General features: G+C 42.5%; 3 protein-coding genes across 7 annotated transcripts; 2 read left to right on the top strand and 1 right to left on the bottom strand.

The window, feature by feature from the left end:
* Window positions 1–73,337: 73,337 nt before the first annotated feature.
* CKAP4 (cytoskeleton associated protein 4) lies at window positions 73,338–83,012 on the bottom strand. The gene is made up of 2 exons (XM_081248923.1): window positions 82,329–83,012; window positions 73,338–75,811 (listed from the first exon to the last, which is right to left on the bottom strand). Exons 1-2 carry the CDS (start codon window positions 82,782–82,784, stop codon window positions 74,483–74,485), a joined length of 1,785 nt encoding a protein of 594 aa, XP_081105049.1. The 5' UTR covers window positions 82,785–83,012; the 3' UTR covers window positions 73,338–74,482.
* Window positions 83,013–115,882: 32,870 nt separating this feature from the next.
* On the top strand, window positions 115,883–157,254 carry TCP11L2 (t-complex 11 like 2). Of its 4 annotated transcripts, XM_081249882.1 has the most exons (12): window positions 116,071–117,360; window positions 122,052–122,362; window positions 122,466–122,516; window positions 124,282–124,473; window positions 127,813–127,948; window positions 131,904–132,024; window positions 133,027–133,247; window positions 135,131–135,267; window positions 147,307–147,494; window positions 147,709–147,890; window positions 150,183–150,355; window positions 154,871–157,254. In XM_081249882.1, exons 4-12 carry the CDS (start codon window positions 124,317–124,319, stop codon window positions 155,113–155,115), a joined length of 1,560 nt encoding a protein of 519 aa, XP_081106008.1. In that variant the 5' UTR covers window positions 116,071–117,360; window positions 122,052–122,362; window positions 122,466–122,516; window positions 124,282–124,316; the 3' UTR covers window positions 155,116–157,254. The 4 variants fall into 4 exon arrangements, with proteins under 4 accessions (XP_081106010.1, XP_081106008.1, XP_081106009.1 ...); XM_081249884.1 differs by lacking the exons at window positions 116,071–117,360; window positions 122,052–122,362; window positions 122,466–122,516 and adding an exon at window positions 115,883–116,049; XM_081249883.1 differs by lacking the exons at window positions 122,052–122,362; window positions 122,466–122,516.
* A 4,163-nt stretch (window positions 157,255–161,417) lies between these two features.
* POLR3B (RNA polymerase III subunit B) lies at window positions 161,418–282,183 on the top strand. 2 transcript variants are annotated; one of them, XM_081249645.1, is made up of 28 exons: window positions 161,418–161,641; window positions 165,495–165,527; window positions 169,626–169,682; window positions 169,767–169,831; window positions 171,902–171,977; window positions 174,611–174,711; window positions 178,733–178,824; window positions 180,029–180,146; window positions 181,817–181,925; window positions 190,597–190,719; window positions 196,349–196,468; window positions 201,531–201,665; window positions 220,147–220,308; window positions 222,913–223,113; window positions 225,253–225,415; window positions 226,689–226,842; window positions 229,759–229,833; window positions 230,425–230,523; window positions 235,562–235,689; window positions 243,767–243,976; window positions 246,346–246,504; window positions 248,006–248,123; window positions 249,625–249,767; window positions 266,684–266,787; window positions 267,740–267,906; window positions 273,380–273,493; window positions 276,237–276,410; window positions 281,370–282,183. In XM_081249645.1, the coding sequence occupies exons 1-28, from the start codon at window positions 161,570–161,572 to the stop codon at window positions 281,497–281,499; spliced, it is 3,402 nt and encodes a 1,133-aa protein (XP_081105771.1). In that variant the 5' UTR covers window positions 161,418–161,569; the 3' UTR covers window positions 281,500–282,183. The 2 variants fall into 2 exon arrangements, with proteins under 2 accessions (XP_081105771.1, XP_081105772.1); XM_081249646.1 differs by lacking the exon at window positions 161,418–161,641 and adding an exon at window positions 161,807–161,888.
* The last annotated feature ends 3,090 nt before the right edge of the window (window positions 282,184–285,273 follow it).

Below are 285,273 nucleotides of genomic sequence, written 5' to 3'. Positions count from 1 at the left end.
CCGGCAACAGCGTGTCCTCCCCGCAAACCCCCTCCCTGCTGCCAGAGTCATGGCCTATAACACTGCAGTCATCATATCCTCTCTATGCCACACTCCTGTGCTTGGTATTCTTCTCTGTCCAAACTTCTCTTCTACTGATGCTTGACATAAACCCCGCTGTCCCTTTTTGCTTTCCCCAGGAGCACGCTGGTTATCGCTTAATACAAACACAAAGGCCATGTTTATTCAATTCCTATTCTGTCCTCCACGCTTGCAGGGCCTCCCTGCCCCCATCCTGCAACTATTCTGCTTTTATACAAAGTCTGTAGACGTTGTGTATGTAGATTAAAAAGTCAGAGTGAGTAACATGCAGGTTGAGCCTGGCTTCCCAGTGGACAGGCTGTGTGACCTTGGTCAAATGACTCAACCTCTCAGAGCTTCAGTTTCTTCTTCTTAAAGTATAGATTAGTGGGTCTGTTTTACAGATAAACAGATCGTGTCTGTAGCGGTAATTAAAATTGTTAACCAAATATTTTCTGGGTCTTTCCCTTCCCAGGGACATGGTAAGGATCTACTACCCCATCCTCTTGAAATTAGATTTGGCCGTATGACTTGCATGGGCCAATGGAATGAGAGCAGTGATGTGCATTGCTTCTAGGTAGAAACTTTTAAGGACCAATGGGCAAATGCCCATGTCTTGACAATCCTGCAAGTTCAGTCTTGGCAATCTTATCATGACAACCATGAAGTACAGAGATAGAGCCTCCGTCATCCAGCCTGGGCCTCTGTAAAGATGGCAGAGCTGTCCCAGTTAACCTGCATTGGAAAAGTAGTATGAGCAAATATTAAACACATGTTAAACCAGGGAGATATAGGGGTTATTTATTATAGCAGCATAACGTTGCTTATTCTGGCTGATAGAGATGCTCCCAAGTGCCTGGGACTTAATCAGTATTTATTACATTAATAACACCTACCATGTGCCGAACCTATTTTATGACAGGAAACCCTGTTTTCGGTTGAGGAAACCATATCAGAAAGGTTAAGTAATTTGCCTGGGATTACACAGGCTGTAAATAGCAGTGCCGGGATTTAAATACTACCTGCCCAGTTCCAAAGTGTATGTTCTTCTTCCACGTATGCTGTGCTACCTCTCCTTAAATGGGAAGGATGGAAACAGTACAATGCCTGGCACACAGTCATGCCCAAGCACAGAGAGTTCCTCTCCAGACTGAATTCCTATAGCATTTATAATTTGAACCACACTTCAGCACAATGTTCTCATGCATTGTGCTCAAGTGTTTTCACATAGATAAAGCATTTCCTCCAACAAGATCCCAGGCTCCTTGGTTAGGAACTTGAGTTCTGGAGTCAGACTGTCTGGATTCAAATCCCTGTTCCACCATGCGTAACTGAGCATCTTGGACAATTCTTTTCCTTCTCTGCCCCTCGGTTCTCTCATCTGCAAAATGGCAATGGTAATAACATAGGAGGTATTTGGCAGGGGTAACAGTATGTCCCAGGGGGTTGGTGTGAGGATTCAGAGACATAATGTATACACTCAATAAGTCATGACTATTAATAGTATACTTATTTTTTGTCTTCTTAGGGCTCCTACTAGAATTCAGGCAGTTACAAGCAGGTTAATCATACTGCCTGATTAGACTCTGGTTTCTGGTTTCATTCTGGATATGGGACCAATGTTGTCACGTCAGCAGTTGGAAGCATGACATCCACACTGTCCTACAACTTATATTTACATAAGGCTCCCTACTTGTTCTTTACTACACTTTCTATTTCAAAGCAATTTAAAAGAAAGAGTGTTTGCTCTCTTGAGAAATCTTTGTTCAAAAACATAGTAATACCAGTTACGGTTTATCTACTGTCTGCCACGACCTTTATATGTATTACCTCTAATCATCATAAAACCACAAGATGGGTGTTATGATCCCCACTTGGCTGTTAACGCTGAGTCTCAAAGAGGTTAAGTTACCTGTGATCAGGCTTTGCTCTAACCCCCGTTCCAAGCTGCCTAACATCCCAGCTCACGTCAATGAATGCATATGCTTTGGTTGACACGAGTCTTCCCATTTTTCTAGATGAGGTTTTGGAACGTTACCTAAGGTTGTGACATTTCTAACTTATGTTGTCTGGTAGACGTCCTACAATAAAAAGCAACCCAGGCAGACACTTATTCTTCACAGTGGCGGATTTCTAGATGCCCGCCAAATATTCATGCTTCTTCCACAGCTGCTCCGCTGGGGATATATTTCCCAGCCTCCTTTGCATCCCAGTGTGGCCATATGACTGGTTATCTCTAGTGAGATATAAGCAAAAGTGATATGCATTACTTCTAGACCAGGGTGTTGAAAAACGGGTATACCTTCCCCACCTTGCCTAGCTAGAAGCAGAGGATTCCAAGGCCCCAGAAGATGGTGGAGTCAGCAAATAAAAGAAGCCTGTGTCCCTGCATCACCTTGAAGAATAAAGTCACCCTCTGACCAGGATATTAGACTGGTGCATGAATGAGAAGTAAACTTCTATTGTGTTAAGCCCCTGAAATTAGAGGGTTTCTTTGTTACAGCAGCTAGTACTACCCTAACTAATATAGAGAGCTTATACTGTCTGTATTTACATATAAAAAGCAAAATGGAAGATTATAACAACCCTCTGAATAGTTGGAGCCCAAAATGCCACTTTTATGTTCTCTGTCCACTTGCTTATTTAAGGAGAAAGCTTATTATTTGGAGCAGGAGTTTTTCCTTTAATTTTTCCCAGGTTACAAGTATCTGCGATCAAACAAGAGTAGTATTCAATAGTCATAAAACTAGTAAGGAACAAATTTAGTCATTCAACAATAGTTCTTTTTTTCTCACTACATACCAGGCATCTGGGGCTGAGAATGCACTGTAACGAGACAGGCCTAGTCTCATCTTCCTGAAGTTTCTAGTCTGTGGGTAATAAACACAATTTACAGCATTCAACTGACCTCCAGCCACCAAACTTCTTGGGAGAGCCCAGGCTACTTGAATGTGGAATATATACTTAAAATAAAAACTAAAATTTCCTCGTAAATCAAAACAGAAGCTGTGTTTCTCTCCCTGCTAAGTAGCTAGAGAAACAGTAAAAACGGTGGTTAAGAGCGTAGGCTCCAGAATCAGAACCAGCTGAGTTCAAATCCTGGCTCTACCACTTTCAAACTGTGTGATCTTGGGCAACTTCTCTGTTTCTCAGTTTCCCCATCTTTAAAATGGGACACTAATAATACCTAGCTCAAAGGGTTTCTGTTGAGGATTGATTGAGTTAATGCAAAACAAACAAACAAAAAGACACTAAGAGCAACACAAGATGACACGAGATAGCATCCAATAAATGTTGGCTGTTATTATTTTTTGCCATCTTCCCACTGGTATTACATTATGTGTATAAAAGGATACAAGGGAAGACCTTTTCAGGGGGGCTGACAGATGACACCAGGAAACAGAATTTTCAGTAAAATCCATTGATATTACAAGGATTCAACTGAAATAACCCAGACTGAGATCCTACTTTCCGTTCTTCTCATCTCTTTGGTGACTGAGGGGACAAAAGGGTCCTGTTGGGAAAAGCATCACTTTGGGTATCCACCGGGGTATGGAGACAACCAACGGGACAAGAGACAGGGCTCCTGGCCCCTGCTGTACCCAGAGGTGGTACTTTGGGCAGGTACCTTCGCCTCTCTGTGGAATCCTGTCATCAGGCGAGACGCCCCTCGGGGCTGACAATTTGCGATCCCTTTTGGAGATTTCAGTTTTACATTCCCGGCACATTCCTTCTTTTCCTCCCTTCTTCATGCACGTGTGAAGAGAATGGGGCAAGTGGACGATTGGCAGCAGCTCCATTCGCTTTGTTTTCTCTGTCCTAAACTTTATAGTGAAAAATAAGATACCGGCTTCCTGTGGGAATACAACAGCGGGGATTCGTTGGAAGGTTCTGTTATCGAGAAAAGAAACTGAAATGTGATAAATTCCCCATCAACAGGGAAAATACTGGCAGGACTCCAGCAGGAGCAAACAATACCATACCACCCTGGAAAGAGTGGCTGCCAGAAAGTCAAGAGAGTACACGTGTCACATGCAGGGATGCACTGGGGTCATGTGGGAAGAACTCTAACTGGCTACAGTGGAAGAGCCTTTGGGTTTCCTTGAGGTTACATGGGGCGTTCTGGGCAGGTTGGGGAGATACAAAGAATTCTCTACGTTTCGCTCCCTGCATGGGCGAATGCACTCAGTCACGTGAGCTAAGTGCTTACCATGGGCTCACCATGATTCTAGGTACTCGGGATACAGAAGTGAACAAAAACGAAGCCCCTGCCTTTGTTTGGTTTATAGATAGACGAATAAATGTATTATGTGTCCGGTAACGGTAAGGGCTAGCAAGAAGAATAAAGCAAGGTAAGGAGGTAGAGAATGATGAGGGCAGTAAGGAAAAGGCTTTCTGATAAGGTGACATTTGAGCAGAGGCTCCACGGAAGCGAGAGAATATACCATCTGGGTCTCTGGGGAACGATATGGATATCAGGGGGAAGACCCTCCCAGCCATAGGGTCTAGTAAGTGCCTTGAGGCAGGAATATCCTTGGCCTGTTGATGGAACAGTGAGGAGGTCACTGCGAGTAGAGTGGAATAGGAGTTGAAGCCGGAGAGTTAACAGAGGACCCCATCCTCTAGGGCTTTGTGGAGTGGTGGGAGGACTTTGGCTTTTATTCTGAGTCAGGCAGGAAGCCATTGACCAATCTGATGAGAGAAGTGACATAATCAGATTTGGGTTTGAGAAGTCTCCCTGCAACCACTGTACTGAAAATAGGCTTGAGGAGGGAGGGAAGTGATTTGGAGAAGGACAGGGGAGGTGACTCTGACGAGGGCTAAGGAGAGGCACCTACAAGAACTACAAAGCAAGGACTATAGCTCTTTAGTCAGTCTCCTTTCTGCCATCCTTCCCCCACGTGGTCACCATATGTCGTTCCTAAAACAAACGTCTATCTGACCCTGTATCTACCTCCTCTACTGATCTCCTATGGCCTTCAGGACAAAGTTCAAAGTCCTTGGCCTAACATACAGGGCAGCTTGACAGGGTACTAAGAGCATCAGCATTAGCATCAGAAAGACCCAGATCAGAATCCTGGTCCTACCTGTCACCAGCTGTGTGACTTTGCCCAAGTCACTCGACCTCTCTGACCTTGGTTTCTTCTCTTTCCTCCTTGTCCTGTATATTATGACCTTCATGTCTCTGAAAGCAGACACTTTGTCTTGTTCCCTCTGTATATTCAGCATCCAGAACAATGACCAGCACATAGTAGGTACTCAACAAGTTTGTGTGGAGTCAACGAATGAGCTAATATAGGCTAATACAGGAGAAAGCACCTGGCATAGTGGCTGGCACGCGGGGGCCCAGCCATGTGTCTTTCTCTTCCTGAGCAATGCCGGCTTCTCTTTCCCTGCAAGATCTGACCCTAACGGCCCTCTCCTGATTCATATCCACACCACCTCCTTCCACCAAGCGCCCATGGTTTCTGGGGTACTTCTCACTGTTTCATTTCTCTCCACCTTTATACGTGCTGCACCCAATGCCTGGGACACCCCCCTTCCTGTGCTCCAGATGACAAACTCCTACTCACCTCGGACACCTAGCTTAAGATATCACTCTGCCTCTGATCCTGTGCTAATCAGAACTGAAGGCTCTCGCCCCAGAACACTCAGTTCCTGAGTCTATTACAGCGCTTACCTCATGGTAGCACAGTTATTCGATTATGTGCCCAGCTCTGCCCAGTTGCCTGAGAGCTCCAGGGTAGTCAGGTCTAGAACAGCACCGTCCAATAGAAACATAATGTGAGCCATGTATAGCATTTAAACTTTTCTAGCAGCCACATTAAAAATGAGCTAAAAAAGAAAAACAAGAGAAATTAATTTTAATCATATATTTTATTTAACCTAGTATGTTCAAAATATTATTTCAATATGCAATCAACATGTATTCAATATAAAAACTTATTGATGAGATATTTTACATTCTTTTTGCATAATTTACACTTACAGTAAATCTTAATTCAGAGCTAAGTTTGCAATGGTTAAACTGAAATGTAACCCTAGCAAAAAAATAAAGTTGTATTTAACAGAAAAATATTTTCCACTGCTCCAAGGTTTTATACTTTGAATTTTAGTTAATTGTATGAAATTAAAAATTTAGTTCCCCAGTCACACAGCCGTATTTCAAGCACTCAATAGCCACATGTGGCTAATAGCCATTATATCCAGCAGTACAGAGCTCAATCTTATTCTTCATTCTAATAGAAGTATAGATCTGGCTGATAATGTGTGCCATATAAACATCGGATGGATGGATGAATTTGACTACCTTTACTTCCTCCCTAATTTACCTTCTTATTTCTTACTCTGGAAATGCATACCCCCAGAAAGAAAGAATGAACTTAAGAGAAAGGTAAATCCGTAGAAGTCTTCCTTGGACTCCAGTTTTTCAATTTGCCCCACTGGGCAGAGTTCAAAGGCATTAAAGTTATACTCTCTGACTCACTTCCACACAACTCAGCAACCCAGCAGCACCTTCTACTGTTGCTCAGATGTAACCTGGCCCGTGGGGTCTTTCCTGATCATCCTGTTTAAAATTGCAGCCCACCCTCTTCTCCCTCACCCCACCACTGGTGCTCCTTACCCCCTTTATTCTTCACCATTGCATTGACCAGTGTATAATATTATACAGTCTACTTATTTGTTGTGTCTGTCTGGACAAAGCAGAGATTTTTATCTATATTACTTGCTCATGAATCCCCAGTACCTGGTATATAATACGTGCTCAATAATTATTTGTGGAATGAATGGATGGATGGATGAATAAGTTGAGTTCCAGCTCTTTCATCTGCTAGCTCCATGACCCCGGTAAGTAATTAAAGATTAAACCTCAGTTCCCTCATCTGTAAAATGGGTATCATAGTAATACTTACCTTTTAGAGTTGTGCGATGTGATCCTGCAGGGTTAATGCTTACCTTATATGACTAAATAAGATGATGTCTATGAAGTGTTTAAGCATAATACCTACATAGGCATGTAGTAAGCACTGACAAACAGGGAGCTGCTACATTACGGTTTAATTAATAATATTATTAAATTTATTCTATCAGCTATAACAACCATGTAAAGCAATTACTGTTTCCCAAGTAATTCTGTCCCAAAGAAACAAACAAAAATGTTAGGTCAGGGAAAAATAGTCCTGGGCTCTAGATATCCTACATAATTGCCTATATTTACCTGTCTTTGTTTGTATTTCTAACCCTGGGATATAGGTCCTAAGCTCTAAAAGCAGGCTCGAGAGGGAGGGCATTCCAGGCATGTCACCAGCCTGCCTGTGATGGCAGAAGTTCTTTGGTCCACCTGCTCTAGAGCAGTTCCCCAGGCCTTAGACAGCCCGGGGCCTGACAGCTGGGCCCAACCGGAGCCAGGCTGCCCAGGCAGCCAGCTAGCTGGTGAAGGATGCGTTAGCTGCCTTCCCCGCAGATGAGGCAGGTGCCCCAAATTCCTCTCAAGGGTCTGCTGTTCCAGCTCCTTCTGCAGCCTCATCCTTTGAAACCCTTAATTTAACAGACACATTTCCAGTCTCCCCTTCCCTTCATGCTCTCTGCATCCACCGGTTTCATTTATTCATGCAACAAATGTTCCTTGAGCATCTGTAAGATGCACTCCTTGTGCCAGGACTGGGGATCAAGAGTAATCAATGGAGTCCTTTGCCTTCGGGAAGTTTCTAATACCTCCCATCAGTATCTTGCTTGACACCTTACAAATGCCTTCACACGACTGGCTTCTTTTCATTCTCATAATGATATTTTACTTAGGATTAGAGATTTTTACTTTCCCCACATACACTTGATGTGCTAAGAGATTGAGTGCCTTATCTAAGTTCTGGCAGCTCACAAATGGGGAGCCAGGACTCAAACTCAGGTATTTGGGCTCCACCACAGCTAGTATCCAAGCAACATCACACCTCGCAAACAGCAGTTCTATAAAAATCACAAAAAGTCAGCTCACTGAAAGATAAAGGCCATTTGAATGGCTCCAAAGAGAATTGCATGTTTTGTTTGGACAGGAGAGAGACTGACTCCCTCCCCCAACAAGACAGAAGAGGGGACATCTGGGAAACGGCCAGGAATTCGGATGAATTGGGAATCTCCCCAGATCTGTCTTCCCATAGCCCCTCCAATGCAAGCACCCCACTCGGGATTCCTAAAACCTCAAAACTCAGAGCCCTGACTGCCCAAATTAACAGGATGTGGACCAAGGCAGAAAACTCATGCCCAGGTATGAACCTCACCTCTTTTTCCCCAGAAGTGCCATTTCTGGTGTTCCTCCCTTGAAACCTGAAGTTCTCTGGGAGAAACTTCCAGGTGGCTTTATGAGAAGAAACATTTTCCCACAGCACCACCAAGTGGCTGAGCCTCTGCCCACGAAAATCTCTATGAAACAGGCAGAAGAACTCTAGTTCACTTCAGGGCAAGACAAGACACAAAATACCTAATGACCAGGACTGAGGAAAAAAAAAAAAAACTTGGCGGAAGTGGAATGGAGAAATTCAGGGGCAACCCAGGATGCATGGATGTCCTCAGGAACAGGAGAAGGCAGGCAGTCAAAGCTCTTTATCAAGAAGCAATTTGGGGGACTTCCCTTGTGGTCCAATGGTTAGGACTCAGTGCTTCCACTGCAGAGGATGCAGGTTCAATCCCCAGTGGGGGAACTAAGATCCCGTATGCTGTGCAGTGCGGCCAAAAATTTTTTTAAAATTAAGAAGCAATTTGGCAGAAATTCACAGACTACTAGGGCTGCAAGTGGCCAACCCTTCCCTCTTTATAGATGGGGAAACGGAAGCCCAGGGAAGTTCATGTTCTTACAGGTGGGTTATAAGAGCAATGATGTCCCCTGTGCAAAGCGCATCCCCTGTATGATCTCATTTAATCCATACAAGCCTAAGAGAGAGGCATGCGTGCTCCCCAGTTTTATGAATATAGATAGAGCAGGGACCTGCACCACCTGTTTTTGTGTCTTACACAACCTAAGGCTGATTTTCACATTATTAAGTGGTTGGAAAAATAAATAAGAATAGTGCTTTATGATATCTGCAAGTTATATGAAATTCAGATTTCAGTGCCATAAATAAAGATTTCTTGGAACACAGCCATGCCCATTTATTTATGCATGTCTATGGCTGCTTTTGAGCTATAAGAGCGGAATTGAGTAGTTTCAACAGAAGCCATATGATCAGCAAAGCCTAAAATATATACTACCAGGCAGAAAAATTGACCAGCTCCTAGGACAGACTCAAAGAACTTGAAGAACTCAGGGAGAAGTGATGTGATGGAAAGAGAATAGAAGACGGAGTCAAAGGACCAGGTCTGCCACTAACTGTGTGACCTGTAAAATGGGAGACAACAATATTCCATCGTAGGGACATTGTCAAAATGAAAAATAAACGTGGGGGGCATGTTTGTGAAAGTCACTTGTGAAATACTTTCTACATGGTTCGTTGCAGGGTCTCGATGTCCTTTTTATAAGGAAATGGAATGCACGGAGCTTTCAGCCTCCAGATTAGAGTACAGTGAGCCAGAAAAAAAAGGCAGGACAAAGAACCCCTCCTTGGCTTCAGCTTGGCCTCCTGCTCTTTCAAAAAGAACAGCCACCTCCGGACTTCCCTGGTAGCACAGTGGTTAAGAATCCCCCTGCCAATGCAGGGGACACGGGTTCAATCCCTGGTCCGGGAAGATCCCACACATCACGGAGCAACTAAGCCCGTGCGCCACAACTACTGAGCCTGCGTGCCACAACTACTGAAGCCTAGAGCCTGTGCTCCACAACAAGAGAAGCCACTGCAATGAGAAGCCTGCGCACCACAACAAAGAGTAGCCCCCGCTCACCGCAACTAGAGAACACCCGTGTGCAGCAACGAAGACCCAACGCAGCCAAAAATAAATAAATAAAATAAATAAACTTATTTTAAAAAAAGAACAGCCCCCTTGACGTTCTCTGAAAAGAGCAGCTGACTGGCTTCTCCACACCTTCGTTATGCTGGAAGGGCATTTAGGGAAGTTAATGCGTCCTTGGGGTATTTTCACCCAGCAGTCAGTCCCCTTCCAGACTCTCACTCTGCTTCTCACCCCTGGCCTTCTCCCGTTACCAGCGGGCTTTCTCTTCAGCAGCAGGACCAGCCACTCCTACCAGACGTGGTGGGTGATGAGTGGCCTCTGGCCCGACGGACTAGATCCCCACACTGACAAAGACTGGACCATGGGTAGCCCCCCAGGAAGTTCATGAAGAGAGGAAAGGGTCTCCTGTGAGGCAGGAGCTGGGGAGCAGCCGGCTTCATCACGTCCACCCACAAAAAGATACAGTGATTATCCAGAGAGTCTCGGCCCCCAGTACCTAAAATGTCCCAGCAGCTCTCACCAAATTGCTTGGGTCCTGGGTCTACCTGCTGGTCAGAGCTCCATTTGACTGTGTGGCTCCATAGCAGCCAGCTGCATGTACCTAAAACAAGCCCAGCCAATGTCGAAGGGAATATAGAGCAGAGGAAGTCCAACGTAGGAGAGGCCATGTACATGGAGAATGAAAGTTCTGGATCTGAGTCAAAACCTGGGCAAATTGCTTAATTTCTCTGGGCCTCAGTTTCTGCATCTACAAAATGGGAACAATACCTAACAAATAACTTGGGGAGGATTATATTGAAGTGTGACTTGCGGCTGGCACATAATAAGAGCTCAATTAAAGGGAGATATTGTTATTTTTTACTGTTGGGACAGCAATTTCTCCTCATGCATCTTGGTAGCCCTCTGCCCCTCAGATCAGAACTATGAAAACCCACCTGCTAAATGTGAATGAAGGAACTAACAAGCGAAAGAGCAGCATGCTTCATTTGGTCTTCCTGATGACGTCCAGGAGAGTTGTGTTATTACATTATTGTGTCCAAGTTTTACGTGAGCAATGTGAGACCCAAGAGCCACATCATCCATAGAAATTTGGAATTCAAGCCAAGGGTTTAGATTTTGGCTTCTGTTTGGGCTTCTGTTTCCTCATCAATTAAACAGGTATAATCATCAAACTTATCTTACTGGGTTGCTCAGGGCATCCAATGAGAGGAAGGAATATGAGAACATCACTTTTGTGACCAGTAAATGTAATGGTTCACTCTCCAAGCAATGTTGTTAAGTCAAGGCACAGATTGCCTGGTTGACTTTAGCCAAAAGGATGAAACTCTAATTACAGAATTTCAAGCATAGCCAGATGAGCTTAAGAAGTGTCAGTGCAGGTGAAGGAGAACTTCCCTTTTGCAAATAAGTCCCACGTGGCAATGTTGGCCAGGGGTGATCTTGTCCTCTAAGGATGTTTTCCTGGATTTGTAAAGTCCAACCTTGATTATGGCTCTGGCCACTTGAGTGAAACCTATAAACAACAGAGTTGCAGAGACAGTGGACCCCACAAACTCCATCCTCATTATTTTAGAAGTATCTGGCATAGTCCCCGTTTACAAGCACCTGGTCAGAGCTATAGGGGTTTACTACAGTGAGCTGGGCTTTGTTCATTGCACTTGCTCTGTCATAAGTAGAAACTCATCAGAGGACGCCTTTCAGATTACACACACACACACACACACACACACACACACACACACACACAAGATTACTTAATATTAAAAGATCTTGCAATATAAAATTATCTAAACTGTCTAGACTAAACCTTCACCTTAATGCAAACACATATATTCCTTTGGGATAAAAGGCCTTATTGGTGCCTTAATGTCCAGGAAGGTACCTGTAGGAATCACTCACTTGTAAGAATGGACGTTCTCCCTCTCACCTCAGCTATTGTCTCAGCCATAAGTGTGGGTTGGATCCAGTACAAGAGTTCTCATGAGAGCATGATTCAGAGCCTCTGACGAAAGTCTCCCAAGGGTTCCTTAGGGCAGTGGGGAAGGGGCATGCAGAGGGGCACCACATTGCCCCCATCGTGTCAACAAATGCCGTCCAGCTTTGAAAGCTCATGGTTCCTTTTCTGTGATTGGTTTCACTGGAGTGCTGCTGCTCACACTTTTGCTCTCATTGGCTCTATGAAGATAAGCAAACCCTAATGTGTTGATCCTAGGTATGTTGATTAGTGTCCATGCTGGCTGTGCTTCCCCCACCCATCTCTCTATCATTTATGGAGGTAGAAGTTAATCTACCTTAATCTGCTGATGTTGAAAAGATGAGGAAGGAAGGCAGTTCTCATGAGCTGATCTGGATTCCAGAACCAGGACTTCAAGATAAAAGCCACGCATTCATATACTCTGTACACCCCATAGTAGGTGTTCAATAAATATTCTCTTTCCTGGTTGGATTTGCTACCCCCTTCATCTCCCCCAACCATGTGGCTACTTCCCCTCCTTTGTACTTCCATATCATCATTGAAATGTCCATTTTTTGAAACTATCTGTTTATCTGTTTATTCTCCCCCCTGGACTGGGCAGGGTCTGGGTCTCTTTTTCATTGTGTGTCACTAGTGCTATTACTATGTTTGATACAATTGGTGCTAAGTAAATATTGAAATAAGCTGAGCTAAAGCCCAAGTGTGTAACTATAAAGAAATGAGACTGATTTTTTTTAAATTCATTAAAACACATAAATCCAAAATGAATGGTGTCCATTTCAGAGTAGTCACCATAAAGGGGGAGTACACTTGCTGGACCTTTTTTGGGAAGAACCTTTTAGTATGTGGCACATTCTTTTGAACAGCCTTAGTGAAAATGCACCTTCCTCCTGTAATGAGAGGATTTATATAAGAATGCTTTTAACAACAAGGAACAAAACAACGAAGTAAAAGTGACAAACAATGAAGACATGATATTATCTTGCATGACAAGAAGACTGGAGGTACATTGTTCCAGAGTTGGCTCAGCAGTTCAACAAAGACATCAAGGACACAGGCCCTTTCAATTCTTCTTCTCTTCCATTTTTAGTTTATTGGGTTTTTTTTAATTTCCTTGGGTTATTACCTCATGGTCACAGATGGCTGCCATAGTTCCAGACATCACATTCTCATACTATTGCTTTCAAAGTAAGAAGCGTTGGGGTGGTGTGAGCCCCTTCATATGTCTGTCTCTCCTTTTTTTTTGCGGTACATGGGCCTCTCACCGTTGTGGCCTCTCCCGTTGTGGAGCACAGACTCCGGACGCACAGGCTCAGCGGCCATGGCTCACGGGCCTAGCCACTCCGCGGCATGTGGGATCTTCCCGGACCGGGGCATGAACCCGTGTCCCCTGCATCGGCAGGCAGACTCTCAACCACTGCGCCACCAGGGAAGCCCTGTCTCTCCTTTTATGAGAGATGAAAATACTTCCCAGCCCACCCCCTCCACCAGAACTTTGTCATATAGTTACATTTAGCTGCAAAGCAGGCTGGGAAAGCAAATGCCAGGCATATTCAGGTTCCATGGAGGGAGGCAGGGAAAGACAAAAGGGGGGTGGGGGGGCAAGCAAGAAAGGTTCTCAGAATTTTTATTTCCAGTAGATTAAAAATTCAGTTATAGCCCAAGAAATCCAGTAGTTAACATCAAGGTGGAATCATACATAATAACCTGTTGAACACTAAATATATGCCAGCTTTATAGTAAGGAGCAGGAAAACCACATCATCCTCAAAGCCAAGCTGAGATCTCTAGTCCACCTTTAGCAGTATAAAACTGATCCTCTCACCTCTACCTGATCCCTGTGTTCATTTCTCAGTTGGTTCACAACTAAAAGGGAGGAGAATGCAGTAGGGTCTTACCAAACCCCCAACATCTAGAATGCTCTGACCTCTCGCAAGCCCCCATCTGGCTAACACCTACTAATTATTAAAAACAATTGATAATAATAATAGCTAACACACAATACTTATTATATGCTAGTCACTGTTATAAGTGCTTTTCAAATATTCGTTCATTTAAAACTCATGCAAACACCATGAAGTAAGCAGTGCTTTTAACATCTGCATGTTAAAGATGAGGAAACTGAGGTATAGAGAGGTCAAGTGATTTGCCCAAGGTCACATCCAGCATCAGAACTGGATTTCAACTTGGGCAAGATGGCTGGAAACTACACTCTTAACCACTCTACTTCACTGCCTCTGGCTTCCCCACACCCCACTCCCAGGCTGGATGAGGGGGACCTGTGTCTTATTGGTGTCTGCAGTACTCCATCCAAACTGCTAAGGCCACATTGACCACGCTGTATCAGAACGATCTGTTTATGCCTCTGTCTTCCCTCTTGGCTCTGAGATTCTTGAGGGCAAGGACTGCATCTTATTCTTACTTTTATCTTCTCTGCCTAATAAGATGTTTTTATTTATTTATTCAGCATTTCCTGAGCATGACTAATGGCAAGCACTGTGCTCTTTCATTATTTCTCCCATTCACCTGATGTCCTAGATGATAGCAAACTTGTAAAGTTAGAATGATAGATTGTTTACAAAAAATCATCATTCCCCTCCTTGAATCATTTCCCCACTCCTTGGATCTGGGCTGGCTTTATTATTCACTCTGACCAATAAAATGCAGTGGAAGTGACGTCCAGCCAATCCCAAGCCTGGACCTCAAGGGACCTTGTCCATTTCTACTATATCTCTCTCTCAGCCTTGGACAACTGCCACAGGAACAAGCCTGGACTGGGCCAGTCTGTTGGAGGATGGGAGGCCACATGAAGCAGAGATGAGTCAGCCCAGCTGTGGCCACCCTAGACCAGCCAGCCCCCAAGTCATCTCACAGCTGACCACAGATGCATGAACCCAACAGCTGTAAGTCATACCTGGCCCAGATAAGAGAAACAGCCAGTCACCCAGTCTCATGAGCTGAATAAATGGCTATTGTTTTAAACCACTAAGTTTTAGAGTCATTTGTCACACAGCAAAAGCTAACTAATACGATTGGCAACCCTGGTGTGCACAGAAGAGTAGTGAAATTTGCAGTAACCACGCACAGACCCTCTTAAGGACAAAGTGAGGCAATAAGCAGCCCATCTGCTGCCCTTGTCACTTACGTCAAAGACCCCCAGTTCTACCTCTTCCTTTTTTCCTCTCACTCCAAAGATGAGTCACATGGTCTACAAGATGAGAAAGGACCACAATGATTCCAAATGCTCTGTGAAAATAAGCCAGACAGGCAAACAGGACTTTCATTCCAGTCTCCAAGGGTTTTAACCTACTAGCTCTCAAACCCTGAGATAAACCTTGCTCTACCAAGAAATGACTATTGTGTATCCCAAAATTAGAACGTTTCAAAGGAATGTTCAATGAATAAAACAAAGTGACCGGAAAGCCTCTTATTCCTGAGGGAATGAAGCCAGTCTCTTTGGAAGTGACTTAAACCTTGGAGAGGACATTTGTCTGTTTTTCTGGTTAGTGATTAAGGACTCAGCATTTCTATACAGGGATGAAACCTTGCTGTTCTCTCACCAAGTTTTGGCTCTTCTGCCTCAAAGCTTTCGATTTTCACCTATCAAGCTCTATCTCAATAAACTGAGATAGCTCTGATCCCTCTGGAAGAGAGGAGCTGGCTTTTTTATTAGCTTCTTCATTGCTCTGCTGCCTTTATATAACCCACATCAATAGCCTCAAGATGCATTTCTAGGAGTATAAGTGAGAGAACAGAGACAAATCTTTTCCTAGGAATAGCCTTTGTCATTTTTTCATTGAAAAAAAAAAATTCTAGTAAGCAGGCACTGTGCTAGGCTCTGGAAATAAATGGGGAAAAGACCCAGGACCTGTCCTCCAGAAGAAGAAGGAAATGGAGAAGGCAGACCAAGAGGAGGATATGATCTTATAACTACCAATGGTTTTTTTCATTAGAGCCTGGAACTGTGCTGGGCTGGGAAAGACAAGAGTGTTAAGAAACAAGATCCACTTTCAGAAAGATAAGAGTAATTGTTGTTAACAATAACGTTGTTATTGTAACTTCCTTGGTTTGGTTTGGTTTGTTTACTTTTTTTGTGGCAAAATATGCATAGCATGACATTTACCATTTTAATCATTTCTAGCATTAAGTACATTCACACTGTTGTGCAACCATCATTCCGCCATCCATCTCCAGAAGTTTTCCATCTTCCCAAACTGAAACTCTGTACCCATGAAACACTAACTCCCCTTCCACCCTCCCCCAGCCACCACCATTCGACGTTTTGTCTGTGATTTTGACTACTCTAGGCTCCTGGTAAAAGTGAAATCAAACAATATTTGTCCTTTTGTGACTGGCTCATTTCACTTAGCATAATGTCTTCAAGGTTCACCTGTATTATAGCTTTTGTCAGAATTTCATTCTTTTTTTGAGGCTGAATAATGTTCCATCTTATGTCTACACCACATTTTGTTTATCCCTTCATCCATCAATGGACACTTTTTTGCTTCCACGTTTTGGCTACTTAGAATAATGTTACTATGAGCATGAGTGTACAAATACTTCTTCGTGATCCTGCTTTCATTTCTTTTGGGTGTGTACCCAGAAATGGAATTGCTGGGCTTCCCTGGTGGTGTAGTGGTTAAGAATCCACCTGCCAATGCAGGGGACATGGGTTCGAGCCCTGGTCCGGGAAGATCCCACATGCTGTAGAGCAACTAAGCCCGTGCGCCACAACTACTGAGCCTGCGCTCTAGAGCCCGCGAGCCACAACTACTGAGCCCACGTGCCACAACTACTGAAGCCCGCGCACCTAGAGCCCATGCTCCACAACGAGAGAAGCCACCGCAATGAGAAGCCCGTGCAGTGCAACAAAGAGTAGCCCCCACTCTAGTCCCTGCTCACCGCAACTAGAGAAAGCCCGCGCACAGCAACGAAGACCCAATGCAGCCAAAAAGAAATTAAAAAAAAAAAAAGAAATGGAATTGCTGGATCAAACGGTAATTCTACATTTAATTTTTTGAGGGACCACCATATTGTTTTCCACAGTGGCTGCACCATTTCACATTCCTACTATCAGGGCACAAGGTTTTATTTTCTCCACATCCTCATCAACAGTTATCATTTTCCATTTTTTAAATAATAGCCATGCTAGGGAATTCCCTGTCAGTCCAGTGGTTAGGACTCTGCACTTCCACTCCAGGGGGCACGGGTTCCATCCCTGGTCGGGGAACTAGGATCCCGCAAGAAATGCGGTACGGCCACAAAGTATATATATATATATATATATATATAGTAATAATAATAATAATAGCCATCCTAATGGGTGTGAGGTGATATCTCATTGTGGTTTTAATTTGCATTTTCCTAATGATAATGATGTTGAGCATCTTCTCATGTGCTGATTGCTCATCCGTATGTCTTCTTTGGAGAGATGTCTATTCAGGTCCTTTGGTTTTCTTTTACATGACCATATGCTGCCTTTGTGTTTTGTGCCAGACACTCAAGCAAGCTCCACAGATGCATTATTGTATTGCATTTAACCTCACTACAAGCAAATGAAGGGTTATTGTTCCCATTTTACAGGTGAGGAAACTGAGGCTCCTTTCATGACTTGCTACCTAAGAAGGGCAGAGAGGGCCTTGAGGCAGGCCTGGCTGAGACCACTGAGCCTCACTGCATGTCAGGCAGGGGAGACCCGTGGGAAGGCAGCCAGGTGGGGTCAAGGGACAGGGACCCAGTGCACCCTGGACCAGAAGAGCTGGTCTTGGCGTCTCCCGTGCTCCTTCCTGCCTTTTGCAGCACCTTCCTCCTCCTTTTCCTCCTTCCCTTCCCCTTTCCCTCCTTTCCAATCTGAGCCACTAATGTCTCCTCCTTACCTGCCAAGATCTGAGAAACTCTTAGCACTTCAGTGAGAATAGCTCCTACCCCCAGAGGATTTTCATTTTCAAAGGCTTGAACTAGAATAGAAGTGCCCAGAAAGACCCTCTAGAGGCCCTGACTGGGAAGTCTGAATCTAACAGTGGGGTGAGACACTGGAGACAGGGCAAGCCAACCCCAGCCCCGCCCCCATTCCCATGACCTGGTGACTGGCTCTTTTTCTTTCTTTGCATGAGGAAGCGTTACCCAACTATTCATTAGGTCTTAATACAACTTAATACAATGGGCTGTTGGCATAGCTACAAATTAACTGACACCTACTATATTCCAGGCACTGTTCTAAACATTTTACATGTATTCACTCATCTCATCCTCCCACTGGTCCCATTGAGAGATGCAGAAAGTGAGCCTCAGAGCGGTGAGATAAGCAGCTCAAACTCCCACTGCTTTCTTTTCCCCCACTGCTCTCAAGTGGTCCAGCCAGCACTCCAACCCAAGTGGTCTGGTTTCAAAGCCTGAACTTAGCTGCTACTTCATACCACCTACAATTTTCTCCTAGAAGAATTTAGAGACAGATAGACATGATAGTTAGATAGGTAAACAGATAGAGAGAGAGACAGACAGACAGACAGTTGGGGGAGGGGAAGGGGATGAAGAAGGACTTTTTCCCCCATTCCTGACTCTTACTTAGTTGTAAAGTAGCTCCACCATCAAAGTCAACCTCTCGCCAGCTCCTCACTCACTCGTCCCCAGGGGAGGAAGTTTCTGTTGCCTATTGTTTGCACCTCCTCCTCAACACCTATCCATTCTGTTCTTTCTCTGACCTAGGGAGGCTGACTCCCCTTGACTTCTGGCTTTCAGTCGGGTGCAGCCATTGGGAGGCACCAGCAAGGGTCGGAGGATGACAAGTGCCCTACTGCTAGCAACTTGTGCATCCTTCTGTGGCCAGGGATCCTGCCCTATAACCCCCTCCATGGCTACAGCTCCTCTAAATGGAATCCCTCTGCCTTCCTGGCATCCATAGGGGAGGTAAGTCCTTCCAGCTATTGCTAGCCTTAGAGTGCCACACCACTGCGTATCTGTTACTTAACTCTGCCCTCACCTCTGTAATTCTCCCTTCTCTTCTCTTCATAGACTTTCCATCCCAGCTCTTCAGACTCTCCCAAGAAGTTCAGACATCAGATGGGGAAGAGGGCTATTTTTGGTGGACCCTACACACACGCGCACACATACACATATATACACATGCACACAACCACACGTATACACATACACACATAGATACATATGTACACGCACGTTTGAATACATGCACATGCATGTATACATATACACCCATGCATACACATATATTTACAGATGCACACACACAAACACACACACACACACACACTCACAGCCCAAATACTGGGAGGACACGAGCCAAAATGTTCACGGTGCTTGTCTATGGGCAATAGGATTATAGATGACTGTTTTTGTTTTTTCTTTATGCATTTCTAGATTTTCTATGATATTCATGACAAATTTTTTTTTAATGTGCTTTCTTTTTTCAAAGAAATGCTGATCCATTGGTGAGAAGGCAGAGCCAATGGTTGGGGGGGGGGCGGGGTGTGGATATATTTAGGGGTCAGGGCTTCTTCTGGTTCCCCCTGAAATAACACTAGGAAGAGAGGGACCTCCCCTGCCTTTGCAAAGACCCCTCCTCAACACTTCCCATGGCCATCATGGAGCTCTGAGCCCACCCCTGCTTCCCCACCAAGGGTACCTTGAGGCCTTGAGCAGAGGAAAGACCATTACAAGCCCTTCCTTGATCCCCAAAGTGGCCAGAAGTGTCCTCTAGCCCTCTGCCTGGGCCCTTGTACCCCTGTAGCCTCTGTGCTCAGCTGTGGAGCCCACCCTGAAATCCCCTGCTCCCCACCTGTGAGAGGAGTCAAAGGTGGGCCCAGTTCTGAGGCTAGCCCGGGCTTCCCAGGCAGTCCTCAGAACTGGGGAGTCAGGTCAAGGTCACTGGGCAAGAAGGGCAAATGGCCGTCACCCAGGCAGGGACCGGGCCCAAAAGCCCACCAGCCCTCACCAGAGTTGTGCAGTGAGAAAAAAGAGTTTCCCACGCTCCAGTCCTCACTTCCATATTCTCCCTGTCACCCTACCACCCCCCTCACTGCACCCAGTTCAATTCTCTCTCTCGGGACCAGCTCTGAGATCAGAGACACTCCCTGACAACAATAGCAGGTCAGATGGAAAAGTGTTGCCTCCCAGGGGTATTTACATTTTAAATAGAGGTATCTTAGAAAGGCAGCTCCAAAGAGGGCATTTCCAGGCAGTGGTTGGGGCAGTCTGTTGAGAAGCAGAAGGTGTCACACTGCCCTTGCACCAGACCATAATCAACTTTCTACTGCATTTCAAAGTAGGGTCATCCAGGGCCAGCCAGGTCACTGCCCATGGCTGCTTCTGAGAAGCTAATCTAACAAGGATCTAGCAACACCAGAGGAAGGAACCAGCTATTGAGATGGGAAATTGGGTCCAAGCAAATGAGTCCGCACTCTACCCCACTCCCCCCGCTCTGCAGAACCTTCCAGGAAGCTGCAGTCAACAGTTTCTGTGGGTGGCGAACAGCCCCAGGCCTAGAAGTTTAAAATCCTGTGTTCTGCACCCAGCTGTCTCCTAATTTGCTGTGTGATGTTATTAGGCAAGATAAACCTCTCTGAGCCTTGTGTCATGACAGGCAATAGAAAGAGAGTGGATTAGATGGCTCTAAGGTCCCCTCCAGCTCCAGTGTGCTATGATCTCCCTCTCCTTTCCCTCCCTCCCCCTCCCAGTCACCCTGTCCCTCACATACCCCTGTCCCAAAGAATGCATATCAAAATGAAAGCAGAGGGACTTCCCTGGTGGCGCAGTGGTTAAGAATCTGCCTGCCAATGCAGGGGACATGGGTTCAAGCCCTGGTCCGGGAAGATCCCACATGCACCACAACTAATGAGCCTCTGCTCTAGGGCCCACAAGCCGCAACTACTGAGCCCACAGGCCGCAACTACTGAAGCCTGTGCACCTAGAGCCCATACTCCACAACAAGAGAAGCCACCGCAATGAGAAGCCTGCGCACCGCAACGAAGAGTAGCCCCCGCTCACCGCAACTAGAGAAAGCCCCTGCACAGCTTCCCAATGCAGCCAAAAACAAATAAATAAAAATAATTTTTAAAAAAAGACGAAGGCAGAGAGGGGGTTGGGGGGAGGGATAAAACAGGAGATTGGGATTAACATATACACACTACTATATATAAAATAGATAACCAACAAGGACCTACTGTATAGCACAGGGAACTATACTCAATATTTTGTAATAACCTATAAGGGAAAAGAATCTGAAAAAAAAGAATATATATATAACTGAATCACTGCACTGTACACCTGAAACTAACACGATATTGTAAATCAACTAGACTTCAATTAAAAAAAAAAAAAAGACAAAGGCAGAGAGTTTGGCTCACCTCAGCCCAGAGACTTCTGGAAACTGCAATAAGCCTGCAGCTCACATTGGATCAACCGCAGTCAGCTGTCCTAGGGACTGAAAGAGCTTCTCTTCCCAGGTCACGCAGAGGTCCAGGCCTAGCTAAAGGGCCTGCCCCATGCTCAGCTTGAGTTGCTCAGCCCACACCCAGGATTAACTAACGCTCCTCACTGGCTCTCTGGTTTCAAAACAAAACTTTTGAAAGAAAACTGCATTCAGTGGAAAATCCCCCAGTAACAAGACTCCTGGGAGCATTAGCGGAACACCATCTGTCAAGCATTGGTTTGCACAACCTGTGACCAAAAACAGCCTTTTAATGTCAATACCAATCATGATCATCTCACCTTGTGTATTTGGACAGCACTACTGACCTTTCAAAGCCCTTCATCTGGGCTCAATTTGGCCTCATGCAACTTTCTGAAGTAGGCAGAGCAAGGGACTTGCAAATAACTCAGTCCTGTGCTAGAGATGGAGAAATTGAAGCCCGACAAAATAACAGAGCTTGGAAGAGAGTCACTCAGAGCTGGAAGAAGTCCGCTAAGCAAAACTCAATGAGTTTCCCCACACCAGTGCACCCCAAATGTCATCTTCTCATGGCCGCCCAGCTGGCAACATCACAACCATCTGAGCCCCACCGCAAAGATGCTAGAGGTCTTGGATGCAACCTCCAAAACAAGCATTTTTTAATTTCCCATGCGATGCACAGATTTGTGGACCACTGCCCGCTCCGCAGTGTTCACAGAATCTGGGGATCCTGGAAATTCCAGGCTGGAGAGATCACCAGAGCTCACTAAGCACAATCACCTGCTCAGTGCGTACCACCCGCTGCACCTCAACAAGTTCTTGGGACACAGGTTCTGCTGCAGTGAGAGAGGCTGCAAATAGCTCAGGATTAAATGGAGGAGAGTCTCTTTCTTTCTCATATCACAGTAAACAGTAGAGGTTGATAGGGCTGCTCCCTGGGGCCAGGGACACAGGATTCTTCTCTGCTTTGGATCCTTTAGGGTGTGTTGCCCTTTGAACTCCTCAGGAAACAGACTCAGAAATGGAGGTTAGCATGCAGGATGAACACCTGTGGAAAAGGGTACAGGCTGGATCGAGCAGAGGGAGGAGTGGGGCTGTGAACCAGTCACGACCAAGGCCTCAGCCACCCCTTTGGGGTGCCCTGAAGCTGCAGTGGCTTTTCAGGGTTGTCCAAGTTGAGGTAATGGGGCTGGGCCTTTATACACACACACAGAGACTGGTCATTGGTTACTGTCTGCCCCCAGGGAAGGTGTGTGACCTTGGACCAGAAGACTCTCTTCAGCTGAGGGCACGTCTCAGCAAGGGCTGAAAGCGGGGGGCTGGCAGCTGTGGGTATAAATCCTTCGGTCCTAAAAGGTAATCATAGCACAGCATCCACTGTGAGGTGGTTACGGGCTGAATTATGTCCCCTCCAAAATTTATACATGGAAGTCCTCATCCCCAGTGCCTCAGAATGTGACTTTATTTGGAAAAATAGGGTCATCGCAGATGTAATTTGTTAAGTTTAGATGAGCTTATCCCAGAGTAGGGTGGGCCCCTAATCCAATATGACTGGTGTCCTTATAAAAAGGGGAAATTTGGACAGAGAAGTGCACACAGGGAGAAAGCCACAAAGGCAAAGATTGGGGTGATGCTTCTCTAAGACAAGGAATGCCAAAGATTGCCAGCAAACCATCAGAAGCCAGTCTAGAGACATGAAATAGATCCTCTCTCACACCCCTAAGGAGAAACTAACTCTGCTGACACCTTGATTTTGGATTTCTAGCCTCCAGAAAGGCAAGACAATACATTTCTGTTTCTTAAGCCACTAAGTTTGGGGTACTTTGTTACAGCAGCTCCAGAAAACTAATACAGAGATGTTGCCTTCATCTACATGGTCCAAAATGGTTTACCACCATGTCTGCATTCTGGCCAGTGGAAAGGAGAAAGAGGGAGGGGAAGGCAGGCAGACCTCCTCCCTCACTTCCAGTCATATCCCATTGGTCATAACTTGATCACATGGCCATATTTGCTGCAAGGAATGCTGGGAAATGAAGTTTTTATTCTGGGCAGCCATGTGCCCAGGTAAAAACTCAATTACTAAAAAGAATGAGACCACAAATAAAGTGAAGTCAATCCCTTCAAGGAGCTCAAGTGAGCTTAGGGGAGCCAGACATAAAAACCAACACTTCACTTAGAACACCTTGCCAAGAGACAGGTATTGCACTGGTGAGAAGCTTCCTGCTCTGGCACCCTGACAGGTAGAATTGCTGCAGCAGTTAGGTGAGTCTGGACTCCAACCACTCGGGCAGAAGCAGCTCTATTTCAGCAGTCCCAGCCCGGGCCAAGGAGGCACCACTTTAACTGACTTAGATCTCACTGCAACAACCTCCCCAGGGAGGCAGTGGTTCCTGCCAAAGATACCAGCAACTCTGGGTGCCCAGGTGTCTTCCCTTTTGTTCTCCCTCCCATCTCCTTCTCATTTCTGTCTTTCTAGCCCTTTCAAGATCTTTATAACAATACCCTGTATTAAATTCCCTGTATTAGAAATACCCAGCATGTTTTTTTTTTATTTCCTGACTGAACCTCTTCAAACTCAACATACATTTTAAGATTTTTTTCCCTTCTATTTTTTTTTTGGGTGGGGGGAATGAAAATTTATTTAACTAGTTCCCTTTGACTCCAGAGAGTCACACTAAGATCTGTGTGCATGTTTCTCAGAAAAATATATTTTGCATTATTAAATGAAATGGTACATACAGTACTTGGAACATGCCTACAAGAAACAGTCATTCAATCATTGGGCCATTCTTTTTGTTTAATGTTCAATTTAAAAAGCTAAGAGGGAACCATTAATGCTACCTCAATTGAGGTTTGGGAGTTATTATCCGATATCATCCCTGCAATAGTATTTTCCCCAGGAGACTTTATAAAAATATCATCTCCCTTTTTGAAACAGATATCTATCCATTGTGGAAAAAACTCTGGATATGCCCCTACCCAGACTGGGACATCTCTTCAGGCAGGCCACAAAGGAACATGCATCCCAAGCTGAGGACTGAAGTGGCATGGTAATAGCCAAATGTTGGTCAAGTTGATACTGATGGGCAGGAGAACAGTCTTTGAGTGGTTGTCACATGTTCCAGTGTCCAGAAGCTTCTTCTTTGTTACTTATTTTAAAAGATCAAAATGTTGGGCCCAGCCTGGAAAAGGGAGCCACCCTTGAATTTGGTGCGTTCTTAATACTCTTGGTATGAACTTCAAGGGGTCTCACACCAAGTAGTTTCATCAGTTTTCACAAATATATAGGTGCTTTCCCCAAAAGGAATTCTTCTGTGATCAGCTACTAAGACAAGAGTTTTCTCCAGGGTTTTATTACCTCTTAAACCAGGTTGCCTCTACTGCCCCAAGCAAAGCTCCATAAAGGGGTCTGGGGATGGTTCAGTAGCTGAAACCATGAACATCCAGGCCTATTTAGATTGCCCTGTGGTCATGAAACAGATGTCTCACCTAAACCTCCAAGACTTCCCATCATACAAGGGTCTGAGAAAGGCTTAGTTCTGTTTAGTAAGTCCTATATTGTCAATTATTTTGTATTGAGGAGCAAAAGATGCAGGCTGGAACTTTAGTGCAGGATGGAGGGCAGGGTGCCTTCGGGGGTCTGGTTGTTACTTGAGTTGGGGATGGGATTGAAGGAGGAGAAGGTTGGAGAGCCAGCAGATGAGGTATCATGACAGGCTCAAAAAATACTTTAAACTGGGACCCAAGAATGACCCTATGTGAATCAGAGCATACGAGCCTCCACAAAAGCTTGGGAAGGAAACGTGACCTTCTCCTGTTCTAGTACATCTTTCAAATAGTGGTGATTGAGTCACTCATTCCTTCAGTCATTCCTTACATTCAGAGAAGCAATGAATATCTTACATGCAATACTTCCTGGTGGTTATACTTGCCTACTCTGGAGTCAGATAGACCTGAGTTCAAATCTTACCTCTGGCTCTTATTACCTATGTATCTTAGGAAAATGGTTCCATCTCTCTGAGCCTCAATTTCCTCATATGTTAAAAAAAATGGGGGTAATAATGTCTCCCTCAAAGGGTTGCCATGACGGTGAAATGAAATTGGTACAAGGCACAATCCCTGACTTACAGAAACACTCGATTAACAATGGTTTTAAAAATCTGATCAGGTCATGGCAGTAAGCACACTGCCTGTACTTAAGGGATTATTAAATGCTTGTTGACCACTTGACCCATGACCCCATGACCCCATGACCCCATGACCCCATGGCTCCTCTCCAGGAACCCTGACCCCAGCTAAGCCAATTAGAGTTTGTCTGTTTAAAATTTGTAAGTGATACTCAGAAATTCTGGTTCTTCTCTGTTGGTGTTTGAACCAAGAGGACAGGTAAGAGGTGAGGTAGCTACTGCATGTCCCGTGTCCAGAGAAACCAAGAAAGCCTAAGGGAGGAAAGGAAGAAGAAAAGAGACTGGCGGAGTGAAAAGCAGAGATGAGAAGCCATTGGGGTGGGAGGGGTTGGGGATTGAAGAAAAGCAACAAAGGAGGAGAGAAAAAGAAAGAGAGCTCATACTTGGTTTTCATGAGATACCCCAGGATGCTCCTATTGATTCCCCCGTTTGCTTAGACTACTTGGTGAGCCTGATCTAAGACATCTTCTTTCAAGTCTCTCCTTAGCTCACTGACTCTTCTCCCATCCCTCTGGTTATAGGCATCCTAGTTCCTCCTTCTACAGTTGAAGACGTGAAGTTTAGAGCACATTGTCTGGTAAGCATCAGAGTCAAGACTCAAACCGCATCACTCTGTCTCCCTGGGGAATGAGCATGGCTCCAGGACTCAGGAGACCTTGGGTGAAGGGGTAATTCTGCCCCTCACCAGTCACGTTACCTAATCCAGCTACTCAACCTCTGAGCATCCCACCTGCTTCTTCTGTAAAATGGGAATAACAGTCTGCTCCCCTACCCTCCAGGATTATGGACGAAATACTGTATGCGAACGCTTTCTTAACTGCAAAATACTAGCCATTTATTCGTTCATATATTTTTCTATATCTCTGCCTGTCTTATGAGATTTTTAAGTTGAAGATCCCATGTCTACTTGAATGCCCCTCAAAATCACCTGGAAGTCTGCTGGTCCTTGGAAAATGTTAAATAACTCCAAGTTGAGAAATCACAAACACATTTATCTTTCTAAAGCAAAGGATACAGATTTCATAAGGAAAGTAAATATGTTAAGAAATCACTCAATTTCTTAACTCACATTCCCAGCTGTTCATTGGAAACATTGTATGGCATTTGCGGTGATTAACAAAGAAGAAATAATTTATGTGAATGTCTGCGTGTTGTTTCTCAAAGTAGCTATTAAAAACACAACTGAATAGCATGTGTTTTTCCATTCTCTGGAAAGCAAGAGCTGTTTTTACTCAAATATTTCCAAAACAAATCACCTTCTGTGATGGAAAATGTTGCCCTAAGGAGAGAAATTTTCAGAAAAATTCTGAGTGAGTGAAAGAAAACAGAGAACCAAGTGGAAGTTCTATTTAACGAGAACAAGAACCTTGGCCAGTAGGCCTGAATCCGTTCGCAGCCTGTGTCACTCAGCTGTCATCTACAGGAGCATTAAAGTCAGACAGACCTGGGTTCAAATCCAGCTATGATTGTTAGTGGAGTTGCCTGGGCTATCTCGTCACATCCTTAAGCCTCGGCTTCCTCTGTAAAATGGGGATGAAATACTTTCCTCACAGGCTTCTGGAAAGCTTGAATGAGATTACATATTTAAAGTACCCACCAGGGACTTACCTGGGGTTTTGTGGTTAGGACTCCGCACTTCCACTGCAGGGGCACCGGTTCGATCTCTGGTTGGGGAACTAAGATACCGCATGCTGCATGGTGCAGACAAAAAAATAAAAAATAATAAAAAATAATAAAGTACCCACCATTATGTAAACTTTGAATATATCATCATTTCTCTAGTTGCACTGGACACATTTAATCCCATTGAACATACCACACTGCCTATACAGCACCTCTTAGGTCTAAGGACCATGCTCTTCCTAGTGATGTCTACTAGAATATTCTAGTCCCCAAAACGGAGGTTTTTAAGCCTCTCATCCTGGTATCTAAAAGAATAGGGATTGGATAGAGAAAGGCAAAATGATTTTGTTCTTGGGCTTCCCTGGTGGCGCAGTGGTTGAGAGTCCACCTGCCAATGCAGGGGACACAGGTTCATGCCCCGGTCCGGGAAGATCCCACATGCTGTGGAGCGGCTGGGCCCGTGAGCCATGGCCGCTGAGCCTGCGCGTCCAGAGGCCACAACAGTGAGAGGCCTGCGTACCGCAAAAAAAAAAAAAGATTTTGTTCTCTCATTTTTATTTATTATTCTAAATGACATTGCCAGCTGTAAAAAAGGTGGAAAGGAGACCCACCAAACGAGGGATATCGGTGCCTGTGGTGTGTGAGGAGGGTAAGGTGGGGCGAAGAAGGAGCTAGAGGAGGTAGACCGAGAAAGAAGGCAGAAGAGAATTTTCACGGTATCTGTAATTCTAAAATTTCATTCATATAAAAAGATTTGAGGGGAAAAAAGATAAAATGTCAACAGCAGTTCAATGTGGCAGCTTCATGAATGTTTGTTGTAATATTCTTTGTACCTTTCTGCATGTTTCACTATCAAAATTATTTCCAACTAAACAAACTTTTCACTGTAACCATAATTCCTTTTTTAAATTTATTTATTTATTTACTTTTGGCTGCATTGTGTCTTCGTTGCTGTGCATGGGCTTCCTCTAGTTGCAGCGAGCAGGGCCTACTCTCTGTTGTGGTGCGCGGGCTTCTCACTGCAGTGGCTTCTCTTGTTGCACAGCATGGGCTCTAGGCACACGAGCTTCAGTAGTTGTAGCGCATGGGCTCAGTAGTTGTGGCTCACGGGTTCTAGAGCACAGGCTCAGTAGTTGTGGTGCATGGGCTTAGTTGCTCCGTGGCATGTGGGATCTTCCCGGACCAGGGATCGACCCCATGTCCCCTGCATTGGCAGGCGGATTCTTAACCACTGCACCATCGGGGAAGTCCGCATAATACATTTTTAATGGCAAGAACTTCACCAGTATCCTGGCTACTCTAGCAACCTATGCCATTTGTATCCTGTTTCTTTTTCTCAGCTTTGCACCTGAGCATAGCTGGTTTACAGAGCATAATGTATAATCCATTGCCACATGGGGATGTGCCAGGATAGCAGAATAGTGGCCCCTGGTGTGTTTCGTGGGGCAGTGTGCTTAACCCACGTAACAGGGCAGAAGGTAGATGGTTCGCGTTACAAACAGCCAGGTGACTGTTGTCTTAAGTGCAGCCAGCTTCAAGGATTTTTGTTGTTGTTTCTACCAACCTGGTCCTTGGGTTTGCAAGTTCTGCATCATAAGATAACATCTACTTGCTTCAGCTCTTCATCAGTCGCCGACTCATCGATTCATTCTAGAAGTCTATTGAGTATCTCTCTGTACGTGGCCCTGTGCTGGGCCCAGGGAAAGTGAATGAGTCAGACCAGGTGGTCACCCTCAATAACTCAGGGTCAAATGTGAGAGATGGACGGGGAAGCATCCCACGAGAGGTTACACAAGGTGATGAGATATGAGGATGGTGGAGAGAAGCAGAGGGCGTGGGTGGCCCAGAGGAGACTGGAGGACAGGGGACGACTCCCAGAAGAGGTGAGAGCTGGAAAGGGTCTTGAAGGAAAAATAAGGGTTTGCTAACATTTCAAACTTGGGAGATTATTTTGTGTTTTTAAATCCAGATGTTTGAGTTTATATTTTAAAAATCAGAAGATCTGGCAATGCTGGGGAAGAGTTCTACAGGGTGAAAGTCAGCTGGACCTGAGTGGAAGGCTGGGTGCCTGAGCAGGTGAAGGGATTCTGCAGCCAAACCTCGTCAGACTCAACTGACAGGATACAGGCTGGCGGGGGCTACGCACACCCCTTTGGCTTCTCTCAACTTTGGGGGGAAGGAAGGGAGCATTGGCTCCTGCAGGCTAGAGGAGGCTGGATTCAGAGGGGCTCCTTCCTGGGACCTTCCAGGGCCGAGGCAGATTGCAGACTGCACCCTCTTGTAGTAAGGCCAGAGCTCTTGCCTCTGGGTCAGAGAAGTCCCTGTCATGGTGAAGATATTGGCACCAAGGGATGCCAGCTGGGGAGACAGGTTGGGGGCAGAGAATTTGGTTCTGTGTAGATTAGACCTCAAAACCTACTTCCTTCCCTATGGGCTCACAGAGAGGTATTCTTAGGTACACAAAGAGAGAGAGGGGCCTAGTTAAATCTTCCCAGGCCCAGAGTTAGCTGAAATGAGACGACAGCTGGGAAGAGTAAATAAGAGATGCCTTGACCTATAAAGCCTATAGAATGTCCCAAATGTTCGTGCCCTCAAACTCAATAACACGATATATTTTGTTGTGGTGATTGTTGTTCGATACTACCTACATACCAGGCATTATTTCAGCACTTACCTCTGAATCCTTACGATAAGGATAGGTTATGCGTTCTAACCCATATTGTAGAGACAAGAAACCAAAGCTCTGAGAGGGAATGTACTTGTCCAGAGTCATCCAGCTACTGAAAGATGGAGCTGGGTTACTACCCAGTTGTCTGACTCAGAGACCTATGAATTTTTCCACTAATTACAGCCAACTGCCCCCAACTTCTAGAAACCTAGCCTAAGAAGATCATCTCAAACTTGAAAAAGAATTTATTATGGAGAACATTGTTCATCCCAGAACTATGTACACTATTAGAAAAATGAACACAACCTAAGTGTCTAATGGTTCACAAAGTGCCTGACCCAGAATAAGCCCTCAACAAACATCTCCTAAATGAACAAAAAGGAAATAGTTAAAGAAATGACGCGCCACCACTCTTGATGGAGTATTAGATGCCCTTTACTAAGTGCACTTAAGAAGAGTTTGTGATAATAGCTTAAATGCTTATTATAATGTTATAGGAAAAATAAGGGCACACAATTATATATACTATATGGTCCCAATTATGTTCAAACACATTTCATGTAGACAAAAAGAATGTGAGAAAATATGATATTACAGTCACTACATTCGGCTGTCAGTTTTAGACTGATGAAGATTTAAGTTTTTCTTCTTCTCCCATTTTCCAGATGATCAGTTAAAAGCTTAATCGCTCTCATAATAAAGAGGAAACACTTTGTTTTATTTAAAAGAAAACCTGACTTTCAGAATTCTAGTCTCAGACAATGAGGACCTAGAACCAGAGCATGCGGGGAAAACTGGCCCCGCCAAACGGCCAGGCCAACAGGCAGGTGCCCAGGAAGAGGCAACTGCTCTGGAATAAAGGCGCAAAGGAGAAAGCAGAGTGGACAACAGGGACAGCATCGAGGGAGAAGGGTATTTGGGGGGAGGGCGTGGTATAGAAAGGGCCTGGGGTTAAACTGGAGCTGCACTAATACACACACAGTAAGTAGACAGGCATTAATTGGGCACCTACCTTGAGCTACTGCTATCTTATTAAGTATTTACTGTGTGCAGGGCACTAGTCACATGATCTCACTTAACCCTCACTATGAGTCTATGGTCTATACGTTTTATTATTTCAGTTTCACAGGTTCAGAAAATAACTGACTGGAAACCATTTTAGAGGTGGAAAACACTAAAGGGTTGAGGGGCACCAGTGATTTCCAGGCTGATCTGTATATCACAAACACTGGGATACTCTTTCAAAGTATGGTGACATCATTGGGCCAAGTCACCCAGCTAGCAAAATGGCCAGACTGAGATTCACACCTTATAACCACTATGCCACCTGGTCTTTGCAAGGTATGGCATGGCATCCAGAGTTGGGGGAGCACCTCTAATGCTCTGAGGTTGATAGCATGAAGGAGACCTTGTCTTCCCACAGACCGCCACTCCCAATACGACCCCCAGACCCAGCACACCAAGACTGATCTCACCAGCAGTCCCGAGTTTGTACCAGGTATTTATTTATCCCGTGCATATACAATAAGTTCATAGTTATGGAATATTAGAGTTGGAAGTCTTCCGAGAAATGACCTGGTTCAACCCTCTCTTTGACAAATGAGGAAATGGACACCCAGAGAAGTAGAAGGACTTTCTTAGGGTCACACAGCTAAGTGGAGCCTCTAGTCCTAACTCTGACTTAGCTCTGCTAGAACTGGACCCCAAATGCTTTGGCTTCTAGCTCACTTTCCATTTTTCCTCTCTAGGCTTCATTCTCCCGAGTTCCATTTCATTCTTCTAAGAAGAACAATCATTAGTCCCAAAAGAGAAAGAAGGCAAGTTTGTCCCCTAAAGATTTTATTTCCAATATTCAAGGGATTATTGCAAATGACAATAAGTAATATTAAGTTATTAAAGCAACCCCATGTAAAATGAAAACGTCATCTCTCAGAAACTGGCTGCAAGATCATTTTTCAGAAATTAAAGAAAAAAAAAAGAAAAGACTAGAACAGGGCAGGAAAATCACAATCGATCCAAACTGAACACATGTAAGGTCCAGCATTTAGCCAAAGGAGGCAGAAATAGCCAATTTCTTTCAATTATGCCCCATTTTCCATCCCTTAAACTGGATGAAGACTGTCATTTTATTGGCTTGTCAACCTTTAGGAAACTTGACCCAGCTCTTTATTTATTCAATTATCTCCCCAGCCCCAGCACTTAGCCAGAGAAAAGCATATGGCCCAGCTAACTCACTTTTCCCCCTAGGGCTCCTCTATTTACACTTCATTGCCCAAGAAGCTTCTCATTTCTCTATTTCATTAATTTTTATTTTCTGACGTCCCTAAAGTCCGCGCTCATACCACCTCTCCAAGCATGCGGACTCTGGAGTCAGCCTGAAGTTAGATTTTAAGCCCAGCAGAGCCATAAACTATACAGGTTGCCTTGAATATTTGAGCTTTCTGAGCCTCAGTTTCCCAGTCTATAAAATGGGGTTACTAAAATGGCACATGACTTTTGTGAGAAATAAATAAGATTATGTGTGTAAATTAACCAGCACATAGTAAGCCCTCACTCAGTAAATGCTGGTTTTGTCCCCCATGACACCTGGCATGACACACATATAATCATCCCTTTAGCTCAGTATACCTTACTAGTTAACGTTCAGAGCACCACAAAAGATTCCAGGCACTTTAAGACTTAGAGCACCCAAAGGGTAAGTAGTTATCAAAAAAATAAATAGGAAAGTAATGTTCCTTTTTAAAAAATCAGAATTGGGAATCCTAAGAAATAGGACTAGAGATGGAGTTGAAGAAGAACTCAACTAAAGGCATTGAGAAGTTCTGTAGAAAGAAATCTGCATCCCTTGCATTTTCTAACTTATTTGGCCACAGAAACTTTTGTCAAGTAATACCTCTTAATTCCAAAGAAAAACCCCTGCATTCTCTTAATACACTTTTGGAACTGCTGTTAACTATTTTAAGACTATTAATAGCTATCACTGGTCACACCGATCTGAGAGCCATTTTCATCCAACGGAGGCAACAGTCTCCAAGGAGTTGCCCAACATTACACAGGTGGTACAGGAAACGTCTGTACCTAAGTCTGCCCAACTCTGAAGTCCATGGCCTTTCCCCCATACCATATGCCCTCCCAGTTCTATCTGAATTCTACCCCCGTCGTCCCAACCTGAGCTGTGGCTAGTCCTTCTCTCTAAGTCCCACTGAATCAAACATTTTACCAAAACTCCATGATCAAGTGATGAGAGAGTTTGCCTTTGGTAAACAAATATGCACTGTGAATCTCTGCAAGACACTGCCCGGACTTCATCTACCTCTGGACTCTTATTTCACAGAGCATCTCATGGTACATTTTCTGGAAATATTTCATTGGAGTCTCTATTTGAAGCCACCAGGGAGGTGGAATTCTGGTTATTTTAGCATAGTTGAGTCCTAATCTTTTTTTTTTTTTTTTTTTTTTTTTTTTGTGGTACGCGGGCCTCTCACTGTTGTGGCCTCTCCCGTTGTGGAGCACAGGCTGCGGACGCACAGGCTCAGCAGCCATGGCTCACAGGCCCAGCCGCTCCACGGCATGTGGGATCCTCCCGGACCGGGGCACGAACCCATGTCCCCTGCATCGGCAGGCGGACTCTCAACCACTGCGCCACCAGGGAAGCCCCCGAGTCCTGATCTTTTTTTAACATGTGACTGAAGTAGAAGTTAAGGACTACGTTCTTACACAGCTCCATCTCCAGTCACGTGTATGACCTTGAGGCAATCCTCAAGATTCCACCTCTCTAGATTTCTGAGGTTCCAGCTATGCAATGAACAGGGTATACGTGATAACTAATCTTTGGGTCTCCCAACATGCCCATGAGGTAATCTGGGTTTATTATTTCATAAAGACTTAGGTTCTGAAGTCCAATTACTTGTGTTGGAATCCTGGGTCTATCACCTACTGTGTGACCTTGAGCAAGTTACTTAACCTCTCTGTTCCTCAGTTCTCTCATCTGTCAAATGAGATTAAATCAGAGAACAACTGTTTTGAAGGGTTTCAAGTGCTTGATAAGTGTTAGTTTCATTATTATTACCATTAGCCTTGTTGCAAAGTGCTGCCCAAGAGGTTACAAATCCCAAAATGCCCTGGTTTCTGGACAGAGCTGACCTCTCACCCACAAAGCTCATTCCCTCCTTCCCTTCTCTCCTGCCTCCTCCTCACTCCCTCCAACTCCACCTCCTACCCCCTTCTCAGCCTCCCAGTCTGAATCCCTTAGAAAGGAGGCTCCAACAAGCCTAAATGGAACCACCCTGCCCGAGGAGAGAAGGGCTGACCTCTCACAGCTGGACCATACTCACAGCGCCCAGTAGAGCCACGCAAGGTCAGGGGCAGCAGCAGGGGCAGCAGAGAGATTGGCCGGGGTGCCAGCCCATTCACTAACAGCTGGCACCCTGCCTGTCCCCAGCCCCAGGGCCTCTGGGACCATTGTGAGAGAGGAGCCCTCCTGCTCTGCTGGGCTCAGCCACCTGGACCCCAGAGCTGCCCCCAGAAGGGGCTCACACCACCAGGGGGCTTCACTGCTGCAGCTGGACCAGGGAGAAGCTGGTGGGGGGTGGGGGAGGGGGAGGAGGGCACAAGGATGGGGGCAGGGAGGTGGACAACAGGTAAACACTAGGATTTTCACCAAGAGCTGGGGCTTTTTACCTGATGATTAAGAGGGAGTGCTGGGGAGGGAAACAGGTGAGCTCAAACAAGGCTGCACCACCGTGCCACCCCCCTGACCCCGTCCCCATGTCACCCAGCCCCTCTGTGCCTCAGCTCACTGAAAGGACCAAGTGAAATGATATGTAGAAAACTCTTAGAAGACATGGAAATAAACTCCCAAGAAATCGTAACTATTATTATCAGCAGTTATTCAAACATGCCTCACAATCCTCTGAGATAGCAATTATTACCATCTCCATTTTCCTAATGGAAAATTTCCATTTTCACAGAGCTCATATTTGGAGCCTGGGTTCAAGTGCAGCTTTGTCCCCAGCGTCCACACTGTTGCAAAGTCACCCTCACCCTGGGGGTTTCAGACTGCCCTTCTTTAGCACATTCTTCTCTGGTGGAAAGAAGAGAACTATAAAGTTTGTCCATTCAGGCATTATCTGGGATGGGCCAGGCACTGACTATAGGGTCAGGGATACAGTGGGAAGCAAAGGAAGTCATGTCTACCCTCATGGAGCTTATGGTCTGGGACTGAGACACGCAGATCAAACCAGCAGGGGTGAGAGAGTGTAATTCCTACATCAGGTGAACAATCCAGAGCTGTGCCATCCAAGACGGTAGCCACTTGCCACAAGTGGCTTTTTTTTTTTTTTTTTTTTTTTGCGGTACGCGGGCCTCTCACTGTTGTGGCCTCTCCCGTTGCAGAGCACAGGCTCCGGACGCGCAGGCTCAGTGGCCATGTCTCATGGGCCCAGCCGCTCCGCGGCATGTGGGATCTTCCTGGACCGGGGCACGGACCCGTGTTCCCTGCATCAGCAGGTGGACTCTCAACCACTGCACCACCAGGGAAGCCCCACAAGTGGCTATTTTGAATTCAACTTTGAATTAATTAAAAGTAAACAAAATGAATAATTCGGTTCTTCAGTCACACCAGCCCATGGGGCTAGTGGCTACCTTACTGCTCATCACAAATAGAGAGCATTTCCATCATCATAGAATCTTCTATCAGAGAGCACTGCTCAAGAGGAAAGGAACCAAAACTATGAGTTCTGGGGGTTCAGACACCTAGAGGCTTCCCTTAGGAAGTGGCGTTTGAGTTGAGACTGAAGGATGAGGAAAAATCCAGAAAGCTGGGGAAGGGCAGGAAAGCATGATAGGCAGGGTAACAACACCCATGGAACAAGCCTGTGATGGGAGGGAACTATGTGACTGGAATGCAAAGAGAGGGACTGGAGTGATTAGGAGTGGAGACTCCTAGGGGCTGGCTGCCTGGCTTGAATCCCAGCTCTGATTCTTCTTAGCTGTGTGTTATTGACAAGTTACTTGACTTCTCTGTGCCTCACTTTCCTCACCTGTAACGTGAGGACAGTAAAAGTATCTCCCTCCCAGGGCTGTCTTGAGGATAGTCAGAGCCTGGCATACGTTTAGCCCTATATGTATGTTTCCTGTTATGATTCCTGGCCCAAGATGAGGGCAAGGAAGTAGGCAAGAGTCAGGCTATTCAGGCCTTGTGGGTCCTGGAAAGACTGTTGGTCTGTAACCTGAAAGCACTGGGAAGCCTGAAGGGTTTTAAACATAGAAGGCAGAGGGTTACCGTGGGCAGAGGCAGCAGCTACTACTCAACGCCAGCCAGGTATTGGGACATGAGACAGTGAACCCAGTATTGCCAGACCTTCCAATTTTCCAAAAGAGGCAGGAAATTCAGACTTTTTAATGTAAAATATCCTATCTTTTAAAAATAGGCCTCTTATTCCCAAATTTTTTAATATCTTGAGGAACAAACCAACCACCTGCTAAGACTTCTGATCTACCTGCTAGTCTGGTCTATCTGTGACTGCCAAAACCTCCATAAACCAAAGTCTATAACTAAAGCCACGTCACCTGGTGAGCCAGGTGGCTCCAGGAAGAAACCAATAGATTGCCTATAACACAAGTGGCACATCAAAAGAGTCACCAAATTAAATCTGATCCAAATGGTTATACAACTGGGCTGGAGGCCCTCAGGGCCTGAGCAAAAGGGCCCAGTGATAAGAATGTGCACAAGCTTCACAGCCCTTTTATTTTTATTTTTTAACCTTTTGGTGGTAAGAAAGAAAATATATGAAAACCTGTATTCTCTTCTCTCTTCAATTGTTAAATGAATGTATTCTCTGCCTCTCCATAGAGTCTGTCATCCTTTCACCCAAAAAATATAGGGAGCAGGGGTTCATTTGGGAGGTCTGTGGTTCATGTCATTTCCTGGTGCCAGGTTATAAAGTAAAACCGCTTAATTAGGACATGGTATAGGGTGGGAGAGCAAGAAAGTCCAATAAAGGAGAAAGACTGGTTTCATGAATAAAAATGTTTGAATGAAAGCCTGAGGACTGAGCAAGGATCAGGTATTTTAGGTTCTCATTCTTGACATCTTAAACTTTATTAACCATTGCTTTTTTTATAGAAGTTTTTCTCCCCAAAATATTGAATGTCTAATGTGTACTAGAAACTGGGACACAGAGCCCTGGGTCCCGTCCTCAGGTAACTTACAGTCAACTAGTCGGTGATTACCATTCCTCCACATTAAGAGGGAGACCCAGCTAAACACTTGCTCTAGGTGGTAAAACATTTGTAACAAAGAAAATAAAGAAAAATCTGACTGGCTTGAGCATCTTAGTAACCGCCCCCCTTCCCCATCCACCCCCCTAATCAGGGAGGAAAGGTGGGCATTGGACTCCTTAGGGAAGATTTTATGAATACCAGGAAAGCGTAGAAACTGTCTCTTTAGAAAGAGGCTCCTAGCACTTCTTCCAGTACTGGACCTCCAAGGGTCAAGCTCAGCAAACAACAATTTAGAAGCACTAGATTTGCTCTCTAAGAAGGGCATGGATTTTATTGGGTGCAGTATGCCGGTTTGGGCTGGCACCAGGAGATGAGGCTGAGGGCTGCCAGCAGAGGTCCAACCTCCTTTTCATCTTCCCCCATCACCCCCACCCCTCCTATAAGTAGATGTTGGGAGGGCAGGTTATGGGCTGCTTGAGGATGCCTGTATGTCTTGGTCCAGCTTTGAGAGCAGAAGATATAGAGACAAGATACATGATACAGAGACATAGACAAAATGCTTCCAGATCTTAGGTCAGGGCCATCTAAATCAGACTAGGGCAGAGTTATTAACTTGCAGTCTGTAGATTGAACTTAGGGGCTCCCTGAACTTGGACATGAAAAAATTTTTATCTTAATTTTCACCAACCTCTAACTGAAATGAAGAAGGCCCTTCTATTAGGAGTGTAGGCAGCAAACCAGAGTGGCATGAGTGGTACCTGTGACTTTACCATGAATTATAATCCCAAATATTCTCATATCACATTTCATTTGTGGCAGAAACCTTGAAATAACACTTATTTGCATCACGACATCAAAACAATGGTAGTTATTAGACTCGCTGCTGGATCTTGTTATCTAATACCTTAATAAGAAGCATATAGATCACTATATCACTAACTCTTTTTTTTCAGTGGGGTCCAAGGCATTAAAAGATTAAAGGCCCTTGGACTATGGGATGCAGGTGTGGTCTTTTAAAGGACCAGTTGCTGAAATGTAAAGGGCATGAATTAAAGCAGGCAAAAGAAAGGGGCAGGGGAAAGGCATTTCAGCCTAGGAAACAGCATTTGGAAAATCACATGCTTTTCAGGTACAATAGCTGTTTGGTGAGGGTGCTGAGGACCTCTTAAGCTGTGGAGAGCTGAGGGAGGCAGTTCAGAGGCTGAGAGTGTAGTTGGAAGCCTATTCACCTTGGCGTCACCATCACAGAGGGCCCCAGCTTCAGGCCTCTGATCCTAAATCCTCTAATAAGATTATATCCCCATTGAACTTCTCATGCATGTGTTGAAAGTGTTAATTAACCAAAACGTTTTTTGGTTTTTTTTAAATAAATTTATTTATTTTGTATTTATTTTTGGCTGTGTTGGGTCTTCGTTTCTGTGCAAGGGCTTATCTCTAGTTGTGGCAAGCAGGGGCCACTCTTCATTGCGGTGCGTGGGCCTCTCACTATCGCGGCCTCTCTTGTTGCAGAGCACAGGCTCCAGACGCACAGGCTCAGTAGTTGTGGCTCACAGGCCCAGTTGCTCCACAGCATGTGGGATCCTCCCAGACCAGGGCTTGAACCCGTGTCCCCTGCATCAGCAAGCAGATTCTCAACCACTGCGCCACCAGGGAAGCCCCAAAACATTAAAAAAAAAAAAACAACAATATTCCTATCCTTACTTTGACATGTCTTCATTTGGCTTCAAGGCACCTCTCTTGACTTCTGAGGAAGTGAACCTGGCCAAGAGGGAAGGATTTACTGAAGATGGGGAGGAAGATGAGGTCAGCAAAGTGAATGAGGACCAGATCAAAGAGTTGGGATTTGGTCCTGAAAATTATAGGGGGGGGTAATTTTTTTTTCACTGTCGTACAAGTGACATAGTGAGTATAATGCTCACTTGCTGATTTCCCTCCCAACAGACATCCCCTTTCTCCCGGCAGTAGTAGCTCAGATTTCTTTAGGAGAACCACCTCTCTACAACTCTTAGAGGTAGAGGGAGGGCATGTGACCCAAACCCAGCCAGTCAGAGCACAGAATTCCCCAAGCCACAGTGATTGATTTAGAGGTAAGCTTATCACAATAATTCTATCCTCCTGACTTCATAGGGATTGTTTCAGGAATATTCACCCAAGTTGTTCCACTCAAAGTGACTCTTGGGATTCGTGCAAGCACTATTGGTAAAAGAGTGCCTTTTTAAGGCTAGATTGGATGTAGAAGGGTTTAAACCTAGAGAAGGTGGTTAAAATAGCTATCTTGCTACCATAGAAAGCCTGAAACTAATGCAAAAAATGAGAAAGCAGGAAAGCAGAGTCAAGAGATAGAGAGACATGGAGTCCCAATGATAATATTGCACCTCTGGGTAAAGCTGGGCCAAATTTATCCTGGACTTCTTAGTTAAATAAACTTTAAAATCCTTTTTCTTTCTTTTTTTTTTTTGGTCTTTTGCCTGTTGAGTTGGGTTTTCTTGAACTTGCAGCCAAAAGAGCCCTAATGGATACAATCAGATCTGGTTTTAGAATGGGCATGCCATCTGTTCGGAGGGGAATAACCAATAGGATCCTGCACTGGAGGCAGGGAGACCCAGAACTTCAAAGCTAGAGACTGTACTAACCCACTTTCTTTAAGAAAGGCTTCCATAACAGACAGCCGCAAGCTTCCAATGGTCTACAGCAACCAAAATTCATTTCTCATTCATGTTGCTTGTTGGCTGCGGGTGGGCTGTGGCCCTGTGGCTCCACTCCAGATGTCTTCCCCATTCCAGGATCCCCAGAATTATTTCTTAGACTTTGTTTGATCACCCCTAACCTGCTCTCTGTTCTCACTAAATGCCTGGGAGAAACCAGCTCAGATAATGATTCTGGAGAATTTTCTCTTTTGCCCTGACCACCATCCAGCAATCAGTGCAGGGAAACATACTGTGTGAGTGAGCAGAAGGGAACAGAAGACTGTGACCATCTCACCTCACTCGCCAAAGGGGAACTTCAAGGGAGCAGCCGGGGCACAGGGAAGAGCTCTAGACTGGGACACAAGAGACCTGGGTCCTCTCCCTCACTCTGCCACTGGTGACCCACATGACTGCAAGCAAGTTACTTTAATCCGGGACTCAGTTTCTCTATCTGTCAAGTGAAGTGCTTGAATCAAATCGCCTCCAAAGTCTTTTTTTTTCAAGTTTTTTTTTTTTTTTTGCGGTATGCGGGCCTCTCACTGTTGTGGCCTCTCCTGTTGCGGAGGACAGGCTCCGGACGCGCAGGCTCAGCGGCCATGGCTCACGGGCCCAGCCGCTCTACGGCACGTGGGATCTTCCCGGACCAGGGCACGAACCCGTCTCCCGTGCATCGGTAGGCAGACTCTCAACCACTGCGCCACCAGGGAAGCCCAAGGTTTTTTTTTTTAATTTATTAATTAATTTATTTTTTGGCTGCGTTGGGTCTTCGTTGCTGCATGTGGGCTTTCTCTCTAGTTGTGGCGAGCGGGGGATACTCTTCGTTGTGGTGGCGGGCCTCTCATTGTGGTGGCTTCTCTTGTTATGGAGCACAGGCTCTAGGCGCTCAGGCTTCAGTAGTTGTGGCTCACGGGCTCTAGAGCACAGGCTCAGTAGTTGTGGCGCACGGGCTTAGTTGCTCCACAGCATGTGGGATCTTCCCGGGCCAGGGATCAAAGCTGTGTCCCCTGCATTGGCAGACGGATCCTTAACCACTGCACCACCAGAGAAGTGCTACGTTTTTTTGTTTTGTTTTGGTCTGGTTTTTAATGTGGACCATTTTTAAAGTCTTTCCTGAATTTGTTACAGTATTGCTTCTGCTTTATGTTTTGGTCTTTCAGCTGCAAGGCATGTGGGATCTTAGCTCCCCGACCAGGGATCAAACCCGCACCCCCTGCATTGGAAGGTGAAGTCTTAATCACTAGACCGCCAGGGAAGTCCCACTTCCAAAGTCTTGGCAGTGGATCCTGTTACTGTTCCAATCAGTCACTGCCTTTCTCGTAAACGGATTAAACACCCCTGCCCGTTGCCACACAGCTTTTGGTGCTTCCATTGATGTTGGGCTTGGCCATAAACTTGCTTTGGCAAATAGAATGTGGGCAGATGTGACAGAGCCACCATTGAGCAGAAGCTTTTAGAGCCATCGTGTGGTTCAGTTACTGCTCTGTTACTTTCTGCCATGAGACTAATAGGAACTGTTCCTCAGTTATAATTCTGCAACATTTTAAAAAAATGGATTTAGATTTAGAATTGGGGGTTTGGGGCTCCTTCTTTTTATTGTGACTTGATTTTTTTTTTTACTGCCTTTTAATGCCGCAGAGGAGAAGAAAAAGTAATAGTTCTTGAATATCTAGAAGGTGTTAGACACTGATAGATTTGATATATGTGTTAACTTTATTTTATTAGCTTTCCTGGGTAATTAGGAATTTTAAAAAATATTTCTGAAGTGACATGCTTCTCTCCCTTCCCTAATTCCTTTTTGTAGAACCTCTGAAGTTACACAAAATATAAGAGAAGCCCTATCATCGCATGGTACTACTATCTTAGACTTCTGAACAGCCAAATATTCCATATAACATTTTTCAAACACTAACCATAGACATTAAGAATTTTGGAGAAGTCACAGTCTGAAAAACTCATTTACCTTGGTGCCACCAGGACTGATATTCCAGATCTGGGCAGGGCACTTGGGTTTGTGCTCAGCCTCCCAATGTCCTGGAATTCCACTGGACCCAGTGACCTGCATCCTGTCCCAGAATCACTTCCAGCAGGGACTCCCTCAGTGGAGTCAGGCAGGAACCTTCTCCAGTCTCCCTAGCTGGACCTCTAAGTCTCTGATCCAGAAAGAGAGGGTGGACCATGCAACCAGTCATGGTTACCAGCTGAGGGAAATGGATACATTCTATACCCTTCACTGGCCCTCACTGTATCTTTGCCTCTCTTCCTACCGTCTCCCCTCCAGCTCTGTTGTCTCTATTTTAATTTCTCTCAGAGTCACCATCAGTTCTAAGGGCCTCTCTCTACCGAATTTTTTCATCAGCTGGTACATTAGCTCATCCAACCCTCAAGATAAGCTCTGTGTGATGGATACTGTTAGCTCCGTTATGCAGATAAGGAAGTGAGGCTCAGAAAGGAAACTGATCGATTTTGGCCACACAGCTGTGGAACCAGCATTTGAAACCACAGCTGGCAGACTCCAAAGCCATAGATGCTGAAATTCATGAATTCATAGATAGAATAGAGTCTCTACCATCTCCAAATCCTGCGTGAAATGGAAATAAATGGTCGATGAGACCCACTCCTCAGGTAGTTTATTCCAAATTCACTCAACAGATATTGCCTGAGTTCCCACCAAGTGCCTGGACCACAGTGGTTTATAAGCTACTAGCCAATCAAGACAAATTCCCAAGCAACTAACAGTGCGATTGGCTAAGTGCTACAGTGATGGTAAGTCAAGGAGTGATAACAGAGGGAGTGAGTGAGATCCACCTTCTCCACCACCTGCATTGTACTGGGTTTGACAAACCTTGGAATAAGCCTACTCAACCCCACTCTCTCCAATTCCAATCGTCCCCTTCCTTAACGGCTCATCAGAAGCAAGGGACCTGCAGGGATTTAGGATATGCTGGCCTTTGGCCTATCCTCTTCAGCTATAGAAAACCGTATTGGAGCAGTGCCTTAGGCCAGGATTAATTTCCGTCCAAGAAGTCAGGCAGTGTACTTGCAGTTCAGTCGTGGGAGGGTACAGGGAGAAAGCCTGAGATGGTTCTGGAGAAATCCAGAGGTGGTTCTGCAGTCAATTACTGATGGTGAGTGAAAAATGAGGTCAGGTCCCTGACAGCAAGGCCCAAGAGAAGCAGCAAAATACCACAGAACCCCCATTCTCTGGCCCTGAGGACACAGCGTCTAAAAATAGACACACAATACCACTGGATCTGCTGTGGATTTCACAACTGCTGGCCCAGCACAAAATGTTTGGCTTGGGCCAAGTCAGGATGCAATGAAAACCAGCCGGGAAGCTGAGCATGACCAAGATCAACATTCACCAGGACAACAGCAACCCCTCCATCCATCAGGACTGGACCGTGAAGGCAAAGTTACCCAGTGCCCTCGGTTCTTGTTCAACTTACAGAAAACTTGCCTCGCATGCCAGGGACTTTCTAAGACATTGCATTTCAGGGACACTGGGGTGGAGGTACTGGTGGGAGTTTGCCATGAGAACTGGAAAATTAGTGAGCAATGTCCATAATTTCAGTGTAAGACGAAACACACTACAAGCGTGGGATGTGGCTGGATGGGATAAGAAAACATTTTAAAGAGAAACTAATTACAAACACATGAGAGGGAGAAAGGGTATGGCCCAGGCTAGAAATGTGTAAGAAAATAAAAGGAAAACAGGAAAAGATTTGGCATTATACTTGTGGGCTTAAAACCCATTTTAAAGTTGACACTTCTACTCTAGTGGCAGACCTCTATTTTTATAGTTCATGAGATATTATTTACTAAGTAGGTAGCATGTGCCAGAAGCTGCTCTCAACTCTTTCCATGTATTATTTCATCTGAACCTCATACCAACCTTGGGGCAGATACTAAGAATATTCCCATTTTTCAGATAAGGTAAGCAATTTGGACCCTTTAAAGCTTGAACAGACCTTAGCAATCATCTTAGCCAGTGGTTCCAAAGCTGACTGGTATATCAGGATTATCTAGGAAACCCTTCAGAAGCTAGAACCCTATTCTAGATATCACCACCCTCAGTTGGAACAAGGATAGGAGAGGGTCCAGGAATCTGTGTTTACTGAGCACCCCAGATGACTCTCATGTACAGCCTTGTTTGGAAGCTACTTGCCAATCCAACTGACCTCTTCGTTTTCCAGATCCGAAAACTGAAGCCCAGAGAGTTCTAGCGACATGCTCAAGGAAATCAGCCTGCTGGCAGCAGAATCAGGCCTAGAACCCAGGGCTTGCAATATGGGGCTCTTGCCATCATATCATACATTCCTCACTGGATCCTAAATGGGGGAAAGGTGGTTTCTTTCTCTCCCACTGAATCACTAGATTTGGCATCACATTCACCCAACTCTTGCCCACACCCTGAGTTCAACTCAATTCAGTGAAACAAAATTTTGCTGAACACCTGCTGTGAGCTACACCCTGTCCTTGGTGCTAGGAATCCCACAATGAAGGAGACTAACATGCACTCTTGTCCTCATAGAGCTTAAAGAGCAGCAGAAAAGAACCATCTTTTAAAAGGTAACCAGATTCCAGAAGGAACTGAAATCAGTCGAAAGCAACTTTATTTTCTCATCGCTGCCTCTTCAAACCTGCTCTATCTTCCTATTCCTTGGAAATCTTAGGTATCTTCAATGGATCCTATATTTATTCTGGCCACTCTCAGATATTAAAGAATAATCTCACGTTCTGGGTAACTTATAAAGTCCCACTTAGTCTAATGGCAAAGTTCCAATCTTTCATCCAGTTAAAAAGTCCTCCCCCAGCCTCATCCTGGTACTGGCTCAGGCTGGGAAGCTGCAATAGGGAAAGGGATTGTATGGGCTCCTTTACTGATCCTTGCCCTTCTTCCCCACCCACTGTTTCACTGGCAGAAAGGAGAGGTGAGAGAGGTAAACAAGGTGAGACGGTCGTATGGAGCCAGGGTCATCTGTACTGGTCGAATGTCCTCATTAATGCAGATGTGCAAACACTGGTTCTTTCTCCCACAGGGACTTCCTCTCCACTCCCTTCTGCCATTGATGGAATTGGCCTCCTGTAACTCCCTGATATGGGCCATGCCTTCCCCAGCTGACCTCTCAACCCCTCACTTCCAGCCATCTGTCCTATTCAGACACTCTATTGGAGTCACCTTGTGCCTCACAAGGGATCTCTTGAATGGAGACCCCTCTCCAGATAACTCAAGTCTGGCTCCTCCTCCTTGGGACAATACTCAGGCTCCCATTGCCTTTGGGAGGACTGTTCATACCAGCGTGGTCCTTCTTCCTCTTTCTTTTTTATTTATTTATTCGTTTGTCTGTTTGTTTTTGGCTGCATTGGGTCTTCGTTGCTGCACATGGGCTTTCTCTAGTTGCGGCGAGCTGGGCTACTCTTCGTTGCGCTGCGCGGGCTTCTCATCATGGTGGCTTCTCTTGTTGCGGAGCACGGGCTCTAGGCGCGCAGGCTTCAGTAGTTGTGGCATGCAGGCTCAGTAGTTGTGGCACACAGGCTTAGCTGCTCCACGGCATGTGGGATCTTCCCGGACCAGGGCTCGAACCTGTGTCCCCTGCATTGGCAGGCAGATTCCTATCCACTGTGCCACCAGGGAAGTCCCTTTCTTTCTCTTTCTCATCAAGGCAATTCCAGTCTGACTCTCTCTTTAGACCCTCCAGGCGTAGTTGTGCACCAGTCACTAAGTCCCTTCAATGCCAGGGACTTTTCCAAGTGATTCTCAGAAGTCCTCCGCATCTGGTTCCAAGGAAGGAGAGAGAAGCATGCCCCTTCCTCTCCCCACTCTGACTACTTACTCTCCAGTCTCTCTTCCTTGATCCCCACTCCCACCCCCATTGTTTGTCTTCCATGTGTCTTAGCTCATGTGGGTGATGAGCTAAGAATTTTTTTAAACAAAAACTGATTTCACAATCTCTTAGCATGTACTACACAGATGGTCTCAACCTTGGGTACTTTGCCAAAACACCAAAAGTCAAATATAACATCCTGTTACACAAGAAATTACAAATTCAGAGTGCCAAGGGAACATACAGCAAGGGCATTTGGGGCCAGCCCACTTTGGTTTACTAAGATATTTCCCTCACAGCCCTCAGCTGAGGTACCAAGTCCCTCCTTTTCTAAGCCTCAATAGAGACTGGCTTTCCAGAAGGCAAATGAGTAGGTCTTTGCTATAGCGCACAATTCACCCATCCCACTCCACCAAAATAACCGCTGCTTTGCATTGTACAGTATAGATTTAACTTTATACATGTGTGGACTCTATATACATCTGTCCCTATCTTTAAAATCATAGATTGTAAATACCTGCAAACGTGGTCGAGGACATCTCTAGAATGATGATGACAGTGATGATGCTGCTGCTGCTGCTGATGATAATGATGACAACAATATTGACAATATCAGTTAACAGTGATGATAATGATTAGGGGTGAAGAAGCAAAGAGAAATGATTGACTCATACTTCCTATCAGTTCTAACTATTAACATACTGTCCAGCCTTCTAGATCCAACTCAAAAATCTAACACTTCCATCAATACCATTCCAAAGATGTGAAATATCTTATTGAATACCTTCTCTGTGTTGAAGAGCACATGGTAGTAGCCAGCCTCCAAGATGGTCCCCAATGACCTTCATATTCTGGTATTCACACCTTTGTGCAGTTCCCATCCACACTGAATAGGGCTGACCTATGCTACCAAAAGAATTTTGTGGAAATGGTGTGTGACTTTTGAGTCTAGGCCATTTTTTTTAAACTGCAATTTCTACCTTGATCTCTCTTTGAATGTTCACTCAGTAGAAAGCCAGCTACCATGTTGAGAGGACATAAGCAACCTTCTGGAGAGGTCCACGTGGTGAGGAACTGAGGTCTCCTGCCAACAGCCAGCTCAGACCTGTCAGCCATGTGCACAAGCCATCTGAGAACAGGGTCCTCCAGCTTCAAGTAAGCCTTCAGACAACTGCAGCCCCAGCTGACACTTTGATTTTAACCTCATGGGAGAACTTTAGCACCCAAGGTAAACAGCTCCTGAGTTCCTTACTTATAGAAACTGTGTGAGATAATAAATATTCATTGTTGTTTTAAGCTGATAACTTTTGGGATAATTTGTGACATAGCAATAGAAAACTAATATATTACGATGGTTAAAAGCATGGCTCTATAATTACAGTGCCTGGATTCAAATTTCATCTCGATCACTGATTACTGTGTGATTTGGACAAATTATTTAATGTCTCTGAATCTAAGTTTCCTCATCTGAAAAATGAGGAAACAAGAATACTTGCTTCATCGACTCAGAGAAGATTCAATTAAATGAGATGAGCCACTAAAGCACTTAGCACAGGATGTGGCATAAAGAAGGCACCAGGGGCTTCCTTGGTGGCACAGTGGTTGAGAGTCTGCCTGCCGATGCAGGGGACACGGGTTCGTGTCCCGGTCTGGGAGGATCCCACATGCCGCAGAGCGGCTGGGCCCGTGAGCCATGGCCGCTGGGCCTGCGCGTCCAGAGCCTGTGCTCCGCAACAGGAGAGGCCACAACAGTGAGAGGCCTGCGTACCGCAAAAAAAAAAAAAAAAAAAAAAAAGAAGGCACCAAATAAATATTAGTTATTATTGTTAAGCCCTGCAGCAGCTTTCCTGATATCCCACATGAAATGAACCTTTTCTTCTCTGAATTCTGAGAGTGTTTGCTATTGCTTTGTCAAAACAGAAAGGGAATGGGAATGGAATTGACATTATCTGACCATAAGTTACTTATTATACCGGGGACTTGACGTATATTATCACATTTGATCTTTGCATAGTCCTAGGAATGTAAGGGAGTTTCAACAAAGGCATTTAAGTCTTGTTCAATCTAATATGTTGACATGTGGGCTTGTTCAGCAGATCTATGGGGCTAGCCTGGCAGAAGTTGATTTGCATGAGGGACCGGGGAGCCCCCTAGGAAACAGACCGCTTTAGAAGCAAAGATTTTTAAAAAGCAAACATTTTACTGTCACCTGGTATGACAGATGAAAGAGAACCATAAATTCTTTGACACTTCACCCATTGAGAGATGGGATCTATTTCACCTCCCCGACTCTCGGAAGGCCTGTGACTATTTGACAGTAGAGTACAGTGAAAGTGATGCCATGCCAATTCTTGGTCTAGCCTTTGAAGGGGACTCAAAACTTCTTCTTAAGCTCTCAGAGCCTCCAGATCAGACTCGTCATAAGACAAATGTCACCACTAAGTGATTCTAGTTCATACCATGTGGAGCAGCAGAATAAAACAGTATTGCTTTAAGCCACTAAATTTTGAGGTAGCTTATTATGCAGCATAATATATATCTGGGACATCTGGGGTCCACATATCCTGAAGTGCCTATAAATAGAACTCAGGGAGTCCAAAAATTTGGAGAAGAAAAACATGCATCTTTATTTTCACTAACCTAGAACTGAAATGTAGCATATTTTTCATTTAGAGTATAGGAAGCAAATCACAGTAGTATTAGCTGCATCTATGACTTTGACACTGAGAAGGGATTTATGGGCTTTTCCAAGCCACCAAATGGGTTCAGAATGTGTGTACATGTGAATGTGTGCATGCACAGACACACACACACAGCTTAAGAACAGTGGAAGAGAGTGAAAGCACAGCAGAGAGGATCCAGAGTGATAGGCCAGTGTTATGGGGTGAGGGTCGATTCTGGGCACGAGGTCCTGTCCCCAAACTGTCTCTGACTCATGCCTGAGCCCCGGAAACAAGGGGGCTGCATTGAAAGTCATTCAGGAAGCTGTTTATTGACATGACTGCAAGACTTTAAGAGTCTAGAGTGGCACAGATACAGCAGTGCAAACAGAAGCAGACAACTCAACAAGAGCCAGAGAGAAAAGGAGAATGTGGCCAACCTCTCTGGGTGGCTACAAGGACTCTGTGAACACAGGATTGATCTGGGGGCGGGGGTGCTATTTGGAAATCATGGAGGAGAACTCTGAACTGGTCTATAGTTCCAAAAAAATCAAGACGGAAAGAATAGACAGAGGTTCTTTGGGACAATTTAGTGACACCATTTTTCTCTCATGGGTTATATGACACAGGCAAAAGTATGACCCTTTTGCAGGGACCCCAAAAGTTTCAATCACTTAACAGAAGGCATCCAGGCAGTACGTAGCAGAATTAGGATTCAAACTCAGGTCTGCCTGGCTCCAGAGTGCAGGTTATTTCCACAAAGTTGGTCCAGCTTCACCTCACCTATGATTCCTTCTCAAATATTCTTGATCTCCTTAAGCACATCGTGAGTGCCCAAACATCTGTGTCTTTGCTTACTTTGTTCCCCTTGCTGAGGGTTCCACCCCACTCCCTCCTTACCCAACTTCCGCCTCTGAAAATCCCCTTTCATATGAAGCTTTTTCTCAATCCATCAGAATTTATTGTTCTCTGTTTCCTTAACCCTTCATTCATTATAGATTGTATCACATTGTAAGAGTTGGCCTATTTGTCTCCCTGATTAGATAAACAATAGAATTCTTGCTAATAATAATAGCTAACACTGAACACTTGCTAGATACTATTCCAAAGACCTAACATTTAGGTCATTTTAATAACAACAACCCTATAAGATAGGTCCTACTATTATCCCTACTTTACAGAAATGGAAACTAAAACACTGAGTTGGATCAACTTGCCCAAGGTCACCCAGCTATGGAGAGAGCAGGTCTGGGATTTGAACTCCCCTGTTCATGTTCTTATCCACTAAGTTATAAGGCAGAGATTGTGTCTTATCAATCTCTGCTTTCCCTGCACCCAAGCCGGGGTCTGGTCCTCAGTGTACACTCAGTAAATAATCATTGAAGGAATGACGGTAGAAATACGTCATCTCTTGTGCACGGCTGCACCCCAGTTCCAGGTCTGGTGCCTGGATGAATGGAAGATGCCATTTGTTGATTCGATTGACTAAATAATTTCATTTTTAGCTCTGATGCCCTGTGATGGTGGGGCAGGAACACAGAAATGAAATCAACTTCCCAGATAAGGGTTGCTATAGCTCTTGATTCCAAAGCCTCTATTCTTTTCTGGAGCCATCACGTCACCACCAGCGATTTTTTTTTTTTTTTTTTTCTGGCCACACTGCACAGCCTGCAGGATCTTAGTTCCCAGACCAGGGATTGAACCCAGGCCATGGCAGTGAAAGCACCAAGTCCTAATCACTGGACTGCCAGGGAATGCAACAATAATTTTAAAAAGCCTAACAGAACCCAAACCCTATCAAGTTTTTGGACTGACTCTCCAATACACTGGGGAGTCCAGTGAGCAAATCCAGGAGGAACTGAGTGTGTAGTCTGTGAAGTTCACGCTCAAGTTCTTTTCCAAGCCAGACCCAGAGGCCTGGTCTTGAAGCAAGCCAGTGTTCATAAAGAACAGACTTAGCATTCTCAAGTCACTACTTCAATAAAACAATAATAATAATGAGTTGAAAGAATAAGCGCTCTAGGCCATTATGTATGAACCCCTGGGCCAGCCAGGCAGCTTCAGTATAAAATCTTTTAGGTGTCACATGTGACTGGGAAAGATGAGGTATGAATACAGACAGAAAAGGAGGCCCAGTTGGCCCTCTTGGTGTTGTCTTTTCTGGTTTTGCCAGAGGTGCTGGTCCCAGCCAGACCCACATAACAGCCTATTTTTCCTAACCTGGTTTTCATCAACCACCAAGGTCCCAGGAGCACCTTTTTACCTGCCAGGTGCACTGCTAAAGTGGGCGCAGAGAGAGGAAAGGGGAGGCCAGGAGGAAAAAGAATGTTGGGGTATGCAATTTGGGATTATTTTGAAATAAAACAAAATAGACCATACAGTTAAATGATAGGCCCAACCCAGGACTGGCACAAGGTGAAATACTCAGGAGGTCTGAGTTCCCCTTCCTTCAGTAATTACAGAGAATTAGCCCTGGCAATGCCTGTTCCCAGAACATGCCTGGAGAGTATAAGATTCTCAGATGCTGCACTTAGTGTCCCAGTCAGGGCTAATATTCAGCCAGAACGCCCAATAAGACTGTACTGGTTGTTTATAACAAATATCCACCCCAAGTGGATCAGGCCTTTACTTTCTACTTATGACATATTTTGAATATTACATCTGGTTCCAAATATTCATTTATTTAATACACATGCATGAATGCCTACTGTATACCAGAACCTGATCAAACAGCAATGAAGCCTGGACCAAAAAAAAAAAAAAAAAAAATTGAAAATGCTATCCCTCTTTATGAAGCTTACATTCCAATGGTTGAGACAAATAAAGCAGCACAATACGTAGTTGGTTATATGGTGATAAATGCTATGGAGAAGGAGGAAAGAAGGCAGCAAGTACAGGAGTATAATTTTTAAACTTTTTATTGAAATATCATACATGTACGGAAAAGTGAACAAATCGTACGTGTTCAGCTCAACAAACTTTCTCCAAGTGCACGTACTCAGGTAGCCAGTTGAAGACACAGAACATGACCTGTGCCTATGGGGTTCCAGTTCACAGCTAAGTTCCCCAAGGTGTAGGAGTCTCTGGGGATGTTGACCAAATATTTCCATCTCTCTGCCTCTTGGACCTGAAGACTGCACTTCTCTGCTCCCCACTAGGTGCAGCCATTTATTTGCTCTGGCCTCTGTTGTGTGAGCAGAAGTGGCGAGGGTCACTTCCCCATGGTCCATACCAGGCTGTGGTGATTGTGGAATCCATGTGGCCATGGAGCCTCCATCAGCCTGGGTCCTGGGGGCCTCTGATGAGCAAAACACCCCTGCTAAACCCCAGGAGGCATGTGGCATGGGGACAAATAAGTCTTCCTCGGTTAAGTCACTGAGATAAGCAGCTTGTTACCTCAGCATAACTAACCCATCCTGACTGATAACGAAGGTGGTATCTCAGGAGAGATCTGAGGAGATAAAGGAGTGAGCCTTCTGGAAACCTGGGGGAAGAAGAATCCAGAGACAGAAAATGCAAAGGAGGGTGTGAGGTGTGAGGAACAGTGTCTCAGGATGGAACCCCCAGAAGCACTCCCTGAGACAAGGATTTGGATGTGAGTGATTTAGTTGGTAGTCAACCCCAGAAACACTAAGACGAGAATGAGGAAGAGAGCCAGGGAAAGGAGGAAGCCATTAGAGGGAGGGTTCTTTCGTGAGCAGGTTACCCCTGCAGCTCAGTCCCACTGGGGACATCGGGAGATGGTGCAGAAGAGGCCTCAGAGCTGTTCCCCTGGGGTACCAGGAGGCTGGGGTGTTTGTCCTCCAACATTGACTGTTGGCTGAGGCTGCTCCCCACGTGTTAACTCCAAGACAGGCCAAGAGCTGTGGGTACCTGTCCCTACTGGGAGGGACAGGGACTATGAACAGAGCACAATCAGCATCCGCTACGAAGAGCAAGAACAGTGGGGCTAGAGAACCAAACATGTATGTGTAACATGTATAAATTACAGGAAGCATCCAGAAACCATGCGCAACATCCCCAGATGTTATTCAGGTTCTCACCCTCTCATCCGGACCATGCAACTCCACTCCTACCTGTTATCTCTGCTCCAGCCTTTCCCCGATCTAATCCATGCTTCCTACCCAGCCAAAGTGGTCAGTAGAACGTGATGATCGGACAATGACACATCCCTGCCTAAACTCCTTCATGGTTTTCCGTCTCTGTCAGGATAAGCTCTGAGCTATTTGGGTTGGCAGACAAGACCCTGCGTCAGCCTGCCCCATCCAACTCAACACCCCATCTCCTCCACTCACCATCTCAACGTTGATGGTTCAGCCACACCAGATGGCCGACCACCCACTGTCCCTTGTTCTCTCAAAGCCCTCGACCTTCACAAATGCTGTTCCCTCTGCCTAGAGTTCTAGTATGTCTCCCCACCACCTATATACGCCTGGTTGACTTTTATTTGTCATTCAACAAACATTTATTCAGGGCATACCATCTACCAGGCATTAGGAGACACAGCTGTAAATAATCAAACCAACCCTCCTGCACTTAATGAAGCTTACGGGGGCGGGGGGGACAGGGTAGAGACCAGTAATAATGGACGTGAGGACAAGGGGAGGGGGAAGGGTAAGCTGGGACCAAGTGAGAGAGTGGCACGAACATATATACACTACCAAATGTAAAATAGATAGCTAGTGGGAAGCAGCCGCATAGTACAGGGAGATCAGCTCGGTGCTTTGTGACCACCTAGAGGGGTGGGATAGGAAGGGTGGGAGGGAGATGCAAGAGGGAGGGGATATGGGGATATATGCATATGTATAGCTGATTCACTTTGTTATACAGCAGAAACTAACACAACAATGTAAAGCAATTATACTCCAATAAAGATGTTAAAAAAAAAAGTAAGTAGGAAAATCAAATAGCAGTAGGGACTTCCCTGGTGACTCGGTGGTTAAGAATCCACCTGTCAATGTGGGGGACACAGATTCAATCCCTGGTCCGGGAAGATCCCACATGCCACAGAGCAACTAAGCCTGTGCACCACAACTACTGAGCCTGCGCTCTAGAGCCCACGAGGCACAACTACTGAGCCTGCGTACCACAACTACTGAAGCCCACACACCTAGAGCCTGTGCTCCGCAACAAGAGAAGCCACCACAATGAGAAGCCCACGCAGCGCAACAAAGAGTCGCCCCCGCTCGCTGCAACTAGAGAACGCCCGTGCACAGCAACGAAGACCCAACGCAGCCAAAAACATAAAAATAAATTTTAAAAAAATCAAATAGTAGTAAATGCAGTGAAGCGAAAAATAACAATGTTCCATGACAGAGAGTGATGGTTAAGGTTGGGAAGTGTTGTGATAATTTTGATTGGGTGATCAGGGAGGGCCTCCTGAGGAGGTGATATTTGAGATGACTGGTTGGAATGAGAAGAGGTTGTCAGCCATGTAAGAACCGGGGCAGTGTGCCCTAGGCAGAGGGGTAATGAGTGCAAAGGCCCTAAATTAGCAAGAATTTTGGAGCGTTGGCATAACTGAAAGAAGGCCAGTGTGATGGGGTATGGCAAGCCAGGGGAGAGAGGCAGGATACATGCTTGGCAGGTAGAAGCCAGGCCATCATGGAGGGCTTTGCTGGCCATGGCAATGGTGATGGACTTTATCCTACCATCTTCATCCAGGTGACGCCTCTCTGTGCCTCCTTCTCTATCCTGCAGAGAAGGTTGAGGGAGGGAGGAGCCAGTTCTCCTAGTGTCCCTTTCATACCATGAATAATCTTTGACACAGAGGTCCCCACAGAGGCTTCAGGCATCTATTCTTGGCCCTGCCTCTGCCTGGCTGTGTGACTTTTGACAAGTTATTCACCTCTCTGTACCTCGACTTTCTCCATAAATTTCTGTTCTATCCTCTGAGTGGTACTGAATTAACTCAGCCTTGCAGGTAAATTAGGAGGAACAGCAAAATTTTCTCCTGGCACGAGAGTGTTTCATGAGTCCTCCCTTTGTACCACAGTCATTGAGAACCTGGGTGTGTTTTTTTTTAAAGGTAATTTTAATAAAGTTTAATTAATGCAATGAGAGCCATAAAGACAGGATTTTATGGGTCCATATATGAGAGACACCTGAGTAGGAAAACCAGGGATTATTTTATTTATTTTTTTAGTTAGTTAGTTAATTAGTTCTTTATTTATTTATGGCTGTCTAGGGTCTTCGTTACTTTGTAAAGGCTTTCTCTAGCTGCGGTGAGCGGGGGCTACTCTTCATTGGGGTGTGTGGTTTTCTCATTGCGGTGGTTTCTCTTGTTGCAGAGCCTGGGCTCTAAGAGTGCAGGCTTCAGTGGTTGTGGCACATGGGCTCAGTAGTTGTGGCTTGCTGGCTCTAGAGCGCAGGCTCAGTAGTTGTGGCGCACGGGCTTATGTGCTCTGCAGCATGTGAGATCTTCCCGGACCAGGGCTCGAACTCTTGTCCCCTGCATTGGCAGGCAGATTCCTAACCACTGAACCACCAGGGAAGTCCAAGAACCTGGGTTTTGAGGTCAGACAGACCTGATATTGCATCCTGGCTTCACTGCTTTCTTGAGCAAATTATTTAGTCTCCCTTAGCCTTGGTCTTCTTAGTTGTAGCATGGAGCTTATAATTATCCCTACTGCACAGTGTTTTGTGAATGATTTTGTGAAGTAAGGCCTTTAATCACTTACCATAATCTCTGCACAAACTGAAGCCCAATTATAATTTTTTAACAAACCCTTCCAACGCCATCTGGGCCATCTCATTGCTTCCCCTCTATGAAGGCTAAGATTTGCTTTGCAAGGATCCCCACCCATCCTCAAAAGGTTACTCTCAAATCCAAATGCCGTGGAAAGACAGGGGTCCTAAACTAGGATTCGAGTCCCATCTCAGTCAGTGACGGGCTGTCTGACTTAAAGCAAGTCCCCTCTGTCCTCTGAGTCTCACCACATGACTTAAGGCAACTGCCTTTCCAAGAGGCCTGTGGCAGACAGAATAATGGTCCCCCAAAGATACCCACACCCTAATCCCTGAAGCCTGTGAACATGTTACCCAACATGGCAAAAAGGATTTTACAGAGGTAATTAGGTTCAAGACCTTGAGATGGAATGGGGAGATTATTCTGGATCATCTCAGTGAGTCCAATGTCATTACAGGGGTCCTTAATAGAGTTAGAGATGCCGTGATGAAGCAGGGTATCAGAGTGATGCCCCGTGGATTCAAAGATGCTACACTGCTGGCTGTGAAGACAGATGATGGGCCCATGAGCCTCTAGAAACTGGAAAAGGCAAGGAAACAGAGGCTCCTCCAGAGCCTCCAGGAGGAACACAGCCCTGCTGATACCTTGATTTCAGCCCAGTGAAACCAATTTTACACTCCGACTTCCAGCACCGTGGGAGAATAGATTGGTGTTGTTTTCAAGCACTACGTTTGCAGTCATTTGTTACAGCAGCCGGGGAACCAATACAAAGCCCCTCTGTGCATGTTCTCTGGAAGTGTCTCTGCCTGCTTGCTTTCCTGCCCCTAATTCCCCACCACTAACATTTAAGGTGAGTGACCTGGCAGGTCAGCAGGTAGTTCAAGCTCTCGTAGAGGGGAGAAGTATAAACACAGAGCTTTATTACCCAGAAGCCAGGGGTCCCTGAACATTCATTAGACCAGAGCCAGATGGCACAGAACTGAACCAGGAGCTTCAGAATCTCATCTCCCCAGAGCCCCAGAGCCTGGAGAAGGTCAAGGAATTTATGATCTTTCCAACAAACACTTATTATGCTTTCCACCCTTACTCAGAACCAAAAGAGTTTGCCCCAGCCAGATCCATCCCGGCAAAAAAACAGGACCGTCCACAGGAATGTAGCAGAGCCGTGGCTCTTTTGCCTCCGAAGTGGAAAGTGCGAAGAAAAGAAAAAAAACGACAGCACGCTTTCACATCGCTGACAGCGTTTCCCTCATCCTCTGTCATTACCCTGTGTTGTTGTTTGTTCCATGTGGTTTTCTTTTTTCTCCATAAAAAATGTAATTTGCCTTTGCTTTTGAGAAAGTTCTTGGAGAAAGTGCAAAAAAAAGTTGTTTTTCGGGATCCCTCCCCGTGGTTTAAAACTGTCAGGTGCCAGATGTTTCTGCAGAAAGTTCCATAAACATTCTGCCACGCGGAGCGCTCTTGCCTGGCACCAGGAGCATTGTTTTTGGCAGCCAGACGGTTCACCAGGGGCACACCTGCTGAAGGCAGCCCTCCCTGTGCTCAGCCAGAGCTGAGGCTGATAGAGAGAGAAAAGGAGTGGGCAGGGCAAGTGGGCAGGGCGGAAATGAGAGCTGGGGGCCGGGGCTGGGCTGGGGGCGCCCTGGGCTTAATGGGACACACCTGTTGGAAACAGCCTCTCAAGGGAGCCCTCGAGTCAGCCGGGCACTTTTTAAGACCATGTACTTGGAAACTACAAACCAAGAAAGAGTGATGATAAAGAAAACAAGAGTCTCGTGTAAGGAGAGCTAAGGGTGCGTTGGTGGAAGTGGATGGAGAAGGAAAAGGAGTGGGAAAGAGAGACCGTCAAAGGCAGGAGGGAAGGAAGGATGGAAGGGAGGAAGGGAGGGAGGAGACAGAAACCATTAATGTTGGGATATACAGAGTATTTTTCAGAATGTATAGCTGGGAAAAATATTCAGCCCCCAGCTCTGACATATTCTGAGAGATACAGCGGTCTGTGTAGCTCACACCATTTCAAGATTTTCTCTTTTCTGGGACACTTGAGACATGGGGAGAGGAGTGCAGCCAGTCCCCCTCTTCCTGACTCACCCACCACTGCCGAGGCACTGGGCTCTGCTGGGAGCTGATGCGTTGGGGGTGGGGAAGTGGCTTCCAGCCTCTGGGTTTTCCTTCCCTCCGCAGGGTTTGCAGTGGATGAAAAACGCTGCCCTGGAGGATGGAAATCCAAATTCCAGGCAAGCCCCTAACTACCAAAATGTGCCCACTGGAATAGGCTAACCCGACCCCATCTAGAAAGATGCTAGGTTAACTGCTGGTGTTAAATGCCCAGCGGAGGATTCGGGACCTCATTAAATTATAGATGATGGGAAGCTGGAGAGAGAGATGACATTTAAGGGAATGAAGCTGGTGATCCTTGGCTGGATGGATTACAGAGAAGGTAAAGGAAAAAGTATGGAAAACAGGAGAATTTCGTGAATTTTCAAAAGGAGAAGAAAGATACAGAGGCTTTACAAAAACAGATTCATTGGCTTTCTCTTTCCCATCTTCATTCTGGAAAACTTAGAAAAGGATAATGAGGAAAATAAAAGAGATTCATAACCTTACCATCAAGAGATATCCTTTTTAAAAAAATTTATTTATTTTTGGCTGTGTTGGGTCTTTGTTGCTGCACACAGGCTTTCCCTAGTTGTGGCGAGCAGGAGCTACTCTTCATCGCAGTGCGCGGGCTTCTCATTGTGGTAGCTTCTCTTATTGTGGAGCACAGGCTCTAGGAGCATGGGCTTCCGTAGCTGTAGCACGTGGGCTCAGTTGTGGCTTGCCAGCTCTAGAGCGCCGGCTCAGTAGTTGTGGCGCGTGGGCTTAGTTGCTCTGCAGCATGTGGGATCTTCCCGGACCAGGGCTTGAACCCATGTCCCCTGCATTGGCAGGTGTATTCTTAACCACTGTGCCGCCAGGGAAGCCCCAAGAGATATCTTTTTTAATAGCTTTATTGAGTATACCAAAGGGCATATGTTTAAAATGTGCAGTATAGTAAGTTTTGATATATATGTATATACCCATGAAACCATCACCACGATAATATAGTGATCATATTCATCACCCCCGCCCCAAAGTGTTCTCCTACCCTTTTGGAATCCCTCCTTTCTATCCCTTCACATTTTGTCTCCTCTGTTCGCTTATTAGCTATAATTTAACTCTTCGTTTTGTAATTTAGTGGATGCTCTAGGGTTTATAATAATCATCTTTAACTTATCACAGTCTCCCACCAAGGGATACAACGCCACTTCACATATTATGTAAGAACTTTACAACAATATCCTTTTATTTCACCCTCCTCCTTTTGGTATACATTTTGCTTCTACATGTTATAAATCCCACAATACATTGTTATTCCTTTTTAAACAGTCAATTGTATTTTAGAGGGATTTAAATAATATCTATCCATGCAATTAACATTTCTGGGGCTCTTCATTCTTTGTGTAGACCCAGATTTCAACCTGGTATCGTTTTCCTTCTTCCTGAAGGACTTCCCTCAATATTTTTTATAGTGCAAGTTAGCTAATGATAAATTCTTTCAGCTTTTCTGTCCCCTCCTCTTTCAGAGATTCCAATTACATTTATATGAGGTCACTTGTAGTTTTACCACAGCTCACTGAAGCTCTATTTATTGTCTTCAGTCTTTTTTTCTATGTTTTTTGGAATAGTTTTCATTGTTATATCTTCAAGTTCATTCATCTTGCTTTTCAAAATGTAATCTGCTATTAGTTCCCTTTTGGATGTTGTCATTCTCATCTCTAGAATTTCAATTTCAGTCTTTTTTTTATAACTTCCATATCTGTACTTAATATGTTCAATCTTTCCTCTAGCTTCTTAAAAAACATAGAATACAATTATAATAATTACTTTAATATCCTTGTCTAAAACTTCTAATATCTGTGGCATTTCTAGGTCACTTTCAATTGATTGATTTTTCTTCTCATTATGGTTATATTTCCCTGCTTTTTCAGATACCTCCTAGTGTTTTATAAAATGCCAGACACTGTGGATTTTACCTTTTTGGATGCTGGATGTTTTTGTAGTCTTATAAATACTCTTGAACTTTGTTCTTGAACATAGTTAAGTTACCCAGAAACAATATGGTATTTTCGAGTCTTGCTTTTAAATTCTGTTAGGCAGGACTGAAGGAGAGTTTAATGTTTAATCTAGGGCTAATTTCTCCTACTACTGAGGCAAAACTCTACTGAGTACTCTACCCAATGCCCTGTGAATTATGAGGTTTTCACTTTGACTGGTGGGAACAGAGACTATTCCCCTCCCTGAGCAAGCTCCCATCCGTTTGAGGAGTTCTTTCCCCAACTTTGGGTATTTCCTCAAACACGTGAGTTGAAGGCTGTTCACCTGAAGACTGGAGGAGGACTATCTGCAGAATTCCATAGTTCTCTCTCCTCCCCAGTATTCTGTCCTGTAAATGCTAGCCGCTACGAACTCCTCAAAAGGAGACCTCTGTCTCCTCAACTCGGGGAGACTGCCAAGATCCACCTGGGTTCTCTCTCCCTACACCACAGCCTGGAAACTCTCTTCAGACTGCAAATTAGGGTAGGTCCAGGGCTCACTTCATTTGTTGTCTGATATCCAATGTCTTGAAAATCACTGTTTCACACATTTGGTTCAGTTTTTTAGTTGTCTTAGATGGGTGGGTAAATCCAATACTGTTACTCTACCTTGGCCCAGAAGCAGAAGTCAAGATGATGAGGAGTTTTGTTTATTTTCTTCTAGAATTATTTTCCTTGCAAATATTAGTCTCTGTAATGTATACATGTGTGTGTATATTCAACAAATCTTTATCCAGTGCCTACTATGTGCCAGGTACTATAGTAGTGTTGGGGATACAGTGCTCATCAAGACAGACATGACTTGCAGTCTAGGAGATACATCAGGCAAACCAATGGATGTATAATTACCATAGTTCATCAGCTCTAAGATGGCACTGCTTGTAAGTTGCACCATTATTTTATATACAACTAAAAAAGAAAAACACTACCAATGATACTTCTGAGGCACGTTCAGTTGTAAGATGCATCCTGATTTCAGAGAAGTTAAAGTGTTTAGAACTATAAATATTGGAAAATCAAGGAACTAGAGCAATAATTAATAACAATTATGACAAGAGCTGAGACAGAGAAAGCCAGAATGCCAGAAGACCATATATCAGAAGGATCTGACTTAGCCTGGAGATTCAAGGAAGACTTCCATGAAGATGCAGCATTTGAGCTGGGCTCAAAAAGATGACAAAGTTTTGGCCTGGTGAAGGTGGATAGTGGGAAGAGTATTATAGACAGAGGGACCAGATTGTGCCAAGTTGCTGAGGTGATAAGGAGTTTTGCATTGGCAGGAAACTGAAAGGTTCATGTGTTTCTAGTGTGAATTTAGGGACTCCAGTGTAATTTTGGACTTTACTCTCAGAGCAACACAGACACTGTAGGTTTTAAGCAAGGGAGTTATAAAATTAGATTTGTCTTGTTAAAATGTCACTCTGGCTTCTAGGGGAAGGATGGACTGGGGAAAGCAAGGACATCAGGCAGGAGGCAATCACAAGAGTCTGGGCAAGAAAGGACAGTGGTTTGGACCATAGTCATGGCAGTGGAGAGCAGGAAACATTCTCGAGAAATGTTCAGAAAGATGTATGAGTGAGATCTGGTGACCGGAGGTAGACAGTGAGGGAGAGGGAGGTGTAAGACTCGTGTTTCTGACCTGAGAAACCAGATAGATGGAGAAGACGTTTACTCTGATACAGTTCACTGGAGGAGGAGAGGGTTTCAGAGGAGTAGATAATGAGCTCGTTTGAGGCACAATGAATTTAGTAAGCTTGTACATTTCATGGTTTTGGCTGCAATCACCACAAAATAGCCCTGGATTGGAAGGATAGCTGGTGGCTCACTGATACAAAAGAAAGGCTAGAGACCCCGTCACCAAAAACATTCAAACAAGAGAGAAGCAAAGTTCAAGTGAAAACAGCATGTTGTGGATGCTGCCAGGGGCATCGCCACCCCTGGATACTCTCCATCTGAACCCTAGACACGTGATTTCTTCAGTATCACTGTAAATGACCTCTGATTTTCTCTGCCCCTCAAAGGCTGAGCTGAGAGTTCAATGCTCTAGGCTGAGAGTCTGTAATTTGCGGAGAACTAGAAAAGAGAATATCTGTGCCTCTTCCCCCAAATAGAAAGTGTGTTCCAAAGACAGTCTGTTGTGAGGTCTTTAAATGCCAAGTATGTACTTAACCAGAGCTGGTCCAGAACTCAGGAGAGAGGTCTGGGCTTGAGAGAAAACCTTGGTGTCCTCAGACTATGGAAGTGGCATGCTGAGCCCAGGAACAGGTGGCATCACCCAGGAAGAGAGGATAGAGCAAGGAGAAAGGACTGTCCGTGACCAAGCCCTTAGATCTGGTCAAGGAAGAGAAGCAGGCACACATCCCCAGAGGGAGTGACCAAGGAAGTGAGAAGAAAACCAGAAGCATGAAGTAACGCGGCCACCAGGGGAGGGAGTGGGCACTTGTAGTGAGCACAGCTATGAGATGAGGATGAGGATGAGAAGATCTTGGACTTGGAACCCACTGGTGACTTCCACAGGAACCATGTGACAGCACAGAGGGGAATTCAAATAGCAGGACTGAGGGACCATAAAGAGACAAAAACTGGTGACTCCTTCAAGAAGTTTGCCTGTGGGCAGAGGCAAGAGGTGGAATGGGCACTGGAAGTTTTCTTTTCTTTTCTTTTCTTTGTCTTTCCTGAATAGGAGAGGGAGGAATGTGTTCAAGACTTGACTGGGTAGAGTCAGAGAAGGAGAGGCTGAGGATACGAGAGAGGAGGGGGAGGATGGAGAGTGTCTCATTCCAGGTTGTTGGGGTCATTCATTCAACAAATATCGCTGAGCACGTGGCTACACACTCAGACATCATAGCACAGAGGTCCGGAACACAGCCTCTAGAAGGCTCAGGTCTTGATTCTGCCCCTGACTTACTAGCTAACGGACCGTGGTCAAGTCATGGAAACTCTCTGAGCCTCAATCTCCTTGGCAGTAAAATGAGACTAATAATTTAAAATGCTTCACATGGGCTTCCCTGGTGGCACAGTGATTAAGAATCCACTTGCCAATGCAGAGGACATGGGTTCGAGCCCTGGTCTGGGAAGATCCCACATGCCATGGAGCAACTAAGCCCGTGCGCCACAACTACTGAGCCTGCGTGCCACAACTACTGAAGCCCACACACCTAGAGCCCGTGCTCCACAACAAGAGAAGCCACCGCAATGAGAAGCGCATGCACCGCAACGAAGAGTAGCCCCCACTCGCCGCAACTAGAGAAAGCCCGCGTGCAGCAACAAAGACCCAAAGCAACCAAATAAATAAATAAATAAAGAGGAAAAAAATTTTTAATAAGTAAATAAAATAAAATGCTTCACACACTGGTGACGAATAAGTGAGTTAAGGCATGAAAACAATAATAGCAGCAAACATTTAATAAGCACTTATTATATGTTAGTATTTAGTTGTTTCAGGCAGATGGGCAAATCCAGTCCCTGTATCCACCTCAGCCTGATGTGGAAGTGGAGATAATGGCTTTTTTAATGTGTTTTCTCCTAGGATTTTTTTTCTCTGCATACATTAGAGTCTGCAATGTAGACATGAATATATACGTTCAATAAATCTTTATCAGGTGCATACTTATACTTTGTTAAGCACTTGCATCCTCACAAATACTCTGTGAGGCAGGTACTATTATAATCACCCTCATTTTACAGGTGAGGAACTGGGGAAATAAGTTAGGTTACTTGCCCTGAGTCACACACCCAGACAGCTGAGCTCCAGAGCCTCTGTCCCTAGCTACTAGGCTATCCTGTCCCCACTAGCTCCAAGAAGTCCAAGGGTAATAAGAGGAAGTGAGGTAAGAGGTCCACAGCCAACAGATGTAGGAACAGGCTGGGAAATGCGAAGCTTGGTAGGAAGCTCCTGAACAAGGCTCCCTGCCCAGAGTTTATACTTTTACAGCTGGCTTTTGGGTGAGTCTGGCAGAATTAGAGGCCAATGGAGACGCGTAGACACCAAACCACCAAAAATGCCCCTTCATCTCCTAATGACAAGCTAGACCCTTAGTGCTCTCTTAAGATACAACCTCACTGTCCCTGACTTCTGGGGCACCCGACCAGGGCACCTGATCAAGTGAATTCAGTGGAAAAAGGCCCTGCCCAAAATTAGCAGGATGGGGTTTCTAAAGCACAGCAAGGCACTTTTAGTGGAGCTGCTGAGCCAGAAAGGGTTTTGCCTGCTGATTTCACTTTTTATCTCTGCCTAGGGGTACCCTGAGGCCACCACAGGCTCTGCATCAGCCATTTCTGGAAGGAATTTCCATCAAGAAAAAAATGGGCTCTGCTATTACACAATGCAGAGATGGGCAAACCAGCAGCGGGTGGTATTTGTAACTGTAAATGTTTTTTTCGGGATTAAACAGTGACACCAACAAGGGCAGAAGCAGGCTACAGTGCTGGATTCCAGACTCCTTGGGGTGGTTTGACATGCCTCCCAACATGAGCATGTGACCCTAAAAGAGTTGTTTTAAGCCTTTTTCCCCCTGCTGGATTCACGTAGAGAGGTTTGAACCCTCACAAAAGAAACTTCTCAGCTGCACATACCACCACCCCATTCTCACCCATCCCCCCACTCCCCTCGTCCATTTCTGGTTTCTTACTTACATAGGCCGACTTGGAGTTCTTGGCTAGTTCATCCCCATTCTCTCCTGACAGGATCGCAGAACCTTAGAGCTGTACATCAGGAAAAATGGGGCCAAGCTTACTGTGCAGATCACAGCTATGTCCTTCCAAAAAGACTCTGGACTTGAACCTGCGTCTCCCAGACCTAATCATCTCCGTCCTCTGCACTACACTGCCCTCTTCTGGCAGTGGTGGGAAATTGCCTTTTTGGTCTGCGTGTAGTTTTCAAGACTCTTGAGGCTCTGACACCTCCTCAGGGCAGATTTTGCAGAGCGACTCCAGGGATTGGGGCTCTCGGCTGTGTCTGCAAATCTCACTCGCTTTCTCTTGCACCCCTTCTTACCTCCGGAGCCTGGTTCCTCCCTGGGAAGGTGGGAGGAAAGTAGACATCTGTGGAAGGAGGTAAGGTGGAGCTGGAGCTGGCCCTAGCTCGTGGCTAGCAGAGCCCCTGTTCGTGGCAGGAGAAACCATATTGCACGACGGAAGAACCCAAAGGTCTTCTCTGATGTACAGAGGTGTGAATTTGCAGGCCTTAAAAGAGATTTACAAAGAGCCCAAAGTTTCCATTTCTCGGGGTTGAGAGTTTCCATTAATTCATCTCATACACTGCAAGGATCAAAATCCCAAATGCCTTTGAGAGCCAGACAAGGGTCCTAAATGGATGGAGAAGCAGAAGTGAGTTAGTGATGGGACCTGTGAGGATCTAGAGGACACAGGCCCACCTAGAGGTGCTCGGACCCAAAATTCTCAGCATGCATTTTGTTGGCCAACAACAGGCGAGCTCATTTCACAGGACTCATATTTTCAACTCCCTGCCTTACAGTCAATTTTGAAGTAATATTTGCTGAGCACCTTATTGTGTGAAGGACACTGTTCTCAGCACCTGAGATGTAGTGACTGTGTTAAGGGTCACACAACCCTAGGAAGTAGGTGTTATTAGCATCATCCCCATTTATAATGGGAAACTGATGCATGGAGCCCTTGAGTAACTTTCCCTATGTCCAACAAATAGACATTGTTATGGCTAGGATCTGAACTCAGAGTCTGGCTCCAGAATCCAATTCCTTAACCATCAGTATTATATACACAGTACAAGTATGTAAAGTTGTATCCTTGGACATTATGGGATGCCAGCTATATCACTATGGCAAAAAGAATGTGATTTTTAGTAGACAGAGAACAGTCATTAGAGACAGACCACTGTGAGTCTGAATCCTGGCCCTAACGATTACTGTGTGATGTCAGGGCAAATTAATAAAACTTTCTTAGCTGCTGTGAATGACCAGCAAATGAGAGACTGCCGTTCTTACTTTCTGGGATAATCTCTAGGATTAAGTGAGATAAATGTGTTTTACCTAATGCATGACATAAAACACAGATACACAATAATGAGTGACTGCTACTTATGTTAATGACTAAGCATTCAGCATTGGACTGCTCTAAGGGTCAGCGCCTGCCCTTCTGAACTAGCTGGACGTGGGAAGGATAAGGCCTTTAGGACTTACTAAGCCTCTATTAACAAAAGATTCCTATTAACAAAACCCTTTATCATTACCTAAGTTTTCAGAGGAAGCTTATTTGGGGTAGAGTATACATATTAAAAAAAAAGTGTTCATGTCACATAACAATACACTCATGAGTCTTTTAAATAGTGGGTCTTCTTGGTGCATTTTAATGGTACAACTGGATTTATCCCTCCTTTCTGAAACACAATACCTAAAAAACTGAAGAAATCATTCCTATGATCCCCAATTTAGACACTAGATGGCGCTAAACTCTCACTTCAAGTGGCACCTCTGGTTCCTACAGCCATCAGCCCTACAGATTTGGGGTTACACCCCAGCTGAAAGTTCCTGGTGCATCCGGGTATCTTCTAAAAGTAAACAGATTTCGGATAAGGTTATACAAGATGTCAGCCCAGCCTGGAGGCTATCGCCAATAACAAATCTAACAAATCACTAGCCCCACCCCAGTAAGAAAGACAATATTTGAGCATCCACTGTATGCCAGACACTGATGGGAGCTAGGACCACAGCCTTGGTTAAGACAGAAGTTATCCTTGACCTCCAGGGATTTGCCCACCCTCTAGTTCTTTTTCCCTCAGACCTCTTGCTGCCCACAAGATGTTCCCAAAAAATCATATAAGACAATAAAGTCAAGGAAAGTTGGAGCTGGAAGAGAACTTGGAGATCATTTTATATTTATCACCCGCCTCACTTTACAGACAGCACGGCAGACAGGGGCCCAGAGAGAGAAGATGAGTTATCCAAAGAAACACAGGCCAGCAGAGCAGAACTAAGACCAGCATCCTGATCCCAGGTCCTTTTCCGCCCTGCCTCCTGTCCTTAAAACTTCAGCCGGGGGTACTTCCCTGGCGGTCCAGTGGTCAGGACTCAGCACTTCCACTGCAGGGGGCACAGGTTCGATCCCTGGTAGTGGAACTAAGATCCCACATGTGGGCACGGCCAAAAAAAAAAAAAAAAACTTCAGCTGGGGACTCCCCTAAGGAGAGCAAACCAAGACAATACAAGCGCATGAGAAACGTAGACCTATGTTGCTGAGTTTCTAAGAGTGACTCTATAGGGCAGTAAGCATCTTAATACCAGGCAGCTACACCCGATTGATAACAGGCATTTCAACAGAACATTATCAGGTATTTATACGCACATAGGCTGAGGTTTCCCCACAGCCCATTGCCCAACATGTATTGCTCCTGGCTGTTCATGACCAATACGCTCGCTCAGCACGGCCAAGGGGCCACTCGCTTTCCTGCCCAGAATGCAGTTCACTGCCCGCAGGAACTCAGCTGCCTTGATCCTTTGCTTGCTTCTGGGCACTTCAGAAATTTGCTTAGGGCTGGGATGGAGCCAAAACAACTAGTGGGAGAGAAGAGAAGGAACTAGGCCCTGTCTCCTTAACAGCTAGTCTGTAACCTTGGGGGAGCAACTTCCTCTCTCTGAGACTCAGTCCCCCCTCCCCTGATCTATAAAATAAGGGACATTGGAACCCCTTTTCAGCCTTAGCTCTCTAAGGCCTGCCACATGGCTACTTAGCTTGGCTATCATGAAAAGTAGTTAGTTATGTTTAAATATAGCACCTCATGAAGTATAGGGAGATGACCATTTGTTTTCTGATCTACACTATTTTAAACAATAAAAGTGTGGTTTACCACCTCACACCATCAGAATGGCTATCGTCAAAAAGACAAGAAACAACAAGTGGCGAGGATGTGGAGGAAAGGGAACGCTTTCCACCGTTGGTGGAAATATAAAGTGGTGAGGCCACGATGGAAAACAGTATGGAGGTTCCTCAAAAAAACAAAAATAGAGCTACCAGATGATCCAGGAATTTCACTTCTGGGTATTTACCTGAAGAAAACAAAAACACTAATTTGAAAAGATATGTGTACTCCTATGTTTACTGCAGCATTATTTACAATAGCCAAGATATGGAACCAACCTAAGTAGATGAATGGATAAAGAAGATGTGTGTATATATATATATATATATATATATATATATATATATATACACAATGAAATATTACTCAGCCATAAAAAAGAATGAAATCTTGCCATTTGTGGCAAGACAAATGTGGATGGGCCTGGAGGGCATTATGCTAAGTGAAATGAGTCAGACAGAGAAAGACAAATATGATCTCACTATATGCGGAATCTAAAAACAAAACAAACAAACAAGACAAAACAGAAACAGAGTCATAGATTCAGGGAACAAACTGGTGGTTGCCAGAGGGACAGGGGATGGAGGGAAGAGATGAAATAGGTAAAGGGGAATAAGAGGTACAAACTTCCAGTTATTAAATAAATAAATCATGGGGATGTAATGTACAGCATAGGGAATATAATCAATAATATTATAACAACGTTGGACAGTGAGAGATGGTTATTAGACTTGTGGTGATCATTTCATAATGTATAACAATATCAAATCACTGTTGTACACCTGAAACTAATATAATATTTTATGTTAATTATAATTTAATTTTTTAAAGTATGAGTGTTTCCCTACGTGTTTCATGCCCCTTTTTAAATTTTTTTCATTACAAAACATTTCTGACATGCAAAAAGTATCAAGAATATGAAGAGATTGGGAGTTCCCTGGTGGCCGAGTGGTTAGCACTCCAGGCTTTCACTGCCATGGCCCAGGTTCAATCCCTGGTCAGGGAACTGAGATCCTTTAAGCCACATGGCATGATCAAAAAAATATATATGTATGGAGAGATGGATATATATGTGATAGTAAAATGTTCATTGCAGTATCTCAGTGGTAAATGTATGTGTTCACTGCACAATTCTTCCCATTTTTTGTCTGAATTTTCATAATAAATTGTTGAGAGAAGAAAAAAGATATTAAGAATAATATAATGAATGCCCAGGTAGCCCCCACTTAGCCAAAGAGATCAATCTGAATGTGGATAGTCAGTATCCTAGCCTTTTCTTGATCCTTTTACTGTAATATATAGTATTACTTTCTATGCTTCCTTAATTTTTTTTGTTTTGTTTTGTTTTGTTTCTGCGGTACGCTAGCCTCTCACTCTTGCGGCCTCTCCCGCTGCGGAGCACAGGCTCTGGATGCGCAGGCTCAGTGGCCATGGCTCACGGGCCCAGCCGCTCCGCAGCATGTGGGATCTTCCCGGACTGGGGCACAAACCCATGTCCCCTGCATCGGCAGGCGGACTCTCAACCACTGCGACCCCAGGGAAGCCCCCCTTAATTTTATATACAAGTTTTCATACTATGTATTTTCTTCTGCAGCTTTTTTTTTTTTTCGCTCAGCATTTAGTTGAGCAATCCATCCACACTGATACACAGGATTCTGGTTTAATTCATTTTTTTTATTGTTTTGAGGTCCATTGTATGAACAAGTGACAAAGTAGTTATTGATCAGGTTACCAGACTTTTCAGGTGTTTACAATTTTTTTAGTCATAAGCAGTTGCCACTATGCCCGTCATTTACATGGTTCCATGTCACCTTGTGTCCATATGAAAGGCACAGTGGTGTACAATTCTGTGTGGTAAAGAACATGGCCTGTGGAGCTTCAGGCACAGCTGAATCCAGGTGCTCATACTATGTCATCAGGAATCTGTCTAGTACCATCTCTTGGCTTTGCTTTCCTCTATGCTGGCTTCATTCTCAGTGGTCTCTCCACATAGTGTGGCCCCTAGCAGCTCTGGGCTTATATCCTGTCAGTGGACAGAGGTCACTCCTTTCTAGAAAGTTCCAGCAGCAATGGATAAGATTGGGATATGTGTTCATCTTGAACAAATCAGACCAGGAGAATGGGATTTCTCACTGGCCGATCCTGGGTCATGTGTTTATCCCAGTCAGTCTCATCAAAGTGCAGTGGACTGAGAATGGGGAAGGAGTGATGTTCTGAAGAAAAACAGAGGAGTTGTTGCCAAACAAGGGAGGACTGATGCTGGGCAGGCAAAAACAGAGGTCCAGGACCTCATCAGTCCCTCCTGTATGCACCCCTTTACCGCTGCATATGTCACACCTCATGTGCCCCATTTATCTGTGTCCCATTTTCAGCTGGGAATCTCTCAAAGAAAGGAGACCTCATCCTTCGTCTCATCTCCCAGAGTGAATGCAATTCTGCCTGGTTCATAATAAACAGCCACTTGTGGAATCCACACTTTAACCAAACATAGCCTGAGGAGGGGGAAGGACTGTCAAAGCCCCTGCCTCTGTGGTTTTCACCTCCTTCCCTGTGGACCCAGCCAGAGAGGCGAGAGGAAGAACATTTCCACCACACCTCACCCTCTTTTTTCATCTCAGAGTCATTGACCAGTAAGATGGAGACCCCAAAATGTGTTATCCAGCTCAAAAATCCTTATGCACTCAAACAGATGCTGTTTATTGAGCACCTACTATGTGCCACATTTTTAAAATATGTGACAGAGGCAAGATTTATTAAATAAGAATGTGTCCAGCCTTCTGTAAATATACTAAGAACAATTGTACATTTTAATAGGGTAGATTTTGTAGTATGTGAATTATAACTCAGTAAAGCTGTTTTGTTTTTTTTGTTTGTTTGTTTGCTTTAAGGAATACCAGGTCTTATGGTATGATTCCATCTATATAAAAATAAAAAACGGACTAAAGTAATCTATGGTGAAGGCAGTCAGAAGAGTGGTTACTTTGGGAGCTTATTGACTGTGGGGCATAGGAAGCTTCTTGGGTACTGAAAATGTATATCTTGATCTGGTGGTTAGCACGTGGTGTGTCATGTGTAGAAATTCATTCAGCTGTGTACTTCAGATGTGTATGCCTTAGAGCACCCATGTTATACTTCAATAAAAAGTAAATCCAAGAAGTACTAGGTATTTTTTTCATAAATTTATTTATTTATTATGTTTGGCTCTGTTGGATCTTCGTTGCTGCACGTGGGCTTTCTCTAGTTGCTGCGAGCGGGGGCACTCTTCGTTGTGGTGTGCAGGCTTCTCATTGCAGTGGCTTCTCTTGTGGAGCATAGGCTCTAGGCGCACGGGCTTCAGTAATTGTGGCATGTGGGCTCAGTAGTTGTGGCTCATAGGCAGGCTCTAGAGCACAGGCTCAGTAGTTGTGGCACATGGGCTTAGTTGCTCCACAGCAATGTGGGATCTTCACAGACCGGGGATCGAACCCGTATCCCCTGCATTGGCAGGCAGATTCTTAAACACTGTGCCACCAGGAGAGTCCCAGGACTAGGTATTTTTGAGTGAAGAAAATAAATCAGTTATAGAGTAATTCAGAGCACAGGTTTTTAACTGGGATTTCTTCTGAAGCCAAAGGGGAGACACTGAAGGATTTAGTGGGGGAAAGGACACAGGCTGACTTTTGAGACAGTCTCTTTCTCAGAGCTTTTGAGGGGAGATCACACCAGTTACCCATGGAGGATTCCCTGAGTGGGAACCAGGCTAGGGACAGGGGAGGCCAAATAGGGGCTGTCCGTATCCTTCAAGACACGAACTGCAGTTCGTACATTTAGCTCTGCTTCTTTCCACATTTACTGCTGGTCTCCTCCCACCTGGACTATGAGCATCATGAAGGCAGGAACCGTATCTGTCTTGTTCCTTGTCATCTCCTCCTTGTCCAGCAAAGAGCGGTGCTCTCCGAGTATTGTTGAATGAATATTGAGTGCACAAACCATGTTTCTGTGTTAACAGGCAGGGGTGCAGTCAGGGGTTGCTGCCTGAATTCAGGCACCATCTGGTGATGGAGTGAAGGTTGGGAGAAGTGGGATGGGGGTGGCTGTGTCTGGGCTTCAACCCAAGTGGATGTGGAGGGACAGGAAAAGAGAGAGGTGGGGAGACACGGGTGACTCCTGAGCTTCTGGTTCAAGCAATGAGGGAGCAGTGGTTCCACTGACTCCTGGAGAAAAGTAATGACTTTGGTTTCGAACCCTGTGAGATGTTAGGCCGTGGGGGCAGGGTTCCAGATGTTACTGGAAAAACAGATCAGTAGCTCAGAATCATGTTTTGAGGAAGACATTGGGTGATTGCAAAATATTTAACCCCTGGCAAAGCATGGGTGCCCACCCATGAGAACTAATGCTTCCACGAGGGTGGAGCACGGTCCTGGAGACCTCACTACACCAAGGTTTTAGCCTATTAGTTGTTGGACTGTAAGGAGGTTAGTGGTCCCGAGGGAGGACACTCAGGGGGCTCAGGGCTGCAGCTATTTACCAAGCAGCACAGAAGTATTTCAATCTTTTACCCTCTGGTGTGGCTGCACATGAATGAGCACTGGAGCTCTTACTATGTGCCAGATGCTGTGTCAAGCTAAACCCTCTCCACCCACGGCCTTATTCAACCCTCACAATCATCCTGTGAGGTGTCATCATCACCATCATCACTATTCTAAGTGACATGGGATGTGGTGGAGCAGTCTCCTTACCAGCACGCTGCCAGTCTTGCTTGGGGAATTTCACAGCAGCCTATTATCCTGGTGCTGGACCATCTGCAGTTTAATCAATACCTTCAATTACTTGTGCCTATTGCCTGTTCAAAGGGCGGGGCAAACTCATGTTTCCTGAGGGTTCCCATTACTCATGGACACATTCCAAGAGACTTCCCATAGGCCTTTGCAAACCTATTCTAACCACCCTAGCCCAAGCCTGGCAGAACTGGCCACTCCCTATTCTGTACCCCATTACACCTGGCTATAGCACCTGTAATTCCTTATGACATCTACCAGCTTACATGACTGTCACTCCCACTTGGCTACAGGTCCTTTAAGGATAAGGATCCTGTCGAGTGCATCTTGAATTCACTGATACCTAGCAAAATGTCTGGCTACGGGCTCAATAAATGTCCACTGAATGAATGAGCAGACACGAGCAAGACTGAATTGTGCTGATTATTTGGGGTGAGATCTATCTCATAATGCATTCCTTTTATTTTCACCACTTGAATTTCCATCTAACTACTTCTCTGACCCGTGTAGATGTTTTTAACTATTAATATTAAATGAGAATATATTAAACTACTCCACAGTCTGAGGTTAGACTGCAGAAATGAGGGTAAAAGAGCAAGAATATGCCTGATGCAACCAACCAAGCTGAGAAGGAACAATTTAACTGGCTCCACACATGGGAGTTTATGCTGTTCAGCACCTGCCCCCAAAGAGGGCAAAACAAGCTATTAAAACATAAACGCTTTGACTTCAAAATTAAAATACAGATGATTTCTAACACCTGTAAAGGGCCCATCCTGATTGCAAACTGCTTTGGGAGAAAGAGTGGTGAAGCCTTAAGGATCTGCCTCCCTCCAGGACGCAGAATGACTGGCAGAGAAGTTCAAAGATGAGGGACCCTCCAGCCAGAAAGGAGGCTTAAAGCTCCATATGCACTCAGGTCTTGGCCTCCCTCTATTCCCTGAGTGGGAGAGAAAAGAGCTCCTGTAGCCTCTGGCTCTGAAACAATGGACGGCACGTGCTGCAGAGGTCAATGTGACCCTGTACTTGTGCTGCTGGAAGCTGGAGGACGCTGTCACAGTTAAGAGCAGGGACTGGGTTCAAACCTCAGTCCTGCCACTTCCTAGCTAATGATGATACATGATGCTCCTCAGCCTGCTGCCCCTCTGTAAAACGGGGAATGATACTGCCTACCTCCAGGGAATATTAGGAGGAATAAACAGAGGCCTATGAAGTGCTAAGCACCATGCCTGGCACACAGGTACTCAATTCAGTAAACAGTATCCCTTATTAAGTGGCAGGGGGATGGCAACCTGAGAAGTAAAGGAAACATGCCCAGGTTTACACGGGGGCCAAAGGTCACCAAGATAGTCCAAGACAGTGGTCCTTAAACCTGGCTGTGCACTAGAATCAGCAAGGGAGCCTTTAAAATGCTAGTGCCAGCCCTCTGCACACCCACTGAACCTGAATCCATGGGGATGGGCCCCAGACATTTCTAAAAGCTCCTAGAAGATTCTAACAGGTAGCCAGGGTTGGGACCCACTGCTATAGCTAAGAGTTGGAGTCAAGCAATGACCTATAAACAAACCTGCTAATAATCAATCAAACCTACGCCCCCAGGCCTAAGAGGGAGGCCACCTTGATTTTAGAATTGAAAAAAATAGTCTTAAAATTGAAAACTTACCCATCTTTCTAATCCTGAATACTGCATGTTAATAACATACATCGTTCAAAGTTACTAAATTCTCAAAAAGCAACCACTCTGGAAAAGTCATAACAAAGCTCAAGTGTTTATTAAGAATTAAAAATACTGTAAATAAGCCATACAGTTCATTTCACAGTAAACTAAACAAACCTTTTTTTTTTCCTTTTTCTTTTCCTTTTTTTTTTCTTTTTTGTTTTTTAAAGGACAAGACAGCCATTAAAGGACAGTACAGCTCAAAGGAAAAGGGAAACAGCAAACAGCTACGGAAAATGCACGTGTTCCTCACTGATGGATGGGGTCTGCTGACAGCAAACCTCTTCAGGGACATCATGGTAAAATAAAGATGTGGCCTCCATTCCCCAGGGAGGCAGCCCATGCCTTTATGAGCAGCTCTCATAATACATTTCTTTAAAGAATCCAAGGATTCCCTTTTCAGGGATTCTAAACCCTTATTCTAAACACCTTATTTGGGGACCCTACCAAGAGGCGACATAGGTCGGCCACAGGGGATTCTGCGGGGGGTTGTGCCTTCACATTCTGAACCGTCTGGATTCTTTTGCATAGTTATCATTGAGATGGAGAAATGGTTCAGGAATGGAAAAGACATGTACCCCACAGACCACCAAGCAGCTCATTCTTTTCAAGATGGAGGGGCTTGTCCCCCTCCCAATTCAGAGCTGACATTTATGAACTGTAACCAGCTTAAAGTGGAAGACAAGGAGTGACATCTCATGAAAACCTCGGCCAGAAATACTAAAAAAAAAAAAAAAAAAGTGAAATGAATTTTCCTTAAAGACAATTAGAAAAAAAAGTACCTCCTCCCCCCACTTTTTTTTTTTTACTTGAAATCTGCCGGCCAGGCAGGGTTTTTGAGGTTAATCTGCTTCTGTTTATCCTCGGTTGCAGCCACTCCGGTTCTTCCCTGACACTAGGGAGAAACATCCCTTCTAGAAGGCACCTCTGATACACAGGGGCCGGGCCTTCAGGAAACCCACCCAAAGCAGAAGCAGAAGGCCTGCGCAACCAACAGCGCGTGGTAACCATCGTAAATAAATTAACCGGGCACAAAAACACAGAAGGCCCCAGTGGTCCCGGTGGTGTGGCCGGCTCTTCAGGAGGGACCAGACCCTGGGGGGGAGGGGCGCGGGAGCGAACATTTTTTGGTCGTGAGAAACTGGACTCGCCATCCGCGCCCTGCACACTCAATCCATTTAGACTTTCTCGTGAATCTTTTCCACTTTCACAAACAACCTATCCAGGTCATTCCTCAGGTCCTCTAGCAAACTTTTGGCTGACTCCAAGTTGTTCTCGTTGGTCTCAATCTTCACTGAGTACGCGACCAAACTGTCCACGGCAGTCCTGAGCATTTTCAAGTCCGACTCCACCTGGCCCACGGAGGCTCTGAGGTTGTCCAGAGAGGAGAGTCTGTCCAGCAGGTCCTGGGGGGGCGCGGCGGCGTCGCGGCTGAGCAGTGTGCGGACCTGCTCCTGCACCTTCTGCAGCGCCTCCACGGCGCCGGGAAGCTCGGCCACGCGACGCTTCAGTTCGTCCACGTCTCCGACCAGGGAGAGCTGGGCCTCACCGAGGCCGCGCACCCTGCCCGCCAGGCCGCCGGCATCGGCGTCAACGTCTGCGTCGGGGGCGGGGCCCAGGCCGGCCACGCGCTCCTGCAGGTCCGCCAGGTGCCGCGCCTGCTCCTCGCTCTGCGAGCGCAGCGCCTCCAGCGTCTCACGATGGTGCTCCCAGGCCGCCCGCGCCACCTGCACCCCATCTTCCACGCTCTGCAGCCTTGAGTCCAAGCCCTGGCTCTCCTTCTGAAGCGTTTCGAAGGCCTCGGAGGGTCTGAAGACCCCGTCTTCTTCCGGCCTGAGGGCTGCGGCCTTCAGCTGGCCGAGCTCCTCCTCGAGTCTCCGGATCTCCTCGGGGAGGCGCGCGGCCGACTCCTCCGCCCGGAGGACCTTCTCCATGAGCGCCTGCAGGGTGTCGTGCTCCGAATCGGCCGCCTCCTTGAACCTCTGCTGCTCCTGTTTGAGGCTCACCAGCTCTTTGACCTCCGTGTAGACATCAGACTCCATGGTCTGGACTGTGCTTCTCAGGGCCTCAATGTCCTTCTCTTTGGACTTCACCGAGGTTTGTATTTCCTTCACCGTTTCCTTCAAGGCTTTCAAATCCTGCTTGTATCCCTCCGAGTCTTCCAGAGAGGCGACCTTGGCCTTCACGTCATTTATTTCCTTCTGGCTCCTCTTCTGGACCTCGGTGAAGATGGCAATGTTGTCATTGATGGACTTGGTGAGCTCGGTCAGCCTTTCCTCCACCGTGTTCTCCAGGGACGTGAAGTCCCGCTCCCGAGCGTCCTTGACCACGTGGATCCCATCCGAGAGGTCTTTGAGGATCTCATTCTGGAGTTTTTGTAGAACTTCACTGATGCGGTTGATCTCGCTCTCTCCTTGCTTCACGGCTTTCTCTGTGAGATCTTGTTTATGTTGGGAGCTTCTCACGAAGGACTCAAAAGTCCCGAACGTGGCTTGCAGAGACTGCACCTGTAACCAAAATCCAGATGTCAACCACGGAGAAGGGCTGATGGGTTTTATGCAATTCAGCTGTATTTCTTTTCGTTTGCCCAGCTTACAGGTCCCTCCTCCTCCAGAACAGTACCATAATTTTTCCTTTAGGGAACCATCCTTGCACACAGCCCATGTGGTTTGGGGGACCAACCCCAAGGCCGGCTCCAAGTGCTCCAGGCCTGACCAATCAATGCTTTCCGTCCACCCACTTCCCCACCCGCTCCTGGAACCACCCGCTCCTGGAACCCGCGGATGGGCATGTGGCCTAAACCAGACCAACAAATCGATTCCAAAACTTCTCTTAAAACTATTGGGAAAGGAAACCTCTTTCTACTGGGATTGCTAGCTATAGGATGAGGGAAGCCTGGAACAGCTCAGACCAGCACATGACCAACGCCTGCCTTCAAAGCCAGCCAGCACAGAGGTAAGCAGAACTAAGAGATGGCAAGGTCAGGTTCTGAAGACACAATTTAAATCCCTGGATACAGCTATACTGAAGGAACCTACTCTGGAACTTTTTTGTTCGAGCCAATAAATTCTTTCCCTTCCTCCATCTCTGTTTATGCCAGTTTAAGCTGAATTTTTAGCTCTTGCAACTGAAAGCGTCTCAAGTTTTCATAGAAACAAAGCTGAGGCACATGGGAGACACTGGGCAGGGAGGCAAGAGACAAGGTTCAGGTCTGTGCTCACCACCCGTAGCTGTACGGCCCTGAACAAATCATTGTCCTCACCTGAAAATGTGATCAGTGGACCAGTGACCCTTAGCATTTTCTGGCTTTGTGAACACATTATGATCCTATTTGCCACTACACCTTCATTCTAAATAAATTCTACCCTAAACAGGGGCTGAGCTGGGAACCACCCCCGGGAGCAGGTTTAATGTACTGAGAGGCTGAGTATGATGATTAATGGCCTGGGCTTCATCCTGATGTGGCACATGGTACCACCTAAAATGCTTTCTTGCCAAAAAAAAAAGAGAGAGAGAAGAAAAAAGAATCCAAATCTGTCAAGTTTCTAGCTCTAACCACCAATTCACAGAAAACATACAAGAGTGAAATATGCCATGAGGATACAGTCAAATCCACAATGTAGAAAATTCTGCAGGACAAGTAATCAGGATCTTCAACAAATAAATGGCATATTTAAAGGAGGAAATATAAGAAACTGTTACAGATTAAAAGAAACAAGAGATTTCTCAATTAAATGTAATGTGTGGACTTATATGGATCCTGCTTCAAACAAACCAACTGTAAAAGAGACATTTTTGAGAAAGGGAAATCTGATTTTGGACTGGGTATTAGGTGATAATCAAGAATTACTGTTAACTTGTTAGGTGTAATATACTGTGTTTTGCCAAAAGAAACAAGCAAAGGAGAGGAAAAGGAAAGACCGGAAAGGAACTCTTCATTTGTTAGAAATAAATCCCAGAATACTTTGGGTCAACTAATGTGTCAGTCAAAATTAAAAATAGATCACTATCCACGGGGTCTACCAGGGCAACAAGGGCCCTTCAGAGGGTCTAGAATTGAACTGACAATATTTTCTGAAGCCCTGCACCCACTTGTGCCCACTGAATCTTCCAGGGAAGGACAGGCCAGCTTCTCTGCCCATGCTTAAGCCATTCAGCAGACCTGGGCCATTTCCCAATACCGAGAGCATCAGAGCATCTGAGAACAAGACAACCAGGTGTGCACCCAACACGGTGGTGTAGAGTGCTTCAGACCCATACTGCTCCACCTCCAGCCCAAAAAGAGCACAACAAAATGGGAGGAGGAAGGGCTGGTGAGGGGATGAAATTAAAATAGCAAAAAATTGATAATTATTGAAAATAGTGTTCCCTATATTGATCTCTTCTTTTGTTTATGCTTGAACATTTCCATGATGGACAGCTAAAAAAATAAAGTAGCATGGGTTCTGGAACCAGACTGCCCATGTTCAAATCCTAGCTTGGACACTTCCTATCTGTGAGATCTTGGGCAAGTTATTTAGCATATCTGTGCCTTGGTTTCCTCACCCACAGGATGGAAACAAAGAGAGTACTGTACCTAAGTCATAGGCCTGTCCTGTGAGGATTAAGTGAGCTTAATCCACTTTACATATTAATATGTAAAGTGCTTAAATTGTGCCTAACACATAATGATCAATAAACAGTAACTGTCACCTTCATTATCATTTAATCTTTCTTCTGGAGTAGCTCAGAAGTCTGGAGATTCCTAGCCCACCCTTGGCCCAATGCCAAAGGGCAAATGCTACAGGTATGTGAACAGTACCCCAGGCTCTAGTTCCAGCACCACCAATAACCAGCTCTGTGAGCACAAGTAAGTCACACTCATATTCCAAGTCCCGAGCTCCTCATCTATTAACAAATAGGTTTCTAAAGTCCTTTCTGGCTTCCACTGGTCTGTGATTTTAAGACAGATTAGAATAAGATTCTCAAGGACTCCAGAATACTAGACGATTTCCCTGCTTAAACAAATATAACCTAGAGCTCACCTCTGAAATTAGGTTATTCAATCACAGAACCTGCCTGTTCTGAGCACAGCATTCAGAACAAAGGTGTGAACAGGTAGGCACACTACCTGCAACATGGCAGGTGTTCATCACTGTTTTCTGAATGAATCAAAGAATGAACGCATTTACAGAGAAAGGCCTGATGAAGACGGAGCTGGTCCATTTCCCCCAACCCCTGACTGTCGTCACTCCTAACCTGCGCTGGCTCTTTACAAATGGCTAGGAAGGGAACTAGATCAGAAATTACGGATGAAACCAAACAAATCAATCCGTGACACTGAAAAGAGCACAAGAAGTGTCTCCCTATGATGGTGTTGTGAGCTGTTCACTTTCACATGCAAAGACCTCATTATAATCAATATGCAGGGGACTTCCCTGGTGGCGCAGTGGATAAGACTCCACGCTCCCAATGCAGGGGGCCCAGGTTCGATCCCTGGCCAGGGAACTAGATCCCACAGGCAGGCCACAACTAAGGAGCCGGCAAGCCACAACTAAGGAGCCGGCGAGCCACAACTAAGGAGCCCACCTGCCGCAACTAAGGAGCCCACGAGCCGCAACTAACACCCAGCGCAAGCAAATAAATATTAAAAAATAATAATAATCAATATGCAGTGCATACATGTTTCCCCAACATATGGGGGATACCCACTAAGTGGTGGAAAAGATGCCAGAGCAAAGTAACGCTAAGACAGGCTCCCTGTCATCAAGGAGCTCACAGCAGGGGGTAGGAGAAGAGAACAGTGGTGGCTCACATTCAACAGGACACTTGATGTATACCAGTGATTATGCAGCGCACTTCAGAGACATCATCCCAATCCACCCTGATAATAAGCTCATGAGTTGGTAGCTCCTGTTAATCCCCATTTTACAAAGCAGGAGCCTGGGAAGTGGTAGAGCTGAGCATCAAAATCCAAGAATGTGTGACTTTAGAACCTGCGCTCTTAGCCTCCAGTGATACGCTCAGGCAGAAGCATGTCCAGAGTGCAGAGTGCCTGGAGGAGATGCTGCCTCAGCCTCAAGCCTTGACTCCTAGCCCAGAGTCAAGATGAGAAAACAAAGAAATACGGCCAGAGAACTCAATCGTCCACAAACAGCTTTTAGTCTCATTAAACTGTCCCCACCAGGCCTAAGCCTACTCCTATACTCTACGCCACCCTGGATCTGCCAGAGAAACCCAGGCCCTTCAGAGGGCCTAGAGCTGAACTACCAACATTTTCTGAAGCCCTGCACCCACGTGTGCCTGCTGAATCTTCAGGGTAAGAACAGACCAGCCTCTCGGCCCATTCAGCAGACCTGGGCCGTGTCCCAATACCAAGAGCATCTGAGAACAAGAGAGACCAGGTGGGCGTCCAAAAGGGCAGTGGAGTAGCATGTTTCAGAGTCACACTGCTCTGACTCCAGCCCCATCTCCACCGCTGAGGGTCTGCACGTCCCTGAATGAGTGACACAACCGCTCCAGGCTCAGCTGGCCCATCTACGAAATGGTGCTAACGCCTCAGAGGGTGGCTGGGAATGCCTGGCCCACAGTGAAGACTAATTATGAACAAAATAATACAGTAAGAATATGTCCCTGTGAAGAAGCAAACCCCAGCCCCCATCAAAACTCACAGAGAGGGCTGTGAGAGGCTCAAACTTAGGTTGTCAGAGGGCCCATCCATCACTACTCACTCCTCAATGCAGAATAACATTTCCTGGCCACCCCGGAGGTGCAGAGGGAAGTGACCACACACTGTGGAAGATCCTGTGTGCCAAACGCCCCCGTTCTGGGCATGTTCTGAGTTCCAAGTCAATGAAGTAAGCATTAATTGAACACCTACTAGGTAGCAGGCAAGGCATGGGAAAGATAGCACAATGAACAGGCGACTGGTTAGGAGTGTTCTCGGAGTTCACTGCGGTTTGAGTCCTAGCCCTGCCACCTGCTAGGTGCATAACCACGCAGAGTTCCTTAGCCACCTTGTGCTCACTTTCCTCATCTGTGAAAGGGGGATCATAACAGTCCGTACCTGTTGGGCTTGTGACAGTCAAAAGAGAATGAGTGCACAGTAAATATGAGGCATTAATTATTAGCTTGATTACACCACTAAATTAAAAGAAAGGTCATGATTTCAATCGTTTACAGCCAGGTGGACTCTTAAAAATCTGGACAGAGCCCTCCCCTTAACGTGGACATGGGAAAACTGAGTCTCCAAAAGGAAAGGAATCTGTACAAAGCTGTGATGGAGGAGGGGTGAGAACCCGCAAGGAGAATAAGGGAGGGGCAGGGAAGAAGCAGAGAGAATAAAGTTCAATTTCTTCCACCTCAGTTCAAGACCTCCACCATCTTGGCCTCGACCTCCGCCTCCCCCTCACAGCTACCTACAGGTTCCTCTGCTACAGGCAGGGTAGCCACGTGCTGTGCCCCAAACAAAGCTGTCTGTTCCTCACTCCTCTCAACAGTTATCCATTACCATCTAGATCTAGACTGGCACTACCCTGGCCACCAGGATACGGGCCTGGGCAAACTCCACCCTCTCTCTCTTCTGAACTCGCACAGCAGTTACCCTCAACTGAAACCTACCTGTGTGCTGCTTCACAAATAGGATTTGTCTTTTGCACCTTCGCACCCTCCGCAGGGCCTACGAGGAGCCATATGACCATCAGACTTCACCAAATATTATGATTGATTGGTAAGTGGGTGGATCGAAGAGAGGAAACTGAGAGGCTAGTGATTATACTCCAGCAGTATGTCTACTTTTTAAGAATGATTTGACATTCAGGATAGGCAAAGCAGCACTGCCTACTTAATTCCCTTCGAAAAGTCACCTCCTTTGGCCTGCAGCATGGAGTGAGATGACTCACTCCAGTTGCTCTGCCAGTCTTAAGAGGAAATTCCTAGGCCTGCATATTCCACACAAGTCGATAGAAACTTGGCAGGGCAGGCAGCATGCTGGGAAAAGAAGGCAGCAGTTCCGGGCTCAGAAGTGGTGGCGGGATTTTTTGTTTCGATCATGCAACCAACTTTCATTGAGCAATGACATTAGGGGAGGACGCAGGAATAACGCTGAGGGAGCTGCACTTGGTGTAGGAGGGAAACAGAAAGGGTGGAACCTAAGCAACTTCATGTTGAAAGGGAGGTCCATCCATACCTGAAATAGGTCCCTGTGGACCCTGCACTCCGCAGTGGCCTAGACACTGTTATGCAGTCTGCCACTCAAGAGCTGGGGTCTTTATCAATTCACTTAATCTTTAAACCTCAATTTTCTGGTCTGGAAAATGGAGTCAAAACTGCCAGTCCTCCCTCTCAGGGTTGCTATGAGAATTAGATAATAAGTGAGTAAGCCCTCTAAACACCATATAAATGTGGTATTATTCACCAGTATGACCTAGTATTTTGGGCCTTTCCTTTCCTCTAAAGCTGAAATATGCTACTTCCAAGGCCCACATAGGTACACTGGTCCAATAAGGGGCAAGGAGCCTAAAGAGATGAGCTATTTCATTAGAACTACACAAATGAGTAAGACTACTAGCTTTTCTTTCCCCAGGCTCCAGGTCTATTAAAATCTGGCTCAGATGTCTCCCACTGGGAGAGCAGAGGTGCGGCCTTGCCCGAGGCTTCCAGGGATGCGCTGGCTTCCCTTCCAACCTCCTCTTAGACAACTCTGCCCATTCAGCGATTCCTAATCCAAAAAGAATGGGCTTCCCAGAGCCTGCCGGCTTCCTTACAGGTCACCGCTAATGTCCTGTGACAGGCCCTTGGCCCACCCTCCCGGGCCGGCCAGACCATCCTCGAAGCGGTCCATCCCTCGGGGCCGATTCCTCCGCGGCCATTAACAAAGAGGGTCTGGGGACTGCTTCGGTACTAGGGGGCCGGGGCGGGGGCACCCCGGGCCGCTGGCGGGCCTAGGCCGGCGAGGGGCCCGGCCGGGAGGGCACGAGGGGGCCCGGCCGTGGGTGCGTGGGCAAGACGCCGGGCGCACGGGGTTTGGGGGGCCGGGGTACCCACCTTCTGCTCGACGCCCTGCAAGCCCTGACCCAGCTCCTCCCTCTGCCGGGAGAAGTCCTGGTGGCTTCGCCGGACCTGCTGGACCTCCTCCAGGACGTGGTGGACACACCAGCCCGAGAAGGCGGCCGCCGCCACCAGGGCGAGGTAGAAGAGAAAGTTGAGCACCCGGCCGAGCCTGCGCGAGCAGGACGCGGAGGACGAGGCGGCGGCGGCGGCGGCAGCGGCGGAGGACTTGCCGCCGCGGTGGCCGCCCTTGCCGTGCGCCTGGTTCTGCGGATGCTGCGGCGGGTGCTGCTGCGGGTGCGGCGCGGGCGGCGGCGGCGGCGGGTGCTGCTGCGGCGCCGGCGGCGGCTTCTTCGCCACGTCATCCGCGCCGCCCGACGGGTGGGCGCCCTTCTCCGAGGGGCTCGCGGCGCCGTGGCCGCCCTTGGAGCCCCTTTGTTTGGCCGAGGGCATGGCGGGCGCGGCGGCGAGTGAAGCCGCGGGCTGCGAGGCGAGCGAGCGGGGCGCGCGGCCCAGGAAACTTCCTCGGGTTCCCCCGGGGCTGGGCGAGCGGCACGAGGGCGCTGCTGGCGTCGGAGCGGCAGGGAGAGAGAGAGAGCGAGCGAGCGGGCGGGCGGGCGAGGAAGGAGGCCGGGCGAGCGACGAAGGAGGAGGGGGGCCTGACTCCGCCGCCGCCGCCGCCGCCGCCGCCGCCGCCGCGGCGCCGACCCCGCCTCCCGGGAAGGGAGGCCGGCAGAGCAGAGCCGGGAGCGCCTGCCACGCACGCTGGGGCCGGCGAGCGGCCCCTCCCCCTGCCGCCACGACCCCAAAGAGGGAGGGCCGAGCGGGGGGCGGCTCCGCAGGGTCTAGGGGGCTGGACCAAGTCTGGGGGAGGGGGGCGGTCGAGGGAAAGGTGGCGGCCTAGCGGGGTGTACGGGAGCCGGGGTGGCCGAAGGGAGAGGGACGGCCCAGCAGGGTCCGGGGGTCGGGGTTTGGGGATTCGGCGGAGGGGAGGGTAGTGGCCGAGCGGGGTCTACTGGGGCCCGTGGGGGCGGGGGGGGCGAGGATGGCGTCCCAGCCGGGTCACCGGAGGTCGGAGCAGGCGGCTGAGGTGGGAGGGGGCAGGAGGCAGCCGAGGTGGGGAGCGACCGGGCTGGGTCAACGGAGGCGGGAACCGGCGCCGAGTGGCCGAAGAGAGTGGGCGGAGGGCTGGCTCGGCTGGGACCGGGACTGGCGACTGAGCTGAGGCCACGGGGGCCCCGGGGATAGGCGGCCGAGATGGGGGTGGCTAGGCGGGGCGGAGAGCGGAGAGCGGGGGAAGACCCGGTGCAGTGGGCCACGTGGGAACCCCGCTCCTTTCTGGACCTGTGCGGAGAGAGGAAATGAAGGGGGGCGCCCCAGGAGCCCTGCCCCTGGCAGTGGGACCAAAGGGGCGGGAACACAACCCCCCATTCCTTTCTGCTGGGAGTTGGGGAAATCCCCACCCCCCTCCCCCCATCCCACCCTCCAAGCTTCCGCTGGTTGGACCTTGTCCCTTTCCTGGGGTTTGAAGGCGGAGGCAGAAAGGGCTTTCTGAAAACCAGTTGGCTCCAGGGGCATGTTTAAGGGAAGTTAGCAAAGATTCTCGGTCTGCGTGAAGACTGTTCAAGAGAAGACTTGAGCGGCCCACTTAGCCCAGCCAGTCCGCCGTCGACGCTGTTGACTTTTTTCTGAAGGCCTTTCAGCTCAGTTTCCTCTTTGGGGGCCCACGCTCTGGCCTCAGCCCCTACCACGGACAGGCTCTGGGCTGCGCGCTGGGAAACCAGCAGCGGCTGCAATGAGAGGGAGGCAGATCAGGGTCACCCCTACTTTGGTAGAAGGAGATATAATAATGCCGGCTCTGTGCTGAGCAACTTACATATATATTCTCCAGACCTCACTGATAGCTTCTAAGGTAGGAATTATTTTACCCACTTTATAGGAAGGAAACTGAGGCTGAGCCCCGCCCCAACTGATTGGCTCAAGGTCTCACACACCGTGATTTGAACCTTGGTCTGCTCCTTTCAGAGCCCTGTGCCCTTTAATGGGCCCCAGAGAAATTAAGCAATTTGCCCACTCTCAATAAGGCTAGTTAGTGCTGTGGCAGGGACAGAGCTCCACTCTACAAGCTACTTCACCCCTGAACCTGGTGTCTGTGTGTGCCTGTGCGTTAGGAACCCTGTTTCTTCTGCCTGGAAACTTCTCCCAATTCCTTCTTTTTAAAAAAAAATATTCCCGGGGTTCCCTGGTGGCGCAGTGGTTAAGAATCCGCCTGCTAATGCAGGGGACACGGGTTCGAGCCCTGGTCCGGGAAGATCCCACATGCCAAGGAGCTACTAAGCCCATGCGCCACAACTACTGAGCCTGCGCTGTAGAGCCCGCGAGCCACAACTACGGAGCCTGCGCTCTAGAGCCCGTGCTCCGCAACAAGAGAAGCCACTGCAATGAGAAACCCACTTGCCGCAACTAGAGAAAGCCCACTCGCGGTAACGAAGACCCACTGCAGCCAAAAATAAAATATAAATAAATATATATATATTTTAAAAATCACTCGTGAATGAATGAACACATGTGCCTGCCCTCAAGGGGCCTGCATTACATTTGGAGAAATGTGCAAAAACATTTCGAAGACTAAATTGTGTAGTTGAGAATATAAATGTAAAGGGAACTTGGAAAGCAAACCACTGGGCAGCACGTGGGGAAGTCTTCTGAGGCGGAAAGTTCTTGAGCAAAGCCTTGAAGAATGGATTTGCGTAGGAGGAGCAGGGGGGATATTTCTGTGGCGGAAATGGGGTGAGCCCAGGACACCTGTCTGACACGAAGGGTGTGAGCTGCGATTAGGAAAGAGAGAGTTGAGCTGGGTGGAGAGGGTCCAGATGGCAGAGGTTCGCAGAAGCCAGCCAGGCAGGCGGAAGAGTCGCTATTCGTGTGGGAGGCCAGAGTAGATTATAGCAGGTTCTGGACTAGAAATATAATCATTTGCCCCAGACAGAGAGGAATGTTCCCACTCCTGCTAAATACCAGGAGCTCTTGTAGAAAATGCATAGCTCTGACCTAGAAGGGGGAAAGGAGATGGCAGAGGAAATCAGAAAACTAACTCATCATGAAGCTGCTAGAAGAGCCTTGTTTAAAACCTTCGGCTAGGGCTTCCCTGGTGGTGCAGTGGTTGAGAATCCGCCTGCCAGTACAGGGGACACGGGTTTGAGCCCTGGTCCTGGAAGATCCCACATGCCGCAGAGCAACTAAACCTGTGCACCACAAGTACTGAGCCTGCACTCTAGAGCCTGTGAGCCACAACTACTGAAGCCCGCGAGCCTACAGCCCGTGCTTCGCAACAAGAGAAGCCACTGGAATGAGAAGCCCACGCACAGCAAAGAAGAGTAGAACCCCGCCCACCGCAACTAGAGAAAGCCTGTGCACAGCAACAAAGACCCAGCGCAGCCAAAAATAAATAAATAAAAATAAAAAATAAACAATTTCAGCTGAATTCAGATTGTGTTTCAAAATATCTAGTGCAAAAAATGTAACCATCCTCCTTCAAGCAGTCATCCGTGTTAGGGCAGAGGTAGTGATAACTTGCAAAGCGGCTTTGGCGGCCCAGACAAGCTCTGGCCTGGGAGGCAGGTGCCCTGCTTTTTACCCTTAGTTCTGGCACCAAACTAACTCTGTGACCTTGAGAAGTGTACTTAACCTCCTCTCTGGATTTCAAGGTCACCACTTCTGTATCTCTAAAGGCCTTTCTTATTATTAATCTATTTCTTAGAGAAAATAGTCATCTGATTATTATGAGAAATAATTAAATTTTTAAAAGTTGATTCAGAACATAGGCCAGATATAAGAATGACAGGTTTCTCAACTTCCTGCCTCTACTGAGCCCTGGAAGAATGAAGGGAGGGGGGAACGCACTGTGACTATCATCAGTGTTTCCCTCTTGCTCTTTTCCTTTGGGAGCTAGTGAAATATAATGGCTAAGACACAGGCTGTGGGATAGACTGACACGTTCAAATTCACCTCCATGACTGACTGGGGAATGTGACCTCTCTGAACCTCTGTGTCTTCATCTGTGAGATGGGGGTAATAAAACCTACTTCACCTGGTTGTTGTGAGGGTTAAATGAGAGACACCATATGATACTGGGCCCATAGCAGGGCTCAGTGAATAAAGGTTAGTTAATACAATTTGCAGAGTCACTGAAAGTCTAGCTGTACAGAGCTTCTATGTCTAGATTTCAACGATTTTCTTTCATCATTATTTCTTGGAGCTCCCAACACCATATGCGGCTTATAGACCACAGGCTTTATGTGTTTAACTTGAAAAAGCAGCACTGTTTCCCCCTGGAGTGCGGTTCCACTGTGGTGTTCGGCTACACCCAGAGAAGGAGGTTGGTAAGTAGTCGTGGAAACGCACCTTCTAGGGCAGGAAGGCTCCAACGGTCCTTCTTGGAGATTACCATTCTTCTACCCCATTTTCTGAGTCAGCACAACAAGCATTTAGAGGAAGTTCCCTTCTTTTCCTCCTGATTTCTTCTCTTCTATCCCTTTTCCATTTCATCCTCCCTAAAGTGTGTTCGATGGTCAGGAATGCAGGTGGAAAAGAGAAGGAGCCAGAGACATCTCTTCCTTTCCCCCAGCTTATGCAAAGATGCTTCTGAACACCCTTGAACTACATGAATCTTAAACTACATGGAGCTTTGTAAGCCTGCAGCCCTCTTGGTTTTCTACATTTCAGTTAGAAGGTCTAAATAGAAAGCCCCTATTACTTCAATTGCTTCTTCTCTGTTCCAGGTTAACAAGACCCCCAGAGGCCAAGGAATGAGCCCAAATGCCCCACAAACAGGGCCTGTGTTAGCTTCAATGGTTCCCAGTCCCAGGAGTCCCCCAGCTCCAAACCCTGAGCTCCATGCAGTAGGGGAATTCTTTCTTGGAACTCCCAGCACCATACGAGGCTTCACCTCACTGAGCCCCAGTTTTTATGGCAGAAAACCATAGTCCCTACCTATCAGAGGCAATGTGAATACTCACTTGATTTTCTCCTCCACTCATGGTCTTCCTCATCCCAGCACATGCCAAGAACATCTGTCCAGTTGCTCAGGAATCATCCTCAACTCCTCTCCTTCTCTCACCCATCCCCCCACACCCAATACACTATGTTAGCATATCTTGTTGACTTTACCTTCAAAATATATCCAGCATCTCTGACTTCTTGCGACCTGCACCATAATCCCACAGATCCAAGTCACCACCCAACTCACACTTGAGTTATTGAAATAATTTCATACTGGCCTCCCTGCTTAAGCACTTGCTGCTGCGCTGTGGTCTTTTTTCAATACAAAAACCAGAGCAATCCCTGAAAATATGTCAGATCATGTCACACCTCTTTCCAAAACCCTCCAATGACTTTTCAAGACAGTCAGAGTCAAAGGCAGTTTCTACAATGACCTCCATGGTCCCCGTGTCCTGGCTCCCTACTGCCTCTCTGAACCCATCCCTTCCTACTTGCCCCCTTGGTCACTGCCATCCAGCCACACTGGCCTCCCATTGCTCCTCAATATGCCAGGTATGTCCCTACCTTGGGGGCCTTTGTCATTTTGTCCCCTGTGCCCAGTGAACTTTACCCCCAGGTATCCATGAGGTGGTGTTCTTCACTTCCTCAGTTCAAATGTCACCTCTAGGCAGGCTTTTCCCTGACCATCTTATATAAAATAGCAACTGCCCAACTTGAGACACTGTCAATCCCTCTTTTCCTGATTTTTTTCCTCTCACCTACTATATATTTGCTTATTTAATTATTACTGCCTGTTTCTTCTCATTAGACTAAGTTCCCTGATTGGGAACTTTATTTAGCTCACTCTTGTATCCCCAGTACCTAGAACAATGTCTGGCACATAGTAGGAGCTCAATGAATATGATGAATCTCGCATTATTTAAAATTTATCTACGTAGGGCCTTCTCTTTCATGAGATAACCACAGTGTCTTATGAAAGGAAGGACAGTGGAGGGGAGGAACCCAGTGAGAAATGACCTCCTAGAACTTCGATATCAAGATGATGGGGATGATGATGATGATGATGATGATGATGGCAACAATGATGGGGAAGGAGATGACAAAGAGAGGATGACTGCTAACACTGCGAGGCTGTAGGGGAACTGCAGTATCACAGTCAGCTGACATTTACTGCTCACTCACTCCAGGCACTATGCCAGGAGTTTCACATGCTTTACCTCCTTCCATGCTCAGTGAGTCTTTGATGTAGGCACCACAGTGGTACTGATCCAGTTTACCGATGAGGGGGAACCACTCTTACACAAGGTGACACATCTTGAGAATGGTGGGAGTCAGGCTAGAATCCAGGCGATTGATCCTGGAGCTCATACCCTCAACCAACACATGAATGTGTAGACCAATAAGAAGACAAAGCCTAGTATGATGAGGTAATTTGTCCACGGCTAGCCAGCCTTCTGATGAAATCCAGACTCTTAATAAGCACCATGAATCTCAGACCGGGAAGGACAGGGGAGGGCTGTATCTCAACCTGACACTGGCGATTTACCTCCACAACTGTTTCTTCTCACCATGCTGCTGATGGACCTATTGTTCACCCCTCAGGAGTGCTGTAGGAAAAAAAGAATTATGAGAACCACTGCCTTAGCATGGCATAAAAAACTCCTTCATAATCTGGCCCCTGCTTCTCTCTCTCTAGCCTCATGTCTTCCTCAAATCTCTTCCTACCCTATGTTTAGCCAGGCTCAACTTTCCTATTGTTGCCCCAATTTGCCATATTCTCTCAAGAACTCAGCTTCCTTGACCCTTTTCCTGTCCCACCCCCGGTCTGGATAAGATGTCCCTCCCTGGTGCTATCCCAGCTCCCAGATGGGTCATAGCACTTACTATGATGTACTATAATTGCCTGTTTGCTTACTGTCATTCACACTGAATCTTTCAGGGAAGAGACTGTCATCTGTTCCTTTTTCTCATGCCTAGTACCAGGCAGTTTGCCTGGATTGAGGAGGTGCTCAGTCCACAGTGGATTGTTCATTGAATGGATACAACACTGTGTGACTTAGAATGCCAGACTTCTGATTCTCAGCATCCCCCCTTTCAGGGTACCCACTCTTTAGTGGGTGGGGGTGTTGGGAAAGTCCCAAAGTTTTGAAAGTTTAGAAGTGGGTACTATGTGGACATGCAACGTCTTGTGATAGGTTCAGATAATTTGTTAATTTAACCCAAAAACCAGAAGAGGTGTGTGGAGATGATGGATTCCTCAGTGAATGGAATGGAGAGGTAGCTGCAAAAACTGTGCTCTTCAGAGACCATTTTCATCCTGCCCCTGCCTTGCTCAAGAATCTCCCAAGTCTCCTTATTAGAGTCAAACCACAATGGCCAGGAGTGTGTTGGGGGGATGGGGCTGTGAGAACTAAGCCTCCCCACTCACCAAGGATTCTACTCAACCTGCCTCTCCCTGACCTACAGCCGCCTGCAAGCCTTCACGCTTTGTTCCAGCTCTTCTCCCCAGCCCTTCCGCCTGGAAGTCCCAACTGCTTCCTTCTCTAGGAAAATCTAGTCCGTGACCACCTCCTCCCACCACCCCAGTCAGTCCCTCCATCATGTGGGTTGTTCAGAATGAGGAAGGGTGGTAAGGATACAGATTGGGTTTGATGCTATCTGGTTGTGTCGCTCTGGAAGGTTGTTTAACTTCTCTAGTCCTCATTTATTGTGTAGGATGAATACTTCACAGGATTCATGGGAAGTAATGAGTATGAAGAAGACCATTATAACTGTAAGTTACATGTACATAATTATCACTTATGTGTGCTAACTAGATAAATCCAGTCCCTCTATAATTCAGAGCCTATCTGTGTATTTTCAGCTAGAAAAAAAAAAATAGCATCCATAAGCTGTGGCTAATAGTACCAATGGCCTAAGGTTGTGGTGAGGTTTCAGGGAAATAATATCAGTAAAGCACCCAGCATGCACTATTTCAGCAGAATGGAGATTATTTTGTGATTAGTGTGATATCTTATCCCCACTAGGCCATGGACCTCTAGAGGGCAAAGACTTTGCCTCATCCACTGCATTATCTTTAGTGCTTATTGTTGTGTGGATAATTGACACTAAGAAAGCACTTCATGTGATTCATGCATTGGGCAAATTTGAGCATCTGACCTAGGCAAGGGGGCCAGAGCAGTGAACAAAGCCATCCAAAGTCCCTGCCCTCATGGAGCTTTCATGCCAGCAAGGGAGACCAGACAAATAACACATTAATAACTATAGCATGCTGGATAGTACTAAGTGCTAAAGGCAAAAAGTGTAGTGAGGAAAGGGGAGCAGGATGGCCATGGGATTGGGAGGGGGGTTGCAACTTTAGATTAGGTGGTCAGGGAGGTCTCACTGAGAAGGTGACATTTGAGTCAAGACCTGAAGGAAGCGAGGGGGCCAGCCATGCAAACACCTGGAAGAAGAGTCTTCCAAGTAGAGAAAAGAGTGAATGCAAAGTCCCTGAGATGAATCTGGGGAGCAGAGAGGAGGCCAGTGTAGCTGGAGCAAGTGACTAGTTCAGTCAACAAGTATTTATGGAGCTCCCACTTTTTTTTTTTTTTTTTTGGCAGTACGCAGGCCTCTCACTGCTGTGGCCTCTCCTGTTGCGGAGCACAGGCTTCGGACGCACAGGCTCAGCGGCCATGGCTCACGGGCCCAGCCGCTCCATGGCACGTGGGATCTTCCCGGACCAGGGCACGAACCCATGTCCCCTGCATCGGCAGGCGGACTCTCAACCACTGCGCCACCAGGGAAGCCCGAGCCCCTACTATTTATTGAATAAATGAATACATGAGCACAATGCCTAGGACGTGGTCAGCTCTCAGCATGTGTTGCTGTTATTATCATCACTGTCATCATCACTCTTATCTCTAGGTCACTCCCACCACCACCCAGGACCCAGCCCACGACCTGGCACCTAGTAAGAGCTCAGTGAACTGAATCTCACTATGTCCCTAACCATTAACACCTGGTTATCCCTTGAAGTTTAGCTTCATTGGAGATATTGTTTCCCGACAGCTGATGTTTTGCTCTGAAAATCCTTAGGTTTTAAAGTAATACCAGAATTGTATGTAAGTGCAGTATTGTATCACTTGGGTTGAATTCCTCAACCTTCAAAAAGGTAGACAGGGCAGTCTACAGTTCAGATTCTGTGACTTCTGATTAGTCCTGGGCCTCTTCGTTTTATAGGGACAAACAGCAACTGTCTGGGTTCTGGGCCCAGCATCCCCATCAGATTTGGGATATCACCTGGAACTCAGTGTCCAGAACGAGCAGCCTGCTGTCCGCAACTCAGATTAGCCTCTGAAAAGGTTTCTGCCTAAAAGGGGGTGGATGAGAGTGAGGGAACTAGGAGTTCACCAGGAAACTTTTAAACACAGCGACGATCCTCACGGTGATTTGGGAGGCTTGTCCAGTGATGTGGAAATGATGTGGAAGAGCTTAAGAGTCACTAATGAACAAACGAACTCCTCTCTGAGTCTCTGCCAGCCGGGAGATTTCAAATCACTTAAAAAGGAGACTTCCCGCCTGCCGATGCAGGGGACACGAGTTTGTGCCCCGGTCTGGGAAGATCCCACATGCCGCGGAGCGGCTTGGCCCGTGAGCCATGGCCGCTGAGCTTGCACGTCCGGAGACTTTGCTCCGCAATGGGAGAGGGCACAGCAGTGAGAGACCCGCTTACCGCAAAAAATAAAATAAAACAAAATAAAGGAGACTTCTTGGTGAGGTAGGATAATCTCGTACTTTTCTCACAGCCAGGAAGTCAGTATTACTAATTTAAGCCCCTGTTGCTTCAATAAGCCTAGGTCCCCTTGTTCTCTCTTCAACTGAAAAAAATACCACCCCTCTCTTGGTCTATTTCTCTGACGTCCAATGAAGGCGAAGCAGACCTCTAATTATAGGAAGCTGGCAATTCAGTGCAACGTCAGTCTTAATGCTTCATCCCTTCTGCAGCTCAAGCCCCTCCAGGGACTTCCAAGACCCCTGTTCTAAAGTGGACTGTGACCAGGGGGCAGAAGGGCCCTTCTTTTGCTGTCCCAATGTTTTCTCTTATTGTTCCCAAGCACACCCACCCCGTAGGCAGCTGACCTCTTTCTCTCTCCTCTCTGGTACCACACAAGATCCTGCCTTCTAGAATGAATGAATTCATTCCTCCTCTCCACCCAAGAAAATGCAGTTCTTCCAAGAAGAGAGCACTGGCTTTAGAGCAAATAAGACATTCTCATTTTAAAGAAAAATAAGACTGGGGCCCAGAATGTTTTAGCGATTGGCCTGAAGTCACACAGCTCGTCCCTATAAAGAGTCAGGGTTTGAACCACGTGTGTCTTATTCCAAACCCCTCTCCCTTTCCACCAGTCCCCACTGCCTCTTGGATGAATGACCTCCAAGGAATACTGATTAGCACCCAATCCCAAAATAAATATTTGGTGTCAATTTGAAATGCAGGGAAGCATGGAAAACTGGTTTAAATGAGTACTATGTAGAGAACAGAAGTGATATCAAACAGAAGTGATATCAATAAATATTTGTCAAACCACTGAATGAATATCAATGAAATGAAGTTAAGGCAGGTGGATCTTCTGAGAAGGAATGGCGTTTTCCATCCTCGAGAAAGGAGCTTCTTTGCACTGTAAACAGATCTGCATGAGAAGTTTTTTTTAAACGACTACGCCTGTGTTATTTTCACAACAGCTGTCCTTGGTTTACAGGCTAAGATGCCCAGGAGCTGGGATTATCTGTGCCACTGAGTAGAGGTGGCCTGCAGTGGAGCCAGATTTTGCCTTTGCCTAGTTTATGAAGGCAAGGCCTTGGTAAAGTTCAAAGCATCTCTCCATTTCTCTAAGGGAGAAGGGCTCCTTTCCTAAAAGGTACAGCCTCTCTGAAGGTTTCTGAAATCTCTGGGATTAAAGGATGACCTGGACCTCTTTCCATTTCTCATCCTGACATGTATTTGCATGTTTTCTCTGGAAATGTCTTGCATCAGTTCATCCTGAAGCAGCCCTGCGCGAGCCGAAGATTCATTCAAGAGGAAAAAGGGAGAATTGATTAATGTGTCAAGTGCCGAGCCAGGCATTTTATACCTAATTTCCCATTGAATCATCACAACCCTATTAGGTAAATGTTATTAAGTCTGTTTAGGGCAGAAAAATAAGAAGACTCAGTGCGGACAAGCGATCTGCCCAGATAACAAAGTCTGCAAGTGGCAAAAATAGGATTGAAACCTACATCTGCCTGAGTCCAAAGTCCACCCTGCTCTTTCTACTTCTTCCCCAGAGGCTTCCTGGACATGCAACTGAATTCAGCTTGGCATTGACAGCTCTCTCGATCAGCTCCCTACTTATCCAATTAGCTTTATTCTCCACAGTTTTCTACATCATCAGTGCCCAGGGAGTTTTTAAAAACTAGACGAACCCTGACCACATATCAAAACTGCTAATGGCTGGCACCTTGATCTTGGACTTCTCAGCCTCCAGAACAGTGAGGAATTTCTGTTTACAAGACACCCAGATTATGGTATTCTGTTCTAGCAGCCTGAGTGGACTAAGGCACTCTTCATATTCTTCCTCAATTTTCACAAAGAGAAAACATTCATTATTTGAAGGGAGATTTACTCCAAGTGTGCAGACGTATATTAAGATGTGGTTACGGGGCAGAAGACTTGACTTTCTTCATGTCCCGGGCAAAAAAAGCTACTCATTTCCTACTGCATCAGCTTGTTCCCAAAGAACAGCCTTGCAACCTGCAAGATTCAAGATTTCCATACAAATACCTAGATTCAGAAAATCTCCCTATTGCTCACACATACTTGAGAGTTGCAATATTAAGCATGAAAGTTATATGTAAATGGTAATCATGTTTGTCACTGTAAAATAAGAGTGGGGATTTGCATGATTTGCTATATCGGATGTACAATAGAGGCAAAATCTTTGGGCGATGCATCTTTTTTTTTTTTTTTTTTTTTTTTTTTGCGGTAGGCGGGCCTCTCACTGTTGTGGCCTCTCCCCCTGCGGAGCACAGGCTCCGGACGCACAGGCTCAGCGGCCATGGCTCACGGGCCCAGCCGCTCCGCGGCATGTGGGATCTTCCCAGACCGGGGCACGAACCCGTGTCCCCTGCATCAGCAGGCGGACTCTCAACCACTGCGCCACCAGGGAAGCCCGCATCTTTTTTTTAATAAATTTATTTATTTTTGGCTGTGTTGGGTCTTTCTCTAGTTGCAGCAAGCGTGGGCTACTCTTCATTGCGGTGGGCTGGCTTCTCATCGCGATGGCTTCTCTTGTTGTGGAGCATGGGCTCTAGGTGTGCAGGCTTCAGTAGTTGTGGCACACAGGCTCAATAGCTGTGGCTCGCGGGCTCTAGGGTGCAGGCTCAGTAGTTGTGGTGCATGGGCTTAGTTGCTCCGTGACATGTGGGATTTTCCAGAACCAGGGCTCGAACCTGTGTCGCCTGCATTGGCAGGCGGATTCTTTCTTTTCTTTTAAATTAATTAATTAATTTATTTATTTATTTATTTATTTATAGCTGTGTTGGGTCTTTGTTGCAGTGCGCGGGCTTCTCACTGCGGTGGCTTCTCTTGTTGTGGAGCACGGGCTCTAGGCGTGCGGGCTTCAGGAGTTGCAGAGCACGGGCTCTAGGTGCATGGGCTTCAGTATTGGTGGCACACAGGCTCAGTAGTTGTGGCTCGCGGGCTCTGGAGCACAGGCTCAGTAGTTGTGGCGCACGGGCTTAGTTGCTCCTTGGCATGTGGGATCTTCCCGGACCAGGGCTTGAAACTGTGTCCCCTGCATTGGCAGGCAGATTCTTAACCACTGTGCCACCAGGGAAGTCCCTGGGCGATGCATTTTGAATTAACACAGTTGAAAAGAAAGAAGCCGACCTGTTGAAGGTTAGTAAGAAATTATGTTTTTTAATGTTTCCACTTCTTATCTTCTAAAAAATAATCCAAAAAAAATACCCCATAAAGCTGCTAAGGACCAAGGCATGAGTACTTCTTTAAATCTTCACAGGCAATAGGTATGTCCATCCCTGGTTAAGAATCACTACAACATATGGACCCTTTATTCCAGACAAACCCCCATTAGTGCCTTATATTTCCTCCCTTCCTCACCATTTCCCATGCAAGTTCCCTAAACTGAGCAATTCCAGTTGTCCTTCAACAACCCCTACGTCACCTCTCCATCAATCACAATTCTGTCTGTCATTTTTACAAATCAGTAAAGAAGACTTCAGTAAGTGTTAAATGTTTGGGAAAAAATGACCAATTTTGATGCTCAGATCACCCATACACTGTGACAAGCTACAAATGAATTAAATCATTAAATACAAAAGTTTCAACTTTAGGCAAATAGAAAATAAAGTGAATCATATCTTAAGATTTTGGTGAGGAAATGGAATTTAAACATGGAAGAAAAAGGTTTTATTAAAAGGGGAGAGTGGATCAGATTTAACTACACGAATACATAAGACTACTATATTAAAGAATAAGGAAAAAATATAGGAAAAATATTTGTTGTAAATATGGCAAGCAAATGTTAGTATATTATTATCTAAAAAGGTCATACAAATAGGGTAAGTGCTCTGAAGACTGGAACCCTATCTTGTTTGCTATTGTATTTCCTAAATCTATAGATGCTTGCCCTACAATAACGGATCAGTAAATATTTGTCGAATGAAGAGATTTTTTTAGAAACCTTAAAACCCCAGGAGATAAGTGAGAAAGACATGAAAATAATTCACAAAAGAAATACGATTACTCAACACATAGGAGCATATTGCTAACCTCACTTGCGATATAAGAAATAAAAGTATTTAAAATACCAATGGGTTATTATTTTTGCCTATGTAATTAGCTGAGATTTTTTTTTAAACCATGACATATAATGCCAAGGCAGGCTCCTTCATGCTGTCATTGATTCGGCCGCTTTGGAGGCTAGTAGAAACGGGGTCCAGGTTCTAATGGTATCGAGATGATCACTTTAACGGGAATCATTGGTTGTATCTGACCTCAACCCTCCATCCCCCTCTTCTGACAGACCCTACGATGCTCAGGCAGTGCACCTACCTTCTGAGTCAAGGGGAAAGGACAAGATTAAGGGCTGCTTGACCCTTTGCTGGGACTTGCACACCAGCGCTGGCTGGAAGAGAAGCCCTTCCTTTTCTCTGGTTGTGATTCAGTGAAGATGTGACTCTGGAAGCCGCCAGCAGTCATGTCTGTTGAAGCATGCCGAGAGTATATCTGTAGTAGAAAAAAAAACAAAGATTGGTTTGCAGAAAGAATCCGATTGGCACTAGATTCCCTGGTTCCCATCATTCCTGAGGTTATTTCTGTGTCCTTGCCCTCCCCACATGTTGTTGACATGAGCCAATCAACCCCCTCCTTTAGTGTACACCAGAGTGGGCTCCTTCTGGCTTGCAAGAGCCTATTGTTAAATGTTTAGGAATTTTGCGAACAGGTTGTTAAACAGTTAGAACTTGAAACCAGCCCTGTTAGAAGTATTTACTCTATAGCCACAGGGGAGTTTCCAGCCCATGGAAATCTGCAAACACTGCAAATCAGGATTTTTTTTTTTTTTTTCTGGAGAGGCAGTTGTTAAACATTTACCAGCTCACCACTCTCTGTAAGCTACCTGAGCTGGATTTCTCTAGCAATCCAGAGAACTTCAGGCAATGCAGTCAGAGATGCTGACAGCACCCAAATCCCACCTGAAACTTTTATTATCCCCAGTTTACAAATAAAGAAACCACCCCAGGCAGTCCCCAAAGGAGGCAAAACCCCAAGGGGGAGTTTTATTTTTAGCTGGGCTTTAGGATCTGCACCTCAGAGCAGAACTCTGATGCATGACTGTTTAACAAGGTCACAGCTAGACACCTAAGGGGGTAGCCTTCTCCCCTGACCTGAATTCTGGGTCAGCCATTTGCAAGGAAAGGTGATACAGTGCACATCCATCAGTGCTGGGTGAGATGGAACCACAGAGAAAGAGCTCTCAAGAAAATGTGCGTTTGCCTCTGAGCCTGGCAGGGAGCCCTGGCAGGACCAGGGTGGGCCCCAGGCCTGCTTGACATATGAGAGTTTTGAGAGCAAACGAAATTCCCTGGCATCCTTCGGGAGTTCATGCTCTGGGTCACCTGTTCTCTCAGACTGTATTCAACAGATCGGCAGAAAAAAGAGGAACTGTACCCATCTCCAGACTTCGTTCTGCCTGGTGATTCTGCCCACTGGCAAAGATGACCCAATGAGTGCCTGGGCATCTGGTTAATCACTTCCTTCCTCTTCCACCTCCTCTTGGAAAAGAGGCAAAAAAGAGGGCTGTAAGGAAAGAACCTGGAGATAGGAACCCCTTCTCCAAATGCCCTCTTGACAAGTAGGAACATTAAAACTAGTCATACCTTCTACAGCAGGGATTTCATTTCTAGAAATCATTTCTAAAGAAACAATACAAAAAAACAGAAAAGGTTTGTGCACAGACTTGTTTATTATTGAGTTATTTTGAATAGGGAAAAAAAAACCTGAACCCACACAAATGTCTAACAATAGGAGAATGATTTAGTAAATCACAATACATCAATTCAATTTAATGTATCGCAGTCATTAAAAATGTTTTGAAGAGATTATAATAAGATGGAAAAAATTCTTATGTTAACTAAATTAAAATTAGGGTTTAAATTTTATATTTGGAATGACTGGCAATATAAAAAGAAAAGAAAAAAGCTATCTAAGCAGCCGCATAGCACAGGGAGATCAGCTCGATGCTTTGTGACCGCCTGGAGGGGTGGGATAGGGAGGGTGGGAGGGAGACGCAAAAGGGAGGGGATATGGGAACATATGTATATGTATAACTGATTAAATTTGTTATAAAGCAAAAAAAATGAAAAAATAAAAAAAATAAAAAAAAAAAGAAAGAAAAAAGCCATCTAAACTATGTATTAATTGAAAACTGGAAAGGCATACTCCAAAATGTTAACTGTAGTTTTCTCCTTTGGGTGGTAGAACTATTGATGGTTTTCAGTTCTGCTTTCCTCTGTATTTTCCAAATTGCATTCAATAAACGTACATAAAAATGGATACCATATATTGAGTATTACTGAGTATTTACCTTGTGCCAGGCCCTATGCTAAGTACTTTTCATAGATTATTTTATTTAAATCTCTCAGCAAGCCTATGAGGTGGGTACTTTCAGTGTCTCCAGTTTACAAACTGAGGCTCAGAGAGCTTAAGTAACTTGCCCACAGTCACACAGCTGATAGCCAGGATTTAGAGCCTGGCCTGTTTGATTTCAGAACCAAAGCTCACTATGCACCCCACCTGCCCCAATAAGAGAAGAAAATAGATAAATACTTTATATATAACCATATATATAAAGTAAGCTTCTTTTAAGCAGTAGATCCACCCTTCAAGGCTAGTCCAAGGCCTACCTCTTTTGTGAGAACTTCTGTTCCTGTCCCTAACTCTGGCACTGACGTTTGCTCCCTTCTTTGACTCTTACATTGCTGGCTATCTTTTCTTCTCACTCTTATTCTTTCCTTCTTTTCTTCCTCTCCTCCCTTTTGCATCCTAGATGTCGCCTGCAGTGTCTCTGCACCATAAGGTAAAATGAGTTAGATGCTCCCAAATTCATGTCCTAAGGGAAGTTTAAAAGCCTTACCCAAATATATGTGTTCTAAAAAAAAAAAAAAAGTGGTTCTGACGAACCTAGGGGCAGGACAGAAATAAAGACACAGACGTAGAGAATGGACTTGAGGACATGGGAAGGGGTAAGTATAAGCTGGAATGAAGTGAGAGAGTGGCATGGACATATATACACTATCAAATGTAAAATAGATAGGTAGTGGGAAGCAGCCGCATAGCACAGGGAGATCAGCTTGGTGCTTTGTGACCACCTAGAGGGGTGGGATAGGGAGGGTGGGAGGGAGATGCAAGAGGGAGGGGATATGGGGATATATGTATACGTATAGCTGATTCACTTTGTTATAAAGCAGAAACTAACACAACAATGTAAAGCAATTATACTCCAATAAAGATGTTAGGGAAAAAAAAATCTTTACCCAAGATTTCAGCAAATTCCCCGGGAGCCTCCTTTCTTAAGATTATTTTCTTAAGACTTTCTGCCTCTAACTTCTGACTCCATTGAACTAGTTCATTCAGGAAATGGTCTCACCTTTCTGTCCCTGACCCAGATGGAAACTCAGCTCCTTCCTCCGTTTCTATAGAAAACCTACTCTACCAGGTGATCTGAACATGTAAACTTTATCAAAGGCATTGGAGGGCGAGGAGAGGTTTACACAGCTGAAACTCAAACAACTTCAATGGGAATACTTTTCCTGTGAAAACAAAACAAAACAAAACACAACCCTCTGGCTCCCAGGCCCTGGAGAGAATATATTATTTATTGGCTGCTTTGCTCTCTGACTATCTTATTGGCTCATCCCTCCCTGCCTCCCTCCCTCCCTCCCATTGCCCTCCTGTCCCGCCCACACCTCACAGCCAACCCTAACTCTCTCTCCAGAATGCACAGAACACGCAAGCCCCAACCCCCAGACTCAGCTCCTGACACTTCCAGGTGCCCAACTGAACAAAAGGACCTTTCATCGAAGCCAAATCCACTCCTTACAAGGCAGTTGTAGTGGTGACTTCTTCTGTTACTCTTAAATATGTAAATATAATTGAGAACGTGCTTTGTGCCAGATGTTGGAGATATACAAAACTGGAAAAATACACAAGCAACAGTTCTAAGAATTTAATCATTAAGTTCCTTAGAACTCACAGCTTATGGAACAAGTAATCCCCATACCAGGTCATTGGTGCTATAACAAAGATGGGGGCAAAGTGCAGTGGGACTTGAGGGGATGGAGCAGCCTGTAGATTGGGGCCCCTTAGAGATTCAAGGCTGAGACCCACAGGAGTCTTGACTTCTGAGTTCCTTTCTCAAGCCATGGGTTCAGCTGGTGTTCCTCATGTTTCTCTTCTAAAAGCTTCTCTTTGGCTGTGGCTGCCAAGGTTCTTTCCATTGCATTACACAATATACAGCATTTATGACTGACAATCACCCCAATTTGAAACGCGCAGAACATTAGCTCTGCACTAGCGCTGTACTACCCTACAGGGTACCGTGAACGTCTGCAAGTCTATTTGGTGGGTTGAGCAACAGAGGATATTGAGGGTTCTCCAAGGAAGTCAACATGTGCTAAGATACTCAATAAAGTCCATTTTCAACCTAAGTTTCCTGTTCCCCCCCGCCCCCCCCACCCCCGCTTTCAAAACCAAGCGCAAACCAGAGCTCTTTTGTCAGGTTCTTTCCAAATACATGGGGGCGAGGGAGGGCTGGTGAACTCTGTTATCACAAAGGATGTTGCCTGTCTTGACACTGGTTTCAACAGTTCCTTTACAAAACACTGTGACTGTGCTTTATTTAGTTTTAGCTTGAATTTTGAGCATGGAACCATTGGTTGTCAAGACACTCAAGCTGCTTGTCTTAGAAGTTCTAATATTTGTGAAACACGTTACATGCTAGTTATTGTGCTAAATATAATATCAAATTTAATCCTTAAAATGAGCCTATGGGGTGAAGGATATGTCAGATTAAAAAAAATTAAAATAAAAAAGAAAGAAAACCGAAGCTCTGAGAATTTGCCCCAAATCACACAGCTGATAAGTAGAAGAGCTGGAGTTGGAAGCCAGGTTCATTTGAGTCTAAACTCAGGATATCTCTCAAATGCAATAATCTAGTGAAATAAAAATATTGGTTTTGAGGTCATTTCCTAGTAATTTGAGATTGGAAACCAAATATTTTACCTTTTAAGGATATAATCAGGATTTGCCTTCAGTATCATCATATACTACTATTAAGTTTGAAGTGCAGATTGTAATTATTATTGTACTCTGGATTGAGATGTTTTAAATTCATTTTATTATAAAAGAGATATACGGTTGCTGTAAAATTTTTAAACGTTATGAAATATAAAGCGAAATAGAAATGTCAATAGCCCACAAAAATTTGAATAGACACTTCACCAAAGAAGAGCTACAGATGGCAAATAAGTATAGAAAAACACACATCATTAATCATTAAAGAAATGAAATTTTAAACCACCCATTAGAAGAGCTAAAAGTCTTAAAAGTCTGGTCCTGCCAAATGCTGGCAAAGATATAGAGGAACTAGAACACTCATACAGGGCTGTTGGGATGTAAAATGGTACAACCACTTTGAAAAACCAAATTAGCAGTTTCTTAAAAAGTTAAACATACACCTAACATACGATCTAGCTATTCCATTCCTAGGTATTTACAAAAGAGAAATGAAAGCACATGCAAGTACAAAGAGTGGTCCATGAATGCTCATAGGAGCTTTATTTGTAATATTCCCAAACTATTTTTTTAACAAATAATTTTTTTTAATTAATTTATTTTTATTTTTGGCTGCCTTGGGTCTTTGTTGCTGCACGCGGGCTTTTCTCTAGTTGCGGCGAGCGGGAGCCACTCTTCTTTGCAGTTCACAGGCTTCTCATTGGGTGGCTTCTCTTGTTGCGCAGCACGGGCTCTAGGTGCACGGGCTTCAGTAGTTGTGGCACTCGGGCTCAGTAGTTGTGGCGCACAGGCTTAGTTGCTCCTTGGCATGTGGGATCTTCCTGGACCAGGGCTCGAACCTGTGTCCCCTGAACTGGCAGGAGGATTTTTAACCACTGCGCCACCAGGGAAGTCTCTCCCCAAACTATTAACACTCCAAATGTCAATCAGATGAATGGATAAACAAATTGTGGTACAACCATACAAGGTAATGCTATTTAGCAATTAAAAGGAATTAATTACTGATACACTTAACAATATGGATGAATCTTAAATTAATTTCATTAAATGAAAGAAGCAAGACCAAAAAAAAAAAGACATATTGTCTGATTCCATTTATGTAAAATTCTAGAAAATTGAAACCTTTAGTGACAGAAAGCAGGATTAGTGGTTGCCTGGAGATGGGGTCGGGGCAGGGTGGGATGGTAGAGAGGGAATACCAACAGGTGTGAGGAAACTTTTGAGGGTGATGGATATGTTCACTATTGTGATTGTGGTAACAGTTTCATAGGGGTTCATATAGGTCAAATTTTATCAAATTGTACACTTTAAATACATGCAGCTTATTGTATGCCAGTTACACCTCAATAAAACTGTTAGACACACTGTGAGTAAGCCCAAAACCCTCTCTTGGGGCTTCCCTGGTGGCGCAGTTGTTGAGAGTCCCCCTGCTAATGCAGGGGACGCGGGTTCGTGCCCCGGTCCGGGAGGATCCCGCATGCCGCGGAGCGGCTGGGCCCGTGGGCCATGGCCGCTGGGCCTGCGCGTCCAGAGCCTGTGCTCCGCAACGGGAGAGGCCACAACAGTGAGAGGCCCGCGTACCGCAAAAAAAAAAAAAAAAAAAAAACAAACAAAAAACCTCTCTTGAATTTACCACTGATACCAATTTTATGATCATCTTTCTGGACATTTGCACAACAGGGATCATATTATACACTATGCTAACAACTTGCTTTTTTCACTTGTATATTTTTTATGTGGTACACACAAATCCACCTCATTCCTCTAAATGGCTTACTGGTAATCCAGTGTGTGAATGTTTTGTGATACTTAACATATCCTCCATTTGAGGACATTTAAGTGACTTCCAGTCTTTTCTGGAGACTTTTTTTAATCAGTACCGTTCTTTTCTGAGTTATGGGCACCTGACTTAGAAGCTTCCTGCCGGCGAAAACAACCCCTTGCTGGTGCTTTCTCCTCTTCTTTGCCAGCAACCAAGCTGTTCTGGCTTACTTACTCCACCTGGTGGGCAGTGTGGGAAACCGCCAAAGATTTGTTATTTTTTCTGTGTGAGTGGGTCTTCTTGACACCAATTTGCTCTTGTCAAATCCATCTTGTCCCTGGATACCAGAGTGATGTTTCTAAACATAAATCTGATCCTCTCACTCTCCTGATGAAAACTCATCACCTAAAATAAACACAGAGCCCCTTACCAGAACATACAAAGTATTAATACTCTGGCCCTTGCCCGGCTCTCCAGCCTCAATTTTGGTAACTCCCTTCCCGGCACTTTGTACTCCAGAAATACATAACCAGTTATAATTCTCTAAACACACAGTGCTGCTTCATACAGCCACATCTTTGTATCTGCTATTTGCCCTCCCTAGAGTGTCACTCTGCCCTCTCCTATTCCATGTTTTCCTAGTAAACTCCTATTCAGCCTTCACAACCCTACTGAAGAGTACCCTCCTCTCTGCAATGGGGTTTGGTTTTCAGTTTACAGTCTTGTTCACTTGGAGGCTACAAGGAAACTATCCTAGCAAATGGAGAGTTTCCTGACTTTTTCCCTATTTCCTCAGGAGAGAAATTGTGGAGTCATCATGACTCTCCTTTTGCCTCATTTGGGATCCAAAGGAAGATATTTCATCCTTTTACTCATTCACTCAGCAAATATTTATTTGTTTCACTGTTTCAGGCACCAATATAGGCACGTAGGATACATAAGTGAACAAAACAATGAACCCTGCAGTAATGGAGGTTAATTCTACTGGAGAAAGAAAAACAACACTAATAAACATAAGTAAGCACATTTTTTAGTATGCTAGAAGATGTTAGGGAAAAAAGAAAAAGTCAAGCAGATCAGAGGGTTCTGTCTATAAAGATATGCATATCAAAATGTACAAGCAAACAGAATATTGCTGCTATGGGAGATGATTTCCCCTCTGTTTAAGCCAGTTTGAATTGGATTTCTGTTCCTCAAAGCCAAAAGCATCTGAACTAAACCAAGGCACCCGCCTTGGCATGCCTTCCTTAAGAGCAATGGTTGCCATCCACTAGTTCCATCTGTTCCTTTGACAAGGAAAAATTAATTACAAGGAGATGCCATAGTCTCAGATTCCATTTGGGGATTTTCCTGAGGGCCTTTGATGGCACTATGTTCTTACTCACGTACCATTCCATTATTTCCATCCCAGGTAATCTCCTTCTCACTGTCAGACATGGAATTAAGACAGCTTCACCTCAAAGGGAACTCCCAGGTCAGGATTCCAAAGGAGCACAGCCAACTGCTATTCATAGGCATGATCTGTGCAAGGGACAAGGCCACCAGCACAACCCCAGGACAACCAGCATCATCTCCAGCCTGAATCGCAACCGCAGCCTCCCAACAGTTCTCCCTGCTTCCTTCTTGCTCTGCTAGGCTGTTACCTTCACTCAGTCAGGGTGACTCTTTTAAAACATCTATCACATCCTGTCCCTTCTCTCCAACCGCCTTTCATCACTTACAGGCCTTGTGTGATCTGGCCCTGGGTTACTTCCAACCTCCCACCCCCAACCTCTTCCCCACCACATTCCAGCCACCCTTGCTTCCTAGCTGTTTTTTTAAGTATGCCAATGTGCTCCCACACCCTTTGCACTTTTTCCCTAGCATCTCTTTTTTCTCCATTTTCCATAGGATTAAAAAAAAAAGTAGATTGGTGAGTCTAACAAAGAGAAAACAACCAAATAATGTGGGATGTAGCCATTTGCCCTTGCTTTTAAAGTCTGCACACATTCCTATTTCTCACCTCTGTGCCTTTGGTCATGCTGTCTTCTTATTCAGAACACTGACTCCCTTTCTTCTTCCAGCTAACGCACTAACTCACCCATCAAGACAGCCTTAGGGCAGCTCGTTCATTCATTCACATTCACAAAATATTTATGAGGAAACAAACAATGCACCAGATACTACACCAGGCACTGGAGAGACAGCCATGAAGAATGATGCAGTCCTTACCTGCATGGGGTCCAAATGGAAGGAGGAGATTTAATAGGATATTTAATGAGACAGCGATGGTATCCGTTTCATCTGCAGCCACAAGAAAGTGGCCGACAACTACTCCCCTGTCTCTAAGAGAGATGTCAGACTACTCAAATAGGACTTACAAATGAGGCGGTCAAAAACAAGTTTTGTGACCGGTGGCTCCTCATCCACACAAAGGTAGGGAGGGCTAGACTTAGAGAGTCCAGGAGAGACACAGCACATAAATAGGGAAGTCATGGAAGGGGACGAGGGTACCTGTGGAAGAGATGTGGGCAGGTCGAGAGCAAGAGGGACAAGTCATCTAAAGGGCTCATCAGGGGAAGAAGAACCTGCAAAGACTGGGAAGGAATAGACAGAGAGGTGGGAGAGTCTGATGCACAGAAACAAAGCAAAGAATGTGCTTGAAGATGGGGAGAGTGTTTAAACTGCGACATTTACTATACAGAGGTCAAGTAGCTTGAGGACTGAGAATTCACCATTGGACTTGGCACATGGAGGTTTTCCAGGAACCTCCCTCACAATTCTCAGACTAGCCTAAATGCACTTCTGTGCTCCCTTGGCATCCCGGGTGCTTTTTAAAAACCATACTCCCGGGCTTCCCTGGTGGCGCAGTGGTTGAGAGTCCACCTGCCGATGCAGGGGACACGGGTTCGTGCCCAGGTCTGGGAAGATCCCACATGCCGCGGAGCGGCTGGGCCCGTGAGCCATGGCCACTGAGCCTGCACATCCGGAGCCTGTGCGCCTCAACGGGAGAGGCCACAGCAGTGAGAGGCCCGCATACCGCAAAAAAAAAAAAAAAAAAAAGTACTCCCTTGAAATTATCTGTGTTATTCTCTCCCATCAGACTATAACTATTTAAATTTAAATTAGTCAAAAGGAAATAAAATTCAACATTGTGTTCCTCAGTTGCACTAGCCACATTTTAAGTTCTCGATAGCCACCCGTGGCTTGAGCACACTGAGATTATAGAATAGTTCCATCATTGCTGAAAGTTCTATTGGACAGCGTTGCTCCAATCTCGGTCACTGACCACAACAGTAGCATTTCCGAAGTATCACATCAAGTGACATTCTTAGGTCACTACTTCCCATCTTCCTTCTTCCTCCAGTGTCCCCATCCTAAGGGATATTAATTCCCACAGAACCTCAAGCCCCTTGACTTTATCCACAGAGCTGAGCCTCAGACCTCAGCTGGGGCACCCATGGAGGGGCTTAACATATCCCTTCCAGCCTCATTGTCTCCCTCTAGCACACAACCCCACCCCAATTTTCATAGCCTTAACAGGGAGCCCCTAGCAAAGGAGAAATGTAACCTGTAGGGTCTCAGCCTCAGTCTTTCCATGCATTACAAATCAGAGCACAGAAGGTGGGTTAGGGGTGAGAGTCAATCATTTAATAACTAATAACCATAGATTATTGATACCTAAAGTCATGGTACATATTTGTGATTTGTTATCCACCTTCCTTCCTAAATTGTAAGTACTTGGAGGCCTGGGCCCTTCCTTGACTATCTTGTATCTCGAATGCCTAGGATAGAGCTTGACACATGGTAATTGCTCTATAAAAGCATGCTCTATATTTATCATATGTTATATAAATGCTATATGTGATGTATGTTACCATTAAAATTATATTTAATAGAGGAATATAATACAGCTATATTTTTATATAGTTTATATATATTTATTACATGTTATATAATAAATGAAATGTTATACATTTATTTTATATATTGTATATATAATAAATGAAGGTATATATAATTATAATATATTATTATATATGTATATTATGCATTGATTATATTAATATACTTTTAAATTATATATATATATATATATATATGTATATACTAAATGAAGTTAAAGCCAACTGTTCCAAATCTAAATAACAGCTTACTTCTCACTCTCATAAAGTCCAAATGGAATTTCCCGACTGGCAGGCATCCAGAGACCCAGGTTCCTTCCATCCTATGACTTCTATCTTCTAGGGGAGAGTGGTATCTAAGGGCCATCCTGGAAAGGGGCACCCATCCCTCCCCTCCCCTTCCATTGGCCAGAACTCGGTCACATGTTAACATCTAACCTCTGGGAGGCAGGCACCAGAAGGAAAAGGAAACACAGGTATGAGTGGCTAGCCAATCTCGGCACATATTCACATATACATACATTTCATTTTATTTTCATGGGATTTCCAAGTAGTTGGGCATTATTCTTTTCATTTTATAGATGAGATTGTTCAGACTCTGTAAGGTTAAAGTGCTTGCCTAAAATTATATAGCTAATAGGTGGTAAGGCTGGAATTCAAAACTAGATTCATTTTAATAAACCCACCTTCTTTTATGCTAATTTAATTTTTGCTAATTTCTCCCACTCCAGCTACTATCCCCCAAAGAAAAGGCTTACATTGTTATGTGTCTTCATAAATAGCTTTAGAATGGTTTGAAACACTGGTTGATCAAACACCAATTTTCACAAAGTTCTGGGTAGTCCTAAGTGATCTTTAATCTTTCTTGGCTTGCCTGGGGCTTATTTCAGCTTATCCTAGGTCCAGAAAATCTACATAGATTCTCCTCAAGAACCTCTCTGGTCAGCTCCCATGTAGTTTTGATCTTATTTAGAGAGATAGCGAGATATGTTTCCAATGTAAACAGAGATAGGGGAACGTATTTCCTTCCTAATTTCACAGCTAGCTCCCTAATCCCTCTGACTACCTTGTATATTTCCTGGTTTTCAATCAAAGCAAAAAGGAAAAGGGGAAAAAAAGTTATATTTAAAGTTGTCAGAGTTATTTCTCTTCCCTTCTCCGCTCTGCTCTGGGTTCTTGGGGACTACATTTCCCAGCCTCCTTTGCCAACTGGCTTCAGGGTTTGGCACTGGAGGGAGACAGGAGGGTCGGGAGAGGGGAGACGCACCCACTCCTGTCCCTCCTCCTCCCCTCTTCCACCCTCCACCTTTAGAAAGCCTCTCCAGCAAGGCTTATCTCCTCTATGGTTTCACCTCCTACTCCTCATTCCCTCCTTCTCTGGCCTCACTTCCCACTGGACAGTCCTGACACCCAGGCTCTGCTTTTGTCCTTTTATTCCTTTAGCACTAGGGATGGAAGTAGCTTTCCACTGATTCTATTATCTGGATTGTTTCACCAGCCCGTAACAGGACTTTTAGCTCTTCCTTCCTGTCTATAACTTCTTCTCCCGATTGAATTCCCTCTATTTAACTATATGGAACAGACTCTTGTTTTCCTGAATGGATCCTGAGTTATTGACCTAATGGGTAGAGAATAGTAATATTCACATTGATATGTCAATACTGGCTACTCTGTCAGGCTCATTCATTAGCTAAGTAAATGGCTCCTGTACCACCAACTTGATGGATTCAAATTTGCTCCTTGGCAGAATTTTAAATTATCACATGTCACAGATCTTTAAGTCACTTAGGAAACTGTTGCCCAGTTGAAACTATAAATATTAAATCAGTATATAACAAGAGTATAATAATAGTAGCTATAGTTTATTGATCCATACAATGTACATGGCAATCTGCTCAACTTCTTATATACATTATTTCTGAGTTCTCTGACGAACTATGGGGTATTTGTTCTAGTCAACATTCAGTCAACATTCTTAGTGGCAAATTATAGACACCTACTTTGAATAGATATACTAGAATGCTCTTGGGTAGTTCATGGAATTAACAGGAAGGCTGGAGATCCAGGCTTGGGAAAGAACAAAAGGAAGTCAGGCATAGCTATCTTGTCACAGGGGTGATCTGCTTAGGACTCCATGCATTGGGACACCACCACTGCAGGCTCTGTGAATCATCCCTACCTGCCCGTGGTGGGCAGCATCTAATAGGTATGCTTAGGTCCCATGCCCGTGGCCCAGTGAGGGTCTGGGAAGAATGTCTTCTCTCCTTTCAGCTTCGGTAGTAAAGTATTAATGGGATTACCATATTACCCCCTTTTTGGCTTCTATAGTAAATAGTAATAATGGGAATACCATTTGGGAAGATGGACCACCAAAATGACAAATGGCCTCCACAATATCACTATCCATATTTTATACCTATGAAGATAAAGCATATGTATCGATATAATGAGTGATACATATGAGCCCTCTGGTATGTGTGAATCCAAAACATTCCCTCTTTCCACCAGAATACATTTGTTCTTTATATACAGGTAGTTGGTACCTGAATTGATTTTCTCTTTGAAAATTTTGATCTACATATATCTGTAAAATTTTAAAAATCATTTTTAATTTACAAGTGTAATCACAATAGCCTTCTATTAAATAAAGAAATCAGCTTGAGCATTAAAATTCATTTGACCACAATTATGTTGTACCCAGATTTTCAGGATTTGCTGATTATGTAGTTAGAGGTATACTCTTAACATGAACAATCCCTATCAGGGAATCGGCCAGAAACACCTTGCTGTTTACTTGCTTCTTTACTCGAGATTTTCTTAGCAGGATTTACTTTTTTTTCTTTTTCTGACTGCTTCATATATACATATGAGAGATGCATGGACAGCTTCATATTTTAAGAGAGTTGGCACCGTTTCATTCTCCTCGCTACCTGGAAGGCACAGCCCCCCCAGTACCTGGTCCAAGCACCCTTCTAGAGTAATGCAATGTGATTATAAATACTTTGGGCACTTAGTTGATACAGTGCTGGTATGCTTGTTGGCATGTTGTTATGGAAATTAAATAATAATGCCAATAGGTAATACTTCGCATGTGACTCTGTGTGTGTGTGTGTGTGTGTGTGTGTGTGTGTAGAAAAGCCACGAAATGAGCTTTGTTTTCTATTCTTTTTTTTTTACATCTTTATTGGAGTATAATTTCTTAACAATGGTGTGTTAGTTTCTGCTTTATAACAAATTTAATCAGTTATACATATACATATGTTCCCATATCCCCTCCCTCTTGCGTCTCCCTCCCACCCTCCCTATCCCACCCCTCCAGGCGGTCACAAAGCACCGAGCTGATCTCCCTGTGCTATGCGGCTGCTTCCCACTAGCTATCTACCTTATGTTTGGTAGTGTATATATGTCCATGCCTCTCTTTCGCTTTGTCACAGCTTACCCTTCCCCATCCCCATATCCTCAAGTCCATTCTCTAGTAGGTCTGTGTCTTTTTTTTTTTTTTTTTTTAGTTTCTGCTTTATAACAAAGTGAATCAGTCATACATATACATCTGTTCCCACATCCCTTCCCTCCTGCGTCTCCCTCCCTCCCACCCTCCCCATCCCACCCCTCCAGGCGGTCACAAAGCATGAGCCGATCTCCCTGTGCTATGCGGCTGCTTCCCACTATCTATCTACCTTACGTTTGGTACTGTATATATGTCCATGTCTCTCTTTCGCTTTGTCACAGCTTACCCTTCCCCCTCCCCATGTCCTCAAGTCCATTCTCAAGTAGGTCTGTGTCTTTATTCCTGTTTTACCCCTAGGTTCTTCATGACATTTTTTTTTCTTAAATTCCATACATATGTGTTAGCATACGGTATTTGTCTTTCTCTTTCTGACTTACTTCACTCTGTATGACAGACTCTAGGTCTATCCACCTCATTACAAATAGCTCAGTTTCGTTTCTTTTTATGGCTGAGTAATATTCCATTGTATATATGTGCCACATCTTCTTTATCCATTCATCCGATGGTGGACACTTAGGTTGTTTCCATCTCTGGGCTATTGTAAATAGGGCTGCTATGAACATTTTGGTACATGACTCTTTTTGAATTATGGTTTTCTCAGGGTATATGCCCAGTAGTGGGATTGCTGGGTAGTTCTATTTGTAGTTTTTTAAGGAACCCCCATACTGTTCCATACTTGACCAGCCAATTCAGTGAGTCACTCAATATCCCTTTGCTCAGTCATAAACCCTGTAATACCTTCTACTAGAAGCCCCTGGAACTTAAGTAAAAACTATTGTACAGACACCTGAATGTTCGGGGCTCTCAATTTTTTATCCTCAAAAAGTAATATAATTACTTAAGCCCCATACCACTTTGGTTTATCATCAAAGGAAAGAAATCCTTAGAGGTTGCAGGTGGGGCAAAACATGTTTTTAAAATGAAAGGTAACTCCATGCACCTTGACTGTCTAAGAATTGGGCTTGAAGGGAACAACTTAAAAAGTAAAGATGAGTATTCCACCACCCCAGCATAAATAATTTTGACATACTTTAGTGAAGGGCCTTTTGCAAATCTATTCCTTTCCAGAGTTTACATAAAAAGCTCCTTTCCTTATCATGACTTAAAAAAAATATGAATACAAAGGAGATGGGAAAACTATTGCATAGTGTTAATAGCCCTCCATCACTAAGACATATTGAGGAGGACATTCAATGATAAGAGTAGTATCATTGTGAGGTCATGTGAAATTACATTAATAATGTATGAATGAATACCTCCTCACTGTAAAAATAACAAGCCATTTGTATGTATATAGAATAAAGGAGGAACATCTCCCAACTTGCCTCCTTTACAGTTGGGAGGCTAACTTTTTAGTCCATTTCTATGCATGGCATGTATACAAAATACATACATGTGCTCTCTAGTGCCAGCTCTCTCTCAAGCATAAATGGTATCACCGCACAGTGACTGCTCTATAAGTCATGTTTTTATGTTGAACGTTTTATGTTTTTATGTATCTGAAGAGTCACATTTCTTAATCTTTTCCTTTATGTCTTCTGGGTTTTGCCTTTAATTTTAGAAGCTCTTCCCCCACCCCGCTGGGTGTTCTAATTGATTTTTAAATTGAGGGCCCAAATCTTCATCCATGGTTGAATGAAGGACTATGAAGACATTTAGAAAACAACTGCTTGCTGGCCCAGAGGTGGGGTAGAGAGCATGGTGTTCCTTTGAGCCTCATCTCTCCTTGGCCCCTCCCACTTCCTGCCCAGAGCTGTCCTCATTGCTAGCCCTCGCTCTCTTTTCTGGCTTTCCAAGGGACAACAGTGGTTCCCAGGTAAGTGGAGGGGGCCCATGGAGGGTGAAGGGGGGTACTAATTAAGAATGGTTTTTTTTTTTTAGTATGGTAGGTGTGAGGCAATTGGAATGAGAAATAATCTCCAAGTTTACACCAATTCAGTTGGGTAGAGTCAGGGGAAAAACTGGTTTTGGTGAGTTGGAAACTTGATCAAGAGTCAACATTTTGATTCTCTCTCAGAACTGGTAAATGATCTAAATCTGCCTTATATTCAAGACCAAAAGAAAAAAAAAAAGACAAATCTGCCAAGAAGGTGTGGATAAATTTTGAACATTTAGTGGTGGCTCATCTTGTTCATATATTAGCCAAATTATTTTTCTTCCTTCTACTTTCTATTGCCCTTTTCCCCCCCTTTATTGCTTTTTAGTCCTTCCTAGCATGTTAAGATGGACAGGGGAGAGAAAAAGAGATGGGATTCCATTTAATCAATTTTTCTACTTACAGTGGAGTCATATATTATGTGAGGGGTTAGGTTCTAAAGAGAGATCATAAGGTCAAAATCATGTGCAATCAAAGTTATCCTTGAAAATTCCTTAAGTGGACCATAAGACCTTGGAAACACCTTTTTTCTTTTCTTTTCTTTTCTTTTCTTGGCTGTTCAGCTCTCAGGATCTTAGTTTCCCTACCAGGGATTGAACCCCGGCCCTGGCAGTGAAAGCGCCGAGTCCTAACCACTGGACCACCAGGGGATTCCTGGAAACATATATGTTTCTTCACCTGAGCACTAGATAAAGTAATTGACTTGTATTCGAGGACAGATAAAGGGAAAATAAGCACCTTAAACACTAGACTCATATTCTGTGTGGTGAGATCAGAACCAGCGACATGATTTTCGAGGTCTTGTGCAAAATGAAAATGCAGAGCTTCTTGTTTAAAAAATATTGAGAATTTCAAGTTGGAAGCATCAGAGCATTAAACCTAGTATGGGGCTCTTCCAAGGTCAGGGTCTTGAGCCACTGCATGCTCACGAAACCAGCCTTGGATAAGAAGTTTGGAACATAAATGAGAAGCTTGGAAACTGAGATCAACTCAGGAAAGCGAAGCCTCACAACTCCCACAGAGAGAAGAAGGGGTTAAAATCATTGGCAGAGTTCCAGTTATGCTGCTGTGCGCCACACTCCCCGTCCCATCTCTGTCTAGTTGAATTTGCATTACGCTAGATCAGCACAAGATGCAGCCCTGCTATAAAAGTTAAATGGCTGAGAGGTTGAAAATCCATATTAAAATTACATTTTGGGATTTTCTGACTTATACAAGGCTTCACTGTAATTTAAAACTCAGGTTTAAGATGTGTCAAAAGAAAAGTAGTATTTACATTTCTTTACCAAGCAAAAATTTTGATCTGTCCTTTGTCATTTGCCAAAGGTAACAGATCAAATTTAATCTATTGTGTAATTTAAACAAACTGCATTACCATGAGTTCTCTAAGTGATTCAAAACAGAAAAGTTAGAAAAATTAGGTGTGATGTCTTCTTCAAATAAAAAGCTAATTATTTTACTTACTAAAGAGGTTGCCTTTTCAGACAGTTGTTTTGGAAGGTCATGAACATAATCTAAGCAAGGAGGACTTTATTCTATGACGGCCTGAGCTCTCTGAGTAAGAATATGATACAAGGCTCTTTTTTTTAAGGAAACTACCAATGTTTTACAGTGCTGTATTTCTTCAAAGTGATTTTATATACAAGCCAGGCTAAGGACAATTAGTCAGGTAATTGGCCAAAAGGTTACCAGATAGCAAGTTATTTAACGTTGATGTAATAGAAGATTGTTTTTCCAAGAGACTTTTTCTCCTTAGCATGGGTCTCTGGTTTTACCCTACCTCTTCTGCCTCAAGGTTCTCACCCCAGCATAGGCTGAAACTTGATTCATCTGCTTTGACAAAAATTGCTTCCTCGTGACTTTGAGAGTTACATATTTGAGCTTTAAAATAAGTGCCGTGCCCAGGGTCAGGCAGCTGGTGACCCAGGTAGACTGGACAACTCTCCTGATTCATGCTTACCTGCTTCACATTATGTAATATGGCAAAACAATACTTAAGCTCCTGCAAAGCTAACAAAGGAAGCAAAGCTGCAATGTGTCATTGTCACAGTGTCCAGAAGTTTGGGGGATATTTTTAGTTAATCTTTCTATTGTGGAATCTTTGGGGTGGTGATGGCAATTGTGTGGTGGTTGTTATTTGGCAAGAATTGAAATTAGAGGCTTCTGTCAACCTGACTTCTGATTCCAACAAACGGTATAAACAAGGTTCATAGGAAAGAACCTGGGTGGCAATAGCATTTTTTCTTTAATCTCTTGATTTGTAACAAGTTGTGTATTTTAGGAGAAGGGAGGAGAGAGTGGCATAAGGAGACACAAGTACTACAAATTTATACGGATCACCAGCTAAGGTTGTTCAGAGTGGTTTGCCAAATAGTTTCAACAACACTGATTGAGTGCTTACTGTGTACAGCTCTAAGCACTGCTTTATCTCATTTCATCCTCACAAAAACCCAATGAGACAGTTATCATGTTTCACCATTGACCAAGATCTCATAGTAGTATGAGCCCATGTTGTGACGCTGAATGATTCCATCTAGGTTAACTGGCTTTCTGCCCTCCTTTAAAATGTTGCTTGTCTGGTTCTTTTTCTAGAACCAATTTTGCCTTCACAATCCAGACATGATTTCAGCACTAAATGGAAGTACTTGAGCCTATACAAAAGTCACTTACATTCTTGCATGAAACTGTCTCTCAAATAACACCAGTGTACACCTGACAGAAGATACAGTGGCTTTCGTGTGTGCGGTTGGGGGAAGGGTGTTTCTGTACACTCTGAAGCACACCCACAGCAGAGCCGAACAGTAGGCCTGACCGCACCGAGCTCCCTGGGACTGCTTATTTACATTAACCACTGTCGAAACACTTCTCCGGGAGATCGATGCTGAAGAACCCTAGGGGAAGTAAGATGCTTTATCTTTTGCGTGCACACGAAGTTTACGTCTTCAGAGAGCCTGGGTGGGTGTGACTCCCAGGAGTTAATCGTCCTGTCCAGCCATATGCAAATCTGGACTCCTGCTTCTGTGGAGGTGCAGACACAAACATAGGTTGCTGACGTGCGTGGGAATGTACTTGCCCGTTTGCGGGTTGGGTTGTCTCAGTTTAGACCGTGTGATAGTGGGCACTTAACTTGGATCGCCCAGTCTAGATGAGGGGTGTTCGGGCTGTAAAAGTTCCACGCGCGGCCGGGGACCTAGCAGCATTGCTTACGGTGGTGCGCCCCGGGAGTCCGGGGTCGGGGGGGTCAATCCAGCGCTCCACAAGCACCTCCGCCCGTGGCTCCGCCCTGTCCCCAGAATCCCCGTTCCGCCCCCAGAATCCCCGCTCCGCCCCGTCCCCAGCGTCCCGACAGGCCCCGCCTCCAACACCGAGAGCTGGGGATGGCACCGCTGCCCTAGTTCCGTAAACACTTCTCTCCCCGCCCCTAGCAGTCCCCGGACCGCACCACTCTCAGCCCACGGGGGGGGAACCGTTCCCTCTCGCACCCAGAACACACCCAATCCGAGCTCACCTTGGACTCTTTCATCCGAAGATGAGGGAAATGTCCTGTATTAGGTCAGATCTGTCAGAGCTCGGACATCGAAGCTGAAGTGCCCTAGATTTCCCCTTCTCCCCGATGCCGTCTTCCCCCCTCTCTCCGGTTACGTGATGGCCACGCCGTGGCTGCCTCGCTAGAGTCCCTCCCGGCCCTTTAAATGCCGCGTGGGGGTGGAGGGGGGGCCGGGGAGTCTGAGGGTTGCTGGACTTGTGGGCTTCTGAGGAGTTTGTGCCGTGCTGGGCGAGTGAACACCCAGAGACGCCTGAACAGGGCTCACTCAGTCGCCTTTCTTCTCCGCCTGTCGCCGCGCCGGAGCCGGTGCGTACCATCCCGGGGGAGGGGGTCGTGGGCTCTGAGGCGATGGGCCCGGGCCGGCGGAGAGGGACACGTCGCCCCCGGGCAGCCCGAGGGTCTCCCCCACCCCACCTCGGAGCGCCGTGCTGGGACCCGGGGGCAGGGGCGGTAAAGGCCCGCTCCTTGCTCCCCCAACCCGCCACATCACCTTGTTTGACCTCGAACCGCCGTTCCCGCGTGGGAGCGGGCCACGGTGGGTGTTGGAGCGGCCGCGGGCTTCGGGCCCTGGAGGCGCCAGGGTCGGGGCCGCATGGCCTCTGCTTACATCCCCCTGGGTCCGTGCCAGCGACCGCGCCGCGAGCGGCTTCCCACCATCGGGGCTCCAGGAGGGGGCATCCTGTCGCCTGCAACCCCTGCCCCGGGTGGGCGAACTGAGTCGCTGTCGGGGCCGGGCGGGGCCCCAAGTGTGTGTTTGGGGTTTGTTGCCCGGGTTTCCTCGGTGCTCGGCTCGGCCTCCGCCGTCCCCTCCCCCAAGGGTTTGTTTTGACAGGAAACGTGCTGCTGGAGGGGAGGGGCGCCCAGAGGACGTGGGCGAGGGGTGTGCAGATGCGTCCCCACGACGGTACCCTCAGTTGCGGGGAAGAGGCGGGACATGCCCACCAGGCCCGGGCTCGAACCCCTGGGGCGGTCAGGGATGGCTTGTGCTTCCCAAGGCTGCTACTCTGTGTGGCGCCACTTCGGGTCACAGCGATGATTTGAGGTGGCACGTGGACGAACGTGGTTAAGTGTTTTCGTTAGTATTAAGAAAAACTGTTCCCTTAAGCCGAGCGACTTCACAATGATATAAAGTTTCCTTACAAACTAAGTGTATCTAAACGCAAAAATCTAGTTCAGATAAAGAGAAGTGTTTGATAGAGCACAGGTGAGGATGGAAATGTGGAAACAGGCGTGAAGAGTGGCCCTCAAGTGACTAAAGTTTATGCTGCCTTCGATGGTTATCCTGTTACGTTCACCTTGAAGAAACTAGACAAGCTGTCCTTGTCCCCAGTCGGCCCCTCGGCCCCCAAGGTCCCCTTGGTCCCGTGGGTCTCCAGCCCAGTCAGACACCTTGCTCTGTCCCACCTGCCAAACTTAATGAGGTTATGACAGTGGTTCCCACTGCAGGAAGCGCTCTGCCTGCCTTTTCCTCTTGCCTCCAGGGATTTCATCTATCACCCTGGCAGCCCGTGGAGTTTGCCTGACTTGAAGTGGCCCAGAGCTGAAGATACCCAGTCGTGTGTGGAAGCAGCTTCAATGCCATTTTGTGGAGGGTTGAGGGCCCAGAGGGGGAAACAGGTACTAAAACAGGCCAACCAGGGCTGGGAGAAGAAGTGTTTTCAAGTGTGAAAAGTGCCTAGAAATCCTTCTCCCTGACGTTGTAATGTTATGTGTGGCGTGAACATCTGCTTTTTTAGACAATGACTGGCTTTGTTGGCTTTTATCTAGCTCTTTGTTGGCTCTAATTTGATGAAGACCAGTATTCTTTAGCTGAATGGAGCAGGCACCTACCTCTCTGCCCTGTGGTTTTTGCTTTGCTGCGTGTGAATAACTTTTTAAGCGCTGCTGCTGTTTAGGACTGGTTCTAAAGCAGCACTTTGCAGAAGATGAAGATTTTTCCGTATCATCTGCAGTGTTTTTTTCAGAGCCCAGTCCTACTCCTCTGACTCCCTGCCTTTTACTACAAATATATGAATGCTTGTCCTTGCAGCTGACCTTGATCTGGTCTTGAAGAATGATACCCGCTAGATATTTCTTGAAATTTTCTCCTTTCATGACTTAACCTTAATTGAATGGGTTCCATTCTTCAGAGCCCTGCTGGATAATCTGAATAATTCACTTCAAAATGCTTTTGACTCATGCTAGCTATAAGCAATTAACCCTTTTGATAATATTTGGGTTTTAAGGAGGGATTTTGCAGTGCATAAAGAATGGCTCCCTGATAGAGGATTTTCGGTCACTCTAGTGGGGTGGTTGAGAGTAATTTTGGTCAATGGACTCTTTCAGTGATGCCCTTCACGGTATAGCACTTAAGCAGACACCCCGGGGGTAAGGTCAGCTTGTTACCACATGTGCAGGTGTCCACATGGTAGTGCGTAGATCAATGGCAGAGTGGGAGAGGAAAGAATGAGCAGTTCACCAAATTTTCTGCAGCCATCCTGGAGCGGTAAAGAGCACAGGCTTTAAGGATCCACTGCCTGGATTAGAGTTGTGCCTCTGCCGCTGCTGTGAACCCTCGAGCACATAACTTAACCTCTCTGAGCCTCAGATTCTTATCTATAAAACAGGGATAATGATGATACCTTAGCTAACAAGGTTATGATGAAGATTCAAGAAGATAAAACATTTTAAGCACTTATCGTGGGGGCCGAGTCATAGTAAGTATTCAATAACTGTTAACTCCAATTGTTATTATTTGCTATCAGTTAGTATTAGGAGGTTGGGAAGGTACAATGTAAAAGTTTCTCTAAGCTCTGGGACTGTGAGTCTTTGCTAATTTGCACTGGGAATTGGAGAAGGGAGATGTAGCTTCTTCCCACAAGGAGCTTAAAATTTAGTGGCGAGGCAGATTTGCAGAAAACAACTATCGTACTTCAAATGACTGCATAATGGGAATATGAGCAGTGTGAGTGAGGCAGAGGAGAAGGGCGGCCCAAGTTGTCTTTTGAATAGAACGTGGCTTAATTTGTTCATCAGTGATGCTCACGGAGCTCCTTCTTTATCCCATGCGGTGTTCTAAGCTCTAAGATGACGAATTTAAATGGAATTAGTGGAGATATTAAGGAAGGTCACTTTGAAGTTGTAACATTTGCTTTCAAATCTGAATGACAACAAGGCTCCAACCACACAGAGATCAGGGAGAAGAACATCCCATTGGAAGAGAAAAGCAGGTACAAGTGCTCCAAAGGAGAAAGTTTGGCATGTCTCAGGAACCCAAAGAAGGCCCTTGTGTCCAGAGCATGAAGGATTAGGGAGAGAGTGGTAACAGAATGAAGTGGGCAGAGGCCAGATCACAGAGGGGTTATAAACCACTGCCAAGAGACTTCTTAAGAAAAGGAAACCCACCTGGAGAAGAACTCTTAAAAAGGATGATTTCTTTTGCCTTTTCAGAAGGGCTCTGGACGATTTCCTGTTTTATTCACTAGGCACTGTTTAAGAAGGACATTGAGATGGGGTTGACTGTCTAGAAGAGCTTCTGTAATAGCGTAGATCTAAGCTATTGTAGTGGTGGGAACAATCAAGACCTGAAAACTACAGGAGACTGGGCTGTTCTGAATTAGACTTGAACTTTTGGTTCAGTACTTCTTCTCTCTTAACCTTTTGCTTGGAAATAATTTCAAACTTACAGAAAAAGTTGCAAGAACAGTACAAAGAACTCCCTATTGTCTACCTTTTACTCATATTCACCTATTAACCTTTTGCTCCATAGGCTTTATTGTTTTGTCTTTTTCTCTCTAGTTGCAGAGGAAGTTGCATATATCCCCGGCCTTTTTTCCTACACTACTGTGGCCTCTCCCATTGCGGAGCACAGGCTCCGGACGCGCAGGCTCAGCGGCCATGGCTCACGGGCCCAGCTGCTCTGCGGCATGTGGGATCTTCCCGGACTGGGGCACGAACCCGTGTCCCCTGCATCGGCAGGCGGACTTTCAACCACTGCGCCACCAGGGAAGCCCTAATAGTGTTCTTTATAGCATTATTTTCTTTGGTACAGGATGCAATCTAGGATCATTTATTGCATTCGGTTGTCAAGTCCTCTTTCATCTGGAACATATCCTCAGCCTTTCTTTGTTTTTTATGACATTGACATTTTTTTAAATTCATGACTTCCTCTAATAAGAATAAAATAATAATTGATATCTGTCGAGCACTTAGTAGGAGTTTAAGTACTTGACATAGACTATTTCAATTAATCTTCACAACAATTCTACAAGGTAGATAATAGTATTGTCCCCAGTTCATAACTGGTAAGTTCCCTGTCTCCAGTCAGTAAATATCATGAGTCGAGATCAAGGAACCAGTCCATCTGGCTCCAGAGCCAGTGTTCTTACTGCTTCGGTGACATGTGCATTGTCACTGGTGGATCTGTGCAATCCTGAACCAGTGCAGGATCATTTGCAGATAGAGTTTGCTGCAGAAAGGAAATAAGGAAGTAGAGTCGGTAATCTGGGTGCAGCCTGGGGATCACTGGCAAATTAAAAACTGATCTCTGCTCCGTATGTGCTGGAACACAGGACTAGCCCCTTCAGGTCTCTGTACCTGTTCCCTCCTCTCTAAAATGTCAGTGGTCATACTGCCATTCATTCAACAATAAGTATTCAAGTGCCGGCTGCCTCCCAGTCATTGACCTTGGAAGGAATGACATAATATTGCCTTTCTTATTATAAAATGTGGGACAGTACAATGAAAAATGTGATTATTCTCTTTGAATAGTGACTCACTGGAGTGTTGGAGGCTTTGTTCTGGCGTTATCTTCTCTCTTCACATTGACTTCACATTTGGCCAGTGAGTAAATCTTCCCAGTTAGGATGAGAAGTGGTGTTCCTGGAAAGTTGTTTGGTTTGTTTGTGAGTTGCAATGGTGAAGGTTAAGTAAATCTAGGTTTGTCAGTATGAGAAACATTACCTTTCTTAAAGAAACAACCTGTTTTCGTTATCACTATTCTAAGAGAGAATCCAAAATAGCTTTAAAAACAGTCTAATTACCGTCAGTGTCTTTGAGTCAAGTAGCTTTGTCCCCAGATGACCTGTATGGAAACCTGAGACCAAGAAAGGTAAGAGCAAGTGTGAAGGAACTTGCAGAAAACTGTTTACACCATGATGGGCCATTTGCTTTTGATTTTTGTATTTCAAACAAATGCAAGAATTCTGTCCTAGGTTAAATGCCAGTCTTTGTTATCTATAGGGTAACATGCTTTTATCATCATGGAATAGAACTGTTCTTCCCTCTAGAGTTTTTAATGACTGAAATGATGATAATAACAACTACTAAAGCAAATAATACTAACAATAGCAAATATCTGTATCCTGTTTACTCTGTGTCAGACACTGTTCCAAGCACTCTACATAGATTGACTGAATGAAATCTCACACCAACCCTGTGAGTTAGGTATTATTAATACGAGGACGCAGGCGATTTCTTGATAGAGTAATAGTGTGCATTTTGGCCTCAAAGAAAAGTTTCTGCTTGGATCCACTAAAACCCAGATGTAATGTGGAGGCTTAACTAAACAAGAGTTTCTAAACGTTTTGATGCTTTTACATTTTCTGTTACATCCCCTATGCCAGAAACTCTACCTCCAGTGAATTGTTGGAAGAAAGCGTAGTTGCATGTTATTAAGTATGTCTGCCATGAGCACATTTAATTTCTCAGAGCTTCTAGTAATGCCTCATGGAACTCTGGGTTTATAGCATGTTAGCAATTCCTCACTAAAAGGCACCTGGTAGCTGGCCCAGCCCCCTCAGAAAAATGAGGTGAAGAGAGCAGACTCGATGTGGATAAAGTCATGCAGCAAATCAACAACAGACCCAGGCCTTACACCCAGGACTTCTACCTCCTAACCTAGGGCTTCTTATTTTTTTTAATCTTTGTACTTAGCTGCCTTGTTAAACACAGTTAAGAAACCTATGAAGTGTGCTGTTCAGCTGGAGTAGAAAAATGAAATGGATAGTTACAGCTATTAACCCAGTTCATAAATTCCAATGGATGGAAGCTGTTATTCACTCTTACTTGGCAAAATAGCCAAAGCGAAGAGAAATTGAGGGCAGAGCATCACAGCACAGTTGTTACAGTTGAATGAATGAAAGAAATAATAAAATGGAAACAGAGTTTAAGATATTCTAGTAAGAGTGTGACAGGACCAGGGACTATTGAGTCTTAAGCCTCATAAAGCAGGCTGAGGTGGTAGGTACTCTGCTCGAGGCCTTGAACTTTGACAGCAGCAGGCCTGTAAATGTGAAGTGAGAATCAGTTTGCAAATGTTCTGGCTGCAGCTGTACCAGATGGGATTCAGTGATTCCCATTCAGCTAACACCAAATGAATATTTGTCACATACTCGACACTGATGATGGTGGACGAGACACAGTTCCTGCCTATTAAGGAGAGTCGGAAGTAGCCACAGGAGGAAAATAGCTACAAGTGCCATTGTGCAGATACAAGAAATGTGCTGCAGGTGTACAAAGAAGAGTGCCCTTAGCTCTGGCCATGGCGTAGAGGGAAGGCTTCCTGGAGAAGCTAGCATTTTCGAGAAATGCCATCAGTGAGAAGTAAAATGTTGGCGAAGAGAGAAGGCTAGAGGGAAGGGTAAGCACACCAGTTGGGATCTGGGGTTCGGTGGAATTGAAAGGGTTGGAGCAGACCCCTTTCTTCTGTCCTCTATCCTCACCCCCACCTGTTCCCCTTCCAGCAGACGGGAGTTAACGCTCAAGGAGAATCTCGTTTGCCTGGGGTAAAGGAGGTGAGTTCACTGCCGAGGATGCCAGGGGTCGGCCCTCAGTCTGTGTCCGAGATGGTTGGCTTCTGGGCTTTAGGAGAAGGCGAGTGTGTCTACTGGGGAGCTTCCTGGCAGCTCGTCCCCACTCCCTGCCCTTCGGTTTGCAGAGGCAGCCTCCAAGTTGGTGGTTTTCTGTTTGCGAAAGTGGTAGGCTGAGCACGGGTGCATTTCTACAAGTGGCAGGACTGGAGAGGTTGTTTAGGTGAGGCCAGGGGCAAGTGCCCTTGGCTTTTGACCTTCAGTAAGTCCCTCTCAGGCCCATCCATTTCTCTGTCATCACCCGAAGGATAAAGAACAGCACTGTTTCTCTCAGCAAAGGCTCCATCCCCCTACCTTGGTCCCAGCCCTGCCTCTCCTTTCTTGTGCTTCCTCAGCAGTGCCTTGGTTTCCCTTTCCTTGTCCTCTAGCATCTGGCACACACAATTTTAGGTAACTGGACTTGAGAGCCACGAGAGGATGGCCCTGTGTATTTTGTTCACTGTTACTTTTCCCAGTGCCTGGTGCATAGTAGGCACTTAATACACGTGAAAGGAATCATTGAAGAAACTGCAGGCATTTCCAGGCATTCCATGGGTAGTTGTGGTTTCCCATTCTGATAGCTTTCAAAGCTCTGAGTATCTCATTGCTGGCTCAGGTTTAAAGAAACTCAGTGAACCCTTACTATCGTTACCATCCGTTCAGGATTTGAGGTGCCTTTCTCCTCGGGCCCAGGTTTCCCCTCAGTGTCAGCTATCACCGCACTCATATCAGGGCCAGCTTCCTCACAGGCCTGGCTGAGGATCCTGGGATCAGGCCTGAGCGTCCTGGGAACCCAGGATCTCCCTTCCAGGGGCTGACGGGGCCCAACTGCCTTGCCCTTCCCTGGGAAGCAATCTGATGTCCCAGAAACAGCCGTGGATATAGAGTCCAGGGACTGGTTTTATGGCACAGTAGGTCTCCTAGTGTCTGTTTTCCCCCCAACCTGTGAATCAGGATCTTTTGTGCCTGTTTGTTCCTTGGATGGCAGTGGGTACTGTCTAAAGCACAAACCAAATATCAGGCCTTACTCTTCGTAGCGTGACAGTTCATGGGAAAATGGAGGAGAAAAGCCTATATACTTGCCAGCCAGAAATTTTAATTAGTCTTCCTCTTTCCCTAGGAGGCTCACAGACAACTAAAAAGGCTGATTTCAAAAATATTTTATTTAAAACAAAGACAGAGGAACAATAATAATAGCAAACATTTGAATGCTGTGCTCAGCACTTTAATAAGGTTAATCCTATTTCATCTTCAAGCAACCCTATGAGGTTAGTCTTTCAGCCCAGCTTGACTCATGAGGTAGGGAGTTAAGTGACTTCTCCAAGGTCACATGTCAAAAGACAGAACAAGCTTCAAACCCAGAGCCCCACACTCTCACTCTTACCCTCCCACGCTTTAGCAACCCCAGGAGGAGAGTGTGTGCTCTGCGCATTGTTTTTTGAGGATGCTTTATTGCTGGGGGCTGCTCCACGTTCACACCAAGTAGGTCCTGTGTGAGCTCACACCTTGACTGTGGAATCCCTTTCTGGAAGGCAGTCTTGCAGGCCTAGTGATAGCCTGGCCCGGGTGCCATGGGAGGAAGGAGGTCATCTTCTGGGGGCCTTTCCAGTGCTGTGACACATGCGACACGGCTGTCTACATTGAATGAAGCACCAGCACCACTGGCGGGAGTACCGCAGAACGTTGACACAGGGTCTGTTTGTCTGTGCAGGTGCTGTCTCTTTACCCACACTCCAGAGACACAAAATGCCCTTCAATGGTGAGAAGCAGTGTGTGGGCGAGGACCAGCCGAGCGATTCAGACTCTTCCCGGTTTTCCGAAAGCATGGCTTCACTCAGTGACTATGAGTGCTCCAGGCAGAGCTTTACAAGCGACTCTTCTAGCAAATCCAGCTCTCCTGCTTGTAAGCCAATGGGGAGTGGAGGTGGTTCTAGACACGCATGTTGGATTTTAAAACTTGGAAATGAATGAGAGCAAAGTACTAACTTTTCCCTTCTAGATGTACTGTAATGGCACTGCCAGGGCCCTGCAGCTGTCTTGTACACACTCTCAGCAATAAATTGCCACTGACGTTTACAATCTGCCCATTTTTATTTTCATCACTGTCTTTGATCTGCTTTGGTTTGGCTATAAATCAGGTCTCCCAACCCCACCTGTCTTCTCTCTCAATTAGCAGAAAGCTACTCCTTCTTGAGATCATTTTTTGAGCCACATTCAAGGGTAAATTCAAATCAGTCCTTTCTTGTTTACATGGAACGAAACTTGCCCCAACTCAAGGGTCAGGCAGGAAGTGAAATAATCTAAAGGGTTTCCTACTGATTTCAAAAACTGTTGTGCAAATCACCCCAGAAAAGTGCCCACGAGGAGAATTACTGCACTAGGAGTACGAGAAGGAATGAAAAGAGTGCCATGGTGAAGCGAGATGTCTTTTTCCCTTTTTGTGTGTGGAAGCTAGAAATGTGTGAAGCCATGTGTTTGTCTTTTTTTTTTTTTTAGCTTTTTAATTGACATTTTGTATGGGAAATATAACTCCTTAAGCTGCCCAAGCAAATACAGAGAGAAGCAACTAGCATTTAATATGATCTAATACCCACTTCAGAAAAAGTTTGTTCATTTGTATTTATTTATTTATTTTTTAACATCCTTATTGGAGTATAATTGCATTACAATGGTGTGTTAGTTTCTGCTTTATAACAAAGGGAATCAGTTATACATATAAATATATCCCCATATCTCTTCCGTCTTGCGTCTCCCTCCGTCCCACCCTCCCTATCCCACCCCTCTAGGTGGTCACAAAGCACCGAGCTGATCTCCCTGTGCTATGCGGCTGCTTCCCACTAGCTATCTATTTTACGTTTGGTAGTGTATATATGTCCATGCCACTCTCTCACTTTGTCCCAGCTTACCCTTTCCGCTCCCAGTGTCCTCAAGTCCATTCTCTAGTAGGTCTGCATCTTTATAACTGTCTTGCCCCTAGGTTCTTCATGACCGTTTTTTTTTTTTTAGATTCCATATATATGTGTTAGCATACGGTATTTGTTTTTCTCTTTCTGACTTACTTCACGCTGTATGACAGACTATAGGTCCATCCACCTCACTACAAATAACTCAATTTTGTTTCTTTTTATGGCTGAGTAATATTCCATTGTATATATGTGCCATATCTTCTTTATCCATTCATCTGTCGTGTATTTATTCTAAATTAGTACATTCTCATTTTAAAAAATGGAAAGGTAGATAAGTAGAAAGAAAAGAAATTATCGCCTATAATGTCACCCAAAGATGACAGGTGATAGTGCTTTGTCATATCTTCATACTGCACATAGACATACATATGTATATGTATGTGGACTTTTTTCACTTACTATTATAACGAAAACATTTACTCATGATAATGTTTTTTTTAAACATTTTTATGACTGCTTACTACTTTACCAAGTGAAAGTACCATCAATTTATTTAACCTCTGATTTATCATTGGGCATTTAGTTCATTTCCTCTTTTTTTTTTTTTGCTATTACAAATAGTGCTTTATGAACATCGTGGTGCATAAAGGCTTTCTAGGAATTCCTTTGGATATAATTGGATTGCTGGACCAAAGGATACAGACATTTTTAAGGAGAATCTTAATGGGAAAGAGAATTGGCAAAAGAATTTATTAGCAGCCCCCCAGCTTTCAGTGCTTTTTCTCACTCTTTATTACTATACATGGAGTTGATGTCTCCAGCAGGGTACCTAGGTGTCCTGAAGAAGGGTTTTACTAATTGTATATCAGCATTCCTTCCTCCTCCTCTTCTTCCTCTTCCATCTCCACCTTCTCCACTATCTCCTCCTCTTCTTATTTCTAAAATTATTTTAAGGACTTCCCTGGCAGTCCAGCGGTTAAGGCTCTGCGCTTCCAATGCAGGGGGTGCAGGTTCGATCCCTGGTCTGGGAATTAAGATCTTATATGTCATGTGGCGCAGCCAAAAATTTTTTTTTAAATAAATTATTTTAGGTAGCAAAGTATTGCCAGTCAGGATTGTTGTTTGAGCTAATGATTTTTAATTAACAGAAGCCGAGAGTTCCAACAATGTTTTCAAAAAGATATGACTTGTTAGAATAATTTTTTGAATAATCTTTACAGATAACTAAAATAATTCTTTACCCACTATTTCCTACTGAGAAGTAGATTATCAGCTTATCAGATTTATTTTATTTTAATTATCTACATTTATTGAGTTCTTACCATGTTCTTTACTTAAATTATCTTGTTTAGTCACCTCAGGACAGTCCTACGAGGAGGTAAGTTATGCTTCAGCGAAGTCAAATGATAACTACCAATTAGCAAAACTTAGAATTGTGCTATACGGCATATGCTTTTCAAAATTATAGTTTTAAAAAATCAGTTCATTTTGAGTCTGCTTAAATTATTGGGAGTTATGAATTACAGAATAAAAAGTAGTCATTAATTTCCTATAGAGTACATTTAATAAATGCAGATATCAATATTCGCTAAAAAATGAGGTGATTTAATTTTTAAAAAGAGCTTATAATAGCCTATATTAATAAAATTTTCTCAGAAACATTTGACAATTTATTTTCTTTCTTTTTTTTTTTCTTTTTTTTTTGAAGTTGTAAAGAATAGTTTTATTGCTTTGCCATGCAAAGGAGCCACAGAGGGCTAATGCTCTCAAAACTGAGTGTCCTGACCTGGAGGGGGTAGTGAGGAGTTTTATAGTAATGGTTCAAAGAGGAGGGCATGATCAGCTCATGGGCTTTCTTCTGATTGGCTGGGAGTCAGCATCATCAACCTTCTGGTTCCAACTGGTCCTGGGTCTGAGTGTTGTGGCAGCCTATAGTTAACTTCTCCCACCTGGCAGGGGTTTCAGTATCTGGTTTCAGGACTTAATGAAGCTCAGGTTCTTGATGTCTCATGGCAGAAAGAATTCAGTGAGAGACAAAGTGATAGGTAAGAAGTGGATTTATTTAGAGAGAAACACACTCCACAGACAGAGCGTGGGCCATCTCAGAAGGCGAGAGTGGCCGACAACTTATTTTCAATACAGTAACTGAAGCTATCAAAGGAGTTCTTAAATTTTTGGAGCCTTAAGTATTAAGCAGGGGAACTGATCTATTTTGGTATATATTCTTCTTACTGAAAATATATGTTGGAGTAACTTAAACCCAGTGTGCATCAGGAGGCTTCATTGGAGGACAACTCCTCTTCCAGAGCATTAACTGGTTTTTGTCTTCCTTTCAGCAACAAGCCCTCCCAGGGTTGTAACATTTGATGAAGTGATGGCTGCAGCAAGGAACTTATCAAACATGACTCTTGCTCACGAGATTGCTGTAAATGAGAACTTTCAATTGAAACAAGATGCCCTCCCTGAGAACAGGTAACCTGGAGGCATGTGTTGTGCATAACCTGTGCTGCAGACTCTGTGTGTGTGTGTGTGTGTACTGCAAACACAGATTTTCACACTGATTCCTGGACAGTCTCGTATAATATCCACTGGGAGTTAACAGTATTTAGTTCTCTAACAAGGTCTTATAGTTGTTTTTAAAACTACTCCTCTAGGGTATATGTTACTCATAATCTTTAGAATTCAGCTTATATGTCTCTTCCTGAAGGAAGCTTTTCCTGACATTCCTGAGCTCACTAGACTACATTAAATCCCCTTCTAAAGACTCCTATAGCCCCTTCTATCTCCCTCTTGCTAAGATGTTTTATAATTTGAGGTTCAAAGTCTGTCTTTCCCACTTGACCAAAAGCCCCATTAACGGAGAACCTATGTCTATATTGTTGCTCTGTCCTTATTGCCTAGCAGAGTGCGTGACATGTAGCACCTGCTCAAGAAATATTTGCAGCCTGACTTATTAAAAACTAATATTCAGGTTGTGAAAGATAAATAAAGGCAGCTGAGCTGCCAAAGCGGTAAGAGGTGATCCAAAAGCCTCTGGAGTGAGGAATCACAGCTGCATAGGCACCCCTGGTTAACCTCATGCCCAAGGGATCTCTAGTTAGAGCCATGCCCTTATATCCTACCTCAGTCTTTCTGGTTTTAGTGGCTCACAGGTCCCCTGGGACAAAGAGGAGAAAAGTCTTGCAGGCATTACTGCAGGCAAATCACCTTTAGAGGCAAAACTGGCTCCTGGATAATGGCACTGAATCTTAAAACTCCCAGTACCATTCATAAATTGGGAGGCATTCTCTCTGTCAATTAAGACAACATATAATATTTGATTCCATTTGGAACATTTTTTGTTTTAAAGCAGGAAAATAGTAAACACAATAATTTTCCTTCTTTAAGATATGGATCATAGTCCTCCTCCTGGGGATGTTGTTTATAATAATCACTAATACTTTTTAGGATTACTGGCCAAAGTAGGTTTATCTGTTTGGCTTTCTATGGTGACTGCATTTCACCATGATCCTTTATATCAGCTGTGCTGCTTACACCCCCAGGCCATGCCACCATCATCTCTGACCTGGACTCTTTGTGTCCTAACTAGTTGCCCAGTCTCTATCCTTAGCTCCCGCATCATCCATCCTCCACATCCACAGATAGCCACAGTGATCTTTCTAATGGGTAAATCAGATTAGATCATGTCTTTGCTTAAAACCCTTCAATGGTTCTATTACACTTAGAATAAAAATTCAAACACTTTAGTATGACGAGCAAGGCCCCCCTTCACTGACCATGTCTCTTCCTCCTTTTCCTCCTGCTTGCTGTGCTTCAGCCACACTGAAGCTTCCTTGCTGATCCTGGAGTACACCAGCTTGATCCTGTCCCAGGGACTTGGACCTTCTTCCTTCTTTTTTAATGTTTTTCCCATAGATCTTCACCAGCTGCTTTCTCTTCCCCATTTGGGTTTCAGGTTTAAGGTCGCTTACTGTCTTAGAGAAGCTTTCTTCAGCCACCCCGCCAAATCGGCACCTCTTCATCACTGTGGACCACATTGTCTTCCTCTTCCTTCCTTGTGGCTCTGAAATTGTCTTACTCCCTTTCAGTGTGTTTTTTGTTTCTGTCTCTGCTAACATGTAAGCTTTTTGAGAGCAGAGGCTTTCTTTTCACTACACCCAAGCACGTGAAACAGGGCCTACCACATATTGAATTTTGAATAAACATTTATTGACTAATAAAAATGAATATTTGAAGTTAAAATAAGTATGTTTTACGAAGTATAGAAAAGACAAATTGGGAGTGTTTGTGCTTTAAATTCAAAAGTTGCAAATACAGGCTGAATGAAGGCCCTTTAGGATCAGACAGACCCCGGGGTTTGAATCCTGGCTCTGCTGTGACCATATCTGAGCCTCGCATTCTCCACAACACTCACTCTAAATGCATGCTCCTGGGCATATAAGTGCCTTGCATGTAAGTACTTTGATACTATGGAAGATACGAATTCCCCTTCTCTTCATTTTCTGCCACGGCTAGAAAATGTGAGCAAGGGAAACAACACGTAGAGTTGGGACACATTACCTTTGTTTAAAAGTGAAATAGCGTATCATTAGCTGCTGATTTTTCAGATGACCCTCCACAATGACCAAGTCGTTACATTTTTTCTTTTTTTAATCAAAGCATAAGCGTTTATTATTTGTGACAAATAAGGAGACAGGGTGCTCTCAAAGCACTGTCTCTTGTTACTCTTTAAAATATGGCTGCCTCTCATATTTTACCAAGTGGGGGGAAACACTTGGTAAAATAAGTCAGATTTCTGATACCAGGTAGGAATGCTTGTAAATGATTTGACTGATTTCATCTCCACCCCTTCCTCCCTACCTCTTCCACTCCCCAAAATTAAAAAGCTTGTAGCCTTTGGGAAAACTTAAACTCCAACATCCCTCAAGGAGCTATAAAGTAGTTTTAGCTCACTCCTGGTTGGTGCATTCAAGCCAAGTACATGAGGCTTGTAAAGTTCAGAGCAAAAGTCTGTCCCAGCAATGTTTGTCTTTCTAATTATTCTGTAATTGCTCAAGAGAGTCTCAAACGTTGGAAATGGCATTTATGTTGAATAAATCTATTCAGGCAACTAGAATAAGTTTTCACACTTAAAGTGGCTGAGTAGAATATAGTATTTGCAGTTACAGAAACAGTTTTAACTCATACTCCTCAGAAAGCTAATTTTCACTTCTCATAGCATTATTGTATATTTAGCTATTTGTACTTTAAAAGAAAAATTAGGAGATATGCTTAACTATCAAATTATTAATTCATTCACCATGCATTCAGTGAACCCTCAGTAAATGACAAGTCCTATGCTAGGTACAGTGGCAGGTACCTAGAAGAAGTGGCCTCTACCTGAGAGAGGTGTATAGCCCTGTGTGGGATAGAGACTTGCAGGCAATTACAGTTCAGGGAAATATGCGCTTTTCTAAAAGCTGTTGCAAAATGGTGTAGGAGTTCATAGGGATGTGTTTTATTTATTTATTTATTTATTTAAATATTTATTTATTTATTTTTATGGCTGCGTCAGGTCTTAGTTGTGGCACGCAGGATCTTCGTTGAGGCATGCAGAATCTTTTGTTGCGGTGCACGGGCTTCTCTTTAGTTGTGGTGGGTGGGCTCTGTAGTTTGTGGCTCACGGACTCTAGTTGAGGCGCGCAAGCTCAGTAGCTGTGGCGTGTGGGCTGAGCTACCCCGTGGCCTGTGGCATCTTAGTTCCCAGACCAGGGATTGAACCTGCATCCCCTGCACTGGAAGGTGGATTCTTTGCCATTGGATCACCAGAGAAGTCCCTGTGTGTTTTAACATACACCTATTTTAGGGCATTGACATACAGGGTAAAGCAAGGTGGCCACCTACTCTATTGTTAGCTTTTCCTAGGAAGGCTCCTATTTCAGCAGTTTTGGTCTGGCCAACTTTAAATGGGACATCTAAGCTGAAGCTGGCAGGCAATCAAATGCATGTCTCCATGGGCCAATCTGTTCTGTTCCATGCCATGAAACTTCAGCTGTTAAGGAAAGAGCAATTTTGCCATCTCATCCCCAAAATCTAGACCAAGTCTAAAAGCCTGTGTAGAAGAGTAGCTAGGTAAATTATGGTATCTCCTTAGGACAAAATTTTATGAGCATATCAAAAACTATCAGGAGGAAGCATTTAAAAAATCTAGGGGAGACACTTAAGACAGAATATTAAATGAAATAATATTGTACAGACTCTGTATTAAAACAATTATAGTAAAACAATGCATTCATTGAACATATGTCAAAAGATTAATAATAGGATTATGAGCAATTTTTATTCTCTGTTTTTCTACATTTTCTAAGATTTCTACAATGAGCATCTTTCTTTTATAATCAGGAAAAATAGTGCTTATTTTACAAAACGATCCATTTCATTCCTGTAGCTTGGCTGGTAGAGTGAGGCACATTGTCCACCAGGCCTTCTGGGACGTCTTGGAATCAGAACTGAACGCTGAGCCCCCTGAGTATGAACACGCCATCAAACTGTTTGAAGAAATCAGAGAGGCAAGTTGATGTTGTCTGTATTAATTAGTAATTTTCCCCCCAAAGGCTGTTTTCATGTCCTGCAGAGAGTATTGGAGACTCTTTTGAAACACTGAGCCAGTTCAGTCACCAGAGGGTTTTTTCCTGCACCTCCTGGAATGGGGTGCAGGCTGGGAAAACGGCAGCGGCAGGAACTCAAGCCAATGCTTAGCATGTAGGCCAGTGGCTTTGGTGCTTCAGAGCACAGAGCCTGAGTTAGATGGACCTGCTTTAGTGACAGGCTCTCTCTTCTTAAGTCTGTCTCCGGCGTAGTTGTGAGAATTAAATCAGATGACAGTCATAGCTAACTTTTACAAGACACTTGCTCTGGACCAAGCACTAGATTATTCATCTATCCTTACCCTAATGCTGTGAGGCAGTTAAGCCTGTTATTATATAAAGAAACCAAGTTCCCTGTCTCATCCAAGGTCATGCAGCTTTGAGGGGTGGAAGGGATTTGAACTGAGGCACTCCGGCTCGGATCTTGTTCTCCTAACCACGTGCTGTGTCTATAAGTACAGTGTCTGCTGTGTAGTGAATACACAGTATAGGTTGCTCATATAATATGTAATATTTCACATGTAAATATATTATACTAATAGAGCCCATGGGGATGTTTCTATTTGCCCTTCTTTAAAGGGTTCTTTTGGAGCCATGATCTGCAGCTTGTCTTTGCACGGTTTCTCTGTAAACTTTTTGAAGTTCTTTCAATAGTATTGCTTCCTTGCCAGTTGTTTTCATTCCGATAGTGTTAGTAACTTCCCATGGGAGGGGAGGGGAGGCTTTCATTCAGAAGACAGAGCTTTCTTTTTAGAGGCAGGACCCTGGAGTGCTCCTCTGATCCACCACTCGATGCAAACTTCTGTGGCATCCGGGGCATTAAAATATGGACAGAGAGCTTGGTCATCTAGACATTGAAATTAGAAATGACAACCTTTATTCATGTAAGGATGCTGTTAATTTTTCTTTCCTTTCCCTGTATAGGTTCTCCTCTCTTTTCTGACTCCTGGTGGCAACCGGCTTCGCAACCAGATCTGTGAAGTTTTGGACACAGACCTCATTAGGCAGCAGGCTGAGCACAGTGCTGTCGACATCCAAGGCCTGGCCAACTACGTCATCAGTACGATGGGAAAGCTGTGCGCTCCTGTGCGAGATGATGATATCAGAGAGTTAAAGGCTACCTGCAACATCGTGGACGTGCTGAGGTTAGTGGTTCTGCTGCTTGCATTTTCTTAGAGTACCTTTGAGTTCATTCAGAAGGGAGGTGTGGGAATTGAGGAACACAGAATAAGGGTTCCTCCTCTCCCAAAGGAACCCTGGACCCTAGGAAGAAACCACCTAAGCAAGGGACAAGTCAATCATTTATTGTGTGCATGGAGTTTTCACACTGAGCGACCCAACAAGGTTGTTAGTTGGCATTGCTGGGCCCTAGAGGTGCAGTGATGAAAAAGGCAGATGCAATCTCTGATGCAATCTCTGATTACAGTCTAATGGGGAGACAGCTCTTGAACAAGGAATTAAAGTTGTGATAAGTGCTATGAAAAGGGAAGTAGAGGGGATTAATGGAGCCTCCAGCAGGGGAACCTAACCTAGTTAAGGATCCAGGAAGGCTTCTTCATTAGTTAGGGTATTGCTAGCTGCTATGACATGTAAACCCTGAGTTCTCAGTGATTTAACCAATAAACGTTTGTTTCTCACTCATGTCAGAGTCCGAGTCAGGGATTCTTGGTCAGGCAGCCTTCCATGTATCATTCAGGGACCCAGGCTCCTTCTCTCCTTGGCTCCACCCTCGCCCAGCTCCTTGGAGTCCTTTACATTCAGCTGGTGAATGGGAAAGAGATCATGAGGAAGGCATATCCAGTGTTTAACCACCTAGGCCCAGAAGCAATGCATTACATTGGCTATACCTAGTCCCATGGTACCACCTACATTGAAGGTGGCCTGGGAAATGTGGCTGCTGTCTGGGAACACATTTCCCAGCCACAAAGCCACACTGCAGGAAGGCAACGTGGACCTTTGGTGGTCGTCTAGCTATCTCTGCCACAGCTTCCCTCAGGAAGTGATGCGTACAGTAAGATCGTAAGACTCTAATCTGGCTGTGTAGACAGCAATTTCTTTGTGATCCCAGAGGAGAGAGGAGTCTGCAGTACTTTTTGCCATTGAGGGGAATTCTTCTCCTTTTTTTGTGAATACAGCCACACTGAGAATTAAGTTTCACGCGATAGTATAGGAAAGGGAAGGGGAAAGGAAGCTGGTTTGCATATAATGGGTTACTTACTTTATGACTCTGGGAAAGTTGACGACCTCTCAGAGTCACACTTTCCCCATCTGTAAAATAGGCTGTAAGTATCCTTAGAGTTGCACTCAGCTCTGGCAGATTGAGATTCTCCAGTTGTAGAATCCTTGCTTTGAAGGATTGTCTGTGGTGTTCATCTTCCTCATGTATTGAGCACCTACTGGTTGTCACTCTCCCCTGCATTTTGCGATCATTATCTCATTGACTCTTACAACATCCCTCCGAGGTTGATCTTGTCCCTTTCTTTCACAGATGAAGAAACTAAGGCTCAGAGAGATTGAGTAACTTGTTCCTGGCCACAGAGCTGGTCAGTTGTAAAGCTGCAATTGAATACAGGGCTGCCTAACTCTAAAATGCAGTGTTTTTCCCCCTGTGCTTTACTGCCCTGTCCTTTCTTTCCTTTTCTTTTTCTTCTTTCCTTAGGAACAGAAACAATGTACACTATGTTCAGACTTCATAAAATTTCAAATGAAAATTCCTTCTTGAATCTTTTTTGTCTCATTGTTAAGACTCATTGTTTATGCTTGTTAGTGTCTATCAGTTTATGGCTGAATGTAATGGATCAGCTGGAGGTATATTTGCTGAAGCAAATACTCTTGAGATCTCTGGAAGAATACATTTGGAATGCATGTATAATGCCTTTTGTGAAAAGTGACCTTGTCAAAGTGATTGGAATTTTAAAACCTTTTGTGGATGTTTATATTTTCCAGCCTATAAAATTAGTAATAGTTAATGAATTTCAGATTGATTTCTTAATCACCTCTCTAACTATTTTAACTCTAAAATTTTTAGACAAATATTTCATGTCCTGGACCTCATGAAAATGGACATGGTCAATTTTACAATTAGGAGTCTGAGACCACATCTTCAACGCCAGTTGGTAGATTATGAGAGAACCAAGTTCCAAGAAATTTTAGAAGAAACTCCGAGTAAGTACAATATAAGTGTGTATATATATTGCAATTGGGTGAAAATATGCTATTTTTATTTTTGACATCTTAAATAGTATCACTAAAGACTTTTGGCATTTCTGTTCAACATTTTTTTAACTTCTAAAATTGACCTCATAAACTTATAGCTGTTGACTCTGACCCAGGAACTATGCTAAGCACTATTCACTTCTTTTGTTTTTTGTTTTTTTTTGGGCCACATTGGGTCTTCGTTGTGGTGCGCAGGCTTCTCACTGCGGTGGCTTCTCTTGTTGCGGAGCATGAGCTCTAGGTGCGTGGGCTTCAGTAGTTGTGGCATGCAGGCTCAGTAGTTGTGGTGCACGGGCTTAGTTGCTCTGCGGCATGTGGGATCTTCCCGGACCAGGACTCGAACCCATGTCCCCTGCACTGGCAGGCAGATTCTTAACCACTGCTCCACCAGGGAAGCCCTTCATACATTTAAAAAAAACAAACAAACATTTATTAAGTACCTCCTGTGTCCCAGACACACCTTGGGTGCTATGGATAGAACAAAACAGAATAAAGCTGCTGCCCCCAAGGAGCTGACCTTCTAGTAGGCATGACAAACAAAAAACATGTATTGTCGGATGTATTATTAAGTGCTACGAAGAAAAATAGGATAAAGGGACGGATAGTAACGGGACAGGAGTGAGGGTAGGGGGTGTTTTTTTAGATGCGGTGGACTGGGAAGGCCTCTCTAATAAGTAACTATTTGAGCGGAGTTTACAAAGGAATGAGGAAGGGTCATAGGAAGATGTGAGAGAAGAACATTCCAGCTAGAGAGAACTGCACATACAAAGGCCCTGCAGCAGGAACTTGCTTGTGAAATTGGACAAACAAGGCAGACTGTGTGGCTGGAGTGGAGTAGGCAGGAGAGAGTGGTAGCAGATGAGGCCAAGAGGTAGGCAAAGGCAGGTCACAAAGAGCCTTGTTAGCAAGTGAGAGTAATTTAGATTTCATTCCAAGTGTGATGGGAAGTCACTGGAGCGTTTGAGCAGGGGAGCAACATCTGATTTTGATTTTTTAGGTGTACGCTGGCTCCTGGGTAGAGAACAGATTGTACAGGAGCAAGAAGGGAAACGGGTACCAATGAGGTGGTATCGCAGATGGTGGACTGGTCCAGGTTGTAGTGGTGGAAGTAGTGAGAAGAGGTCAGGTTCTGGTTGTATTTTGAAAATGGAGTAACAAGTTTTGCTGAAAGTTGGATGAGAGAAAAAAGAGGATTGAGGGTGACTCTAAGCAACTGGGTGAAGAGTGATGCCTGTTAGAGAGATGGGAGAGACTGGGGAAAGAAGGGTGGGAGATGGTATGGAGTCAGCATTCAGTTTTAGATGTGTGAACCTTGAGATCTCATTTGACATCAACATGAAGATGCCAGGAGGCATTTAGATATGAGACTAGAGTTCAGAGGAATGGTGGGCACTGGGGATATACATCTGGGAATCATCAATATCTTCATGGTGGATAAAGCCATGGAACTGGATAGTAGCTAACATGTATAGAATGCTTACCACATTCTAAGCACTTTACCTGTTTTAACTGATTTAATCTTTACCAAAACTTGAGGAAATTACTCCCCATTTTATGGATGTGGAAACTGAGGCATAGAGAGGTTAAATCACTTCCCTCCACAACACAACCTGTGAATTACAGAGCTGGGACTCACCCCAAGCAGTTTGACTCCACACTCTTATCCACTCCATGCTCTTATCCACAGTATTACACTGGATGAGTTTACCTAGGGAGTGAGTGTAGATACTGAATGGGCCTGACCTGGGACCTCTAGAGCGTCTAGAGCTTGAGAAGAGGAAAAGGATCCAGCAACACAGACTGTGAAAGGGTAGTCAGAGAGGTGAAGACAGCCAGGAGAGGGTGGTGTCCGTCCTGTAAGACAAGCGAAGAAAGTGTTTGAAGAAGGAAAACATCAGCTGCGACAAGTGCTGCTAAATGGTCAAAAAAGATGAAGGCCAAGGCTTGACCATTGGATATGACCATGTGAGGATCCTTGGTAACCATGATGGGAGCAGTTTCAGTGGACTAGTGGGCATTAAAACTGGACTGGAAGAGACGTCAAGAAAGAATGGGAGTAGAGGAAGTGTTACCTCATTGAATCCTCACAATTACTTAGTGAGAGAGGTACTGTTATTCCCTTTGTTTCACAGGTGAGGAAGCTGAGATGCCAGATGTTGGACAGCTGGCAAGAGGCTGGTTAACTGGTTCCCCCATTGGCAAACCCTTGACAGCAGCCTCTGGGCTTTGGTTAACCACTGTCTAAGGCTGGGTTAGGTGATGCACCCACCCCACCCTACCCCTCGTGGACTGAGCTTTTCTGTCACGCTAGTCAAAATATGATAGCCTCATGTAAACAAAGCCAAACAGATGCCACTTTAAAAGGGGCTCCAGCAGGCTGGAGCCTGTCCAGGGAAGAGGGCATGGACCATGGAGGGTGACAGGAGGAACAATCAGTGAAGCTGGGCCCATTCTGCTTGATAACAGGGAGACTTGGGTGGGCCATGAGCACTGCCTTCCCTGTCGATAGTGATTCAGGGCTTTGGTTAAGCTCTGTAGGGCAGACTAGGACCCATGGGAGGGAAGCAGCAGACAGCCAGTTTTGGCCTTCCTAGCAGCTGGAGCTGCTGTTTTAACTTTGGAATGGGCCTCTCTATTACTGATAGTAGCCCATGCTAGCTAACATTTTGTTTGAGCACTTATTGTGTGCCAAGTCCTTACTATGTGCCAAGCACCATACGTTTATTAGCTCATTCAAGCTTCACAAGTCACCCTATGAGGCTGGTACTGTTATCACCTACTGTTTATAAAAGAAGAAACTGAGGTTAAGGTATTTACCCTAGGTGACTGCTGGTAAGTGGTAAAGCCTGGATAACCCAGCTATGTCTCTGCCCCAAAGTGTGTGCATTCAACCACTATGCAAAACTGACTCTCTCCAGACAATATATTGGCTATCTTGGGGGGATTTGCAGAGGGAGCTCTAGCATCAAGTGACAGATATGACTAGATGACTTCTAAGGATACTAATACAACAAAAATTCTATGACTTCAGAGCTATATTGTTTTGGCTTCAAAGGCAGAGAGGGATTATGGGACATAGAACCCTACATAGAACCTGGATCTGAAACCTGAACTATGATAACCACATTCTTAGCAGCATTTTCTTGAGATTCATTGGTTGGTTTCATTTGTGTGCCTGTGTATGTGTATATACACATGTGTGCAAATGTCTCCATGTCTTGAGTCAAGATAGCCTGTAATCTTGAACAAATTCCTTACTGTAGGGTTGAACTACAGTTTCATTCATCTCAAATGATTTGTTTCTCTCCTTAAAACCCAGGCTTAGTGACTTATATTTCATTTGCACCTTTCACATTGACTTGGATATTTCCAGAGACTTAAGAATAGAATAAATCCAGCTGTGCAAGTAGGTCATTGTTGCCCAGATCTAAATATGTTCCCAGAGAAATCAAGAGTCCAGGAAGCAGAGTGTATGTCAACTATTAATTATATCCTCAAGTCACTCTGCCAAAAGTCGGCCACTGTGCCCTAGTATCAAAATAAGAGTCTTACAGTATTGCACAGAAGGACAAAAGTGTTGGATTTTTGTGTGTACATGATTTTTATAAAATAATTATTCAGAAAACTAATACAGAGAAGTACTCTGGGTTTCTTAATTGACTCCCCCCAAAATTGTATTTTGCCGACAGAGAGATTTTATATAATTGCCCTGTTAAAATATACCCAAGAAAGCCTTAGGCAGTGATTGGGTGAATGTATTAAATGTCAACAAAGTAACCACATTAGATCCAACAACTAAATTATCTGTAGAAAGAATGGCACATTACCCCTGGGGGGCCAGGCCACAAGTAATTTTTCAGATACTCAGAAAGAAAAGGTTGTATTTATTTAGATAATCTCTTATATCTGATAAAATGTTCTCAGGAACTTCATTTCATGTGATTCAGAAATCCTTATGGGACATAAATGTGTTTCAGAAATATATAAAACTGCATTATGATTGTCTTTGCCTGGCACCCAAGGCATCCAGGAAATATTTATGAAACATTTTAGAGATGAGCAAGCTGATGCTCAGCAACGATCTGCCCAAAGACAGAGCCGCACAGCTGAGAAGTAGCGGAGCTGGGACTGGAAGCCAGGTCTCTCATGGCCAAGTCAGGAGTAAATCAAGCTGCTTCTTTGGCTCCTTTCTTTGGATTTTTCAATTCTGTGTTATATCAGCTGGGGTATATTGCAGGCAACAGAAACTAACTGGCTGATTTAGCAGAAAAGGAAGTGAATGGAAGGAGTGGGGCAGTTTACAGAAAAGCGAAAACACCTGAGTCTGCGCAAGGCCAGAAACCAGGAGGGCATCAGGAATCTGGGGAGGAAGACACAAGGGAAAGTTCCGAGCTCCATCCTCAGATGGTTAATGTGCACTTCAACATGGGCCATCCTTGAACGTTGTGGTCATCATTCAGAGTCCTAGGAAGGAGTCTGATGGGCACATGACTCAGTGAGGCCAACCCCTGGTCAGGGAGGTTGCCTGGTCATGGGACCTCTAATTGATGTTCACAAAAAGAAAGCATGGAGTGAGGGAAAATGATTTCTCAAAATCAGTACCAAAAAAAAAGGGAAGGTGAGGTGTTGCTAGGCATAAACGAGTGGATGTCATGGATAAGAGAACTACATTCTTCTAACTGAAAATTGGGGTATTTGCTCTGAGTATTTTCCAGAATATTGAAAATAGAGGCCATCTAAAGCTTTGGGCAACATCAGGGACTCCCATCCATGTCTTCTGCACCATTCTCCTAGTTTATTGAATGGTGCCTGTTCAGAATTGTACAGACCAAGAGCTAGCCTGGCCATCCCCCAAGTCCAGGATGCAGAGTCATTGCCTTTTTAAGGGTCACTCAGATTTCATGCTTAGGTACCATATTAGAAGTCGGTAGAGATGGGAATTGTATTCCTTGATGAATCCATACAGGGATACCCTTGATGCATTCATCTCAGAAAGCTCAAATACTAAACTCATTCATACCAAACTGGCAGAGTTCACAGAGCATTCCCTGGACTGAATTCTCTGAAGCACTAAATAGCACAATCAATGGCTTTTATGTAATGTAAATATTTACATGTGTGTTTTGTGTTGATAAAGCTTTATGTGACTTTATCACATAGATTGATTGCTAGGTTTTTGCCTTAGACTCAGTGACTTAGTTGGCCAACCCATAACCCATATCTTTTTAAAAAAACTTTATTGAAGCATTCAATACATACAATAAAAACACGCCAACTCTAAGTGTATAGTTCTGTGAGTTTTGACTGAAGAATATGCCCATGTAACCACCACTAGAAACAAGAAATAAAGCATTTCTGTCACTCCAAAAAGAATCCTCAGGCCCCTTGCAACCAACCTCCCCCCATGGAGGTAAAACTGATATAATTTTTATCAATGTAGATTAGTTTTGCTTCTTTTAGAGCGTCATATTAAATGGAATCATACTGTGTGTTCACTTTTCTGTCTAGCTTCTTTCACTCAACATAAGGTTTTTGCTATTCATCCATGTTGTTGTGAGTATCCATAGTTTATATTATTGAAAGTTATCCTATTATATTGTAATCCTATATGATTACATACCTCATTTATCCATTTACCTGTTGATGGACATCTGTGTTGTTTCTGGTTTTAGGCTACTATGAATAAAGCTTCTGTGAACATTTGTGTACCAGTCTTTGTGTGGGCATGTGTTTTCATTTTCTTGGATAAACACCTAGGAGTGGAATGGCTGAGTCATATGGTAAATATATGGTTAATTTTAGAAAAAGTGGCCAATTATTTTCCAATGTAGTTGTGCCATTTTATACTCAACATCAGTGTATGAGAGTGCTTTACATTTTCACCAACACTAGGTATTATCAGTCTTCTAAATTTTACCCTATATATATTTATACAGAATGTGAAAGTATCTCATGTGGTTTTAATATACATTTCCCTGATGACTAATGATGTTTAGCATCTTTTTATATGCTAAATGGACATTTATTTATCTTCTTACGTGAAGTGTCTGTTCAAATCTTTTGCCCATTTTTAAATTGGGTTGTCTTATTATTGATTTGAAGAGCTATTTATATATTATGGAAGCAAGTCCCTTGTCAGATTTTTGTGTTGTGAAACTTTTTTCCCATCTGTGGCTTGCATTTTTCATTCTCTTAGCCCTATCCTTTGAAAAGAATAAGTTTTTTTTTTTTTTTTGCGGTACGCGGGCCTCTCACTGTTGTGGCCTCTCCCGTTGCGGAGCACAGGCTCCGGACGCACAGGCTCAGCGGCCATGGCTCACGGGCCCAGCCGCTCCGCGGCATGTGGGATCTTCCCGGACCAGGGCACGAACCCCTGTCCCCTGCATCGGCAGGCGGACTCTCAACCACTGCGCCACCAGGGAAGCCCAGAATAAGTTTTTTATTTTGATGAAGTGCAAATAATAAAATTTTCTTCTGTGGTTTGTGCATTTAGTGAATTGTTTACAAAATCTTTGTATATCTTAAGGTCATGAAGATTTTTTTGGTATGTTCTAGAAGTTTTAGACTTTTAGGCTTATGAATCATTTCAAGGCAATATATTTCAAGGTTCAAAATTTTCCATTCATATATCCAGTTCTAGAACTGTTTGTTGAAAAAGACTGTCTTTTCTCCTTTGAATTGCTTTGGCATTTTTGTTGAAAATCAATTGGCCATACATTTGTGATTCTATTTCTGAACTCTTTATTCTTTTTTTAAATTGAGACATAATTTACATACCATAAAATTAAATTTTAGAAGTGTATAATTCAGTGTTTTTTAGTATTTTCACAATGTTATGCAACCATCACCAGTATTTAATTCCATAAGATTTTCATGCTTCCAGAATAAACCCCAAACTCATTAGCAGTATCTCCTCATTCCTCCCTTCCCTTAGCCCTTGACAACCACAGTTCTACTTTCTGTTTCTATGGATTTCACGGTTCAGGACATTTCATATAAATGGAGTCATATAATATGTAGCTTTTCATATCTGGTTTCTTCCACTTAGTATTGTGTTTTAAAGATTTACCCATGTTGTAGCACATATCAATACTTCATTACTTTTTATTAGACTCTCTAGTCTTTTCCATTGATCTATATTTCTACTCTTAGCTAATACCACACTATCCTGGTTACTGAGGCTAAGTCTTGAAGTCAGATAGTGTTAGTCTTCCAACTTCATTCTTTTTCAAAATGTTTTGCCTATTTTAGGTCCTAAAAATGCATATGGAATTTATGCAATTCCATATGCATTTTTTAATTAGTTTATCTCGTTCTGCAAAAAAGCCAGCTGGGCTAGTGATTGGAATTATGTTGAATTGACATCTTAATAATGTTGAGTCTACTGATCTGTGAGCTCAATATCTCTACTTAAATCTTTAATTTATTTCAGCAATATTGTTTTAGTTTTGGTGTACTGGTCTTGTAATTTTTTTAGTTTATTTAATTAATTTATTTTTGGCTGCATTGGATCTTCGTTGCTGCACGCGGGGTTTCTCTACTTGCAGTGAGTGGGGGCTACTCTTCGTTGTGGTGCGCAGGGTTCGCATTGCAGTGGCTTCTCTTGTTGCGTGCAGAGCATGGGCTCTAGGTGCACGGACTTCAGTAGTTGTGGCATGCGGACTCAGTAGTTGTGGCCACAGGCTCTAGAGCACTGGCTTAGTAGTTGTGGCACATGGGCTTAGTTGCTCCACGGCATGTGGGATCTTCCCAGACCGGGGATCGAACCTGTGTCCCCTGCATTGGCAGGCATATTCTTAACCACTGCGCCACCAGGGAAGCTACTATTTTGTTAAATTTAATCTCATTTTATGTTCTTCTGGTGTTATAAAGGCTATTTTATAAAACTTTTTGTTTTCTAGCATATAGAAATATAATTGATTTTTGAGGATCGACTTTGCATCCTGAGACCTTGCTAAATTAACTTTTTTTTTTTTAAATACATTTATTTATTTATTTTTAGCTGTGTTGGGTCTTCGTTTCTGTGCAAGGGCTTTCTCTAGTTGCGGCGAGCGGGGGCCACTCTTCATCGCGGTGCACGGTCCTCTCACTATCGCGCCCTCTCGTTGTGGAGCACAGGCTCTAGATGCACAGGCTCAGTAGTTGTGGCTCACGGGTCCAGTTGCTCCGCGGCATGTGGGATCCTCCCAGACCAGGGCTCAAACCCATGTCCCCTGCATCGGCAGGCAGATTCTCAACCACTGCGCCACCAGGGAAGCCCTAAATTAACTTATTAATTCTAATAGCTTTTTGGAGTATTCCTTAGGTTTTTCTATAGTATATACAATCATGTTGCCTTTTATTTCTTTGGATTATCTTATTGCACTGACTGGGACCTCCAATCAAATGTTGAATAGAAGTCATGAGAAAGGGCATCCTTGCTTTTCTAGCAGAAGAATGTTTATTGTTTGACCATTAAGTATGATGTTAGCCGCAGCTTCTCATAGATGTCATTTTTGGGGGTTAAGGAAGTTTTCTTCTATTTCTAGTTTGTTGAGAATTTTTTTTTTTTTTTTGAGGTACCCAGGCCTCTCACTGTTGTGGCCTCTCCCGTTGTGGAGCACAGGCTCCGGACGCACAGGCTCAGCAGCTATGGCTCACGGGCCTAGCCGCTCTGCGGCATGTGAGATCTTCCCGGACCAGGGCACGAACCCGTGTCCCCTGCATCGGCAGGCAGACTCTCAACCACTGTGCCACCAGGGAAGCCCTGTTGAGAATTTTTATCTAAATAGGTCACATATTAAATTTGTTCACATGCTTTTTCTACATTTACTCAATTGGTCATATTTTTCTTCCCCTTGATTGTGTTAATGTGGCAAATTACAGTGACTGATTTTTTTTCTAGTGTTAAACCAAGCTTGCAATCCTGAGATGTTTATCCAATCACTTGGCCCTGGTATATTATCTTTATCTTATTGCCTTTCTAATGCTTCCTTAAGGATTTTTACATCTGTATTTATGAATGATGTCCCCCTGTAATTTTCTTCTCTTATAATGCCATTGCTTGGTTTTGGTGTCAGAGCAAAGCTGCCCTCATAAGATAAATTAGGAAGTGTTCCCTCCTCTGCTTTCTGAAAGAGTTAAAACACCCTGTGTCTTCTAGTTTGATTTGCATGCACAGTGTGTATTAGTAAACATTTTACTGCATGACAGTTGAAGGGAAAGATATCTTCAGGCATATAGGACCAAATCAATTTGTCAGTCTAAAGGAGACTATTTTTTTTTTTTTTGCAGTACGCGGGGCTCTCACTGTTGTGGCCTCTCCCGCTGAGGAGCACAGGCTCCGGACGCGCAGGCTCAGCGGCCATGGCTCACGGGCCCAGCCGCTCTGCCGCATATGGGATCCTCCCGGACCAGGGCACGAGCCCACGTCCCCTGCATCAGCAGGTGGACTCTCAACCACTGCGCCACCAGGGAAGCCCAGGAGACTATTTGAGTCAGTACTTAAGCCCATGGTTACCTCCAGAGATGGTGAATTAAATAGCAAACCTCCTGCGTCTCTCATGCCAGGTATAGAGAGCAGAGGCTTTTTGAGAACACTAAGTGACAAGTACCACTGGAAAAACGTTTGATTAGTTTCCAACGCAAAGGGGTCTGCCAAGACAAGGCCAGATATCTCACACACCTATCAGGTTGTGCTATGAGCTAAGTCAAGGGAAAGCTATATAAAAAATAAACGTCATAGGCTTGGACTCTCAAGGAGTCTCATTTTCATATCACTAGTAATATTAAAGGCACATGAACTATTTAATAATTTTTTTTAATAATAGAGAAGCTGTTTTTCAGGTCAGCTATTTAAGAGAAATGACAGCCAGATAAAAAATTCAAAGGCAGATGTGCCTCAAGAAGGCAGTGATAGGGCTTCCCTGGTGGCACAGTGGTTAAGAATCCGCCTGCCAGTGCAGGGGACATGGGTTCAAGCCCTGGTCCAGGAAGATCCCACACGCCGCTGAGCATCTAAGCCCATGCACCTGGAGCCCGTGCTCCGCAACAAGAGAAGCCACTGCAATGAGAAGCCCGTGCACCGCAACGAAGAGTAGCCCCCGCTCACCCCAACTAGAGAAAGCCCGTGCGCAGCAATGAAGACCCAATGCAGCCAAAAATAATAAATAAATTAATAAATAAATTTATATAAAAAACAAAAAGAAGGCAGTGATAAGTATGGGTCCATACAATCAAGAAAGGCTTCCCACAGGAAGAGGCTGGACCACTAAGGACTGACAGGATATGGACTGAGAGAACCAGAGATAGTTTCAGCGGGGTTAGGCCAAGCCTTCCTGGCAGGAAACAGGAACGTATATTGGTGGGGAAGTGCTCTTGGGCCTCCACTGCCCCTGAGAAATTCTTAGGTAAATGCACCTGTAAAACCATTGCCTATTGTTCTGTTTCTCTCTCCTGGTAGATAAGGAGGTTTTTGAGTATAGGGACTGTGTTTACTCATCTTTGAATTCTCTGCACTTGGTATAGTATCTGGTGTATAGTAGGTGCTCAGTTGTCATTGAAGAAATGAATGGAGAGGCTCTTTTCCATATGAAAAACCGAGGGTACCAGTGCCTCATAGGGTTGACCTCGATTTTGGAGCCACATAGAACAGTCAGTGTACTAGGTTGTGGGAGTGAAATCTCAGCGGATCCCTTAGAGAAAAGCCCATGTTTTCCCCTAAACTCATGCTCTTTCTGCTTTACCAGTTGTACTCAATTCTGGCTACATATTAGGATCACCTAGGGTGTTTAAACACAGATGCCTGAGCCCCATCTCAGACTGATTAAATCAAAATCTCCAAGAGCCAGTGCCCAAGATCACATTTCTTTCTTTTTAAAGTTCCCCAGGTGATTCTACAATCAGCCAGGATTGAGAACCTCTATGCTACACTGTTGCTTTTGTTTGAGATAAAGAAATGGGCTTTTAAATCTGTCAGCTGTAAATGATTAAGCTTGCAGCATAAATGCTTATTACCGCCATATTGTAATTATATCCATGATGGTTTCCACTGTTTCTGTTGGGTACCTTTTAAATAAAAGACTGCAAGTCTTTTATATCTTTATAAACAGAACTGGGAAAACCAAGAACAGCATTTGCCAACTGAGGAGAAACAAAGTTGTGAAATTCTGGGGGTGGTGTTGCTTAAGTGTGGCAAACGGAGCTGCTCATAAAGTACCCCTGTTTTCAGGGTGACTATTTTGTTCTCTGGGTCTTTTTAAAAAATCTGCACCTGTGTTCAGTCTGCATTTTTAAGCAATCGCCACCTTATAAATTCTACCAAATACATAATTTTATAAGAAATGTGGTATAAAAAGCAATTTATTTCTAGGGGGAAACCTTAGAACTGGGTCTGAAGTAAAATAAAGTGTGCACACCAGCATGCTGGGAAAGGCATAGCTCTATTCAGACACTCCGAGGAGGGGTCTGGAACCCAAAAATGTTTAATTAATCATCAGTGCCTTTCATCTAAATACCTTCTCTGCACAAGACTCAAGGTCATGTGTGAGCTGGCCTGTCTATCCATCTGATGCCATCTGCTGCCACTCTCTCTCCTGCCTAGTTCTTTATAGACCAGCAGTACAGATTTGCTTGTAGCATCCAAATTACCATATTTTCTCACTATTCCGGGTCTTTGTGTAGGCTATTCTTCTAGCCTGGAGTGACAGCTCTTTCCTCTGTTTGCCTTGTATCCTGAAGTGTCTACTTATGGAGTTCTTCCTCTTACAGTCTGTCCTGGACAGCCTCTCCTCCCTCCACTCCTGCTGTGTCTTCTAGTATTCAATGTATTCTGCTGTAATTGTGAGCTTACAGGTCTGTCTGCCCATCTGGACTCTAAGCTCAGCTCCTTGAGGGCCATGGCTGTCTTGTCATTCATGCCCAGCACCTAACCTGACATCTGTCTTGTAGAATGCACAAATGAAGGAATCCATCAGCTGTAGGACAAATATGTGGCCTTTGCACTTGCAGGTGCTCTTGATCAAACTACAGAATGGATAAAAGAATCTGTACATGAAGAATTACTTTCTCTTTCTGAGACTGCTTTAACTCCTGGGGCCAAAAACAGCTCCAAGACAAGCCTGAGCCCTACATTGGTGCTAAATAATAGTTATTTGAAATTGTTACAGTGGGATTATCAGAAAAAAGAATTACCAGAGGTGAGTGATTTTTTTTTTTCCTTCACTCAAGTTTTCCAGTATTCTAATTCTTAAGTTCAAACTGTGAATCAGCTGGTCTGTCTGTGTTGCATGTGATTTAATAACTTTACTGAAATCAGATAAAAATGGGAGTTTGGATGTAACATTGCTTATTTCACAAGTTCATGGTATTGAGCTTCCCTTACTATTTTTACATTTTAAATAAACCTGCTAGACACTCATGACAGATGGAGCACGTCTTCAGGAACTGACAGAAAAGCTGAATCAACTGAAAATGATTGCCTGCCTGTCCCTAATCACCAACAACATGGTGGGTGCTATGACAGAAGGCCTACCTGAGCTTGCACTCAGGCTAAAAAAGATTTCAGCTGTTCTACTTGAAGGCATGAACAAAGAGTAAGTTCCAAGCATTTTTATCTGCTTTGCCTTGTATTCAGGGTCTGCTTGTGTTTCAGAGAATGTGAATAACCTTGACATCTGGATGTGATATTCAGGACTGTGCTTTAAGAGAAGCTTAGCTCACACCTTCTTCTTTTAGAATTTCTTTTAATATCACTGAAGGCTTAGATGTCCCATCATAGGAAAGGAGAGGTCTTTTCCATAACAAGTGCCAGGGTGAGTATAGTGTTTCCACTTAGGATGGGTGTGTGCAAAAGCTCTTCTTTGACAGTGTTGTGGAAAAAAACAACAAAACGCAGAAATCCACCATGCTCAGTGTTTAGAATGCCCTATCAAAGAGGCTTTCCGATTCAATTGTTCCAACTCCATATTTTCTGCCATGAAATGTTTACCAGCTTCACTGACTCAGCCTCTGTGAAATCTTCAGAGTGGTGACATCTCTGTCCTTCAGATATGCTCTGCAAGTCCAGTGAAAGTTTTGTTTTTGCCAAATTCATTTCCCAGCATCAAACCTTCATTGAATACTAGAATACCATTTCAATTTTGCATTTAGATCATCCTATTGGGAATCCTGTACAAGTTAGAAAATTCCTAGTCTTAGCCAATGGCCAGATGTTTCCATGGGTCTCATATGGGTCAGCTCCTCTTGCTGGTTCCCCTTTCAGGTGTTTTCAGGGACTTTATTCCTCTCTTTGAAGGGAGATACACCCAACCTCCCATCCTCCTGCCCATTACTTAGAGAGCACATAAATGACTTGATAAAATCCTAGAATATTAAAAGCCAAAAGAAGCCCAAGTGGTTATAGCATCCAAAGTTCTCATTTTGACCTGAAGCTCAGAGAGAGAATACGATTTGTCTTGGGGTGCACACCAAGAAAAGGACAAGCCAAGGCCTGAACCCTGGCCTATGTCAAGGCCCTGCCCTCTCTACTGGTCTGGTGCTAACTTGCCAGGCTCTTTCATTTCACATCCCAGGACCCAAGACCTATAATAAAAAGAAACCTGCTCTGGCTCTGGTTTTGCAATAGATCTTATCTTAGCATTTTCCCACACTGGGTAACCATTATTTTCCAGGAATTCTAATTTATTAAGCCTTTAGTGAACCCCCAGTACTGCTTAAGTATTAATATAAAGCACATAGCAAAATGGTTACTAAGAGGACAGGCTTTGGGGTCAGACAAACCAGGGTTTAAATCCTAGCTATGCTACTAACTTGTTATTTACCATTGAATAAGATCCTGAATCACTCTGAGTCTCACCTCCTCATTTGTAAGAAGGGAATAATTGTACCTACCTTAGAGTTAATGGAAGCTTAAGATGACTCGTGTGAAGCACTTAGGGCAGGTGTCTGGCACATGGTAAGTGCTTGATAAACGTTAGCTTTTAATAACTACTTAGTTGTTAAGCCATCATCTTTATAGTTGTTCTGCCTATCTGATTATATTTTTGTTTTGTCTAATTCCCCCCATCCCATCCCCCCATCTCTTATCCTTTAATTCCCATTTTTCACAAAGTTGTCTTAAAGACCCTTTCTGACTAGTGAGCAGCAATTTTCCATCATCATTCCCCAACAGTGTGGATCCAACAAACGCTGTTTCTAAGTACACCTTTTTCCTTACCTGTTAAATAACCCACCACTTTTTACAATTTACTTTTTACAATTTTCTGGACTGTATATATTTGGGATCACTGATCAGTTACTTGAAAGTAACAATGCGAAGGAATTTCTTACCTTTCATCATGGTAGGTCAAGAGTTTTAGGTAACTTGTCTTTATGGTATTGGCTTCTGAATATCTTCATTTCTTGTTTTTGATTGTTGTTAGAGATTTACTGCTCAGGCATGGATAAAGGAATTGATTGTACCTCATTTTCCAAGCACATTAAAAAAAAAATCTATGAATGAATCCACTCAGACCAGAGGGTTTATTTTAAGAAGTAAATAGGCTACTTTTTAAAGAACCTACTCTTTCCCTTTCTGATAGCCCTGCCTGAAGATGGGGTTGCAGACTTATCTTCAGGGACCACATTTTTCTGTCTGTGCTTTCCTATTTAAACATTACCCACAGAATTGAGTGGTTTTAAGCATTTACAAATCTGCTACATATAAAGGATGGTTGGGAGGAGTTACTATTTTCTAAGCTCATTCTAATAGAGGTAATTATTGTCTGTATAGGGGAAAATTGGTAGACATTTGAAATAAGTTGGTATATTTTTAAAACAACAACAACAACAAAAACCTTGCTAAATAAAAACTATCCCTGATGGGATTTTTGTTTCATGTTTTGTAGGACCTTTAACTTGAAGGAAGTCCTAAATTCTATCGGTGTTCAGACTTGTGTTGAGGTAAACAAGACCCTGATGGAGAGAGGTTTACCTGCTCTAAATGCTGAGGTTCAAGCTAATCTTGTAGGTCAATTCTCAAGCATCGAAGAGGAGGACAATCCTATCTGGTCCTTGATTGGTGAGTCTTCATGTTTTTATTGGCTTCTGCTTCAATTCCAATTTGCTTTACCATGCTGGTTTAGGCTAATGTTAAATGTCAGTCAAAGTTTAGTCTTAAACAGATTACCTGCTTCTTTTGGTGAGTGAATAAATATTGAAAATCTGAAGAAAGCATTAATATTTTCAAAGGTTTGGGACTCATTGCTGCTTCTGTGTGTATATGTAGCAGAGTGGGGGGATGTTTCAGAGCCTTCTACCTTACTACCCAGCCGATAGGTTTTTATGAAGAAAATAACATCATGCTGCCAGTAATGTTAAATTCCTAGATCAATAGAGCAATCCAGACCAGCTGGCAGTATGTTCACAGAAAGTAGACACGGGCTCTGCTGGGACCTAACCTGTGTGAGCTGAGGCCCCTATGTTGGTCAGGCTTAGAGAGACAAAGACTTAAAAAGACCCTGGAACTGAGAGGTATAGTGGGTAGACTTTTTTTGTACTTGATTGCTAAGAAAATGAATATCTTAAGGTCAAGTTGTATTGGTGAGTTGGGGAGAATGTATCAGTTAGGACTTTTTCTATTACTTGTGACAGAGAACCTAAGCTTCTAAAGTGGCTTAAGCAAAAAGGGAATGTATTTGCTCATATAACAGAAAAGAGCAGGGTGGGATTGGCTGCTGGTACAGCTTAATCAGAGCTTAAACTATGTCCTGGGTGCTGGTTTCCCCACTTTGGTCCCTCAGCACTGCCTTCCTCTGGGCTGGCTGTCTCCGCGGATAGTCTCTTCCCAACATAGCAAGATGACTTCAGCTCCAGCCTACATCTTTCTGTGTTTAAGTCAAGCCAAAAAAAAAAAAAAAAAGGAGTCAGTTTCCCTCCCCTCTTAGCTCAGACAGTGACCCCAGAATTGAGTCTCATTGACTCCAGATGGTGGTCACGTCCCATTGTTGACTCAGTCATGGTGGCCAGAGGGGAAGAAACTTAAACTTGAGGCGTGTTCAATTCCTGGTGAGTCAGCTTTACCTGTAACACCTGGTCTGAAACTAGGGAAGAGATTGTTTTCCCCCAAACAAGATCAGGGTGCTGTGGCCTTAAGAAGGGAAGAGGGTGATGTGGGACACAAAGCAAGTGTCTACTGCAGAGGGTGAGGAGTGGACCAGACAGAGGAAAAAGTGTGGCATTCGAATATACTAACATTCCAGGACTAATCTGCAAGCTTTCAAAGTACAGCACTGACTTCCCTAAGAATACAAGTACTTGTTATTATTTAGTTGAGGCTCTTAAATAGTTTCTCTCATTCTTATCCCTGGGGACACGGGATGCTGGAGATCTAGGCCACCCAGGCCACTTAATAGCTCTAGGCTTCAACCCCACCCCCAAGAAAAGAGCTGTCTGGTGTGCAGCATGTGGGCTGCTGAGGGGTGACGGGTGAAAACAGTAACACACACAGCATAACTGCAGCTGCCTGTGGCTGAGCCCTTCCCTGCGTAACCTTCATTGCTGACATGCATCTCATGGCCTGTAGTCTCCAGCTGAACGCTAACACCTGGAAGACGGTGTTCCCCAGAGAAAGAGGGGCAGGCTGTCTGCGGTCTCTGCCACGTACCAAGAGACCCCCCACTAGTGCACAGGCCTCACGAGGACGGGGCCCTTATTTGCTCACTGCTATTTCCCTATACCATGCTGGGCCCAGAGATGACCTTTAATAAATATCTGTGGAATGGGTGAATGCATGGAGACTTAGAGCAGTTAAGTAACTCTCACCTGAGGTCGCATAACTAGCAGGTTGCAGAGTATGGCTTCTTCCTGAGCCTCGCTGACTCATATTCTTAACTGCTCTAATGGGCACTACAGTCAAAGCTGGAGCCCTGCCGCTCATTGGCAGGGTGGCCAGAGCATTGGGTGTCCTCCATGCCCTTGCTTTAGATCAGGGAAGTACTTGCAGTGTCAAGGGAGAGGGAAGCTGGGGTCCAGGAGATACCCCACCCCGAGGTGGCCTCTTAAAATCCAGTCAAGCAACTTTTTTCCACCCAGCTCTCCCCAGTCCAAGTTTCCTGTTCTTTTGCAAGCTGGAAGTATTTTGTAACCTCATTCAAAGTATTGTTGCCTAGCAACTTGAATGACTCACTTGAGCGTCCCTCCCTGGGCTCTGGAAGCCAAGGGCACGTCTTTGGCAGGGGCTCCATTTGGCTGCTCCTAAACGGACAGACGCTTCTGTCACCTTAGTCTTGGCCTAAAAACTGACTCATCCACAGAGGAGATAGAACCACTTGTCAGCATAATAACAGTTTTGAAAAAGTTTCATTCTTTAAACAGCCTTGTGAAAAGTGTTTGGACCATATCTGTGATGAAAATAGACCCGGCTTCTGAGAGTCGAGCAGTCAGCCTAACGGGGAATTTAGTAGACAGTTTCCTCTTAATTCTCTGCCTGCAGAGGAGCTGGAATACATTAAGCACTTAGAGGGATCCCTGGGACAGAAGGGCTCCAATTTACCCGTGGCTTTCCTCCCCTGTAGTTCATGGTACCCACAGTCTGCCTTCTTTTGTTCTTAGTTGATGTACTGTTTCTTTACAATGGAATTACAACTCCCACTGTGTTCTTAGCCATTAAAAAAGGTAATTAGAGAGGGAGTTTTCCTTCAAACCATTTTTTTTCAAATATATACCAAAACCATGTAAAAATGATTTATGGATTACCTGCTGTGTAAATTATTTGCATGCTAATAGCCACCTATATTTTTAAAAAGTAAATTTCAATTATACAAGTGATACATCCATGAATAATTTCCTCTTGTGGACAAATTATGGATAAGGCCCAAGTCATCTTTGACTGCCTTCTCCAGCCCCCATTCCTCTCTGGCTCCCATTGCTTTCAGTTTGGGGTTTATCTTTATAGACCTTTTTCATTCCAATCTCACTTTAATTCAAGCAGCATTTATGATGTGCCTGCCACATGCCAGACCAGGGATATCATAAGACAAAAAAATAGCCGTAACCCTTAGAAAGCCCACTGTCTAAGAAGGGAGAGATAAATTCTCAAGTAACAGTAATACGGGGTGATAGTGTAACAGTTGCGGAAAAGCCACAGAAAGGAGGTGACTTTAGCATCAGCATTGAAGTATGCTCTCGACTTGGGCAGAGATGAGGTGAGGTGGAAAGGCATTCTAGTAAGAGGAAACAATTTGGGCTAAGATATGGACATGGGACACTGGGGACTTTGAGTTCTAGGTCAGGTCTGGCTGAAATGTGTGATTTTTGGGAGAAGTGTTTAGAGATAAGTTTCAGCAATATAGTTATCTGTATTCGACAGAGTGTATTTTCCTTAGTAAACTTCCTTATTTGTGAGATTTCTGTTTCCAAAGCCAGAGAACATCCTTGGAGCAGCATGGGCTGGGGCATGTCAGGCTTGTCCAGTACCATTTGTCCCATACTACTGCAGCTTCACTTATTTATGCATTTGTGTGCTTTTGTGAAGTTGTCTCAAATGCAGATACATTGAGGCACTGAAGCAGGAAGAATGGAGAAGGTGGCAGTGCCAGTTGAGGTGGCCCTTCCTTAGTGACTCCAGATTGTTGCCCACATGGGGGGTGATCATATAATTTATTTTCCATCCCAGGACACTTTTGAGAGTGCTCTTTTTAATTATGCCAGGACAGCAGGTGTCAACTTTAACTGTCCTGTGAAAACTTGGATGTGTGTTCACCCTTGCCATGGAGCGGTTTGGGCCCCCAAGTTTGCCAGATCTGTAGATTTTTCAAGAAGAACCAAAAATTTGATTTTCTATGTGAAATCCCCTCATTTTAAATGACTTCTATTTTTTAAAAAACACTACGTGGACCAAACTGGCAGTGCCATTTTACAAACTCAGCTTTAAGATACATAACTAAAATTATGGATGTTGAGTTTTTGTAAAAGATTCCCCATCCCACCCTGAAAATGCTATGCATGTTTTGTTAGCTAGCTATTACTGCATAACAAATCACCCCAAAACTCCGTCTGTCATTGCTTACAAGTCTGTGGGGCAACTGGGTAGTTCTTTTGGTCTTGCTGGACGCACGCGTGCATTTGTGGTCAGCTGTGGCTTGGGTGAGTAGCTCTGCTGATCTTGCCTGGGCTCTCTCAGGTGCTTGGGAGTTGGTTGGCTACAGGTTGGTCTAGGATGGCCTCAGATGGAATAACTAGGCTTCCCTCAACATGGTCCCTCATCAAGCCCAGGCTTGTTTACATGGTGGTGGTAGGCAGAGAGAGTGGGTTCAAACCATGCCTCTTGAACACGGAACTCACATACCAGCACTTCTGCCACATTCTGCATTGGCCAAAGCAAGTCGTAAGGCCATCCCTGCTCCAAGGCATGGGGAAACAGACTCCAGTCTTTGATGGGAAGAGTTGCAAGGCTGCTTTGGAAAGGGCATGAATATAGGGAGAGGTCAAGAACTGAGAATGTTGCCGCAATCCACCTACCACAATTACTATTCTCATTTTTCAAAATCATGTGCTTTAATAATGGGACAGATAAAGATGCCTTCTTTTTCCCCAGAAAAACGAATCCAGCTATACATGAAAAGCCTACTTTGTCTGCCAAACCCTCAAAAATGCATGCCTGCCGTGCCAGGAGGCCTCACTGTCGTTCAGCAGGAGCTAGAGGTGCTAGGCACGCAATATGCAAACATTGTGAATCTCAACAAACAAGTGTATGGACCATTTTATGCAAATATACTTCGAAAGCTGCTCTTCAGTGAGGAAGCCACGGGGAAGGCGGAAGCTTCATCGTCTACTAACTAAAGAGGAACTGACATTGGATAAGAGATTGGAAGCCCAGCACTTAGGTACCCAGTCTGTTTCCATCAATGGCATTTCAGATGCGGCACGTTCTCAGTCCTGTCTGTGGCACAGCGTTAGCCCGAATCTGTATAATCCAGTAATATTAGCATTGCAAAGACATGCACGTCGTAATGACCCTGTTTGTGCATCATCTACAAGTCCAAAAGAGATGTTTTTAATGAACAGAAAGCAATTTGTAATTAATTATATTACCTATATAATACTTGTAAATGTTTTCTTAAGCATATATATCTGGCTTATTCATTCAACCCATAAGGAGTTGTATTTCACATCAAATCTAATGATTTTTTTAACTTTGGTACAGCTTCTTAAAAGGTTGAAAGTTGTGAACATAACTAAGGGGATTGATGTTCTGAATAAATGATGTAAAGTAAGGGATAATCGTATTTTAAATGTACAATTAAATTTTATTAATGTGTAATAGAAGCTTACGTAGTAAGTCCTCAAATTCTACAAATATACCAAATCACATTTTGTGATACCAATTGTCAGTATTTGTTTAGAATTTCAATGTATTAAATACATTTTAAAGCTACATACAAATTTTAGATAAAACCTCCCTTGTTCATTTAGTGAAAATAGAGACAAACACCTTCTAAAATTTTATTCTAGAGGGTGGATTCTTCTCACTTATCCTGCTCTCTGAGGGAAACAGTTTTTGCACACATCTCTTCGTGAATGTCCCTGCATTTCTCAGGCCACTGATAAGGTTTATATAAGATTTTAATATTTTTACATAAGGCAGGAGTGGTTTGAATTGTTTTACTTGTAAGAAGAAGAAAAATTGATAAAACGAGATCCCCATTCTCAGTGAAATTCATGTCTGAAAAAGAAATAGTTGAACTTTGGAATTTTTAACCATATAATGTGCTAGCAAATGCCTTCTGCGCTGATTAAATTCTTACCTGCTGTGACCAAGATGCTCTTCTAAGTATCATCATCATTTGCCATTCTTATGCATTAAATTAAACTTTGCCAAGCTGGCACTGGTTGTCAGGATTCTAGAGAAACCTGCATACTGTCCTTGAATTACATACTTCTTCCGAAGTGTTAAGTGAAGCACTACCTTTTGGACGGTCTCAGCCTGGAAAGTGCTTTATTTGCATGAAATGCATTTTGATTGTTTGGTTTTCTGAGGATTCATTGAACCTTAGTAATTTGATGGGGAAGAGTGGGTAGGAAGTAAAAAATAATGCTCCTTTCTTCCTCACCTCCGCTTCCTCACCACGACCTTCACCATTATGATGCTACCTAATTATTTGATAAAGTTCTAGGAAATGATTGTGTGAGTAAATTATCTCCGGTCTTTACATTTTGGAGGGATCTGCCAGAATTCGAGGAAATTTTGAAAGTCAGTTGTTTTTCTCACATGACCAGTACATAAATCAGCCATTCTGTCCATTTGAGCAGCTGTGTATAAGTGGAATTTTACTGAAGAGCACATCATTGGTCTCACCCATTGTTTCCCTCTTCCTGTATTTCCATTCTGCCTGTTTCCTATGCTTAGAAACCATAAGGTGCTGTAGATTTTTGTTTTTATTTTCTCTTAAGTTGAAGTAGTTTTCAACTGTGTTCACTTTGGGACCTGAACAGCAGGGAGGGTGTGACATAGAAATGTAATGTGTAGCATAACTTTTTGTTGCTTTCTGAGGTGAACTGTATATTTAACCAGAAGACCAGGTGATACACTTTTATATTATCAGATCGGAATCCATCTGGTATTCTTATATACTTGATTATTCTGAGTTGCCAGCAGGAAAACAATGTGCAAACATTTTTTTTAAATGAAGGGCATTCTGCCTTTTTTTTTTTTTTAAGTGACAAAGTAAATCTCAATGTCTGAAGTCTGGATTTAGGCAACTACATTTATTAGGATTTTAAAATCCTATCCCTTAGCGTGTTGTTTACTTGGTTTTTACTGAAATGTTTACTTCTACTTTTGAGAATTTTCTTAACATGGTCTTGTTTTGTAATGTCAATTTTATTAAACACCATACACACACTTTCATTCTTCTTCTGCTAAAACATGTATTGTGTGCACTAGTTAAATTTTAAAACATTAAAAATTATTTCAAGATAGCTGGTGTCTCTTTGTTTTCTAAACCACCTTTGGGTAACTCAGGGCTGGAATACTGCACAGTCTTTATTGCAGTTGTTTTAGAAGGATTCTTCTGCTGATCATCAGAGCCTCACAGACATCAGGTCATGTTCATTCATTCATTCAGTCAACAAATAGCTGTTGAGCATCTATGGTGTGCCAAGAAGTATCCTAGATCTTTGATACACAGATGACTAGACAGACACTGTCCTGAAGAAGTTTGTAACCTAGTAAGAAGGACAAACTTGTGAACAATTGCAATAAAGTGTAATTCGGGCAATAAAACACATACACGTGGTGTTAGAGGAAATACTGCCAGACTGTGTTTCGTGGAGGTCACCCTTGAGCTAAAGCATGAAGGGTAGGCAGGAACTTGCCAAGAAAGGGAAAGGCACAAGAGGCCAAGTGCACAGTGGGTACGATGGTGTGGAGAAACGGTAAGCCAAGGGTCCAGACTATAGAAGAGGGGAAGTGATGAGAGGGGAAACAAGCAAGGTAAAAGGCTTCTGGGATGTCATGCTCAGAAGGGAGGGTTTTGTCCTGAAAGAGATAACCATTGAATCTTTTGAAACAGGAGAAGGTTACAAGCAATTTATGTTTTGGAAGGATTGCCCTGGCAAAGAACACTTGCTGTTGGTGCTAGAATATTCTGTGTTGTGTGCGTATGTGTATACACACTCACACACTCACACATGGCACAAGAGTCCATGTAGAAATGGACTCTAGCTAACAGAAGCAGAAAGAGAGTTTATTGGAGAGGTTTAAGTACCTCATGGAATCTGTTTTACTTGGGGAATTAAGCTTGGAAGATGGGAAGAACCAAGGCAGTGCAAGGGTAGGACCTCAGCCAAGCTGGATTCAGAGACTGGTTTCTCAATTGTCCTTGCTGCTTTGCCTCATTTGCTCAAGATTTAAAGTCTCAGATATCAACATTCAGTTGGAAGAATCTCTGTCAAGGGCCCAGGCTCTAATTTGCAGGGGATGGAACAAGACAGTAGCTGACCCTTAGACTCCTGTGTTCCCACCAAGGTCACCCAACTAGGGATTTCTTCCAAATAGGAAGGAGCAGAAAGAGAAAAACAAATCCACTATCATGTGCACTCATGAGGTCTTTAAAACTTGAATGGGAGAAATGTGTGAAGAGGTCCCCCAATCCAGTATCACCTCTAAGAATGACACGAAAAGATGATTCCAGGAAGGGCATAGTCACTGAAGTCAACCTTTATTGGTGTGTGTAGATGAACTGCTGAGCAAAGCCTCAGCATAACCTTATTTCTCAAATTGTAGTTCAAAGTTTAGGGAAGGTTGGTGTGTGTGTCGAGGACCCTACTCCATTCAGCCACTTAGAGACTCAACTTCCATCCATCTTGTAACTCAATAGTCCCCGAAACCTTCAGCATCTCCTTAATCACTCAGAAGATAAGGGAAAGAAAAGGATCACCCACTTCTACTCATGGTACATTGGCCAGAACTAACTAGATCGTTAGTTGATGACTAGATGGCTAGATGGTCATCTGGCCCCATCTAACTGCAAAGGAGTCAGGACGAGGTGCCCAGGAGAAAAGGCGGGCGTGGGTGTTGGGTATTGGTAACCATTAGCAACAGTCTCCATCTCAGATCCCTCCAGTTTCCTTGAATAAGCCCTATGAATCATCTTTTTATGAAAATAAGTTTATTTTTTAAATGAACAACAGAACTTACTGGGTCCTTGCGTTAATGAAGTGCTGGGCATTGCCTAGTAGACCATGCAGGAATTACCTGATTACACCCCCCGCCCCTACTTTGGCCAGGCCACACGGCATGCAGGATCTTAGTTCCCCAACCGGGGATCGAATCCGAGAACCCTGCATTGGAAGCGCAACGTCCTAACCACTGGACCACCAGGGAAATCTCATGAAAATAAGTTTAAGGTCATGTGTCTGCTCTGATCTTTTAGTATTAGCTCCCAGAGCACTGTGTTGAGAGGATTTTGAAGCTAAATCCAGGACAAGCCATGGGCGTGGGGAGTGCCATCTTTTGTGCAACATATTTTTTTCACTTGAATTCTTCTTAAAACTAAAATTCAGCCTGTTCTACCTCTGAGGATATTAGGTTCCAACATTTTCCACTCATTTTTCAGTAAAAGTAGCACGGGACTGAGAGTCATAGGACCTGAGTTTGAATTCACTTCTGCTTCATAGCTATATGACCTCAAGCCAATCTTTTAGTCTCCCTGAATATCCATTTCCTAACCTACCTGACTGCCTTGCAGAACTATTGTGAGAATCAAATGAGATAATGTATTTGTAATTGTCTACAAACTCTAAAGCATAATGTGGACGGAATACATTACAATAGCTCATTTATTTGTCCTAAATCTCTTTCACACTTCAAGAGGTTTTAGTATTTTGAGAAGTGATGATTGAGTACTGAAGTACATAAGACCAAAAATTGTCAAATCATATCACAACCGTGGTTCATTAAGCCCAATATTGTCATTGGCAGAGAAATTCAAGGGTACATAGAAGGCTGCAGTTATTGTCCTTGCTGTCAACTTCAAAGGATAGTGACACACCCAACATGTTCTAATTTCATTTAGTAAATCAGATATGACTTTATCCTCCATGATTTAATCTAACCTTTTAGAACGTACATTTGTACTAGCAACTTGTACCCTCTTGTTCTCTGTTTTTCAAGTGAAGCTATATCTCTTCATGTCTAAGCTTGGTATGTTAGCCTTGTTCAGCTTTCAAGGGAAAGGGACCTAGGGATTTATCGCAAGGCTTTATGAAGAAGAAAGGAAACCTAGTAATCTGTCCCAGCAGCTGCACTTGCCGGCATGGTAGAGAACCTGAATATAATTTTTTTCTTTCAGACTGTAGTAAAATAATTACTTACCATATGGCCTAAGCACTTTGATCTCATATAACTGCACAACCCGCTACAAGGCAGGCTCTATTTTTTTAAAAAATTTTTTGGCTGCGTTGGGTCTTCATTGCTGCGCGTGAGCTTTCTCTAGTTGCAGCGAGTGGGGACTACTCTTTGTTGCGGTGTGCGGGCTTCTCATTGCGGTGGCTTCTCTTGTTGCGGAGCACAGGCTCTAGGCGCGTGGGTTTCAGTAGTTGTGGCTCATAGGCTCTGGAGTGCAGACTCAGTAGCTGTGGTGCACGGGCTTAGTTGCTCCGTGGCACGTGGGATCTTCCCAGACCAGGGATCGAGCCCGTGTCCCCTGCACTGGCAGGCAGATTCTTAACCACTGCGCCACCAGGGAAGTCCCTGTAAGTTCACTTTAAATTAGGGATACCAATCTTTTCTCTTCTGCCAACTTGTATTTCTTGAAAACCATTCATGGTGATTTTTAACCATCTGTTCAGAAAATTTTAAAATTTCCATGGGATCATAAAACTATGGCTGGAATTATATTATCCAATCTATGAATATTTTCCTTTATGATTTCTGACTATATTGCTATCCTTGAAGGTGGCCACAGCGCAATGTTATGGATTTATTCACTTTATATTTTCTTCTAAGGTTTCGTTAACATTTAAATATTTAATCCGTACAGGATTTACTTAGATGTATTTTTTTTTTCTAAATGGCTAATCAGCAGCTCCAACATCATTTTTTGGGTAAGCCATCTTCCCCTGCTGATTTAAAATGTCATCTTTTCATACTAAATTTCTGCTGGAATTTACTCCTGGATCTTCTGTCTAGCCCTTTTAGAATATAACAGTATCTTAATTACTGTCCTGTTATGTTCTTCTTTCTAGGTAAGTTAACTCCTCCTCACGTTGTGGTCATTTTAATGATTGTATAATAGGCCATCACACGCATGTACCTTAATTTATTAACCAATCCCCTCCTACTAGGCATTTGGTTAATTTCCTATTTTTTCCATACTATACAATGTGTAGTTTGGGGCTAAATTAAATGAATTCTATGCCTCGGTGGCTCAAGTTGTGCAAATTATCCATTTACCGTTTTCTTTGAATTATTTTTAAAACGACAATACGCGTTGTTGGTCTTGATTGTGGGATAACTGACAAAATCTGTCCGCTGGGGTTTAAGATTACCCAGGCGAGACTTCCGAGCGACACCGGGGGGCGCAGTTTCCAAGCTCCGCCTCAGCCACATCCGGGTTCAACCGCAGGTTCTGACTGCGAGCAGGCGGAACCTTTCTTCCGCGCCTCCAATTAAGTTGCGCGGCGGGGACTATTTAGACCACCGCGCACCGCTCTCCACGGGTACAGCAGTTTGTCTGGCGCAGCGAAGGCGCGCGTGAGGGTTCTGTTTGCTCCTTCCTTCGTCGTGAACAGCATGGACGTGCTTGCGGAGGAGTTTGGGAACTTGACCCCGGAGCAGCTGGCTGCGCCGATCCCGACTGTAGAGGTGAGGGCAGGGCACGCGTGGAACGGAAGAGAGGCTGGCATGCGTCCCCGGGAGGCGTTGCCCCGAGAGCTCTGGCCGCGGAGGGGGGCGGGCCGCGTCTTCCACGCATGCTCAGGACTTTGCGCGTGCTCGGGGCTCCGCGCGCGAGTCCTCTCCAGAGCCGGCCACCGCTTGTGCGTGCAAGGGTAAAGCTGAGGGGAGATGTCGGCCGCCGCGCAGACTCAGCGGCTCCGCTCACGGCTCTCGGGTTGGACACATTCCAGTGTTTGTGTGTTGTCAGGGGAGGACTGACTGTCGCCCACCTTGGGGGGACGTATTGCATCTTTGACGGCTTATAAGGGATAATGAGGTCCAGGGAGCTTAGGCCACTTTGGTGAGGTCCCACAGCTGGCTGTGGTGGGAAAACCAGATCGTCTGAATCCCAGGCTAGTAATTTCTCCTTTTCACCGGGAACTCAAGTTTGGGCTGCAGGAGTATTTTAAACGCCGAGAAAATTCACTCCAAATTTTGCCTAGGTGTTTTCGGGGGAGTAGCCCCGTAGCTTTCATCAGATTCTCAGAAGTTAAGGATAACTGCCCTACAGTGAGCTGCCTAATGAAGTTCAGATGTTGACGTAATTTTATTTTCTGGAAAGGTACATATAACTTCTCTGGGCCTCAAAATCTTAGTTGGCATGGGATGGGAAGTGGAGAAATAGTCAAGGGAGAGATTCAGGTAGAGGGAACAGGACACTGGAAGCCTGAAGGCAAGACCATGTGTTTTTAAAGGAATTAAAACAAATCCAGTAGTACTGGAGTGAAGAAAAGTAGAGGAGAGATTAAGGGCGACAGATAAGGGTCCTGATTATGAAAGGTTTTGTTAGACATCTAAAGGAGGCCTGGGATGCCATTGACAAGTTTAAGGAGGAGAATGGCCGACAGGATCAGTAAATCTATTTCTTTAATAATTATTCGGCAAATAAAGGAATTACAATCAGTCTGTTAGATTCAATCTGTGAGTGCCTGCAATACAGTGCTGATCTTCATTGGTCAATACTGGATTTTTAACTTTTTTTTTTTATATTGGAGTATAGTTGATCTGAATTTTTAGCTCTTGAACAGCTATTTAAGAGCCAGCATTTATTGAGCACGTATGTGCCAGCTCTGTTCAAGCCTAACGAGCATTGTGTTATTTAATCATCTGAAGCAAGTAATATTTTTGCCCCATTTTTTTGCCAATGAAGATTTTTAAGGCCCAGAGAGGTTAAGTAACTCACCCAGTTTCAGAAGGCTGTTAAATGGCTGATCTGTATTTTGGACCCTGGCAGTCAGACTCCAGAGCCCTCATCCTTAACTGCTGACTGGACTGCTTCTCCAGAGAGCTGAGGGAATAAGCCTGAAGGATTTCTGTTTCTTGTCTGAATTTGCACAGCTGTGAAGGGACCAGTTCTACATTTCCAGTCTTCTGATTCAGGAATAACAGTTCCTTTTCATGGCCCTCTGCATCCAATCCACCGTCCCATCTTAAGGGCCCCCAACTACAAAATTTACTCAATTCTGAAACTTCATTTCTTCTGTTCTCCAGGTCTGAACCACTGTCATCTCTTACTTCCTAGGCTCCTGACTTGTCCCATTCCAACAGTCTGTTCTCTGCTCTGTAGCCAGAGCCATCAGTTTAAACAGGCAGATATGATCACGTTGCTCCCTTGGTTAAAATTCTGCAGTCTGCCCATTGCTCTCAGGGCAAAATCTAAAGTCCTTACCATATTTATATGAGTCCTTTTCTCATTCTGGCCCCTGCGTACTTCTCTAGCCTGTTTCTTCTCCCCACCCCCCACCCCCACCCCAGATCTCCTCAAGATCTTTCTACTCTCCTCATATAGTCTTCTCTGATCTTTCTCGCATTCTTCTTTGTAGATTTACATACAGTAAGATGCATGAGTACTAAGTGTTCATTCACATTAATTTTGACAGTTACGTATACCCAAATGACTAGCACCGCATACAAGATATAGAACATTTTCAGCATCCCACAAAGTTCCCTTTTCAGTTTGTGCCCTACCACACCTTTTGATTTCTATCATCATAGATGAGTTTTGCCAGACTCAACTTCTTTTTTGTTTGTTTTTAAGATTTGACTTTTTTTAGAGTAGTGTCAGGTTCACAGCAAAATTGAGAGGAAGCTATCGAGATTTTCTACATACCCCCTGCCCCCACCTACCTCTTTTCTTGAAAAATGTTTTTACTTTTTCCAGGTTGTCTGCCTCCCCCTCAGGCCATTCCTCAGTCTTCTTTGCTAGCTGCGCTTTCTGCTCCTCATCTCTAAATGTTGGAGTGTTTTTTTTTTTTTTTTTTTTTTTTTTTGCGGTAGGCGGGCCTCTCACTGTTGTGGCCTCTCCCCTTGCAGAGCACAGGCTCCGGACGCGCAGGCTCAGCAGCCATGGCTCACGGGCCTAGCCGCTCTGCGGCATGTGGGATCTTCCCAGACCGGGGCACGAACCCGTGTCCCCTGCATTGGCAGGCGGACTCTCAACCACTGCGCCACCAGGGAAGCCCTGTTGGAGTGTTTTTGATCTCACTTCATGGAACTCTTCTCCACCTATATACTCTGTAGGTGAATTTCATCTGTTGCACGGCTTTAACTACTGTCCATTTGCTGACCTCTCCCCGCTTCAGATCTCCAGGCCACTCTCTTCCCAAGTTCCAGACCTATATTGTTGTCCATTTGGCATCTCCAAATAGACAAATGGACATCTCAGACTTAACATGCCCCCAACCAAACGCTCCTGATGACCCCTGCACACCTAAACCTGCTGCTCTGACAGCCTCCAGAAATCCAGCGCATCCTCCTCATCTGCAGAAAGGGCAACTCTACGGTGTCAGTCTCAACTCCTCTTTCTCTCAGAGTCTCCATCTAATCTACTGTCAAGTCCCGCTGGCTCTAACATCCCATTGAGTTTCCTAGCCAACAGGTTCTCACCACCCATATTGTTATCAGCCTGGAGTATTGCAGTGAGCGCCTAAATGATCTCCCTCCTTCTGACCTTGCCTCTTCTCACCCCAGCAGCTAGAGTGACCCAGTTAAAATGAGTCACATCATCTTGTCACTCTTTTGCTCAAAACCTTCCAATGCTTCTCCTGTTACTCAAAGTAAAAAATGTTTACAGTTCTTGGGAAGTCTTACATGATCCTGGAGCCCTGACTCAGAGGCTGTGTACTCTTACTTCAGACTCAGTTCTAACCGTTTGTCAGATTTCCCATTAACAGATTAGAGACCATTCATGAAGAGTCTTATCACGGTAGGCTGTTTACGACCTCAGGAAGGTGTGAAGAGCAGGCCTAAGAACTCAAGAAGTGTGGCAGTTTGCAGCCGTTTAAAGTAGGAGATGGACACCATGTGATATCCTTCTGCAGCCTGAGCTCTGACCAGGCACTAGCTGAGAAAAAATAGGGGGCAGAAAGAACGCCCTTTGGGTTGAGAGACCAAGCTCCCACACCAGACTCTCTGAAACTTACTCACCCTGCCTCAAACTGGCAAACCCTGCTTACTCAGGAAGTGTCCTGAGAATAAAATAAAGATAAAGAGTGCTTGGAATCTTGAGTCACCAAGAAGAGATTAAAGTATATTCTATTTAAGAAATTTGTGGTTTTTATATACTTGTGTGTGTACATGTTTGTATACATGTACATACACAGCACATATATGATTTCCATGAAAGTGGTTGCAATGTAAAAATTGTTCTTTTTGTTTTCATTTACTTTCTTTTGCTTACTCTGATGAAGTGAGTCATATTGGGTACATTAAAATAACTTCTCATGAAAATATTGTGATTGCTAGCACAGAGTTCTGATACTTATATTGTTCTGATTCACAGGAAAAATGGCGGCTGCTTCCAGCATTTTTAAAGGTAATTAATATTTACTAATGATTAGTTGTTTTTCCAATGCAGAGTGAAGAAATAAGCCTTTTTTAAAATTAATTTTTCTTCACCAACATTTTTTGATTTTGTACAACTGTGTGCTTTTTTTCTAGGTTTTAGAAATACAAGAAATTATAAGGCAGTATCCCTGTCTATAAAATACTAGTTAGGGGATTGCTAATCTAATTTTAGAGATAGGAAGTAGTATACATGGTAGCATGGCCCATGAATAATACAAACCAAAGTGCTGTTGGCAAGAGTGATGCCACAAGTGGTCAGAGAGGGCCTCCCAAACGAGGTGAGATGTAAGCCACATCTTAAGAGGAAAGGAATGAACTGAGCTGAAAGGTAGGATGCAGGGAGCATGGCTTAATAAAAGTGCTCGAGAGGAGCCTCCACGAGGTCTGTAGGAAACAGAGTCCAGTCTGCTTGGCTGGAACGGGTGAGTGGCTAGACAGAGGAACTACAGATTATAAGGTTCCTATTATTATTGAATTTCAATTTTAAAGCGCTTATGCTGAGTAGTAGCAGGTTCCACAATGATAGACCACTTGACACACAGTGGGATGGTTATAGTCAAAAAAAAGAAAGACAGTAGCAAGTGTTGATGAGGATGTGCAGCAGTCAGAACCCTAACGCTCTACTGATGGGAATGTAAAATGTTGCAGCCGCTTTGGAAAACAGCCTGGCAGTTCATCAAATGGTTAAACATAGTTACCGTCTGATCCTGCGATTCTACTCCTAGGTATTTACTCAAGATAAATGAAAACATATGTCCGTGCAAAAACTTGTACACAGATGTTCATAGCAGCATTATTTATAATAGCCAAAAAGTGTAAACAACTCACATGAACACCAGCTAATGGATGGATAAATAAAATATGGTATATCCATACAACAGAATATTATTTGGCAATAAAAAGAAATCAAGTGCTGACGTACGCTACAACATGGATGAATCTTGGAAGCATCTCGCTAAGTGAAAGAATGAAGACTTGAAAAATGAATAGAGTTTTGTCCAACTTAGTTTTCTGTTAATAGTCAGAGGGGAGAGTGCTGGGAGATGAAGCTGGGAAGCTGTCAGGGCCAGATTTCTGACCAGATTATATGGTTAAGGAATTTGATGTGAAGGATTTTGGCTTTTCTTCTAACAGCAATAGGAAGCTCTTGAAGAAGTTTTAAGTAACCAAAAATGAAATAAAATGATAGTAAGGTCAAGGGAAGTTTTTTTGTTGTTGTTGTTTTTAATTATGACTTTTTTCTTTTTCAAAGGGAACTATATATATATATAGTTCCTATATATATAGAACTATATATGTATATACACATATGCATAAGCAGAGGAGAAGGGGTAGGATTTTTTTTTTTTTTTTTTTCGGTACGCGGGCCTCTCACTGTTGTGGCCATTGCGGAGCACAGGCTCCGGACACGCAGGCTCAGCGGCCATGGCTCACGGGCCCAGCTGCTTCACGGCATGTGGGATCTTCCCGGACCGGGGCACGAACCCGTGTCCCCTGCATCGGCAGGCAGACTCTCAACTACTGTGCCACCAGGGAAGCCCGTGGGTAGGATTTATGATTCAAAAAAGAGGAGACAGTTTGTGGTATGTGGTCGAAGAAGAGGTTGTCTACTACATATTGGCATTTTCCATTGACACTTGCCATCTACCTCTACAAGGATTAAATCATGTGCTGCTACAGCTGCTGACTTTCAACACCCCCTGAAAGGAGTTGAGGGTGGAGAGCAGAAATGAGCCACTGTGTGCTCTGGGAAAAACTGGCAAAAACAGGTCTTCAGATAGTTATATATATTTTTTTTTAATTTTATTTTATTTATTTTTATTTTTGGCTGCGTTGGGTCTTCGTTGCTGTGCATGGGCTTTCTCTAGTTGTGGTGAACAGGGGGCTACTCTTTGTTGCGGTGCACGGGCTTCTCACTGTGGTGTCTTCTCTTGTTGCAGAGCATGGGCTCTAGGCACACGGGCTTCAGTAGTTGTGGCTCACGGGCTTAGTTCCTCCGCGGCATGTGGGATCTTCCCGGACCAGGGCTCGAACCCGTGTCCTCTGCCTTGGCAGGCAGGTTCTTAACTACTGCGCCACCCGGGAAGCCCGCTAGTTAGATATTTTCAGAAGCCAATTTTATGAGCCCAATTCTTGCATCTCCTCGTATCTAGAAAAGCACTAAAATCCTTCATGGTGACGTGTGTGCCTCGTGACTAGCAGTAACCTTCACGAAAGTAGCAGAAACCTTCTGTAAAAAATATGTGCTTGATTGCATGTACTCCCCCTTCACCAAAATCACATATATCCTGACCTGACCCCCTGCGTCTTTGGAGAAGTTTCTCAGAGCTTTCTGGGATGCTATCTCCCGGCTGCAGTCCTCGTTTTGCCCCCAAATAAAACTTAACTTGCAACTCTCATGTTGTGCATTTTTTTAACTCAACAGTTACTATGGCAACTGTGAAGGTACTCGAACCTTCAATCTTCTGAACTGTCGACTAGAATATTAGTGCTTAGATGGCAGGTGCCAATGGAAAACGCCACTTTGTAGTTGACAAGGTAGAGAACTTAACAGTTGAGACATGAGACTACAGCTGTTTCATTCATTTAAAGTTGGGGTTCTCTTTTACTCAGACCACCTTGAAATATATTTGTCCAAGAACAAAAATGTAAAGATTTTTAATATGTCACTGAAGACAGGAACTTGAAGCTTGTGAGGCTGCAGTGCTGTGGGCAGGTAGGATCAAGACTTGGAACGTTAGGCTGGGGTGACAGCAGTGAAGAGAGTCTCGTGTAAGTCCCTCTTGTTTTGCACAAGTACCAGATGGGGTGTGCTTGACTTAATAGCATTCTTCTGTGAACATAAAAATTACCTTTGGAGTTTTAGTTGATCAGCCTGTAATGTGACCTTGTTTTTTAATAGCCGTGGTAAAAGATCCAGAATGAGGGAGGTACGTAGTAGCCCCACTGTACACTGGTCAGACTGTGGAGGATTGTCAGTGAGTTCAGGACATCCATGTGATGACGAAGTGGAGCCCACTCAGGAGCGGTTCGTGGGCTGCTGAAGGGTCTGGAAGGCATGCCTGCGAGAAATAGTGGAAGTGCCTGTTCAGCCTGGAAGTGAGAACATGAAAGAGAGATGTGATCACTCAACAGACTGTGGTAGAGCAGACATTTTCTCCAGAAAAGGCAGTTAAGCCCAAGGGGTGGAAACTGTGGGAAGGCAGACTGCAGATCATTATAAGGGTGAATTTTTCCCCTAACAATCAGGACTATTTCATAATAGGATGGCTGCTTTGTAAGCCAGTGAGATCCTGAATAAGGAGGTGGAATTAAAGCAAAGGCCCTGTGATTATCTGTCTGTTGAGAGTGTTCTAGAAGTGTTGAACTAATTGTGTTTGAAGATTAATGTAAAAAGATGAACGTATTACAGTCCTTTAAATCCTAAGACTGGATTCTATGTGTTTATCGTTTCAGTGTTTTTTATAGCGCTTTGTGCAGCCATACTGACTTCTGAGATGAAAGGAAGTCACTGCCAGCTGATCGATCTTAGGTCCCTGATGTTCACTCTGCTTCCAATTTTAAATGCAATTATTTTTGGTTTTCTTAATAGAGATCCTTGTTTTTTCCCTTCATTCTTCTAAAAGTGATATGGAAGACAGATATGTGGAAATCATAAAACTGCTTACATAGGAGCAAGACAAGAAAGAAAATAGACATTGTTTGGGGGTTGAAGAGATGATGCTCAACTGCTGTATTTTTTCTTGGATTTTTTTTTTGTAAATTCAAAGCATGTAGGGAAAATCCTGCCTTATTTGTTAGCTCATGGGGAGTCATTAGGTATATTCAGGTACTCATATCTTGAATTCCAAAGGTCAGATTGTTTCTCAGGGAGGAAAATTTGAGAGTGTTCTAGTAAGATGGAGGAGAGATGGAGTGAGGACACAGAAATGTAAAGCTTTGCTAAGTAAAATTCATGGATTTTTTTTCTCACTTTGGTTTTGAGGAAAATTTATGTATCAGGTGAGATCCATTGTGTAATCTGCTATTTTGTTGCTAACCTACTTTTTACTTTTTATCTGTTTAGGTGAAAGGCCTTGTGAAACAGCATATAGATTCATTTAACTATTTCATTAATGTAGAGGTAAGCATCAGATCTTGGAAAAGGATATGGTTAAGAATTAACTGGAAGCCAGAGTCTTTCCTCATGTTACTCTTTCCCCTGCAGATAAAGAAAATAATGAAAGCCAATGAAAAGGTTACGAGTGATGCTGACCCCATGTGGTACTTAAAGTAAGGAATCAACCACTCTTAATTTGCTATTTTGATTATGTCTAACATTTTTTTATAGTGAATGTAGTTGCTGTCAAAACTCTTTTAACATAATTCTCCTTTTATCTGTTTGATAGGAAGATATTTATTTTCAATTGGTAAGCTAAGGATAACAGGTAGTTATGAGTGAAAAGTTACTGAAACTATTAGGTTTAAACTTTTTTAAAAACAATTTTAGAGGAAAATTACAAAAAGAGGACAAGGAGTTCCCATGTTACACTTCACCCAGTTTATACTAATATTCACATCTTATGTAGCCATAGCATAATTAGCAAAACTAGGAAATTAGCACCGATACAATACTGTTGACTAATCTACAAATCTTAGTTTTCCCACTAATGTCCTTTTTCTGGTCCAGGATTCAATCCAGGACCTGCATTATGTTCAGACGTCATATGTCTCCTTCATCCTCTCCAATCTATGACAGTTCCTCAAGCTCTCTTGGTCTTTCATGACCTTGACACTTTTGAAGAATTCTGGTCAGTCGTTTTGTAGAAAGTCCTTGATTTGGGTTTGTGTGGTATTTGCTCGTGGCTACGTTGGGTTATGCCTTTTTGGCCAGAATACCACAGAAGCAATGCTTCGTGTCATTCTCACTGTACCATATCAGGGGGTACAGATGTCAGTATATTTAACGGCTGGTGATTTTAACTTTGTTCACTTGATTAAATGGTATCTTCGAGGTTTCTCCACTATAAAGTTACTAATTTTTCCTTTAGTAATTAATCACTGTCTTATAAGGTGATGCTTCGAGACTATGCAAATATCTTATTTCTCATTTACCCATTGCCTTTAGCATGCATTGATGATCGTTGCAGCAGTTACCTACAACAGTAACTGCTGTGGTGTTTACCTATTGGCAAGTCTCTATTTCCATCGTTCTTTCTACATTAATATTAGAATTCTACTGTGAGGAAGAACTTTTTCTTCCCCTCATTTACTCTCTATCTGTAATTTTATTTATATCAATATGAACTCATGGGTGTTTATTTTATTCTATACATCATAATCCAGTACTGTCATTGTTTTATTTCTCAAATGGTCCCAGATTTGGCCATAGGGAGATTCATCAAGTTGACTGCTACATCCTTTTAACATGCTCCTGTGAACTTTCGAGCACTCCTCTACTTTCTGGTACCATGAGATGTGGTTCATCTAGTGCTTTTCCTGTCCCAGCCTGGAATCAATCATTTCTCCAAGGAGCTTTAGTCTCTTTTATTGGAGAGTAGTGTTTAGACACCAAGATATGGGTACTAAAGTCTCAATAGACAGAGCTATATTTACTTATTTATTCAATCCTAGGATATACAGAAAGTAGTTTCAGAATTGTTAATTCATCACTCTGTGAGAATAAAATTTACTGATATTTGTATACTGCTTTTCTGTCTTTGCTGTATCCAATCAAAATACTGTTTTCTAAAGTTACTCAGGTTAGTTATTTTCTTTCTTACCTTTTCAGTGCCGTTATATTATTCATTTGTAGTGCAGTAAGGTTTGTATTCCATTTTGGGTATGTGAGACATTATTTGGTTGTAAGAGTTAGACCTATAGAAAAAAGTCTACTCAGAAAATTGTCCCTCCCCTTCCAGTTCTTCCCACCCTGTTCCCAGTGCTCCCTGTAGGTAACCAGTCTCATTAGTTTCTGCTTTCTTCTTCCTGTTTCTTTTGCACAAATGAGTGCATATATTTTTTCCTCTTATTATCCTTTCTTATGAGAATGGTGGCGTACTATAGCTACTCTTTTGCATTTGCTTTTTTCCTTAAGTATCCTTTGTAGGGAGCTATAGTTTCAATATTTTTGTAAAGAGATTTACAGTATTTTTTTTTAAAGGTAACTTGATAGCATTTTCTCTCCTTTGTAAACTATGTGTTCTATGGCTTTAAGATCTCCAATTATAATTTTTTAATTTGTCATCCTCTGCAAGGTAAGCATTTGTCAAAGGGCAATCTTGTATTCGGGAGGAAAATAGCTTGATTGTTTATATGTTCTTTGAAGAACTGTAATTGGTTCTGGAATAACTTGCTTTTCAGATATCTTAATATCTATGTCGGGCTTCCTGATGTTGAAGAAAGCTTCAATGTAACTAGACCAGTGTCCCCTCATGAGGTAATTATCAACCTTAATTTAATTGGATTTGTTTGGTTTAACTGGAAGAGTCAGTGCCCTTAAAATATATTCTTAAAAACTGATTTAAAAATGGGGAAAAATCTCTTATGAGACAAGATAACCAAAATAAATAAGCACCTGTATAATACCATACTATATTAGGAAAGAGTTTTGTATTAGTTGGTTTATCATTTAATCCTAGTTAACTTGCCCTGTTAGGTCACTGTGTCTTTTTTATGTCCTGTTTCTGAGTTTTTTCATGGTCTCCCCACCCCCCATCCTTGCTGACCACTGGTGTCTGGTGCGGTGTGCTGTTCCTGCAGGGGTTTCTCGCTTAGTGCGTATTTTGAGGGTCAGCAGGCCTTGCGTTTGCAGAGGAACTGAGGACAAGGAACTCACAGTCTAGCAGAAGAGGCAGAGGAGAAGAAAATGTAAATGCCGGGGTTTTAAACGAGCTACAGACAACAGCTTTTAGACCAGGCCTGTTTATTGGCTTTTAACGGATTCTAGAGTTCACTTCAAATTCTTCCACTTAGTGTCCATAATTGGGCATTGATTCAGGAAGGAAAATGATTTTTGTAGATTTTCCTGGTTTGTATTAATGTAAAGCTAAAATAGCAATTAGGGAACATAGCACAGGAATCTTTAGTAAAGAACAAGTAAGGTTTTAGAGTGTGATGGTTGTTTTCTAAGCAAGGTGAAACAGGAAGTGTGATCAAGTAACCAGATATTTTATATAGGTAATTTTGGTATTAATCACCGAGTATTGATTGAGCATTTATTTTGTGCTGCAAAATTGGGAGATACAAAAGAAATAAGACATAATATCTTTGCTCAAGTTCATACTCTTGTGGATTAAAATAACAAAACAAATGAAACAGAGACACCAGGGTTTGCAGCCTAGACGGTAGGTAAGGCGAATATGTGACGTTGGATTGAACAGGGAGTAGTGAGGACTGGATGTTGGAAACTGTGTGCCCCGATTTGGCTTTCCCCACCTCCATTTTCCATCTGGCTAGGACTTTCCAATTTTTCAAGAACTAAACAGCCAATTAACAATTTCCAAGTCACCTTCTAAACCAGCATATGGGTTCAGAGAAGGGAGAAGACGAAGAATTCGAAGTAGTTCAAGAAGGCTGAAGCCACAATTGCCATTATAATAATTATTCCTGATGTTGAAGAAAACACATGGGTATTACTGCAGTTAGAGAAAGAGGGTGCAAAGATTTTTTGGAGGGATATTGACTCTTAGAGAGATGGGGAGCGTGGGAGAGCAGGTGGGTGGGCAGTCATGGGACCCACAGCAGGACTTGGGGTGCAGGTACTGCAGGCTCTACCCACACAGCCCTATTCCTTTTGATAAGAGAGTTCGAGGGGGACAGAGGGGGCCCCAGAGGTAGTTTGGGACCCCATGTTTACCACTTCTGTCAAATTTCATTTCCATTTGAAGGGATGAGTTTGTTAAGACCCATGAATGTCTGCCTATCATGGGTGTTACATTAGTTTTATTAACAAAAATGAGATAATATTTATATAGTACTCTGTACCAGGCACCATTCTAAAAATATATACTCATACTCTTGGGAATTAAAATTATTCACATTCCCGTTTTACGTATGAGGAGACTGAGATGCAGAAAGGTTATTTAAAACTTAATTGGTAGAGCCAGGATTTGAGCACAGAAAATAGAGTCCACACTCTGATCACCATGCCACCCTACCTTTGGTCAGGCCTGCAGGAGGCTTGATATAATTAAATATAAGGTAATATACTGGTCAATAATAGGATTATATAATATTTTTAAATCCTAGGCACTGTTAGGCTAGAAAAAGTTTGTATCTGTCTTTGGTGCAGTAAAAGCCAGAGAGAGGATTCAGCATCATGAATTGCATCGTTGAGGTTGAGAGAAATTCTCTTTTTGAGACTGCAAGGCACCTGATGACCATCAATATAATGGAGAAGTCATCGGAAGATTTTCATGGGGTTCCCTGATCATGGCCCAGGCAAGGGCTTCTCTTAGTGAGTCACCACCACGTGAAAGTAAAGCGCGCACCAACAATTTCTAAAGTTCTGCAAGTGACTCAGAAATTGTTAGAATGATGCGTTGAGTGATTCATGCTCTGACATATCCCTTGGAAAGGAATTTTGTGATATAGTTTAGTTTGTTTGGAGAATAAAAGGAAATATAGTTTAATTCTTTTAGTTTGTGCGTGTACATACTTTAGTTATTATACTGGTTGTTAACTATTTTGAATAAGCCAGCCACATTGATGACTTTCCAAGGACCCAGTTTGCAAGGGATGATCTAATGGCTTCAAAGATATGGGACAGACTGGTGATGGCATCAGATCAGTGAGAAGAAAATCAGTACCAGATTTATTGTCCCATTTCTGGGCTGGCAGGGGTGGGGAAGCTGTGGCAATGTCTAGATCCATGGCTGGCATCATCCCCTCATGGAGAAGGTAAGCTTGTAACTCCCAGTGCCCTTAAGGCAGCACAGGGGGCAGCTGTGTTCCATGGAGGGATCAGAGTCCAGCATGGGCCATGCTTCTACTCGAGAAGAGCTCTTTGAGGCTGCCAGGATCCTTTCTTTTCCAGAGAGGAGGAGCCGTGATTGTCTGATTCTCTTTCAGTGCCGGTTGCGGGACATGACGTACTCTGCCCCCATCACAGTGGATATTGAATACACCCGAGGCAGCCAGAGGATCATCCGCAATGCCTTACCCATTGGCAGGTGAGGACTGACACTTCCTGGAGCCTCGCTGCCAGCATTGCGGCCCTGTGAGGTGACCTCGAGCAAGTACTAATGCTCTTGCCCTATTTCCTCATCTGAAAAATGGGGGAGATGGAGCCTACTTCACGGGGTTATTTTATGGGTCCAGTGAGTCAGCACATGTAAAGCACTTGGAGCAGCGTCCTTCACATTGTTGTGGTTGTTATATTTAAACTGTGAAACCTTTTCCATAAAGTTAAGGAAATTGCTTCCATTTCCTCCTGTAACTCCAGGCTGTTAGGGAAACATTGGGTAAGATAGCATTTCACTGAATGCTCCTGGGCTGGTCTTCTTGGTGGAGTCTTACATATTTTGAGTTTTCCTGGAAGAATGAGCGTTTATAGCAGTATTTAAGGCAGAAATTATTTATTTGCCCAGAGCAAGTTTGGAAATAATAGATAGCATCAGCTAGCATTTTTGCTGCCTGCTTTTCCTAATTAGGGAAATATATTGATTCTCCTGTAGAAATGGACAAAATCCACAATATTTAATAATGAGTTTAATAATGATGTTGAACTTTAAACTTAGTGCAAATAATTACCACTCAAGTGTTGCCCCCCTTCAAAAGTGCTAAGAGTTTAATAAACATCCATTTGTTCATTAAATATGCACCAGCTAACTGTCATTGTCTGCGCTCTGCTGGGTCCTCAGGTAAGTAGAAGACACTTAAGACATCGCTTGTTTGGCTACATTCTCCTCATTCTTCACTTAGGAAAAGAAGTAGGGATATTAAAATGTTAATCTTTGTCTTAGCACGACTGTTTATCAGTGTTAAGATCAGAGCTTCTCTCTTTCTTGTAAATGGACCATACTTGTGTCCAGTTAAATCTTGGACTGTTGCTAAATGATTATCCAGTTTGAGTATTGTGAAAGAAAGGCAGGAGATACTGGAGCAAACCAGAAATACATTTAAGGTTTAGATCCTGGGTTAAAGAGGGGCAGGGAAGGATGGGCATGTAACCGGTATTTGTTGAATACCTACCAGGTGCCAGGTCCTGTGATAGGTGATTTCATTTATTAGGCCTGCATTCCGAAAAACGACCTCTGTTAATTAGACTGCTTATATGTACCATGTACTACCATAATTGGAAACATCTCATTTAATTATTTTTTTGAACTAAAAAGTTTTTAGTTTAATCCAAATAATATTTATACTTGGTAGCAAATCAAATAGTACATAAGAACATTTGATACAAAGCAGGAGTCTTCCTCCCTACCCTTCCTCATCCCTAGTCCCATTCCTGACCTTGTAACCGGTTCTGTTATTTCTTCTGGTTATTAACATCCATAACTTTAAATGCTATGCTTATACCTTTTTTTCTTGCTACCTCAATTTTAGACAACTATTTTTTGACTACTAACATAGAAGGTGTGGATTGGTTTATCTGTATCATTCACTTTCCTTCTCCCTTCCTCTTCCAATTTTGTTTCTTATTTTTAATTCTTCAATTCTTCTTTTGGTTACTCTGGTAATTTTAATATTCTTAAAAAAATTTTTAATATTCTTATATATTAGTCAGTGTCTTTTTTCTTTATTTAAATATCAAAATGAGGACTTTTTTTTTCTGGGTGTTTTTTTTTTTTTTCTGGCCATGCCTCGAGGCATGGGATCTTAGTTCCCCAACCAGGGGGAACTAAGGGATTGAACCCACACCCCCTGCAGTGGAAGTACGGAATCTTAACCACTGGACCACCAGGGAAGTCCCTAAAATGAGGATATTTCTATCCCTACCTTCCCATTATGATTTCTTTTTTAACCTATGAGTTACTTAGAAGACTGTTTTTAAATTTGCAAATTGGTGCTTTACATCAAGTTTTGGAACTTTGTGGAGACCTGTTTCTTTTCATACATGTTTCATGTGTGTTTGGAAGCAAGGGGTATTCTCCAGTTGTTGTGTCACTGTTTATCTTTTTCTTTTCGATCAAGCTTGTTAATTGTGTTGTTTAGATATTATGTGTCTTCACTGATTTTTTGATTGGTTTTAATAAGTACTAGGAGAGATGTGTTAAAATCTCCCACTACGATGATGGATTTGTCCGTTTTTCCTTATGTTTTTGTGTATTTTTGCTTTTTGAAGTTATGATATTAGGTACATGGAAGTTTTGAATTGTTAGGTCTTCCTGGTGAATTGAACCTTTTGTTATTGAATATTAGGCATTTATCTTTATCTCTTGTAATATTGTTTTGCCTTAAAATTTATTTTGTCTGCTCTTATTATAGCCACATCTGCTTTCTCTTGGTTATTTTTCTGGCGTATCATTTTTTTTATCCTTTTCTTTTTACCTTTATGTCCTTACGTTTTAGGTATGTTTGAAATAAACTGCGTATGGCTAGATTTAAAAAAAATTATCTGAGAATGTAGTTCACTTATATTTATTATATGTTACAGATATATGTGGATATACTTCTGTCAACTTATTTTGCATTTTTAATCTGTCCAGCTTTTCATTTCAGTTTTTTTTCTCTCCCAGCTGATTTGAAAGTCATGTACAGTAGTTCTGGTTGCTTATGCTTATCTTAGAAATTTTGAATTGCGTATTTTACAAAGTTTGAAAATAATATGTTTATTCCTATGGAAAGGTCATGGACCTTAGACAGCTTTAACTTGGATCAAATCAACCCTCCTGATATACATGCTTTTGTTATGCATTTTAGTTCTAGCTTGTTTTGTCTTTTTTAACCCATATATTAGAAATTATTATTATCGTAGAGCTAATATTTGTTTTTACTTACCCACATTATTTACCATTTTCTTTGTTCACTATACATTTTTGCATGTCAGACTTTCTTCAACATTTGTTTTTCATCTTCCTGAAATATTATCTTTTAGAAAATCTTTTTTTTTTTTTTTTGGCTGTACTGCACAGCTTGTGGGATCTTAGTTCCCTGACCAGGGATTGAACCCACACCCTCGGTAGTGAAAGTGCAGAGTCCTAACCACTGGACCGCCAGGGAATTACCTAGAAATTCTTTTAGTGAGGGTTCATTAGTAGTAACTTCTTTGTTTTTGTCTGAAAATATCTTTGTATTGACTTCATTCTGAATGGTGACTTAACAGAATACACAAATCTAGGTTGACAGTCACTGGCTTATCACTGCCCTATCGTCTGTTAATTGCATGTGTGAAGTTATCTGTCCATCCAGCTATCGTTCTCTTCTTTTAAAGGCAGGTTACCTGCCATTACCTCTGGCTTGGTTTTAAATCTTCTCTTTGTCTTTGATGTTTTGCATCTTGATTATGATGTGGCTTTCTTTTTATTTATTCTGAATAGATATTGTGTAGTTTATGCTTTCATACATTTTTTAGAAGTTCACAGCCATTGTTTCTTTGAATAGGACTTCTCACACATTCTCTGTATTCTCGCTGTGTAGAAATCTGATTAGACATACATGAGGCCTTCTCACTCTCTCCTTCCAGGACTCTGAAACCCTCATATCTTTATCTCTGTCTCTAAAATACATTCTTAATAATTTCTTCAGATCTCTTTTTCCGTTCAGTAATTCTGCCTTCAGCAGCATCAAATCTACTATTCAGCCTACTCCTAGATTTTTAAGTTAATGCTTACATTTCTCATTTCTAAAAGTTTTGCTTAGTTCTTTTTCAAAATTACCTGGTTAGTTTTGATAGTCCCTTGTTCCTTACACTTTGATTCATTGTGCTGTTTCTACCTAAGGGGAGTCACTTTGTTTACCACAAATGAAGTGTTGCCATTTGTGACTTTTCGTTCAGGCTTGTCTGCAAAGTTTAAGTAAACCACACATTTGAGTTTTTGTTACCTGTACCAGAAGAGCAGTGTGCCTGAGGAAATACTTCATTTCACTTGGCTCTTTCATGCAATACCATCCCTCCGCCTTTCCTAGCATGTCAAACAGGAATGCAGACCCCTTGGTGATGTGTGCAGTGCCCAGTATGTATTCTTTTCAGCTTTTTTACCAGTGACAACCTGTATGTGACATTTTCTTTTGTTTTATTTTAAACAGAATGCCCATAATGCTACGTAGTTCAAACTGTGTTCTTACAGGAAAAACACCAGCAGAATTTGCCAAACTGAATGAATGTCCTTTAGATCCAGGTATGTATGATTTCTTGGATTTGTGCCCCCTTCCTTTTTCTTTTTTTTTCTTTTGCTTTTGTTTTGCTCTTGCTGTTGTTTTACCACTTTTCCTCAAAAACAATACCAGCCTTTCTGCTTTATAGTCAACTTGGGTAAAACTTTGCAAAACATTGAGAAATTTGGTTCCAAATTTATTCTATTAGTCTGTATTTTTAAAAGATACACCGTTTCCTCTTTTATTTCAAATTTAAAACTTTAATACCCCAAGTTCTGATTTATTGCTGTGGTTTATCAGGCTTTCCTTTGTCTCTTTGGTCAGTGGTTTCTTTTGGTATGCTTAAAAATTCAAGAGTAATCTCACAAAATTCCTTGTCTACCTCATCTGAAAAGTCACAAGTAGCTCACTTCAGGCTGTTTTAAATGCCGTATAGGGGCAAAAAATGAAGGTCTTCTGTTTAAATTTTTTAAAGTTATATTTTTGTACTTATTTCTAGGCAGTATTTTTTTTAAGTTTCAAGCTTAGCACTTAACAGAAAGTTCTTTTAATTTCTTAATTCATGTTTCACATTAATTTAGTTTATAGTTGCTCTAATCTAATTCCTTTAAATTTGCATTGATGTAGAATCCCAGAAGGTTTTGGAAAGAGGTTAACAAAGAACATGACTTTATTAGAAACAGGATTTTGCATAAGTCAAATATATTGCCTTGTTTTTGCTTATATCCTGAAGGTAAAATGAAGTCTCACTTTATCCTGTTCTGAATTGTGTGCAAAAGTACGTCATAATGTTTTACGAGTTTTATTGAATATCAAATATTATTTTGGAAACCCAATCTTAATCTGCCATTGTCAATGATTTGTTAGAAAACTAAGAGCAAATTTTAGCTTATATTGAAGATTGTCAGTTAATTCTGTGCTTATAAAATCTGAAGACTAATTTATTTAACATTTTTTTCATTCACCTCTCATATATGTCAGCTGCTGGTGATCATAGACCAATAAGATACGTCCCTTGTCTTCAAGATTATCATCTTGTGGTTCATTTGTATATAATCGTGTGCTGAGACTATTACCAATTTGTAAAACAATATTGACAAACCCCTTTGAACTGAGTGATGGCCAGCACCGTGAGGTGATGGAAGAGTGATCAGGAGATCACTGCCATTACTAAATCACACTGTTGGAAGAATAGCTGGTGACACCTTTCTTGTTTCCCTTGGGCAGGGGGCTACTTCATTGTTAAAGGAGTAGAAAAAGTTATTCTTATCCAAGAGCAGCTGTCTAAGAACAGGATCATCGTGGAGGCTGACAGAAAAGGGGCCGTGGGTGCTTCAGTCACCAGGTAGGGATAGCAGGGACAATGTTCTTAAGAAATATTGATCATTCCATTAGTGTCAGATGATTATCGTTCAGTATGGAGGTAGCCAGTTATTTCTCTCCAATAACAGGCAGTGTAATAGTTAAACTATCTGCATTCAATTAATTGTGTAAGTCTGTAAGCATAGAGTATTGATTTAAAATTTCCAGTGATGAAAGTGTGAGACATTGCTCAAAAGGCCATTTGTTATTTTATTCAAGTTGAACTTTACGTTAATCTATAGCATTAAAGGAACTTTTAAAAAAGAAATTTAAAAAAACACTCTTTAGTTTTTCATGTGCCTTTTCAGTCTTTCACCATTTTACATATGTATTCTTACTCTGATATAATCAGAGACTATTTTATGCTTAATGAATTGTATGTCATGTACTTAACATTGTATTGTTAGACCAACCTCCTTCATAGTGTACTCATTTTTCTACAACAGTATCCCTTATATCACTCCTGTAACTTCTTTTCTCTGATTTATTATTATGTAATTTGAAATTTGGATGTTAATGAGTTCTGGAAATAATAAAATGTGGCATAGTTAAAATGTCAGTATGCAATAGAGTTTCTCTTCTGACAACCTACAGTGAACTGCTTGGCTTAGAGTTTCTGCATTTTTCTTTCTGGTGGAGAGGCAGCTAACAATAGTGCCCATTTATTGAGCAGTTACTAGGAGCCAGGCAGTGTACTAGGTGCTTTATATATATTTAATTGTCACCTCAGCCCTCCAAGATAAGTGCTGTTATTTCCATCTGAGTAACAGGCCTTGAGCACAAGGTGACATCGATCATGAGGAAGCCAGCATTTGAATCCAGATCTAATAATTCTGCAACCCACATCTTCCTGTTGTATGCAGCTTTTAAAGCCAGGGCAATCAGGATTTGAATCCCACAGTTGTTTACTAGCTATGAGCTAGTTGGGGGAGTAGTTACTTAGCTTCTCTAAGCCTTGGTTTCCTTATATGTGATTTGGGGGCAACACTTCGAAATAAGTGTTCGTATGTAGGAGATTAGAGCTAGTGTAAGTAGAGTGAGTAACAGTGCACACAGCATGTAGTGGGTGATCAGTATGTGTTATTATTGTGGTTGATTAAAGCTTGGAAATGTTTTTAAATCCACTAGGAAAATTACAGCTAACAGAGATCTATAGAAGGAGATTCCTTAGTTTCTTTTGGCTTCACTGTATACCAAGATTGTAGGTATATTTTATTGGATTATTAGTTTAAAAACTCATAGTATTTATTCATTTCCATGTAGTTTTCCCATTATAGTGTAGGCTCATTTTGAAGTTTTTCATTTCAAATGTACAAAATTGATCAGAAATATATCCCACACTAGATTAAAGCAATCCAGGTGGAATCAAAGTGAAGTAGGTCAAAATGAATTGGTGGTTGTCACTCATTCACACACAAAATTCCACCATAATCTCAAAGCTAAAGAAACAATTCTAGTGTTTTAAAATGTTGATGGAAGTGGTGGTGGAAGCAGGAGAGGAGTTGTGTAAAAAGACACCTATTTGGAAGGAAGGACCTTATTGATTGTTGTTGATGAGTTGAATCTTATTGATTGGTGGTCATTTGCTACTGCATGTTAACTAGCTTGGAACTAAGTGGGGATGTAGTTTAACCAACTTGTGTTTCCTTACAGCTCTACCCATGAGAAAAAAAGCAGAACCAATATGGCTGTGAAACAAGGACGATTTTATTTGAGGCATAATACTTTGTCAGAAGATATACCCATTGTCATCATATTTAAGGTGAGGCTGCAGGTATCTACTGAAAACTATAGAGAACTCTTTTTATGGTTTATTTTCATATGTAATTAGAAATTTGGAGCATAAGGAGTTCTAAGAATAAAAAGATTTGTGGCATAGAGAAGCTGTCAGTATTTAAAATTGAAAGCTAATAAGACTGGGGTTCAGGTACTTTTAAAAGTAGTGATCTATTTTGTTTTTTTTAATAGATACATGGTGAAAAATTCCAAAGGTACAAAAGGGTATATAGTGATTAGTAAGCCTCCCACCCACCTGTACCTAACCACAGTTATCCTACCAAAGGATACCACTGCTACTGGTTATTTGTGCATCTCTCTAGAGATAGTCTGTGCATATACAGCACATGAGTATGTAGTAGGTTTCTTTTCTGTTTTTTTTACTTACATACATTGCACACTATTTTGCACTTAGCTTGTTTTCTTTTCTGTAACTTACATCTTGGAGATACTGTTATATTAGTGCATACCGAGCTACCATGTTCTTTTTATTTAAAATAAATAAATGTATGTATGTATGTATGTATGGCTGTGTTGGGTCTTTGTTGCTGCACGCAAGCTTTCTCTAGTTGTGGCGAGCGGGGGCTACTCTTCATTGCAGTGTGCGGGCTTCTCATTGTGGTGGCTTCTCTTGTTGCAGAGCACGGTCTCTAGGCACGCGGGCTTCAGTAGTGCCACAACTACTTGTTGCAGAGCACAAGCTCTAGGCACGTGGGCTCAGTAGTTGTGGCTCGCGGGCCCTATAGTGCAGGCTCAGTAGTTGTGGCGGACAGGCTTAGTTGCTCCATGGCATGTGGGATCTTCCTGGACCAGGGCTCAAACCCATGTCTCCTGCATTGGCAGGGGGATTCTTAACCACTGCGCCACAAGGGAAGCCCTACCATGTTCTTGTTAACAAAGGGTTCCATTTATGAGTGTACCATAATTTATTTAACTATTCCCTTATCAGTGGACATATACAACTCTTGCTATTACAGAGCTGCTGTAATATTTTATACAGGGCAAGGATATCTGTAGGCTAAGTTCCCAGCAGTGGAATTTTCTAGGTCAGAGAGTATGGACCAAGTTTTTTGTTCTTTTTTATGGACTTCAGGATTCCGGTGAATTTCTTCATAAACACGAATCTTTAAAGCTGATTTATCTTGTTTGTGAATTGTTGACTTAGAACCCAAAAGACATTTTCCCATAGAAATAATGTTTAAATGGTATAGTCTTCTCAGATAATTCTCAGATAATAGTGGCCCATTTAGCCTGCTCTGCCACTTAAATATTATACATATTCTATGAATGGTTATTTGTAGTATTAGTCATTAATCAAACAGAAAAATAGTCAGCATTATGTGATACAGTTGATGCTCAGTAATTGAAAATTCTGTATTTGGCAGTTCTCCTACTTGCTAAAATTTATTTGTAACCCCCAAATCATCACGTGTGGTGATTTTACCGTTATTCACAGACACGTGCAGGGACAGAGCAGCGAAAAATTCGAGTCACCAAACGTGTACATTCCCAGCTGAGATCAATCATGGGGATACCCTGCCTTCTCATTTCAGCTCTCGTAGTACAAACATGTGCCCTTTTTGTAGTCTATTTAGTGCCATGTTTTTCAAATTTTTGTGCTTTTTGTAAGCGATCTTGTCGTTTAAAATGGGCCCAGGCATGGTGCTGACGTGCTATGTAGTGTTTCTAATCACAAGAATGCTGCAGTGTGCCTTACGGGGGAAAACGTGTGTGTTAGATAAGCTTCATTCAGGAATGAGTTACAGTGCTGCTGAACGCAATCGCAATGTTAATGAGTCAACGATGATGTATATTAAATAAGGTGTCTTTAAACAGAACACACATAAAACAAGGTTCTGTACTGATCAGTTGAAGAAAGTGTAACCAGAGGCTCACAAGAACCTAACTCTGCATTTCTCCTGGGAACAGTGTTTCACTGTTCACTAATTCAGTGTTTGCAGCAACTTTGTAGAACATGAGGTATATGGGTATAAAATGAATCTTGACAACTAGATTGATTGAAATAAAGAGCTCAGGTTATTTGAGGAATTACTGAAAGATACTGGGTAATTCAGATAATTTTAGAGGTTGATAAGCCACCCGTTGTTCATAGGTATTGAATGGATATTGACAAGTCAGGTTCATTAACTCAGGACATATCCATATTCTAAAAGCAATTACAAGAAGGAGGTTGTAGGAAATTTTTTTAATGCTTAGTATAGCTTAATGTGCTTTTGAGTTCTCTAAGTGAGATGATGCCATTTATTTTCTTTTTAGGATGATGATGATGATCGTAATAGCAGTACCATTATATTGGGGGGGCCAGAGAGAATTCTTAAATTTACTTTTTTATTACCTTTCTTCAAAGTTTATATTTTTTGTAATTATAATTTTTGTAAAAGGCAAAGTAATTTTGTCTTTTTTTATAGGGATCCCACAGTGCTCAGTGCAGTATCTTGTGTACATAGTGGGATCTAGTGGATAAAGAAAATTTTATCTATGTAAAATTATGTCTCCGGCAGAGGGCAGTATGTTACCATGCATCAGAAGGACTTTTATGGATGGTTTCAATGCTTGAAGGTGCATAGGACTGCTTTCCTTAGACCAGACATTATAAATTAATTATAATGCAGATAATCTTATATCACTCATGGAAAATGGATCACTAGACACATGCATGCCTTAAAACCAGAAAATCTTTATTAAATACTTTTTTTGACTAGTTGACAAAAGTTTGATAAGACAGTTTCTTCTGTCAAATTTGTTTAATATTATGTTGTAAATGTATACATATATTTATAGCTGACTTATTAAATCCTTTTTAGAATGGGGCTATAAATGAACTGTGTGCATTTTTATGTAGCCAGTAGTTGAGATTTCAAACTTCTCCCTTTCTGATTATAAAATAGTCCTTGCATTGTAAAAATTCAGAAAGCCACTAAAAAGTATAAGTACTTTTTTGGATATGTTTTTTTCAAGACCTTTTTTCCTTTGCTTTTGTAATATACACATTGATTTTATTTTATTTTTTTCATTTAACAATGAATTGTGACTAGCTTTCCTCATCTATTAATAAAATCCACATCATTATTTTTAGTAGGTGTTGTATTATAGAATGCGTGTATGTGGTATAATCTATTAAGCAAATTCCTACAGTGTGACATTTACGCGTCGTTTTTTTCCCCTAAGTTTTCACTCTTATACACAACTCTGGGGGTCCTTGTACATACGTGTTTGTGCATGTTGCTGATTATTTGTGAGACTTAATTCCTGGGCGTGGGATTATATATATTTTTAGAAACTTGGTGCATGTCATTAAATTTTTCTCCTGAAACATATTCATTACATTTTAATCAGCAGTATATATGAATTAAAATAAATATTTAGAAATTTTCAGTTCAAATAAATTAATTAAATTCATTGGTCACACATAGTCACTTTTTTTGGTCTCCCACAATAGGGATGTTTTAATAAACTTGTTTGAGAACCACTATTGAGACTTTCCCATCTGGGAGGGAGCATAGAATATTGATATCTTAGAATCAGACTGATCTAGGTTGATTTCCAGCCTCTCCACCTATTAGCTATGTGTCCTTGGGCAGATTTCCCAGTCTTCCTGAGTCTTGGATAACTATATCTAGTTTGTTATCCAAGTGAGCATTTCACCTAAGGGGGTTGTTTGAAGAGCAAATGAGATAATATATATTTTGAGCAGTAGACTGCGTAGAAAGACAATGCTATTTCTTTTTACTGAGTTCTTACACATTTAATGTCAGAAGCCCCGGAAAATAAAGTAGGATACGAGAAAAGTCACATCATTTCTCTTTTTGTGTTGTGTGGCCCTAACACAGACCTTGACAGTCATTAGGACTTGATGGTTGTTGATTGTAGCCAACAATTGGCTAAAAGTGACAGAAGCAGCAGGGCTTCCAGACTCCATGCTGAGTCTGAATATGACGGATAAAGCTTTTAAGGACTAGATCAGCCTTATTAATAGACTTGAATCACTACAGACGTTCTCCTGCCCATGAATCTTCCCTACTTTACATTTGTATCCCTCAGTATTCAACAGTTGCACTATGATGGCATCTGTAGTCTGAAAATTTTTATGGGAGAGAGGACAAATATCAAGGGTGTTGGGCACTGTATTATATTGAAATTTTTGATCTTTAAAGAGAAAAAAATTACAAAGTTAAAGTGGGCCATCACAGTTATTTTATTATCTGCTAGGACTGCTTTTGGTTGTCAGAAGTCAACCTAATGATAGGTTGACTTCTGTCTACTTTAAAGAAAAATTAGTGATTTCTGAATGTTAGATATTTTAACAACTTACCCATTTCCCTTCTTCACGTAATATATATCAACATGTCACTGTTAGCTCACATATCATTCTCTTCTGCTCATTAGTATTCTTCTTTCTGTCTCTAAAAATCACACTTTTAGTCACACTTAGTGGATATCCAAGGAGAAGACTTCCTGCCACTTTTTAAAGAGCACCTCCCTTTATTTTTGTTCTTACTGCTGATTGCCAGACTGGGTAACCTTCTGCAGAAACATATTATCTCTGCTATTTTTCGCAAGGTTATTGAATAGCATTCACTTTTTCTTTTTACATCTTTATTGGAGTATAATTGTTTTACAATGGTGTGTTAGTTTCTGCTTTATAACGAAGTGAATCAGTTATACATATACATATGTTCCCATATCTCCTCCCTCTTGTGTCTCCCTCACTCCCAGCCTCCCTATCCCACCCCTCTAGGTGGTCACAAAGCACCGAGCTGATCTCCCTGTTGCTATGCGGCTGCTTCCCACTAGCTATCTATTTTACGTTTGGTAGTGTATATATGTCCATGCCACTCTCTCACTTTGTCACAGCTTACCCTTCCCCCTCCCCATATCCTCAAGTCCATTCTCTAGTAGGTCTGTGTCTTTATTCCTGTCTTACACCTAGGTTCTTCATGACATTTTTTCCTTAGATTCCATATATATGTGTTAGCATACGGTATTTGTCTTTCTCTTTCTGACTTACTTCACTCTGTATGACAGACTCTAGGTCCATCCACCTCACTACAGATAACTCAATTTCGTTTCGTTTTATGGCTGAGTAATATTTCATTGTATATATGTGCCACATCTTCTTTATCCATTCATCTGATGATGGACACTTAGGTTGTTTCCATCTCCTGGCTATTGTAAATAGAGCTGCAATGAACATTTTGGTACATGACTCTTTTTGAATTATGGTTTTCTCAGGGTATATGCCCAGTAGTGCGATTGCTGGGTGGTTCTATTTGTAGTTTTTTAAGGAACCTCCATACTGTTCTCCATGGTGGCTGTACCAATTCACATTCCCACCAGCAGTGCAAGAGTGTTCCCTTTTCTCCATACCCTCTCCAGCATTCACTTTTGACTTGTTAGGTGAAATGATTTCAGATATCTGGAGTACAAAGAGTTCCATATAAAGCTAGTTTTCAGATATCTGAATTATGTCTGTAAAGCAAAATGGTTGCGCATTTTGCTGTCATTTCCATAGCAATATGTCATTTATTTGTAGCTGTGACTTCCAAAGGCTAAATAGTCATAAAGTCAGTTCCATCTTTGGAGCTGGAGCACAGTTGATGATAACCTGACTGAGTTATCACCCTGTATTTCAGTGATCTGTTATAGGAAGAGTTTAGGCCTTTTAGAGCAGAGCTTTGCCACTGATCATTCTTTATGCACATATGGTGTCATTTACCATGTGCTTGGCGTATCTTTGCTTCATAGCTTAGAAATATTTGGTAGGCCTAAGCAGTCTGTTTAGATTCACGTTAGGCCACTTGAGAGTTTTGTGCAATTATAAAATTACTACCTAGGTCAGCATCAGGACGACTTGAAGTGGCAATCCATATGTCAAATAAGGAAGGACTTTTTCATTATTAAACACCAAAAGAGGTAATCAAGTCTTTTTTACTTGGAGATTACTGAACTAAACAGTATTAAGGTAATATAGGTGACATTCAGATGATTTAGATGTTAACTTCCCTAAAGAAAGGGGGCTCAACCAGAAAGCCACTGCCATTTCAACTCTAGGATTCTATTTATGTTTTAGTGAGACTTTTTCCTGCTGCTTGGTTTGCCATCTGTCCTGTATAGCAGCAGTCCCCAACCTTTTTGGCACCAGGGACCAGTTTCGTGGAAGACAGTTTTTTCCATGGATGGGGCGGCAGTGGGGATGGTCCAAGCAGTAATGCGAGCGATGGGGAGCGGCAGATGAAGCTTCGCTCGCTTGCCTGCCACTCACCTCCTGCTGTGCGGCTCGGTTCCTAACAGGCCAAGACCGGTACCGGTCCACAGCCTGGGAGTTGGGGACCCCTGCTGTATAGGTCTCTTTTTAGTGTTCGGGCTTTCCTCTGAGAAGGGAGGTGCATTAGTTACAAAGTTTCACATCAAAGGTTTTAGAAAAGGTGACTGCAAACTATTGCCTTAGTACTGTTTTTTTAAAAAATGTTTTGGTTCCGTTGAAACCCATATAACATTATTTTGAGAGATTGACAAGTAAAAATTAACCTATATTCTATTTAGCTTTTCACAGAGAAATATTCTCATCTGATGTTTCTGAGTGGCTACTTGGCAGACCAAGGAGGAAGTGCAGATGGTTCTACTTATACGCCATCACCATTGGAGTAGCTGCAACTCAGCGTGTTTGGTCAAAGGATAATCCATTTTTTTGTTTTTTGTTTTCATTTGTTTAAAAATTAGAACTGATAATTTTTTAGGATTGCTTTCTTCTTTAATCCATGAAAGACTAAATGTCTTAATGAATTTGTGTAATTTTTGGAGTTGGTGTCTAGTGTCCATTTGAATAAGTGCATCATATCAGAGATTAAGAAAACATGAAAATTAACATACAAAAAAGAGATCTGTATCCTTCGAACTTCTTTACTTGTTCACTAAACAAAACTTTTTTTGAACAAAACAAGTTATACACTTAAAATATATATTTTTTAAGTTTAGTAGATTTAATTCCCAAAGTTGGTCTGTTAGTTATCTGTGGTGAATAACAAATTACAGCAGAGTCTCTGTTGGTGAGGGGTTAGGGCATTGCTTGGCTGAGTGCTTCTGGCTCAGGGTCTTTCATGAGTCGAGGTGTCAGCCAGGGCTACAGTGGTCTGAAGGCTGGATTGGAGCTGGAGGGTGGCTCACCCTCAGGGTAAGAACCTTTGCTTCTCACCACTGGACCTTCCATGGATGCTTGAGTGTCTCCATGACATGGCTGCTGGCTGCCACAAGGGAGCCAGCAGGAAGCGGCAGTGCCTTCCATGACCGAGGCTCCAGAGCCATGCAGTCGTTTCCACCTTTTCTGTATAAATGAGTCATTAAGTTTAGCCCACACTCAAGGGGAGGAGAATTAGTCTTTACCTTTTGAAGAGAGTGTCAAAGATTTCGTGAACATTTTCAAAACCATCACAGTTGGCCTGAAAGGGACATAGCATCTATTTAACTGCCCCCGAAAGCTTCAAAACTTTAAATAAGCTTACATCTGATCCTAAGGTATCCAAATCGAAGTTTAAGATACAGACTACTAAAATTCAAATGTAGAGTTGTAGAATGTTGAACTGGAAGGGGCCTGGTTCTGCCCTGTCGTGACAAAAGAAGAAACTGGGGTGGAGGAGGTGACGTGTAATAGTGGTTGTCAGGCCTGTTGTTGACATTCTCTCTTGGCTTTGGAGAGGTTCCCTTTCTGTTGTACTCAGGTTCATGTTCTCCATGTTCTGCATCGGACTCAAAATTCCTTTTTCCTTCTCTCTCTCTTGTGTGTGGAGAACTGAGAACTAGATCATTAAAGTTTAACTAGACAAGTACCCCTGGTTCTCTTTTCTCTGTGCAGCTAAAGGAAGAATTTTAATGCAAACATAACTTTCCCCTTCACTCCTCTGCCAAGAGAGGTTTAGTGAGATTATGCTGTATTTCTTGATACGGCAGAATGCCAGGCAAATGTGTGAAGGAGTAAGCCTTAGTACCATATGGAAGCTACAAAGACCTGCGTTGCCGGCTGCCACCTTGAAACACTTAAAGATAAGTGGGTTTCTTAAACCTAAGTGTGCTCTTGGTTTTATAAAAATCTCTTTAAAAACCTGTATCAAGTAGGGCTTGATATCTCTAGAATAGTGAAGTAAAACATCCATTAAGAAAAATTCTTTTAGCCTGAAGGTGCATGATTTGACACTTCTCAGAGAAATTAATCTTGTGGCAAAACTAATTGGGGTTCTGTTTATTTTCAGCCATACATATTTTCTGATGTACTGCTCTGCCTGTTTTGTCTTGTTTCGTTTTGTTTTTTTCAGTTTGCCTTTGTAACTGTGACCAGTGTCTCCACTATACCTCCCTACTTCCTTTCTCATGATGAAAATCATAGGATACTTTAAATTATAGAAGACTGTACACATACAAAAAGTGCTTGAGAATGTTTGTTTTCCTCTTCCTAATCAAAATTTCTGTTTCAGGTTCTTCTGCAGCTTGGGCTATGGCTGCCAATGCCAGATGGCACCATTTCTGAGAAAAGAGCTAGCTTTTGCTTAGAAGTAATACCCACAAACAATGCCAAATTAGCATAAGCAAATGTCAGTGAGTTAACACAAAGCCAGCACTCATTCTATCTTTTCTTTCCTTCCTAGGCCATGGGTGTTGAGAGTGACCAGGAAATCGTGCAGATGATTGGAACGGAGGAGCACGTGATGGCTGCATTTGGGCCCAGTTTGGAAGAGTGCCAGAAAGCTCAGATTTTCACACAGATGCAGGTGTGTCTTTTCATGTTGTCCTTTGCTACGAAAGGGAATTGGAGATTTAATGCTCCTCATTGATAAAGCATCAGATGCAGTGACTTTTAAGGGTATAGGTTTGGGGAGGATGTTGGGGAGATGGGAGGAGTGGTAGAGAAGCTTCTTTGACTCATTATTTGAGGGACTGGAGGAAGGAGTTTGCCTAGACAAATTATCAGCCTTTGGTGTGTAACTTAGAAGCAGGGGGGCCAAGAGGCTTTTGTTCTGATAGAATAGCAAGTACTCTTCTTTTCCTTATTTGCCTGAGTGATACAGGTTTTTAAACTACAGCAACTCTAGTGTAGAAGGTTTTTTTTTCATGTGTTTCTCTTTAATATTCCTTTTTATTCCCTACTTCCAGTTGCCTTCAGCATCCAGTTGTATGTGGTCTGTATCCCTTTTCCTGAATTCCCAGTGTGTCCAGCAAGAAACACCCAGGTTTAGAACCCCTTTACTACCACAGAGCCGTCGTTGACCTGCCTTGGGCACTACCAGTTGGAACCTGTGGATTGTAGGACAAGACTCAAAGATGAAGTTAGGGAACTGTATATATAATCAAAATAATTACACTTCCCTTTCTGTGTGACAGGGAGCCCTAATTGCCATACTTAGGATTTTTAGTTATACATTTGTAAAGTGCTTTCCTAAGTGTAAATCAATAGTGACATTCCTCATAGTCATCCTGGGAGGTAGGAATTCCTTACTGTAGAAGCACAATGGACAATTATATATCCATCCATATATTTATTGTCTGTTCTGTGGGTTGCTTACAAGGTATAAATTCCATGCTGCTTTTTTCTTGTCACCCAGGATGTTATTAGAGATAGTATCTTATATCTGTTAGTATGTGTTCTGAAAAGTCAAACCAGTCTTGATATTTTCATAGACTGAGCCAAACATTTTGGAAGGTTGATTGTCATATGTAAGTACATATAATTCAAAAGCACAAATCAGTAGGGATTATTCTTATCACTGCCTTCTTTTTCTGTAGTTAATTTACAGTCAACTCTAGTTATCAGGCAGGCAGCATCAGGAAAAGTTGTTTGGATTTAGGAGATTCTAATTTTGCTCTTCATTGAAAGTGAAATATTTAGTGAATATGCATTTTTGTTATAAACTGAAATTACGTTGTCCAAGGGCTCCAAGAACGTGAAGAGAAAATGTTAAGCAACACCGAGGAATTGGCTCAATTTTGGAAGACGCACTCTATGCTTTAAAGCTGTATAATGCCTTGGAAGAACGATTTACCTTAATGCTACCCCCGTGGATTCAGTGAGATCCATTATTCATTTATTACAAACATCATCATTGTTGGTCAGATAACCTTTTCACTGTAAAGCTATTTGAGCAGGGGCTAAACAGTGGGTTGGAAAAACATTCGTTTATTTCTCTTAAATAGGTACTGACAGAAAATTTTAGCTAATGGAGCTAGAAAAGTTCAGTTAAAAGATGAGGAGAGGGCCTCCCTGGTGGCGCAGTGGTTGAGAGTCCGCCTGCCAATGCAGGGGATACGGGTTCGTGCCCCGGTCCGGGAGGATCCCATGTGCCGCGGAGCAGCTGGGCCTGTGAGCCATGGCCACTGAGCCTGCGCATCCGGAGCTTGTGCTCCGCAGCGGGAGAGGCCACAGCAGTGAGAGGCCCGCGTACCGCAAAAAAAAAAAAAGATGAGGAGAATGTGCAGTTATTTAACTTAAGAAAGACAAATGTTCCTAACGTGAGAAAGACAAACAGGAAGTAGAAGTTTGAGATGGCTTGTTCTCTGAATGCTGGATTAAAGCAAAGATTAATTATTTGCAACTGATGAAAGGTAACAGAGGCACGGGTAATCCAAAATGGTTGATAAATTGAACATATGAGTTACGGTAACATGAATATTTTATGTTATTCTAATCGAAAATGTAGCAAGTACACTTTATCTTACGTAATAGAACTTTTTTTTTTTTTTTTTTTTTTTTTTTTGAGGTACATGGGCCTCTCACTGTTGTGGCCTCTCCCGTTGCAGAGCACAGGCTCCAGACACGCAGGCTCAGCAGCCATGGCTCACGGGCCCAGCCGCTCTGCGGCATGTGGGATCTTCCCAGACCGGGGCACGAACCCGTGTCCCCTGCATCGGCAGGTGGACTCTCAACCACTGCGCCACCAGGGAAGCCCCGTAATAGAACTTTTGACGACATGGCACTTTAGTGGATTGCTTAAAATCTGTGTTTTGTTTTGTCTTTAATGCTTCCCTTTTCAGTGATTCCTCCACTTCTGCTCACAAAGCCTTTTTGCTGTTACATTGGTCATGGATGTTTTACATTTTCATTGCCAGGGGCTCTGATAAATAGAGAAGAAATTAGTTATTACCTTTTTGGGAGGATAGGATGCACTAGGGGTGTCATCTTGGCCTGTTTATGAACAGATTGGGCTCTTACCCTAACCCTCACACTGTGAACCCCTGGCAACTTTATTAGGTATTCTAGGGAAAAGGTGGCTTTCTGCTACATCGGAAAGAATACCAGGCTCCCCTGTGTTCCTCTGTTTCTTCCTCAAAGAAGTGAAGAATCTATAGCCTCTTTCCCAAGGGAACTAGAAGACCAAAATTTAATGAAGACAGCTCAGTTTAGGGAAAACTGAAGTACCTATCTATTCGTGGTTCCCACCAACTGCTGACTTGCCTCAGTTAGTTACTTACTTACTACTTACTTCTAGGTTACCCACAGCTTGTGTTTTAAAGGTCTTAAGTTTATTTTACACTCTAAATGACCTTTTTTTTAACCAGGGGAGATTCCTAGATTTGATGTCCAGTCTTAACAGAGGAGTTCCATTTAGTTCTAGGCACTATTTTAGTCATTAGGAATCGAGGAAAAAGACGACATATCATCTAGTAAGGGAGCCATACAGGTAAATAGACAATTAAAATATAGTGTGATCTGAACATGAATGGAAGTACTCAATTCTTTATATATAAGGAATTAAAATAACACAGAGAAAGGAGTGTGGTTAGGAGAGGCTTCAAAGAGGAAGTGATACCTGATCTAGGTTTTGCAGCATAGAGAAGAAATTTCCCAGGCAGGTAAATGGGGACAGGAATTCCAGGATAAAGAATCATCCCTTTCTTCTAACTGAAAACCAGTTAAAAAAAAAAAAAAGCATTCATTGCTTTTACAAAATAATAACCACATTATCCTCTTCTTTTCAAACTTTTTTTTATGGAAAAATTTCAACATGTGCAAAGTATACGGAATAGTATTATGAACCCCGTGTGCCTATCACCCAGCTTCAACAATTAAAAACAGTTTGCCATTCTTGTTTCATCTAAATCTCTACCTCCTCCTCACCTATTACTTGATTAGTTTTTAATATTTCATTTTTTAGGTAAAATGTATATACACTGATAAGTACAAATCTTAATTGTATAATTTTTATAAGATATAGAATACTTCCATTACCCCGGAAAGTTCCCTCATGCCCCTCCTAGTTAGTTTTCACCTCTGTTATCTTCTTCCCCCACTGATCTTATTTTTTCACCATAGATTAGTTTTGCCTGTTCTAGAATTTTATATATGGAATTATACAGTGTATACTTCTTGGTGTCCAGCTTTGTTTGTGGAGTGTATTGTCTTAGATTCAGCCAAGTTGTTCCTCTTTATGTCATCTATCCATGTGGTCTGTTCCTTTTTATTGCTTTTTTGTTTTCTGTGTGTTTTTTTTGTCTTTTTTTTTTTTTTTTTTTTTTAAATTTGGCCACACTGCGCAGCTTGCAGGTTCTTAGTTCCCCGACTAGGGATTGAACCTGCACCCCTGCAGTGAAAGCATGGAGTCCTAACCACTGGACCACCAGGGAATTCCCATGTTCCTTTTTATTGCTGAGTAGTGTTCCATTGTTTGAATATACCACAGTTTGTTATCTTTTCCTGTTGATGGACGTTTGGTTTGTTTCACTCTTTTCCTGTTATGAATAAAACTGCCGTAAACGTTTGTGTACAAGACTCTGCCTGAACAGTTTGGCATTTCTCTTAGATAAATACCTAGGTGTAGAATTGCTGGATCAAAAAGCGGTCGTGTATGTAACTTTTATAAAGTTGGAACTGCCAGATCTTTTTCCAAAGTGATGGTACCATTTTGCAGTCCCCCCAGCTGTGTCTGAGAGTTCTGATTGCTTCACATCCTCACCAACATTCAGTGTTGTCAGTCTTTTTTAACTTTAGCTGTTCTAGTGGGTGTTTGGTGGTATCTCATTGTGGTTTTAATCATGCATTTTCCAGATGACAAAGGATGTTGAACACTTTTTCATGTGCTTATCGACTTCCTTTGTGAGGTGTCTGTCCAAATCTTTCGCTCGTTTTCCTTATTGAATTGCCTTTTTATTATTGAATTTCAGAGTCCTCTTTAAAAAATATAAATATAAAAAAATAAAATTAAAATTAAAAAATATATATACATATATCCTGGATATAAATCCCTTGTCAGGTTTATGTATTGCAGGCATTTTCTCCCAGCCCATTACTTCCCTATTCATTATCTTAACTGTGATGAGCAGTTTTTAATTTTGATAAAATCTGATTATCAATAGGGTGTTTTTATTTGTTTTTTTATGGTTATTGATTTCCATTTAAAGAAATCTTTGCCTACCCCAAGAGCAGTAACATATTCTATGTTTTATTCTGGAAGCATTATAGTTTTACTTCTTATGTTTATGTCTAAAATCCATCTTAAACTAATTTTCTATTTGGTGTGAAATAAGGGTCAAGGTTAATTTTTTACTTTATGGGTATTTAGTTGTTTTGACATCATTTATTGAAAAGACTTTCCTTCGCCCATTGAATTGCTTTGGCACTTTTGTCAAAATTCAATTGACCATAAAAGTTGGTTTATTTCCACACTTGTTATTCTCTTCCATTGATCCATTTGTCCTTACCCTCGCATCACACTGTCTTGATTACTATAGCTTTATAGTTGAAATCACGTAATGTAAATCCTCTGACTTCTTCAGGATTGTTTCGGCTATTCTTTTTCATTTCCATATATATTTTGGAATCAATCAATTTTTGTTTTTTAGAAAGCCTGCCAGGAGTATAATTAGCAATTATGATATATCTCTTGGTCAGTTTGGAGAGAATTTTAACAGTAAGCCATCTTAACACTATTATATGTTCCAGTCCATGAAAATGGCATAACCCTCAATTTATTTAGGTTTTGTTTTCTTTCAGCAATGCTTTGTTGATTTCAGGATAGAGGTCATACATGGTGTAATTCCTTCTTGAGGGGAAAAACTACTACCCCAAAGCGTTAACTATAGACTGTGGTGCTCTGTGGGAGGAAGATTGATGGCTGATACATCTATCTCCTCTGTATTTTCTAAATTTCCTACAATGATCATGTATCAATTTTATAGTAAGAAAACAAATTATAAAATAAAAAGGTAACCAGTATATTAAATAGCATGTAAATGCTACTTTGTCATTGATTTATGACAAATGTTGATTTTTGACTAGGACCAATTCAGCTTTCTCTATAAGCAGGATCCTTGTCTGTTTTGCTTATAGTGTCATGTATGGATAGTTTAACAAATTCTCTCTGATGATGTCATTCAAACATTATTATAAATATATTCTGTTTTTTACAGGCATTAAAATACATAGGGAACAAAGTAAGAAGGCAAAGGATGTGGGGAGGTGGACCAAAGAAAACCAAAATAGAAGAAGCAAGAGAGCTCCTGGCTTCTACCATTCTGACGCATGTACCAGTGAGTAACCCCTTTGCAACTGAATAATGATCATTGTGGGGTCCATGTATTTCTGTTAAAGAATTTTGAATACAAGTTTACATTAATTAAAGTATAGCTCCTTAAGAAAAGAGAGAATCCTAAAGAGGACTCTCCAGTGGACTGCCCTGGAAATAATCTTCCATTATCAATAGTTTATTTGTACTTAGAGAATGTTAACTGTATTGTATCATCATCATGTTTACTCTCTCTTGGTTCTTATTTCAATCCAAAATTACAGTTTTTTTATATTCATGTATATAGTAGCACTGCTATTAGATTTCTCCTTTTGAAGGACAGGGATGGTGTTTTAGATATTTTTAAATAACTTAAAGCGAGCTTACAGTGCCTTGCTCATATGGATACTTTTTTTTAAATTGTGGTAAAATATACATAACATAAAATTTACCTTTTTTAAAAAAATTTTTTTATTTATGTATTTATTTTTGGCTGTGTTGGGTCTTCGTTGCTGCGTGTGGGCTTCCTCTAGTTGTGGCGAGCAGGGGCTACTTTTCGTTGCGGTGCACGGGCTTCTCATTGTCATGGCTTCTGTTGTTGTGGAGCACAAGCTCTAGGCGCATGGGCTTCAGTAGTTGTGGCACACGGGCTCAGTAGTTGTGGCTCATGGGCTCTAGAGCACAGGCTCAGTTATGGCACACAGGCTGGGATCTTCCTGGACCAGGGCTCAAACCCGTGTCCCCTGCATTACGAGGTGGATTCTTAACCACTGCGCCACCAGGGAAGTCCCAAAAATTTACCATTTTTATATGTACATTTCTGAGGCATTAGGTACATTCTCAATGTTATGTTACCATCACTGCCATGGATACTTATTAAAATATTGGATGGGCTTATCTCCTAGACCTTGCTATTGGATGGGCTTATCTCCTAGACCTTATTAAAATATTGGATGGGCTATCTCCTAGACCTATTTATTGCTTGAATTTTAGAGTTCACATTGTCCAGCCTCCTTCACTTACAGTGAAGATGCTCAGGTCTGGCAAAGCTAAATGATTTACCTTTTCATCCAGCTGGTTAGTTGTCAGAGAGAGAGAGAGAGCTAGAATCCCCTCTTCTGACCCTTAATATTTATTTTTTTAATTAACTTATTATTAAACAGAGATCAGCCAAGTTGGCAAGAGTCATTCTTCCCCCACTCCCATTTAATATATATGCTACCCTTTCTAAGTTATAAAATTATGTTAGTCAGACTATCTTGTTAACCAAATAGTCTGGTTTTTGATGAATTAGCATGTGTATTATACATGATGATCTAATTCAGGGATTGCATTCAGGGATTGCAGCCCCTACATTCAGGGGCTGATTATATATAAAGGAAAGTTGAAGGAACTGCAGAAGTGAACAGTGACCACCTAAACTGAATCTTAATGATTGTTTTCTTATTTTGAAACACCTTATTAGCCAAATAATATGGGTCTCTGATTCTGCCCTTTGGCTGCCACTCATTTATGTTTATCCTTGATCTAATTCAAAGAATTAGAAAACTCTTAATGTTAAAGCTGTGTCTGAACTGAATTTTAGGTGATTAGAAAAACAGTTTAAAACTCAAAATAGCAAAAATGAGTAGTGGAAACAACAAGGGCTTTAGAGCCAGAGAGACAAGGGTTCAAACTGGGTTTCTTAACTTCCTAGCTGATTTACTTTGGGCAAATCTTCACTTTTCTAAGCTTCAGTTTTCTCATCTGAACAATGAAACTAATACCATTGTGCCAATTCAGTGATAGGGTGCACATAAAGCTCCATGGTTTGCTGGCTCCCAGACATGGCCATCACGTCTCCATTGGGGCCTCACTTAGCTTTGTACAACAGCTGAGGAGACCTTTTGGTTAAAGAGCCTTAGCTGATAGAATGCTGGCTATACCGAAATTTATTTATGTAAATTGATAAAGCTGAACATTGGTACTTTTGTGTGGTTGCAGTGGGCCTAAGCTACCGTTTTTATAGTTTTGTTAGGGCTTCCCTGGTGACGCAGTGGTTAAGAATCCACCTCGTAACACAGGGGACACGGGTTCGAGCCCTGGTCCAGGAAAATCCCACATGCTGTGGAGCAGCTAAGCCCGTGAGCCACAACTACTGAACCAGCGTGCTACAACTACTGAAGCCCGCGTGCCTAGAGCCTGTGCTCCGCAACAAGAGAAGCCACCGCGATGAGAAGCCTGTGCACTGCAATGAAGAGCAGCCCCTGCTCACCGCAACTAGAGAAAGCCCGCGCACAGCAACGAAGACCCAATGCAGCCAAAAATAAATAAATAAAATAAATAAATTCTTTTAAAAAAGAAGTTTTGTTATATATGATCCAGTGAGGAGTAAAGTCAGAATAGATAAACCAAGAAAAGACCTTCATTTTCCAGAATGGTTTAGGACAATATTTACCTAAGAATACTGTTAGAGGTGATTTTAGATGATATAAGGACATTTTTCTTTAAATAATTATGTACTTATTAGAAAAAATACAACTAGCACATTAAATCCATTTCTGTGGTATTTAGGATTTTATGGTATTATTGTATAGATGAAGCTTACTTAAAAATTAGTTGTTTAAAGTTGACAAAAAATATTAAATAATTAGTACTTTAAGTGTTACAGAGATATGATAGTAATCATGATGGTGGTACTTGAATGACTAAAATGTAGAAAGCACTGGTTCAGATGTATGTACATAGAGGGAGAGAGATGGGCAGGATGCTCAGCAGTCCCTGCACTTGTACTTGAGGCTTTGGCTCCGAAGCCCAGCCTCTCAGTTCCTTGGAAGTGAGAGTTTTTCAGACTACGTAGTAGAGTCAGCATCACCTGGGAACTTGCCAGAAGTTCTTGGACTCTACCATAGACATACTGAGTCAGACACTCTGGGAGTGGGGCCCAGCAGTCTGTTCTAACAGGCCCTGCAATAATTATGATGCACACTAAAATTTGGAAACCACTGCTCTAAGGGTTTCCCCAAGATGCCTAAGACCTCTTTTTCCTCCAAGGTAATATTAAAAGGACTCCAGAGTTTTGGCGATAACAATTCTGTTTCAGTGTTCCAAGCTCATTTGGTAGGTCTTTTTTCTCTCCCTCTTTCAGATAGTTCACAAAGGGATAATGGAACTATTATTGGCATTCTACCAAAAAGTGATGTCAGCTACTAGATTAAAGGATTCCCACTCTCTATATCAGTAGGAAAAATGGGCTCAGTATTAACTTATTTTTTCAATTTAGACCTAAGGTTTACTTTTCAGCATATATTAGTTTAAAAAGTGGGGAACGGCAAAATGAGTTAATGTTCAAGTGCCTTTTAAAGTGTAGTGGGGCATCTGCTGTAAATATCCATGTTTATTTCTACTTATAAATGTCTTGGGAGAGTCTCCCACTATTTATGCAAAATAAACACGTGATACGGACTTTGTTAAAAGTTGAAAATTTGGTTAATGAAAATTTGCTTCATTTTTTTCATTAACAAAATAAGTAAATACAACTAGAAGAGTTACATGTTCAATGTAACTCACCACATTAAAATCAGAAAAAAAAATAAATTAGATGTATCTGAATGGAGGACCATACAGTTTGTAAATACCAACTGAGAATGTAAATTACTTATAGCTACTCAAAGACTGGGTTCTTCTGCTCAGTGTTGTGGTAGTTGGTGTTAGGGTTGTAGGGTTTTTTGGTTTGTTTGTTTGAGGATGGACCAGAGACTTTTCTTTTTGAAGATCTAGATTTATTCCAACCTTTCTTATTGATGTAATTGTTTTGTGGGTACAAGATGACAAAATAGCTTTTAGGGCTGCTTTTTCTCTTACCACATTCCAAAATTAACACATTTCTTTTAACACATTCTAAAGTTCTCAGTAATAGAAAGGGGATAAATTGACCTAATGAAGACGTGAAACTTCCTTTGAAGGAGAATGAACTTTTGGAAACATATACAGAGTTTCTAACATCCTATATCATTTAGTGTAATTCCTTAGCAGCAGCAGAAAAACGTGTGAAGGAGACCAGTTGCTGTTCTTTAATCTGTCGTAGTGATAAACTTAATAGGATACCATTGGGATCTTACTCAATGATTAAGGAAAGTAAAACAGAAATTTTATAATATGAATTTTCTATAGACAAGCCTATAAAATGTTCCTTAGAATTGGCAGAAGCTTAGTCCATACTCTCAGAACTCATCGTTCAGGTTGTAGAGAAAGAATTTACCTAGTTACCTAAGGTTTTTGTCTCCCCAAACAAACCAGTGCAATGATTTAACCAGTTCTGATTTAACTTACTGATTGGGCGAGATTTGTTTATGTAGATTTCAGTTGTAGAAGAGAAGATTGAATAGAACATTTGAAGCAAATTTATTCATCAGTCTGTTGATTCATTCCGTAGATATTTGGTGAGTCCTGACAATATACCATTCCTGTTATTTATTGCTGCATAACAAACATTTCCAAAATTTAATGGCTTGAGATAACTGTTTATTGCTCTCTCTCATGGTTCTCTGGTTTGACTGGGCTCAGTGGTGCGGGAGGAGGTTCTCAGTTTGGGTCTCATGAAGTTGCAGACAGATAGCAGCTGAGGATGGAGTCATCCAAAGGCTCGACTGGGGTGGACATCCAAGATACGTCTTCACTCATATCTCTGGCTCCTCATTGCTTTTCCAAGTGGCCCTTTTCTCCCCAACAAAGTGTTCTAGACTTCTCACATGGTACTTCAGGACTTTAAGAAAAAGGAAGTGGAAACTTCTAGTTTACAGGCCAACCCAAAGCGGGTGATGGACTCCACCTCTTAATGAAGGAATGGCATAAAACATATAGGGAGGGAAGGAGTTGATGGTGGTCATCTTTGAAGAAAAGCTACCACAGGTATTGAGTACAAAGATGAAAAGTCATCATCTCAGCTCTCAGGAAGTTTATAGACTAGTTGAATTTCTTTGAATAGGGAGAATCAAAACAATTCATTATTTTCTTACTTAAATATGATAACATTGACTGTTTTCTTGAGGCACCTTAAATTTTAATGTGCATTGTCTCAAAAATTTTCTCTGATTTCTGAATTACAGGTTAAAGAATTCAATTTCCGAGCCAAGTGTATCTATACTGCAGTGATGGTGCGAAGAGTAATTCTGGCCCAAGGAGATAATAAAGTTGACGACAGAGATTATTATGGTAACAAGCGATTGGAGTTGGCAGGACAGGTGATTTAATTATTTTATGTCAGGAATCTTATTTTATTTTCCTCAATAAAAATTAATTTAGTGTTCATTTTAGATAGGAGGAAGAGATGGTTGAATGGAATATAGGTTTTGTATATTTGGAGTATAAACATTCACACATGACTTACTATCTCTGACTTAACAATTGCTATGAAAACTCTTAGTTCTTTAAATATGTTAATAGTGTTACCTATATTATATCTTTTTTTTTTTTTTTTTTTTTTCTTTTTGTGGTATGCGGGCCTCTCACTGTTGTGGCCTCTCCCGTTGCGGAGCACAGGCTCCGGACGCGCAGGCCCAGCGGCCACGGCTCACGGGCCCAGCCGCTCCGCGGCATATGGGATCCTCCCAGACCGGGGCACGAACCCGTATCCCCTGCATCGGCAGGCGGACTCTCAACCACTGCGCCACCAGGGAGGCCCTATATCTTTTTTTGAGATGTTTACCCTCATTCTGTTTAATGTAGGACGTGATGTATGGCTTTAAGTAATATCATTTATTCAGTTAACAAATATTTATTAAACTCCTATCGTGTGCCAGGCATAGTTCTAGAAACTGGTATACAGGGAAAATAAGACAGACAAAGGTCCCTTTTCTCTTAGTCCATATAGTCTAGTGAGAGAGATAGATGATAGACAATAAACAAGTAAACAATCCCCTAACTTTTTTGGTGATGTAGTAGAAGTAGGTTAGTGAGGACATCTTTTATCTCATTTTCAGTCTTAGCCTGATAAATTTTATCTTATTTTGAGAGTATGTATCCCCTTCAACTGGGTAACAGGTGTCTAAAACTTTGAAACTTCATGTTTCAGCATTTAAATCAGAAATTCCCTTTAAATCAAATAGCTAGAATATAGACCTGGCTGCTTTTGATATTTTCTCTCTGTTTTATTTATTTATTTATTTAGTTGGTTGGTTGTTGGTTGCACTGGGTCTCAGTTGTGATGGGTCTTAGTTGCGGCAGGCAGGCTCCTTACTTGTGGCTCCAGGGCTCTTTAGTTGCAGTTTGCCAGCTCCTTAGTTGCAGCACGTGGGCTCCTTGTTTGCAGCAGGCGGATTCCTTACTTGTGGCATGCAAACTCTTAGTTGCGGCATGCGTGTGAGATCTAGTTCCTTGACCAGGGATTGAACCCAGGCCCTCTGCATTGGGAGTGCAGAGTCTTATCCACTGTGCCACCAGGGAAGTCCCTACCTTTGGTTTTAAAAAAGTGTCTTGGTGTGGTGGTCTCTGTTAATATCCTACTTAGGGTTCACTAAGTTCTTAAGTCTGTAAATTTATGTCTAACCAAATTTGAGACATTTTTAGTCTTTATTTCTTCAAATGTCTTTTTTGTACTATTCTCTCTTCTCCTTCTGACTCAGATTATATTGTTAGACCCTTTGGTATTAAGGCTCTTGATTTTTTTTCAGTTTTACTCTCTTCTTCAGATTGGATAATTTCTGTTGATCTATTTTCAGGTTCCTTACTTTTTCTTATGTTGTCTCTAATATGCTATTACACTCATCCAGTTAATTTTTTAGTTTAGATATTGTATTTTTCAGTTGTAGAAATTACATTTGGGTATTTTTTCTCTACTGAGATTTCTTGTTTGTTTATTCATCACAACCATAGTTTCATTTACACCCTTGAACTTTAACAGCTGTTTTAGAATCCTGGTCTAATTCCAACATATCAATCATCTCCGGATCAATCTCTTGATGAAATTTTCTCTTGAGTATGGGTCATGTTCTCCTTTTTCTTCATGTGTGTAACAATCTTGGATTGTATCCTGATGGACATTGTGGATGATGAATGGTAGAGACTCGGGATTCTGTTTTATTCTTCTGAAGAATGTTTTTTGTTTTGTTTTAAGGCATTTAACTTGGCTGTAAACCTCTGAATCCTGTCTCCTTGCAGCAAACAGCTGAAACATTCTGTATAGTTCTTTCAACCATAGCTAGACTGTAAGATGTTCCTTCCCCCATTCTTGTGGTTATTTGTCTTACCAATTTAAGCAAGTATTTTTAATTTTTAAAGAACAATGTTATGATTAAAAAATAATGTAACAGTAAACATTATAAAACAGCAGATATTAAAACTAATAATACACAGTAAAAATGTTTTTAAAACATAACATATTAGCACAGTAAAAAGACTTTCAAACAATTACAAGAAAGTTTACAGTGAAAATGAGTCTTTCTCCCACTCTGACCCCCCCACCCTTTCACCTGACCCAGTTCTCAGTTCCTCCCCCCAGTAATGTTCACTTTTCTCGTCATCTCCTCTATCCTTCCAGAGACACCCTATGCATATACAAATATCTTTATTAACTGGCTTTTTAAAGTTTTACTGTTGGAAACTCATGGCTTGTGGACATTCAGGCCTGTGTGAATTTATGCTAAGTTTTCTGGCCTCATTTGGGGTCCTTTGTCAAGGGCAAGTTTGGAGTCAGGCTTTGCAGTTTTAGGAGAAATCACATAAAGGAACATTTTGTCCTCATTAGTATGAAACGTATATTCAAAGCAGTATGTCTGCTTACTTAGTGGGGATTTAATCATTAAATGTGTGTGTTGCCACAGAAATTGACATATGCCTGCTTTTGTGTATGTGCTTTTTAGTTACGAAAATTTTCATGCATGTAGGACTATATATAACACGTATGTGTGTTTGTGTATTAAGACTCAATAAAGCAGATATTCACATGTCCCAACTCAAGAGTGAACACAGCATTAGTATGTTTGGATCTTTTTATGTGCTTTCTCTGATTCTCACCTGCCCCTCCCATCTGTCTGTTCTGGAGGCTCTGGCCAGGTGCCTGCCTATTTACCTGGTGCAAAGCCATCCCAACACATTCCTGAGCATTTACTGTGAGATTCGGTGAAGCACAGGTCCATTTCCCAGGAGCATCCCTCAGTAGGCCTGAGCTTCATGTGTGAGTTTCAAGATTTTTAAAGCATGAAGTCTTACTCAGAATCCCAATATTGAAACAGATAAAAGTTGAGCCTCTCTGGTTGAGGTGGGGTATAAGGGCTTCTTTCTCTGCCTGTTTCCCCTTCCCCTGAAACTCCTCTGTGAAGTTCATAAACACAGTCTTACTGCTCTACAGAACCAGGTGTAGACTCTTTTTTTCTTGGCCGCGAGGCATGTGGGATCTTAGCTCCCCGACCAGTGATCGATCCCACACCCCCTGCACTGGAAGGTGAAGTCTTAACCACTGGACCGCCAGGGAAGTCCCCAGGTGTATGTAGACTATTTAGCAGGCTTGTCGGGGTCCTTGATGATCTTGCCCCTGTGCACCTTTCCAGCCTCATCTCATGCTAAAGTGAGCCACTCCTTCCCAAACACAGTGTGATGCTCTTTCATCCTTTGAGTTATGTCTTCTGCCTAAGTTGCCCCTCCCTTATTTCCTCTTCTCCTTCCCCATCATGAGGAGCTCCTACGCATTCATCATTCTTTGAATCACCCTCTTTGAAACTACCTGTGAACCCCAGGAGTAGTTAGTAGCTCAGTCGTTTAGGTCTTTATTTGCATGCTGAATTACTGTACAATTCTCTACCTGCTCGCTTCTTTCCCCCTTTAGACTGTAAACTCATTGAGGGCAGGAACCACTTACATTCATATTCATCTCTCTGTCCCCAGATAAAGTACTAGACACCGGAGATACAATAGTGAATGAGACTTGATGGGGCACCTGCTCTCAACAGTGTACATTTTGGTAGAGGAGACAAACAAGGAACAAGTAAACAGTAAATAAATGTGATATTAGATGGTCATAAGTGTTTAAGGCAAACCAAAAACAGACTAATTAATATTACAGTGAGAGTTGGGATGTTGGTTGGGGGAAGGGGTGTTAACTTTATTCTGGATGGTCAGGAAAGACCTCTTTGAAAAAGTGATATATTTTAAGCTCAGCCCTCAGACATTCCAGCTGAGACTTGAGTGAGGAGAAGCCAGTCTCACACAACCTCAGGAACTGCATTCCATCAAGAGACCCGCACAAGCAACATACATCCCCAGGCAGCGCCTGTATTGGAGGAACTGGAAAAGGACCATTGTGGCTGGAGTGTGAGGTTTAGGGGTGGTGAGAGAGGACACTGTAGAACTAGCATCGTAAGCCACGGGAAGAGTTTTGGATTTAATTTCGCATGCAGTGGAAAACCACGAGAGAGTCATAATCGGGGAAGTGACACCATCTGATTTTCAGTTTAAGAGATCTGATTTGGAGGGCTTCCCTGGTGGCACAGTGGTTGAGAGTCCGCCTGCCGATGCAGGGGACACGGGTTCGTGCCCTGATCTGGGAGGATCCCACATGCCGCGGAGAGGCTGGGCCCGTGAGCCATGGCCGCTGGGCCTGCGCATCCGGAGCCTGTGCTCCGCAGCGGGAGAGGCCACAACAGTGAGAAGCCTGCGTACGGCCAAAAAAAAAAAAAAAAAGAGAGATCTGATTTGGAGATGAACAGACCAGGAATGGACCAGTTAGGAGACTCTGCAGTATTCCAGATGACAGTGATGGTGGCTGGAATGATAACAGCAGATATTAATTACCACATCTAAAATGTAAAAAACTGGAATTGAAAAATTAGAGCAGTTTTAGGTTTTGAGAAAAAATTAATGCCTGGAATACTTGGGAAGTTCTGTTTGGTTAACGGCTAATGCCAACAGGTGGGTTTTTGGCCACCTTCAGATTGACCACTGTTCAGGGGATTGTGCGAATCCCCACCACCAACAATTCCAATTTTTACAGTTTTTTATTTGGAAAAGAAATTATGCTGTTAAATGAGTCCTTTAAAAAAAATGTTAGGTGTTTGGAGGACTAAGGAATGGAGTTGAGAGGGGAGAGGAGAGACTGTCCTGTTGCTTAAAAAATTAGAATTAAAAAGAGGGTTCCCATGTGCAAGAAAACATTGCTTTATAAACAATGTAAAGACATAAAAGACATTGTGTTGGCAAAACTGTGTAAAAACAATATCTGCTAATTTCACACCCCGTGGGATGAGGGAGTATAAATGTGCTTCAGCTTTAGATAACAGAGCTGTATCCACTGGCCAAGCGGGTTCACAGAGCTTTCCCTTAGTCTCACTGCCACCAGAGGGCTGGCCGGCCAGCCGCCAATAGAGGTGTTAGCAAAACCTACCGATTTCAGGCTTAATCTTTTCACCTACCTTTTCTTTTTCAGTAATGTGTTCATTATTTGCTGAGCATTAGTCTATTCTTCGTCTGCAAATTTTTTTGTTTCTAATGCAGCTTGCTTTGTATGGGTGAGATATGGAACGGCACCAAAATCCGGCACCCTGGAAAGCCAGGGATTTCCACCCTGTGACAAAAGAATGCCGTCTTGACTTCAGAGATTGCCTAATCCCAGCTGTTCTGATAATGTAATTAAGGCTGCCTAATGTCTTTAATTTTGCAACCAGCTTGTGTGAAAAGGAGAATTTGGCACTCTGAAGGCTTAAACACTAAATAGCAATCTCAAGACGCCTAATTAGAATTCTCTGACATTAAGCTAATTGGTGAAACTGTATTTCAGCAGCTTAATTTCTTTATTAATTTTTTTTAGCATTTTCATTGAAAATCAATTGATGAGCTGTCAGCATTTTTTCTTAAATATAATTTGCTCTTTAGTGCTCCTGTCTTAGGCAGGCTGAAAGGCCTCATGCTAGCAATGAAAGGTATTGAATATTATCACCAGCATTCCATCCCTTTTAATCATTTTACTCTTGACCTAAATAATGTGGCTTATTGTGTGACTTGGCCTTATAGCTTCTCACTGCTCTGTGAACTGGAGAACGTTATTTCTCTTACGTTGAAATTTTAAGGGTGGAGAAATTTATTAATGAGGCATTAGTTTTGTTGAGTGTGCTCTTACATTTTACTTGTTTAGTACCGGGGCATTTCCTTGTGCTTGAATCAGGGGGCTACAACAAATTCAGCTAGGATCCAAAAAAACTTTGTCATAATTTGAGACACAAAAGTCTAAGTGTAAGGAACTAATTAAAATAGAGCTGAGCTTTTGTGGTTTAGGTTAAGGGCATTTGCTTCTGTTGAGGATGCTTATTCAAGTTCCTTTTGCCAGTTTACACAGGAAGTTGCTGAAATGGGCTTCTCCATCCCTCTCCTCCCCTGCACCTGCTTCCATTCCCATATTCTTTCTTCCATGAAGGAAACTGCTGGGTCTGAGTGGAAGATAGGATTAAGCTCTCAGAGGAGGAAGTTTTCTTTTTAGAACACTTCTGACATGGTAAATCAAGTTCAGGATCCTGGCTTTCCCATCTGCAAAGTTGATTTTAGTAGGAAAGATGAAGGACTTGTCTACCTTAAGGGGGAAGAGTGTTAAGTAACATTCCACTTAGGAAATGCTTTCTTCAGCAGTGGCTGGAGGAGACTCACTGGTTTTAATGTCTTCATTTTGAGTCAGAAAACTACCAGTGGGTTATAAGCATTCAAGAATAGTGTGAAATTTGGAAAATCTTTAGCTTACAAGATTTCACTGAACTTCAGAATTCCTGTTTAATTGTATAATGGGTGCATATATAATGTCCCCCAATATTACATTACTGTTTGGTTAGGTAGCTTAGATTACAAATATATCCTACTTTTTTCTTCCTCTATAAAGGAAAAAAAAACTAATATTAATTTTGCAGGGGAATTTAAGTCGTCATAATAATATATTTAATTATTGAAGTATGCCTGCTATTTATTTGTCATAAGCCACTTATTTAGTTTTGCAAATTGTATATAAATGGTGTTCTGGTTATATCTGTTTCTGCATTGCATGGCTTAAGACAATCACCATTTTGTTGTATCTCACAATTTTGTGGGTCAGGAGTTCAGGCAGGATTTGGCTGTGTGATTCTTCTGTTTCACATGGAGCTTGGTTGGTAGTTGTTCTGCTGGAGGTGGTGGGGTGTCTGGAAGGCTGGGCTAAGCTCAGTCTTGACCATTCCAGTGCTGTGGCATCAGAGTGGCTCAGGACTCCAAGTGAGTTTCACATGCACAAGAGAATCTGCGTGGCCTTAATGACCTGGTCTTAAAAGTCACAGCTTCACTTACTTTACTTTATTGAAAAAAGCAGTCACAACCCACACCTGATTTGGGGCAGTAGGGGACATGGGCCACACCTTTCAATGTGTAGTTCAGGGGTCAGCCAGAGAGTTGGGCAAAATTTATATACATAATCTTGGGGTTTTCTCCCAAGATTAAGTTGGTAGTGGATTTGAGGGTGTTGATTTTATTTGTGGTTCTCTCCTTTCTGTGAATTTACTCTCACTTTCCAGCTACCGTGGTGGCTCCGATCTTTTCCCTCTGGTCCTTCAATCCAGTAAAACTGTGGGTCTCTCTCCGAGTTTTAGCTTCGAATGTAGCTTGGACCCTTTTTGTTAATGTGTCCTTCCCTTAGTTGAAAAGCCTTAAAAACAGAAATGCACTTTCGATAAGTGTCAACTTTCCTCCAGTTTCTGCCTGCTTTTACTCTCCAGTGCCTTCAAATAGTTTCAGTATTTTGTCCAGCCCTTATAATTTTTATGAGCAGATGAATCCATCTGATAGGAGCTACTCCATCAATTCTGGAGACAGAACCATCCTAGTCTATTTTTATGACTTTATGATTTGTTTTCCATGGTTACTATGGTTTAATATCATTTATTATATAATTTTTAACATAAAAAGTATAAATAAAATGTCACATATGTAAGCTATGAAGGGGACAAATGAAATCAACACCCTCAAATCCACTACCAACTTAAGTAATTCTTAATAATTGACCATTAATTACCATTTCATTTACTTATATATTTCTTCCTTACTCTGTCTTCTCTTTTCCCCACTATCCTGAATTTGAGTACTTATTATTTTTTTTATTGCATCATTTATTTAAAGATTTTAAAATAGTTTATTACAATATAAGTTTCACTTTTTTTATTGAAGTATAGTTGATTTACAATGTTGTGTTTCAGATGTACAGCAGAGTGATTCAGTTATATATATGTTTGTGTGTTTGTATGTATGTAGATTTATATTCTTTTTCAGATTCTTTTCCATTATAGGTTATTACAAGATACTGAATATAGTTCCTTGTGCTATATAGAAGGTCCTTGTTTATCTGTTTTATATAGTGTAGTATGTATCTGTTAATCCTACGCTCCTAATTTATCCTCTTCCCCCTACCCTTTTCCTTTTTGGTAACCATAAGTTTGTTTTCTATGTCTGTGAGTCTATTTCTGTTTTGTAAATAAGTTCATTTATATCATTTTTTAGATGCCACATAAAAGTGATATCATAAGATATTTATCTTTCTCTGTCTGACTTACTTCACTTAGTATGATAATCACTGGGTCCAACCATGTTGCTTCGGATGGCATTATTTCGTTCTTTTTTATGGCTGAGTAATATTCCATTGTATACATCTACCACATCTTCTTTATCCATTTATCTGTCAATGGACATTTAGGTTGCTTCCATGTCTTGGCTGTTGTAAATAGTGCAGCAGTGAACATTGGGGTGCATGTATCTTTTCAAATTATAGTTTTCTCAGGATATAGGCCCAGGAGTGAGATTGCTGGATCATGTGGTAAGTCTATTTTTAGTTTTTTAAGGAACCTCCATCCTGTTCTCCATAGTGGCTCTACAAATTTACATTCCCACCAACAGTGTAGGAGGGTTTCCTTTTCTCCACACCCTCTCCAACATTTGTTATTTGTAGACTTTTTAATGATGGCCATTCTGACTGCTGTGAGGTAATAACTCATTGTAGTTTTGATTTGCATTTCTCTAATAGTTAGCAATGTTGAGCATTTTTTCATGTGCCTGTTGGCCATCTGTATGTCTTCTTTGGAGAAATGTCTATTTAGATCTTCTGCCCATTTTTTGATTGAGTTGTTTGTTTTTTTGATATTGAGCTGTATGAGCTGTTTGTCTATTTTGGAAATAGAGCTCTTGTTGGTCACATTGTTTGCAATATTTTCTCCCATTCTGTAGGTTGTCTTTTCATTTTGCTGATGGTTTCCTTTGCCGTGCAAAAGCTTTTAAATTTAACTAGGTTCAATTTATTTATTTTTGTTTTTATTTCCATTACTCTAGGAGATGGATCTAAAAAAAAATTGCTGTGATTTATGTCAAAGAGTGTTCTGCCTATATTTTCCTCTAGGATCCAGTCTTACATTTAGGTCTTTAATCCATTTTGAGTTTTTTTTTTTTAATATATAGTGTTAGAGAATGTTTTATTTATTATTTAAATTAATTTTTTTTTGCTTTATAACAAATTTAATCAGTTATACATATACATATGTTTCCATATCCCCTCCCTTTTGCGTCTCCCTCCCACCCTCCCTATCCCACCCCTCCAGGCGGTCACAAAGCACCGAGCTGATCTCCCTGTGCTATGCGGCTGCTTCCCACTAGCTATCTACCTTACGTTTGGTAGTGTATATATGTCCATGCCGCTCTTTCACTTTGTCACAGCTTACCCATCCCCCTCCCCATATCCTCAAGTCCATTCTCTAGTAGGTCTGTGTCTTTATTCCTGTCTTACCCCTATGCTCTTCATGACATTTTTTTTTCTTAAATTCCATATATATGTGTTAGCATACAGTATTTGTCTTTCTCTTTCTGACTTACTTCACTCTGTATGACAGACTCTAGGTCTATCCACCTCATTACAAATAGCTCAATTTCATTTCTTTTTATGGCTGAGTAATATTCCATTGTATATATGTGCCACATCTTCTTTATCCATTCATCCGATGATGGACACTTAGGTTGTTTCCATCTCCAGGCTATTGTAAATAGGGCTGCTATGAACATTTTGGTACATGTCTCTTTTTGAATTATGGTTTTCTCAGGGTATATGCCCAGTAGTGGGATTGCTGGGTCATATGGTAGTTCTATTTGTAGTTTTTTAAGGAACCTCCATACCGTTCTCCATAGCGGCTGTACCAATTCACATTCCCACCAGCAGTGCAAGAGTGTTCCCTTTTTTCCACACCCTCTCCAGCATTTATTGTTTCTAGATTTTTTGATGATGGCCATTCTGACTGGTGTGAGATGATATCTCATTGTAGTTTTGATTTGCATTTCTCTAATGAGTAAAGATGTTGAGCATCCTTTCATGTGTTTGTTGGCAGTCTGTATATCTTCTGTGGAGAAATGTCTATTTAGGTCTTCTGCCCATTTTTGGATTGGGTTGTTTGTTTTTTTGTTATTGAGCTGCATGAGCTGCTTATAAATTTTAGAGATTAATCCTTTGTCAGTTGCTTCATTTGCAAATATTTTCTCCCATTCTGAGGGTTGTCTTTTGGTCTTGTTTATGGTTTCCTTTGCTGTGCAAAAGCTTTTAAGTTTCATTAGGTCCCATGTGTTTATTTTTGTCTTTATTTCCATTTCTCTAGGAGGTGGGTCCAAAAGGATCTTGCTGTGATTTATGTCATAGAGTGTTCTGCCTATGTTTTCCTCTAAGAGTTTGATAGTGTCTGGCCTTACATTTAGGTCTTTAATCCATTTTGAGCTTATTTTTGTGTATGGTGTTAGGGAGTGATCTAATCTCATACTTTTACATGTCCCTATCCAGTTTTCCCAGCACCACTTATTGATGAGACTGTCCTTTCTCCACTGTACATTCCTGCCTCCTTTATCAAAGATAAGGTGACCATATGTCCATGGGTTTATCTCTGGGCTTTCTATCCTGTTCCATTGATCTATATTTCTGTTTTTGTGACAGTACCATACTGTCTTGATTACTGTAGCTTTGTAGTATAGTCTGAAGTCAGGGAGCCTGATTCCTCCAGCTCCGTTTTTCGTTCTCAAGATTGCTTTGGCTATTCGGGGTCTTTTGTGTTTCCATACAAATTGTGAAATTTTTTGTTCTAGTTCTGTGAAAAATGCCAGTGGTAGTTTGATAGGGATTGCATTGAATCTGTAGATTGCTTTGGGTAGTAGAGTCATTTTCACAATGTTGATTCTTCCAATCCAAGAACATGGTACATCTCTCCATCTATTTGTATCATCTTTAATTTCTTTCATCAGTGCCTTATAATTTTCTGCATACAGGTCTTTTGTCTCCTTAGGTAGGTTTATTCCTAGATATTTTATTCTTTTTGTTGCAATGGTAAATGGGAGTGCTTCCTCGATTTCACTTTCAGATTTTTCATCATTAGTATATAGGAATGCCAGAGATTTCTGTGCATTAATTTTGTATCCTGGTACTTTACCAAATTCATTGATTAGCTCTAGTAGTTTTCTGGTAGCATTTTTAGGATTCTCTATGTATAGTACCATGTCATCTGCAAACAGTGACAGCTTTACTTCTTCTTTTCCAATTTGGATTCCTTTTATTTCCTTTTCTTCTCTGATTGCTGTGGCTAAAACTTCCAAAACTAGGTTGAATAAGAGTGGTGAGAGTGGGCAGCCTTGTCTTGTTCCTGATCTTAGTGGAAATGGTTTCAGTTTTTCACCATTGAGGACAATGCTGGCTGTGGGTTTGTCATATATGGCCTTTATTATGTTGAGGAAGGTTCCCTCTATGCCTACTTTCTGCAGGGTTTTTATCATAAATGGGTGTTGAATTTTGTCGAAAGCTTTCTCTGCATCTATTGAGATGATCATATGGTTTTTCTCCTTCAATTTGTTAATATGGTGTATCACGTTGATTGATTTGCGTATATTGAAGAATCCTTGCATTCCTGGAATAAACCCCACTTGATCATGGTGTATGATCCTTTTAATGTGCTGTTGGATTCTGTTTGCTAGTATTTTGTTGAGGATTTTTGCATCTATGTTCATCAGTGATATTGGCCTGTAGTTTTCTTTCTTTGTGACATCCTTATCTGGTTTTGGTATCAAGGTGATGGTGGTCTCGTAGAATGAGTTTGGGAGTGTTCCTCCCTCTGCTATATTTTGGAAGAGTTTCAGAAGGATAGGTGTTAGCTCTTCTCTAAATGCTTGATAGAATTCGCCTGTGAAGCCATCTGGTCCTGGGCTTTTTGTTTGTTGGAAGATTTTTTATCACAGTTTCAATTTCAGTGCTTGTGATTGGTCTGTTCATATTTTCTATTTCTTCCTGATTCAGTCTTGGCAGGTTGTGCATTTCTAAGAATTGGTCCATTTCTTCCAGGTTGTCCATTTTATTGGCATAGAGTTGCTTATAGTAATCTCTCATGATCTTTTGTATTTCTGCAGTGTCAGTTGTTACTTCTCCTTTTTCATTTCTAATTCTATTGATTTGAGTCTTCTCCCTTTTTATCTTGATGAGTCTGGCTAATGGTTTATCAATTTTGTTTATCTTCTCAAAGAACCAGCTTTTAGTTTTATTGATCTTTGCTATCGTTTCCTTTATTTCTTTTTCATTTATTTCTGATCTGATTTTTATGATTTCTTTCCTTCTGCTAACTTTGGGATGTTTTTGTTCTTCTTTCTCTAATTGCTTTAGGTGCAAGGTTAGGTTGTTTATTCGAGATGTTTCCTGTTTCTTAAGGTGGGATTGTATTGCTATAAACTTCCCTCTTAGAACTGCTTTTGCTGCATCCCATAGGTTTTGGGTCGTCGTGTCTCCATTGTCATTTGTTTCTAGGTATTTTTTAATTTCCTCTTTGATTTCTTCAGTGATCACTTCGTTATTAAGTAGTGGATTGTTTAGCCTCCATGTGTTTGTATTTTTTACAGCTCTTTTCCTGTAAGTGATATCTAGTCTCATAGCATTGTGGTCGGAAAAGATACTTGATACAATTTCAATTTTCTTAAATTTACCAAGGTTTGATTTGTGACCCAAGATATGATCTATCCTGGAGAATGTTCCATGAGCACTTGAGAAAAATGTGTATTCTGTTGTTTTTGGATGGAATGTCCTATAAATATCAATTAAGTCCATCTTGTTTAATGTATCATTTAAAGCTTGTGTTTCCTTATTTATTTTCATTTTGGATGATCTGTCCATTGGTGAAAGTGGGGTGTTAAAGTCCCCTACTATGATTGTGTTACTGTCGATTTCTCCTTTTATGGCTGTTAGTATTTGCCTTATGTATTGAGGTGCTCCTATGTTTGGTGCATAAATATTTACAATTGTTATATCTTCTTCTTGGATCGATCCCTTGATCATTATGTAGTGTCCTTCTTTGTCTCTTCTAGTAGTCTTTATTTTAAAGTCTATTTTGTCTGATATGAGAATTGCTACTCCAGCTTTCTTTTGGTTTCCATTTGCATGGAATATCTTTTTCCATCCCCTTACTTTCAGTCTGTATGTGTCTCTAGGTCTGAAGTGGGTCTCTTGTAGACAGCATATATATGGGTCTTGTTTTTGTATCCATTCAGCCAATCTGTATCTTTTGGTGGGAACATTTAGTCCATTTACATTTAAGGTAGTTATCGATATGTATGTTCCTATTCCCATTTTCTTAATTGTTTTGGGTTCGTTATTGTAGGTCTTTTCCTTCTGTTGTGTTTCTTGCCTAGAGAAGTTCCTTTAGCATTTGTTGTAAAGCTGGTTTGGTGCTGCTGAACTCTCTCAGCTTTTGCTTGTCTGTAAACGTTTTAATTTCTCCATCAAATCTGAATGAGATCCTTGCTGGGTAGAGTAATCTTGGTTGCAGGTTTTTCTCCTTCATCACTTTAATTATGTCCTGCCACTCCCTTCTGGCTTGTAGAGTTTCTGCTGAGAGATCAGCTGTTATCCTGTTGGGGATTCCGTTGTGTGTTATTTGTTGTTTTTGCCTTGCTGCTTTTAATATGATTTCTTTGTGTTTAATTTTTTTTTTTTTTTTTTTTTTTTTTTTCTTTTTGCGGTATGCGGGCCTCTCACTGTTGTGGCCTCTCCCGTCGCGGAGCACAGGCTCCGGACGCGCAGGCCCAGCGGCCATGGCTCACGGGCCCAGCCGCTCCGCGGCATATGGGATCCTCCCAGACCGGGGCACGAACCCGTATCCCCTGCATCGGCAGGCGGACTCTCAACCACTGCGCCACCAGGGAGGCCCTTGTGTTTAATTTTTGACAGTTTGATTAATATGTGTCTTGGCGTATTTCTCCTTGGATTTATTCTGTATGGGACTCTCTGTGCCTCCTGAACTTGATTAACTATTTCCTTTCCCATATTAGGGAAGTTTTCAACTATAATCTCTTCAAATATTTTCTCAGTCCCTTTCTTTTTCTCTTCTTCTTCTGGAACCCCTATAATTCGAATGTTGGTGCGTTTAATGTTGTCCCAGAGGTCTCTGAGACTGTCCTCTGTTCTTTTCATTCTTTTTTCTTTATTTTGCTCTGCAGCAGTTATTTCCACTATTTTATCTTCCTCCTCACTTATCCGTTCTTCTGCCTCAGTTATTCTGCTATTGATCCCATCTAGAGTATTTTTTATTTCATTTATTGTGTTTTTAATCGATGCTTGATTCATCTTTAGTTCTTCTAGGTCCTTTTTAACTGTTTCTTGCATTTTGTCTATTCTATTTCCAAGATTTTGGATCTTGGAAATAGAATCTTGGATCATCTTTACCATCATTATTCTGAATTCTTTTTCAGATAGACTGCCTATTACCTCTTCATTTGTTAGATCTGGTAGGTTTTTATCTTGCTCCTTCTCCTGCTGTGTGTTTTTCTGTCTTCTCATTTTGCTTATCTTACTGTGTTTGGGGTCTCCTTTTTGCAGGCTGCAGGTTCGTAGTTCTCGTTGTTTTTGGTGTCTGTCCCCAGTGGCTAAGGTTGGTTTAGTGGGTTGTGTAGGCTTCCTGGTGGAGGGGACTAGTGCCTGTGTTCTGGTGGATGAGGCTGGATCTTGTCTTTCTGGTGGGCAGGTCCACGTCTGGTGGTGTGTTTTGGGGTATCTGCGGACTTTTTATGATTTTAGGCCACCTCTCTGCTAATGGGTGGCGTTGTGTTCCTGTCTTGCTAGTTGTTTGGCATAGGGTGTCCAGCACTGTAGCTTGCTGGTCGTTGATTGAAGCTGGGTGCTGGTGTTGAGATGGAGATCTCTGGAAGATTTTCGCCGTTTGATATTATGTGGAGCTGGGAGGTCTCTTGTGGACCAGTGTCCTGAAGTTGGCTCTCCCACCTCAGAGGCACAGCACTGACTCCGGGCTCCTCAATTTGGGGTGATGTGTTGTCTATTCATGTATTCCACAGATGCAGGGTACATCAAGTTGATTGTGGAGGTTTAATCCGCTGCTTCTGAGGCTGCTGGGAGAGGTTTCCCTTTCTCTTCTTTGTTCTCACAGCTCCTGGGTCTCAGCTTTGGATTTGGCCCCGCCTCTGCGTGTAGGTCGCCGGAGGGCGTCTGTTCTTCACTCAGACAGGACAGGGTTAAAGGAGCAGCCTCTTCGGGGACTCTGGCTCACTCAGGCCGGGCGGGAGGGAGGGGCACGGAGTGCGGGGCGAGCCTGCAGCGGCAGAGGTCGGCGTGACGTTGCACCAGCCCGAGGCGCGCCGTGCGTTCTCCCCGGGAAGCCGCCCCTGGATCCCGGGACCCCGGCAGTGGCGGGCTGCACAGGCTCCCGGAAGGGCGGTGTGGGCAGTGACCTGCGCTCGCACACAGGCTTCTTGGCGGTGGCAGCAGCAGCCCCAGCGTCCCACGCCCGTCACTGGGCTCCGCGCTTTCAGTCGCGACTCGCGCCCGTCTGTGGAGCCCCTTTAAGCAGCGCTCTTAATCCCCTCTCCTCGCGCCCCAGGAAACCAACAGGGAAGAAAAAGTCTCTTGCCTCTTCGGCAGCTCCAGAGTTTTCCCGGACTCCCTCCCGGCTAGCTGTGTCACATTAGCCCCCTTCAGGCTGAGTTCTCGCCGCCAGCCCCAGTCCTCTCCCTGCGCTCTGACCGAAGCCCGAGCCTCAGCTTCCAGCGCTGCGCGCCCCGGCGGGCGAGCAGACATGCCTCTCTGGCTGGTGAGTGCCGCTCGGCACCGATCCTCTGTGTGGGGATCTCTCCGCTTTGCCCTACCCAGGTATGTGGGGAGTTTCTTGCCTTTTGGGAGGTCTGGGGTCTTCTGCCAGCGTTCAGTAGGTGTTTTGTAGGAGTTGTTCCACGTGTAGCTGTATTTCTGGTGTATCCGTGGGGAGGAAGGTGATCTCCGCGTCTTACTCTTCCGCCATCTTACCCGGAACTCTAAATTAATTTTTATTAGAGTTAGTTGATTTACAATGTTGTGTTCGTTTCTGCTGTACAGCAAAGTGAATCAGTTATACATGTACATATATTCACTGTTTTTTAGATTCTATTGCCATATAGGTCATTACAGAGTATTGAGTAGAGTTTCCTGTGCTATGCAGTAGGTTCTTATTAGTTGTCTCTTTTTTTTTAAAATTTTTATTGGGGTACAATTGATTTACAATGTTGTGTTAGTTTCAATCTCCTTTATATATAGTAGTGTGTGTATGTCAATCCCAGTTTCCCAGTTTATCCCTCTCCACAACCCTTTCCCCTTAGTAACCATAAGTTTGTTTTCTACATCTGTGACTCTATTTCTGTTTTGTAAATAGGTTAATTTATACCATTTTTTTAGATTCCACATATGTCATAGTGAGTGAGGTAAGTCAAAGACAAATATCATATGATATTACTTACATGTAGAATGTTTTAATTTCATTCTTTTACATGTAGCTGTCCAGTTTTCCCGGCATCACTTAATGAAAAGACTGTCTTTTCTCCATTGTGTATTCTTGCCTCCTTTGTCTTAGATTAGTTGACCATAAGTTCGTGGGTTTATTTCTGGGCTTTCTATCCTGTTCCACTGATCTATGTGTCTGTTTTTGTGCCAGTACCATACTGTTTTGATTCCTGTAGCTTTGTAGTATAGTCTGAAGTCAGGGAGCGTGATTCCTCCAGCTCCGTTCTTCTTTCTCAAGATTGTTTTGGCTATCTGGGGTCTTTTGTGTTTCCATACAAGTTTTAAAATTATTTGTCCTAGGTCTGTGAAAAATGCCATTGGTAATTTGATAGGGATTGCATTGAATCTACAGATTGCCTTGGGTAGTATGGTCATTTTAACAATATTTGATTCTTCCAATCCAAGAACTTGGAATTATTTTTGAGTTTTTGAGCTTTATAAAAATAGATTCATATCATATATGTTCTTCTGCAACTTTTTTCTTCATTTAACATTGTTTTAAAGATTCATCTATATTGTTTCATGCCACTGTATTTCACTTTCATTTTTGTATTCAATTGTGTAAAGATATGATACATATGATAAATATCCCTTTATCCATCCTACTTATCAAGACCTTTGTATGACTTCCCTTTTTTTAAAAAAAAGAACATTTTTATTCATATCTTCTGGTGCCTACATGACAGAGTTTCTACAAATAGGATTACCCAGTCATGGAATCAAGTTAAATCTTCAACTTGACTGGAGAGTGTCAAACTAGTTTCCCAAGTATTTGAACACTGCACTGTACATAAGTCCTGATGGTCTCCATCCTATGACTTAGTGTTGAAATTAAACACTTTTGTCTGATCTAGTGGGTGCACAGTACCATCTCCTGGTGGGCTTAATTTGCATTTCCTTCATTACTAATGAGGTTACGCCTCTTTTTTATATGCTTATTGACCATTCCTGTTTTTTCTTAAATGTCTTTTGGGTTGTTTTTATTTTCCTTATTGGTTTTAAGATTTTTTTGGTGTTCTTTGGATCCAGTTTTTTGTCAGTTACATGTGTTGCTGGTATCTTCTCCCAGTCTGGATTTTTTTTTTTTTAATTTATGGTATCTCTTAATTCTAGAAGTTTGTAATTTTAATTTGTCAACCCTTTCTTCTTTTTAATAGTTAGTACTCTTTATATTTTAAACTTATGCCTTTGGTATTTGTTCTTTAGTCTATCTGGAATGGATTTTTAGGTATGGAATGAAGTAAGGAATGCAGTTTCATTTGTTTCTGAAATGAATAACTGGTTGTCCTAGCACCATTTGTTTGTAGTCTTTCATTTACTTACTGATCTGAAATGCCATATCTGTCATATGACAAATTTTAATATATGTGTTGTTTGTTTCTGGACTTTTTTTTCCGTACACTGGTCAGTTTATCTATATGTTAGTCAGTCCATTTGCCTTCTTTTTCTGGAGTTTCTTGGCTATTTTAGGGTCTTAGCTTTTCCAGATAAATTTTAGAGTTAGCCTCAATTTTCATTAAAAACCTGGGGATTTTGATTAGAGTTGCAGTGGAATTGTAGATCAATTTGGGGAAAATTAGTAATCTTAAAATGGTCTTCTCATCCAGAATATTTTCTTCATTTATTTAGGTCACTGGTCAATGAAATCTCAGTCTGGGAATGACTGGTCTAAATTAAAAATCTGTGAATGCAGGGATTGTCATCTTTGCTCTTATTCCCAACACCAAGCATAGTGATAAGCACATATATCAATAAAAGTACATGTTTATCAAGTTGAATTTTAAAATATATTTTTTTCAGTTTTAAGCAGTTTCTCCATCTTTTTTTAAACAAAGTTTAATAAGGACCTAAAACTTAGTAAATAAGCTAGTAATGCATTTTGAAAGTTCACCATATACTTTTTTTTCCTTTAGCTTTTGTCTCTTCTTTTTGAAGATTTGTTCAAAAAATTTAATTCTGAAATGAAGAAAATTGCAGACCAGGTGATTCCTAAGCAAAGAGCAGCCCAGTTTGATGTCGTGAAACACATGCGTCAGGACCAGATTACCAATGGCATGGTGAATGCCATTTCAACCGTAAGTCTTCAGTCATTTGGGTAGAGTTTTGTAACTTATTTGTAAATCTGTTCAGTGGGAAATTTAAAGTACTGATACTTTGAGAATCTAGGTGAAAAAAATATATATATATTTAAGTCATAAATTTTCTACTTTGAAAGATAGTCTACAGTTTAAATCAGTAGGAATTTTACTACTATATGACTTCATTGCCAAATTATAGTTCCTGTTATATGAGGCAATAAGAAAATAGATATACTTTTACATAAAGGAAAAATCTTTTTAACCGTTAATAACCATTCTTTCAAGGGATACTTTTCCCCATTTTCTTCTGTCATAAAACTGATATATTACAAGTAGGTTTATTAATGACAACGTTTGTCCAAAACAGTACAAAATGTTTCATTTCATTGTAGGTTTATATTCCTCAAAGAGCTATCAGCTGTTCTCACGTGAGTGATGAATTCAGGCCTTACCAGCTGCTGTGTGTTCAGGGCCTCCGGCTGTTCATAAAGGGTTATCAGATAGGTTTTTGCTCCCTTTCTTAAAGCGTAACATCTATAGGTCTATCTGATAAAGTCTTGTTCACGTTTTGTATGCCAGACATAAAATTAGTTTTATGGATGGGATTTGGTCCCAACAAAAGAATAATATAGTATAGCACGTGGGCTCCCTTAACAATGAAAGAATTAGTGGTCAACTTGCTGCCCTCCCTGACTTGAGAAATTTGCAGTGGGTCTGTTTGAGCAGCCCTCTCCGTGACAGCTCCATCTAGACCTGAGGGGAGCCTGGCCTTTGTGCCTCTTTAGGCCCCTCACACTCCTGTGGCCCAAACTTGTCTGGAAGTAGATTCCTGAATATTTGAAGAGAAGTCTCCAAAGAGCACTTGACACACTTCTGTTAGAATGACCTTTCTTTGCTTTTGACCCATGATTTTCAGGTCAGAATAGCTGTTTTGAGTAGTTGTTTTGCCCCTAAGTGATACCACTTTACGTCTGGGAGCAGACTGCTTATTAGGAAAATCAGTAGTAGGCCTTGTCACAGGTGAACCCCAATCTGTAGACAACCAGAAAAAGATCAACTTCTAAAATTGTGATTGTTGTCATATGTAGACTATTTTCAACAAATAAATTTTCTCAGAGGAGCAGTTGTAGACCCTTTGTCTGTTTCTCCTCTCCCTTTTTAAAACTCCTGAAAAATATTGGAACAGATTATCTTGCTGAACATCTCAGCTTCACTCCCCATCTACTTCCTATTTGCCAGCAGCTGCTGTCTTAGTTGAATTCTGCGCTGAATATTTATTTATTTATTTATCTTCCTTGTGGTCATAAGTCAGTTTACTAGGTTCATTCTCATTCAAAAAATAAAAGGAGTTAACTGAACAAGCAATATAAGAAGTTAACTTGTGGGATCAGTGTGTTTGCTCCATTTCTTTGCTTTGTAATACATCGAGTTTCTTCCTAGGTTTTAGCTTTTTTCCACTCTATCAAAAACTCAAGTTTCTGAAGTGATAGATCTTCACTGAAATAATGCTTAAACTTTAATTTGTGAGGAGCTCCCCTGACGTCAGATATTTAAATTCAAACAGATAAGTTTTTCTACTGTGAGGGGTTTTAATCTGGGATCCGTGAGTCCTTCCTTGAAATTGAAGGCAAATTTTGTGTTTGTGGTCCTATGTGCATTTTTCTCGAGAATAGTCATAGCTTTCATCAGATTATCAAAAAAATGAAGAACCACTGTTTAGCAGATGTAATTTTTTCCCTTTGAGTCAGAAAGATCATTGAATCAATCACTTTTTGACATTTTGTTTTCTACTTTGCTTTTTCTCTGCATACTATTTTCTATTAATTCACGTTACCATGAGTTGAAAACTTAATGATTCCTAACCTTAATCTTGAATTATCCTTGAGAATATTTAATATGCACAATTAATACCACTATAAAATAATATATTTCAGTACTTTTAAAGCATAGGAGATAAGGTAAATTTAATGTTTAAAATTTATTTCATATGAATCTATTTTAAGATTGACATGGTAGCCAAAGAAGGTATATAATATTTATTAATATAAATATATGTGCAACTTTTAGCCTTGATTAAGAAGCCTATAATTATTCATTTTCTCTGATAACTGCTATTAGAGTCTTTTTTCTATTGCTATATTTTCCTCTCATTAAAACTAATTTTGGAAGACATCCAGATAATGGCACATTGCAACATGAAATTATCTCTTTGAGCGTCAAGCTAGTTTTACCTTAAATGTGTGTAGAAACTGCTAGTGTTCTATTAGTTAGCTTATTGCTTCCAGTGGAAATCTTTGGTTGAACTGGCTTGTTCAGAATATAATTAGTTCTTCAGAAAATACCCACTCTGATGTGATAATGTTGATATGTTGTAGCATTCCGAGGTGGTTGCTAGATATAGGTAATATTCATTAAATTCCTAGAAAACCCCGGTGAGTAACTTGGCTAAATTTTAATTGCGACATTTCGATTTCTGAATATATATCATGGCTCTAATTTCACAAACAAGCAGTTCCTATGCTGAGCCTCTCCGAGTGACTGCAGAGTATCAGGCCACATGGACGGATCAGGGGTAGTCTCATGTCTTTCCTCTCCCTTCAGGGAAATTGGTCTCTGAAGAGATTTAAAATGGATCGCCAGGGTGTGACTCAGGTGCTGTCTCGCTTGTCATATATATCCGCACTGGGCATGATGACAAGAATCTCTTCCCAGTTTGAAAAAACAAGAAAAGTGAGTGGTCCTCGATCCCTCCAGCCGTCTCAGTGGGGAATGCTCTGCCCTTCGGACACTCCTGAAGGAGAGGTAAGGTCCCCAAGGAGTCTCTGCTGTGTCAGAGGTCGTGCCTGTTGGTGATGCTCTGCTGCTTCTCCCGTTCCCTCAGGCTGTATCCTTTTTGGGGTCAGCCACGTATCTGGCAGAGAAATGTTGATGCAGCCATCAGAATGTCATCAGTATCATTCCCAAACAGTACCTACAGAAGTCTTTGATTTATTATCTCACCTAAATAGAAATATTGTCCAAATTTTCTTGCTTGCTTTAGTTTATCCCAAGAGTCAAACCAGGCAATGAAGAGGGGATAAGAATATGAAGGAAAATTAAGAGACCCATCACCTTTGCTCACAAGGAGCTCTTTTTAAGCAACTCCTTATTTTCTGTGGCTGTACTTAGAGGACGTCAGAGTCACAGTTGCAGCCAACTAGGAGCACACAGTCCAAGACCTAAGTTGGATTCCAACTCACTTATATAGGAAACATAAGCAGTTACCTGAACACTAAACCAAGGAGTTTAAATTGGTTTACATCTATAGCACCCACTATTTCCTGTGTTGTGGCCCTTTCTACTTCATGTTAACCACTGTTGGTTTCACTTGATTTTATGCCTTCTAAATTGTAAAATTCTGGATGAAGGAACCATGTTAGGTTCACCATTGTATCCCAAGCTCCTAGCCCAGAGCCTCATTCAAACTAAAGGCCCCATAAATATATGCTGAGTGAATAAGTAAGTTAAATATGACAGGTAAAAGATATATGTTCCAAAGTGTAGGAATTAGTTATGACTTGGGAGAGGTGAAAAATACAAGTCCATACAGGGTTATAATTTTTAGAAATTATCATTCTTCTCCTGAGTTATCTTAAACCATATGGAAATTCACATGAAAATTGTGCAGCTTGTCAAATTTGCATAACTTATACATCTTGAGTTTTGGAACACTAAATTTCCCAGAGATTGCTTCAGCTAATCTAGATGAAGTACCTGTTTTGTGCATCACTACAGCAGATGGTTTCTAAGATTGAAGATGTAATCTTTACATGTCACATGTGTCTCAAGCGTTTTTGTTTTTTTTCTTAATTTGCCGTATTTCATCCTTGTTTATATGTTTGCTTTAGATTTTTTCCCTCTGGTTGTATAGAAGTTTAAGAATATTTTTTTCATTTCCTTCTTACTTTGAAACAATTTCAGACATACAAAAAAAGTTGCAAAAATAGTGGAAAGAATTTCCATGATCCTTCACCTAGATTCCCCAAATGTGACATCTTATGTAACTATAGCACAGTTACCAACCTCATAGCCCCAGTTATCAACTTTCATAACCCTAGTTATGAAATTAACACTAATAACAGTATTGTAATCTGTAGACCTGATTCAGATTTTGCCAGTTGCCCCACTGTCTTTTTTTTTTTGCGGTATGCGGGCCTCTCACTGCTGTGGCCTCTCCCGTTGCGGAGCACAGGCTCCGGACGCGCAGGCTCAGCGGCCATGACTCAGGAGCCCAGCCATTCTGCGGCATGTGGGATCTTCCCGGACCGGGGCGTGAACCTGTGTCCTCTGCATCGACAAGCAGACACTCAACCACTGCGCCACCAGGGAAGCCCTCCACTGTCTTTTTTTGATCCAGGATTGCTCTCAGTTGTTGAGTCTCCTTAGCCTCTTAATCTGGAGCGGTTCTTCACTTTTTGTCTTTTATGACCAAGAAGCTTGGAGAGTACCGGCCAGTTATTTTGCAGACTCTTTCTCATTTCAGGCCAGCAGTTTTATATTTTTATGTATTCACAATTATCAGTGTTTTCCTTTACTATTTTTATACAATGTCATCTTAATGACTGTGGTGTTCTGTTGTCAGGGAATAGCAATTTAGGTAATTGGTTTCTTTGGGGAGGGGACATTTATAATGCCATCATTATTTCCAGTTCAAATAGTACTGTGCTGAGCATGTCTGTGGCTAAATCTACGTTTATATCCTTGCTTTCTAGTTCAGGATAAATTCCTCTGGGATAAGGGGTAGGTATATCCTTAAGGCTTTGTATGAATCTCCAAAGTGTTCCCTACGAGGCTGTACTTCTTTGCCTTGTCACCAGTGGAGTGGTGAGCTATTTTTAGACACAAACTGTACTTTGTGTTACTCATGTTCATTCTTCGAAATGACTGTCTTTTGTTTATTAGGCATGTGGTTTGGTTAAAAACTTGGCCCTTATGACGCACATCACAACTGACATGGAAGATGGACCCATTGTTAAATTAGCCAGTAACCTGGGAGTAGAAGATGTGAATTTATTATGTGGGGAAGAGCTGTCTTACCCAAATGTGTTTCTTGTCTTTCTTAATGGTGAGTACATTATGGAGACATGTTGATCCAAAACAGTCTGTGGGGAGGGGGAGGGAATCGACTATTATCCATGTATATAGAGCACAAATATACTTTAATTCTGCAGTCAAATTCTCTGCCACTGAGCTGTACCCCCTGAGTATACTTTAATTCTGGACCCAGGTTGACTTTAATTGAAAGGTAGAAAAAATGGTAACAGAAACAGTTATTCCATTGGCTGAGTGATCCAGGTTCTGAGAAAATACAGCAATCAGAGCTAAAGGGTAATGGTGCAGAGACCATTTGCTTTCTACCCTTTGACAGCTGGCAGCGTATCCACAGTGGAATGAGGCTCAATATGGTATCTTTAAGTTCAAGTTAAATATGTGAGACGTTCTGCAGAAATAATCAGATCGGCCCTTATAGTGAGACGACTTGTATTCAGCTACTGAGTGAGTGATTGTCAGCAGCCTCTGGCGAGAGGGTCCCTTTCCTTCAGCTTCTGCTCCAGTTGCTTCTCTCATACCCCTTCCCACCCACTTCAGAGTCCTCCAGAGATGCTGCAGCAGGTGTGGCTTGGTGGCCTGGGTGCCTGTCCCCTCACAGGTGTGCTGCATGTGCTCGTCCTGGCCTCAGCCCCCATGCTCTTCTCCCCCTTCTTCCTGCTCTGGGAGGCCTTCACCATTTCCCGCGTGGGCTGGTGAGAAGGAAAACAGGGCTGTTGGCTGCCTGCCTCGCTCAGTGAATTCTGGCAGCTAACGCTGAGTGAGTCCTTACTCTGGGTACTCACCCAGTACCTCTCTAAATCCTCACAATAACCCTGGGAGCCAAAAGCCATTTTCCTCATTTCTCAGGTGATGACAACAAAACAGGTTTAAAAATAGCAGTTACTAGGTGCTATGTCCAGTTCTAAGTGCTTTCCATGAGATCAGCTCATTTAATCCTCACATCGACCCTGTAGAAGTGGTAGAGCCAGTGTTCAGACCCAGGGGTCTGGACCCGAGTTCACGTCCCTGCACGGTGCTGACAGACGAGGAGACTGAGGCTGACTTCACCAGTGTTATGCAGCCAGGGTGTGGTAGGCCTGGCCCTGGACTCCGGTCCCCACGCCGGGCTGCCCTTGACCACTCCACTCTGCTGCTCCCTCCAGCCTTGTGGACTGGTTGCAGGCTTAATAACGTACTTCCAAATGACTGCTCAGTGCTGCTTATTGTTTTTATTGAGTAGATATTTTGAATCCCATTAGATTTATTTTTTATTTCGGTCTTGAATATTCTTACTTCTTTCTGCTTAGGTAACATCCTGGGTGTCATTCGAGACCACAAGAAGCTGGTGAATACATTTCGACTGATGCGAAGAGCAGGATATATCAATGAATTTGTTTCCATCTCAACGAATCTGACAGATCGGTGTGTCTATATTTCCTCTGATGGAGGAAGGCTGTGCAGGTAGATGTGGCTAGAAAGAGTTGTTAAGATCTCTTTATGTTTGCTTTTGAAAGAAATGGACTTGTTTTTATTTTTGAAGCTGCTTTAACCTCTTTCATTGTTAAGATAAATTTAATTCACTTAGCAAACACCTCATGAATATGCATACTGGCTACTGGGGATTCAAAGATTAATGGCAGTCGTCTCTGCCCTCAGAGAACTCAGTCCGCTGGGAAAGGCAGAAATAATTAGTAATAACAGCCAACTCTGCGAGTAATAAGTGCTAGCCATTATTTATTATCTTAATAGATGTATTATGTGTAAGGCTTTAACTACATTCAACGCTATAAGGTTGGATTATTATTTTCATTTAACAAATGAGGTACTGGGGTTTAGTGAGACTAAGTAAATTACCCAAAGCCAGATAGTGGTGGAGTCTGTTTTTCACCCAGAAGTCCTTAGAATTCATTTGACTCCAACAGTCCTGACTTTACCCACTATATTCTGTTGTTATGAACTGACCTTTAAAGGATGAGTAGGATTGCTTTAAAGGATAAAGGAGGAAAGGAGAAAGGCTAAGGAATAGCAAGAATAAGAAACACAGAAGCATGAAGAGATACCATAACATTAGATCTGGTAGAGAAGTAGGTGCCTTATATTCATTCCGCACATATTTAGGGCCTATTTTGTACAGGTGCTGTGTCGGAGGTGGCTTTACGAAGATGAACATGACATGGTATCTGGTCCTTTGGGGACAGGCAGGGACTTCAGCTGAGGATGTCACCTTGTTTCATAGGCCTTCACTTGATTCACCAAAGTCTTTCTTTGTGGACCTCAGGTAGTGTGAGGGCACAAGTCAGTGAGCTGGCAGCGGTTAGAGTGGTGGCAAGAGCTTGGACGTCTGCCCAGCGGGGAGAGTGGACTGCCAGTGTCTGGGTCTGTCTGGCATCCTTGTTTCCTTCCAGTTACCCTCCTCATTCTCCTTTGAGGATTGCCCTTCCCCACTGGCAGTCTTCTTGGGACGGTCAGTCAGGTGCTCTCTCCTGCTCAGCCCAAGGTCAGGCGGCTGACCCAAGCCAGGCCAGTCAGACTGTCTCTTCAGAGAGTTTGAATCCCAAAGAGAATAGCTCAAGGGCAGAAGTGGTTGGAACAGATTCATCCTGGCACCGATGCATACAAGAGACTGCTCATTACCCCTGCCTTTCTGGATCCTTGGGACTGTTCTAGCTCCTTTTCTTTCTGAGGCTGAGCATTGCACCTTTTTTCTTTGATTCTTATCCTTCTAGTAAATTCTTAGCCTTTTGGTAAATTCCTTAAATTTTTCTTCTTATTTTTTTAGTAAATTCCATCTTTGCTTAAATCTGCCAGAGTTGGTTCCTATTCTTTGCAACCAAAGAGCCCTAACTGATGCTATACCTGTGTTTGAATCCTCGTGTCCCACTTACTGACTTGTGTGACTCTGAGTTTATTACTTAAGTCTCTGGGCCTTGATTTCCTCAGCTGTAAATATGTAAATAACAATGCCTCCCTAGGATTGATAATAAGGTCTGGTAAGTGCCTTGTAGGGTGCCAGGCAAACACTGGATGCTTATTTATAGCTATTAACATGGTCCAATTAAGGGTGGGGAAAACACTGACATTTTCCAGCTTACCCTTTTTTAGGATTTTTCTTTTTCATTACATCCCATATAATATGGCATAGCCTAAAAGAAAACTAGTTCTTTTTTTTTTTAGAAGTGATTGTATAACGACACAACATAGATCTGGCAGGAAGAATTAGTAGAATTCATTGAGTAAACTGAAAGGTAACTGAGGTGGCCAAGTGTGGTCCCCTCCCTCTCCTACCCCTGCTCTGCCATCACTTCTCAGCCTCTTAAGCTGAGCTAAACTGCAGCCCCGAATGAGGGAGGCTGCAGGGTCTCTGCTTCCCTGCCAAGGGGCAGCCAGGATTTTGAGGCAGTGTTGAGTCCCATGAAGAGTTCACCCGTTCACTTTCCAGCAGCTTGTACCCCCTTTTGTCATTGTGCAGCTCCTCTTCTTAACTTTAAAAGTGCTCATTAGTCCTCAAATAGTTATTTGGACTTGAGGGTGGCGCGCACGAGTGTCTGCTGGTTACTTGCTCCTCTCTGTAAGAGCTGCTTGTCCAAATAGCAACAGCCCTTGACGTTTCGTGCCGCGTGCCGTCCTTTGTGTCGGGTGTTTCCTCGTGGTGGCGAAGCCCTCAGAGGCAAATCACCACTGACAGTTACAGGTTAATCTACCAGAACGTGTGGACCAAAGCTCTCTACCTTACGCCCATTACATCACTAAAAATCCCAAAGTGAAAAAGCTATATTCCCTGCAAACTCATACCAACTCTTTGGTTGTGTGTAGCTTTAAGTACCCTGCTAGAGTAGCCCAGGGATGTTTATCCTAAAGCAAACCACTCTAGACAGCTGGTAGTCATCAGACCTTCACTACAAAATGCCATTGTTTTCCTTGGTGATGGTTCTCTGCCTGCTGACCTCTCCATATTCCCAGTATGAAATCAGGAGATGCTTTTGGTATGATGGATGCATTTAAAAAAATATGATGATTAAAAAAATATGATATTAAAGGTTTTGTTTTGTTCTTCTAGACTTTATTGAGTATCATTTCATACTGCTTTCTCATTCAGAACCAAATATTTCCAAAGATACTTGGAGAAAGGACTGTGTGTTCATACATGTATATGTGCACACGAGCTGGTGTGTGCGTGTGTATGTGAGAAGGAGAAAATAGGCCCCTGTGCACTCACCTTGTAAAAAATACCTGGTGTCCTCAAGCACTCCAGAAATAAGTTTGATCATATCTACCGCTTCCCTCATTTCACTATAGTACACTTACTGATTTAATTCTTTTGTTGAACTACTGTAAATCTGTTTTGTTTTTTGTTTTTTTTCTGTTTTTCTATTCCAGACCCTATATAATTGTTAAGAAACAGAAGGCTGCAGTCACAAATAAGCATATGGAAGAGCTGGCTCAGGGGTACAGGTAAATAGGCAAAAGCAAAAGTCCTCAGTCTCCTTAATACTCATTTATATGATCTAAACAGAAGTGATATTATTTGATCTGAGCTTTTAAGAAAAGTATTACATATTTTCATTTTTAGTCTCTTAATTCCTCTCTACCCGCTATATCAACCTGTTAAAAACCTGTTCTTTTCTATGTGAACTTGCTTGAACATTGTAAAATATTTTTCAATTTAGATCATGAGGATTACAGAGTCTTGGTGTAAATTAGCACACTCTTCAGTGTTTCTAGGGCGAGAAGGATATGTTGATGTAGACATCTGACGTACTGTGGGTCTCTCATCATATGGGATTTTTAAAGTCATAGAAGGTATTTTTTAGAAGTGGGACCAGATTGACAAGAGTCACAGATGTTTTACTGTTTCTGTTTTGGTGATTTGTGATAACTGTATGATCTAAGAATAACGTGTTTCAAATATCCCAATGTATTGATACTTTTTGGGAGAGAAAGATGCTTTGGGCCTAAATGAAAGCATGTATCTTCCACTGTTGCATATAAAATACTGCAGTAAAATGCTTTTTAACAGTATACATTTCACCAATATTTTCCCAGGAATTTTGAAGATTTCTTGCATGAGAGTCTGGTTGAATATCTAGATGTGAATGAAGAAAATGACTGTAACATTGCACTCTATGAACATACGATTAATAAGTAAGTAACAACCATAATTAAAACCTGTTCTGGGCTTCCCTGGTGGTGCAATGGTTGAGAGTCCGCCTGCCGATGCAGGGGATATGGGTTCGTGCCCCGGTCCGGGAAGATCCCACATGCCGCGGAGCGGCTGGGCCCGTGAGCCATGGCCACTGCAATGGGAGAGGCCACAACAGTGAGAGGCCCGCGTACAGCAAAAAAAAACAAAAAACAAAAAACTGTTCTAATGATAGACACTACCTTCTTTTTTCATTTCATCTTCAATTCTATTGTGTATTCTTAGTAGGAACTGTTAGAAATATACTGTTTTATAAGGAAGCATAACCCATAGTTTATCCCAGGAGTATCACAAAACTGCTAACGAATCATCTTTAGATTTAATTATCCTTCCTTTTCATTTTACACTCACTGTACATTTCTTAAAAGGAATTGCTTCTCTGATTTTAATATTCGATTACTGCCAAAATTAAACTAATGAATGAGGCTACATAATGGTGTATTTATCTGTTCCAGGGTTGATTTTGTCAGTGGATGTCTGAATTCCTGTTGTCAATGCAGGAATTCCCTACCTTGTATGTTGTAAAGATATCTCTAAACTTATGTGCAATATAGACATGAAATGGTGATATGTTCCCAGTGTTTCTTCTAGAACAGTGATATTTTTAGAAACATCTTTGATCCATTTGGAATACATTATAGGACATTTATATAACTTGCTGTCTGATGCATGTGGCTGAGGTACCACTTACCTGAAATTAGAATTTTTGCAATTATGCTATTAAATGGTTAGGGAGTTTAATACCGCCACCTGATAACTATTTATGTCTTCAGTCAGGAAAGTAGTTTTCTGTTTTCCACTACCAGATGAGATATACTACTTTATTTTTCTCTTACTGTAATTTAATAAATAATGCTTTTCAGGAGAATTGTTATTCCTTAAAGGTATGAATCTCTCAAAATACTATTTTTATACCCCTCGTTTAAAGATTGACTGGAGAATTATATAGTAACCCCACAAATAACGATTCCATCCTGGTTACTCAAGCCAGAAACCTCAGTTTCAGCTTTGACTCCTCTTCCGCTCTACACCCACATCTAATCTCTTAACATACCATGTGGACTTTCAAAGTATACCCAGAATCTGAGCTCTTTTCACCACCTCCGCCTACTGCCCTACTGCAGGCCACTGCCATTGCTTGTCTGGATCCTTGCAAAAGGCTTCTGACTAGTTTTGCACTTGTTCCCATATAGTCTGTTCTTCATAGATCAGAATGGTCTTGTCACTTCTCTTCTCAAACCACGCCCCCAGCCCCACCCCACCCAGTGGCTTTCCATCTCCCTCTGAAGTCCTTACAGAGGCCTTCAGGTTCCTACAAGGAAGCTATGGCTGCAGCGTCATCTCCTCCCTCTCCCCTCTCACTGTGTTTTAACCACACTGGCCTCTTCTTCATGCTCCTGCCCCAGCCCCTCTGCCCTGGCTGTGCCCTCCACCTGGAACACTGTCACCTATCTGCATGGCTCACTCCTTCACATCCTCCAGGTCTTCACTCAGGTACCACCTTCTCAGCGAGTTTCCCTGACCACCCTATTTAAAGTAGAAATCCCTCCTCTGACCACCCCTCTTAGCTGCTTTATTTTTCTAGTGCTTAAATCTTAAAATCTGTAAAACGTGTATTTTATTGATGCATCTGCGTATTGTCTATCTCCCGCCACTAGAAGCTTCATGAAGGCAGGGATTTTTCTCTGTTTTGTTCACTGCCATAAAGGAATATAACTGTCAGTATCACCCAATCACCATGCTATCCCATACATCAAATTAATTTATTTTAAAAATAAGAAAAAATTGGTATTAATTCATACTTACGACATTTGTTAAAATGTAGAAATGCATAAAGTAATTCCCCATCCTGCCAAACTCCACCCTCCAGAAGTAACCAGTGCAAATGGTTTAATATGTACTCTTCTAGATTTTTTTCTAAGTGAAGGCAAACATACATACATTTTGCAATTATTTTTCAGTGTCTTGATTTTTTAACTTAATGTAATTAACATTATCAAATCCTGGATATCTTTCCACATTAATGTATGTATATATATATTTATATATATATATATATATAATTTTAATTGCTTTTTATTACATTGTCTGACTACATATAGATAACTTATTTAATTGTTCCCCTATTGATGACTATTTAGGCTGTTTCCAGTTTTTTCACTATTGCAAGCAAAAGGTCACTTAGTCTTAATTTGAGCTAAATTTAAGGCCCTTATGCATAGTGAACAGGAAGTCTCCTATTTCCTGTTCAGGATAGAAACTTAGGGTGGTTATAATTTTGAATAATAATATTCCTCTCTGTTTTGTAAAATTCGAATCTAGACTTTTACAAAGTTTGCACTTTCAATAATTATTAGATAGTAAGATAGTATATGATCTTATGTATGTTGTTGTCATGAAAAAAGAAGAAACTTCGATCTTTACCTTCTTCATTTTCAGCTTACCCCAATCTTTACATTGGAAAAAGTAGTTTTAATTTGCATTGGTCAAATTGGCAATATATAAACAGAACAGTACATTTTAAACAAACTGTTTGATTCTAGGCTATAAAATGTCACTATAAGCTGTTTCTCTGTAAAAAACAGAAACAAAGAAAACAAAACCTAGAGCCCCTTCCCTCTCTGCTGACAAAGGCCTAAAGTGACTGAGAGGATTGAGGTTCTGCGAGGTCATAAGGTCAGAATTATATTCTTCAAACCAAGAACTATATAGAAAGCATCCTCTCTAACCAAACGAGGGACACAATTCAATACATGTGTAATGAAAAGCAAATAGATGGATAGCTGGATAAGTGGGAGATCTTTTGCCATGTACATTGCAACTAATTTTCCATGATGTGTTGGGTTATCTTGGAAATCACTTCTCTTCAGAAGTACTGTAGTGCTTGCTTCAGCAGCACATATACTAAAATTGGAACGATCCAGAGAAGATTAGCATGGCCCCTGTGCAAGGATGACGTGCAAATTCGTGAAGCGTTCCATATTTTTAAAAGATGAACATAAGACGGATAATTATTAATCTATTTCAATTTCACCAATCACATAAAAAAGAAGAAACATCTTCTTTGGAAAATTATGAAATAGTAAATAAGAACATCTCATTATATACCTATGAAGTATTATGTTGATATATAATGTATATTTAAATTGTAATACAAATGTAAGAGATGTTATGGTAAATCAGATCCTCTCAATTTGTTGATTTCAGTGGAATTTGTTACAATTATTTTGTATTTCAATTTGACTATCAAGAATAAAAAAAAAAGGTAGGTCATTTGGCTGAGAGATAAAAAAAGAAGTACTGTAAACTGTTGAAATTACGATTAAAGTTATGCTTCAGAAACACTTGAGGAAGGGACAGAAGGTCATTGGAGACCACAGATCCTGGATGTGAGATCTGTTCCTTTCAGCAGGACCTAAAGACAGTCTGGCTGCCCTTTCCCCTTCAGATAGCTGAGTTGCTTTATCATTTAGCCCAAACTGAGTTTTCTGCAAAAACATATTACGAAAGTAACCAAGATTCTAATATCTACTGGGTCAAGTGTTACTTTGTGTCCCGTATCTATAAAAACATAATGCAAGTCACCATATAACTTTAAGTTTTCCAGTAGCCACATTACAGAAGTAAAAAGAAACAGATGAAATTAATTTTAATAATTTTATTTAACCCAATATATTTGAAAGATTATCATATCAACATGTAGTCAATATAAAAATATTGAGATATTTTACCTTTTTTTCCTACTAAGTCTTCAAAATCTGGTGTGCACTTACACTGCATCTCAATTTGGATGCTCAATTTTCACTGGAAATACTTTTTTTAAAAAAATTTATTTTATTTATTATTTATTTTTGGCTGCGTTGGGTCTTCATTGCTGCGTGCGGGCTTCCTCTAGTTGCGGTGAGCGGGGGCTACTCTTCATTGCGGTGCGTGGGCTTCAGTAGTTGTGGCTCGCAGGCTCCAGAGCACAGGCTCAGTAGTTGTGGCACACAGGCTTAGTTGCTCCGCGGCATGTGGGATCTTCCCCGACCAGGGCTTGAACCCGTGTCCCCTGCATTGGCAGGCGGATTCTTAACCACTGCGCCACCAGGGCAGTCCCTCATTGGAAATACTTGATCTGATTTCATAACATTTACAGTTGAAAAAGTAGAGTAAGTAATACATGTAAGTGGTTACAAACATAACTAAAAGGTTTTAAATAACTGAACTGAGCTATTTCAATTTAAATTTGAGCTTTAAAATGTAAGATAATTAAAATTAAGTAAAATTAAAAATTCAGTTTCTCAGCCATTCTAGTCTAACTTTTCAAGTGCTCAATAGCCACATTTAGCTAGTGGTTACAGAATTGGTCCCCATAGGTCTATAGTAACTATTCTTAAAGGGGATATATTCCTCTCTCTAAAATGGTAGTACAACTTTCTCATTGATATACGTTGGAAAAGTGGGGAAAAGCAGGCCACTCATCCATATAGATATATTAAAAAAAAATTATTTTTAAGACATTTTATTGAAGTACAGTTGATTTACACTGTTGTGCCATGTAGGTATTTTTGATACTGTATTTCTGTGTGCTTAATATAGTAATTTCTTTAAATGAGTTATTATTAGTTAGTATGTAATGATGTTTTATTTTTTATATAGGCATTCCATATTGTCTCCTATCTCTTATATTTCTATAAATAATAAAAGTTTCACTCTTTAGTTTCACTGAAAAAAATAATTTGCTTTGTTATATTTTTATTTAAGTATGTTTTTCTTCTGTCATTTTTACTAGCATCAAATTTTATTGTTATGAGGTTTTATTATTATATTGATATAAATGTATGTGTTTTATGTATACATTTTTGTATGTATTTATGTAAACTTAAATTTTAAGTTTAGTCCTCAGGGACCTAGATAGTAATATTTTTTATACCCTTTAAGAGATATTTATTTTAATACTTGGTGCCTAAGATGTCTGATTCTTAATTAACTTGATAGAGATACCACCCACTTGGAGATTGAACCCTTCACTCTTCTTGGTGTTTGTGCTGGCCTGATCCCATACCCTCATCACAACCAGTCCCCAAGAAACACATATCAGTGTGCCATGGGGAAACAAGCCATGGGTAAGAGTTCCTCCTTGAACTTGGTTCTAAATACTTGGATAAATACTTATGTCTTTATTCTTTTTTTTGTTAACAGCTCTTTATTGGAGTATAATTGCTTCACAATACTGTGTTATTCTTACTTCACTAGTGTTGCATGTTGGACCAGGTCAGGCGTTGCTAACACCTGAGTGTTACCAAACTCAGGAGGTTGTCTCTGGAATTCTGCAGTGCTTGTAGGTGCCCCTGTCATGTCTAAAACTTAAACAAAAATGGAGAAAACCTCTCTGAACTTGTCCTCTTGACCAAACAAAGGGATATATAATAACTATCACAGAATTACAAGGGGGTAAATATAAAGAGAAAAGCCCTATATAAATGTAAGTTGTTAAGCAGGAGAGATGGATGAAAGAGCAGGAAAACTCGAGGTTAAGGGAGGAGAGCAAAAGGCAATAGAGATAAAGATGCACAGTGTGTATTAGAATGTACTTAGTAATTGTCTGGGTGACAGTCATTGAACCCATTATATCCACGCAATTGCTCCTATAGCTCCTGAAACACTCAGTATGTGTCACACCATTTTCTGAGTTCATTTTCCTTTCTTCTTTCTATTTTTCTTCCCTTTCATTCATTTATCTATTAATTAATTTATCATCCGTAACATTCATTGAGCATCAATAATAAACCAGTCATTAAGGCTGGAACCTTAAAATATAAAAATAACACAGAGCCCTGCCCTCAGTGAGTTCACAGTCTAGCAGGAGAGACCAACAAATAGAACAGTAATTCAATATAGTCTGATAAATGCCGTAGTAGATGATAGCCAGAATCTAAGGGACTAAGCAGAAAGAACACCTAAGGTTAGAGAGTGGGTTGTTTCTGAAGACTAGAACTGAACTGAGCCTTGAAAGATACTGAGTATTTCTCACAGGTATGGAAACGTAAGCAAGCAGTGTGTGGGTCGTTTTGTATAGTATACGCTGTAGTATGGACATAGAAGCGTGGTGGAGAGATGCCATATGTTGGGGAGTTTGAGTTTTGTCTTGAAGAGGATACAGAGAGGATACTAGCAAAAAAAGTTTTGCTTATAAGCTTTTTTTTGAAATGTTTTTAAAACTCATTTAAATCCTAATAAGTTTAGTAGGTTTTATTTTCATATATGTCTATGATATCAATATGACTTGTCATCTCTGATTTAAAGTATGATACAAGGAGGTTCATAAAGAAACTGTAAAAGGTTTCTGCGTTGCATTTGGGTAATAACCAGAGTGCAGTTAGCTGCTCAGTTACTTACAATTAGCTGCAGTTGACCATAGCTTGACAATTAAGTCATTATGTTTCTCCTACGGATAAAGAGTATGTATTTCCTTTCGAGTTTTTATATTGCCCTTTGGTTGGCAACAAAGACATAAGAAGCATGTTGTCCTGCTACCATTTACCTGAATGATGTAATGCCTGGACAGTTCAGAATAATTCCCAGTGGGAAAATCTAAACAGCGGCTCATCAATTTAGCCTGTCCCATTCATACTCAGCAGCAGTGTAGGCTGATTTCCCGCTTGTGCTTCTGACTTGCTAACAAGTTGAAATATACAGTACTGAATCCTGTGTGTCATGAAAGGGCTATCACTTCCATTGGGTTTACCAAACCATTTTGTTTCATGATGTGAATCCCAGCTGAAACAATACACCTTTTGTGTAGAACTTTCAGCAGAATTAACGGAAGACTAATCACTTCATTGCTAATGCCGCTCTTTAGTGTGTTTGAAGATTGAAACAGAAAGAGCTGCATCTATCTCCACTTGGCAAATCTTTTTTTTTTTTAAATAAAGAAGTGGTTGAACGAAAGAAATAATATTTTTATTTTTGTAACTCCTCTTCCTACCAAAAAAAAAAGCCTTTTATTTTGTAGCCATGAGTATCTGAAACGTTCGGCTACTTACCACACACAGTTAAGCAGGATCAGTGTGTACAGAAAGCCAATTCAGTGTCTGTAGAGTTCTTTTGTAGTTTTCTGTGTGAAGGTTTTTTTTCTCGTTTTGTTTTGAGTGTCATTTGCAATTCATTGTCTGTGTTTTCTGAGGTTGGTGTATTCAGCTGCTCTGACCCTGGGTCCTGCACATTTAGCTCCTTGGATACAATCCTCTGACGTGACTGCTGACGCTAGGAAGACAAAAGCCACTGAATATCTTAAGTAATAAAAAAAAAAAGCCTTTGTTACTGTTTGTTATTATAAAACACCTGACTGGAAAGAAAAGCCATGAGATTAAAGTATATTTAAAGTTTGCACATGAGAAGGCCACCTTGCTCTTTGGACACTGTAGTAGCTGCGGAAGTATTGAGTGAGGTCTATAGGAAAAGTCGCAAAAGGAAAGAGGCCAGCAGAGGGAGAGACCCAGAACAGAGACCCGGGTCTGAAGAACAGAGATCCAGAACAGAGACCTGGCTCTTTGAGTTGGACTTCTCGGAGTCATTTTAATTCCTTGCTGTCTTGACAGCTGATAACTAAAAGTCACACTATCCCATTTTAAATATTAGCCATGCTGAAGACTATATACATCTCAGAGATTCTGTGTGGATTTTCTAACATAATATTTTGGTTGCTGTTCATCTGTTAGTCCATGTGGAAAGTGAAAGACAAGATCCCAGAATTAATTTGCTAAATATTCTTACCAACCTGGAAGTTTACTATATACCTCTTACTACCAGTCCCTCCCATTCAACAGAGTGAAAAAATAAGAGAAAGTCATTTTCTGTCACTACGAAGGAGACCAAGACAGCACAAACCACAGAGACTGAGAGCCTTACCTTGTACATAAGAGAGGGCTGACTTGATTGCAACATGAAACACCAGCGGAGGGTGTTTCTTAAATCTGAGGCTCTTTAAATTATTCATAAAGTTCAAGTTTCTGCACAGCGTCCTACTGTGCTACTGGGAAACAGCTCCCTTCCATGGATATGGCTCTGTTTGTTGCGACATGGTTCAGAGCAAGCAGTCAGGTAGACGTGTGTGGAAATGGCAAGGTCTCCAGGTCGCTCAGTGCTGCAAGTGAAGGCTGTGTGATGGGGCTGCATTGTATGTTCTCTCCCTGGCACCAGATGCCAAGTTCACATGAGTCACACTTTCATATCCTGCCCATTTTATTAGTTGGCAATCCTCTAGTGGAACACTTTCTCCTCTTTAAAAGAATCTTTTAGTCACTATCAGCTCGGTTAATGAATATGCATCACATACCTCCTCCAGCCCCCGCTCCTTCTCACCACCCCTTCCTCCTTCAACTCCAAATTGCTGGGACTGTTTTGTTTTTTGTTTTTTTAAAGTCAGGAGCTAATGCAACTTCTGTTTTGGTTTTTGTTTTCAATAGAGTCTCTTCTTAAGTGGGTAGTTCCTTCTCTTGTATCCCCCACTTTACAGTAGGATGGGATGTACTAGAAATAGGCTGGAGAATTTTAAAGTATTAAAAACACACAATATACAAAGATCCTCATAAAATATTGTTTCATTCTACATCTCCTCTTCTTCCACTTGCTGTTTGAATTTTTTTTTAGACTATTTATTTTTTTATCCATTTGGGGATACAAAATGAAAAGGTGTCTTGACCAAATTATCCCTGGCAATTCTTTTTTAGAATTCTGTTGGTTGAAAAAAAATAAGATCATTGTAACTATTTTAGATGTAAGCTTATGTGAAAGTTCCTGAGACTAGAATGTTAATAATGAGCACTTAAAATTGAGGTAAAATTGAAGTTCAGTATGCCGGGTTAGAGTTGGAGGTAGAATGGGTGGTATTGCAGGGTGATGGGTGTATATTTTCATTACTAATATTGTTAATATTAGTCATAATGAATGCTTCCACTTAGTGAATACCCAACTGATTTACGTACATTTCTTTTAAATCATCTTAATAATCCTGTCAACTATAATACATACCTTTTTTGTTTCTGACAAGGAAACTGAATTCCAGTTTGGTTGAGAAACTTATAAGTAGTTACATTATATCTTTTATACCATGACATTTATAAAACTTACTAAAATTTTTCTCCACTGAAACTAACTTCTTTCCTCACTTTTTCCAGTTCGCTGTGGATCATGATGAAGGTACCTTCCCTGCTAGACCATAGACTATAAGTTCCTTGAGGACAGGGACTATGTCTTATTTATTACTATATCCCTTGGGCCTAGCCTAGTTCCAGTTTAGTAGGTACTTAATAAATGTTTCAACAACGAATAAATCTCTGAGCACATTAAAATTATTAAGAAATCAGATGCAGATTTTTGAAAACAATCTTTGAAATGAAGAACTAAGTTGGAAGACATACAACCTGGTATTTAGACTTACCCTAAAACCACAGTAATGATACTGACATAAGGGTAGACATATAGATCAATGGCACAGAATCCAGAAATAGACCCACACATTTATGGGCAATTGATTTTTGATGAATATATCAGGGCAATTTAGAGGAAAGGAAAATCTTTTCAACAAAATAAAATGTCTCAGTATCTATATAGAAAAAAAGGAACATGAGCTTCTACCTCATACCATACAAAAAGTTAATACAGAATGAATCACAGCCCTAAATGTAAGAGCTAAAACTGTAAAACTTATAGAAGGAAACTTAAGCAAAAATCCTTGTGCACTCAAATCACCTAATATTTCTTAGATAGAACACAAAAAGCACAAACTATAAAAAAGGAAAAAATTAGTAAATTGGACTTTCTCAAAATTAAACTTTTTCTCTTTGAAAGATACTGTTCAGTATATGGAAGACACCATTAAGCCACAGAATGGGAGAAGGTATTGGCAATACATATATCTGATAGAGGATTTGTATCCAGTGTATATACAAAGAACTCTTCAATAATAAGACAACCCAAGTAAAACGGAAAAAAAAAACTCAGACACTTCACAAAGGAATAACCAATAAGCTTATGAAAATATGTTCAACGTTATTAGTCATCAGGTAAATGTAAATTTCTGTGAGATACGACTGCACACTCATTAGAACGACTCAAATGAAAAAGACTGACGTTCTAAGTGTTTGTAAGGATGTGGAGCAGCCAGAATGCTCACACACTGATGAAAATGTGAAACAGTAAAATCACTTTGGGAAATTCTTAAGTTGTTTCTGAAAGTTAACCATACCCTCAGCAAACAATGCAGAAGCGTCACTCCTATGTATTTATTCAAGAGAAATGAATATACAAAGACTTGTGCTTGAATGTTCATAGCAACTTTGTTCACAGTAGCCCCAAACGGGAAACATCCCAAATACCCATCAACAGTTGAATGGATAAACAAAACGTATATTCATATGATGGAATACTACTTAGCAATAAAAAGGAATGAACTCTGTTACACACAGCCATGTGGATGCATCCCAGAATCATGCTACATGAAAGAAGCAGCACAAGAGTGTACATACTGTATGATTCCATTTATATAAAATTCTAGAAAATGCAAATTGATCTATACTGATAAACAGATCCTTGGTTGCCTGGGGCCAGGGACAGAGGGAGGGACCTTTTGGGAGTATTGGAAATGTTCTGGATCTTGACTCTGGTGGTTTCACAGATGCATATATCTGTCAGAGCTTATCAACTTGTACACTTTAAATGGGTGAAATTTATTGTAATTCAATAATATTGATTAAATAAAAAGAAATTGGGCAAAGGAGGATGGAAAAAATAGTTAAATGTATAAAACTTCATTTTATGTTTCTCAGTATACATTTTCTAAACTATGTGCATCCTTACTTTTTTTCATCTCACTTTAAAATAATAAGCTTCTTCACTGTTTTAACGTACATTTACATACCTTGTTATGCCAACTTGTGACTCCTTAAGAAAGTTTTGATCAGGAAAATAAGACTTTATAGGAAAGATTATGTCCTGGGTAGTAAGAAAATGAAATCATTGGAGATTATAGTTATACCGAAATGGGACAGTAGAAGGAGAATTCAGCTTATAGATATATTCTTGTTGTGTTAGTTATTATATGCATGCAGTGCCCTTAAGAAAGCTGAAAATACTAATAGAGGCATCCCAGTTTGAGCATGTGCTTCACCGCAGGCTAGTGTTATAATGTAATTTCTACATGACATTTTCTCAAAAAAGCTTGCTTATTGGTAAAAATAACAAGTCATTCATAATTTTTATAAAAATTGTGGTGTGTGGTGGCATTTGGAAGTTTTATAATTTAGAAGTCGTAGTTTATAAATCATGTTTTAACCTACACACCCGTTGTCAGTGCTGCTAAAGGTGTGTATATATGTATACGCCTACAACTTCTTTAAAAAGTCTTTAAAGAAAAATTTCTGATGAGATCATAAGCACCAAACTTTTGCTAAACCATTTTGCTGTTCATCTATTCGATGGTCAGTTGCAGTGCCCAAGAATTATGTTCTGGGCCTGGTAGCACAATTTATAGCAGGATCCCATCTCTTTCACCATTGTTTAGAGGTGTAGGCGGCTATGTTCCCTGCTGCATAATAATGCTCGTCTCAGGTTTCAGAAGACATGTTTGGCAGCCTAGTGGGACATTGCCTGAATCCTTGTCTCATTGGAGCTGAAATCTCAACATAAATTTGAAATGATTTCATGTAAAAGAACCAACTTAGTGAACAATCCAAGCAGCAACAGTTTTCTTTCTAAAACAGGAAGTGATCTATTAATAGGTATCCTGCCCAGTTTATTAGTTGGCACTAAAATAACATTAATTGGCAATTTATACTGTAAACTTGACAAAAATTTGATGAGGTTCAGTTTAGCTGTTGTTTTTCAGCTGACACTTGATAAATTTTCTAGAGATTTAAGCACAAATATGTATTCTCATAATTTCATTTACTTGACATTTATTGGGCATCGGTAGTGAGCCCAGCACTGTACCAGGTGCTCGTTTCTTTAGAGCCCTACAGATTTCATTATTTCTTTCAATAGTAATCGTCAAGGAGTATTGTACCATACCATTTTTGCTGCCTGAATAGGTTATTTTCATCCCTGAATTGAAATCACCATTGATTTAATGACATAAGAGAAAAAGGTAAAGAAAATAAATACTGGGTTTTGGTATCTGCTCACATTAAAGCTTAACTCCATTAAATGGCACGTTAACGTCTTGGGGTGGGTGAGGGTTGTAGATGCGCCACTCAGGGCAGGAAAGAAGAGATACCTGGGAGAAGCCCACACTTAAGCTCAACAGTAGGACAAACATGAGTTTCCTGGTTTTTAAGGTCTCTGAGTAGGAGTGATTGTGTGTTCACAAGCCCAGGAGACTGAAAGCCTTTTTTCAGGCAGGTCTTTGAACCCTAATGCACCCCAATGGGGAAAAAGGAGAAGGGTAGGTAACATTCTGGTTTCACTTTCAGATGACAGTGATACCCCTCCAAGGTCCAATCAGGTGGAAAGGCTGATTGCTAAGGAGAGAAAAGCCTATCACTGATTGGACAGGGCCCTGGATTCCCTAGGGGAAGGGACCCCGCCTTTCCCCATTTTACCTCCAATGCTGGGCACAGAGTAGGTGTTTATTAACTGCTTAATAAATGAATAGTTAAGCAAATCGGTAAGTCTACTCTTCTCTGCTTTCACTCTCCTCTTCATCCTGTTCCCTCCCTTTTTTCCTGCTTTCTTTTCATTTAGAACGTTTGTAATTGTTGATTTCTTTTGATGAAATGTATCTCTTTGTCCTACTGTGTAAGCTTTTTGCCTCTCAGCACTGGGGGGTGTTCTCCAATTGCAACTGGAAATGTGCCTGGAACATAGGAGAACCAAATACAGAATTGTTGACTTACATGTGAAATTAACCAGTGGAGACTAAAACTCTTCAAATGGGATCAATTTTATAAATCCAAAAAGTTGAAATTATTTAGATTAGTACACCTTGAATGTGATTTTTCTTCTTTGTAGGATTTTTAACATAACTGAGAAAAATTGTTTTTAAAGGTTGTTAATCACTATGAGAGTATTGCTCTTTAAATATTTGACCTGAAGATTTTCTTCATTTTAATTAGTAAAATTAATGTGTTTATCTCTGTATTCATTTGTACCTAATTATTTGATATAATAGAAAGTTGCATTTCATTTTCTCCAATATCAATGAAGGTACCATTGGATACAACCAGCGGAACAGAATTGATACTCTCATGTATCTCCTGGCATATCCACAAAAACCCATGGTTAAAACAAAGACTATCGAGTTGATAGAATTTGAGAAACTGCCAGCTGGACAGAATGCGACAGTTGCTGTGATGAGTTATAGTGGCTATGATATAGAAGATGCTCTTGTTTTAAACAAGGCTTCCTTGGACAGAGGTAAGTGAATTTTCAAAGCTCTCACACCAAAGGTGCTTTGTGCAGATTTAGATACAGGCATGATCAATATGAAAGTCACTTGATGTCAAAATGGTAATGTCAGTTTCAAGTGATTTGAATTTTATAATATACAAACAGGAGGTGGTGATGTTTTGGTGTTAACATTTTTTAAATGAATATTATATAGAAGTATTAGTTAAATATTAATAAGGAATCTTTTTTTTCCTTTAATTTATTGCTGACGAGACAATTCAACAGAAAATGTGTAAGAACTTGTTTATTTCCTAGCAGGAATTACAATAAGTGAAATATGTTTTTTGAAAATAGTTATATATTCAACAACAAACCTGTTTGAGAGGCCAGTAGCAATATTTGTATGTAAAAGGCTATTTTTTTAATTGTATATCTCAACCCTATAATGCTGTACCTTTCTGTTAGCAAAATGATAAAAGTACACATACACAAACCCTGGCTCATTGTTTTTACGTTTTTCTTCCCCAGTTTTGACAGTTTACTTTTGCAGGTCCCCACTTGGTGGTTTGTTAGCCATCACCTGATCCTCGGTCTGACTTCTGTCTTCATCGTCTGTTTCTCTCCTTCCTCCCTGCGTACCCACTCTGCCTTCCCCTTCACTCTTCCTAGTTGCTAGGCAGCCATAATAGTACTCCTAGACATGTGTCTTTGGCATTAATGTTGGCTGCACTTAATTTATGCCTCTTTTTTTCCTCCAAATGACAACAGCCATGCTTTAAAACTAGGTGTTTTCCTTTCTGATTAACTGGTTACATTTATGTGGAAATCTGAAGACTTTGTGATATCTGTCAGAAACTCCACAACACAATTTAATGATCTGAGTTTACTGTCCTCTTGCTTTTAAGCTCCCACCTGTAAATAAAATGTCCATTTACACTTAGAAGAAAACGCTTCTGATTTCATGCAGTTCAGATTCACACAGCACTCCAGCACGTTGCAGTTAATGGCCATTGTATGAAATTTCAAGATCATGTAATGTTTCCAAAGCAGCTGGCTCTCTGAGCCGAGTTTATTATGGCCATACCCAATTTACCAGGAGCCATAATGACAAAGACCTTTCTCGAAGACACACAAATATCTTCATCTACTATCCAGTTGTAGAAATGTGTTGTTTCATCACATGGTCACCTTCATATTTAAAACATTACATTAGAGCACTGAGATTTTATTTAGAAATCCACTCTTCCCTGATGGATTTTCTGACTCACATTCTTAGATTTCTTGAAAGAGTTCTGCTTTTGGTGGAGAATCATAAGCAAAGGATTTTATAGCCATGCATTTATTTCTTCAGTAATAGCTGGCATTTAATCTGGAGACTTTTTCCTGTTTAAGTGAACTCTGACATGGCTCAGTATATCCTCAGGAGACTAGAGGGAGAATCCAGTTTAAAACAACTGTTTGGCCAAAGGGGAAAAAAGAAATACAGCCATAGCATGTTAGGAAATGTTATTTAGTGCAGGATTGGCAGCTCTTTTGAACAACTGACGAATCTTTTTGTGGGATTCAGTGGTTGAGTTTTTTGCTCCCTCTAAAGGTTTTCTTCTGTTCATTTTGCTTACTTTTCTTAATGTTTAGATTGTTAATTGGTCCTAGAACTTTCCCCTCATCCACTAGATAAATGTGGTCTAAAAATGTAATCAAAGTAAACTCTAATCTTCAGGGCAGCGGTGAACTGTCTCTCCCATAAAAATTATTTGATTGCTCCTTTTTATTCTCTCTCCTCTCTGGAGAAAAATTAATGTTTTTGTTTGCTGGTTTGGGACTTCCTCTAAATGCCAAAATCAGCAAAAGGAAAACCTTCCAGAGAAGGTTAGCAGAAGTTATGCACCAAAATGATGTATGAGAAGAATGCTGGCTGATCAGTGAACTCGGTCTGTCTCAACTCAGCCACCACCTTGCTGGGTGACCTTGGCCACTTAATTTCTCTGCTACTCACTCATAGCACCTGTAGGATAGAGGGGTTAAGCCAGGTGATCTCTAAGGCCCTTTCCAGTTTTCATGTGCTATGGCTCTATGCTCTCAAAGAATCCCAGTGACATTCTTAGGTTTCTCTCACTTTCCTCCAACCTGACAAGGTATATTCCATGCTGGAAAATGGTTGTAGAGATTCTAGTGTTAATATGGTTAGTACGTAGAGATCCTGAGCCAGTTCTTCAAGTTACCAGATTGTTACATGGTTTGGCCAGTCTCAGATTATCTAAATGTAGAGCAGTTTTGGGGTGTTTTTTTGGCGGGGAAGGGAGGTAGAGTGTGGTGGGTTGTTGAATAACACAAATCTTGACCTCTCGTAGTTTCATATTACTTGTGGTTCTGAACCCATTTTGGTTTCATTTTAGGCTTTGGGCGTTGCCTTGTATATAAAAATGCTAAATGTACTTTGAAACGATATACCAATCAGACTTTTGATAAAGTGATGGGGCCAATGTTGGATGCTGCTACAAGGAAACCCATCTGGCGACATGAAATTTTAGATGCAGATGGTATTTGTTCTCCAGGTAAAAGCCTTTAAAAATTTTTTTAATGTATACATTTTTAAATTATGAAAGTTATTCAACAGTATTTCTAAATGTTTGGTATACAGGGCAGAAAAAAATAGCAACCTGTAAAACCCTATCCTAACTCAACCAGTGTGGTCACTTTTGATGAATTTCCTTCCAGTCTGTTTTTCTGTGCATACGTTTTTACATAACAGCAATCTATTCTAGTTATACTTTTCTACTTATTATTTTGAATAAAGCCACTCTAAGGAAATATTTAGAATAAGGTCGTGTCCCTGCATCTACACCAGTATTTCGTCATTTGTGCATTTAGCTTACAGACTGACTTCAGAATCCTCTTCCACTAAAAATTGTGACTCTGTTGTACTTACAAACCTGTGTTGTACTTACAAGCCTGCCCCGATGAGCCTTGTAGGCTAGTGTGGGAGACTAAAGTTGATCAAAGGATCGCACACAAACTTAGGTCAAATTACAGCCAGGTTAAGGAATCATATAAGGAGCTATGAGGCCATTTTATGGCAAGAGTCTTTGACCTAGTCTGGAAGGTCGAGGTAGCCTTCCCCGGGGAGGTGACTGGCAGCTGCAGGATAAGTGGAGTTAACCAGTGAAGCAGAAGCGGGGGTGGGGTGGGGTGGTGTCTAGGCGGGGGATGGGCTTGTGCAGGTATCCTGCAGCTCGCTCACTAAAGGACCCAGAGGAAGGCCAGTGTGCCTATGGGGATGGGGGGAGGGGCAGGGCGCAGTGTGGAGAAGAAAGTAGAAGGGAGCCAAGATAGAGGGGACCAATTGAGAGCTCTTGAGGCCACCAGGCGACAGGAGCCGCGGGGAGGTGGCGAGAAGGGGGGCTGGGTTGGAAAGGTGGGTGGGAGAGGAAGTCCACACAGCCCTGTCCTCGGATGCTGCCCAGGGGGTGAGTGCTGGGCGGTGATGCTGCATCTGCTGTGGTGCACCGAGCCACGTGGTGCATGGCTTCCCCTCCCTCTTGCTGCCTTTGTACTCTTAAACCTGGTGCTGTGGCAGGGAAAATAAGTGCAGTGACAGTGTAGTAGTTGGTCTTTGAGCTTACCATGAACAAGTACCAAGCAAAGGTGAGAATAACAGGAAGATCAAAGAAATATTTGTATTTTCTCGTTGTCCAGGTTAGGTTGGTCGTGACTTATTACTGGTTGAAATAACTAGTAAGTGGCCCAAACCTGTCCTAACACTCAAGGAGATATTTTAAATTGCTACCTACTGACATGAATTTTCTCGCATTAATATGGTCCCCTAAATGAGTTTCTTAATTTTATACACAGTGTGATCTTAATCTATGGGTTTTTCAAATGGGCTTGCAAAATTACAGACAAGCTCTGTTGAGCTCTAGTTCTCACTGTGTGGACTCTTTTCTCCCATGTCTGGATTTCATGCACTAAGTCTAATCACATGGTTTTATGCACCAATAATCTTTGCGTTCCACACAGATGATAGTGATTTGTCTAACACCCTTCTCTCTTTCTTAGGTGAGAAAGTAGAAAACAAGCAAGTGCTTGTAAATAAGTCCATGCCCACAGTGACTCAGATTCCCTTGGAAGGAAGTAATGTGCCCCAGCAGCCGCAGTACAAAGATGTGCCCATCACGTATGTATTGGAAATACATTGAAAGGTTTTTAAAGAGAAGGAGTAGGGGAAATTGGAAGTTAGCTCCTTTTGGCTGGTGACTCCCAGATAGACATCTGCCCAGTTTCAGCTCCATACCAGCACCTGGACAGCAGGGGCCCCAAACGCAGATCCAAACCATCTTTCTCCCCTCGCCTACCCCAGCCTCAGACATGCTTCTTCTGGGTCCCTCCCTTAGTGAGTGGCACTGCCATCCTGACTCCTTTCCATTACAAACCTTAATTCGGTAAATCTGTAAGTTCTGTCTCCTTAGCAGTTCTCTTATCCACCGATGACAGCTGTAGCTGTCTGAGTTTGGCCCTCCTCTCCTGCCGGACTCGTAGTTATTGGTGACCACTTATCCGCCTCCAGTCTTGTACCTCCCCACATCTCTCAGGCTCTCTCTGTTAGTGCCAGAGTAACTTTTTCCCCTGAATTACTCATCTGTTCATGTTACTCTATTGAGCAACTAGAATAAAACTTGAGTAGATTGAGTAAAACTCTCAGTGACAGTGTTGCCTGTAGGATAAAGGCCAAATGAAATAGTAATACATACACGACTGTCCATGACTCTTGGCATATGTCTCTAGCCTTACCCTTTTGCACATTGGCCCCCATATTTCTAGTAAATTGTCTCTTATTCTCCAAATGTTCCATCTGACTTCAGTGCATTTACTCATGCTGCTCCCTCTGCCTGGAATTTCATTCGCCCTGGTCAGGACTCAGCTCTAGGGTCCCCTCCTCTGGGAAGCAGTCCTTGATAGCCTGCCCCCACTGCTACCACTGTCATCCCCAGCCCCTGGCAGGACTGACTGTCATCTCCCTCGGGCCTTTCCTCTTCCCCATACCACTGGTAACCTTCTTGCACTTACCTTTCTCTCTTCTTTTATTGGTTGTGTGTTTCTTTGGGGCAGGAACCATGTCTACTTAATCTTTTTATGTCCAGAGCCTACAAGGATCTGACACAGAGTAGACTCTGAATAATGGTATGAAAAACAGATAAGAGGTGAAGTGTGTGAAAAAAATTCACGATGGGAGAGCTGAGTAGATAAAAGTAATATTTAAAAAGTGGTTAATAATTTGGAGTTGAGTAACAGGTTCCAGCTCAAAATCCCAGGTCTGCTTTGTATGAGGCATGTGTCCTGGACAAGTGCTTAACCTCTCTTAGCATCGGTCTTCCTATAAGTTTTCCTTATTCCTTACTTCCTGTAAAGGAATAACAATGTGTGAATAGTATGTGTGGTGAAGATTAAACTGCATTATGCTTGCCTCATAATAAATGTTAGCCATTTTAAACTAGGACTGTACAAGGGAAATTGTCACATTTGAATTTGTTATTGAAAAATAAAAGTCATTTTTTCAGAGCCCAAAATGGGAATGTCAAAATATTCTGTGATAGGTATTACATGAAATATGGCCAGGGTGATAGGTTCACAAAGGGCAGTTTGAAAACTCTGCTTTAGTGACTTCCTTTTAATATTAGCTACAAAGGGGCAACGGATTCATATATTGAAAAAGTGATGATATCTTCGAATGCCGAAGATGCTTTTCTGATCAAAATGCTGCTGAGACAGACAAGGCGTCCAGAAATTGGAGACAAATTCAGCAGTCGTCATGGGCAGAAAGGTAAGTTGTTTCATTTCTCAACTTTTTAATAAAACTATAGTAGTGTATTTATTAACCACTTTATATAAGAACTTTATAACTCTGCTCATTAGAAAAATTTAGTATGTTTGAAAAGTTATTACTGTGTTATCAGAAGTATTCTTGTTTTATTTCTCAGATTAACCTGTTTATATTTTAATGGAATTTTAAAATATACCATAGTTTTGCTTCACTGTGCTATTTATTTCATTCTACAACTGCTTGAGCCAAAATTGTAATTATAAATACATTCTAGATGATGTACCTACTGAAGTACAAGTGGCTGCTCAGAAATAAATAGTAATACCTATTTTTTATGAAAGTTATATATTTAAAATACTGTATGTTCTGTTGGGGCATAGTATCATAGGATGTCAGCACCACAAGATACCTTCATCTGCCCCTTGATTTAACCGATGAGGAAGTTCACACTCCGCTTGGTAAGCAGCCAGTCAAGGCTGCCCAGCTAGTCACTGAGCTGGTGTTAGGACCCTGATCTCCCGCCTCCAGTGCAATGCTGTGCCCCCCGCATAGTGATCCTTCTCCTAGACGCTGCTTCTCCATCTCATCCCACTGGCGAGCCTCACTCTTCCCATTGATGGTTAATGCTGGGTTTTCATTCATTTTTTGTTTTGTTTTGTTTTGTTTTTTATCTTCAAGAAATGTGTGCACTGTGTCACTATTGATTAACTCATTATCAGTAAGGTCTCTTTTAGTCAGTATATACCTAGTATTTAAGTTTGTCCTGGGGTTTAAATTTTTTATCTGTCTGCCACTTACTAGTTTTAAGAACAGCAACAGCAGCTAACACTTTCGTAGCACTAACTGTGTGTGTGGCAGTGTCTTCAGCACATTTTATTTCCTAACTCATTTGTTTTTTACACAATCCCAGGAGGTAGGTGCTGTTATGATCTGCATTTTATAGATGAGGAAGCAGAGGCACAGAAAGCCGCTTGCCCAAGGTCCCCAGTTGGTGGCAGAACTCGTTTCTAAACCCTAGCAGCCTGGCTTCAGAGTCCATGCTCTTTTTTTTTTTTTTTTTTTGCGGTACGCGGGCCTCTCACTGCTGTGGCCCCTCCCGTTGCGGAGCACAGGCTCTGGACGTGCAGGCTCAGCAGCCATGGCTCACGGGCCCAGCCGCTCCGTGGCATGTGGGATCTTCCCGGACCGGGACACGAACCCGTGTCCCCTGCACTGGCAGGCGGACTCTCAACCACTGCGCCACCAGGGAAGCCTCCATGCTCTTAACTAACTACTATGCTATCCTGACTGTTAGGCAGTTAGGATTGTGCCCGACACATAGTAAGTGCTCAAGAAGTGAGAGCAGTGATCATTAATATTGGCTGTTATTCATTCACTCTTTAACTTTGAACCTCACCTTTGCTTGTAAATTGCTGGTGTGGTATCTTCCTGTTATTAATTGATTGGTTTGAGGATAATTATACATTGTATTCTTGATGATTTTGACTGTTTATTTGCCAAGCAGGTGTATCAGATATTACAATTTGTTTGGTCAAATGAATCTAGCCTTAGTTGTCATTGCATCAATGAAACTGTTTCAGACTAAGATACTCTTTCATCAGAAGCATTTGTTAGTTCAGTTAACAGACACAAGATTATTTCAGCCTATCAGTATTTTCTAAGAAAGAATTGGTTCCCTCTATAAATGTGAATTTGACACCTCTACTTCATACAGTTTCCTAAGATGCTAATTCTTAACTTTTGAGTGTTTTTAAACATACCTTGATGTTCTCATAGTTTCCACTGCTTACTAGTGAAAGTCAAATTCTCTCTATTGAGACTGTTTCTCCTCCTCTCTTTGTCTTGACAATTTCTGAGATACAGTCCTGAGTCTTTCTGGGGTAGCCATGGCCTTGTTAACAGCCTCTATTTTACTTGACTTACTAGACAAGAGCAAAGCTTGATACTTCCCTTGTAAAATGTTGGCACTGGAAGCTTTACAAGAATGCACACCATAAGAGGACATCTCCACTCTGAATCAGTTTGCAAACTTGAAGCCCAGATCCTTGTGCGTTACTCCATCAGAGTATTGTGTAAAGAGTTGAAGGCTGGAGTACATTTCAGTGATTATCCACTGTGTTCTCACTCCACTAAACTTCTTGAGGACAGGGACCGTGTCTTTATATTCTCATAAGAGCCTTTCACATAGTAGATACTTAGTAGGTAGTTGCTAACGGTTGAATATATGAATGAATTGAAGGTAGGGGGAAAGTGAAAAGGAACAGATTCCCCACTCTTGTTGGATTGATTTTACCCAGGTTTTAATCTGTATATTATATATGAGTGTATATATGTTACAGTATAATCAACGTGCTACTTTTGAAAATGAAAACCACACTTGATTAGTAAGTTCCTGTGAATGCAGACCGCTAGGTAAAATGTCAACAGGTCTTTGTGCTGTGGCATTTTTGCAAACAATTAATATGATATGGATAATGTTCATTGATAGAAGTGGTCTCCAACTTGCAGTGATCTGAAACGTAGCAGATTTTAAAGGTCTGTTCACTCTTAGGGGCCTTCGACTAGTACATCACTATATGAAACTGAAAAAAGTCCTCCTGGGTCTGGATGACCTTTCACTTGTAGTGAGGAGTTTATCTTGCTAGTTTGCCTTTTCCAGATGGCTTTTAATCCAAGGGTAAAACCTTCTGATTAGCCTAGATTCCCTTGATATTTCCTTCTCTTACAGCTTCATTAGATTTATTGAAAAGATTGGGGGGAAAAAAAAGCAAACAAACAAAAAAATAGGTAATGTAAGCTTTAACAGAGTAATGGGAGGAATGACATAGGACGCTTAACTGAACATAATTTTTATTTCCTTTAAGTATAATTTTTTAATTAAATAATAAATGCACATGGCTTAAAAAAGTCAAATAGTACAAAAAAGGGTGGCTTGTACTAAAAAACATAAGTCCTTGCCATTCTTCCAATTCTGCTTCCTAGGAGCAATTTCGTCTCATCTTCATCTTTGTATTTCTAAATAATATTCTTAAGCAGCCCTATAAGAAATCACTTTCACTTAATTCCTCTGTATCAGGCCAGCCCCTCACCCCACCCTCTGCTGTAATTGCTACCTGTGGATCATGGGTCATTGTGGTGCAGTTTCTCGGGTAAGTTTTGGGGTAAAAGGGTAGTTTCTTGGCTGTATGGGGTGGAGAATAGAAACTCGGGTTCTGATGATTTCTTAAACACACATATATTTCTACAGATGTTTATTAAGTATCTCCTAAGTGTCTGGTACTATTCTAGGCCCTGGTGATAAGTAGTGAACAAAACAGACAAAATCCCAGCCCTTGTGGGGCCTACATTCTTGTGGGCAAGAGAGAGAATGTTAAGTGCTGAGAAGAAAAGGAAAAAAAAAGATAGGGGAGCAGAATTGGAAGCATGTGGGGCAGGAGTGGGTAGTCCTGAAGTTTTAAGTAAAGTGGTCGAGGAGCAGCACCTCTTTGAAAAGATGACTTTGAGGAAAGCCCTGAGAGCAGTAAGGGAGCAGACCCTCTCAGGTGGAAGCGCGGTGGAGGGAAAAGGAAGGTCGGAGGCTGCAGCCAGCCTGGAGTGCTCGAGGCCCGGCCGCGAGGCCAGTGTGGCCGGAGCAGAGGGAGTCCGAGGTGAGGCCTCGATGGTCACGCCGTGAACTTCGGCTTTTACTCTGAGGGAGAGGGACGCCCCTGGAGGGGCCTGAGCAGATGAGAAATGTGATAGGGCGAGTGAACGAGCAGTGATACCAGTTAAAAGGCTGTTTTAAGAGACCAGGTGGTGAGTGGGAAAAGCCTGGTGGTGGGGGAAGTGGTGAGAAGGGATCAGTCCAGACACATTTTTAACGCAGAGCCCACTGGAATTGCTGATGGATGGGGGGGCCTTTGAGTCGGTCCTGCTGCTCTCAGCCCCACACCTCATCCCCCTTTTGCCAGCACTTTGTGGCTATTTCCTGAGCCTTCCCTGGAGTGGCGGTGAGGGCTGAGTCAGCTCACTTCCTCGTGCCTCTGCTGCAGGTACTTAGGTGTATTTTTCTCCTTCTTTCAAGTCACTTACTGTTCTTTCCTCTATTCATCAGCTTTCAAAATTCTCTCTTGTCCATTCTTTTTCCTTATAGGTTTATACCTTAATTCTGTCAACTCTCCTGTTGGTGAGGTTTGGAGAAGGAGTAGAGATAAACATGTGTTTCATCTGCCCTGTTTACTGGAAATCCATATGTCCATTATTCGAGAATTTTCAACACAAGAATGCTTAGTGTGCCTGGTTTTTTTTCTCTGCAATTTATAGAACTGAAGTTAAAATTATTTTCATAAAAGGTGAGGAGGGTTTTTAGAGCACCAACCTTTTGTCTGCTGACCAGAGCCTTGCCTCCAAGGTACCTTGTTTTGGTTTTTTTTTTTTTTTTTTTTTTTTTTTGGTTGTTCTAATCATTTCTAAGATTTAAAACTAAGTTTAAAATGTTTAAAGTTCACACACTCAGAATTATGACATAAATGCTAACAATTATCAGAAGAGTGTTAACCACATTTTGTCAACTCTTAATTATCTGAGAATAGCTTATCTTTTCCCTGGATTATTATTGTAACTAAGGTCTACCATTTTGATCCTTTCCTTGAATGTCACCCATCTGAAGTCAGAGGCATGACAGTAACAGAAGCCTATTTTTTCAAGTTCTTTTCATTTATATATAAATTGTAAAGATTCAAAAATAGCTTTAAAATATTTGGATATGTTGTTAAATATCAGAATACCTTGTTTGCTAACTTTAAGTATATTTTACATTTATCGAGGATAGGAAACGTGCCCTACTAATTTATTTAACCACCCCCAAGCCCCCATCACAGCACTTTGCATATTATATGGTATTCACTCAATGTGTCTGTGGAATAATTAAATATCTTAAATGTACAGCTATAACAAGACAAAATCTTCCCTCCCCAAATTACTATAACTTATTCTTCCTAGTAAATATCAGAAATGGAATGTCTCATCTTTATCCAGACTGGTACCAGGGCTTTCATCACCCTAGACTTATAGCTCCCCAGTCCTAACTGGCCAACTGGCCACACAAGCCCACTGAAGCTTTTCCAACCAAAATAGCTAAATGCACATGCCACCCATATGTGCGCCCTGGGCTTCAGTGAGAATCTGCCTTGACAGCCCAAAGAAATCCACTTGGTCATATTTAAGTCACTGCCATGGGCTCAAAACCGTGTTGGGCTCTCTAGGAGGTAGAAAGGAAACTCAACCCTTGGCTAATGCCCCTAAGGAGTTGGCAAAAAGATGAATACAAAGGATTACATATAGTTAAATATTAAACTGTATGGTGAAAGACCATTCATGAGAGAGAAGTTGAGAGCTTATTGTAGATAGGGACAAAATCTCAGAGTTTAAAAAGACCTTTTAGAAGTCTAGTCCAAATCCGTCTTCCCCAGTATAAGAATTTCTTTTAGATTATTTTTGGCAGATGGTTTTCCACTTTGCACATGAGCTGTGGAGGGGGGCGGCCCTTGCTGCTTTCTGAGGCAGCCGTTCTGTGGTGGCACCGTTCAGATGGTTATATTGAGCCTGAGTGCGCTTTCCTGTTATGTATACCCATTAGCCCTGCCCTGCCTTGTGGGCTTTCTGAACGGTCACATTTCCCCTTTTCTTCATGGCCACCTCTGTTCAGCATTCAAAGAAAACCTTCAGGTTGAGAAAAAGTATAGCAAAGAGGTAGAGGTCCTGAGCGCTAAGTGAGCAATTTTATCCCTTTGAAATGGAGACGGTTTCCTAGGAGTTGTTACTGGGATTAAACAAAATGATGTGTGTAAAGCAGGGAGCACAGCGCCTGGAGCACCGCCAGCAGTCAGTAAAGGTAACTGCTGGTAGGTCTGTCCCCTGTCTTCTCTTGCAGGCTGGGCAGGAAAGGAAGGCAGGCTGGGTGGGGTTTGGACTTGGAAGGCTGTGATGAAGATTTTTTTTTCCTGTGAAAGAAAAAATGGGGAGCAACAGTAAAGAGCAAATCAGTGCAACGTGTTGACCTACAGGAATAAAGAGAGCCAAGGAGAGGAAGGAGGCCACAGTGACTGGTTTTAAGCCTGGAAATGAGGGCACTGATCACAAAGCAACTCTGTGTCTTGTTGAACTTGAGATGATGCAAGATCATCTCAAGTGCTTATATTATTAATTAATTGATCCATGTCTGGAGCTTTCACTATGTACCAGCCACTGTTCTAGATACTGGGAATACAGTGGTAAATATTGACAGGGTCTCTGCTTTCCTGGGGTTTGTGTTTTCTTAGGGAAGGAAACAGATGGAAAAGAAGTAAATAAAAACACAAACACAATAATTGAAGATAGTGGTAAGTGCTGCAGATGAAGGCTGATGTGAAAGAGTGACTGGTTTGCAGGGAGAGGGGGTGTACTGTGGATTGATGGTCAGGGATGGCCTCTTGCACAAAGCGACATTTGAGCTGAGACCTGGAGGACGAAAAGGAGCCAGAGAAGCAAGGGTCTGGGAGAGTGAAGTTCAACAGCCCCGAGGTATCAGTGAGCTTGGCATAGTCAGGGAGTAGACATAAGGCCAGTCTGGCCAGGCATGTGCGTGAGGAGGAACATCGTTTGAGATAATGAGAGAAAAAAGATGGGGCACATACTGCAGGGTCTCGTGGCCAAAGGAAAGGAGTTTGGACTTCCTACTAAATATGTTGGGAACCAATAGGCCTGTTGGGTGGTGAGTGTAAGCAAAGGAGTGACAAGATCTAATTACTATTTTAAGAAATCACCCTGGATTCCATATGGAGATCAGCCTGGAGGGGAACAGAGAGGGAAGCAGGGAGACTGTGGCAGTGGTCCAGGGAGGAGAGGACGGTGGCTTGGACAGGGGCAGTAGCAGTGGAAAATTGGAGAGAAGTGATGGATTCTGGATATGTTCTGGAATTAGAGCCAACAGGACTTGCTGATGGCAGAGATGTTGGAGAGGGAAAAGACAGGAACTGAGGGTGAGTTCTCTGGCCTGAGCAACTGGAAGGGCTATTTACCAAGAAGGGGAGGACTGGGGAAGGAATGGTTTTTTTGGAGTTAGGCAAGGGCAGGGGTTGAGATTTTGGCCCTCAGGTTCAAGATGCCCATTAGATTCCAAGTGAAGAGGTTGAGTAGGCATTTGGATATAGAGTCGGGAGCTCCAGGGAGAGGTTAGGACTAGAGATAAAATTTGGGAGTCACCTACATTTATAGTATTTACCTTTTGTGTATTAATAGTTTATAAGCATTTTCATCTATATTCCATCCTTTAACCTTTATAATTCTAGTTGGTATTGTTATTTCTACTATACAGAATAGGAGATTGAGAGTGAGAGTTGTGAGTAGCTTGCTGGCCTACTACAGCCTAGTGTTGGCAGAGTCAGGGTTCAAATCCAGATTTCTGATTCCAAGTGCGTTGCTCATTCTGTTAATTCCAGTTGAGGTGTTTCTTTTCTCTTTTGATATCCCATTACCACTCTGCCCCCAGGGTTGCCATATTTCCTGAGATTTCCCCTTGGAAAAGACACAACCTTTCCTTGGGACAGAATTCTAATATTTCTTAATGTTATATTTAGTATTGGTAATTTAAATATTAATTCTAATATTTCCTTAATGAGACACAAAATTCCCTTTCTTCCTGGATAAGCAGCTTCACATAGCACTCCTCTGCCACCACTCCAGGGGAAGCACTATTCTCACATACCTTGTTTTAGAAATGTCTGCCAAATCCCCATATTAAGATATACTCCTACACAGAGCTGTGTTTTCAGGTATTCCTGTCTTTCTAAAATCACCTCATTGTAAAACACTGTCCCCACTCCCTTCTTTAATTGGTCCTCTGGTCAGGCTTGGTAGCTTTGGTTAAAATCCCAAATCTATCAAGAATTTGAGCATATATAAGAGGAAGTAAATTTTTGAGTTCTCCACTTCTCCCATTCTCCTGATTCATCTGGCTAGATGTGATAGTTAGAGCCAGAAGAGGAGGGCTACTTGAGGGGAGTGGCTTGGACAGTACTGGCGGGGAGCTGATTTGGAATATTCACATGCAGCAGGCACAGCTGGCGGCAACTATATGGAGCCGTGCAGCCCAGCCCTAAGTGTGGGACCCAAAGATGAGCTGGATGAGGCCTGAAAGAGTTGGATGCCAGCAAGTAAAAATGTGAATGAAATGGAGAATAGTCCACAATGTCGGTTATGCTATTGTGGTTGTCATGAAATGAGCTGATGAAAATTTCATGTGTCTCACCGTGACTCCTACAGTGATTTCTTTCTGTTTTGGTCTAGATATACACCAGTGTAAGTGCAGTAGTTAGTTGAACTTAGTTTTTACTCTTGAAATATAGAATTGTTTGGAAATTACATATATATATATCTATATCTATATATATAGGTAACATCTCCTGCAAGGTGACACACGTGTGTTCTCTATGAGAAAATATAAAGATTGTTCTGATGTAGGTCATCTTTATGCCCATCTCTTTTTGCCCCTTCCATTTAGAGCACTGAATTTGTTATTCTCAGTGTTTAGAAAGCGATGTGGCCCTGCCGATGGCCTGATTTTTGTCTTTTGTTAAAAGTTTACTTTGACAAAGCTGTTATTAGGAATCCTTCTTGTATATGCATACTACGTAGATGGCATTTCTGTACCTAATGCCTCTTAAAATATCCTCTCTAACAATTAAAGGAGACTTGAAAATTTAGTTTCACGGAACGTGAGTGTCTCTCCTGCTCAAGCCTGTTCACTTCAAAGGTGGTAGGATAATTAGTAGCTAAATGAAATAAATGTGAAGAGGAAGCTAAACATCGGTAGCTATGTGTTCTATGTTATAAAAGCTCAGCAAGAAGATTGAAGAGGCCGCAATAAGTGGGTGACCTGGGGCAAGAGAGTCAGTACTAAGTAGTTGGGAGTCAGCATCAGTGCTGTGTAATAAGCAAAGCTTGAATGTAATCGATCAGACAGAGAAGCCCCACTGGAGAAGTGAAAGTGTTTGATCAGTAGCTGTTAAAAATGTGACAGACCCAGTAAACAGCATCACTTTCTGTGACCTGGGTAATGGAGGAGGACCAAGCAGAGAGAGCCAAGCGTGGAGGAAGGAGAAAGTATTCCATAAGGAAGAGGGTGTCACAATTAACGTGAAGACTCCTCCAGCCTGAAAAGCAGGTAATATCCATTCACAGCACACTTTTTAGATAAGGGAATTCCAACATAGTTTTCCAATGAGAAATACAAAGAATTTTAATGAAGTACATTCGTCCTTTGGGTCTTTGTGAGGTCCGTTGCGCATCTCATCAGTAAATGCGCAGTGAATCAGCTCCCCCTCAGAGGAGCTGGCCTCTGGTCAAGAATCTCGAGAACAGTTCATCCTTTAGTAGTATGCAAAATATTGGAAAAGGTGAGATGATTTAGTAATAACCTGTGCACCAAAGTTATGAAATTGTTGTGTGTTTGTTTACCAAGGAAGGAAAGTTTAGTTTTGTTTTAAATTCGGGTGGCGGTGGGAAAATATTAGAACCCCAAAATCTTGATCTCCTTTCCCAAGTGTTCTAGACTTCCAGGTACTTCAGAGTGAAGCCATGACTTACATAATAGATGCATAATGATGCTCCACAGGGGAAAAGAGAGCAGAGATGGGTCTGGAATGTTCTTCATGTTTTCTCTTCACATTCTTCCTTGATCAGCGTTATAGATAGAGTTAAAGATAGGAAGACACATTCACATAGAATGCTGATTGGAGTCATGTTTGGAACTAGAATTCTCATTAAAATCAAAATAAGTTATGTAAGCCTCTTGAACTTTGGCATAAGTTCTATATGAAGGGAGCTCATCAAAGGCAAACACTTTTATCTAGAGCCTTGCTTTCTATGATGGTTAGAGCATTTATTAGAAGGGTGAGCAGATTTCCTGCTCAGTTGGGTTTTTCGTTTGTTTGTTTTATTTTTTAATCCTTTAACAAAAATTATCTGTCAGCCTAAGGAATTCCCCAAGTCAAATTTCATTTCATTGCTCAGGAAACCAAATTATTATATTTCCAGATTTCCTCTTACTTTTGCTGCCATTCACAATGAGGGAGGAAAAAGTGGACTCCTTTGATGTAGGGGGAAAAAAGGCAAATATATCACTTCTCTGAAAGAACATTTCTCAGTCTCTCATGTGAAAAAGGATTAGCACCTCCAACAAAGGTCCTGTAGATCACAGAATCGGCAGCAATACCAAACAGTATTCCAAAGGGGAGGAAAAACTGTATTTGAGCAAGAGTGTTTGTCCTGGCAAACAGAAGCTTTTTAATAACTGCAAATCTGAGATAATGGTATACACTCCTCAGTATCGCCCCCTAAATCCTCAGACAGCTAGTTTAAGTGCAGTGAAGTCAAACTTTGTTTTAAAATAGAAATATAGTCTTACTAAATGCAGTTTTTTCACAGTATCAGTTCATAAGGATTATGCATTTATGGATCACATTGTTTGGAAGGTTCGTCTTTGGCCCTCTCTTGTTCAACAAAAGTTTCATTATAAGGTCACTTGCCTCCATTTTGCATTAATAAAAGTTATTCAGCAACCTGTTAAATTAATTTATTAAGATACTAACTGAATGTTTATTAGAAGAAAAAAAAGTGTACCCTGACTTTCCAACACATTAAAGAATCTTTATACAGTAGGTATGAAGAGGCTGTGGGAAGTAAGAAAATATTCATTTGTGTGTGGCAGAAAAGCCAAGAGGAAAGTTTGTTTGTTAAACAGGGCTGGGCAAAAACTTTGCCTTTTCCAGACCTTCACTTGTTATTTCCATTCTCTATATTATGTTCTCTAAAATTGAGAGAATGAAAAGACTCTGATTAAAGTAATAATAATAACACCTTATACTCATGTAGCACTTGAGACTGTCTAAAATCCCCTCTGCTAGTCTGAAGCTTCAAAGTCTGGATGTCTTTGGCTCCCTACTTTGCTTGATCCTGCTTGAATGAAAGACTCCAAGTGGGAGGGGAGAAGGGGGCCCGATGGAGCTAACAGTGTGAGCCCCAAGATAAGGTATATGATGCCAGACAATCCTTCAGAGTTTTGTTCCAAAAAGAAGTTCTGGCAGCTCTTACTTTAATGTTTGAAATCAAGGTGATTTTGTCCACATAGACACCTCGAGAAGATTTTATTTAATTTAGTTTTTTAAGAACAAATTTTGGTCTTCGGTAGCTAGCCAGTAACCCTCTGACCTTTCAGTAAATATCCAAGTAAAGCTTTGAAATTAGGGTGTTTAGTGTTTTATGGCCCAGAATAAAAATCTCCAGTTCTGTTTCCAAATAGTGTAGCCTCAACACATTTTATTAAGCTCTTGACACATTCAGCCATGTGTATTTTGTAAAGTTCCTATGGTTATTGTTTTACAATAGCTGCTTCCAGAAGCATTGTAAGGGTTTCAATTAATCAGCCCTTTGTGTGCTTCAGACTATGCAAATTTATCACATCAAACCATTCAACTGCTCATGGGAAAGCCGTGTAAAAACTGTATTGTCTTCTAGCGCCTCCTCTCATTTAGAGTGATGTTTTAATAAGAAAGCTAATCAAGTTTTCTTATGCATTATTTATCTGTTAACATGTAAGGAAGAGCCGAATTAGAATTATGTCAACCGGGATCTGGCAAGTGATGTGCTAGATCTGGAAGCGGTTCAACAACAGAACAAAGCTAATATGATTCAACAGTTTTTGTCCCCCCCCCTCCCCCTTGGGATTATTTACGGTGGTGGTGTGAGAATAAAAGAAGGTTAATTCAATAACTGGAAAGGGGGAAAGGGGGAAAGGAGGAACCACCTGTGTTAGCCGTCACGTTTCGAGTTAGAGATTTACATTTCTGAATACGTAAAGGCTTACCGAGATGCATTTGTTCAAAGTAGAAACATTTCTTATTTAACACGAACAGTCGAACTTGAAAGCATTCCTCCTGCTTCTTCGGCCACCGTATTCAGCAGCAGCAAGCTACCCTGCCCTGGAAATCCGCAGCCCAGGTCCTGTGAAGCTCTGAAGTTGTTAGGAGACACCATCCTGATGGTGTGAAATGATCTGAACAGCCTGGCGGAGTGAGCTGCTTTTCGGTCTCTTCAGCCACAGTTAGTGCAACTGCATCTGCCCCTTCCATTCATTCAGTTGGTCTCCTTTGCGTTGCTAGTTTGCTTCCTGCTGAGAGTAATTAGGTTTCTTATATAATAATAATTCCGTGTATTTAGATGCCGCCTTTCTCTGAGGACCTTAAAGTACCTCTCAGACATTAGCTCATCTGTTCTTCTAACACAATTGCCTCATGAGATAGGTGCTAATTCTTCCCATTCCAAAGACCAAACAGCTAAGGCTCACCAGAAAGTGGTGCTTTATCCCGAAGGTAACGATATCAGTTGAACAGCACAGAGACAAATTAAGGTCACCCAGTTCCAGGATGTCCCACCCTACACAGGTCTGAGCGTCCAAGGGGTGATGAGCCCGTTACAGATCACGTCCCCCCGGCCCCCATTTATGAACCTCATTAATACCGGGCATTAATACAGTGATCACTCCTTCACCAAACACCAACCCTCTTCTTGCACTAGGACTGATAGAGAAGCATCGGAACATCATTTCACCTTTGCTTAGTGACAGAGTGTTAAACTGCAGAAACGAAAAGTCTTGTCTAACGTACTCACAGAAAGTAAAAGTAGGCAGTTTAGAGTCTGATTACTGTTATTTCTGCAGGACATACTGCCTGATTTGCTCTGCATCTCTTAGAGCATTAGAACGTGGTAAGCTGAACTATCCAGGTGTTTTCATGGTCAGTATTCAGTTAGGCTCCTCTGCGTGGGACACCTCTCGAGTGGACTCAAGTCCCTGAACCTCTTCGTATCCCCCGCCTCCGTCACAGCATTTGTCACGCAGCTTATTTATAAACTGAGGGCATCGAGGGAAATGATTCTCTTTTCTCACTCAGAAAAGGAAGAGTGAAAATATATATCAACCTGAGAGTGATAAATTTAATCCAAAAGTGGTTACATAGAAGGTAGACTTGCTAAATAAACATTTTTTAAATTAAAAAGTGAAGCAGAGTGTGATCCTAAGGGGAGACCTGGCTATCAACAAAAGAGAAAACCCTTTGCTAGCTGGTTCTCAACACGTTAAAGTCACACCAAAAACAGATCTCAGATTAAAGATGTTATTACAGTTGTCTTTTGCCAGTTGTTCCTTGCTTTCCTGTCTTTATATGGTAATGTAATGCTTTAGTTTTCTTATCTTTTTTCTCACGTTCTTACCTTTTTTTTTTTTTTTTTCCTATTTGGATTGAGATGGATCCATTACACTAAGACTAGTTTTTTAAAAAGTCCACAAATGACTTTTGAACAAGTGAGTTGCTGTTTACAATTAGAAATACTTTCTAAGAGTGATTTATCAGATTAACTGGACTTTTGCTGGGTATTCTTAAAATGATTTACGTGTTCTGCGAGGCCACAGAAATAGAAATAACAAATTGGTGTAAGAGCCTCCAGTGTAGGGGCCGTGACCCAGAGAACCGTGGCAGTGGATCCCCAGATTTGCCTTTCCTGTGTGGCTTGGTGGTGAGATTTGTGGCTTCCTGAGACTCCCTAAATTCTTTACCTTTACAACTTGAAATTAAGATTGACGGTGATGGAGTAATATTTTATTGACTGGGTATCTGTAGAACCTTTCTGCTCTAACTTTCTGTGTTCCAGTTTTTCCTTATTGTCTGTTTTCATTTGTTAAAAGTTCAGTAGTGTAATCTGTGGTCTAATTCCCATTTGGCCCCTATGAGGGCATTAAGTGTTCCCGGGCCTGTTAAACTGGTGTATTTGCAATTCACTGCCAGGAGGTTGTGCTATAAACAATGGAGTCGAGACACCAGCATGAGCCGGGGGATGAAATTTTATTTTAAAATCTGAAATGCTGTGTAAGCATTTAAGGTATGAATCAGTAATTGTTTCACAACAGCTTCCATTAGATATGGTTTATTTGTAGTCCATCCCCTTTTCAAGGATCCAGGGGAGTGTTAACACACTGAAGCGTACTGCATATCATTTACATTTTTAAACCAGTGTTAAAGGAAAGTAACTATAACTTTTAAGAGTTCTAAATATTGGAAGAGATTTTTATGCCTCTGTCCCTGGAGAAACCAGAGTTTTAATTTTTCATTTGAAAAATAAGAAAAAAACCTTCCTACTTTAATTAAGGATTTGAATAATTCTGAAACAGAAATACCTTTAAAAAAAGAAAGAGAAGTCTGGTTCTAAGATTGAGAACTCTCTTCCCCCCACCAAGTGAATTCAGTAAAATACAAACTTTAAAAAATCATTTGTCTAATTTGAGATTTGAGATCATCAAATTCTGTCTAAATATTTTGTTTTAACTTCTAAGCTCATTATGGTTTCTTTGTGTTAACTTGTATTAAAATCTGTCAGCTATGACTGGTCTCATAAGCACAGTCAGCGGACCAGAATAAGTTAATTATTTACTTGTGTCACTAGTGCTCTTCATCTAATGAAATGCACAGCTGTGTTAGATCTGCAGTTGGATGTGTAGCTTCCATTGTTCCACAAGTCAGCAGAGGGTAGAAGCCGCAATGATGGAGAGCCCTCAGTTCTTTCTGCTGTTCTGGCTTTCTGTGTCGATTTCATGGATCTTTTATCATTCACTTTCACACAAAACAAACAACACAGGCCTGTCTGCTATGGGAACCATCTTGGCATAGAAAAGGGTTTTCAGAGCCTAAAGTAATTTTAAGTTAGCTAAGATTTAATTTTTGGCTTACAGGTGCCCTTGATTCAGATGTGGCCAAAGCCATTCCTATAAGGGCATGAAAAAATCTGTAAGTGACTTATATAACCAATGTATTTTTAAACTGCAATGTCAGAAAAGGGCTGATAAGAAAATAACTTCCTAAGAAAGGAATCTCTATACCAAATATTAATCAGATTTCAAGCAGAGTTATTGGAGATTCAGATTTCAGGGGAGGCAGCATTGCTTTCATTTTAATAACAAAATGAAGTTAAATTTGCTTGATTAAACTTGTCAACTAAGACTGAGAATACAAAATGCAAATCATCCCACTCCTTACCCTCCCCCAATATGAGTATGTCCTGCTTCCGCAGTGGGTTTCTGTACCTCCTGCACCTCACTCCCACCTTCTCTTGTCGGGGATGAACAGGCAGCTTCCTCTTGAGCAGACGCCAGCATCCCCCTGTGAACTGCTGCTGAAGGGGTGCCGAGGCTTTTCTTCAGTTTTGTTTTTAAGGGATGTAGCTGGACCTTCCACCTCCTCACCAGCCAAAGTGACATTCTCACCCAAGCACGTCCCCGGGACTGGCCTCTTTAGGAATTGCTGTTTTTAACATTTTGTTCACTGCTAAACAATGTTGTTGTCGGTTGCACCTAGATTTACAGTTTGATGTCTTTCAGAGTAGATTTCCCAGTAGCGCTAGTGTTTTGTCAGATAATTTCAGTGTGGACAAGATGGATTTTGGGAGGGGAGAAAGGAGGGTCACAGACTCTGCTTGATTTAAATTCTAACACATTGTAGCTGAATTTGAAATAAAGTGAACTGAATGTTTCTGGGCTTAATGTAGGAAAGCATATGTTCTTTATAATAAACAATACAATTTCAACCAAAAAGGCATGCTCTAGAATTCAACTTCATAAACCGAATTACCATATTGTTCGTAGCCACTGGAAATCTGAACATGGATAACTGATGTTAAATAGGCAGATGGCACTCTTTTTCTTTAGACTTCAGGTCTTGGTGATTATAACATGCACAAAAATTTTATTTTAAAATAGTTTGAGTAATTATGTAGAAATCAAACTGAGGAAAGAAACATTTCTTTGAGAACAGTTTCTTTTCAATAGGTGCAGATGGTTGATAACTTTGTATACAAAGGAAAAGAAATTTCATGTTAAGAAATATAAAAGCATTTTTTTCTTGGTCCAATGCCATTGTACACTAGCTTTCTGATTTTGAATTAGGTAGCTTGTGGTGAACAATCTAAATTGTACCCGTGTAGTCGTTCTACCAAGAAAGAAATCAGAGGCATTTAAAACTATTTAAGCAATAAGATCCCTTACAGGTTAGAATAATATTTAGGGAGTAATAAAGTACAGCTAATTTAAGAGACCATCAGTAGAGTGGAGAGAGTTGGTGGGGTTTGGTTTTGTTTTCATTCTTAGAATTTCTAATTCCAGCCTTCCAAGAGTAATTTGGCATTTAATTTTCTTGTTCAACTCTACAACTTCAATCAGAGGTCGCTTTTCTAGCGTGCCGTAAGCTATAGGAATTGCAGTTCCCTAGGGCAGCTTAGGCTCGGCCAGGGGAGCCCTGGCAGAAACCAGCCCACCAGCCAGGGCTCGGCAGCTAGTAGGTAGACCTGTCAGCACATCAGCCACTCACAAGGACTCCTTGTCCCAGGTTTTAAAACCACAGTCTAAACACATCCCTTGCCCAGTCAGTTCTGGTGGCCAGAGAACTCGCGTTCCTGTGCTGTGGGTACGTTAGGTAGCAGATCACAGACTGGCTGACAAGGAGCGAGATTGCCGCTGACTTGCAGCGTCAGGTACGACGACGGGGCTGGGGCGTGGGGAAGCCACTGCTCTCCCCTGTCTGGGGCAGGAGAGGCCGGGCAGACGGCCTGACGGCACGTTGGGTGTCATGCCAGAAGGCCGACCCGCAGGCTGCAGTGCCTTTCTGCAAGGACAGTCGTTTTTGAACTGTTTGTGTAGCAGGATTGTTGAAAGTTGCTTTTATTACTCTTAATGGAGACCACGGAGAAGGTTTGAGAGCAGTGGAAATAGAGATGGCAGCGGGGAGACCCCAGTTAAGTACTGTGCTCTTCCTTTCTGCCGGTCGGCTCTACGTGGCATGAAATCCTCTCTCCCTCAGGTGTTTGTGGCTTGATCGTCCCTCAGGAGGACATGCCATTTTGTGATTCTGGCATCTGCCCGGACATCATAATGAACCCCCATGGCTTCCCATCTCGAATGACGGTCAGTACGGGGTTTTTTTTGTTTTTTTTGTTTTTTTTTTTGGTTTTTCTGTTTTAAGAAGGAATGTTATCTTTAAAAAAAAATAAATTTATTTATTAATTTATTTTTAGCTGCGTTGGGTCTTTGTTGCGGCGCACGGGCTTCTCATTGCGGTGGCCTCTCGTTGCGGAGCACGGGCTCTAGGCGCACGGGCTTCAGCAATCGTGGCACACGAGCTCAGTAGTTGTGGCTCGCAGGCTCTAGAGCGCAGGCTTAGCAGCCACAGTGCACAGGCTTAGTTGCTCCACGGCACGTGGGATCCTCCGGGACCGGGGCTCGAACCCGTGTCCCCTGCATTGGCAGGAGGACTCCTGGCCACTGCGCCACCAGGGAAGCCCAGTTAGTACGGTTTTCAGAGGTGCTGCCTATAAGGAAAAAGGCAGGCAGTTGGTTTGTAGTGAGCGGAGGAGTTGGGGCCCTGAAACTGATTTTCAGAAAAGGCCCTTTTACCTCTTGCGAAATAAATAGGTCCCTAGACCCTGACAGTGGGGGCTAATCTCCTCTACAGAGGGGGTGTGGAGAGGTCTGGGCTTCCCTTCGAGAGCAGTCTTCTGAGTGATGAACTCACCCCTCAACAGAAGAACCCCATGTATCAATGTATCTCCGTTTCTGTGGTTACCATTTTGTCATCCTGGCTCTGACACTTACCAGCTGTGGGACTTCAAAGTTGCTTAACCCCTCTGTTTCCTCAGATGTAAACTGAGGGAGGTAATAGTACCTATCCCATCGGGGTCTTGGAGGCATAAACTTAGGTCACAGTAAGAGAGGATAAATACTTGCTACTACTGATTTATCACTCTTATTAATAGTAGTAGTCTTATAATCTTTTGGAAGAAATAGGCCAGAGCTAAATAAACAGACAGAATTCCTAAACCACAAGAAGGTGCTCACTTAATTTGTTCGCATCCCACAGGTGGGAAAGTTAATAGAGCTGTTGGCGGGCAAGGCCGGCGTGTTAGACGGCAGATTCCACTACGGCACCGCGTTTGGAGGCAGTAAAGTGAAGGATGTGTGTGAGGACCTCGTTCGCCACGGTTATAACTACTTGGGGAAAGACTATGTTACATCTGGCATCACAGGGTGAGTATGTGTTTAGACGTCATAAAGGAAGATTACGATTTTATTAAAGTAAAAGGATAAAAGTAAAAATACGATAAGGCATAAGAGCCCTTAAGATATACGGCTTTACTCCTTTAAGAAATCTGATACAAGAAAATCCAGGTTTATGGTGGACGTGGCAGCTAAGCTATGGTGGTAGTGATTTTGCAGTATGTGTATATCACATCAACACGTTGTACACCTTACATGTTGTTATTTGTCAATTATATCTCAGTGAAACTGGGGGAGGGGAGAAAAGAAAGTCCAAATTTAGAAAACTAATAAACTAAGGAGTGCTCTTTTGCCGATAAGGCTCCCATTTAAAAAGTAGAAAGATCTTACTTACCAAAATAGGATTTTGCACAGCTTTTAAAGAACACGTCAATTGTCTATAATACAAAATCTCTTAACTGTTGGCCTTTCTCGGCACCACTATGATGAATATCAGATACCTAGTGCTCTGACAGATAGCCTGAGGCCTAACATTTGCCCGTTCATTCACCAATGATGTGTTAAACGCCTAACATGTGCTAGGTTCTAAGTATGTAACAGTGAACAAAATAGACGGGGTCCCTGACCTATGGGGCTGACCACTGAGATTCGTTACTAGACATTAAAAAATAAGACAAAAGGTAACTTCTCAGCAGGGCCTACCCTGACTACTTACTTTAAAACCACAACTCAGTGTTGCCCATTTCCTGCTGTATTTTTCTCTGTAGCATTCATCATTATCAAGTAATGTGATAATACCATATAATATCATTATCTGTCTCTCCAGTGGGAATGTAACCTACATGAGAGCAGGGCTTGTCTCTTTTGTTTACTGTTTTATTTCCAGTGTCTAGCACAGGGCCTGACATACAGCAGGCACTCCATAAATGTTTGTTGAATAAAGGAATGAAAACAAATCAATACAAGTACAAATAGCTCTCACCAAAATGAAAGCAAAGAATAGGTTGGAAGACCCCTGTGAGGAGGTGGCTATTTCAGTGGAGATACGAAGGCTGAGAAGAGACATTTGGAGAGTGTTTCACGCAGGGGAGAAGCGTGTTGAACACCTGACAAGGGGCAGAGCTTGGGAAGTTCAGGGAAGTGGAAGAGGCAGCGTCTGCAGCCTGAGGGGAGGCTGGAAAGCAGCCTGAAGGGAGACACAGCAGAGCGCTGGGTCTTCCTGGTTCCCTGGAGAAACAGATGTCCCTGAGGTTACCCTGAATGATCAGGTTTTCAAACCTGACTCACACATGGTTTTAAAGGATCAAATCAGTTGCTTAAATTAAGACCCACTTACATATTTTATGCCAGATAAAACTCTGGGACATAGCACTTATGCCCCTCTTCTGAGGTTTCAAACTGCTTGAGCACAAGTGAAACTCAGCGTGGAAGCATGTGTGAGAACACAGAGTTTGATGTTAGTGCTGCAAATAGACTATCCAGTTATGATGAAAATGGCCAAAATCTGTATCTGTTAAAAATATTGCCTGCTTTCTCAAATGACCTATCTAGACTGTAATAATGTGGATTTCTTTAGTTGAGGTGTTCTAGGAAATCGCATTACAGGATAAGAGTGATGGTCCATTTCAAAAATGATTCAGTGAAGTAACTAAGGTCCATTTCAAAAAAACAGTTATCACTGCTAAACTGATCATTTTAGTCTTTGCTTCTCATCCAGAAATAATGCAGTAGTTGACCAGAAAGTATGCAAAACCAGTGAATCAATTTGGTGGCCCTTCTGAACATAATTTTACTGGAAGGTTTGGATGGGTTGTGCTCTGCTTCCTATGGACAGCTGTAGGCTCTGTCTTCACCACCTTCCCCAGTGCCCCCAGCCAATAAGTGGTTTCATTTATTTGCCATTCATCTCAGTTGCAAAGTTTGAGAAACACTACTTTAGCTTGTTAGTTGAAAGTTTCATAAAGGGCTTACAAACATATTCACCCACCAGCTTTCATCCCTTGTCACATTTTCGAGCATAGCTAGGAGGAAAAATTGCATATGGCTTTATTCAGTTAATGATAGAATGGCATTAGGTGACAGAGTTCTAGAAATTCTACTGTGAGCAGCCATACAGTGGAGGAATTAGAATCATTTATTATTAAAGCTGGAAAGAACCTTAGTCTGGCCCCCTTGTTGTACAACTAAGAAAACTGAGATAAAGAGGTCTTTATCTCAGGGACTTTATGCAGGGACTTCCCTGGAGGCACAGTGGTTAAGAATCTGCCTGCCAATGCAGGGGACATGGGTTCAAGCCCTGGTCTGGGAAGATCCCACATGCCTTGGAGCAGCCAAGCCCGTGCGCCACAACTACTGAGCCTGTGCTCTAGAGCCTGCAAGCCACAACTACTGAGCCCAGGCACCGCAACTACTGAAACCCGTGCACCTTGAGCCCATGCTCCGCAACAAGAGAAGCCACTGCAATGAGGAGCCCGTGCACCGCAATGAAGAGTAGCCCCCACTCGCTGCAACTAGAGAAAGCCCACGCGCATCAACGAAGACCCAACGCAGCCAAAGATAAATAAATTTAAAAAAATAAATTTATATTTTAAAAAAAGCTTTCTTTCCACTGTCAAAGCACTTAAATATTCACTCTCTTTTAAAACTCTTACTACAGATTTTCTAAAGGCTCATGAGTCAGCTCTGTGACAGACGTTTACTGAGTATCTGTTGTGTGCCAGGCAGGGTTATTAGTGCAGGGGCCGCAGCGACAAGGAGATGAAGTGCTTATTCTGCGGCGTTTACTTCTGGGAAAAACAGGCGATAATTAGAGAAATAACAAATGTGTACTTTAATAGCAAACGGTGACAAGTGCTCTGAAGAACATAAAACCAAGGTGAGAGTTGAGACTGCACTGGCACTGTGATGCTGGGGTGGGAGGAAGGCGCCTCTAGAGAATGTGATTGGGGCGCATCTCTTGGAGGAGGTGAAGGGTTTGGCAGGGCCATGTGAATACCTGGTGGAAGAATGTTTCAGGCAGAGCTAACAGTAAGCGCAAAGGTCCTGGGGCAGACGGGCTTGCTACATTTGAGGAACAATGAAGAGGCCAGTGCTGCTGGAGTAGAATGAGCGGTGAGGAAGGGGAATAGCAAATGAGTCAGGTGGACAGGAGCCAGGTTGTGTTAAACCTTGTGACCGTGACACAATATTTGTGTGACGCAGAGTCTGAATGTATTGGGAAACCATTGGGAATTTAGAGCAGAAAAATGACCCGCTATGATTTATGATTTAGAAGGAATCACTCTGGCTTGTTGTGTGAAGAATAGATTGTTGCGGGAGAAGAGTGGAAGCAAGGAGGCCAACTGGAGTATTGTCTGCGGTAGTCCAGGCAAGAAAGGGTGGTGGCCTGACGAGGGTGGCAGCAGTGAAGGAGGGACTGTCTTGTTCACACTGTTTCACAACCTGTTTAAATTTTTTTTCACTATTTTTTTAATTGAATGAACGATTCTTTAAATTCTATGGTACTTTACAGTTTTCAAAAGTTTCACACGTGATTTCATACAATCCCATAATAACGCTTTTCTCCTACCCCTATATTGCCCCTCCCCCTTCCCTTTCCCCACTGGTAACCACTAGTTTGTTCTCTATATCTGTGAGTCTCCTTCTTTTTTGTTTTATTCACTAATTTGTTGTATTTTTTAGATTCCACATTAAGTGATATCATACAGTGTTTGTCTTTGTCTGACTTATTTCACTTAGCATAATGCCCTCCAAGTCCATCCATGTTGCTGCAGATGGCAAAATTTCATTCTCTTTTATGGCTGAGTAGCATTCCATTGTGTGTATATGTGTGTGTGTATATATGTGTGTGTGTGTGCGTGTGTGTATATATATATATATATATATACATACATATATATATATACACATATATATACACACGCACACACACACACATACACCACATATCCGTTCATCTGTTGATGGACGCTTAGATTGCTTCCATACCTTGGCAATTGTAAATAATTTTAAAATTTGTATGGAAACACAAAAGACCCCAAATAGCCAAAAAAATCTTGAGAAAGAAGAACAGAGCTGGAGGAATCGTGCTCCCTGACTTCAGCCTATACTACAAAGCTGCCATAATCAAAACATTATGGTACCGGCACAAAAATAGAGACACAGATCAATGGAACAGGATAGAAAGCCCAGAAATAAATCTACACACTTATGGTTAATTAATCTATGACAGAGGAGGCAAGAATATACAGTGGAGAAAAGACAGTCTGTTCAGTAAGTGGTGCTGGGGAAGCTGGATAGCTACATAAAAAAGAATGAAATTAGAACATTCTTTAACACATACAAAAATAAACTCAGTGGATCAAAGACTTAAATGTAAGACTGGATACTATAAAACTTCTAGAGGAAACATAGGCAAAACATTCTTTGACATAAATTGCAGCAATATTTTTTTGAATTCATCTTCTAAAGCGAACAAAAGCAAAAATAAACAAATGGGACCTAATTAAACTGAAAAGCTTTTGCACATCAAAAGAAACCATCAACAAAACAAAAAGAAAACCTACTGAACGGGAGAAGATATTTGCAAATGATATGACCAATAAGGGGTTAATATCCAAAACATAAAAACAACTCATACAACTCAACATCAAAAAAAGCAAAAACCCGATTTAAAAATGGGCGGAAAGGGCTTCCCTGGTGGCGCAGTGGTTGAGAGTCCGCCTGCCGATGCAGGGGACACGGGTTCGTGCCCCGGTCTGGGAAGATCCCACATGCCGCAGAGCGGCTAGGCCCGTGAGCCATGGCTGCTGGGCCTGCGCATCCGGAGCCTGTGCTCTGCAAGGGGAGAGGCCACAACAGTGAGAGGCCCGCCTACCGCAAAAAAAAAAAAAAAAAAAATGGGCGGAAGAACTGAATAGACATTTCTCCAAAGAGCACATGCAGATGGCCACCAGGCACATGAAAAGATGCTCAACATCGCTAATCATTAGGGAAATGCAAATCAAAACTACAGTGAGAATCACCTCACACCTGTCAGAATGGCTGTCATCAAAAAGAACACAAATAACAAATGTTGGCGAGGATGTAGAGAAAAGAGAACCCTCATACACTGTTGGTGGGAATATAAGTTGGTGCAGCCACTGTGGAAAACAGTACGGAGGTTTCTCAAAAAACTAAAAATAGAATTACCATATGACCCAGCAATTCTACTCCTGGGTATATATCCAAAAAAAACAAAACTAATTCGAAAATATACTGCACCCCAATGTTCATAAATTTTTATTTCTTAATTGAACAATGCATCTTTTATTGCATCCATGGTACTTTTATATTTTCAGTTCTAGCATATTTGTTCACTGCAGACTGAAAATCACTCTCTTCCATTCATTCAGTCATAAACTTGTTCATAAATAAGGGCCTGCCAGTGATGAGTCCTAGAAAAGGCTGTCTCTTGTTAGCCCAAACTTAGTTTCTTAACCTAAAACTCTGACCTTTCTTGCAGTGAACCCTTGGAAGCATACATCTATTTTGGCCCCGTGTACTATCAGAAACTGAAACACATGGTGCTCGATAAGATGCATGCCCGGGCCCGGGGACCACGAGCTGTCCTTACCAGGTAAGAGAAAAGCATTTATAATGTGGTTAAGTCTACCTTGCATTTCTCGGATATAGCAATAGGCAGATGTCAAAATTTGGGGTGTTAGGCATCAAAAATCACATATGTCTGATTAAAATGAAAAAATAGCAACCAATTAAAAATCAATTCATAGGTACAAGAGCAAGCCCACCGTAGGTCTTGCCAGTAGTCTCCTCACAGAGTCATTTGCATTTAAATATGTTTAAATATGGTCCTATTTTACAAGGTTCAAGTATATGAATGTAGGTACACTTTACATGAACACATATCGATACATCTGAATGCTCCCATGTGTACACAGAAAACACATACATACGTTATTTGGTAGCGAGGCCACAACTGTCATTTTTTAAAACTGTTACGGGAGCATAAGGCACCTGTACTTGCCTGCTTATTAGAAGAAGCTCTGGGAGGTTAAGGTCCCCATGTGCCCTTTCACCAGTGTGTCCTCAATTCCAAGCACAATGTCTGTGTGTTGATGAATGGGTACAGTTGTTGGGGAAGGGAATTATAAATACTAGGTTTCACATGTTCTTAGTACTACATCTTCCAGTTGGAGAAGCAGGGTCTAGGGCAGTGGTTCTCACCCAGGGGCGATTGTGCCTCCCAGGGGACATTGGACAATGTCTGAAGATATTTTGGGATGTCACAACTGGCGGGTGGCGAGGAAGCTACTGGCATCCAGTGGGTGGAGACCAGGGATGCAGCTGAACATCCTACAATGCACAGGTCAGTTCTCACCACGAGAGTGACCCGGCTCAATCTGGCAGTAGTGCCAGGGTTGCCAGAGAGGGTGGGCCCGAGGAGACATACAGACATGGATGTGAACTCATCTCCACCTTATACCACTTCCACCAGCCTTGGACACATCACTTAGCTCCTCTCGGCTTCAGTTTTTCCCGTATATGAAGTGGAGACAGTAATTCCCACTTTGCAGCATGCTGGTGAATGTCAGATGTTTTAAAATAGAATGTATACAGTGCCAATTCATGGGAGAGACTCAACAAATAACCACTCCCCTGCTCACTCTGACCTGGCACTGCAACTCTCCCCTGAATGCTGTCCGCTCCAGAACTTCCATTTCACTTACAACATCCAAAAACTATTTCGGGGAATTCTCCGGTGGTTAGGACTCCGCGCTTCCACTGCCTAGGGCCTGGGTTCGATCCCTAGTCTGGGAACTAAGATCCCACAAACCGTGCGGCACGGCCAAAAAAAGCAACAAAACAACAAAAACAAAGAAAAACTATTCAGAGTAACACATTTCAAAATATGTTTCCTATTTTTTGCCTTGTGTAAAAAACGTTGCTGCTTTAGAATTACTTTTGGGTATTCCATATGAATCTGCCTGGAGTGTATTTGTAGTCTGATCTCAGTTGGTTAAAATCCAAGTTTTGGGTTCTGCCCACATGTGATCAGACCCCCTTCACTTGTCCAGTGACCACAGGTGTAGGGATGCCCCCGACTCCCACCCTAGATAAAAACATAGATATCGTGCTCAGTTATGAAGTGGCTACTATACTGTGTTTATTTAGACCTATTTGTAAGTTTTTCATAGGTACATTTTCTTTCAACAAATAATCTACGATTTGATTTCCCATTGTAACTTTCAACAACAGAAGGGAACATTTCAGCATGTGCTGGTGTACACTGTGTTTACCTTCTTAACTCTTTGGGAAACTGGAGGCAACAACAAAGATTAAAAATGCTATGGAATGAAGCAAACAAGAGGTTTATAGTCCACTCCTGCTCAGACTACCTCTAAGGACTGTCACTCCAAAATCAACCAGCCAGGGAACTCACTTTTTTCTTTTTCTCTTTCTTTTCTTTACTTTTTTTTTTTTTAAATAATTTCTGTCATCAGTACCTAGGTGGGATCTAGGTGGGTTTGCGTGAGTTGTTTCAGAATCCCCTAATTTTACCTAGATCTCTGGGTCTTGGATTCCTAACCTTTTAAAGTATTCTCAAGCCCAGCAGATACATAAACCGCAGGGAGTCCATTCAGGGGGCTAATAGCTTCCCAGTTCTCATACAAGAAGGAACGACCTGAATGGGACACACAGAACTTCCCCAGTCTCTGGGGAACCTCCCATCTGGCTCAGGTACTCCATCCTTCCAGATGATTCCTGATCTATTCCAAGTTTTATAAAACTCTCTTTGCTTCTTTCCATGCTTAATTTATTTCTTAATAGTAAAGCTCTTCCCTGGAGCCCTGGCAATAACAATTGGGGACCCACGTTTCTTCCATAGTGCGTTCTGCTTAGTTTTTCTGCCTTTAAATAACAGAACTGAGACATCTTTGAAAGTACTCAAAAGACATTCTCCCCTGATTTGAGGACTGTACTGTGCTAATAATGATGAAAGTGATGGTAATAGTAATGCTAGACTGCTGTTTTATATGATTATATATTAATTTATTATTATATCCCAGAAGACTATGTAATTATTATTTCTATCTAATAATAATAATAGCAACCACTAGTGTTACATCTCTTCTCCTTTAAGCCTCTTTGGGATAGGTTGTCTAACATGCGTTTTACAAATGAGGCTGAGAGGCTGCGCAGCCTGCTTTGGGTCACTGTCTAAAAGCAGTTTGAATCCCGGTGAGCCCACTCTGAAGCCTTGTGCCCACTCTGAAGCCTTGTGCTCTTAGCTAGCATGCGACGCTGCCTCTTTGTTTGTTTAGTATAATAATAACACATTTGTCTAACTTGTTTCGAAGGCAACCTACTGAAGGTCGATCTCGTGATGGTGGTTTGCGTCTTGGAGAAATGGAACGTGACTGTTTAATCGGTTATGGAGCAAGTATGCTTTTACTGGAGAGACTGATGATTTCAAGTGATGCCTTTGAGGTTGATGTCTGTGGGCAGTGCGGACTTCTTGGGTACTCCGGCTGGTAAGTGGATACCACATGTCTCTCATACCACATCCCTTGCCTCTTAAATCACAGCTCAGAGTTTGGATCATACCCACATATTCTCCAGCCTTCCCCATCCAGACATTCCTGGAATTGGGGATTCTGTATGTACATGCTTAGTTTGTCTGCCTAATAATGTTCTGCTGTCTACAGCCACTAGAGTTTAAGCTCCCAAGGAGACTTTGTTTTCTTTTTGATATTATCTTGAGTACCTTTTATAACACTATTTATCTGTAAAAATACTAGCAGATTCAGAATTACAGCATATTTTAACTAGCAGCCTTTAATAGAAGACGGTGTTGAATGCCCTCGTTTAACCTCAAACCCAAAGAACCAGGTATGTTGCCCCAGCTCTTATAGCAAGTTGGTGACAGAGCCAGGACGTTGTCTGTACTCTCTCTGCTTTACACTTGGACTGTGAATTCCATGAAGACAGAGACCATGTCTGTCTCAGTCATTCACTCAACAAACATTTAGTAAGAATCTGCTAAGTCCAGACACTGTTCTAGGCCCCAGAAATACAGTGGGGAGTAAGACGGATGAATGGCTGCTCACAGGGAACTTATCTTCTAGCTCATTCTAACTCCAGTCTGTCTTGTTTACCCCTGCTTCTCCAGCCTGTGACCTGGTTGATGCTAAATAAAATATAATTGCTTAGGATTGTCAATAGGTAAATTATGTAATTCATAAAATTTGTAATTTCTGCGTAGAGCTCAGTACACAAAGGCCAGCTTAAAAGATGTTGCTACATATTTTTTTGTTGGTGTTTGTATAGTTAGAACACCTTTCCTCCTTGTAATGGTTCCACTCTACCACCAAAGGGCAGCTGCTCTGTTTAGGGTTAGTCATGATCCAGAGCCCCGAAGTACTCCTATAGGCAGGAGGGCTGGTAGTTCCGCAGTCTCTACTCAACTCTTCCATCAGAAATGAGGTCTAACAAGTATATAAGGCAGATGCTGCAGGGACAGGAAATAGCCTCAACTCCCTCATCAGCCCTCACCCACCCTCCCAGAGCCCCTTTTCCCTGGGCAGGGGTGGGGCATCCTCAGAAGGACAGGGTTAGGCCCAGATGAGCGTTCATTGCCAGAGTCTGAGGAATACAGAGGTCACCTTTTTCCCATCGAGCTCCCCATCAAAGCCTCCTTCCAGAGAGAGCCCCAACTTTTTGCCGTCTTACGCTGCCAGTTTCTTGGCGAATGAAAGCAAATCAAGAGTCGGAATGAGTGAGCTTCTTAGAACACAGTATACACCTTGCTAGTTAAATGACAAAACCCTTTAGCCACTTATTTTATGATTTTCTTGGTGTAGAAGAGTTAATGAGAAGAAATCATTGTCTGTTTCTTCTTGTCTGTGAAGAAATAGTTTCATTTTAAAAACTAACGCAAGAGGTGGCTATTTGCAGTCCGTCCCTTTCATAAGGTGGCAGGGATGAGGTGACATTATTCTAAGCATAAGCCTGGATGTTTCTTATATCAGGGACATGGAGCAGATGTTTCCATTCTGAGATGTCTTTTTGTCTTTTGAAATGCATATTGAGTTTGCATTTTATTGTCCTGGTTATGTAACAGCAGCAACAAAAAAGTATAATAGGAAGGTGCCTGGAACCTAGGTCTTAGGTCTTCAAAGTTGGCACAAGGATTTTTAAGTAATTTATTTTGAAAAGCTGGTACAGAGGAGTCATTTTATTAAGAACAGGGATCATGAAACTTCAAAAAGAGTTTCCTTTGCTTCTCCATTCTCCTCACATTCCCTCCCATGCCCCCTAACGGAAGAAGAAAGAGAGAGAGAAAGGGAGAAAGAGAGAGTGAAAAAGAAAGGAAGCAGTAGACCAGCTTCCTTCATGCACTTTGAAAACCTTCCCCTCTATTCCTCTGAATACTCAGGGAAACTAACATAAACTGTCATTGATGCCACCGTTATTCTGTTAAATTCATATCTCCTTTCCTGCCTCGTTTCTGTCTCATTTAGAGGATCATCTGATGGCAGTGCCTGATTTGGAAGCTCATGTGTTCAATGTATATTGTATTTGAAGTCCTTTGACAGAGGACTAACTCAGGTTACACTGTTTACGGGTCTTTACTGTCATGAAACAGACCTGGATATGCCATGTGCCTGATTTTGAGTGGCCTCCTTCTACCCTGGTTGCCAGCAGACAGCAACCCTCATCCAGTCTGGTCGCCCAGCGGCCTCTGCTCGTGCTGCTTTCTGGCAGAGGAGCACAGTGATGCCGTCGTTTCCCGTCGTTACCTGATCGTGGGTGATGGGTTGTGTGGGAGGGAGCACGGGCGTTTGTTGGAGGAAGTCGGTCTTTCATGAACAGCACAATGGAGGCTGAGTAATTAGAGCAGTTCAGAACCTTGAAACGGGCCTTTTGTCAGTGATTTGCACATTAGTAAGGCATTGCTATGGGGATGTTTACAGCAAGACTGTTGTTCTGCAGAAGACGTGGAGGGCCTAAGTCACAAAAGAGAGGACAACTGCTGAGAGAAGAAAATCCCTATTAAGATAATTAGCTCGTAGAGGATATTTTACTGGACAGTCATTCCTCATGTGAAGCCACAGCCTCCTTCTTTTGCTGCTTTTCCCTAAAAAAATCAGTTTATTTTATTGTTGTTTGGGTCAAGTTTCTTTCTTTGGAAATCTTTCAGAAATAGGGTAAAAATTTTAATATTTTTCTTTATGTGTATATATATACGCATATGCATGTATGTATATACATGCATTGGAACATTTTAAATGATGGAGAAATATTTAATAATAGAGAAGATTAGTGGGCTTTCTGGATTATGAATCAGCACATATGGAAGTTTTAAGTGGATTAGCTTGACCTGAAGTCACCAGGTAATGTACTGGACAGGAGAATCAGCAAGAAGTTGCCCCAGTTAAATCCATTTCTCCAGTTTAATTAAAGCATGAACATGATTCCTGGATAAATTAGATCAACCCAGGCACATTAAAAACATAATTCTTAAACTATAATGCATTAAAGAGGTCTTTAGATAATCTTTTAGGAAAAAGTCATCCACCATGTTCCTGTTATTACTGTTGATGGAATCAAATCTCCACAGTGCTTGTCAAGGCCTCTGCAAGTCCCCTAGTGGGGACACGAGCACAGGTCTATCATGGCTCATCCCTTTTCCATACTCTTCTCCTCAAGAAGTTCATATCTGCATACTCACTCACCACCATATTCAAATTCTCAGCCTTAATGCTTTTCTTTTCTAAAATAATAAAGCTTTATTTTACTGATGGTGAAAATGATCCCTGCTCTTTGTAAAATATTCAAAGTTATAAAAAATGTTAATGATACATATATAAAGAAGAAATACAAACAGTCACACTAATTCCTGCCACCCACAGATGACCACTATTAACATTTTAGTGACTCTTTTGGGGACATCTCTGTTTGTCAGTAGTCCTGTACCCTTTTTTATTTTCAGTCATGAGCCCTTTTGAGATTCTGATAATAGTATAAAAGTAAAAATATGTACACCAAAATATCTTGTTACATATGATTTTGGGACTTCGTACATTTACTGAAACCCATCTGAGGACCTCCCCCCTTGTGATCACACTGTTTAGCAAACTGCTTTTTCTACTCCACAGTGTGTCCTGGACGCCTTTACATTTCACTAATGTGGGTCTACAGCATCATGTTTAATGGCTGCACAGGATTCTTCTGCATAAATGTCCTGTAATCACAGAACAAACTGCTTATTGGACACATGAGCCATCTCCTGCTTTATGCCGGAGTAGTATGCATATGCTACTATGCGTTATAAGTAGTGTGACCGTGAACATTCTTGTGCACATATTTTGCCACTTTCGTGATTACTCAGTGAAATAACGTGTGTCTACGTTTTTAACACACATTGCCTTACTGCCCTCCAGAAGGGCCTTTACCGTTCACTAAGGAGTCTCGCTCTAGTCCCCAGTCAGCACTGACTCTTCTAAGCCCTGGTTGCTGTTCCTCTTGCACTCATTTTGCCCCCTGTTGACTGGGATGACCTAGTTTTCTACATATTAAGTCTCAGGATTTTTACTGGAAACCTATTGTCCCACATGCCCCAGACCCTTGAGATATAGGGTAAGGTCCTATTTTGGTCTGAAACCTGAGAAAATAATTCATTTTCTCCCCAGGGACCCTTCTTTAGTTGTAGCTATTGACTAAGATCTAGGTTCAGTTCACTGGCTCTTCCTGAAGGAAAAGAAAATCCTAATTGGAAGAGCAGGCACAGTGGTCAGGAGCAGGTGCTGTTGTGAGGATTAAATGAGAATGTACGCACACGCACACAGGTTCCTTGGTTTCGCACAAGGGCCAGCGCGTTGTTCAGTGCAGTGGCTTCCAGGGCTAAGAGAAATAACCACGCTTGAAGAGTGCTGGAAAAATAGGTAGCATTTGATCGGATACCACCTTTCTATATGAAAGTCTTCTCTTTCCCATCACATTTCAAGCATTTCAGTGACAGAAATCAAATTGAGCATCTTGTCTAGAATAGTATAGAGTAGTAGGTGCTTTTCAAATACATGGACATGGATTCAATCGGTTTGGAACTCTTTCAACAATAAAAAACGTCTAAATCTGAGTAACTTTCAGATGGTTCAGATTTCTGGGCCTCATTCAAAATAAATACATAGGCAGGTATTTTGCATTTTAAGGAGAAAGGTCTAGAAGTGTGGAAGTACTGATTAAAATTCCATGCTTTTAAAACTGGGGGAGTGATATTGTTTTGTTCTTTCTTGTGCTGCCTTGGATGCTTCTTTTTATTTTGGGGGCACATACATACATATTTGATAGTGTGACTGAACACTGAGGAATAGAAAATGAATGGACTTGATAGGATAGTCATGGAATTTTCAGAGCAAATCCTCACTTCCTGTGTGCAGGCCTCTACCTCTGAGTTGCTGTCCGTCTAACACAGCTGACTTGGGTTTCAGGTGCCATTTCTGCAAGTCGTCCTGCCACGTGTCCTCCCTGCGTATCCCGTACGCCTGCAAGCTGCTCTTCCAGGAGCTGCAGTCGATGAACATTATCCCCAGGTTGAAACTGTCCAAGTACAATGAGTAAGGATGGAAAAAACGGTTATTTAAAGAGAATAGTCGGTATGCTAAACACAGTGGAAAGCAGAAGGGTGGAAGGGATGAGGACCACTTCTGCTCCCGGGAATAATTCCTTTGAATGTTCTCTCTCTCTGCAAAAACAAACAAACAAACAACAACAACAACAACAAAACCCCACAAAATTGATGGAGAGGTTTTTTATACATTAGGAGACTGGCTGAACAACCTCAATCAACGAGCCTCGGGCCACGGAGGAGGTGCCAACGACATGGACTGTAACAAAGTCTCTCATCCATGTACCGAATGTGATTCACAAGTGGACATGACCTAAAAGATAAATAAACTTTTATTTATGTTCTGGTATCTTGAAATTTACTCATGAGAAAGACCTTCCTCCTTAAAAAAAAAAAATGTTTGGGGTTAAGTAAAACTCAGATTCTTATGAAGCTGGAAGGACGTGAAGAATCTTTTTGAGTTGGTTGACTCGGCCTTTGTCCAGGAGGCTGCTCTGAGCAGTATCTGAAGGAAAGACAGCTGCGGGAAGCTGGGAAAGCGAATGGTAAGAGGGTTGCGGTTCTTATCTTGTGCGGTGAGGAGATAAATTTTCCCAACAATTGAACCTTGTCTGTATGTACCCAACTTTTTAATTCTAACCTTGGTAAAGATAATAAATGTCTTCCTACCATCTTAAGCAAGTTTGCCAAGGATGTCACATTTTCTTAAGGACTGCTACCCTTCTGAACCTCCATGATCGTACCATACAATAGTATTTATTGAATATCTGAAAATAATTCCATGGATGCTCCATAAGTTTTCTGTCCTTTCCATTCCTGCCAGGCTGTTAGCTGTCCATTTTGTTTTTAATCTGACAGCCTTCTTCATCCAATTCTAGGTTGTTCTTAATTGCTGTGCCCTGAAGGCAGATAAATATTTGTGTTAGGGATTGTTTATAAAATAAGTCAGAAAAGCTTTGAGTAGTGGTCTAAGGCTGCACTCCCAGCATGTCACATTGAACATGTCCCACAGAATATTAATAGATATCATACACCAACAGGAATCAAGGTCCAGTGTCAAATAAGGTTGAAAAACTGCATGTATCCCAGTTAAACATACCAAGGACTTTTTCAAAGCCTTTACCAAGCTACTGTGTGCTGGGACTCTTCAAAAGAGGGAGCCAGGCTAGTCACTGACTTGAGAACCCAACCTTGACAGTCTCACTCAGGTGTAAGAGTCCTCGAGGCTTCACAGGACACGCTCCAGGGGAGTAAACCTTCCCCAGACATCTCCAGGTGTCTCCATTCCCTTCAGGGACTCAGAATTTCGAGGCCAGAGGAGTTTGAATGCCCAGATCTTCGGTTCTGTCGGTGGTTCCTTCCTTGCATCTGGCTTTGTCATTCTCAAAAGTGATGGTGCCTAAAGATGACTGAATTAGATCGAATGTATATGTACTGCACTTTGTGGGCCATGTAAGGAGCTTTGTAGGGTGATTCTGACTGTTTCCCGTTACGTGACAACTCCACTTATCAACTCTGCTGAAGACTCCATCGCCCCGCCCTGTGAGGCGTGCCACGTCAGTGAACACAGGGAGGAGCTGCCAGCGCACGGCGTGCTGAGTGGCATGGGGGTTGTGTCACAGAACTCGGTACCTCGCTTGTGTGAGGCCCTGTACTGAGGAGAGAAGGGGCAGGACATGACCTCTGCCCTAAGGAGCTCAGAACCCAGTGGAGGAGGCCAGGACCTCAGCTAGGAACGCTGTCCCTCAATCAGTGCTAAGGCTTAACCCCGGCAGTGCTAAGGGAACTCCGAGGGCAAATGATTAGCTGTGCTCTGGAAATTCAAGTACACTTCACAAGCGTGATTATGCCCTTTATACAGCTAAAGAAACTGAGGCACCAGGACAGGATTAAAGACGCAGACATAGAGAATGGACTTGAGGACACGGGGAGGGGGAAGGGTACGCTGGGACAAAGTGAGAGAGTGGCACGGACACATACACATTACCAAGTGTAAAACGGATAGCTAGTGGGAAGCAGCCGCGTAGCACAGGGAGATCAGCTGGGTGCTTTGTGTCCACCTAGAGGGGAGGGATAGGGAGGGTGGGAGGGAGACGCAAGAGGGAAGAGATATGGGGATATATGTATATGTATAGCTGATTCACTTTGTTATAAAGCAGAAACTAACACACCATCGTAAAGCAATTATACTCCAATAGAGATATTAAAAAAAAAAAAAAAGAAACTGAGGCACCAAGTGGCTGACTCACCTAGGGCCCCACCACTAACAGGGAACAGTATGGGCCTTGAAACCAGGCTTCCGGATTTGGAGGGCTCTCTGGGTTTCATCCATGATTCTGTTTTTCAATCACTAAATGTAACAATTTTTTTAATTCAGATGCCACTGAGTATTTGAATTTCTTAAACTTCTTTTTTCAAAAACAGTTCAGGCAGTTCTGATCATTTTGAGGGTAGTCGCCTAACCTAGGAAGTCAGTTCTCCACGTTATCAAAGATCTAGAAAGTGTGGGTTCCAAACTGAGACATCCTTAGAGGAAAAAATTGTGTCGGGTTGATAATGTCAAAAACTAGCAGGTACTACATTTGAATAGCTAGTTGACTGAATAATACATTAATAAAAAGAGGCCAGAATTGGTGTTAGTACTACTACAGTTTTATTTTGTTATTTGTAAGTTCCTGTTTTAAAAACTACCAGTTAGATTTCCATTTCCAGTAAAGATAGAGTAACCTTTTGCAGGCCACCCTCGAAGCAGTTTTTCCCTCAAGGCTTTGCCAGGCTGGAATTGGCACAAAGATGAGAGGCTAAAAAGCCAGGTCAAAGCCACTGAGAGGCTGCACCCCTTTCCCAAGCTTTGGCAGAGTCCAAGGGTTGGGGAGACAAAACTGCATGCTCAGAGTGGCCGAGACACCAGGCCTAGAAAGGCCAAGATCCCAACTAGAAAGAGAGCTCACTGAGGCGAACCCAACTTTTCCACCACTTTTCCCCTTGTATTAGTCCGCTCTGGCTGCTGCAACAGGATGCCACAGACTTGGTGGCTTACCCAACAGAAGTTTATTTTCTCACAGTTCTGGAGGTTCAAAGTCCAAGATCAAGGTGCTGACAGATTTGGTCTTTGGTGAGGACTCTGTTCCTTCCTGGCTGCAGACGCCCACCTCTCACTGTATCCTCCCATGGCCTCTCCTTTGTGTTAGAGGGAGCAAGCTCCAGGTCTCCTCCTCCTCTCCTTCAAAGAACACCAGTCCTATTGGAGTAGGGCGCCTGTGACCTTATTTACTGTTAATCACCTCCTTAAAGGCTCTGTCTAAAAATACAGTCACACTGGGAGCCGTGGCTTCGACGTAGGAATTTTGGAGAGACAATTCAGTCCGTTATACCCCTCAACACATTCGCCAGCTCACAGCAGCCTTGGCTGAACTGCTGGCAGTATCTTTTTTTTTTTCTTTGCGGTTCGCACTGCTGCGGCCCCTCCCGTTGCGGAGCACAGGCTCCGGACGCGCAGGCTCAGCGGCCATGGCTCACGGGCCCAGCCGCTCCGCGGCATGTGGGATCCTCCCGGACCGGGGCATGAACCCGCGTGCCCTGCATCGGCAGGCGGACTCTCAACCACTGCGCCACCAGGGAAGCCCTGCTAGCAGTATCTTTTAAAGCTGAATGTGCCCAGCAGTCCCTTTCCTGGGTGTGGGTGGGCCCGGCAGAAAAGTGTGTGTATGTTATCAGTAGGCGTGAGCAGAAACGTTTCTAATAGCACCATTGTAATGGCCCCGACT

Source organism: Mesoplodon bidens, assembly GCF_964165515.1.
Source record: "Mesoplodon bidens genome assembly, chromosome: 11".
Lineage (NCBI taxonomy): Eukaryota > Metazoa > Chordata > Mammalia > Artiodactyla > Ziphiidae > Mesoplodon > Mesoplodon bidens.
Note: the sequence above shows the minus strand (reverse complement) of the source record. Positions and strands in the feature narration are given on the sequence as shown.

Bases quoted from the DNA above. Each gene is read 5' to 3' on its own strand.
- CKAP4 (XM_081248923.1), bottom strand. From the start codon at position 82,784: ATGCCCTCGGCCAAACAAAGGGGCTCCAAGGGCGGCCACGGCGCCGCG. The intron at 75,812-82,328 runs GTGGGTACCCCG...TTTTGGTTACAG, and splicing joins TGCAGGGCGTCGAGCAGAAG to GTGCAGTCTCTGCAAGCCAC.
- TCP11L2 (XM_081249884.1), top strand. From the start codon at position 124,317: ATGCCCTTCAATGGTGAGAAGCAGTGTGTGGGCGAGGACCAGCCGAGC. The intron at 132,025-133,026 runs GCAAGTTGATGT...TTCCCTGTATAG, and splicing joins TGTTTGAAGAAATCAGAGAG to GTTCTCCTCTCTTTTCTGAC. The intron at 133,248-135,130 runs GTTAGTGGTTCT...TAAAATTTTTAG, and splicing joins AACATCGTGGACGTGCTGAG to ACAAATATTTCATGTCCTGG.
- POLR3B (XM_081249645.1), top strand. From the start codon at position 161,570: ATGGACGTGCTTGCGGAGGAGTTTGGGAACTTGACCCCGGAGCAGCTG. The intron at 178,825-180,028 runs GTATGTATGATT...TCCCTTGGGCAG, and splicing joins TGAATGTCCTTTAGATCCAG to GGGGCTACTTCATTGTTAAA. The intron at 201,666-220,146 runs GTGATTTAATTA...TTTTTCCTTTAG, and splicing joins GATTGGAGTTGGCAGGACAG to CTTTTGTCTCTTCTTTTTGA.